Source organism: Pteropus medius, unplaced genomic scaffold (genome assembly GCF_902729225.1).
Source record: "Pteropus medius unplaced genomic scaffold, Ma_sr-lr_union100, whole genome shotgun sequence".
Lineage (NCBI taxonomy): Eukaryota > Metazoa > Chordata > Mammalia > Chiroptera > Pteropodidae > Pteropus > Pteropus medius.
This window is the reverse complement of record NW_024349804.1, coordinates 11,832,130-12,084,075: the sequence shown is the minus strand read 5'-3', so window position 1 is coordinate 12,084,075 and position 251,946 is coordinate 11,832,130. Positions and strand designations below refer to the sequence as shown.

At 54.9% G+C, this 251,946-nt stretch overlaps 3 protein-coding genes across 6 annotated transcripts in view; all 3 read left to right on the top strand.

Moving 5' to 3' along the window:
• Positions 1-32,598: 32,598 nt before the first annotated feature.
• Positions 32,599-131,961, top strand: JAKMIP1 (janus kinase and microtubule interacting protein 1). Its single transcript, XM_039838220.1, is given in 22 exon segments — positions 32,599-32,667; positions 77,652-77,915; positions 82,686-83,180; positions 89,643-89,852; positions 90,657-90,776; positions 93,715-93,861; positions 94,603-94,743; positions 96,380-96,439; positions 104,235-104,363; positions 105,463-105,591; positions 106,903-106,986; positions 108,097-108,159; positions 109,875-109,973; positions 112,341-112,442; positions 113,170-113,195; positions 113,197-113,221; positions 119,502-119,570; positions 120,884-120,961; positions 123,674-123,877; positions 126,683-126,748; positions 129,692-129,736; positions 130,290-131,961. Coding segments are annotated over 21 exon segments (2,451 nt in total). The 5' UTR covers positions 32,599-32,667; positions 77,652-77,786; the 3' UTR covers positions 130,320-131,961.
• Positions 131,962-132,153: 192 nt separating this feature from the next.
• Positions 132,154-180,761, top strand: CUNH4orf50 (chromosome unknown C4orf50 homolog). The gene is made up of 13 exons (XM_039837989.1): positions 132,154-132,591; positions 134,362-134,757; positions 138,357-138,495; positions 141,724-142,368; positions 151,739-151,868; positions 152,817-152,944; positions 154,030-156,240; positions 162,970-163,143; positions 166,675-166,731; positions 169,419-169,601; positions 174,586-174,634; positions 175,852-175,973; positions 180,030-180,761. The coding sequence occupies exons 2-13, from the start codon at positions 134,471-134,473 to the stop codon at positions 180,273-180,275; spliced, it is 4,371 nt and encodes a 1,456-aa protein (XP_039693923.1). The 5' UTR covers positions 132,154-132,591; positions 134,362-134,470; the 3' UTR covers positions 180,276-180,761.
• A 49,737-nt stretch (positions 180,762-230,498) lies between these two features.
• CRMP1 (collapsin response mediator protein 1) overlaps positions 230,499-251,946 on the top strand; it is a 48,974-nt gene continuing 27,526 nt past the window's right edge. The window contains exons 1-4 of one of the 4 annotated variants that reach the window (XM_039838218.1): positions 234,241-234,457; positions 234,988-235,108; positions 249,247-249,335; positions 250,716-250,900. In XM_039838218.1, coding sequence (XP_039694152.1) covers positions 235,070-235,108; positions 249,247-249,335; positions 250,716-250,900 — 313 coding nt within the window. In that variant the 5' untranslated portion in view covers positions 234,241-234,457; positions 234,988-235,069. Of the gene's footprint in view, positions 230,987-234,240; positions 234,458-234,777; positions 235,109-249,246; positions 249,336-250,715; positions 250,901-251,946 lie in introns of those variants that run through there. The other 3 variants (XM_039838215.1, XM_039838216.1, XM_039838217.1) reach the window with 3 other exon arrangements.

Here is a 251,946-nt window from a genome sequence, read left to right as displayed (position 1 = left end):
GCAGAAATTGAGGCTGAGTGGTTGCCAGGAGAAATATACTACCAGCGCTTGTGGGGTAAAAGATTCTGGATGCTTCTGGAGATGAGTTCTATCCTGCCCACCCGCCCCCCCCACTTCTCATCTAACAATGTGAGGCTCAGGGAGGCAGGAAGGAAAGCAGCACTGAGCAGCACCCCGCTCTGCCCAGTTTCAGGGGCTGCGGGGCTGCACGCTCTGAGGTTTTCATTCCACCCCTAGTGGCCCAATGAGGCGAGGGGAGGGGCATCGACTCAGTTTTAGTGATGAGAAAATTGAGGTTTAGACATGGATAGTTATTTGCCCAAAGTCACACAGAACTCATTCCCCCTTAAAATATACTGATTACAGAAAATTTGGATAATTACGAAAAGTAGAAAGAAGAAAAAAATTAGAGACTATTACTGTTCACGCTTTGGTGTCTCTGCATCCTTAGGAAAGGGTTTCTAGAGCTCGCCGTGATTAAACTGTGTGCGCATGTGTACGTACGTGACTATTTCACTGAGACAAAGCCATCGCGATGCCACCGTGTGCGTTCATGTAAAGAGGCACTGGACCTTAACAGGCTTCTTCAGATCCGAAGATACATTTTATCAAAACAAGTTTCTCCAAGTTGTTTCCAGTTCACCTCTGAGAGGCAGGAGGAATTATCTTAAAACACAAAACAAAACAAAACAAAACAAAAAAACCCCTTCTTAAAATGGTAGCTGAAAAAATGGTCTCTTTGCTATTGTAATTTGCATTTCTGTGTTTACTAATGAGCCCGCACAGTTCGTGTTTCTTAATTTTGAGAAGCATCTGCTCTCTCTATTAAGAATTTAGAGGCTCTTTGAAAACCAACTAGATGAGTTTCTTTTGTTTCCAAGGCACAGTCTTTGGGCCCGCCCTCTCCTTCAGCGTGGAGGCCTGGGGGCCTGCCTGCAGACCATTCTTGGGGACTGCCTTCCTCACGCCCCACAAGGCCAAAGCAGCAAGGTGTCCTCCAGCAGGTCTTGGCCCAGGAGGCCGCCATGGCCTGGTTCGTGCAGGCCTGAACACACGTCCCAGAGAGGCAACAACAATCCTCAAACCCTTGAGGGGACCCAGAGAGCAGAGGAAAGAGGGCAGATTGAACAATTTCCCCTGGGGCAGCCTAAGGAAAGAAAAGACACTTCAGTAAAAACACGCAAGGAGGCTGCTTACAGAGCCTCGGTTGGAGCATAGAAACATTTAAGATGCTGCACAGAATCAAAAACTTCAAAAGTTGTAGGCGAATTCAGAAAGAGAACTGTCGGAGTGTGGAAAATGAGCAAACGGAAAGATAACGTGGATGAAAAACCCATGAAAATCACCAGGGAGAAAATGCGAGGCCTGCAGGAGACACAGCGTGCAGGGAACGGGAGGCCGAAGGGGGGTGGCGTGGCGGGCGGGCGCAGAAGCGAAGGAAATCTAGGAGGAGATGTCCCTCGGCTGAAGTCTCCAAGGCCAAGGACAAGGAGAGAGGCTTGCAGAGTTCCAGAAAAAACCGGTCATGTCCAAGGGCAGGAGTCAGAGGGGAACCGGATTCCTAGGGGACGGTGTCTAGGGACTCTGATTATCCGGTCAAGGAGCCTTTCCCCTGCGACGATGGCATTCACGTGTCAGGGCCCAGGAGAGAACGCACTGACGTGGCTGGACGCAGAGAGGGCCCCAGCCTTGTCCCCTGTTGCCTGTGGAAGTTCCAGCACCACGAAGACAGGGCAGTCACAGTGGAGACCTCAGGACGGAGCTGACATGGAACAGAAATGGCAGTGAGCAGCGCCCCCTGCAAAATACGTGGTTTAATTTAAACGTGCCTGGGAATTCGCACAGTAATTGCTATGTACGGATGGATTCTTGAAATATCCACCACATACGGGAAGGGAGACCTGTATGCGCCTGGAGGTAAAAAAAATAGAATCTGTCTTAGCACACCCAGGAGTTGGGGGAGCAGGGGGTGGGGTGGACAACTCAGAACATTCTAAGATCACATCTGGCTGAGAGAGAGGGAGGGAGGGAGAGGTCTGCTTTGGTGCCTGGGGGCGCCAGCGCGGGAAAGGAAGGTGGTGGTCAGGGGCCATTGTTTGCATTTCCGTTTGATACACAAAAGGGGGAGCATTGAATTATGCCCCCATGCCGTCCTGCCCACAGCCAGTGGCTCCCCAATCCTTTCCCTCAATCCTTTGTAAACCTGAGCTCACAGTCCACTGTGCCGTATCCTTGGGATTGCAACACAAGTGGCCAGGGTTCTGACAAAGGGCTTGATGCTGGTCACACGGCTCGGTGTCACCAGGACTGGGTGCTACATCGAGGGCTCTGCTCCACCCCCGGAAGCCCTCCTGCATCTCTACACCCCCACATGTGCACCCCCCCACACACACACCGCATTGTTGCTGAATAGCTCTGAGCCCCTCCACCGTCTGAGTGGTCATTTACTCATCTCTGAAGGCACGGAATTGAAGCCATTTAAGGGTCTTGCTGTGAGTCACCGAGGCCATCTGGAAGTTTCATTTGGGAGAAAGAACATCGAGGCTGCGAAGGCGACTCCGATGCAGAAGGAGGACAGGCGCCCACGCAGGGGAGAGCCACTGCTCCAAGACGCCCCCCTCCCCGTGTCCCTGCCACCCCATTGCTGCTAGTCACTAGTCATTAGTGGGGGTTCTCCAGAGAAACATAACCAACAGGACAGATAGAAGGGTTAGAATGAGGTTTGTTATGAGGGACTGGCTCACATCATCGTGAGGACCGAGAAGCCCCACGATCTGCCATCTGCAAGCTGGAGGTCCGGGGGAGCCAGTGGGGTCATTCGGTCCTAGTCCGAAGGCCCGATGCGCCAGTTCGAGCGAAGAACAGTCTCGCCTTCCTCTGGACGCCCGCCCACCATGGGGAGGCCGCCCGTTACTCAGTCCTGACTCACACGCTCTTCCCTCTCGGAGACATCCTCACGCGCTCAGAAATCCTGCCTCGCCAGCTCTCTGGACACCCTTAGCCCAGCCGAGATGCAACAGGAGCCACTGATGACTCGGCCAACAGGCCACAGGGCTCTGTGTGACCAGAGCTGGACACGGAGGCAGCAATGACATTCGCGGAGCGTGTCCATGTGCTCAGCATCACACGTCCCTCATGGGACGCCAAGTCCGTCTTATAAATGCCGGTCATCGACAGCGTGCAGCGGAAAGTGTTCATTGAGTACCTACTACGCGCTCCCTCACAGGCCTCCCTGGGTACCATGGCGAGAGACGGAAACTCCTCGTCCCTGCTCTGGAGAGGCTCACGGCTGCTTTGGTTCAGAAGCTGGAAACACCCACCCCGCCTCTGCCGACCGAGAGCAGAGATGGGATAACCCGGGAGAGGCCATGCGGCCTGCGGATTCCCAGCAGGGGAAGAAATGGCCAGCAGGCTTCAGTCAGAGGTCAGACGAGGCTCCCAGGAGGAAGCTTTTCCTCCCCGCTCCCCTCCCCCTCACTCTCCCCTTCCTCTTCCTCTCCCTCCTCTTCCTTTTTCTTCTTTTCATAGACCATTTCCCAGAGCAGTTTTAGAGTCAAAGCAGAATTGAGCAGAAAGTGCAGGGTTCCCACCCATTTAGCACAGCCTCCCCTGTAACTGCCCCAGATGGTGGCCTTGTTGATTCATGAGCCTCGTGGACACATGGCTTTCTCAAGGAGTCCATGTGGTTTACCTGGCCGGTCACTCTTGGTTTGTATTCTGTGAGTTTGAACCAATGTGGCAATGACACAGCGACCACCACAGTACCACACAGTGGTTTTGATTATTCTAAAATCTCGACTTCAGTAACTCCCACCTGTTCATCACCTCCACCCGCCCGCCCGCTGACCCCGGCAACCACTGAGCTTTTTCCTGTTAGAAGCTTTTCTGTCAATCATGGGGTTGGAACAGCTCAGTGTGTAGCCTTTCAGATTGGCCCCTGTCACTGAGTAATATGCGGTTAAGCTTCTTCCAGATCTTTTCATGTGAGCTCATCTCATTTTAGTGCCAAATAACATTCTACGGTGTGGCGGGACCACCATTTATTTACCCTGCCGAAGCCCCAAGAGGTGCTGACCTTACATCAGGGAACGGAGCGTGGAGCGAGGCCGAGAGGTAAGTCTGGCTTAGGTGACTCATGGACCTAAGGGTCGCCCTGTACCCTCCGGATTGTTGGGAAGGTCCGTGAGCTACCTATGGCGGGGGGGCAGTTGGCGGCATGGTGCCATCGCACAGCTGGCCCCCTCCACATCACGCCGGAAATCATCACCACTCCCTTCTCAAGGTTGCTACCTTTGGTGGCTCATTAGATACACACAATCACCTGGGAGGTAGGTTACCCTCAGGTTACAGGTCAGCGGCTCTGAGAGGTCAAGGGTGTGCCCATGTAGCATCCGCATGAAGTCTGAGTGTCCCCAGTCCCTGCTGCTATGCCTCACCACCTGCAGACCCATGTCCGAAGCTCAGCAAGCTCACCGGACAGGGCTTCCGGTGGGTCCAAGGAGAGAAAACTCACGTCGCTGGAGGCCTCTTTTATACAAACACCCCCGGGGTGGGCTCCTACCTTCCCCAAGGCCTTCACGGGGTGGGGGCGGGGGTGCAGCCTTTCAGTCCTGACTTCCTGCTGTCATCCTGACGAATCCAGGGGTGGTGGGAGAGAGCTCGCTTCAGCAGGAAACAATGCAGTAAACTCGGGTGGGACTGAAAATCACCCGATTCGAAACCTCCCCCACACTTTCCAGACACCTGCTCGGCTTAACAGCACGGAGCAGAATGACACAGATCCGTGTGGATGGATGTGCAGACCGGCAGAGAAAGCTGGGGGCGGGGAGCACTTTTGATATTTGTGGGAGCGAGTTGGACAGTTTAGCAAAAGAGAGATTGCTTTCTGACAATCGTTAGAAAGATGAATTACCCAGAAAGCTTACTGTGATCACGGGTAATTGATTTCTTTAAATTTTTGGTACAATGGAAGCTGTCAGACGCTGGTCGTGGCTTGCTTTTGTGACATGACAATGAACTTCTGGTATGAGAAAGGAGAAGGAGCCTGGGTACACGGGACGACCTTGGCCTTACTTTGGGACTGGTCCTGTATGGGACGTGACATGCTGCATGAATTTTTTTCCTGGAGAAAATATTTTATCGGTGGCTATTCTCAATTTGGTTTGCCTTTGTCCTGCCCTGGCACAGGGCCCATGAGCTGCCATCCTCAGTGTAAGTCTACCCTTGGTCCCTGAGCCCGGGGAGGACAGTCTGGCCTGATGTCAGCATGTAGACGCCTCCCGGAAAGACACCAGAGCCCAGGCCGTGCCATGTCAAGGGCGGCACAAAGTTACTTTCAGAATAAGGTTCCGATGCCTCCATGAAGGCCTGTGGAGTCCACAGGTGATCTGGGGGCAGCTGGGGAAAGGCTAATACTTGAGCTAGATCCTAAAGAAGGAACAGAGCTTCACTTTGAGAGGCTAGGGCAAGGGGAGGTGGAAAGAGCAGGGCGGGGTGGGGGGAGGCAGAAAGCGGTCCTGTGCTGAGCCGTGAGGGAGTGATGGGAGTAGCTGCTCCTGGGGTTGGGGAAGGCTGGGTGGTGAAGGACCTGGAAAGAGCCTGGAGGTTCCCCAATGGGCAAAGGGCTAGCAAACCCTCCCCGACACCCCTTGTCCCAGAGTGGTCCCTGGGGAAGAGGAGTCACTCTCATGAGAATCAGTTATCTATTGCCATATAAGAAAGTAAGGAATAAACTTAGTGGCTTAAAACAACCACTAACTTGCTCGTGACTCTGAGCCAAGCAGGAATTTGGGCAGGTGTCAGCTAATGGTGTTTCTTTTGTTCCATGTGGCATAGGCCGGGGTCGTTCCTTTGGTGGCATTCGGCTTGTGGCTGAGCAGGGCTGGAGGGTCCGAGACGGCTTCCCACGCATGAAGTGGACACTGGGCTTCACAGGCTTTTGTTCAAAATTAGTCACAGGGGAACCAGCCCAGATCCGCCGTGATGGGCGACGAAGAATTTACAGCCAATTTTAATCGCCCACGGCCTGGGAGCCCCAGGAACGTCAGTGACCGGCCCGAGGCGCAGCCGAGGCAGTGCCAGGGTGGAACTCACACCAGGTGCTGGCACCGGCCGGGACTCTCTCCTCTCTCCACCGTCCTCTGAGGACGCGCAGCGCTGGGATCCGGGCTCTGATTTTCTCCTCCGCTGAGTGTCCAGGAACTTTTTAAACAGTCTGATTCACTGAATGAAAAGGGCAAGTGGGAAGACTTGGTCTCTAGCGGAAAAAAGAAGAAACAGGAGTTAATGGTACCAGGCGGCGAACAGAACGCGAGATGAAAGGAACAGCATCCAATTAGATCGGGCTTCGCAGCCTCCGCCACGTCCCCGCGCGCGCGGAGGGATGCACTTGTGTAGACGGGAGTGAACGGATGGGGCTGCTCGCGCTGGGGCTTGCTGGCCCCTGGGGACGCCGGGCGCCCCAGGCAGCATGCATGCCAGTGCTGAAGAAATCGCTGTTTCAGCACATAGTAACCCATTTGCTACGGCCACCGTCGCCATCACCCTCCAACCCCGCTCCCCATCCTCATCAACACCATCGTCGCCACCATCACCATCTTCATCAGCATCACGCACCCCGACTCCGCGGGGACAGATGCTCCACAGCTTGGGACCCTCCCTCCGCTCACCCTGTGCCTCTCTTCACCTGGCCGGTCATCTATATTCTTAACCGCATCCTTTAATAAACGTAAACATAAGTATTTCCCCGAATTCTGGGAGCCATTCTAGCAAATTAATTGAACCTGAGGTGGGAGTCGTGGACTCTCGCATCTGCAGCCCCGTCAGACAGAAGCGGGGAGTCACCCAGGGACCTCCTCCTTTCTATCAGCATCTAAAGTGGGGGCAGTCTCCGGGGACTGAGACTATGACATCCCCCTCCTGGCTGGGGGCTCTGTGTCTGAGGCCACACCCCGAGGGCGGGCTCTTCACCAGCCTGCCAGGCTCTGTGGTCTTCAGAGACGGCTGACTCCAGGCTACGTGGCCGTACCACCCAGCGATGCGGGACCACTGACGTGCGTGCACGGGGTGTGTGCCCCACACGCGCCTCTCTGGAGCCCACATAGCCGTGCTCGTGCTCGATGGGATGGGATCAGACCTCTCTGGAGGTGCGATAAGGTCTGTGTGCACGTCTGCCTTCAAGGGCAGGTGTGTCGAACTGAACTGCCGAAGGGCTTTGCCAATTGTCAAGTGCTTCCCAAGCCTTGTAATTATAAAGATTATAATCTTTATAGGCTGGTAGAGGCCTGTGGAACGTTGGGGCTCTCTGATAGCAAGCGGACAGCATCATTACTCAGAATTTATCACAAAATGCCAAAGTCGTTATGAGAAGTAATTGCGGGAACCACCACGTCCAGCCTGGAGAAGGGGCGCTTGCGGAGGCAGGAGCATGTCACCCAGCCTTTGCACTCACTGTGCCCACTGCCTGGAGCGCCCTTCCCCTGGCCCCTCTCATGGCTCATGCGGTCCCTGGCCCAAGGTCATCTAATGAGAGAAGGAGTCTGGCTGCCCTGAATACCCCAGGCCACTCACCTGGCGTTTCTTTCCCTCTGCAAGGCTGCCCATGGCTCTGGGTCATTTATTTGTGTTTTCATTCATTGAATAAATGAGTAAGTGAACGAACGAATGTCTTCAAATCCTCCACACGGCTGTCAAAATGGTGTAGCTCCGATCACGTCACTCTCCTGTTTAAAGCCCTCTGAAGACTTCTTGAGGCACTTACAAGAAATGGCTCTCTCTCTCGCTCGACCACCCTGAGCTCATGGCCCCCGCTTCCGTTCAGCCACACTGGCCTCCTTTCCATTCTGTGAGAGTGTCAGCTTTTCCCATCCCAGGGCCTCTGCCCATGCCGTTCCCTCTACCCAGAATCCCCTCCCCGGCCCCTCTTCCTGCAGCTACCTCCTCCCCTCCTCTCTGACAGCTCTGCCTAGAGCACGCTCCTCCCGCCAACCCCTCCCCACGCCCCACCATGGACCGGACCACCGGACGGAGCTGCAGGCCCTGCTGCGTGTCCCATGGGGGTTCGTCGACTGCATTTTCTGTCTTTCTCCCTTACTCGCCTGTAAGCAGCTTGCGGGGGGGAGCCATGGTCGTTTCAGTCACCCCACTGTCTTGACTTCCTGGGGCTGCCACGATGAAGCACCACAATCTTAAAACAACAGAAACTCACCCCCTTGCAGTTCTGGAGGCCAGAAGTCTGAAATCCAGGCACCAGAAGCGCTGGTTCTTTCCGGAGGCCTCAGCGGGAGAGTCCAGTCCGTGTCTCTGTTCCAGCTTCTGGAGGTTGCTGGCCATCCTTGGCAACCCTCGGCCTGAGGTGGCACCTCTGCCCCCACGGTCACATAGCCTTGTCCCTGCCGTCTCTCTTCACATGGCATTCTCCTGTCTGTATCTGTGTCTGTGTCCAAATTTCTCTCTTTTTATAAGGACACCAGTCTTGGGGTTCGGGCCCATCCTGTTCCAGGGTGACCTCAGCTTAACTTGATTACATCTGCAAAGACCCTCTTTCCAATTAGGTCTCATTCTGAGGTTCCACGTGAGCATGAATTTTGAGGCGGGGGGCGGGGGCACTATTCAGCCCAGTACATCCACTATCCCTGGCAGCCAGTCATTTATTCATTGTTGAAAGAATAAATGAATCAACCAATCTAATGATCACTATCTCCTGGGGGCAGGTACGGGGAGGAAGATTTCACCTCGAAATGAGGGGGAAGTAGCAGTGCCTGAGAGGGGCCAGCACGTCCCCCTCGTTTCCCTGTTTCACTGACCTGCTGGCTTGACTTTCAGGCCTCAGGTCAGCCTCTGGGGAGAGGTCAGCAGAGCTGCAGCGTGGTCGGAGCTGTGCTCTGGGGTGGCAGCCCACCGTCATGGCCCACACGCTAGAGGGTCTCCAGGTAGTATCTCTGGAGCCAGGTGGAGAACTGAATGAGATGCAGCTGTGGGCAGAGACGCCCCTGGCTCTTGTCACCCGGTAGATGCCTGAGGGCAGCAGGGCTGTGGGAGCTCCTGCAGGCCTCGCCTGGCTCCGCTGGCCCTGGCTCCGAGCCCCATTCCGAGCAGCATGTCCCCTAAGAACATGTCAGCGGGCGCGAACTCCCCCGAGAGGCCCAGGCAACGAGAATCACCCAACTTTGCTGGGTAGCATTCGGGCTCCTGCCCTCGGTCCTTGGACACTTGAGTGCTAGTCCCAGCTCCACACTAACCGTGGGCTAGAGGGGCCTGGGGGACCGTCACATCCTTCCCTGGCCTCGGCTTCCCCACCTGTGAGGTGCTTGGGTTGGTCCACCTGTCCCTCCATCATCTCGCACTCTCCGCCCATGCTCAGAGCCCCACGTGCTTTTGCCTCTGGGAGGACGGGCACCTTAACATCCCAGCCTGCCAGACGCCCCGAATTCCAGGCCCCAAGCCTTGGTCTCCCAAGGCTTCAACTGCCAGGAAGAGCACGTCTCATTGCGGACACAGAAGCCTAGAGATCGAATCTACTTCCTTGGCAAGTCTGGGGGCACGGGACAGAGCTGGGGCAGGAAGGGACCTGCACCGTGCAAGCTTAGGCTTTAGGACTGAAGCGGATCCTGGGGACCTTGTGGCCCCACTGCCCACGCTTTACAGGTGGGGACGGCGGGAAGAGAAGCGCTTTGCCTGAGGTCAGCCAGTGCGGTGCAAGCACCCCAGTCTTTGGCTCCCCATCCCGCCAGCTGGCCCCTACCCGGAACAACAGGGCTCTGACCTCAGAGGGCATGTCCTTTGTAAATGCAGATTTCCCACTAGACCTGCCTTTGAGAAAGGTGGCAGAAAGTTCCTGTATTGGGGGAGGTTCGGGTGGGGGCGTGGGGGTGGGTAGAGGATGACTTTTGAAGTCATTCCCAGCCCTGCTGACTTTTTTCTATTTCCAAGCTCCCAGTCAGCAAATGAGACAATCACTTGGCTCTGGCGACCTCTAGTGGACATACATTTAATAGCAATGCTGAGGCGCAATTAAAGGGGTAAGGGACCAGGTAGGACGCGTTCCCCCAAGCACTGGATCTATGGCCACGCTCTTAGCCTCATACCTCCACATCATCTTGGAGTGTTATGAAAACGCAGAGAATGTTATGACTCGCGCCCAGGTGACATCCATGACACTGAGCTGGGAGCGTGGAGAACTGAGCCCCGCCCCGCTCCGGCTTACTGCCCTGACGTCAGAGGGAGGGTGGGGTTGCGACTCTGCCGCGGACACAGAGCTAGCGAGGTGGGATTTTCACCAACGGCTTTGAAAAGCCAGCCCCGCCCACCCCACAGTACTATGTAAGAAAAACCATGGACAGAGACAGCAGTTTACAGAGTTTCCATTTGCGCTACCCTTACTTGGCTACATATTTTGTGGAAACTAAAAATATGGGGCCTTTTGTTCCAAAAGCTAGGTAAATTACAGTTCAAAGTATTAACTATAAAGCTTTTCCCTTCAGAATATGTTATCACTTAAACACTATCATAGGAACAATAGTGACATGTGAGTAACAATACAAACTTACAAATCGTAAAAATATTTTTAGTGTCAGAATTTACATAACACAACAAATAATCTTATTAATGTGATAGCTTGGTTGTAAAATTGTGCTGGCTTGCTTTTCTGCAAATTCGTTTATTAGGTCATCAAATGTATGCTTGTTGCAACTCATTTTCGATCGATATAATGGAAAGCGACATCAGTTGCTCTTGGAAAATGCAAATTGCAAATCGTTTTTGATAGTGTTTCATTTTGAGAAGGATCTTTCTGCTGGTCCTCGGAGCTGTTAAGGGTATTTGGTAAGCTGTGATAACATCGGGATAAACTTCTGATCGATTATTGCAAAATATAACTTTTAGTATATCTAGAGCTGATATTCTTGCAGAATATGTTTCCTAAAAAGATTTAACTCTTCGTATAAAACATCACCATGTAAGTCTGAATTTGGCTTTAAAAGTAAATTTATACGATGGCATTTTCATGTTTAATGTCTGACGTTCGTTGAGTGTCTCGTCTCATGAAATTTGTGGAGATTGAACAGGAAATCAAAAGAGGCATCGTGATCTGCGTTCAATTCAAACGGCCGTTGGCGTCGTCTATCACTGTATCTTAAGTTACGAGGGAAATTTAATTGTTAAATTGTCTTCCTCTTGAACAATCGCTTCACCAAAGCCTGTTCCTGCTGAATCTGCTTCCATGTTAACTGCCAGCCCTGAGGGCCAGGACGGGAAGGGCTGAAGCTCAGGCAGTACACATTTTCAGTAAGCTGTTACAGGATGCAAAGGTGCACATGGGGAAACTCAGCATCCCAGCGGTAAAGCCGCTCATCCAACGTCACGCAGATAGTAAGTGGCAGTGTCCGGACACCCGATCTGGCTCTCCCCAGTGCCAGTGCTGTGTGGTTCAACCCTCATTCTGCACGCGGGTATTACAACCGCCTCTGACACTAAGAGTTGTTAGCGTCTCACCCAAGCCCCCAGGGAGGCAGAGCCAGGGGCCCAGGCCAGATCCCTCCCCTCCGGTGCGAAGACAGGACAGCATCCAGGCCTGGGGCTCCAACCTGCCTGGTCCCAAATCCGGGTCATCACACGTAAGGGGGCCGCGGTGAGGATATCCCAGGACGATTTTCATCCCTCCCCCCGTGGCCTGTTAGGAAGTCCTGACAGCAGCCTGGCGTGCTGCGCACAGCAGATGTAAACAGGAAACGGGAAAGAATTCGAGGGGGCAAGCCCATGGGAGGGATGCTGACAGGGCAGACACGGCTGAGCCCCAGAAACTTGCGATGGACCGAGCCTGTTGTGCAAAACACACACGGCACACACGCACACGCACACACACACACACACACGCACAGGTTTATTTTCTCCTCCGTCAGCAGAGCCGTCTGACTGCCCCATCTGCATGGCTGGGATCTGCCATCCTTCCTCCTCTGTGACGACGCCTCCATGCAAGCGGCCTCAGTGCGCCCAGGAGATGGCCTGGGGTCCCCTCTATGCAGGGGTGGGGCGCCGCTTTATGCTGCAGGGTTGGGGAGAGACAGCGAAACAGTTTACGGCCAGGAAAAAGTGACAGAACCCCCGTTTCTGATGCTAGCACAAACCACACTCGCTCTCGTCCCAAACACTGCCGGAGACCCGCTAAGTGCCAGGCCCAGGACAGAGGATTCGGAGGCTCACTCGGGGTGGCTGGACCACTCCAGCAGCCTGATTTACTTCCCGTGTGCCACCCTTCTGAGACTCAGCGGTCTGTGAGTCTCTAGTTGCTATCCAGCCCTTTACAGAAATTTGCCCAGCCTGCTCTGGCTGAAACGGGATGGGCCGTGCCCCAGAGAAAAGCAAAGGGGTACCGAGTGTGAACATTTGCTGGACTCTCACTGTGTGCCAGGCACTGAGCACCAAGCTCACTAGAGTTTAACTCGCTTGGTCCGCACCAAACCCTGCCCAGAAGGTCCTACTATAGCCCCATTTTTCATGTAGGGAACGGAAGCGCACCGTGCTTTAGTGATTTGTGCAAGGTCACAGAGCCGGTACGCGGCAGCCAGGATCCGGACCCAGGCACTGCGACTCCTGAGCTCACACCCTGACCGCTGCGGGGGCCGCTCTCTCTGCCAGGCCCAGCGGGAGGGAGGAGCAGCGACATGGAGAACCCGTGGGCTCTGCCGGGATGTCCCGGGGACGCTGCTCAGCTCCCGCCATGCAGAGCGTGGGGAAGAGCTCAGAGTGGGCGGTGGATGGACCCCGCTGAGGAGGTCGCCTGACACTGCCTGCAGGATGTGCCCCTAGGACACCAGTGCCCACGTGGCCGGTGGCAGCCCTGTGTGTCTGAATGCAAAACGTGCCCCTGGTGGGCACTGCGATTGGGAAGACCTCGGCTAAGGATCAAAGAGGTGACGATGAGCAGCGCCCGGCAGGGTGAAGGCGGGTAATGGCCGCTCCACAAATGGAGTTTTCTCTTCCTTGGCTGGGAGGCAGAGGCAGAGGCAGAGCCCGAGGCAATGAGTTTGGTGCTAGTGTTTTGGCTGGCGATCCCAGGAAAAGCTGGGCAGTGGGGAAGTGAGTGGGGGAAGGGCAGAGAGCCAGGATGGAGGCCTTGCTGAGGCCACCACACTCTATGGGGCACAGCCCTACCAGGAGCTTCTAGCACAGTTGTCCCCAACCTTTGTGGCACCAGGGACCGGAGCTCCTGTGAGATTCTAACGCCTGACGATTTGAGGCGGAGCTGAGGCGGTGATGCTGGCGCTGGGGAGCGGCTGCAAATGCAGATGAAGCTTCGCTGCTGCTCACCTCCTGCTGTGCCTCCCTGTTCCTAATAGGCCGTGAACCGGTACCAGTCTGCAGCTGGGGGGTTGGGGACCCCTGCTCTAGGGGTGCATGGAACACACTCAGAGTTGTCCCCCCCATGGAGAGAGCGATGGGTATTTGTCTGCCAATTCCTGTGTGCACTGGTTTACGGATACTCAGCGTGCTGACGCCTGGCACACGGGGTGTGAACAGGCCGTCTGCTGTAACACACCTCATGGCCCCTGGCCTGGCAGGGAGAAGCTGCGGCCCGCTGGGCCGGGCCCCACTCACCGCACGGTGGCCTGTGTGCTGCCTGCCTCCGCAGCAAGGCCCGGTACGCCTCGGAGCTCTCGTAGGCCTGCAGCTCAGGGACGTAGCACCACTTGTCCTCATCTGCCTGGTGAATACACCTCTAGGAGGAGCACAGAGATCCTGAGACTCTCGGTCGGGGTGGGGTCGGGTGTTGTTCTCTTGTCTCACCTGCTTGGGGCAACCTAGGATGGTCTCTGCAGGCCGGGGGCTCTTCTGGAAAAAGAGATTTCATTTGATTTACTCCGGAATTTCCTAAACATGACGACGTACCCATGCTTCATGGGTGAACCACTCTGCCTAACAGTTTGGGAGAGGGTGGGTGCCCACAGCAACAGAGAACCAGTCGTTGCTTTTAAGGGGTGGGGTGAGAGGCACCTCGTGCTTGCATTCCTGAAAGTTTCCTCTGGCTCCAGTGACGAGCGGGCAACAGCAGGAGACAGCCCCTGACTGAGGCTGCGGGCAGCTGGGCTACTTCTCTGTGCAGAAAAGGACTCACTTGCCTCTTCTCTTGAGACAGCTGAGCCCACCGAGCAGCCAACATCTCTGTGATTTCTGTAAAAGGCAGGTCTGGGTGCTTGGCCCCCAGCTGGCTTCTCTGTTCGTTTAGGAATATCACGCACCTGTGCCAGGGACAAGACAAACATGATGGCCGTGAGCATCCGGCTGGGAGTGCAGGCAGCAGCTATTTCTTCTTTCTGGTTTTCATAAAAATAGTCATGGCTTTGCCTGTATTTTCCTATCCAACTAGTGAAATGGGAATTGATTTAAGAGGGGAAGATGCTCAAATGGCTGTTTATCCAGAGACTGATGAGCCAGAAAAGGGGCTTCTTGTGGGAGGGGCACGAGGCATTTGCCTGGGTGGGCAGGTCGCTTACCGGGTCTGTGCCTCAGTTTCCCTTCTGTCCAAGGGCCATGACGCCACCTGCTCTCAAGGTTATCGTGCGGTCTACACGCTCCAGGTCGAGGCCCTACAGCCTCCTGATCGAGAGGACTCGTGTCAGGAAGAGAGAGGAAGTCTGTGGGCACTGGAGCGAGACAAACTAGTCTTGGGTCCAAAGTCCTGACCACAGGACTTACAGGAGAGACCCTCCCTCTTAGGAGTGTGTAGACCCCGAGGATAATGAGAAAAGCATCCAGGCTTCCAGAGGACCAAGGTGACCTCAGAACAGGGGGAAGCGAGTGGCATGGGACCTCTCGTATGCAGCTCAAGACGCCGTGGGATGAGGGACAAGGTCTCAGGACACTGGGATGGAGTTCTGAGCCTCGATGCAGGTGAACTAGCTCACCTCAGGCGCCAGGGCACCCACATTTGCAAGCCTGGGAGGGAAACCAGATGCACTGAGCCCAGAGCCCCCTCTTTCCCGTCTGTGACCCAAGCTCAGCTCTTCCGGCCTCTCTTTTGAGCATCAAATTCCAAAGAACAAACACACCCGCCCTTGCTCCCTGTGGTGCGAAGGACCCTAATTACCAAGGGCCGTGAAAGCCAGATAAGGGCTGAGATGCAATGTGGCTGTGCCAGGCTGCGTGGTGAGCCCCAAAGTCAGCATCGTGCTGCGTCAGGTGACCGCCCCCACCTTACCCTGTGGTTGGAGCGCGGGGTCTGGCAAGATCCCTCGCGGTTTCCTCTTCTTCCCTTTAGCCCAGCCCCCTTTCGTTTTCTGAAACAGAAGCACCGCAGAGGAAACCTCAAGACTGTCGGTAACGGTTCGCCACGCGCATCACGGTTTACGGCTGTCACGACGGGATGCGAAAGCGTCCTCTGGGTGCGTCCCCCGCGTGGCCTCTGGCCTCGGGCAGCTCTGCAGAGTAGCCGTGACCACCCTGGGAGATGCGGGCACCCAGGCACCGTGCACCGAGGTACGCAAGCGCGGCCCCACGCTCTCCAGCCCCTGCGGGAGCCGGCCGGGTCCCTCCATTATGCTCTGGCTGCGCAACGGTCATGGGGCGCAAACGGGAAAGCAAGTCGAGGTTACGTAACGGGGGTCATGGGGTGGGGGCGGGGCGAAGCCTCAGCACTGGGAGCTGGGGGTTAACATCTGAGCTTGCCTGGCACCCAGGCTGTCACTTACCGGCCATGTGGCCTGAGGTAAATTAGTGACAGCCCTGTGCCTCAGTTTCCCCACTTATGAAAAGGGGGTCATAACAGTCCTTAGCTTGTGGGTCGCAGCGAGGACTAATGTGTTAATACCCACGCAGTTCTTACAACAGAGCCCAGTAACTGCTCACTGAGGAACAGCTGCTACGACCGAGCGTAGAACCCTCCCCACCCAAGCAGCCCCGGGAGGGGAGCCCACGCTGCAGGCCGCGCTTCATCCGTTGAATCTCTTGGTTTCTTGACAGGGCCTGAGCTCTTGCTGTCATCGGACCCTGTGCCACGCTCAGAGTCTGGAGGGCTTAATAAGATACAGGCTCTGCCCTCAAGCAGCTCACAGTCCAGTGGCAGAGACTGGCTTGTTTGTAAATAAACACAGCGATTCATCACAGGGGAGAAGGGCTACAGAATGGTGACCTGAAGGCCCTTGCATTCACGGCTAGGTTTCAAATTTTCCTAAACCAAACACACATAGGTGCCAAAAATGGTGGAGAATAATCAAAATATGGCCGTGAAAACCTGTTTCGACTGTTTCAGTTTTCCATTTGCAAAGCTCCCTCCCACATACGCCCATTTCGGCCTTCCCAGGGTCAGGAGGTTCCAGTGCTGGTCAGTGGCTCAACAGGCTGGCCGGGTGAGGATCCGGCACTGCCACAGCCAGGCCCGACGTGCTGGGAACCAGAGGGCAGCTCCTGGCATCAAGGGCTCAAGAAGCAGGAGGGCGGAGCCTGGGCCAGGCAGAGGCCAAGAGCAAGGGGGGAACCATGTGTGTTAGTGAGACAGAGCTACGGGCACCGAGGAGGTGCCCGGCGTGCAGCGAGCACACAATAAAAGCCGCATGCATCCCCACTCCCGCAGGGTAGACTCCCTGACCTCCAGTCTGAAAGTGAGGGACAATCTTTTCAGCACCCTGGAGAGCTCCCAAGGCCTGCCTTGGCTCCGATTCCGTGTAATTAACGCCCAAAGCCGCCACCCTTTCTAGAGTTCACCCGGCAGTTATGACACACGTCTCCCATCCCCCAGTGAAAGCAAACATAATCGCCCCACGCCACAGGAAGACACTCAGCAGGAAGCTGAGCGCCAGGCGCACACCGTGGCTTCTGTCAGAGCCGGCCTCTGGGGTCACGTGCGACGTGGGTCAGGTTGCCTGCGCCCCACATCATGGCAGCCACCATCTCCTCTCTCCCTGCTCAGCCCTTCTGCAGGAGCCCAGACGGGAAGGTTTTTTTTTGGTTTGTTTTTTATTGGAAGATATACTTTAATATATTTTATTGTACTTCTCTATATTCTAGTGTTTCAAGTCAAAAATCACAATAAATGTGTTTGTCACTTTACTGCCATCCTTGGCCCTTTGTTTCAGCTTCTTTATGGAAAGAAAATCCTTCCTGAACATTTTCTTCGTTTGCCCAGAAACCATAGTTACTGAGACAAAGGCACTAGGCAGGCTGCGGGCACATTTTCTCTGAAGCTTTCTGTTCTCGCTGAATTTCTCGCACAGGATTGGTACCAAATTGACTCTGCCCTAAATAGAGCCACGTACACAGTGAGCTGATCATTAGCACAGGGTGTTACTACATGAGAACATTTCCCACACGCCTGGGTACGTCAGGTAGAAAGGAAAAGAAGAAATAGAACACGACTGAGTGAAGAAAGGTCGATTTAAAAAAAAGGGTCACTGGCAGCAGAGCAGAAAATCAACTGATTGGCAAAAATCAAGGGGGAAAAATCCGTTCCCATAGGATTCTTAACCGGCACAGACCTTTCATGTTCAAATTGCAACAGTCAGTGAATTCTGGATATCTGGTTTTAGAAACAGAATTTTCTTTTACAAGGAAAGCCTCCTTTGAGAGTTGCAAGGTCGAGCAGAAGGTACAGGGCTGGAATGACAGATGTGGGCTCTGACTCACTGATTCTGGGTGAGAGTCCCCTCTACCTCTGCAGCTCCTGCCTGTGACACAGTAGCAGGCAGTGCTGGGAGGCTGAGCTAATGTTTATAAAGGGCCAGCATGGTGCCCTGCACATAGTAGGGACTTGGTGCATGTGTCCCTTCTCTGTATCAGGAAGGGAAAAAACTCAAGTACACACCGATAAACAGGATTCTGCAAGGCTACTGAGCAGGTCTCAAGGAGAAAAGTACTTTCATTTATGCAACTTATGTCATTCGTTTGGGAAGCAGACCAAAGCTCGTTGATGACTATGATTATGGTTAGGAAAAGGCTCTTGGCCTCTGTGGGTTTTACAATTTACTTCCCCAGCGCAGTCTAGGCCCTGACTATCTGTGTTGAGGGCGCTGGCTTTGTTAAGGGGCGTGCAGCAGCCCCTCCCTGTTGGACGATGAGGATGTTTATTACAAGACATCTGCATCATGTGGTTCTAGACTCCATGAGAAAAGTTAAACTGGTAAAGGCTGGTTCTCATCTTTACATCATGGTCCTAACTGAAATCAAAATTCTACTTCATTTACTTCTGAAATAAACTAACACTACAAAAGAAATACTTTTCTATTTTCTTAACGGAGGATTATTAGACTCAGCGGCACCCCCTTGCCAATTTCTCACATCAGTTTTAACCCTTTGCAGACGAGGTGACAGAGGTGACGGTTCTCAGTGCTGGCGCAGAGTGGTGGTTAAAGCACAGATTCAGGAGTAAGACTGTCTGGCTGCGAATCTGGAGCACATCACCTAACCTCGTGGTGCCTCTGCGTCCGCCTCCAAGCAGTGGAGACACCAGCTCCTGCCCCACTAGCCCTGAGGGCTGACCGAGCTGGGACAAGCGCTGGGGCCCCAGAAGCCCGCAGGGCGCCTGCTATTGTCACCAAGGCCAGCCTTCCTGCATTCAAATCCTGCCCCACTACCTTCCCTCAAGTCACGAGACCTTTCTGAGTCTACCTCCACCTGGCGAGTGGGGCTGGCCTTTTGGGAAGTTCGCTCAGGGAAGATCTGTACACAGGACAGTGCTGCTATGCCTTGAAACCAGCTGTGGTTCTAACCGTTTCTCTGTGGGTGTGGCACGCACTGCCGGTCATCTTCCCGGTAGCCATTCTGCCCTTCTTCATTAGGAATCGAGCTCTAATGTTTAGCTGGGCACATGGCCACCTGGAATACATTTGTTTCTCAGCTCCCCTTGCAGCCAGGTGGGGCCATGTGACTAAGCTCTGGCTAAGAGAGAAAGTATAGTGTGCAACTTCTGAACCTATTCATAAAAGGAATGCATCTTTTTCACCTCTTCCTCCTTCCTGCTGGTTGGGATGCAGATATGAGGTCTGGTGCTCTGGCAGCCACTCTGGACCGTGAAGCAGTATGCTAGGGCCAGCAGAGCAGTGAGATGAAAGGAGTCTGGGCCCCTGCTGATTGCAATACCGCCATACCAGCTCTGACATCATTCACATGAGGAAGGAAGAAACTTCCACCTTGTCTAAACCATTATTATTTGGGGAGTTTTGTTGTTGTTGTTGTTGTTGTTGTTGTTGTTGTTGTTATGTGCAGCTGAACCTGATCCCAACTGACACAGGCAGTTACTGCTTCTTTCTGGCATTTCTCAGCACACCTGGTCATCTCTCACCTGCACTATTACAACAATAAGTTAAAAAAGATCCTCTGGCAGATGGATGACTGCTATCAGTGAGTCTTCAGAAATTCCTGTAAAGCAGGCAACGCTGTCCTCATTTTACCAAGGGGGAACTGAGGCTCGAAGAGTTAACCTGCCTCGTGCGAAGTGTCGCAGCTAGCAGGTGGCAGAGCGGTGATTCCGGCACCCACCCTTCTGCCTCCGAAGCCCGTCCTCTTTCAGTTTAGCCCCGCCCCCCCAATCCTCTCTGCATTATTGATTTCCCCATACGAAGCATGGATTGGGGCTACCCTCCGGTGAGAACTACTCCCCTCACCCCGGAACCTTCCCCAGCAACTCCCAGTTTTCTGGAGCGGTGGCGTTCAGGAGCCAGACTCTCTGAGCTCAAATCCTGTTCTGCCGTTGACTGTGTGACCCCGGGCAAGTTCTTTGACTTCTCTGCTCCTTAACGTTCTCCCCATTGAAAAGTGGAGATAAAAATACCAACCTCACAGGGCTGAGACAATGCACAGATGTGCCCGGCCCGAGCTCAGAGAACAGAAAATGCGAAACATGCAGATTTAACCCTCGGTCATGATGCGGCCGGGCGCGTGAAGCCCTCCGCGCCTGGTCATGATGCCAGCGCCGCGCGTCAAGCCGTCGGCATCTGATCTGGGCCCTACACTTGCCTTTGGTGCCTCTGAGTCCTGCTCCCCGGGGTGCCTGGGGTTGGCCAGCCCGACGTGCTGCACGGACAGAGACGCCAGGTCTCAGAGGTGCGTCCGGATCACGGAGCTCCCGGGAAGGCCGCCTGTCCCCTTCGGAGGTGGGAAAAGGGGCGGCGTGGGCACTGAAATAGCGAGAAACGGCCCCATCAGGTCAGAGGTCCTGACGTCGCCACCGCCCCTAGAGTCAGTCCAGCACGGGCACTCTGCAAGGTGACGTTTGCATTTTCAAGTGCTCACAAGTGACAGCAATGCCCGAAACCTGAGTCAGGGGTCGTTTTCCTGGGGCACAGCTGGCAAATACACAGCGGAGGCGGTACACAGAGATAAGTCACTCCTGGCAGGCAGGGGCGGCGGAGGGCCCAGGCCTGTCCCTCGAGCCCGCTCTGTAGGACGCGGCCCTTTGTCCATAGAGCGTCATGGTTAAAAGTGCCGGCTCTGGACCTAGGTCACCCAGCTCCCACGGATCCGCCTCACGCCACAAGCAGCGCGCTTCACCTATGGGGACGCCTGTTCCCTCTTCACTGGCCAGGGCGCCTGTCACACCCACTCCGCCCACCTGCCGAAAGCGCTCTCACACGACAGGAACTTGCAGGGCGCCTGCCGCGTGCTGGGCGCGTAGAGCAGACAGAAATCCAGTCCCCTGAAGTTCGCGTCCTGGGCCGGAGGACTGAACTATAACCTGTAAACTCCTCAGAACGGCACATGGCGCTTCGTCGGCTCTCAGTAAATGTCACTGCTATTTTAGTGGCATTTTAAATTGGTGCATTCGCAGAGATCCATCCTTAGAGCATGACGACCCCGATCAAGTTATCCCCTGACCCCTGCACGGGAGGCAGGATGGTGCCTACAGCCCCATTTCATGGATTGGAGGGAGCGGGGAAGAGGACACTGCAGGTCTGTTAGGTGTGTGCCTGACCACGCATGCTCCTGCCTGCGCGCATGCGCGCGCATGCGCGCGCGCACACACACACACGCACGCGCGCCCCATATGCAAATGGAAACTGAGGCACAGGGAAGCAGAGCGATTGCCCAGAATCACACAGGTGGGAAAAAGCCACCCGAGGTCTTGAACCCAGGTGTCCTGGCTGCCAGCCCAGGGGTCTGCTCCCCCCCGCTGGGTGGCAGGTGACAATTCTCCAAGTACCATCCTCCAGTGTGGCCCCATCACTATCCCATTAAGTATCCTTAACAAGCCACGATGCAGAAGACGGCCCCTGGCACACAGTTCCAGACACCCATTCCTCTGAGCGGGAGGACAGACAGGACGGAATCCCCTGACTGTCCCTTCAGCTTCCTGGGGAGAGGAAATGCGGCAAACAGTGATGACCAAACCCAGAGTTCCAGAACTTTTCTGTATCCACATGGCCAAGCCTGACCCAACCTCATAATCTATCACTGGGATAAATTTTGGGGGGGTATTGGTATTTTTGTTTTGAGTCATAACTCGTGGGTATGGCCCAGAATTCAAGGGGCCCCACGGGGAGATGGTAAAAGGTCAGGCTCGCCCCTCCCTGGAGGCACCCACTGTCAGGGCACTCTGCACGTGCCTTCCACAGCCTGGCTGTACGTTTGAAACACTTTGGTCCCCTGCACAATGGCAAACCAGTCGCACTGCACTTAATTGGCTTTTTTCGTTGATTATGTCTTGGTGATCTTTCTACCCATGGCATTGTACTCTGCTGTGTGGACAGGCCATGGCACATTTAGTGACCCTCGTCATGCAGATTCCTGGTCTTCACACGCGAGGCATTTTGTGCCTGTGGTGGGCTTTCTAGGAATCGGGTTGCTGGGTCAAAGTGTGTGTTTGTAATCCAGGCAGATCCTGGCTGGCACGTTCCCCTCCCCCGGGTTGGACACGTTTCACCCCCACTAGCTAAGGGGGACTTCCCTTTCTCCCAGGGACCCCTGTCTCACCACCTCCCTTTCTGCTCATATCCCTCTGTGGCTCCCCCAGCCTAAAGTCCAGATCCCCCAGCCTGGTATTCGAGGCTCCAGGAGGCTGGAGTCTCATGTCTCCTCCAGCCCCACGCTCGTCCAACTGGTATAACTGACTCCAAAAGGTGGTCATCGAAACGGATGGTAATCATTCCCTTTATGTGTGTTATCCCGTTTAATCTCCAGCATCACCGTTATTACTATGTCCATAGCCGAAGGTGGAGAAACACATTCAGAGGTCAGTGACCTTCCCAAGTGTCTACAACAGGGCAGGGAACGATGAGATGCTCGACCTCGGACTGCCTACTCCTCCCATCTCCCCAGCCGCCTCGCTGACAAGCAGAAATCCTCCCCCAGCCAGCATAGCTTGACTTGGGATGCCTTCGCCTCACTGGCCTCACCCCCAGATCTCCCTTGCCTCGGCCCCCTTTCCAGGGGTCCAGGAACAGCTGGGCAGCAGACAGAAGCCCCTTTGGGAGCAGGGCGCTCTCAGTCATCACCAAGTCTCAGTTCCCCGAGGGTAAAGCCACGCTGATCACCTCGCCTAGTGCCCTCATTTTAATGTGAGTAACCGAGGGTTGGGAACATTGTATGACTTGTTCAAGACCTTCAACCCAGAGACAGGTGGCACCCGCTCGGGAGCCCTGGCCTCCCCGCCGTCTGGACCGATGACCCAGCTAGAACGCCTGGCTTCAGAGCCAGCCCTGCCACCTTCCAGCCACGCCATCTCTCAGTGCCTCGTCGCCTGTAAAACGAGCTGCTAAGCGAGTGCCACTGAGGGTTGGCACAATTACGGCGTCTGGCACCCAGGAAGTAGGCTGTATAGAGCCAGGAATGGCTGCTATTCGGACTTTACACTGGAATGCCACTTGTCCTCTGGTGACAGAAACGCAGTAGCCAGGAGCAAATCACACGGTTTTCACGTCATTGTCCCACAAGGTTTTCTGCATCAAGGGAAGGTTCTGGCGTCCATGTCGACATCTGCATGCTTGGCATGAAGCTCTGCCACCCACCGACCTGACCTGGGTTTGAATCTGGTTACGCCGCTGGTAACGACCCTTGGGGCCCACTGGAAATGAGGCAATGCCTGCCCCAGGTGGCTGCGGGCGATCCAGGGGACCGGTGCGTACACGTTTGCTGAGCCCGGAACTGGGCCCAGAGCGCCCCATCGACGCAGCTGCTCTTATGACCAGCGTCCCTGTCCACCCCGAGAAGCGGCCGTGGCCATTGTGTCCCCGGACTGCAGGCGGGCTGGGCAGCCCGGGCCGCACCTACTTCAGCACTGGCGGCCACGGACGGCGCCGGACCAGCTCTAAGGGGACCCACCGGACACCGGCGCTGTGGGACGTGCGGGGAGCCGACCCGGCCAGGGCGCAGGCCCGAGTCACGTGCCAGGCCCTGGGCATCGCCCCGGACATCCGCGCCCGCGCCGCCCGGCTGAGCTGCACCGAGGCGCCACGACCCCCGTCCCGGGACGACCCCCACATTCCCGGGGAGCGGGGCGCGCGCGACGGGGTGGGGGAGCCGCAAGTCAAGCCACTGACCCGCAGCCTGGCCGCTGTCCCGCAGCATGTCGCCCGCTGGCGGGGGCCGCCGCCCCGCGCCCGCCGCTCAGGCTCGGCCCACCCCGTGCGCCCGCTTGGCTCCCCGCCGCTCCGCCCCGTGCGCGGTGTGGGGGTCCCACCGGAAGGGCAGCGCCGCTGCGGACACCCGGGCGCCAGCTCCGTGGCTTCGGGATCCGGCCGCGCGCCCGGGGCCCGGGCGGCCAGGTGGGGCGAGAGTCCCAGCCGCGCAGCGCGCTCCGGGCTCCGGGCTTTCGGAGCAGCCCGGGACTGGGCGGGGCCGGACGGGGTCAGGGGCGGGGCGGAGCGCCGGGCAGTTAAATAAGTGGGTGCAGTTGGCGAGAGAGAGGGAGCTAATGGGCGAAGGTGCCTGTTTATACGCATTTTAATTTCTTCAGTTCACACAGACATACATACTACGGTATGAGAAGATTAGAAGATTCCTAGCGAATTCCTAGCATTCCAGACCTCATTCTGGAACCCTGCACGTCAAAGCCAACCACCTGTTCAGCCACTGGTGCACCTCTTTTACTAAAAACAATTCAAAATATAATTTCAAAGATAATTCTTTTTTTTTTTTTTTTGTTATAAAATATTACATAGTTCCAGGTATGCAGTACAGTGGTTAGACACTGAAATAATTTGGGTGACTCCCCCCAATACCCTCTGGCTCTACCTCAGCCGGTTTCTGATTATGACGACTACGCTCTACATCCCTCTGACTGTTTTAACCACTAATTTGTGCTTCTTCATCCCTTCACTCAGAAATAGCCAGGAGCGATACCGCTCCTTTCAAAGGCAACATTTCCGCATTTGCATATTCCGTTCCTGGGTGGCAGGTGACTCGAAGGTGATCATGAACTTCACACACTCTCTATGGGTAATTTTGAGGTTGCCTATGGGATGGCACAGCCCCTGGAGTCAGGAGGTCTAGGTTCATCAGCCTACCTCTGCTAGGTGACCTTGGCTGCTTATAGCTGTCCCCTCTTATCCATGTGGAATGTGCCAGAAGACTCTCGGTGGTGCCTGAAACCACAGTGAGCATGGAACCCTACACAGACATTCCTCATTCTATTGCTCTTTGCCTTATTTCCCTCCATAGGTGGTATATATTTTTTTGTTTTTACAAATCGAAGGTAAGATCCTCTACCACAAGAAGATTACGACACAGTTTATTGCAATACTTGCTTTATTACACTGGTCTGGGACCGAACTGGAACTATTTCTGAGGTGTGCCTTTATGTATTATGTTTTTTCCTATACATCCGTGACAAAGTTTAATTTATAAATTAGGCACAGGAAGAGAATAACAATAACTAATAATAAAATAGAACAAGTATAAAATACTGTAACAAAATTTATGTGAGTATGGTCTCTCAAAATATCTTATTGTACTGTACTCACCCTTCTCATGATGGTGTGAGATGACACAGTGCCTACCTGGCGACATGAAGTGAGGTTAATGACACAGGCATCGTGACGTAGCATTAGGCTACTACCATAACGGCTACATATTATGTATCCATTTATTTGTTGACGGACCCTTGGGTTGCTTCTCCCTTGTACTAGTTGGCTATTGTGATTAATGCCGCTATGAACATGACTGTACAAATTTCTGTTCAAGTTCCTGCTTTCTCTTCTTTTAGGTATATGTCCAGGAATGGAGTTGCTGAATCATATGTGAATTCTATGTTTAATGTTTGAGGAATCACTGTACCATTTTCCATAGTAGCTGCACCGAATAACCAGAGATATTTCCAGTGTTTAAGAGTTCCAATTTTTCCACATCCTCACCGACACAGGTTATTTTCCGTTGTTTTTTTTTTGATAGTAGCCATCTAAATGGGTATGAAGCATCAACATACCTCTTAATAATTTATAGGCCAGAGTAAAAAAAGCTTAAACGATAAAGAAGATTTGAATGACACAACTATAATCGGCTTTATTTAACAAACATATATAGAATCCTCTGCCTCTTATGTAAAGAAACATTTATAATTTTCAAAAAAGATAGCATTTATGATACCAAAACATAATGAGAAACAGGTCTAGTGACGGATATACAAGACCTTTACACGGAAACTTATAATTCCGTATGAAAGATGTTTAAGAAAACCCGAATAGAGGAATTCATCAGTGAGAGGACTGGATAAGAAATATCATCTCTCTCCAAGTTGTGTGGTAGATTCAATAAAGTGCCGATCGAAATCTCAACAAGATTTTTTGTATTTTTTTTCTTGCAAAATTCGCCAAGCTAATCCCAATATTTTATTGGAAGAGCAAAGGACTAAAAAGCTTAAATGCTCCTGAAGAAGGTGAACAAGCAGAGGGGACTTCTTTGACAGATGTCAAGGTTTACTGTAAAGCTAACCTAATTATGGCAGTGTGATATTGATGCAGAGATAGACAATTAGATACGTGGGACAGAATGAGCAGGCTGTGACCACGTGGAAACTTGATACCCATCTCAGGTTGCACTGCCGGGACGACTGGCTATTCCCACGAGGGGAAAAATGAAATGGGATCCCTAGCTGGCACTGCACATAAAAATTCCGGGGGCGGTAATTCTTAAAATTAAAAAGTAAATTTATAAAGGAATATGAGAGACCACTTTTAGTGATTCTCTTAAAGGTATTTTAGGATCACATTTGCCATCCAGACCGTGTTTTATGTTTTGTGCTGTGAATAAGCACTGTATAACCACTGTCCAGTGAAACCAAATTGTCTGGTACTTTCAAGAAAATCTAGGAGGCTGCATGTACGGTCTAGGTGTCTTAGAGACTGTAACCAAGGATGAAACTCAGAAGCTATATAAGAAAAGAACGAGAAAGTGAGAGACGTATTTACATAGCTGACTATGTATGTAACTATGTATTTACATAGCTGACTATGTAAAAGTCAACAAGCAAAGTCAAAGCAAAGACAAGCAAAGTCAACAGATGAATGCTAGGTCCGGAAATAGTGCTTCGACATTGGCGACAGGCCGAGGGGAAGCTCTGGAAAATGGACAGACAGCAGCCCAAGTGAAAATTCGCAAAGGCTCTGAATAGACAATGCTGAAAGGGGTCAATCTGCAGACATCTATGTATTCAGTTTCTGCCAAGTTCCCCAAAGGACAGAGAAATGCAAACTAAAATAACAGGAACTTCTCACTTTACGTCCATCAGAGTGGCAGCAATTCGCAGCACGCTGGAGCCCTGGCTGTTGATGGAAAACACGCACATCGAGGCAGAAGGGCGATGTGTCGCAGCGTCTTAGGAAGGTAATCTGTCAGCGTCTATTAATTTAAACCTTCCAACTAGCAATCCCACCCCTGAGAATGCAGCTAGAGAAGTAAAAGCACTGGTACCTGAGGACACGTAGGCGAGGATATATACTATGCATTGTTCTCGTTGGCAAGGACGAAGAGAACAATGCGGGATGCCGTCAGCCTTTCAGAAGGATGGATAATTCCCTCTAGCTGAGAGCAGAGATTTTCACCAGGTGATGATGAGCACGAAAAGGAAGAAGCAGATGAATGCGATTTTGTAGAAAGCATCCATAAGAAAAACACTGTGCATAAAAGGAGCCCATTCATTTAAATGACAGCCATGTATCTGCATGCAAGGAGAGGCATGAAGGTCTGGTCACCCGAGGGCCCACGGGGGTTCCCCTGGTGTGGCGAGGTTCAAAGTGACCGTTGCTATCTTCTCTACAGCTGCCTGTATTATTTGAATCTTTACAATGGACATGTATTATTCATAGAACCAGAAGGAGCCCACGGAAAGCTGCTTTCACCCAAAGGTAGAAAGGAGAAGCAGCGTGTCGTGGTATAGGGACTTTGTGGCTGAGAAGGCCAGCCGCCCCCTGCCCTGATGGCCACGGAGAACGTGGGCGCTCGGCCTGCTCACCCTTCCCGGCTGCTCCGCCCTGCGCCCAGCCTCCTGCCCCAGGAAGAGCCCTGTGCAAGGCCTCCGTCAGCTGCTTTAACGTTCACCTGCATCTTGTTCAAAAGCTTTTAATTTTGAGATAATTGTAGAGTCACATGCAGTTGTAAGAAATAATACGGGGAGACCAACCCAGTATGCCCTCCACCCAGTTTCCCACGACATTGACATCTGCAGTTAGCATCGATACCCGCCCCCTATTCAGACTTCCCTGGCTTTGCGAATGCGTGTGTGTGTGCGCGTGTGCACATGTGGTGTGTTCACCGCTACGCAATTTCATCATGCGTAGATTCGTGTGGCCACCACCGCCGTCAAGATACAGAACAGTTCCTTCCACACAAGGAACCCTCCGACCCCCCTGCTACCCCATTCCAGGCGGAGACGCCTCCCCACCCCTCCCCAACTCACCGCAACCCCTCGTCAGGTCTCTATTTCTAGAATTTTGTCATTTGGATGGAGTGATACCAACGGAGCCATGCGGCCATTTCCCTTCAGTCCAGTTCTCATATCCATCCTCCGGGATTCAACAGTGGATTGAAGGGGAACATGGACTTGGGGTCACAGAGACCTGGCTGCAGTTTCCGGATCCTTCTTGTCAGTGTCACGTGGACTCTCCGAGTCTCGGTTGTCTCATTCTGAAAATGGGCGTCACAAAGCCGCTTCGGAGGGGATGGAGGGAGTAAGCTTCCTGCCGGGAACACCGGCGGCGTCACCATCTGAGCACCAACTAACTCTGTGTTAGGTGCTCCACGATCGAATATATTTAAACAGCCGAGCCAGCCTGCGATGCAGGTTCTGTTCCTCCCATTACTCAGATCGGGGAACTGGGGTTCACGGCGACGCAGGCAGCAAATGGTGGAAGCAGGATTCGCATCCCAGACTGTCTTGTAGCTGTGAGTGGAGCAACATTTCCATTTGACAAAGAGGGGAGCGAGGCTCAGAGGGGTGACAGGGGCACAGATAATTTGTGGCTGAGCCAGTGACAGAGCCTGGCACTCCCATGCTTTGTCCAGTACTGGTTTTTCTGTGCCCTTTGCCTGGAGCTTTCTCTTTGCATCTTGCCAGCAGCATAGATTAGCGTCCTGCCCCGCGGGAGCCAGGCTGGCTCGTGTGAATGTCGGCTCTGCATTTACCAGCTGGTGACCTTAGGCAAATCCTCAAACTTTTCCTTGTCTCGGTTTGTAAGGATAAGGTGAGGATTAAAATGAGTTAATATATGTGCCCAGCCCAGTACCTGGCACACAGCAAGCACTCAATAAATGTTAGTTATTAACGATGTAATTATGTATTCATTCCCCCCAGAGCCAAGCTGCTGGGGTTTGAATCCTGGCTCTTGGACGAATCACTCACCTCTCTCTATGCAGGGCTGTCGATAGGCAGGGCTGTTGATACGTTAGTGGTCGCAGAGCGCTGGCGTTGGTGCCCGCTCAGAGCAAGACTGGCCAGTGTTGGCTCTTGTTATTATTACTACCCCGCCCGCTCCCAGCACAGCCCACCACCCAGAAGGCAAGTTTTACAAGTTGGATCAGTTGCAACCACCCAGTCAGGGGTGGGGGTGCCACTGTGAGGGTCCTGACCTGTCCTTCTGGAACCGTGGCTCAGACTGTGCTGGTTCTGGCCCTCGACCTGCCTCATCACCACCATTCGATGGCCGCTCGTCACCACTTCCCACCCAGCCTCCACGCACATGCTAGAGTCGGGGGTGTCACGCCCTGTTCCAAGTTCTTTAATCACCAGAAGTCCCCGTGTGGCCTTCAGCCCCTTAACCTTGCGTGCCCTCCAGGGAGCAGCAGCCCAGCAACCCATGTCAATCTTTGTGCCTCTGCGGCCCCTCTGCCCGTGAGGCTGCTTCCTCTCTCCTTGTCTAGCCTCAGCTCGAGTGCTTCCTCCTCCAGGCAGTCCCCCTGACTCATTTAGGCAGCTCGAGGAGTTCCTTCCCCTGGACACCTATGGCCCTAGGCCACCCCGTCACGATGACCCGTGCACTCTTCCGTCTCTCCCATTGCCCACGTGCTCTTGAGGGCAGAGACGGGCTGTTTCCTTGCCCTGTCCCCAGTGCCCAGGCAGAGTGCCGGCACACAGTGGACGCCCGTTGGTGTCTAGGCGTGCCAAGTTTGCCCCGGCTGTCATAACACGGCACCAGAGACCGGTTGGCACAGAAAGTTATTTTCTCACGTGCTGGAGGCTGGAAGTCAAGACCAAGGTGTGGGCAGGGTGGGTTCCTTCTGACGCCTCTCTCCTCGGCTCGCGGACGGCCATCTTCTCCTTGTGTCCTTGCCTGGCCTTCCCTCTGTGTGCGTCTGTGTCCTAACCTCTTCTTATAAGGACAACAGTCGTATTGGGTAGGACCCACCCCAATGACCTCATTTCACCTAATTACCTATTGAGAGACCTTACTCCAAATGCAGTCACGTTCTGAGGTCCTGAGCATCAGGACTTCAGCGTACGAATTTTGAGGAGACATAATTAGCCCCTAACACCCACTGTCTCTTTCCCTGAGTTCCTTTTATCACACTTCTCATACTGGGGTGGCCGAGGGCATTTGGGGGATGTAGCCGAAGGGTAGTTGGGTGAAGAGTGACTTCATCTGAGTTGAATGGTCTACGTGTCTATGGTTCTTGGCCAATCCGTGTAGGTCAAGGTATTGTTCCTTGGGCATGCATAATGGCTTTCAGGAGTGTCCACCCCGACACTGTGCCAATCCAGGGGCACTAGGCGGGAACACGTGCTACAGCACCTGGCACCAGAGTATATGGGCTGAATGAGGAGGAGATATGAGGTTTCCAAGGCGATTTGTCCAACAGAGGGACCTGGATTTGCAAGGCAACCTGAGAATCACCTAGTCCAAGACCTCTCAGGCTTCAGCTGACGTTGGTATCACCTGGGGCCCTCTGGGGCCCAGCTATTCAGAGGCTTCACTTCAGGAGGATGAAGGGGAGCTCGGGCATCTGCGTTTATCATGCGCTTCCCCATGTGCCTGCGAGGGGCACCGAGGTTTCGGAAGCGTTGGCTGTGAGAATGAATACAATCGCAACAAGAAAACTGGAAAAGAGGTAATTTTTCCAAATCTTAGTGAAAGAATGATAGAGATTTTTCCAAATTTCACAACAAATGGACATGACTACCAATAATGAATTATGAGGCTGAAAGAGTTTGAACCAACATGAAAAAAACAAACAAAAACCATCATTGAAGGAGGACTCTGGATGATCTATTTTTTCTGTAGGAAAAAAAATCACAAAATCATTGTCTTATGAAGAGACGATCCAAAAGAATGAAGAAGCCAAAAAAAAAAAAAAAAAAAAAAAAAAAAAAAGAAAGAAAGAAAGAAAAAAGATATTAGAGATGGACGTTGGGCAGTTAATTTTAAAAATTATTATTTTTCTGGATTTGTAATGTTTGTGCTGTCAACTTGAAACATTTAAAAATTTGTTTTTCATTGTTCTAAATAAATATTCCCGTTTGTCCCTAATTTTGAATTTGTATTTTTTTCCATAAGTTATTTTCTTAAAGAGTGCCTCCAAATGGCAGAAGCCTCAGGTCCTACGAAACCTGGTTCTGCCACTGCTAGTTGCCGGCTGGGTCTCCATCCTTCCATCTTCCTCAGTAATGGCACCGATTTTGTTTCAGGCGACAAACGTGCCATCCTTAATTTTTAAAATTTATTTCCGTGAAGCCGGGGGTGGCCATATGACTTGTTTGGCCAATGAACCACGAGGAGAAGTGATGCGTCTCTTCCAAGAAGGAGCTTTAAAAGCCAGTACGATTTGCCACCTTTTCTTCATGTTGCCCCAAACTACCTCCTGTACACAGTTGAGACAGACCGGAATAGGCAGAGCCCCCTGCTGGACAAGATGGGATGTGTAGTGTGAGCAAGAGAAGACGGTAAGATTTGGGTTTGTTATGGGGTTTACCGCAGCGTATCTTGACCAGTGCATATCAAGTATGTAAATCTGACAGTGGTCATGAGGGCCACCTTCCCTGATGAAATAGTCTCGGGATAAAAGACAAATTCTTTCTCATAGTTTGCAAGATGGAACAACCTCTGCCCACCTCTCGTCCTCACCTCTTTGACCCAGAGACACCTACTCATTTTTAGATTCTCAAATGTGCCACAGTTTCCTCTGTCGAGGTGTTCATCCACACTTATGTGAACGCTCTATTGGATGCTCCTCCCTCCCTTCTCTTTTCCAGAGTGTAAGTTCCAGGAAGGGTGCGGCTTTCTCTGTTGTTCACCGTGACAGCCCTAGATCTTAGCGGCTACCTGGAACATAGTAGGTGCTCAATAAATATTTGTGGAACGAAACCGAATGAATGACTCTTTGCTTAGATAAATGCTTCCCTTCCCTCAAGCCTCGGCTGGACATGACAGCATTCATTTCACTATTGTTTGGTGATGTGGCTTGGCCCAGTGGTGACGACCACAGGCCCAGCAATAAGACTCCCGCTCCGCCACTTGCTAGCTGCGTCACCTCCGACTCTCAGGGGGAATTATCGTACCCGTGGTCTCTGTGTCTTCCCCAACCACCAATCGCCTAGGATGCCCAAAGTCCCAGGTCATATATACCGCGCCAACGCGCACACACAAAAAAACCCAAACTGGATGTGAGCCCTCTGAGGGCAGGGACAAACTTCCAGGGCCCTTCGCTCCAACAGGAGCTTGAAGGCCCCTCCCAGTGGCAGCTCCGACCCAGCGAGCGCCGGGACTCGGCGCAGCGGGGGACGCTCGGCCGCGGGACCCCAGCCCCACCCGGGCGCGGGCCGCGGGGCCCAGTGCGCACGCTCCGGCCTCGCTGCGTCTGCTCTCGCGGCCGCAGAGCTGCTCCCGGCGTCGGCCCCGGGCAGGGGCGGGGCGAGCGCCTCGCCCTCCTCTCTGACTGGCAGGAGGACGAGCCAATCGTTGGGGCGCCTCGGGGGAGGGGCGGGGCCGCGCTGCGAGCCGGGAGCCCGGCAGCCGCCCCAGCTGCAGCCGCGAGTGTGCGGCACGCGCCGGCCGGCTGCCGTGAGCGCGGGCACCGGCGCAGCTGCTCCTGGACCCCCGCCCCGCCGAGCCGCGCGCGCATCACCCCGTCTTCTTCATTTGCTTCTTACGGTTTTTTTTTTTTTTTGCACGCATTCTTTTTCTGTTCCATTTTATCCTTTTTAAGGCGGGGGCGGTGGCGGCGTCAGCTCTGGGCGGGGAGGGGGCGGCCGGAGGATGCGGCGCGGGGCTGCGCTCGCTACGCCCGCTGCTGCTGCCCGGCTCGGGCCTGAGCGCCGAGCAGGTGGGTACGGGTACGCAGAGGGACGGGAGGCGCGCGCTGGCCAAAGGGACCCGCGGACCCCGAGACCGATGGGCGGACCCGGCGGCAAGGGAGACGATGACCGGTGCCACCGCGCCCCATCGCCCACCTTTCTCTCCTCCGGCCTTCGCGCCCTCACCTGAGTCCCCTGCCATTCTCGCTTCTCACCTCGGTGGGCCCCCACCCTTCTGTTCCCATCCCCCACCCCTCTCCAAATCCCCCCAGCATCTCCCAGCTGGAGGCCCCGCATCGCCTCTCCCATACATTCCCTCCCCGTCCCAACCCCCTGCTGTCCTCTCTCCCTCACGCCACCCCCATTTCCATACCTCTCCCCATTCCGCCCCCAGCTAAGGACGGGGAGGGGGACCCACCAAGTGCCTCCCGGGAGTGGCTCAGGGGGCGTGGCCGGCGGGTTCCCTCCGTGTCCTACCCGCTGAGTAGGTCAGGGTCCCCAATCCCGGCCGAGGTGGCACAGAGGATGTAGCCCGGAGGTGCGCCGTGGTGGCAGGGGGCGGAGAGGGTGAGGCTGTCCCACCTGCACCCCCATCCCACGCACAGCCCAGGTTGCCGCGGCCCCTGCCACGCACACCCCTGCGCTGCTCCGCCCACGTGGGCGCCGGGGAGGAGGCTGGAGAGATGGGAAGAAAGGCTGGTACCCACCCTCCTGCTGGGCTGGCGCGCCCTGGGCGCGCTCTGCCTCCGGAGATGGCTCAGAGGGATTGGCTTCAGCTGGGCTGGGCACCTTGCTGGGCACCCTGAGTTCAGGCCAGCAGCCTCTCGGGCCTGCATCAGTGCGCCGCGCCCCCAGCCCCTCTCTCCATCACTGCTCAGCTCCGTCACTCCATCACTCCACCCTCCCTGCTGCGGGCTCCTGAGGATCCGGCCTCGTCATCTCTGGTAGAGGCCACTTGCCGGGCTGAGTCTTTCGCCTTAGAAGCACCGCCCCACCCCCCATCTCCCCTCCCCTCCCCACACACCTCGTCTGCCCTTCTCCTGACTGCTTGGCCAGCCCGGGCTCTCTGCCAACCCCTGCCCAGCTTTTAAAACCCTAGAGATACTGTATCGAACCGCTGGTCCTCCTCCACCGCCCCCAGCCCTGCCACGCACACTCACAGGCACCCTGTCCTTGGCCATTGCTCATGCCGTTCCTTCTCTGGGAACGCCCTTCCTTCAACTGGCCAGCTCCTTCTAGCCCAAGGTCAGGGAGACCCCTTGCCCTGCGTGAGCTTCCCTGTATGGCAGAGCTGGACACACTCCTGTGGGTCTGATGGCCTCTGCCTCTCAGACCAGACTAGGAAGTCTGGGTGGCCAGGGGACAGCCTCCGCCCCTTATGCAGGGCTCCATCCACAGTATATATAGGGCCTAAGGGGGACTCCCACCCCTAGCTCAGATGTGGGGTGAGGCTGTGGGAGGAGCGGGCTTCTCCTCCCAGAACTTGGGCAGGTGCGTGGCCGGGTGAGTGGCGCTTCCATGAGCCAGGATAGATGAGGAGGAGGGGCCGATTTGGGGACAGGGCGGAGTGGCGGGAGGCTTGCCCAGGCAGGCGTCGTCACTCCCTGGAGCCCTGCTGCTCTGAGGAGACCCCCTCGTTGGGTACGACTCAGCCGAGGCTTGAGGACGGTGGCAGTTTTTGTTGTTGCTGAGACTCGCGCGTGTGGCCTGCAACGCCGAACGTCTGCTCCGAGTCTGGGGTACCTCTCACCTGCGTCTTTCCACAAAGAGAAGCCCCTCGGAGGGTCGGACCTGGGCCCAACGCATGAGAATATGGCCACCGTCCTCCATCCAAACCGTCCATGGCCCCCATCGCCCCAAGACCTGACGGGCTCCTCCCATCCCGGCTTTCCTGGCTGCCCTGCCCCTGGCCTCCGCCCCTCCCCTCCGCACGGTCTCAGCCTCCGGCCACCTCTGCGTTCCCTGGACTCGACATCGCACTCTGGTTTTCCCCATGTGCTGGTTCCCAGCCCACCCACCCCAACGTCTGGGGAGTGTCCTTTCCCCCGGCGAGGCCCCGCTCCCCTGTGGCACCTTCGTGGAGGGCCCTGACTGCCCAGCAGGCCGCGTGGTTCCCGCGTCTGCTCCCTCAGACTTTACATCGGAGCAGAGTGTAACAGTCATGTCGTTTTGCCTTAAGTGGACCTCGCCCGCCAGAGACTGGGGACACGCTGCGGTTTGCGAGGTGGCCCTGCTGTGGTGGGTTCTGGGGGTGGCCATCACGCTGGCACCCGCATCGCCAGCGCTGCGGGAGAGGGGGAGACTGTGACAGCTGTCCTCCGCCAGTGAGGGGGAGGTGGGATGGAGGCCCCTCCCCTGGTCTACGGGGTGGGTTTGGGCGCGGGGAGGGGGACCCACAGGCAGGAGGCACGACTTCTGAGGAAGGGGTAAGCCTGCCGCGATGGCCACTGTGCTATGGCTACTTGGTTACCTGGGTCCCGAGGGTGGGACCCTGCCTCTGCTCCCCGGAGCTGGACCACTGGGGTTCCCATTCAGGCTGCCCCTCGCTCAGCTGTGATTGGGCAAGTGCCTCCCTCGGGAAGATCCGGGATGACTGCGGTGTATCCTGGTTCTCCTCAGTCACCCTCCTCCCCTGCGGCGGTTGGGTCAACCTGCAGGGCTTCTGACGATGGACTCACCTGTGTCTTGCTCCTTATGGCTGTGTGATCTCGGGCTAGAAGATCAACCTCTCTGAGCCTCCATTTCCCATACGAACGAGGGCGGTGGCGTATCTTTGGCTGGGTTGGTGAGGGCATCGGAGGCGTGGTCTCTGGGCACAGGAGGCACTTCATAAGTGGTCACGAAGAAGAGAGAGAGTGTGATAAGTGATTAAAAATGAGTCCTTTAGCTTTGTCGCAATGAACGCCCCAGTCGGAGGCCCTCCTTGTCCCTCCCTAGCTAACGCCAGTAAGCTAAGTATTTAACAAGTGGGGGTGCACGACGGCCGATGCGAGTTGTGCAGACCCGTGCGGGAGAAGTCCCTTCGGTGTCCCTCTCATCTGGACTTCTGTCCTGCTTAGCGGTTGGGGTGCGGCAGTTCCAGTAAGTTCCAAGAGTTTCTTAGGACAACTCCTGATGGAGCTAATGATCCTAAAGCAGTGGCCACCAGCTAGGTGAGTTGAGCGGTTAAGGAACAACAGGGCTGGGCCAGGGAGATGCTCAAACTCTGCTGGCTGTGTGACCTCGGGCAAGTCACTTAACCTTTCTGTGCCCAGTTCCTCTCTCTATGATGTTTGTAAAGGAAAATAGCTTTCATTGCATAAGCCCCCACTTTCGCTGTGAATTATCTTATTTAAGATGCACAGCATCACTCTGGGTAAGGTTTATAGGAGCACCCGACAAACTGGAGGTGGAGGCAGAGGCAGAAGTCCCCAGTCGGGTGCCTTACTCCAGAGCTCAGATGGTGCTCCATGAAGCACACGGACCCCTGTGATGGAGAGATGGGCTTCCTACAGCCGGTGTGAGGTCAGTGAGAGGAGCCTTCGCCGTGCTTTTAAGAGAAGCGAGTTACCTTAGAGCCGGCGCCAGCACTGGTGTGGCTGCATTCGGAGGCTCACAAAAGGAGCCTTGTGCTGGCCAGCAGTGGGACCTCAGCATCGTCACCCTCGCTTTGAATGCTTTCAGACAGCGTCTTATTTGCTTGTGGCTTTCCACGGCCAGGTGGACAGCCCAGGAACCAGGGGCCATCAGGAAGGGGGCAGGGACAAGGAAAGGGGCCCTGGGGGCCTCATGCTGTGGGGGCAGGAAGGGCAAGAGTAAGGAGGTCATTAGCACCCTCGTTCCAAATCAGCCTGAAAGCAGCAGAGAGACAGTCTGGTGGTGAAAGTACCCGGGGTGCCCAGCGTGAGGTGGGGGCGGCTCCCCAGTGGGGTTGGGGATTCTGTACTTGCCTTTGGTATTGGTATTTGTTTTCAGAATCACAGCAAGAAGTATTGTACCTCTCACTGGTCTATGAAAATGAATTGAGAAAAATGCTGTTTTTCTTAATTATGACAGTTAACGTTTGCTAAGCACTTACCAAGTGCCAAGATATATGCCGGGGATTGGCAAGCCGTGGCCCACCAGCCTACCGCTTGTTTTTGTAAATAAAGTTTTATTGACATACGGCCACGACCATTAGTTTACCTATTGTCTGTGGCTGCTTTTGTGCTGTATTGGCAGAGTTGGGTAGTTGTGGCAGACACCTGTAAAGCCAGAAAAATTTCCTATCTGGTTGCTGCTCCCTGGTCTGTTCTGTCCCTCATTTGAGTCTGTTCAGTCCTGGACAGAGCCCAGAGGGAGATGCCCTGCGTTTCCCATTTTATAGATGGGCACAGAGAGGCTCGGAAGCCTGCTCAGGAGCACCGACCTGGTGAGTGGGCGAGCAGGGTTTGAACCCAAGCAGCCCACGTTATTATTTTTGTTCGAGGGGGAGGGATTTATATTTTTTATTAGCTTCTAATTGAATTTTATCATGTTCGGAGAATGTGGTCTAAAAAAGTTGACAATTTCTTTACGGTCTGGCACCTGATCATTTCTTAAAATATCTCTGTGTAATAATGTGTACGATATTATGTACATTTTGTATTATGTAATCATGGTTAACATATTATCATGTCTAAGTGTCCATTCCGTGGCATTAAGTGTGATCGTATTGTTGCACAGCCATTGCCACCTCCAAAACTTTTCCATCATCCATAACTGGCAGCTCACGCTGGTAACCAAGACCCCATGCCGACTTGTGGGACTTTTGTAGAAATAAGCAAATGTGCCATATATGTAATCAATAGAATAGAATAGAATAGAATAATATAATATAATTAATATAATATAATATAATATAATATAATATAATATAATATAATATAACATAACATAATATAATATAAAATGTAACACAATATAATATAATGTAACAATATACTTAATATAATATACAACAATGGGCACATATATATAATGTAGCACAGCAGGCTCTGCTGGCAGCCTTGGATTTGATTGCCAGCTCTGCCATTTACCAGCTGATGGTAGCTGAGGGTCTGCACCACTCTGAACCCCCCCATGACTCGGGGTCCTCGTTTGTGAGATGGGGTCAATGCCAGGCCTTGCCCTGCAGATCGCATGGGCGAGAGGGGGAAATCGAGACCGGAGGCGAAGGCCCCGCCCCGTGCAGCGGGCAGGAGTTCCAGAGCTGTCCCCCAAGCAGTGGCGCCCTGATCAGGTGTGAGGTCAGTCTGTCCTCTCCATGTGGCCCGTGCTGTCCCTGTTCTCATTTCCAGGTCCTGGAAGCGTCCTCAGGACCCAGCGCACTTCCTAAAAGCCCTGTCGGAACCTCGGAGGACCCAGGGGCCCTGTGGGTGCGGGCCTCCTGCCGTGCTCTGTGCCGTGACCCAGGCGGAGGGCCACTTTAAGGAATGAAAGAAGGTTCTGTGCGGCTGTCCCGGGACTGCCAAGGGCTGCCCGTTGTGGCAGTAATGCCGTTGTGTGTGCCAGGTCAGGGGACCCGCTGGCTTGGCCCGCTGGCTCTTGTGCCTTCACCTCGGCTGCATTTTGATTCAGGAGGCCTGGCCTGGCCCGGCCCCTGGTCCCTTCCTCGGGGCTGCGGGGGTGGGACACACCACTCAGAGGTGTCCTGCTTCGTCTGGCGGACAGATCATGAAGATTACGGGGTGCCGGTGGTGGAGGCCGGAGGGTCTGGTAAAGTAGCTTTCCAGTTCTTTAACCTTGGAACTTCCATTTTCCCTCTTTTCCCACTTAATCCTGGGGCTTCCGGAGGCGGGTCTGTCTGATCTGCTTGCTCGGCCTAGTGCTTTATTTAATAGGATCACGACCTGACTCCTCTGTTGAAACAATGCCCCTCCATTTTTAAAACTGAGGTGAAATTCATGCAACGTAAGATTAACCATTTTAAAGTGTGTAATTCAGTGGCACTTAGTACATTCACATGTCGTGCAGCCAGCGCTTTCCTCACCCTCAAGGAAAACCTCACACCTTTTAAGCAGTGACTCCTCCCACCCCTGACAACCACCGACCTGCCTTGGGTCTCTGTGGCTTTCCCTGTTCTGGGCATGTCACATAAATGCAGTCGTATACTGTGTGGTGTTTTGCTTCTGGCTTCCTTCCTTAGCGTACTTCCTCAGTGTTCACCCACGTGATGTCATCATTAGTACGTAATCCTTTGTACGGCTGAAAAATATTCCATTGCATGGATAAACCACGTTTTATCTAATTGTTTGTCAGTTGATGGATATTTGGTTTGTGTCCACCTTTTGGCTACTGCGAATAGTGTTTGAGCAAGACTTAAAGTGTTAAAATTTTCTTCCCAGGACCTTGGCTGCCTGGGTTCTGTTCTTTTGGTGAGTCCTCTCCCTCCTCCCACTGCTCACTTACTCATCAATTCAGGCACTCGTCGGATAGTTCTGGATGTGCCCCAGATGCCAGGCACTGTTCTGGGAGCTTCCAGCCTTCTTGACATCTGGAGAACGGTTTGCCAGCTTCTCGTTTTCTAACCAAGAGCGTGGGAGCGCCTCTGGGTAGGAGGGCTGGCATCAGGGCTAACCGAGTGGCCCAGAGAGGTGGCTGGCACAGGGCAGGAAGCCCGGCCTCCTTCTGTCCATCCCTGGAACATGCTGGACTCTTCCTGCTTGGAGCGTTTGTGTTTGCTGCTTGCTGCCTGGCACGCTCGTCCCCTGCCCTCGCCAGGACCGGCCTCTTCTCCTCCTTTAGTCTGAGCTTGACTGTCCCTCCTCGGAGAGGTCTTCCCCGCCTGTGCCAGGTGGATGCCCACCTTCCTTCCACTGTTGTTCTCCCGATTTAGCACTTTGTTTTCTTATGAAATCATCGTGATCCGAAGTGGGTTTGTTCCTTGCTTATGATCAGTATCCCCTCCCCGTGTGCTAGAAAGGAGATACCATGAGGCCCAGAACCTCGCCTGGTGTGTTTGCTCTCGTCCCCCAGCACCAGGCGTTGGCACCAGTAGGTGTGCAGTAAATAAACCTTGCTGTTGCTAGGAGTCAGATGTGGCTGAGTTTCCTAACTGCACCTTGCTCGCTCTCTGGTCTAGAGCGTGTGACTTAATCTTTCTTCTGTACAACGTGTTGAGTGTCCAACGTCCCTACCTCTTGGAGTTGGTGCGAAAGTCAGAGATAACCTTTGTGCCCAGCTTAGAGCCATGTCGGTGTGTAGTAGGTGTTTGTCAACAGGTGCTGCTCCTGCTGGTAGTTGTAGAAATAGTTATAATGGTTGTGACTGAGTCCCCTAACACACACGCTTGCTTGCTTCAGTGTAGCCAGGGGACCTCCTGGAGCTGAGTGTCCAATAAGGTAGCCACTCGGAGCTATCAAGCACTGAATGTGGCCCATCTGGATTGACATGGGCTGAACTGACACTGGATTTCAAAGACTTTGGATGGTAGAGAGTGTAAAAGATCTCAGTAATAATTTTACCATCGATTACAAGTTGAAAACTAATTTTAAGAATCCATTTGATTTAGCCTAATATATACTATTTTGGATATATTCTTAAAATTAGTTTTAAGAATCCATTTGATTTAGCCAAATAGTATATATTAGGCTAAATCAAATGGATTCTTAAAATTAGTTTCACTCATTTTTCTTTCTTTCTTTCTTTTTTTAACATGGCTACTACAAAATTTTAAATGGCTTGTGGGGCTCGCATTATACTCCTTTTGGGTGGCGCTGCTGTAGGCCAGAAGCTCCCCGAAGGCGGGAACCAGGCTCCGAGGATGGTGGCTCTGCCTTCTGTGAAGCGTGTGGCCCTAGTCAAGTTAAATTATTCGTTTCCACCTCTGTAAACAAGAAGCTCAGTCTAATGACAAACATGACAGTACACATTTGAGGGTCTCCTGTGTGCCCCTGGAAGGAGCTAGGACCCCATGAGGACCAGCCGATGGCAACTTTCATTCTTGAGGGTAGAGAGGGGAGACCCACACACCACGCAGTCTTAATACAGCGCAAACCCAGTCACTAAGACTGTGATTATTCCCGAAGAATATAAGTACAGAGACATGATGGAAAAATCATACTGGCGATGAGAGCTGAAGCTTATTAACCTTAAACAGCCAGCCAGCCAGATAATTCTCCAGCAAAATGAGTTTATTTGGGAACAACAAAGAATTGCAATGGAAGACATGTGGTCAAATAGCAAGCCATGAAAAAATCCAGAGGAAGAGAGGCATGTTCTTTTATAGAGGAAAGGGGGCCGTTGTAAACAAAGAGTCTATTGGAGGAAACTAGGAGCTTGAAGTGTCCTGGCTTTTCATTGGCTGAGTGGTTCCTGATCAAGGAAAAGACCCTCCCTCTTCCTGTTGGAGTAGTAGAGCAGAAGAACGTCTTCCAATTGGAGATTCCAAATAGTCTTTCCCTGTTTGGGGTGATTGAGGATGAGTAGTAGGGCATGAGAGCTCCCCCTACAGGCCCTCCCAACACCAACTTAGTGAGGTGTCCGTTTATCTTCATAATCTCCAGTTGGAAGCCACGGGGTGCTGGCCTCTTGAGGAGAAGAGGGATAAACCTGCGTCTAGCCTAGTGCATAGTAGGCTCTTTCTAGCTGGCAGCCAGGACGATTAGGATGGCCCAACAGCGTTGGGCCACTCCGTCACCTCCGCTTAGCAGTTCCAGTCTTTTTAATCACTCTGCACACAATAACTGCACCACGATTTTTCTATTCTGAGGAATTTGCAGCCTCATGATCACTTTCCAGGGCCCCTGAATGCAGGAGACCTCTCGAGCATCTTTCCTGCAGTGGCCGGGGCTGTCCCACCTGCAGCTCTGATTGGCCGAGGGCAGCTGATTCTCAGGGCATGGCAAAGCTGTCTCTTGTTTTGTGCATCTCCTCTGCCCTGGACCCCATCTCCCCTGCTTTCTGGGGAGTAATCTTGGGAGTAATCTGCATTGAGTCCAGGGTCCAGCCAGGAAACACAAGGGAGACAAGTCACTTCACTCCTGGGAGCTGTGGCATCCTGAGGTTGGGGGGGGGGTGTCACACCCCTGGCCCCATCCTGGGGTGTATGTGCTTCACGTGGAGAGATGCCTGGGGAGGGCTTTGCTCCATTTTGGAAGGGGTCAGCTACCATTGTCCTCGTTTTCCACACCCCCACCTGCCTGCGTGTGCCCGGCGTGCTGGCACAACCCCCCAGCCCCGTGTTCACAGAAGGTCATGTTTCTTGATAAACTGTCCCGATTTTCCTCCTTCACCTAAGCGGCCCCTCAGAATGGGCTGCGGAAGACACAGCTTCTTTCTGGAAGCAGCAGAGCTGCGACCATGCGCCAGGGCTGCTGGGCAGTGAGCTCGTTAGCCGGGAGGTAATTGGATTTCCGTGGCGTCGTGGAGTCTCCAGGATCAGGGCTGGACAAGGTTCTTTTTGCCAGGCAGACACCTTGTTTTGAACCAGGGCATAGATGCCCCCACATCATGCCTAATCTGTTTAAACCATTGGGTAAATGGGCTCTTTACTGACATGCATCTCTCTTGGGAAGCATGCCAGTCACCCAGGCTGGGCCCAGCTTCTCAGGGCCTGGGCAGTATGGATCCCCGAGTTTCCTACGGGGATGGCAAAAATGAATGCAAGACACTTCAGACCAAATATGCAATTGAGTCCTATTGCTAGATAGGACATCAGAAATTGGGAGTGCTCCAGCAGAAGGTGGCCGAGGGGTGCCGGGTGCCCCAAAGCTCGGGCACTCACAGCATACATTGTGAATTTGGGATTTCACAGTTCACAAACTCCTCCATTGTAGCTTCCCTTCATATCTGTTGATGAATAGTAGGTAAACTGCTCAGGTTTGGGTGTGCGTTCCATCCCTCTTGGCAGGGATGTGGGCTGACGAGTTTGGGGCGGTATCGCGTCTGTCCATTGTAGCAGGTACAGACGGGACCTCTGCTCCCCAGAGCTTTGTTAGCTTCTGTGCCCAGGGGTCTGTGAGAACAGTGTGCATTTAAAAATACACACACTGTGGACTTTCTTCTGAATCCCAGCCATCCCTTCCCACCTAGGTCCGAAGCACAGAGCTGGCATCACACTTCCAGTCTCCACGTGTCATGAAGGTGATCCCCAAAACATTGCGAGTGGCCCTGTCTGTCCTCCTTGGGGGAAGGTCAACTAGTAGCCTGAAATCGTCCCACCAAGGAAGCTGGTAATGGACATTTTTGTGGATGGTCTTCTATGACAATTGGGTAAATAATTGATTTGCTCCCGTTTGCTGGGATCAGAGAGAAAAAAAAAATCATCATTGATTAGAAAATGAGCCATTTAAGAAACTGAAAACTGTCAGAAAGATAATTTTACTGTCTGAATTAAAAAGAAATATACCTTTGAAGCTCTGACTTTTTTGCCAAACACGGCACCTGATTCACTTCATCAAAAGAACGTCGAAAAGGAGGAACAATGGAACCAAAAAGACTGGAAATGCATAAAGTAAAATGGCAGATGTCAACTCAGCTATTGATAATACCATATGTGAGATGCGAATGGATTAAATAATCTAAAGGCAGATATTTTCCAAATATATTAAAAAGGATCTAACCATATGCTGTCTATAGGAGACGTATCTTTAGTTTTAAAGATACAAATAGATTGAAAGGAAAAGGACGGAAAAAAATACATCAGGCAAAAGCAACAGCAAGAAAGCTAGAGTTACTAGACTGATATACAAGATAGATTTAAAATAAAAATAGAAATAAAGAGATTTTATAATGACATTTTATAACATTTTAGAATGATAAAATGGTCAATCCATTAGGAGGATGTAACAATTATAAACATACATGCATCTAGCAATAGAGCGCCAAAATATGTGAAAAAAAATTAATCGAAATGATGGAAGATAACGCAACAAGAATAATTGGATACGTCAATGCCCCATTTTCAATAATGGAACAACTAGAACAACTAGATCAACAAGGAAATAGAAAACTTGAACAACGCTATAAACCGACCAGGTCCAATAGGCATCTATAGAATACTCCACCAATAATGTCAGAATATATACTTAAAAAAATTGAGGTGTCATTGACATATAACATCATATGAGTTCCAGCTGTACGACATAATGATTTGATATTTGTATATATTGTGAAATGATCGCCACAACTAGTATACTTAACCTCCATCGCCATACACAGTTGCAAAAATTTTTCTTTCTTGTGATGAGAACTTTTAAGATCTACTTTCGACCTCCTTCACCCGTTTTTCCCCCAACCCCCACCTCTGGCAACCACCAGTCTGTTCTCTGTATCTATGAACCTATTTTCTCTAATTCCACACGTAAGTGAAATGATGTGGTATTTTATCTTTGTCTGACTTATTCCCTTAGCACGATGCCCTCGAGGTCCATCCATGTTTTGGCAAATGGCAAGATTTCATTCTTTTTTATGGCTGAGTCGTATTCCACTGTGTAGATACCATATTTTCTTTATCCATTCATCCACGGACGACACGGGTCGCTTCCGTATCTTGGCTATTGTAAATAATGCTGCGGTGAACATGGGGGTGTGTCTATCTTTTATTGAGGTGGTGTTTTCATTTTCTTTGGATAGAAACCCAGAAGTGGGATTGCCGTATCATATGGTAGTCCTATTTTTTGTGTGTTTTGGGGCAGCTCCGTACCGTTTTCCACAGTGACTGCATCAGTTTACATCCCCACCAACAGTGCACGAGGGCTCCCTTTTTAACATGACCTTTCCAAGAATGCGTTTTCTTCTCAAGTGCACGTGGATCGTTCTCTGGCGTAGACCATATACTCGGCCCTAAAACAATCTCGATAAATTTAAAAGGGTAGAGATAGTCTGAAGTACATCCTCTGACCACAGTGCAGTGACATGAGAACCCAGCGGCAGCCAGCACAGGGCCTGGCCCACAGCTGAAACTTAATTCCGCCGTTGCCAGCTCACATCCGAGGCCACGCTCGCCTTTCCACCTCGCCCTCCATCCTTCCCAGCCCTCTCCTTCCTGGCTAGATCGAACTGCAGACTTCCTTGCAGACCGTTTCCAGCGTCTGTGCCTTTGTTCACGCCATTCCTCTGCCTTCCCTACCCCACCCCGCCTCCCGAGTCTACGTCCCGGCCATCCTGCCTCATGAGCCACAATAAGGACAGTTTGTGATGAGCAGATCAGAGCACTGGTCCTCCAGCCGGGGTCCTGGACCAGCGGCACGAGCATCACCTGGGAGCATTTTAGAAATGCACATCCTCAGGCCCCACCCTGAGCTACTGGATCCGAAACACAGGGTAAGGATCCGGCAATCTGGCTTCTAACTAAAGCCGTCTGAGAAATTCTGATACGTCTCCGCTTTGAGAACCGGAATGGGCAGAGTCGGTCCCCGCTTGTCCTCTCGTTATGCATTCTGGTTGGTTGTTTCTAAAATAGTGGACACCTGGGCTTTTAGGCACAAGTCACCCCTGCCATCTTGCTGAATCTATAGGCAACACCAAAGGACCCTGTTTTGTAGAGTGTAAAGGGCAGTCCTTCCCCACCCAGATAAGCACACATTCCAAACTGATGCTCTGAGTGGAGGGAGTGCTTGGCTTCCCGTGGTAGAAGGAAGACATCCTGGCCCTGTTCTAGTGCACACTCTCCTCGTGATGGCGGCTCAGGGCTGTTTCATCATTTCCGGGAAGGAAGGGAAGATGGCAGAGTGTGAAAACCAGCCCTGAGCCAGGAGTCACAAGGCCTGGGTTTGAGTCCCGCCCACCTGCCACCTGTGATACCTTGTAGAGCCCTTCCGTCACACAAGTGTTTGTGGAGTCGAGGGCCCACTGTGTGCTGGATACTTGGTGTCTGCCCTCTCGAAGCACGTTGAGCAGGGGTGTTAATCATAGATAATTACAGAACAGTACAATACCCTAACCTCTCACTGGATCTGTTTCCCCAACTGTAAAATGAAGTGTTTTCAATACATTTTTAACATCTAAACCACCCCGCCCACTATACAAAACAGGGAACTAACGGTATATGATCACATTTATTTTATGACTTTAAACTTATGGCACTTACTAGTTATACGGTCAGTCAGTGAGAACAGCGAGGTTGCTTTGATGAATATAACTTTCAAAATGGAAAGTTTGGAGTGACAGCTGTGGTCTTAACAGCCACGCATCCGGAGTGTTACCAGGCTTTTGTTGTGGTCGTGAACATATTCTATGTTTTGAGAATCTTTTCATACCGCATTTGCAATTGGTAAAATTTTTGTCGACAACTGGTCTTATAGTCTCAGGATCCATTTCACTGGAGGTGACAGATGATAGGTGATGCTGGTGCCGCTCTGCCCGCCGACCGCCATGAAGCTGCGTGTCCACCTGGCGGCCCAGGTCCAGTGGAGCCTGCAGAGTGTCAACAGTGTGCAGCTCGTTGAGTTTGTTTGCTGTTTGCGTAGTTTAAAATCATTACACCTAAAAAATATAGAATCAAACATTTATTGCTCTGGCCCCTGACCCTTGGCCTTTGACTTTTGACCCTCAAGCATGTCCAGGGAGCACCAGGGCTCCAGAGAACGTGGTCTGAAATCCGGGCCCGGGCATCTTCTCCCAGTGCCCCAAAGCGCTCGTGGTTCTGCTCCATTTAAGGCATCGGCCACCATCCCTTCACAGGCACCTGTAGCTGTGTGTTGTCACCCGCCCATCAGTATCCTGTTTGGTTCTTTGTTCTGTCTTAACCTCCAAGTGTCCCCACATTCCTAAGTCTGGGACCTGGCAAGGTGGAGCCTCTAGGCCCATCAGTGACCAAGCCGGGCTAGAGGAAGAGCTGCATTAGGGCCGGCACTTGCCTCACTGCACGTCCGTGAAGAGAGCTTGAGGGTCCAGTGCCCTCCCACGATGGCCCGAAGGTCCCGTCCGCCCACCCCTTCGCAGTGGCTATTGAGTTACTGGGAGTGTTGGGGAAGAAAGGGTGATATCTTTCCGGAGTTCGCCTAGCTATGTCGTCCCTTTGCTCAGTGAGCTCCCCATGGCCCAGGATGAATCACACGATCCTGTCACCTCATCTGCGACCTCATCTCTTGATGTCCTTGCTTTTTTCAACTGTCTCACCCAGTTTGGGCTGTTATAACATAAAATGCCACAGGCTGGAGGGTATAAACAATAGCGATTTATTTCTCACAGTTCTGGAGGCTGGTGCAAGGCCAAGGCCAAGGTGGTGGCCTATTCTCTTCCTGGTGAGAGCTGCCTTTCTGGCTCGCGGACAGCTGCCTTAGCCCTGTGTGCTCACGAGGTGGGGAGGGAGAGAAAGCAAGCCCTCTTGTATTTCGTCTGGTAAGGGCACTAATCCCATCACGAGGATTCTCCACTCACGACCTGATCTCTTCCCCAAAGCCTCACCTCCAAACGCCATCACGTTGGGGATTAGGCTTCAGTCTCGGAATCTGGGGAGGACACAGGCATTCAGTCCGGAGCACTGAGTCCTCCCTTATGGGATGGTCTGCCTTCCTTGAACTTGTCCGGACCCCTCTGCCCCTCCTTCTCACATCCGTGCCCTCTGCCTAGCATGCTCTTTCTGCTGTCTCTAGGGGCCGCTAAGGCTCATCTCAGGTATTTCTTTCTGTCACCTCTTTCTGTCACAGCTCTGGCCACATGGGGAGACTCTCGTTTTTCATAGTCTTTCTTTCTCACTGGCGAGAGCTCAGGGCCTGTGTGGGATTCACGTCTGAGGCCCCCGTTCCCAGCACGGGGCCTGTCTTGGCAGGTGCCGGGATGTTGTTGAATGAATAGATGAGCGAGTGAATGGAGCTCCTGCTCCCGTGGCTCTCCCTGCTTGAACCCCATTCGGCCTTCCTTTGACCCCCACCCCTTTATTTGCACGTCTGCGTTTCACCACAGCCGGGGCCCGCATCACACGTTTCTTCCCTCACCCTGCTGGGCCCCACGGCCCCTGGCCTCCCAGTCGTCACCTGGGCTTGCTACAGTCTGTTTCCTGGCCTCTCTCCCCGACTCGACTGGAACTCATCAATCGAGGGTGTTGGGGAGCCGCTGAGACACCCCACCCCTGGCCAGTACATTTAAGGACTTAGCAAATGTTTGCACCTGATAAAGTCAACCTTGACCATTTTTTTCCCCCACCAAGCTGGTAGTGACCTGGAAGTAAGCGCATCTTGGTCCAAGCACCCCAGCCCTGTAGTCAACGTCCCTCTTCCAGCCCCGGGTCCCTCCCTCTTCGTCTCGGCCTTATGCCATCCCCTGCGCCCTTCTCCCAGCTCTAGAGTCACTTTCTTGAGAGAAGCCAGGATGTGTATGCGCTCTGGACCCCTCCCTCCAGCTTCGTGCACACAGTGGCGCTCGGCGGTGTCTGCCGAGGAGCGGCCTCGGCAGATCAAGTGAGTGGCTGGTGTAGAAAGGATGCGAAAACCGCAAAAGAAGTTGCTGTTTGCTTGAAAGTTACCAGTCTCATTGCTCGTTGTCAGTGGTATGATTATGTGACTCATTTCAGCAGAAGTGGGACAGAAGGACAGAAATGACCTGATGGCTGGGGCCTTTTCTGAGATTTCTTAAGGAGCCTCTATACATCAATAAAGGGCCAGCGAGTAGCAGTTGAAAGAGCAAAGGCTTTGTATTTAGGTGGGGACTTGGGCCAATCCTTTACCGACTCTCAACTGAAATTTTGTTCCTTTGAAACGAGGAAAATAATACGTGTCTCTCAAGGAACTTGTGAGCGCCAAGATTTTTGTGTGATGACCCGGTGCCTTGTGGCTGCCCAGGGAGTGGCAGCCATCTAACTCCAGGTATGCAGAATGGCTGGGGCTTAGTTAGTCGCCCAAAGATGTAATTAACTTTGGCCTTTCCTTGGACGAGGCAGTGATTGGGCCACTCTTGTGCCTCAGTCATCAGGGCCTCGCATTATACCTGGCACATGGAAGCCACATAGCAGAGCAGTAAGAACACGGACACTGGGGCCAGACCACTTGGGTACAAACTCCACGCCTACTTGCTAACTGGGTCTCTTCGGCCAAGGTACTTCACCCCTTTCTGCTGAGACACTAAAATGAGCATTAATATGACCCATATCATAGGACTGCAGAATAATAGATAATTTAGAAAATTTGGAACAGTTTCTGGTCCAGAGTGCCGGCTGTGTAAACAGGGACCATTGTTATTATTACTTGGTGCATGTTTGTTGCATCGTGTTGACTTTCGTCTGGTGGGAGCATGGGTGCTGCCACGATGCTTTAGATTTCTCGCAGCACAGGTATTGGTTCCCACTGCTCATCCCCACCTCAAAATTTCTCTCCTGTTCGGCCTCCGGTAAGAGTTTATCGTGAAAGGTGGAAAAAAAAAACTTCACATGCACAGAATGTTCTCCAGGAAGTTTCATCATGTTCCTACAGATGTTGATTAAAAAGCAACTCTCATTCCTTTAGTTGATGGGAGTTTCGTTATGTGGGAGTACGAGTAGCGATTTTATCAGAAATTGTGTTTGTGTGTTTCATGGGAAATTGAAGTAAGTGGTTTTCCGATGATATCGGAAGCTTTTCATGAACTGGAATATTTGGAAACTACTGTTTTATGGAAATATTGAGGCTAATTCAGTGGTATTTAATTTGCTGTCAATTTGCTTGTTCTTGGAGGGTGATAGCATGGTGTGCAGGAAGAGGCCTGGCTCTTCATTCCTAAAAATGTCCCCGGGTGCCTTCGAAGAGCGTACGAGGCAAGGTGCTGGGCCCCGAGGTTAGGAAATGAATGACACAATTCTTTGGGCAGCTGGGATGTGGCCTTAGAGTCAGAAAGACCTGGGTTCAAGTCCTGACTCTGCCACTTACGAGCTGTGACTGTTAGGAAGTGCCTCGCCTTTCTGAGCCTCAGTTTCTTTATCTGTCAAATAGGATAATACTGTTCCCTGTTTTACAAGGAGGTCTTGAGGGTGGATTGAGATGGGCATGCGAAGCACTTTGCCTGGCATGGAATAAGTTCTTATAATTGGCAGTTGTAGGTTTACTGCTGCTTTTAGGGCCTAGGGTCAAGAGTAATGCCCTGAGAGACCCATGCGGCCTGACTCGGGGCCACCCCTGGGCCACTTCCGTTCCCTTGCTCTGTGCCTGGCAGAAGGGGCAGGGTCACCTTTAGCAGAGGCAGTGCCTGTATCTGGGGGTGAGAGACTCAGTTTCCTGTGGGTTTGTGGCTTTGCAGCGTGTCCCGTTGAATGGCCCCCATGAGGGTTTCTGGAAGGCTAAGGAGGCAGGTGGTGGTGTATGGGGCAGGGTCTCCCAGGCAACAAGCACAGCCAGCACTGCGCCCCCACCCCACCTTGGCCCGGATTTCCTGTCCCTTCCAGTCAGACTCTCAGTCGTAGAGGTTACTGAGCGCCCTCTTGGGCGGGTGCTTTATGTTCCTCTCTAGGCTTCTGGACTACTGCGCGAGAAAGCGGGAGGAAACGGCGGCCCTGGGGGCTTACGCAGTCATCTCACAGGCAGAGTTAGTGAGTCGCGGAGCCGCAGGAGGAGCGCCTGGCCCTCTCTCCACCCACGACGGGGCTTTCCAGTGAAGGTGGCATAGGAGGCTGAGGTTTGGGCATTCGTGACTGCTGCCCAAGCTTTCGTTTCATGAAAAAAGCAAAAAATGTTTGAAAGCGTCTACTCTTTATTGTCCCCGCCCCCCCTCCCCGGAACCAACTTTGTAACTGGCCTTCTTTTGAAATGCAGCCGCTCACTCTGGTCCTGCCCACCAGTTTGCTATTGCGGTAGCTTCTCCTTCCCTGGGAGAGGGGCAGGGACCAGAAGCAGGTGGTGGGCGTGGCCAAGGAGGCGAGGTGAGCAGGGGGACCGGAAGCGGAAGGGGAGGAGTCAAGCTCGATTTAAAGGTCAGTGGCAGGAAGCGAGGCGGGATGGCATCGGAAGCGGAAGGGGCCGGACCCAGGGGGTTAGGGTTAACCTCACCTCTTTTTTGTACAAACTCGGCTTTGGAGTTGAGGCCTGACACGCGAGCGGGGGACAGGAGTTGGGGGCAGGGGCACGGCCTTCGGCAGGTCAGGCGTGGAGGAAGGACGGGGCCGGTGCTTTCCAGGCCGCTGAGAAGGTGGCGGCTCTGAAGTGGGTAGTGGCGTTGATGTTTAGGGGAACACAGTCATTATGGAATGGCTGTTCCCTGGGTAAATCGGCGGAGGGGGCGCTTTGCATCAGACCCTGCGATGGTCACCTTACTTAATTCGTGCAGGATTTCCTCTGGCTCAGGTGAGATGACTTGGCGTAGGTCCCACAGGCATTAGGGGATGGAGCCAGGATTCCTGTCGGGGTCTTACTGACAGTGAAGTCCAGGCTTTCTGGGGTGGCCCATGCCTTCAGGGGCAGACGGCCTGGCAATCCTGGAGGGCTTCCTGGAGCAGGTGGTGATGTGGCTTGTAAACTTTTACTAAGAGCCCGGGCAAAAGATCGCAGGGTTGGGGTTGAAGAGGCTGGGTTCGGATCCTGCCCCCTGTGTACATTTGGGGTACACACACCCTCTCCGGGCTCCATGTCCCGTTTGTTCAAAGGGGAAGTGGGACCAGATGGCCTTTCTTAACATCTCTTCCAAGTCTGCAGCTCGTTCCTTCTCCGTGTCAATGTTTGCTAAATATTTTTCGCTGTGGGGAGCCTGGCATCTGACTACCAACACCCTCTCCCTTCGCAAGCTCCCTTTGTGATTGCGGGGTACCAGTGAGTGTCCAGGTAGGGGTCACTGCTCATGACAACAAGGGCTGTGCCCTGACCACTGCTTCGAAAGACTCCAACTCTTTCTGGCCGCCCAGGCTGTCAGTGCTGCTAGATGGTTCACCCACTGGGGGACGCGGTGAAGCCAGCCCTGGGGCTTGACAGATCTGTGTTCAGATGCCTGGTTTTCCTACATGTTCAGTTCGCCTCTGAGGGCCTTCGTTTTCCTCCTTGTAAACATGGGGGCATCATAGCTCTTGGCCCCGCTGCCCCATCCTGAGGGGGTCAGGGTGGGTGACACAGTGTGGCTTCCCGTTTCTGCAGAAAAGTAGCTTTGTGGGTAGGAGTGATAAGGAATTTGGTAAATGTTTGGAGGGATGCAAAAATGTACAATACGGCTTAACTCGAGCTTTGGGAATTCTTCCCTGTCCCCATTCACTTGGGCTGTAAGTCCCGTCTGGTTTTGCCTCCGAAAATGTTAATACCCTTGGCTCACCTCCAGCCTCTTAATCCCCCACCACATGAGGATGCAGCCTCAGCACCGACTCTGCCTCCAGGGGGCCCCCTCCAGGCAGCCCTCAGTGTTGATCTTTAGCGACTGGTCTGAAATGCATAGGTGTCTGACCTTTTCACCTGGCCATGGCTCCCTCCTGTGCTCAAGATCAAGTTCAAGTATGATCATTGAATAAATACGCGTGTAATGCGTATTCTCATAACCTTTTTAGAGGGAGTCACGAGGCATCTGTTACTTTAATTAGAAAGAAAAAGTCCAAGCCCTGAATCCAAATTCTTTTCCAGGTGCGGAGACAGCCAAGGGTTGGCAGGCAGGCTGGGCTATGGCAGCGTCCATTCGTGGGGCGGGGCCGGGCACATAGGGGCGCGTCCTCAGCCGAGACCAGGCTGCTAGTCTTATCACCTGTCCACAGTGTAATCAGCGACGAAGTGACAGATGCGGGTCTCGATCACTTAGTAGCTACTGATTTCTAGTCATTATTTTTCCACTGTGAACATAAAACTATACGAAACTGATGAAGGTATTGCAAAAAGAAAAAAGTGGCTTTCGTCTGTGTTCCCACCACCCTTCGAACTACTGTTGTAGCGTTTGTTTCGTTTTTGTCCGGAGACAGTGTGCATGCAGAGAGGCGCGTCGACGAAACACTTTACTTTTTAGGATACAAGGGGCCTGTTTTGGAGCTCACTGATTTGTGCCCTGGTTCCGTCACTCCTGAGCTGTGTGACCCTGGGCCAGTTCCTCTACCTCTCTGAGCCTCCATGGCCTCAGCAGTGCCCTAGAGAATGCCACCGACCCGCCAGGGTCGCTGCTGTCTGATGGTGGGTGAGGAGAGTTTGGGGGGTCTGTGGGAAGGGGCGGATGGGGAACAGATGACAGAAGGCCTTCTCCAGGCCAGGGAGTCTGGCTTTCACCCCGATGGCAGTGGGGAGCTGAGGGTGGTCTGAGATGTACTTGACGGTTTTCGGCTTCTCAGAAAAGTGATGGCTGTCTCCAGGATCAGGGGACTTTGGGCCAGCACTCTGCGTGTCTCAAATTGGGCAAAATACGATGAAATTAGGTGATGGGGCGCTCGCGTGGGGTGCGGCAGAGAGTAAGGAAGTGGCCGGTGGGGGACAAATGGCAGGGGGAGGCAGAAGAAAACGGTCCTCAGCAGGAGGTAAGCAGGAGCTAAGCGTCGTGGTCCAGCTGGGGGTGCCCAAGGCCTAGAACGGGAGACAGGTGTGGAGCAGGTGTGGTGGGCTTCACGCTCCCAGGAGCCCTTTCAGGGGACTCTGGGGGTGGGCCGGAAGTACCTTGTAACTGCTCCAAGGGGCTTTGGGGAAGCGCTGGGCCCTACGGATGGGGAAAGTGAGGCCTCTGGCGGCTGTGCGACTTCTCCAGAGTGATTGAGCAGGTTAAGAAGCGTGAGCCCAGGTTCTCCGCTTTTCTGCTTGATTGCCTGTCTGGACCATGCTGCCAAGTCTCAAGGACAGGGAGACCCCACTGTCAGGTGTGTGGCTTGTGTTTTTAGACCCAGAGTGAAAGACCAGGGCTGGCACCAGTTGAGGATTCGTAGTCCTCTGTCACTGTGCCCAGAGTCCCTTCAGCTGGCCCACCCGATGACTTGTCAAAAGTCATTCCTTCCCTCATGATGCCTATTTTCTTGGTCAGTATGTTTTATTTCTCTGCCTGATTATTTTAGGGGAGTTTGTGATCCAATGTGCCTCTGGCAGAGACGCGGCCACCCCTGCAAGCAGCAGCGCTTAGTAGGGGCTCTGGGTTCTGGGTCAAGAAAAATGGTCATTTTGCTACACAGGTGTTATTTGGATATGAACTGTATCGATGATGAACTTTTTTTTGATAATTGTATTGTGATTTCCCAATGTCCTTTGTCTTAAGAGAAAAGAGTCACAGCATTTGGGATGAGATGTCCCGATGTCTACATCATGGTTTGTAAAAATGAACGTATGTGTAGAAATGCACCTTTCCAGATAGGTAAAGCAGATGTGGACCACGCGGACAGTGGGGAATAAGGAGATCTTCGTACTATTTTAAGAACTTTCCGTTTTGAAACTTAGCAAAATTAAAATTTGTGCAAAGTGCTCCTAGTGGGAGAAGCGTCCTGGGGATCAGTGGTGTCCACCTGTCCGCCCTGTGGCCTTGGGTCCCTTCCATGTCTCAGTCGCCTTGAGGTGGAAATACCACCCACCCCACAGTTCAATTCCGAGTGACCTCTTGGGGGCCAGTTTTGAAACGGAGACGGAGGTTTTTGATGAAAGTCATTCCTCTCTACAGAGAAATCATATCTTCAGACTCTGCTTTCAGACCAGCTCGACTTCACACTTTCATTTCTCTCCTTCCCTTACGTTTTTTAAAAGCTTTATTGCCTTTAAAATTGCCGGAGCAGTATTTGTTTTTGTAATTATCCAGAAAGAGAAGAGAATAAAGGAATTAATAGACCCTCTCTCCATCCCGTGGTAAGCGAGACCTTTTGAACCTTTTCCCGTCCCCGTGGAAACTCATTAAAATGTGCAGACATCTAGTAGGGCTTGGCGTCTTATCATCTTTAAATCCCTTGTTAACCTGGTTAGCCTCCTTCTTCTCCTTGAAGACATATCCTCCTCCAGGAAGCCCCCCAGGCTCTGAGCGCTGACCTCACTCCATTGCGGTCATTCGATTATGAGCCGCCTTCCCTTTACTGGAAGGCGGGTAATGCGGGGCACCGGCTGTCTCTGCTTCTCCGTCTGCCCTCAGGCCGGGAGCCCAGGAGGTGCGCAGTCAGTGCCTGCGGAGTGAGGGGATAGGCAGGGGAGGTGTGCTGGCTGGGGAAGCCACATGAGCAGAGCCTTGCAGGTAAGAGAAGCCACCTTGTTCTAATGCTCCTCCCAGCCCCTTGGAGAGTCCTGGGCTTCTGGGGACGTGTGGGGAGCATGCCACTGCCACCCCAGGGCCCCCGTGCCTTGGCTGATTCTCTCCTGGCACTAATGCCGTATGTGGGCTGGGCTGATGGGGTGGCCATCACCTACCCAAGGGTGGGGCCGGGCCAGGTCCTCACGTCTCCCCAGGGTGCAGGGAAGCCTGGCCTGCCGGGGGCCCCGAGGGAGCTGGGAAGAAGTGCAGGCCAGGGCAGAGGCGGCACAGGATTTAGACGTGGGCACGGCTTGGGTCACTGTCTCCGCGATCCCGGCCCCTCCCCCCCGAGGCACTGTCTGCTGCTCATTGCCGCTTCTGCAGCCCCTCGGGCCGGTGCGGGAGGACAGGGCACAGGCCTGAGGGAGTCGGGAGTTCAGGAGGGTAGAAGGCGGAGCAGCCGGCTGGCTGGCCCGTGGGCTCCGGCAGTGAGGCGTCCCTGGCCGGCACGCTGTTCGGAGCTCGCCCTCCAGACAGGCCACAGGAGTCGCAGCCAGTCCTGTGGAGTTACGTTTCAGAAGGATTTACGTTATGGAAGACGGTGGGCTGGCAGTGCCCACACGGTCCCGGGAGAGCGGTCAGTGTCATTTGGGGAACTCGTGGAGAGGAAGGGCTTTGCTGTTAGTTGTCGATTAGTGAAAAAACACGCTGGTGCTCGGCTCTTAAATGTCAACATAGCTTTGCAGGAATACACGTTGCCAGCTTCAGAACAAGCGTTTTCCCCATCGAGTGGAGGCTTAAACTGAGTGGGAAGATGACTGTGGAAAGTCAGGGCTCGTGGGCTCATTCCTGATTTCGTGTCAGGCCCTGTGCGGGGACCTGGGAAGCACAGACCCGCCCTCAAGGCTCACCTGGTCTTGGTGGTTTTCGAGGTTGAATCACCAGCATCCAGGACACATAAAGATTCCATCTTCCCACATTGATCACTGTGTGTGCTCATGCCCTTGGCCTTTGGTTCTGAGCAAATGCTGAAGCAAACTGAGATGGTTTATATGCCAGCGGGTCTGTATCCTCTTTTCTCTCTCAGTATCGGGTCTGCTTGTCCAGCAAAGCTGACGTTCTCTGATGACTGGGACTGTGTTGTGCACACCCGGTGGTAGAGGTGGAGGTGGTGGCGGCGGCGGTGATGATGGTGATGGTGATAATAGTGTTGTTGGTAGGTAGTGATGGTCATTGATAATGGAGTATTTATTTGAGTGGTGGCATTAGTGTTCTCGTTGGTGAGTGATAATTGGTGCTTGTGGTGGTGAAAAGAGTGATAGTGATGGTGATAATGGTGAATTACTACGATTGGTGGAAGTGATGGTGTCATTGGTGGTGGTGATAGTGTCTCATTGGTAGTAGTGATGGTATTCTTGTTGGTATTGTGATGGTGAGGTAGTGGTGGTGGTGAGCGTCTGGTGATGGTCGGGGTGGTGGAGTTGAAAAGTCCTTGGTGGTGGGGGCAGTGACTGTAGGATGGTGGTGGTTGTGGTGTTGGTGGTGGTCATAGGAAAATTTAAATTACAGGTGTACAGGAGGCGCTGTGATTAACGCTTTAGCTTTGTGAATCTGTCGCCTCCCCGTAACAGCCTGTGAGGTTGGAACCACCACTAGGCCCACTTTTTGGGGAGACACCTGAGGCACAGGGCCACAGTTAGCACATGCTACAGTTGGGGTCAAACCCTGATAGGTTGGCTTCAGTGCCTTCATTAAACCAGGGTCAGCCCGGTGTGATTGTGGGACCAGTAGCATCGCATCTCTGGGGAGCTGGTGGAAATGCAGATTCATGGGCCCTAACCCGTGGAGTCAGCATCGCTGGGGTGGGGTCAGCTAAAGCGAAATTTATGGCGCTTGTCGGTGGTCCTCATGCTCAGTAAAGTTTGAGAAGCACTGCCCTAAACTGCCACCAGTCTTGCCCTCAGTGGCCGAGTCAGCTTGACTCAGTTTGAGTGACCCTTGCGGAGTGGCCTGCCAGCAGCATGGCATCACCTTCGAACAGGACTCTGGCCCCGAGGAGTTTTAATCCGAGGCGGGGGCAGAGGGGAGGGAGGGCGGCCCTCCTCACACCTTACTGTGTGCTGACTCACCTGGGCATCTGGTTAGCACGCAGGTCCGGTGCAGGTGTGCCCAGTGCAGGGCCCGAGACTGTATGCTGACGTTGCCAGCCCACGGACCTGCCTTGAGAAGCCAGTTGCTAGGCGAGAGGCTCTCACACTTGAGCGAGTGGCAGTGTCCCCTGGGGGGCTGGCCAGCCAGACTGCCGGGCCCACCCCAGCATTTCGGAGCCAGTAGGCCTGGGGTGGGCTTGACATCCTGTGCTCCTAACCAGCTTCCTGGTGGCCGGCACTCTGGCCTGGCGGTCACCCTGCGAGCACACAGGGCCCGACGCCAGAGGTTTGGACTTCGGCTGCTCATTGGACTCTCCAGGGACCTTAGACCCACCGAGGCCCGGACCCCGCTCTGCGATCCCGAGTCAATGGGACCAAGTGGAGCCCGGGCGTCGGGAAGTCTTGGTTTCCAGATGGTTCTCACGGGCAGCCCAGATTGAGAACCACTGACTCCCCTTCCTGCGTGGCGGGTGCCTTGCAGGTGGCTACCTACATGGAGACCCCGCTTCTGCTGCTCCCCTGCTGGGCTGTGACCTCCAGCAACTTAATTCACCTCTCTTGAGCTCTCTTTGTACAACGGGAGAAATAAATGATTTCTCCCAAAGAGTTGCTGGAGAGATAATGTCGTGGAGCAGCCCGCACAGCGCCCAACACCCTGGGGGCCCGCAGTGTGACAGCGGCGTGCATGTGGGTGCCACGGACTGTCAGTGCAGGGGCCGGGCCTCCGTGACTTCGTCAGTGCCCCAAGGGCTCTGCACACAGCAGTTTGAGAGCCACTGGTGTTGCATCGTCTGGTGGCTGTCGCGAGCCCGTAGCTAAGGACACCCAGATTTCTGGCATGGGGACCGGAGGGGTCTCGGCTTGAGGAACACGGTAGCCGCACAGATGGGAAGGAGGGAGCCCAGTTCTGGGCTGGGCAGTCTCAGCATCCGTGGGTCAGTCAGGGGAGGTCCAGATGGTCTGAAACTCACGAGACGGTTCTAGGCTATGTTCTTGCCGTCTCTGGGGAGAGGCTCTGGTTCTTTGGGACTCACAGCTTCTGGTACGGTGCCAGGTCTTTGCCAGCTAGTCACATGAGGGGGACCTTTTGTGGGATCTGGCAGGACGAGCGCCTGGAACTGGCTCTGGGCCTCGCGGAGGGTCTGCTCTGTCCCTCGGGGGTGGCGCCCAGTAGCCTCCCCTGTGCACTGTCAGCCCCGGGCCCCCCGGTCCTCGCCCTTCCCTCCCCTGGGGCCCCTCTGAGGCTCTGAGGCCCTGGCTTAGCAGGTTCGTGTGCCAGGTCGGCCCAGTCACAGCTGTTCTCAGTGGGTTCCGGGCACAGATGTGGCTCCTCTCGGCCTTAAGGGCTCTGTTGGTTCACTTGCCTGCGTTAAAAGTCACTTAAAAATCATGTATGTGTAGTGTGCACACACACACACACACACACACACACACACACACACGTTTCCCAGGGCTTCTGTAACAAAATACCACAAGCTGGGTGGCTTAAAACAGGTTTATTCTCTAGTGGGTGTGAAGTGCTGTCTCATGTGGTTTCGATTTGCATTTCCTTAATGACTAGTGATGCGGAGCATCTTTTCATGTGTCCACTGGCCATTCGTATGTCTTCTTTGGAAAAGTGTCTGTTCAGATCCTCTGCCTGTGTTTAGATGAGGTCGTTTGTCTTTTTATTGTTGACTGTAAGAGTTCTTTGTATATTTTGGATCATATATCCCTTATTGGATATATGATTTGCAGATATTTTCTCTCGCTCTCTGGGTGCATTTTGACTTTCTTTACGCTGTCTGTATTAGTTTCCCGGGGCCGCCCTGATGAATAACTTCAAACCAGGGGGCTCAAAACAACAGAAATCTACTCTCACGGCTCTGCAGGCTGGAATCAGGGTGTCGCAAGGCCACACTCCCTCTGCAGGGTCTAGGGGAGAGCCCTTCCCTGCCCCTTCCAGCTTCCGGTGGCCTAGGTGTTCCTTGGCTTGTGGCAGCATCAGTCCAGTCTCCGGAAGGTCGTCTCATGGCCATCTTCTCTGTCTTTCTGTGTCCTTTTCTCTTCTTATAAGGACACCAGTCATTGAGTTTCGGACCCACCCTAAATCCAGAATGATTTCATATCAAGGTCCTTAACTAATTATGTCTGAAAAGACCCTGTTTCCAAGTAAGGTCACATTCTGAGTTTCCAGGTGGACGTGAAATTTTGAAGGACACTACTCACACTTATGCAGTGTCCTTTGAATTTTTAAATTTTGTTCACGTCCTAGTCGTCTATTTTTCTTTTGTCATTTGTGCTTGTGATATCTTTTTAAGAAAGCATTGCCCAATCCAGGGTCACAAAGATTTATTCCTGTGTTTTTTCCTAAGCGTTTTATAGTTTTAACTATTGTATTTAGATTTTTGAGTTAATTTTTTTATGTGGTGTGAAGTAGGTATCCAGCTTTATTTTTTTTTGCCTGTGGGCATCCACTTACCCAGCATCATTAGTTAAAAAGATTATTCTTTCCCTAGCAAATTACCTTGGCGCCATTGTCAAGAATCAAATGACCATAAATGTAAAAATCTATTTCTGAATTCTCAACTCTATTCCATTTATCTGTATGTCTAGCCTTATGCCAATATCTCATTATTCTGATCGGCGTAGCTTTGTGGTAAGTTCTGAAATCAGGGGGTCTGTGTCTTCCAACTCTCTTTGTTTTCAAGATTGTTTATATTGAAATGTGGACTTCAGAGTGTGAATTTTAGGATCAGCTTCTTAATTTCTGCAAACAGGGCAGCTGGGGTTTTGGTAGGAATTGTGCCGAATCTGTAGATCGGTTTGGTCTTAACCTTGTTAAATCTTCTGCTCCATGAACATAGGCTGCCATTCCATTTTTTTAGGTCGTCTTTAATTTCTTTCAATGATGTTTGTAGATTTCAGTTTGTACTTCTTCTGCCAAACTTATTTCTTAGTATTTTATTCTTTTATGTCTTGTATATTTTTAAACGTTGTCCTAAAAGCAGCATTCCTCATTGGAAGAGGCCCCTCCAGTTGAGAAATGGTTCTTTTCCCTCCTTTGGGTGGTTTTTTTTTTCCCTAAGGATTTTTCTTCTAAGCCAAGCCAGAGAATCGAGGTCCAGCCCTAGGCAGGCAACTATTCTGTCAAGTCCTAGACGCCCAGGTTGGAACAAACCCTGCTTGGATATAAATCTCTTACTGAAGGGCCTGAGTCGAACTGAGTATTCCTTTATTCCTCTGTCTGTCTGTCCATCTATCCATCTGCCCCTCTCCCGCTGCCCCAAACCAGGTGTCCCATGAGGCACTCTGTGCCAGGGAGAGGGAGACAGATGCCTTAGACCCAGGCCCTGTCCTCGAGGAGCCCACAGTCTGATGTGCAGAGTTAGGGTTCGCCAGGACAGTGCGCTGCTAGGGTGGAAGGCAGCCTGGGGATCGTGGGGCCTCCAGGGGCCCCTGACTCGGCCTGCAAGTCAATGAAGTCACCCACGTGAGGCCTTACTCTGCTTGGGTTCTCCAATGACAAGCGTTAGCAGAACGAGTTGGGCAAAGCATCCCAGGCCGTAATGGCCTGGGCGAAGGGCGTAGACAGGCCTGGGGTGAGGACAGACTCACTTGTCCCTCGGGTGGCCAGGCAGTAACGGGATGAGAGAGGCCAGCCAGGAACTCCCTCCCCCAGGCTACCTCTCCTCGCATCCTAGGTCAGGCCGGCTCAGGGAGTCTGCTATAGCTTAGGCTGGAAAAGCATGACAGGTGGCCAGGGCAGGCCCAGGTGACCTCCTGGGGCTGGCAGGGTCTCAGAGAGGACCTCACCGGCATTCGATGGCAATGTCGCTGGCTCACCGGAGCCCACACCTTCCGTCCCCCGGGACAGAGCACCGTCATGCTGGCCTGTCTGGGGTGCAACCCCTCACTGGGCCGCAGGACAGACCCCTCGCCCACCTTGCTTCACCGCCGTCCTTCAGATCTAGTCTGCCTAGTGCCAGAGGGAGCTTCGTGATGGAAAATAGACCTTATTTGTGTGTGCAGGGGTACGAGGCTGTGTGCATTACTGTGGAGGGTGCCCCCACCCCCTGGATGCTCCCAACCTTGGGGAGCCTGTGCCCGCCTCCAGGGGGTCCTTGCTTATCTGTGATGACTTCTGTTTCTTTAGAGCCCTCCCAGCCCCCACGCAGCAGCATCGTGGGAAAAGCACGGGCTGGGGTCGGACAAGCCTGGTAATTTTTGTTCCTGGGCCTCGTAATACCTTGGGCTCCCTGTTTGTTAAGTGAGGATGGTATTATTGTCCTCTAGGGAGTGGATTGAACAAGATGATGGGCCATAATGTTTAGCATGGTGCCTGCAGATGGCAAGGACTCAGGGGCCCTGAACAACTAGGATTTTCATGTCGTGGACTACGTATGGTAATAATCAGCAGGGAAGAGTGTCTGGGCAGGAAGGCTGAGGCGCTGTCAGTTCGCTTAATGGTTAGATAAGTCAGACTACAAAATGCAGGCTCAGTCTGGCGACACGGAGGCCAAAGGTCACAGGGAGACCAGGGGGGGTCAGGGGAGGCGAGTGGGGTCAGGGGCAGCAGCAGAAGTGAAGTAAGTGGAGCTTAGGGAGGTGAGAGGCAAGGTCAGCAGGGGCCGGGGAGGCCGGTGAAGGGAGATCAGATTGGAGGAGATGGGGAGGTGAGTGAGGTGGGGGAGGTCGGTGGACGAGAGGTGTTCAGGAAAGTGAATGAGCACAGTAGAGGTGAAGAAGGAGGCGGTGATGGGGGGCTGTCAGACCAGGGGACTGGGGCTGGGAGCCAGGCTGCAAAGCACAGTGAGGAGGCAGCCCAGACTAAGGCACAGTCAGTTGGCAGGCCTGGAGAAGAGAAACAGGCAGAGGTTGGGGGGTGTTCGGGACGGGGGAGGTCTGTTTTGCTTTAATGGGAATGACCCGGATATGACGGGCTGATGGTGAGGAGCCCCTGGAAGGGGGTGACACTTCAGCAGCCAGGAAAAAAGGAGGTTTGGGAAAAGGGAGTGAGAAGGGATCCAGGGCCAGGGAGAAGGAGGGTTTGGGGTTCCGGCTTGAGGGTGAGTGAGCCTGTCTGGTTCTCCATTTGGTTTTCTTCTGTGTCCTTAATAAAGAAATACCATTTTCTGCTCTCTCCTGAACAGTCTGTGCTATTCTTCCTAGTTCCTTCTGATTCGGTTGTAAATGGAATCACTTTCTAGTTTTATCCACAAACTGGTTATTGCTGGTTTGTAGGAAAGAAGGCGATTGCTTTTTGGCACCTAACCGTATCCAACAACTTCGGGGGACCCTAAATGTCCCCTGAGCGGGATGTTTCTCTCCGACCTCATTTCTTCTCCCTCCCCACTTCCTCGGCTCTCCCCTCCCCCTGCCTGGGCAGGAGCCCACCACCTTCTCTCTAAGAGTTCTCTGTTTTCACAGCCTCCTTCCCCTGCCCGCAAATGGAAATAGCTTTCTTGGTTCCTTCTGTTCCTTAGGGCCGTGATGGCAGCAAGTGTCTCGTTGTGGGGTTTTCCCCTGAGCCGTGGGATCACACTGCGACCCACTTTTCACACACCGCAGGTGCGGCACCTCTGCCCACAGCCTGCACGCTCTGGCTGTCCCATGACTCATTTACCCAGTCCCTCACCAGTCCCATCCTTATGGGTTATCCCTTCGTCTGATGATTCCCTTAGGGTAGATTCTAGAAATGAAGCTATTGAGCAACAGCGATCCATATTTAAAAATTTCGCAAATTGCCAAATGACACTCCAGAAAGGTTGTGCCAATTTGTGCTCACCAGGAGTGAACGAGAATAGCAATTTCCCGGAGCTTGCCAACAATGAATATTGAAAATCTTTGCCAACGCGATAAGTGAGAATTCTCGCTCCGGCTCTCGTTCCCTTGGTTACCGGTGAGGCCGAACATCTTGTAGTCTGGGTCCTGATCATGTGCTTTTTCTATTTTGGGGGAATTGCTTCTTCATTATTTATACTAATTTTTCTATGGGCGTGTTGCTTAAAGCAATTTTTGATTTGCGATGTGTTACAGATATTTTTCCCACCGTGTGGTTTGATGGTTTTCCTCTACAGAGATTTACCATGGGTGCCTTCTGTGGGTGCTGAGACTCTTTGCCTCCCTTAATATCTGTTTTTGGGAGATTTCTTTGTTTTACGCTTTCTTTCGTTTTTATTTCAATTTGCAATCCGCCGAGAAGTCGCGTCTAAGGATCTAGGAGGATATCCAGTTTTGTTTGTTCCCAGTACCAGAGTGTGGATCGGCCGGTATCTCTCCCCAGCTGGATTTTATCTTCCGTCTCTTTGATCTGTTGAGCAGCCCAGTTTTTGTCCCTACGGAGAGAGACACAAACTTCTAGCTTGAAGTTTCAAACCATATTTTCTCTTCTAAACTAAAAAGATGGATCTCCTGTCTGGGTATGAGGATGTCAGCTACTGTCCAGAGAAGCCCAAAGACCCCATGCGTGATGCCTCCTACCCCAGCCCCTCTGGGACGTCTTTCCTTCTGCCTAATCATATCCCACTGGTGGCTCCAAACCCAAACCCTTATTTAACCTACAGACAGTCGCTTGCCACCTCCCCCAGCCGGCCCTGTGGCAGGGCAGCCAGAGGAATTCAGCAAGCCACAGTCCCTGGTGCCTGACCCCACCACCGCGAAGCCTTCGTGGTCCCGTGCTCATCTGGCATCATGGAGATTCCTGCCTGGACACAGGTGGGCGGGCAGACAGCACCACCCCACCGCCATCCCTGTGCTGGAAGGTTCTTGGCTTTCAGCGCTTCGGGTTTGAGACTGTGCTCATTGGTCGGGGGCAGGAACACGCGTGGGGAAAAGCCAGGGTGCCTGCAGCCCACACCGTGCGCCGCGTGTCACCAGCCCTGTTAGGTGGCCCATTCTTATCATCCTCGCTTTCCCAGTCAGGGATGGAGACAGGGAGCAGAGTGACCTGGCCAGGGTCCCGTGTGGGGAAGGGACCGAGCCAGCGAGCAGCTGTCATAGACAGACCACGTGCCAGGCTGAGCATCCGTAACCCAGGTCTGGCCCAGAGCCGACCTCTAGCCCGTCCGGCGGCCTCCAGGGAAATGTGGGGAAACCCTCGAGCTGCTGCCGTCAGAAGCTTCTGGGTGGAGACAGGTGAAAGTGTGTCATTTGCATCAGATCTTGGATTTGTGTGTCAGCAGCAAAGCGTTGGCTGACTAGGGCTGCTCGGGGCCGAGGCCAAAAGCTTGCAGCAGATGGCTTTGGACTGATTTTGCGAATCGTAAGAAAGGGAATGCACAACAATCTGTTAGCTGCGTCGGCATCCGAATTTAACTTTTTAAGCCGGATGTATAGACTCTGGTAGTTAACCGTACTTTATTAAATCTGTCATGCCATCAGTTGAGAGATGCAGCATTAGTTTTGTACCAGTCAAGAAAGGGAAAAAATAATGCCGCCAGTTAAATGATGACGGGGTTAGGTTGTAAGACACATGGTGATTTCAGAAGTCTTAAGAAGCGAGAAAATGTGCCCCGTAGCATCACACAGTAGTACAGCAGCGTTGCCTGCTCACTTGTTGGTGGACCGCATCCAAGGGCTGCTTTGTGCTGGGCGCGGAGGGGTGAAGATGTGTTCACAGCCCCTGCTCCCCGAAAGCACACGGCCCCGTCAGAATCGTTTGTTGACTTACGGATTCATTCAGTCACCAAATACTTCTTGAGCACCTCCTATGGAGCAGGTTCTGTTCCAGATGCCGCGGACCAAGCAGTGAACAAAACTGCCCACGGAGCCGACTCTCCACGGCTGCGAATCTTCACCCCCAACAGCACTGAAAACTCTACGTACTGAAAAATCTACGTGCAGAAATGCTGATCGCCAGACCTTTCATTCCTGGGCGGGGCCCAGGAATCTGCATTTCCCAGGCACTTCGGGAGCCCCCGGGGCAGGAGGGCTCCAGACAGAAATGCGAGAACAGTGCTTCAGCGCTCATGGCTTTGCAGCATCTCACTGTATCCATGCTCCGTGGACATTTGGTCATTGGCTATTTAGCAAATATTTGGTGTGTTTCTTGTTTTCTCTATTGTAAACAACACGTCCTTGCAGCTAAACCCTGTGGAGCTCCTGCTGGGTGTCCTTGGGGTCAGGTGGGCGGCGGTACCTGGGCTGGCTTTTTAAGTGTGAGGGACAAGTCTGCCGTATCCGGCCCCCGGACCTGGCCGCCCGGTCCCTCTCCCACCTATTAGCGGGGCACTTCTGAGCAGGTGCCTGAACCTTGCCATAATTTCCTAAAATGGGACAGTGTCACGCCTATCGTTCAGGGCTCTGGTAAGTGCCGAGAGCAGTGTTGGTGACCGGGAAGGCCCCGTGCAGTTGGCCGTGGTCCCGCTGGGTGCCCACGCCGCATGGCCAGTGGATGAGGGGTGCTGTGTCTGCACCCGGTGCCCGGGCCCTGAGGCGACTGGGAGGGTGCTCTGGACGTGAGCGGATGACTTCATCATCACAGGTCCAGCTTCGGCCCCCCTTTCGTTGTCACCAGAAACGTCTGGCACACTGGTCTGGTTGTGTTTCTCTGCTCACATCTCCTCCCGGACGTCCCCTGTCTGAGGATGAGAATGAACGTCCATAAGGCACCGGACAAAGGAGGCGGGCCCTTTAGAACCGGTTTGCCCGTCCGGCACCCCGCCCCGCCTGTGTGCTCTGTGCTGCTGTGCCAGGGGAGGGAGCGAGTCTCTGAGCGGGGACGTGTGGGAGCTGACAGACGAACTCGATCATCGCGCCTTGGCCTTCGAGGACCAAATAGGAGTTTTCCAGGAGGAGCAGGATTGGGGGCCGTCCTGGCTGAGGCATCGGCACATGCAGAGGGGGAGCAGCGAGTCTGGGTGATGTCAGCAGAGCGTGGGGCTGGGGTGGGCTGTTGGTGGGGCTGGATAGGGAGCTGAAGAGGCCTGTGGGCTGTGAGGGGCTCAGGCTGCAGAGTCCTACATGTCAGAGGGCTCAGGTTGCCCCAAGACTACCACATTTTCAGTAGAGCCTCTTTCTGTGGGCTGAACTGCCCCCCTCCGCCCCCATTCATCTATTTCTGTCTTGTGAAACGACTGTAGAATCTGACGGATTCCATGCCCGATCGCTCAGGGCACGGAAGGCTTCCTTCAGTCATCTAGCATGTGCGACCTGGGACGTGGAAGGCCACCGTCTTTACCCTCTCTGTGGTGAGCCCCTCCTGGGGACGCAGACGCCCCGTCTTAGGGGCTTCTCTTGCAAAGGTTTGACGAGAAAGTGACCGGGTTATTAGAATAACTCCGTGGGCTGAAATGCAGGCGAGAGACAGACTCCGGAGCGGCCGGACTAAATGTGGCCTCGGCGCCATCATCGGGCGCCTCTCCTCTGAGTCACCTGTTCCGCTCTGCGCCTTCTCTCCCCGTCTCCTCTCCCTCTGGGGTGGGGCCCCTCGGTGCAGTGTCGATCAGCCCTGCGGAACATAAGCTGGTGCCTCCCTCCAGGGCGGGCGGCGGGTGGCGGGACTGGGAAATGGGCCTGGACCCCTCACTCTGGCTCAGCAGCTGGTATTTAGTAAGCATCTGCTGTATGCAGCCGCCAGGCTGGACTCTGACAAGTAAGACATGGAGTCCAAACTTTCCGAGCCAGAAGGGGCCTCAGCCTCTGTCTCGTTCGGGATTTCTCTGTCGGGGTGAGCGGCTCTCTTGGTATGCGAGAAGATGGTAGGTGGCATGTGGACAAACACTTTATTTTCATAGGATTCATTTTAGTGTGTATTAGAGGAAATATACCAGCTTGTTAAGCCTGTGGTCATTGCTTAGAATAAGCTGCATAGTATGCACGTTTTTTAAACATCAGTTCCTTTAAAGAAAAACATTAAATAGGTGGATTGCAGAGGGGCGTGAGGGCCCTCTTGGAGTTCCCCGAAATGTCCTGTGTCGTGATGGCCAAATCTTGGAGCTGTGCGCTGGCCACATAAGCGGGACCTCAGCACGGGTCGTATGAGCTTTATGCAGAGGCCACAGCAGCTGCTGGATGACGGAGGCCTGCAGGCACTGTCCAGCCCAGTGCTCACTGTCAGAGGACGAAACTGCGGCCCAGAGACGAGGCGAGTGCTGGGGACGTGGGGCAGGTGCGAGGCCAGGTGCGGGGCCAGGTGCAGGAGAGGCTGGGCGGGGCTCCGCTTTGGCTTCGGCTGGGTTTGCCTGCTCTGTGTCCAGCCAGGAAGGCGGGCGTGGTGGGCGGCCCTGGCTGTGGCTTGTCCCAGGAAAACAGGCTGCCCTCAGATGGGCGGGTCAGTGTGCGGGGTCATTTGAATTGTCAAGGGATGCCCCTTCTGCGAGGAGGTCCTGAAGACAGCCCACAGCGAGTGTGACTTTTATATTGGATCAGAAGTATCGCCATCAAAGGACTCAGGTTGAAACGTAGAACTTAGCCACGTAAACCCTCTCGGGTGTAAGTGTCGGAGGTCGTGTCTGCTGTTGTAGACGTTCCCTGTGCGTTTACGGCCACACCACCCTGAACGTGCCCAATCTCGTCCGATCTCAGAAGCTGAGGAGGGTCAGGCCTGGTTAGTACTTGGATGGGGGACATTCCCTGGGTTGTGCTGTCGCAGACATGACACGTGCCTGGTCTTGTTCATGGCCGTGGAGCAGTAGCCGCCCAGATCCTCAGCAGATCGTTGTTGGGGCGGGGTGGGGGCGCCGGGAGCAGGGGTGCAGGCTTCAATCCTGCAGCTTCCCCCAGAGTGGACCGAAGCAGGGGAGCCGGGGACAGCTCATCAAGCCGCAGAGGGGCGTCGTGGCCGGAATACGAAGAAATGTGGCTTTTTGTCTCCCATTTCGGGCACTGTCTGTTAGTTAGGCAGTTTTATTCCAGGTCGACGCATTGGCCCCTCCTCCTCCCCACCTCGTCCACTCCCCCGCATCCCCCGCCCCGGAGTGGTTCACCCTGTATCAGGCGTTGTGCTGAGGACGGCAGTGAATGCCGAATGCTCATCGTGACGTCAGCCGTCGTTTGGCCGGTGTCTGTCGTGTGCCCAGCACCGTGTTAACCGCTGTTACTCCTGACATCTCAGAGCAGCGCTCTAAGTTCCGCGTGGGTTTGGAGCATCCCGTTGTACAGATGTGTTTCCTGCGCCTGCCAGTGGACAGCCTGCTTCAGGCGTGGAACCGGTGTCTTCCATGTGGACACACGACTGTCTTGCTAAAATGGAGGACCGTAAGTCTGGGGTGTAGGTGTGTCATACCTGTTCTTTTCTTCCAGTCGTGGTCAGGGGAGTTGATTTGAGAGACCCTCAAAGGTACTTTTAAAAGATCTTGCTTCCCACCAGCAGCATCGAGGCCATTTCTGGGGTGCAGACAGAGTCTGTCGGGTTTCAGGGTGGGAGCCAGACAGACGCTGAGGCTGGCGCCGTGGGCTCGTGGGCTGCGCATCAACATGGGGACCTGTTGCGGGCCAGAGGACGCGGCCTCCGACCTGGGAGCGGAAGTGCGGGTCTGTTCCCGGGTGCAGAAGCCCCTCTGTTCAGCAGGGCTGAGTCCCTGCAGCGTCACACCCCGTGCGGGGGGCTCGAGGACGCACAGCTGGATGAGCACACACTGCCCTCGAGGGTCACGGCACAGGAGCCAAGGCACAGGTAGACAGAACTCGGATGCGCGGCTGCACTTTCTAGTCCCTGCACCTGGGCAGGTCACTTAATTTCTCTTGGTCACAGTTTCCTGCTCCCTAAAATGAGACAGGGCGGGGAGTGTAACAGCATCGATTTCAAAGAATTGCCGAGGTCGCGAGCTCACCTACACGAAGCAGGTGGCCTGCGCCTGCCCTCGGCAGCTGCTCATCTCTCTCCGCCGCGGTGGGATGTTCTGTGCTGCAGGGCTGGGGGACCCACCTCTCTCATGACCTTTGGTCCCCAGAGCTCGGCACACAGTAGGTGCTTCACAAACTTGTGGCATTGGTGTTGGAGGATTTGGGGTGTGGGCCAGGGGAGACTTGAGAAGAGGGGCTGTGTTTCTGGCAGGTGGGGGACTGGAAGGAGCGGGAGTGGCATCCGGCGTTGCCACTGAGATTCTGAGACGCTTTCGAGCCTGGATAAGAAGGGTTTGGCCTGGTCCTCTCCAGCTTGGTGGCAAGGGCGGGCCTGCTGTGTGCTGCTGGGGAGGTGACAGGTGTGGGGGTTACAGCCTGGGTGGGAGAAAAAGACCCCAAAGGTAGAAGGACTACTAGGTATAATTTAGACTTTGTGAGCGGATATAAATATTGAATTTTAATTTATATAAATTTTTTTTGCTCCGTGGTTTTAAATCTTTGGAAGAGAGCCGAACTGGACATTCTTTCTATCTTGAGCACGTGCAGAGCAAACTGTGACTTAGAGTCAGACCTGGTTTCAGATCCTGGACTCGGTACTTCTTACCTGGGTGGCCTTGGGCCACGTCACTTGATCTCACCGGAACTGACGTGTGAGTTGTTCCTCGAATGTAACCTGGGGGTTGGGTGTCACGGTCTGCAGAGAGCTGAGCCTGGGCAAAGGGCCCACCCACTGCTGGTCATTCTTCCGGGAAGAAAGGCTATGAAGGTGCCGTGTGTGGGGCTGGGATTGGAAATTAATTTTGCCTTTTTTGAACCCTTCAAATATTTTCTCAATTAGCTTGATTTTCCTTTTGTCATTAAAAAATACGACTTATAAAGAAAGGATCTGACAAAGCAGCCCGCTTGGATGGGTCTTCGCCTCTGTAGGCTGGCCCTGTGCCAGTCAGTGGCAAGTGTGGCACCCGGGAGCCTGTCATGGTTGGATGCCACGTGCTGCTCCCAAGCCTCAACACTTGCGGGGAGCCAGGGGTGAGGGAGGCTCCGGGACCCCTGTACCCTGCGAAGCCTTTGCTCACACGTTCACGTGCATTTCCTGGCGTCCAGAAACTAAAGCCTGAAATCCTCATTTGCTTAGGAAGAAACAAATGCAAAATGGCACTGCCCCTCTGTGCTGGGGGCGTCTGCTGGGCGTCCCCCGGCGCCCGGGCTGTGCGTAAATCAGCCAGATGCAGCCTGTCCCCGGAAGCGCGGCTGCTCTGCTCTTGGTCTGGGGACAAGGCCCCCTGGCTGTCGAACCGTTGCGTTCTAGCTGGCACTCAGCTCACACTGCACTTGTCCCCAGCCACAGTGGCTCCAGAGAGCTGCGCCGCCGTGGAAATCGTGCCTGGTTTTCTTTCTGTCATTCGCTCTTGTCCGAGCATGTGCTCAGCGCCGGGTGCTGTGGTCAGTCCGGGAGCACAGAGCCAGCCAGTCCAGTCCTTGCCCGTATGGACGGATGTGCAGAGAAGGAGGCTCTGGGTGGGAAGGGCTTTCTGTTTGGTGGTCCCAGTGCTGAGAACAGCGTCCAGCAGAGTAGAGGCTCATTAAACACCTGATGAATGAATGAATGACTGGACAGAATGAATGAATGATTGGGCAGAACAAGTCAGTAGGCGACGCCAGCCAGTGTGGCTGCATCAGAGGGAAGCATGCAGCTACGGGTTCCCTGGAGCAGACCGTGGAAGCTTCCGGGGGAGGGGACTTCGCCCTGGCCCTCTGGCAGAGGGACACGCGGAGGCAGAGCCCACCCTGGCAGGACGCGGGAGCTGGTGGGGGCCGAGTGGAGGGGGACGAGCATCAGAGGGCTGACACTGGGTCTCAGAGGAAGTGGAGGCAGACGGCCAGGCTGCAGGTGGCAGGGGTGAGGGCCCAGGAAGGACTCTGGTGGGAATGTGGCCAAAGGCACTGCCTGTGGGGGCCGGGCAGCAAGGGGAATGGCGGGCGGAGCGGCGTGTGGCCCCGCGTGTGCACCCCGGAGCTGGGGTTCCATCCGGCAGACAATGCGTTCATTGTCCTTTCTCTCTCCTGGAAGAAGCACATCCACCAGCAGCTGGGACTCCCTTTGTGGGGGCAGATTCCCAGGCTCCGGATTTAGCCGTGGTGTCAGTAAAGGTTCCCATCGCTGCCCTCCCCCGTCTTTGTCCTCCTGAGCCCTGTCTGCCACATGCGCCTCGCTGCCCGGCCCTGGGAGGCAGGGCGCCTCGTGTCCATGCCTTCAGAAAGACTGGCACCTGTCCCGTCTCCACAGACAGAGCAGCTACTGGCTAGAAGTGGCATGGCCGGGAAAGATGCCCATTTCACAGATAGGGACACTGAGGCCCAGAGAACTCAGATTCCTCACCCGGGTCAGAGCGAGTGACCCGGCGTTTGGCTCCACGTCTGCCTGGCTCCTTCCTAACTGGGCCACTTACTGTCTTTGGGCCTCAGTTTTCCGTCCGTAAGATGGGGTTTACCAGGGTGCCCGCGAGGTCACTGCCGTGACCTGCTCGTGGGAAACCTGAGGTCAGGGTGGCCGCTGCTCTGTTCAGACCCCGTTTATATCACATCGTGTGATCTGGCTTCATGAGAGCTCTGCCACTCCTTGATTTTTGCCAGTTTTTTAAAAATAATGAAAAAAATTTTTTTATGCTAAATATATACCACACAGAGTCTTTGTAGATACTTTAGAAAGTATGTCTAGATAAAAATCAGACCCAAACAACATGAAAACATCCACCCCAAGCATCCTTACCCGCTCGAGGACATCCGCTCTGTATTGGTAAATATTCTTGGCTATTTCAAACGCCTTCACTTAGACTCAAGCCTGTGTCACACCTGTGTCAACTATTGTGTAAGTGGCTTGTTTCCACTTGCTACATGGCAAACGCCAGAGTTTGCCAGGTGGTAGCCACAGGCCAAATCTGGTGCACAGATGTGTTTTGCTTGAGCTGCACAATATTTAAAACTATTTTTTTGAATGAGTGTGTAACACACAAAATTGGGAGATTTCACATAAAAACCAATTTCTGCTAAATCTAATCAAGGACGTCTAAGGACATCTAAATCTTGTTCTTGAGTATCAGCCGGAACTGAGTGGCCCCTGGAGAGAGGTTACGTGCTGTGTGTCACCTCGTCCTTCCTACACAGTCCCTCTCGGGCCCATGGGGCACGCCATGGGTTTGCCACGGCTGCCTCTGCCTCCAGAGCATGGCCGTCGCGTGGTCTGCTGGTGCAGGTTTACGGTGTCAGGAAGCCCCCGTGGTGGCCATTCGGGTGTTTCTCGCATTCGCTCCCTAACGCCTGGCACGGTTCTTTGGAAGATGCGGGGTGTCGAAGAGAAGAGAGCATTGGTCCCCAAACAGTTACGTTCTGGGGCCAAACTCGGGGATATAGGCTGGTGTTCCCCTGTCCCCTCATGTAGCCACCTTTCGATGGAATCGTTGGAAAAATCCTGGGCCAAGCTCTGCACATTATTAGCACGTCGGGCCGAGCGTGCCAGCTGGGAGGGGACGATGATGGGGAAGAAGATGAAGCTGACGTTTTTGAGCATTGCTATGTGCCAGAGACCGTGCCAAGAACCTCACTAATGTTACGTCAATTACTCCTCCAACGACTGTGAAGTGGGTTCTCTTACAGCCCAGTTTCACAGGGACATGGGCCACAAAGGATGAATGGGAGGGGCCAGGGCTGGCCTGGGGGCTGAGCCTCACTTGGGCATTTCAGCTCATGCTCTAAAGAGAATCCAGCACCATCTCTGTCATTATTTACTGATCGCACAAACAGCAGTACGGTGATCACGGGATATAAAATGAAACTTAGAGGCTGATGAAGAACACCGTTTGCCTCTCTCCCGGGCTCTGCCGAAGGCCAGTGGGCTAGCATGCTGCTCATGTCTCCACGTGCTTCCAGGTCCTTCCCAGGCTGCACCCCGGTTGGCGGATGCACCCTCCTTTATTCGGCCTCCCCCCGGACTCTGGGCTCCTAAGGCCATTTCCAGTTTTTTATCTCTAGCCACAATTCAAATAACGCTGCACACCCCATCTGCAGGCATCTGACTTTTTCCTCGTGGGAGTTATTAGGATAAAGCCCAAGAAGCCTGTTACTGAGGCTGGGCTTCGTAGGCAGCACGATCTACGTGGAGTTTGATATTTAAACCAAAGGCACGTACTTACGCGGGGGGAGAGAGATATTTAAGGGGCACTTAAATACAGTGTCTGTTAATAAAATGGGACGGGGGCTACATTCTCTAGGATAAACTGTTTTCTGCTCACAGAAAGGATTTGTCGCTACACATGAACCTCCATAACTTCGTTAAGGGGCCTCTTGGGGTCTCCACGTGATTTTCGGTGAAATGAGCGGGAAGTGTTGTCAAGAAGGCCCTTGAGCCACGGGCTGGAATTTCTGCGCATCGGAAGGTATTTGGATTTTAATCGTCTTGGAGCCGATTTTACTTTCGTACCGGCATTTTGTGAATCCTGTTATCAAAATATCAGGCTGCGGGGGTGGGCGCTGGGGGCCGAGCTGGAAACCCTCCCACCTAATAACCAGTCATCCCCGAGGACTCACAAGGTGTTCGGATCTGTAGATGGGAGGCTAAGGACCCTTCCTGCCTCGCTCACCTCCTGGGTCGTGGAAGTGGGACTGTGAAGGAGGCGCGGCCGCCCCTTCGGGGGGTTGGGGGTGCTGCTGCTCACCACCGATACCGAGGCCAGGCCCGGCGCCCAGAGCTGGTTATTGGAGTCGTCACACCCAGCGCCGAGTGTGCCCTGGGAGCACTTTCCCCGCGTTTCCTGTGGCTGCCACAGAGAACCCCCACACGCTGGTGGGTAGAAACAACAGAGACTGACTCCCCACGGTTCTGGAGGCCAGAGGTCCAAAGTCAAGGTGCTGGCGGGGCCTGGCCCCTCTGCGGCTCTGGGGAGGGGCCTTCCCGCCTCTGCCAGCCCCCGAGGTTGTCGGTTTCCTTGGCTGCTTTGGCTGTGGCCGCGTCGCCCGTCTCGTCTCTTGTCACGGGGCTTCCCGTCTGCATGGCTGCCCTTCCGTGTGTCTCCTGTAAGGACATTTGCCATTATATTTAGGGCCCACTCCAACGCAGGACGATCCGAGCTTGAGATCTGTAACTGAATTACATCCGCACAGACCCTTTTTCCATAGAAGGGGAGATTCACGGGTTCTGAGGAATAGCCTGTGACCGCATCATTTTGGGGACACCATTTAGCCCACGACAGTCATTGTCGGCCAAAAGCCGACCCGTGAGGCCTGCTGCCCAACCACAGCTCTGGCCCGAGCCTTCCTCGGCCTACGGGCTCCAGGGCTCTAACCCTTCCGCTTGCCTCTAGAACCTCGGCGCAGAGAAGCTTTGTCTTCATTGAGGGCAAGGGATTTTGTGGTGACCAGACCAGGCCTTGGTGCCCAGTGTGTTGCTGGTGCTGGTCGGAGCTGTGTCAGCTTGGGAGTGACCTGGGCTCACGCAACCCGGCATACAGTTCAGGCGTCGGCAGATGTCCGCTTCCCATGGGCTCAGCCGCCAGCACACCCCAACCCCCCCGCGCCCCGTCTCTGGCTGTCCCCGCGTCCCAGCTCCGAGTCCTCAGTGGACTCCCCGCTTCCGCGGCCAGAGCGCTCTTTGAACTGCGTCGTGACCGTGGCGTGGCGCGTCCGTGGGGCTGTCGTCACCGCGTTCTGCAGGGGCAGGAGCCCTCCCCAGCCGCCCCGCATCCTCGGCATCCTGCTCAAACTCCGTCCGGGGCTGGCTTCGTTTCTGTTTTTGTTTTTTTCTTTTTTCCTGTAAAAAGCAGTAATAGAAATAGAAAATTCCACTTACCCAGAAGGATATAAAGAGGAAAAGAAATGTTAACCATAGTGGCACCGCCGAGGGAGTCACCGCCACTGTTTGGGGGGTGCGGCTCTCCGACCCTCAGCTCAGCACTGTGTCCCCGGGGTGCGGGGCCTGGCGCCCGGCAGGTGCTCGAAAAATTGTTGTGACCGAGTCGCAAAACGAACAGACGTGTATTTCGGGAAGTCGAGATCGCCAGCTACACTCGTCCTTGGGCTCCGCTGTCTCGCTCTGCTGACATGCACCTTGCTCCGTGTGGCACTCGCTGCCACGACTGATGTCATGGAGACTGTCCCCTCTGGCCGAGCGTCGTGTTGATGGGAGGGGCATCCACGAGTCTGTCCCGGGACCGCAGCCCTGGGTAGGTCCTTGCAGTGCGTTCCTGGGAGTGGGTGGCGTAAGGGGAGAAAACGCCCCGCTCCTGGCTGTCGGGTCACGTGGCCGGGGCAGCAGCTCCGTGGAGGCCGGGCAGATTTCTGAGAACTGCTGTGGTTGTGAGCAGGGAGGAATGACGGACTGGGCTCTAGTAAGTCAGACCAGGGCCAGTGGAGTTCACGCTCACGTGGAGACAGATGTTCCCTCTGGGTTCCGTCGGCGGGTGTGGATTCCCCCCGCATCCCTCCATCCCTCGGCAGGGTGCCCCGAGAAACACCGCCCTCTGCTGTCCCAGGCGGGCACAGCTGGCCTCCGCTCTGTCTTCCCCAGTTTCTAGATTGGACGATATCCCCGTGTCCCCAGGGCTGGCAGGTGATCATTGACTTCAGCTCATGGCCACTGAGTGTCTGTCTCTAGCTGCTGGACACGCTGGCACTGACGAGAACCCCCTGCCCGGCTTCCTGTCCCCACCTCCCCGGTCTGTCCCACCTGGCCCTCAGCTCCCACCCACAGAGCAGCTCCGGCTGAGGCCACTGATCCCACGCTCCTGAACCCTAGGGCCGGCTCCTCGTCCTCACCTCGACCTCTGGGCGCTCCCTCCTGACTGCACGAGCACCTGCTCCTAGGCTCTCCGGTTCTCCTGTCTGCGGCTGCTCGCTCAGAGTCCTCCTTGCTGGCTTTCGCGTCTTCGCGACCCCCAGAGGCTGGCCCTCCTCCCCCCTGCAGTGCCCTCACTCTGCGGCCTCCCCCAAGGCGAGCCGGTCCCAGTACCACCCTTACCAGCTGTGCGGCCGCAGGTAGCGGACTCGGCCTCTCTGTGCCTCAGTCTCCACGTCTCTGAGATGGACCTAGCGACTGTACTTGCCTCCCCGGGCGCTGCGGGGGTCATAGGCCCCCCAGCTGCCGTCATGGGGCTCGGCACATGACTGCTTCTCCTCGTCATTTGTTCACTGTGTCAGCGACCGTTCAGGGCGTGCCCCCTGCACGCCGGGCCCCATGCTAGGCACAGGGGACACAGCCAGGGACGAACCGGAGCCAGGCCCTGCTGACTTGCAACTCTCACCCCGGTGTAGGGGACACGGACACGAAGTCAGTCATTGTGCAGTTTGTGATGTGGGAGACAGCGCCAGGCAGGGCGGGGGAGGGGACCCAGAAGGGCTGACGGGGGCGGCGTGGCGTGGGGTCACGCTGCCCTGGTGCTCAGAGCCAGGAGTGTGGGTCCGGCCCCGGCTCACCACTTCCTGCTGTGGACCGTGACCAGGTTAACCCCGTGTCCTCGTTCTGGCTGTGTCACCCCCGTCCGCCCTCGGCCTCTGTGCACCTCAGCTCGCTCGCCTGTGACACCGGGCACCTCGGAGGGCGGCTGTGCTGATGGGCAAGCAGCGATGGGCGTAGCATCTGGCATGTGGCGGTGCCAGCTGGTACTCCGGGCCTCACCGTGAGGGTTTTGGCGGTGTCACCCTGTGGGCTCTGAGGTCAGCGTCAACAAATCGAAGGCCTGGGGGTCTCCCAGGGTAGGCGAGTGCTGGAGGGGCCGTCGGCTCATCAAGGCACCCCTGTTGATCGGGCGTCCAGCTCGGGCCTGGCCAGGCAGGGACAGGAGCCTGGCGGGACCACGGGGTGTGGTGCTAGGCTGTCACCTCCCCTAGGGCCTTTCACTGCTCTCTCGGGCTGGCTTAGGTGCCTCCACTGGGCCCAGGGCCAGCGGCTTGGGGTAAGCCACGCTCTGCCAGTCTACGGGGCGAGGGAGGGAACCGCCAGCCTCTGCAAAGTCTAAAAGTTCGTTTTTCAGAGTGTGGTCCTCGGACCCTGCTCTAGAGTCCCCTGGGTGTGCAGAGGGGACATCCAGGTTCCCTGGGCCCACCACATCCCTCGGGCATCGAGCTCTGTACCCCTCCAGGGACCTGCCTTTGGGAACAGGCACCCCAGGTGACCGGGGCTCACCAGTGTTCACAGACCACAGTCTCTGGGTGCTCGGGTGGGGTGGTCTTGTCGTCAGACAGAGCTCAGCCACCCGGCGCTGGCAGAGCCAGACTCTGAGCGTGGCAGGGTAGATGGACAGTACCACCTGGCCGAGCGGGAAGCTGGTGCTCAGAAGCCTGGACTCCGCGCTGGCCAGCACGCTGGCCAGGGCACAACCACAAGACGCCGTGGGGCAGGGGCTCGAGGTCCCGTTGGGAGCTGCTTGGTCGGATGGTCGGAGGGGAGGGGAAGGTAGCGAATCGTTCCTTCAGGTCTCGAGGACAGTTCCGAGGTCTTCCAGCGTCCCTCCTTCTGGTCCATGGGAGTGTACCCGGGGGCTCGTTTCACCTCGGGACTCAGGAGCTGACACATGTGTGTCAGGATGTCATCTGTAGCCCACCAGAGGTCCGGGCAGTGTGATCATCGGTCAGGGCCAGGCCGCTGTCCCGTGCTGCCTGGGGCTTGCCGATTCGCCGGGGGGAAGGCTGGGTGTCTGAGGGGAGTGTATATAGAGAGATGTTCTCTAGAGCTGGGGTTTAAAGCTCGATCTAGTCATAAGGACCCTGGGTTTCAGTCTCTGGTTGACGAGGGCAGGACGGGAAGAGATGGAGCTGCTCCAGGTAGGTCCCCTGGGAGCTTGTGAGACATGCAGATCAGATCCTCGGGGGGTGGGCCCAGGACTCTTCACCTTCACAAGCTTCCAGGTGTTTCTGATGCAGCTCCAGTTTGACACGCGCTAGGCCAGGGTGTGAATGGCACGCCAGCCGCACCGTGAACAAGTACCCGGCCCAGCCAGGAGGCCCCAGCACACGCTGTTGCCATTGCATGTGACCGCCCCGGGCCAGGGGGACACTGGCCCCACGTACTGCCTGTTCCTCCCTGTATGTCTCTCCGCTAACCTGGCCTTCCTTTCCCCCAGGACCCCAAGTGATGGTGGTTCACGCAGGGGCCGAGCTGAGCCCTGAGCGACTGGTTAGCTCGGCGGAGCTGGGAGCGGTGCCTGCCGGCTGGCGGGCGTGAACGCAGATTCTCGGCACCTCCGCTGAGAGGAAGCATGTCTAAGAAAGGCCGGAGCAAGGGCGAGAAGCCCGACATGGAGGTGGACGCCGTGCAGGTGGCTAACGAGGAGCTGCGGGCCAAGCTGACCAGCATTCAGATCGAGTTCCAGCAGGAAAAGAGCAAGGTGGGCGAGGGCGGCCCCCGCGAGCCAGGGCTGGGCCGGGGCCCCCTGCGGGCAGCACGGTGGGGGGCGAGGACGGGGCGTCCCCTCTGGGCCTCAGCTTGCTACTCCTAAAGTGATTCCAACACCAGCGGTGGTACAGACACCACCTGGGTGTGTGTCCCGCCCACCGCATCTGACTCTGACCTTGGACCAGCCTCCTAACGCCCTGCCTGGGGTAGTTTCCCTCACCTTGACTGATGGGCCATGGTGCGGGTGGGGAGGGAGCGCGCAGGGAGGGCTTGGCTCTGTGACCAGCCGCTCTGCTTTCCTAGGGTGGGCTCCAGCTCTAGGGGTTCAGTACGCCCGGCTGGGTGCCAGGCGTTCTGTAATTGAGGAGCAGCCTGTCGTGATGGGAGGAGCCAGGCTCTCTGGTCACACAGACATGGCTTCAGCCTCACCTTGGCCCCTGACTGGCTTCACGGTCTCGGATGAGTGACATAAAGTCTCCAAACCTTCATTTTTTCATCTGTAACGTGGCATCTTAGTAACCACCCAACTTGAGGAATTCGTAAGGATCCAATATAATGGAAACAATAGAAAGCCCTTTGGCGTGTGGCGCCCGGGCACTGCCACAGTGCTGCTGGGTGCTGGGGTTCTGACCCGGGCGGTTTGAGGGCAGAGCCGGCTGGGGTGGGGGTCGGGGACAGGCTCCGTGAGCCTGGGGAGGAGCCACCACCCATGTGACAAGACAAGGGGCATGGAGAGTGTGCTTGCCCAAGCCGAGGGTCTGGCCTGGTTGGGGACGAGAGACCGTACCCCAGGCCCCGAAGGTGTCCTCCGGCCCAACCCGGATTACCTGCAGGCGTGCTTAGGGGGTTGCAGGGGTGTCCCCATCTCGGTGAGAGCGGGGACTCTTGCAGCAGCTGGAGGGCGGGGTGGGGTCCAGCTCCCGAGTGGGGAGGGGGCTGGGATTGGGCCCCAGCTCTGACCCCAGCTCAGGATGGCTCTGTGGAGAGCACAGGCAGAGTACCTGACCTGGGTCCATGAGGACCTTGGGGACAGATGTGCTCCCTTCTGTCCCTGGACACCCAGGATTCCAGGGCTAGTGTAGCCAAGCTCTTCCAGCACGGTGTCTGGTGGCACCAGCCCGTGTACACCAGCGCAGCTCAGGACGGATGCACCTGCTGGCATCCCTCAGGGCTGACAGCCATGGGGCGGGGCCTGCAAGGGCTGAGCAGGAAGTAGCAACGGCAGCTGTGGTTACGGGGGAAGCCACGCGACCAAGGTCCTTCTGCCAGGACTTGGCCCCACCTCCACCACCTAACTTGCCTCGAGGTCTTGGGACTAGCCGTGGAATCGTCCCCTGCCTCAGTTAAACAGAGACCTCTGATGCCTCTGCCTCCCTGAGTTGTTTAAGGAATGAATGAGACAGTCGCACAGGATCTAGATTCTGTCTGTCACACAGAGTTTGGGGTCAGCTGATGCTTATTATGTGTCTGCTGTGCAGGCCACTCCAGCTGCCGCAGAAGGCCTCCTGACCGTTGCAGTGACCTGTGAGGTCAGGTGGCTTCTTCTAGTTTATAGGTGGGCGAACCCAGGGTCAGGGAGGAGTGAGTTGCCCAGGTGTACTCGCTTGCTGGGGTCGCCATAGTGAAGAGCCTCAGGCTGGGTGGCTCACAAGACAGAAGTTTGTTTGCTCACAGCCGGGGAGGCCGGAAGTCAGAGGTCAAGGTGTTGGGAGGGTTGGTTTCCTCTGAGCCTCTCTCCTTGGCGTGCGGGTGGCCGTCTTCTTCCCGTGTCCTCACGTGGTCGTCTCTCCGTGTGTGTCTGTGCCCTCATCTCCTCTTCCCATAAGGACACCAGTCACGGTGGATCAGGGTCCACCCCGTGTGACCTCGTGTAACTTAATGCCCTCTTTGAAGACTGTTTCCAAATATCGTCACATGCCGAGCTCCTGGGGTTAGGACTTCCACGTGGGAATTTTGGGAGGGCACAGTTTAGCCCATGACAGCGGCCAGCACAGCTGAAAGAGGTGACAGACACTGCGTTGGAAGCCAGGCCGACGGGAACCCCAGCCTGTACTTCCCCGTCCCCAGGCTGCCTCCACGTAGGTTTCCTCAATCCAGCCACCCTCGTGGCCTTTCTGGAGGACTTTTCCCATCGTCACTGCTGGGAGAATTTCTGTTCTCAGAGAATTCAGCAATGTGCTTCTTGGCTGGTACGGAAAACATAAACTTTACGCTTGCATTTAAAGGTTGGCAACTGTTGTTGATGTTGCGTTTAAAGTGTAGTTAATGTAGCAAAGGGACACCGTTGAACTCTATAGTATGACAGAGGGCATTGGTTCATTCATTCAGCAAGACCCCGGTGCCTGTGCCCTGGGCCTTGGCTGGGCGATGGGCTGTTCGGATGGGACTCAGGGACAGCCCTGTCCTCAGACAGGGTGGCGCACAGATGCTCAGGGCCCTAGCAGTGTGACAGCACACTCAGGGAACAATGCAGTGAAGCGAGGGACCCGAGCAAGCTCCACAGTTTGGAGCCGGCTCTAAAGGCTTTTTCTAGCTGGCGAGAAAGGGGACAGTGTCCACCCCGTCCCAAGTGTCCAGCAGCCCTGTGAGCATCCTGAGTGCTAGGTGGGGGGCTTCGAGGCCAGTGCAGGGAGTCCCTGACCTGGTGAGGCCCACAGTCGGAGTGGGGGGTGTTAGAGAGAGTGACCCAGCACTCACCAGCTGGTGACTAACCCATCCTTGAGTGGCCAGCCCACACTGGTTTGCATTTGCGTGGGGCCAGGGGTTCATCTGGCTGCAGGCGGGAGTTGGGCCTGGCCCTGCCCTCCAGGGGCCGGGCCTCGGCATACCCCTTTGCTCACCCTGCCCCCACCTCTGCCTCCTTTTCTCCCTGTGACCACATGTCCCTTTGCCGACTCTGACTTTGACTGTCCTCCTCCCAGCGGTCCTTACAGGGGCAGCCGTGGGTGTCCCTGTTTCACAGGAGATGGATAGGCAGCTCTGGCGGGTTATATAGTCAGCGTTCTTCGGAGAGAAAAGAACCAACAAGTTTACGTGTGTAAATATACACACACATATCTACACAGGGGAGAGAGGCTCTTTTTAGGAAGTCGTCTCACGATTTTGGAGGCTGACAAACCTGGGAGCTGCAGGGCGGGCAGCTAGAAGCTCTGGCTTGAGTCACTCTGCAGCCTTGGGTCCAGAGGGGATCTGGGGGTGGTGCCTTCCTCACTGGGCCTCAGTCTCTCCCCTAGACCGTCACCTGGCTGGGCGAGGCCCATGCACGTTACGGAGGGCGTTCTGCTTTGCTCAACGTCTAATGATTTAAACATTGATCGTATGGGAAAGGAATACCTGCACAGCAGCATCTAGACTGGTGTTTGGCCAAATGACCTGGTGCCATGGCCTGTGAAATTGACATGTCACACAAAGCATCTCGAGGCTCAGTAACTGGCCGAGGGAGATGCACTCGTCAGTGTGGATACGGGGTGTGACTTAATCGCCTCCTCCTGACTCCAGATCATTGCAGCGTTAACCCAGAAAGTCAGGACAGCGCTACCTCCTAGAAAGGAGAATTCTAGAAGCATTTTGTCCCTCACCGAGAAGTCACGTTAGAGATCTAAAATTCTGGCTTCTGGGCACTTGATCTGTTGGGAAAAGACTGATCTCACCCCTGGGGGCCTGAGTCGGACCGGTCCCTCGTTTGATCTCCATGATTGTGAGTGTTCGATGCAATTCGATGGATAGCAGGCTTGTCTTTGCCTGACTGGCTTTATTTGCTTCTTTTCCTTCTGTCTGTTATAAGTAGACTCCTCAGCACCTGCTGACATTATAAAACTCCTCCCCTGACATGCATTTCGGCACGTGACTTGCTGCGAACAGTGGGGTCTGGGGAAGATGCTGCCATCCCCCAGCTCGTCCATGAGGGGCCGTGTGTTTTGGTTCTTGAGAGACTGTATTATTTAGAAAACAAGTGGATTGTAAAGGGTTCCTCGGGAATATGTGTATTGTGTGATATTTGAAATGAAAATGTCAAATAAAGCATTTGGGGTCTATTAAGAAAACATTCCCTGGATGCGTTTTATGAAAAATGTTTTCGGTAGTTTGCTGACGGCGCTCGATGGCATTGGGAGCCTGGCATCTGCGGAACACCAGCTCTGGTGGAGGGTGAAGCCTGGCTTTGCCCTTTGGCAACCCCTCCCCCAGGCAGGTCACCGAAACATCTCTGAGGCTCGGCTGCCTTGCAGCAAAAGAGTCCCCTCCTCGCTGGGGCTGCGGGAGGTAGGGGCTGCACTGGGAGCCCCCAGCACAGGCAGGGAGCAGCTCCAAAGTGACGGCACCTCTGCCTCCGCCCCTCTCTGCCTCCACCTGCCCCATCTTCTCCAGCTCCAGAGTCCAGTGCCCGGGCGCTGCAAATGTATTTCTAGTTTAAATTTTGTTTCGCTTTAGCGAGAGAGATGATTTCTGCTGGGTGTGTTTTACGACTGATTCATGGCCCTTTCTTGTAATCCTCTGAATTGGAAGGGAATTTCCAAGTCTTGCTTTTCCTCTCCAACATCTTGAGATGTTTTACCAGCTCTGGGGAGAGTCTCAAGAAAGTAGTAGCCAGGGTTCTGGGTGTGGCTGGTGAGCCTCAGGACTGCGGGGGTGGCAGAAGGGGGAGTTGGGGTGTGGGGACCTGGGGAGGGTCTCGCGGACTGGTAGGCACAAGGGTATGTGGGGAGGTGTCCCCAGCCCTGACCCTGACCCTGACCCTGACCCAGACCCGCCGTTTCGGCTGCAGGTGGGCAAACTGCGGGAGCGGCTGCAGGAGGCCAAGCTGGAGCGCGAGCAGGAGCAGCGGCGGCACACGGCCTACATCTCCGCGCTCAGGGCCAAGCTGCACGAGGAGAAGACCAAGGAGCTGCAGGCGCTGCGCGAGATGCTCATCCGGCAGCACGAGCAGGAGGCGGCGCGCACCGCCAAGATCAAGGAGGGCGAGCTGCAGCGGCTGCAGGCCACGCTCAACGTGCTGCGCGACGGCGCGGCCGACAAGGTCAAGACGGCGCTGCTGGCCGAGGCGCGTGAAGAGGCGCGCAAGACCTTCGACAGCGAGCGCCTCCGGCTGCAGCAGGAGATCCTGGAGCTGAAGGCGGCGCGCAAGCAGGCGGAGGAGGCGCTCAGCAACTGCATGCAGGCCGACAAGACCAAGGCGGCCGACCTGCGCGCGGCCTACCAGGAGCACCAGGACGAGGTGCACCGCATCAAGCGCGAGTGTGAGCGCGACATCCGCAGGCTGGTACGTGCTGCTCGCACCCCTGCCCACTTGCGGTCTTTCCATACCCACCCTGGGCTCGCGGCCCCTTTCCTCCCCTCACCTTGCGCGCATGCGCCCTTTCCTCCCCTGCTTGTGCATCCTTTTCTCTGCATGCGTGCAGGACACTCCGAGTTTCGAGGACCCACTGCACTCCAGGCATAGTTCTGGGCACAGGGCTTCCAGCAAAGTCCCTGCCATTGTAGGTGTGGCGAGGAGGCTTTGGGTGGCAAGTCTCTTCTCACTAGGTGTGTGATCCTTGGTAGGTCGCTGAACTGCTGGGAAGCAGTAAAACGAGGTTAGGTAATGGACGGGGTTGTTTTTAAGAAAGGACTGTGATAGTATAGCGAAGTACTAGGCGCTCGTTTATTTATCGGATTCATAAAGCAGGTGCACACTTACACCTCCAGGTAAGACGTGTGGTAGGTTGAGACAGGCCAGACACCCTGTCCGACCATTCGGGAAAAGCATGCGTTGCAGACCGCCCGGCTTTTAAAGATTGGAGAGCTGTGGAACCTGCGGGTCTAGAGCTAACACTTCCAATCCAAGGGAAGGGGAAAGAGCCCTTCCCAGGCTGGTCAGCTGCCGGCCACTCACCCCCACCCCGCGGGCGTTTGCTGATCCTGGGCGGGGCTGGGGATGGGCTTCCCTGAGCAGAGACCCCACTGGGGTTAGAGAGGCAAGCAGGACTTTTTGGCATCTCTCAGGGTTGGAGGTTAGTCAGTGTGCACCGTAGACTGTTTGCTGAGTTTGGGGTGTGGGGGGAGACAGTGAGCAGGGTGGAAAGGCAGACGACGCCTCCCACAGCCATGCCATACTTAGACGAGAATGCCCGCCAGAGGGAGGGGGCCTGCAGCAAACACGCCACCAGCCACCCCGCAAGGCATTTGTTAGACTCCCAACCCGTGTGGCGCAGGGGGCCACAGACCCAAGCAAGCCAGCGTTCTCAGACTAGATTCGACAACCACAACGACAGCGATATTGACAAGCGATGCATCTTGGTTATGAGGACACAGACTGAACTGAGGGGATGGAAAAAGATATATACACTAAAAGAATTCTGGTCCCGTGGCGTTAATGCCAGAGTTTAAGGCAAGTAGTAGCTCTAGAGATTGGTAGAGCCGATTCTTAATAAAAAGGGGTAAATTTAGTAGGAGTGCCCTTAATAACAAAACTTTAAAATGTATATTAAAAAACATTACCGAAACTAAACAGAGAAATAGATCACTAGTTGGAGAATAGCACACCTCCTCAGCAAGCGATCGAACATGTAGAGAACAAATGAATAAAGATATACGACATTTAAATGACACAATCTACCGACTTGGACTAACTTGACAATACAGTATTCCAGCAGCTGCAGAATGCTGTGCTTTTCAAGGGGGCACGTGACACTTACCAAAATAGAGCACATGTCAAAATGTGTGGGTTGTAATTAAATTAGTCCTCAGAGCAGGATGTATTTTAGACAAAAAGAAGAAATGCTGAAAATCAAATATCTAAGTTTCCATCTTAAGGAGAAAGAAGAAGAGCCAATTAAACTCCGAGAAAGCAGGATGAAGGCAATGATACAGAGAAGGGATCACTGCAGTTAATCCATGAAGAAAACCGACACATTCAACAGTAATGAAAATCGATAAACTGATAAACCTCTAGCAATGCGGACAAAGAGGAAAAGGTACTGTAAGTCCCCGATATAAAGAACAGAAAAGGGGAAATGTTGCAGCTCCTGCAGACATTAAAAGTCCAATAAAAGTACAGTATGAACAGCGTCTGCCAATGAACTTGAAACTTGGATGAAATGGGTGTGTTCCTTGAACAAGTACAACTTAGCAAAACTGACACCGTACGAAATAGAAGATTGGTGTAGTCCTATAGCCATGAAAGCAATTAAGTCTATAATTAATAATTTTCCCACAAAGAAGAGCCCAGACCCAGATGGCTTAACAGGTAAATTTTTCTAAGTATTTAAGGAAGAAACGGAACTAATTCTGTACAAACTTTTACAGAAAATTGAGAAATAGGGAGTGTGTTCTACCTCATTTTCTGAAGCCAGCGTGATTCAGATTCCAAAACCAATGAATGATGTAAGATAATCTCTTAATGGCCATAGACACAAGAAGTATCAAGAACAGGTATTAACGAATCAAGCCCAGCAATATATAGAAAGGCTAGTAAGTCATAAGCAAGTAGGGTTTATCCTAGGAATAACAAAGATGGGTTTAATATTCTAAAATCAGTGAATACAGTTCAACCAGGAATTGAATGAAGGAGGAAAACCCATAAGATCATCTTACTAGATGAAGAAAAAGCATTTAGTAACATTCAGGTTCATGATATGAACTCTTAGCAAATCAGGAATAGAATGGATTCTCCCTCATCCGAAAAAGGGTTCTGTCAAAAATCTGCTACTAACAACCTACATAACGAAATATCGAACATTTCCCACTGAATTTAAGGGCAAGACGAGATGTCTACTATCACGGCTTCTGTTCAATATTGTACCAGCTAGGACCTCAAACACAGAAGACCAAAGAAATAAAAGTTTTAAAAATTGGACAAAAAGGAAGGAAAATCTGTCTTTACTTGCAGATGCTGTGATTGTGATGCGGAGAACTCTACAGACTGTTAGAATTAGTGAATTTAACAAGAGACTCTACAGACTGTTAGAATTAGTGAATTTAACAAGGTCTCTAGGTAGAAGGTAAATACACAAAAATAAATTGTGTTTCTATGTACTAGCAATGAACAATTGGAAAATGAAACTTTAAAAAATACCATTTCCAGTAGAGCACCAAAAATTTCAAATACTTAGGGCTTCACAGAGCAGAGAATGCCTGTGTCTGGTTTGTCACTCAGTCACCGACGCCACGAAGCCCTTCTGGGTGCCAGGTCCTGGGCTGGCTGGAACCTCACCGCGCCTGGAACGTGACCTTCAGGTGAAGGAGCTGGGAAGGCAAGGCGCGGGATGCTGGACGCGGCTCTGAGAGTGTTTCCTGGGGCGCGTCTGTCTTTCTTTTCGTTGCGGGGCATATCCACTCATTTCCCGCCCTCGGTATCTGAAAGCCTGGGGGGTTCCAAAGGCTCCAGCGGGTAGAGCTGTGAGCTTCCCGGGGAGGTAGTGAGTGCCCCGGTGTGAGGAGTGTGTAAGCAGAGGCTGGGGTCCCTCCATGGGAGATGTGGTAAGTGATTTACAGACCGGAGGCAGAGTGACCAGGTATTTTTTTTGGATCCCTTTCCAGCTGTCTGGCCCTGGACTGGTCATTGAGTCAGTGGCAGAGCGTCAGTTCACTTCTTGACAATTACCAGAAATGGCAGAAGGGCTGTGCTGATTGTAAGCTTCGGATTTATGTACAATCTGGGCACATATGAACGCAGTTCTCAGAATGTTCATCAGCCCCTTTTCTCTTCGCGTGTGCGCGTGTGCGTGTGTGCTTGTGTAGGTGAGGTGTTACCACGTAATGGGAAGAGATGCCTCTGGAGAAAGTTCGTTCTGGGTGTGAATCCAGATCCCCCACTGATTCTCAGTGTGATCCCAAGTGAGTTGCTTGCCATCTCTGAGCCTCCAGTGCCTCATCTACACGACGAGGCTAATCACACACCTGCCCCAGGACTATGAGCATTAAGTGGGCTAAAGCATCTCGGAGCAGCAGCTCGTAGTTCCTGGAACAGGAGACCCGTAAAACGTGTTCCTCTGTTACAGGAAACATTTGTATTTAAGGTAAATAAAATGGGGGAAAGAAAACAAGTGTTTGCCTGAGGGACTTGGCTTCATTTAAAACGTGCCCAGCATTGGGGGCGTGTTTCTGTCGTGCGCGGAACGAAATGTCCCCGATTCGGGCCTACTCGGTGTGCGGCTCCCACTTGCCATGGCCCACATAGGAGGAAAGAGCGGAAGAACCACTGTCCGTTTGTGCTGTCACCCCGCGGAGAAGCATCCCTGCTCAGGCCCGCCTGTTGCTCACGGCAACCGTGCAGAGGAGGGTGGGCGGCGTTCCATTCCCTTGTCAGCCGGGCTGAAGTAGAAATGCCAGAAGCCTTCCGCTGTCACATTTAACGTGCCCCTTTGGGAAAGTCAAGAGGAAAGGCCACTATAGTCAACCTGGGGCCCTAAACTCCGGTTTCTGGGCTCAGCCCCCAGACCAGTTAGGGTTCGGTCCGGTGCCACGGAACGGACGGCCCCCCGCAGTACACAGGGCCTTAAAATCTGGAAGTTGCTTCTTTCTCATGTGCAATGTCTGGAAGGGGCCACTGCGGGGCGCCGTGGAGTTGAGGGACACAGGCTCCTCCCAGCTTCCCTCAGAAGGGGCTCTGGGAACATAGTCATGATCCTCATGGCCCTACGTCCCCATGGGGCGCCAGCCATCACAGCTTCGTCCCTGGTTGGCCATAGGAGATGAAGATGATGGAGAGGGGTGTGGGGTCTTCATCCAAGAACGCGGTGGCAGCCGTGTTTTCTGCATCCTTAAGGATTCTTCCCTGCAGCGGGGGTTGCTCTTGTCCGTGCAGGCTCAGGCCGCAGTGGGGAGCTGCAGGTGGGTCGTCACCAGGGGGCGCAGTGGGGCTGTTGTGCAGGATACGCTGGCCAGGCACACTCTCGGCTGGTGTGTCGGGAGATTGTCATGGGAGAGGTTGGGAGTGTGGAGGGGAGGGGACCATCTTTTTCCTTCCAAAGAAAGGAGACCCAGAAAGCTTGTTAGAACAGTAGGACTTCGTTTAAAAAGCTCCCAGTCTGGATTTCGGGGGTACCCATCCCCTCCCTCTATAATCGCAATTGTATCCCATCGGTTTTGAGCGGTCTGCTGTTTAAATAAAGTAGATTTCTGTTAACCAGGAGCTGAAATAAAGCAGTGCTGGCAACTGAATCGATTGCCTGCTTAGCGCGTGCCAGGCTCTGTGCCGAATTCTTTTCACGGTTGATCTGAATCTCCCCACGGCTGGACAGACTGTTCTCGGTGTCCCCACGCGACAGAGGCTGAGGCTCAGAGAGGTGGCCCAGCCTGCCCGCAGTCACCCGGCAGGTTGGGGTGGGGCTTTGAGCTCGCTTCCGTCCGGCCTTAACCAGTGTTGTGCGTCTGAATTCGGGGTGCATGGTTTGGAGTAAGAGCTTTCGTTTGCGGGGCTGCCTGAGCAAACGGCCTCAAGCTCAGTGGCATAAGACAACAAATGTATTCTGTCACGGTTCTGGAGGCCACAGGTCCAAAATCGCGGTGTCGGCAGGGCTGTGCGCCTTTGGAGGCTCTCGGGGGGGAGGGGCGGTGTCCTTCTCTGCCTCCTCCGGCCTCTGGTGGTCACTGGCAGTCCTTGACGCCCCACGGGCTGTGGCAGCATTGCTCCAGCCTCTTCGCATGGCCTTGTGTGTCCGTGTGTCTCCTCCTCTTGTGAGGACCCAGTCAGTCATAAGGGCCCCTCTACTCCGGCGTGACCGCATCTTAACTAATTATATTGACAGCGACCCATTTTCCAAACGAGATCACGATCTCAGCTTCAGGTGGGACCCAGCCGGGGTGGGCGGGTGGGGGCATGGCACCCGGGACAGCGCCTTACTGGGGCAGTTTCCCAGCTGTTGGCTCCGTGTCCAGAAGTGGTGGCCGTCTTTCCTCCTGGTTTTCTCTGGGGAATGCTGGCGAGCCGGGCTGGGTGGGCTGGGGCCGATGGGTCCTTGGGGATCCCAAGCACCCAGCAGGTCCTGTGATCGTGTGGCTCCCAGAGAGGTCAGGGCTGGGGGACTGTGACGCGTCAGCTACCTATGGGGGCTTAATGTCATGGGCGAAGACACCGTGGCGCAAGGACAGGATGCAGCCGGGAGCCGCCCGGCCGCGGGATCCTGCTCTCGTGGCAGCCAGGCCCAGGCGACTCCGCGAAGGACATGGAAACCAGAAGTCGCCGCAGAGCGTGGAGGGGGCAGGAGAGGTTCACGAAGCAGGCGGGGGTGACGATGCCAGGTGCTGGGGAGCGGGCGGGACAGAGAATTGTCCAGTGGGCTTGGGGGCCGGGGAGGCACTGGAGACCTTAGCAGGAGCTATTTGGGTGGAGGGTGGGGGCCGTGACCAGACAGGAGGGGCTCGAGCAGTGAGCGGGCCAGGAGAGCTGCCCGCTCTGTGAAGAAGCTTAGCTCGGGCAGTGGAGGGTGGCCCAGGGGCCTGGAGCTCAGGGCTTTATTTCGTTAAGGTGGGAGAGACACGGGCATAGATGAATTTCGAAAGCGAGTGTCTAGTTGACTCTGTAGGTCCTTGAACCCACAGCTCTGCTCCTCTGTGCTCGGGGCAGTGACGGGGGAGCAGGGCGCAGCCTGGGCACCGCTGTCTCTCCATGTCCCGAGTCTGCTGGGGTCAGCCAACCTGGGTCCGTGGAACTGCCCGACCTTTCCCTGGGGGTTCAGCCCGCGGGGGAGGGGCTCCCAGGCACGAGCCTCTACACCGAACGGCTGTTCCTTCTCTTTTTCAGATGGATGAGATCAAAGGGAAGGACCGTGTGATTCTGGCCTTGGAGAAGGAACTCGGCGTGCAGACTGGGCAGACCCAGAAGCTGCTGCTTCAGAAAGAGGCTTTGGACGAGCAGCTGGTTCAGGTCAAAGAGGCCGAGCGGTACCACGGCAGTCCGAAGAGAGAGCTGCCGCCTGGCATCGGGGACATGGCGGAGCTCCTGGGCGTCCAGGTGAGGGGGACTCAGAGCTGACCACACACCATCCAGCCAGTCAGCTTGCCTGCCTGCCTCCCTCCCATCCTTCCGTCTGTCCATCCTTCCTTCCCTCTCTTAGCCCTTCCGCTCCAAATTTGCTGACATTCACCACGTTACAGGCCCAGTGTGGCTGCTTTTGTCTCCCTTGGTCTTGGAGCTCAGTTGGAAAAGAAAGAAATGAAGACATCAGTGCAGGGTATGCAGTAGGAGCCCAGAAAGGGACCCTGTCAGGACGGGACATGAGTGCTGCCGGACGAGAGGCGCGTTAGCCAGCAGACAGGGCACGCGGGGCACCAGCGCGGCCCCTGACAGGCACAGAGCGGGCAGAGCAGCGTCTGCTCACTCACTCACTCACTCACTCACTCACTGAGTGTTTGAGCGCGTGTCACGCGTGCTGCACGCAGACACCATGTGAGTGCTGGCATTTCGGTGGTGAGCAAGGTGGACACAGCGCCTGCCCGTGAGGAAGTCCTAGCACGTCCACGAGGGGCCTTCCTAAGAGATGTCAGCGAGCAGGGGCTCCAACGCGAAGGTCCCCAGAGACGACATTCGGGCCACTGGCAGATTCGAAGTCCCATTGCCTTTGAAATGAAGGCTTCCTGTAGGTCGCCGGCAGGGCTCGAGATGTCGTCCATGTCCTCGGCTTCCGGGAGCCTGGTGACCGGCCTTCGTGAGGAGCTGGTTCGGCCAGCACGCCTGTGAATTGGCTTAAGAAGGGTCCACGGGGTGCTTGGAATCCTTTCCACTTCAAAGTACATTCATATCTCGACTTTTTTTTAGGATCAACATATGGACGAGCGAGATGTACGGCGATTTCAACTAAAAATTGCTGAGCTGAACTCGGTGATACGGAAGCTGGAAGACAGAAATACCCTCCTGGCAGATGAGAGGAATGAACTGGTAATCGGCCCCCAGAGACAGATGGTGCCTCGGGGTGGGGGTGGGGTGCAAGGAAGCCGCCCTGGGCGCGAAATGCGCCTTAAACAGAAAGTGGATGCAGAGGCCTTCAGGCTCGCTTTGCTTTCTAATTTATTTCTGGTTAAAAATCCAACACACGCACACTGAAGACGCCTAACAGCTTCTGCCCTTTGCTTCTGCAGGAGCTCACCCCACGCAAACAGTGGGAGAGGTCCAGCGGGAAGGGCAGACAGGATGTTCATCACAGTGTTGTTTAGGACAGCAACCGAAAATTCTCACGCGCTGGTCAGAGTAATCGTGCAACGTGCCCACAGTTATTGTGTTCAGTCACGAGAATGACGATGGGGGTCACGTTTAATTGCCGTGGAAACTGGTTCACAGTAAATTAAACGATGAGGACAGTTTATAGAACAAGCATATTTGTCATCGTCTTGGATATTGGAAGTTGTCTTAGGCGGTATGATTATGGATGATTTTTATTTTTCGCTTATCTACTTTCTTTTGCCTAGAAGCTTACCTGATTCTAATTTTTAAAATAATAAACATGGACTTCTGCTTAAAAAATAAATCTCTAGTAAAAATAGCAATTTCTTGAACATATTTAAATTTTTTAGATAAACGGCTAAGCTAATTCTTTTGAAGTGGTAGTCAATACATAAACGTCTTGACAAATGCATCATAATATTTCTGTTTATTCCAAGTTTTATTATGAAAGTCAGTGAAATGTGTTAAGTGTCACCTCTTCGCAATTTTAACATGATCAAAATAAATTCATTTCCTTCCAGTATTTTTAAAGACATATTTTTATATAGCTATCATGAGAACGTACGTCTAATATTATATCTGTTTTGCACCTAAATATTCATGAGCTAAAACAAAATTCCTTATGAGCTACATAATAGTTTTCTCAGTGGTTCAGAAAAAAATTACAGGCTGTTTGAGACACTTCAGACTACACCGAAGTGTTTAAAGTGAAAATTGCTAAGTGTGGCAATACGTCTGTCTTAAAATCCTGCGGTAACTGCTGTCAACCCTTCGAGGTGGTTCTTCCATGTTTTCATTGCTTATGTGACTGTAGTGACACCACCAAGAGAGTTTCGTTTTGTTTGTGGTTACAAAGTGGGACCCCCCGTGTCTTGGTCGGCAGCTTGCTTTTCTCACTCGATTTACCAGTTAGAGCACTCCCATCAGTGCAGGAAAGTAGATCTGCGTTTGCCTTTTTGACGGCTGCATCGTACTCCATTACGTGGACATACCATAGTTTATCCAGCCACTTCGCTACCGGTGGAAGTTCAGACTGTTTCGTGTTTCTTTGCTGTTATAAACAATGCCGCGTAGAAGATAAATTTCTGTTTTTACTCACTCGAGGCTTTATTTCTGCGGGGCGGGTTCTGAGAAGCAGCATGTGTGAGTCAGAGGTACGTTTTATGTTTTAACGGAGACCGTCGGAGTGTTTTAACTTTCACAGCCTGGTGACTAAAAGCGGGGTCTGCAGTCAGCCCCATGTTCGATTCTCGGTGCTAGCACTTTCTCCGTGACCTTGAGCACATCTCCTGCCTCTTTGGGGTCAAGTTCTTTGTCTGTGACATGGGGGTGGGGATGGGGCCCCCTCCTAGACTCGTGGTGAGGGCTGAATGAGAGAGAGGGCCTGGAACGGCTTACCGTCGTGGACGCACGCAGTGGCTGTTCTCGCGGTGGTGATGCCGATGGACAGTTAATTTATTTCTAATTTTCGTCCGTTAAAATAATCCTGTGAACCTCATCACTGTGCGTTAATCCTCACAACAAGTCTGTGAGGCAGGTCTGGCATTATTTCTGTTTCGTAGGTGAGGAAACTGAGGCCGAGAACTTGGCCAGGGTCATACAGCTAGGAGACGAATGTGCCACCAAGGCCACTCTGCTCGGAAGGGAGGAGAGCGGGCAACCGTGCAGGTCCCCAGTCCCCGTCCCCTCACCGCTCTCATTCCTTATGTCTCTGCTTTGCGAGGCTGGCCTCCCCACGACAGTCGGAGGGATAGATTGTTCTAGAAGGATACCCGAGTGCAGCGTGCTCCCGCTTCAAGGCCCTGTGGGGTTGGGGGTGGAAACCAAGTGACAGAGCTCTCTAGACCCCTAACAGGCCTTACCACGCCCGCACCTTCTCTGCCCGTCGCCCACGTCCTGTGCCCGCGGCACCGGGTGGAGCTGCGTGGACGAGCCGCACTCCTGAACCGCGGGACGTGCGGCCCCCTCCTGGGGCGGCCGCCCACACTTGTCTCGCCGAGCTCATGCCTCTGCGGCTGTCGCTGCCCTGCTCCCGTCGGTTAGACGGGCGCCCTGTCACGTCACCCCTTTGACCCGGTCCGCAGCACAGGGCCTGGGCGCTGGAGGGGCTCCCGATGCTAGCCAGACGAGGGGGGCTGGAAGGGCACCCCGCCAGTCGTGGGGACTGCTCGGAGGACTCGCACGGCCTTCCAAGGCCAGATGGCTTCACTCGCCTCTGTGCCACCGGCTCTGGGCCTGGCACGGCATGGGGCCCAGGGCCTGCCTGCTCTCTGAGGAGTGTCGCGCTTTCTTGGGTCTGTCCTTGGGGAGAATGGTGACCAGGAAGAACTAGGTAGCTGGGTTGACCTCTGTGCACGCGGCCCATGACCTCTGTGCCCAGGGGGAAGGAGTGTGGGCCGGTGGACTCAGCATAGGCCACAGGCAGGTTTATGGGTCCCCCACACGGGGCTCCTCGTCTCACCTTGCCCAGGCCCCGCAAGGCTCAGCGGGGCTACTGTGTTTGCGAGCCAGGTGTCTGTGGGCCCTTTCTGGGGTTTGCAGCGCCCAGCAGATGTCCTAATGGCGGCAGCTCCAGTCCCAAGGGAGGCCCAGGTCGGATCTCCCTTGCCCCCATGATGTGACAGCCGCTCGGCCTTCTGTCTCCCTCCAACCACAGCTGAAACGCTCCCGGGAGACGGAGGTCCAGCTGAAGCCCCTCGTGGAGAAGAACAAGCGCATGAACAAGAAGAACGAGGACTTGCTGCACAGCATCCAGAGGATGGAGGAGAAGATCAAGAACCTCACGAGGGAAAACGTGGAAATGGTAGGTGGCCCCCCGGGCCCGCCCGGAATCCTTGTCTGTCTGGGACCCCTCCCGGCAACCCCGCAACCCCGGGCCTCTCTGTGCCGTTCTCCACGGCCCCTCCTCCCGCCGCCTGCCCCAGGCAGCCCCACACTCGTCCCCGCCGCTGTCGCCGTCTGCAAGTCAGGGCGCTGTGGGGAGCGCCAGGTGGCCAGGCAGCCCCAGCCCTGCGAGCCACCATCCTGTGCCCGTGGACGCGTCTCGTTCTCTCTGCGCCTCAGTTTCTCCATCCGTAAATGGGAACGAGAGTGACGCTGTGGGGTGATCGGCAGGCCGGAACGATGGCGTAGCGGGGGCTTCACGGAGAGCGGCCCCTTGTGCGGGCCAGGGCGGGACCGGGGTTGTGGCTTCTGCTCCGAGCTCCGCACAGGGGAGGTTCGTTTATTCCAGCAAGAACGGCTGGTCTCTGTGGTCGGGGCGGTGCCTCGGGGTTGACGGTTTATGGACCACTCTGCAGAGTAGCGTCAGTCACCCCCTGTTCCACAGCTGAGAATGAGGCTCAGAGACAGGTGCCTTCTCCCCGGTCCCCAGCGGGGCCAGGCACTGTGCGTAATTCCTGCATGCGGCCTGCCGCTTAGGGCCGAGGTCCTTCCATCCTGTATCTCCCGAGCCCACGCTCCGTGCCCCGAGGCGCACGGCGGGTCCTTAGCAATCGTGGTTGGGTGAGCAGCCCCATGGCGCTGTCTCTCTCTCCCGCTGCAGAAAGAAAAGCTGTCGGCACAGGCGTCTCTGAAGCGACACACTTCCCTGAACGACCTCAGCCTGACGAGGGACGAGCAGGAGATCGAGTTCCTGCGGCTGCAGGTGTTGGAGCAGCAGCACGTCATCGACGACCTCTCACTGGTGCGTCTGCTCTCGGCGACAGCCCTCGGTGTGGTGCCAGGCGACGTGGGTGTCAGGCATGGCGTCGGGGCTTCCGGACGATGCTGCAGAAGCCGGGTGGGCCTCACCGAGCTCACCCCGGGGACAGGCACCTTCCTCCCTTACTCTGCTAGAAAGCAGCCCCGACTTTGCTAAACGGCATCACTGGTGCCCGGGGGTGGTTTCCATGGCTACTCACCCTGTCACGTGGTCTCCCTGGTTTGCTGTCATAAGAAGCAGCATCGGTGTTGAGTCTCTGGCCTTTACAGAGCGGGCATGATCTGGCCCCGAGAAGTCTGATTATTTTTTTTTAGCTTAGTTGTCGCAGACCACGAGCTTGAAAACCTAAACCTCTAATCGGACTAGAATTTGAAGGGCTGCTCAGACTGTGTGTGTGAGAGAGATTAGAGGGCTGAGCATGCCGTAAGTGGGTGGAGGGTTATGTCCAGAGAATTCAGCAGCTCTCTGTGGAAGCAGCTTAGGCACCAGTAACGAGGAGCATCTGCAGTGAGCTTTATTTGGATTTCAGAAGCAAAGTGTGTTCAGCTTGCCCAAGAGGGAAGGTCCTGGCTGCAGTCGTGGGTCTTCAAAGGGCAGTAAAGCCAGTGGTCAGAATTCTGGAGAAGGATTTGACCGTGACTGTCAAGTTCCCTCTGCTCGCCTATCGCTTTATCTCTTTAATTCTTCTTCCTTCCCCCCCACTCGCTTCCTTCCTCCCTTCCTCCCATCCCTCCATCCATCGCCCCATCTATTCATTCATCCAGCCTCCTCTCCTTCCATACCTCTTCCCATCCACTTCTCCACTCCTCCATCCCTTCACCTTTCCAGTCCTCCTTTCTTCCATCCATCTTTGCTTCGTTATACAAAAGACTGGGTGTAACGAGATGAAAAAGCACATTAGATAAAACGATGTAAAGTTCGAAGAGGAATAACAAACAGGTGAGACCAGAGAAAACAAAGATCGTAGCACCGGTCAGGGTCGGGAGGGACGGATGGGTGGGCCACGAGGCAGAAACCAAGCGCCCAACTCCGGGGTTCCCGGCCGCCAAAGGGGAACGCGGGGCTTGATTCGAAAGGAGAGCATGTCCTGGTTTTATCTGGGGCCCTATGCTGCTTCTGCGGCTGCTGCTCTGCAGACGCCGTTCTGGCGATGGCAGCCGGTCTCCTGTTTCCTTCTTAGGGGAACACTGCAGGCCACGTCCCAGTCCCACAGAGCAAAAGAAGAACCTGAGAACCAGTGAAATCAAGTGTGTCACCTGGCAGGGGGCGGTCCCACGCGGATTTGGCCCCGGCTCTGTGGGAGCCACAGGCATTCGCTCTCTGCTGTGGTCCTGGCAGAGCAGACAGCTAGTCAGCACTGCCTGGCGCTTTACAGCTTCCAGCTGGGACCCACGGGACTGGCAGACCTGGGCATTCTCCCCATCCGGCCGTGGCCCAGTTGAGGGCTGGAGTACATGGTACAGCTCGGTAGCTCTGAGTGCCGAGAAGCGGCCCTCACCTGGGTGTCATGACCCGGCTCACCTGCGCCCGGTGCCGACAGGCGGGTGCTGTAGCCGGCAGGGTTGGCTGGTGTGGCGCGGGGCTGGCCGAGGGTGCCCACACTCTTGCTTTCTTCCAGGAGAGGGAACGGCTCTTGCGCTCCAAAAGACATCGCGGGAAAGGCCTGAAGCCGCCCAAGGTGAGCCTGCGACGGTGCAGCTGCCCTGCCTGGTCTCCGTGCCAGCGTCCGCGGGGCGTGCCGCCCAGGGAGAGGGCAGATGTGAGCCATCCACACGGGCTTACAGGCAGAGACGCCCATTGCTGTGAGTTCGATGGTGCAAAACCCGTAACCACCGTCTCTCGAAGCTGCATAACTCATGGCGTGGGCCCGTTACTGTAATTTATTCATGGAAAGCCGACGGATGGATTCTGTATTTAGGCCTCAGGCGCTGTTCACCCCACATTAAAAACATACATGCTGAGACCTTTTGAAGGATTTAAAGGACACTCAGGTTTGGTTCGTAACATCTTATATCCTGTTCTGAAAAATTGGGAGCTTTGGGCTTTTATGGAATAATGCAGAATAGCATTTTTTAAAAATGTGGATTTATAGAGATAGTGTCCGGATGTCCCAGTGGAGAGAGACAGCTGGGCTTGGAAAGCTCAGGTGCCCACAGGGACCAAGCTGGAATGTGGGACAGAGACCCAGGCAGGTGTAAACAGGGCATTTGGTTGGCACGAGAACCCAGAAGCACGTTTTCGCCTCCAGGAAGATGTGGGTCCCTTTTTCTTGAACCAGCTACTCCTCCCGGTTTCTCTTTTGGTAGAGATATGGTCATAGAGAAACACTCCTCTGAAGAAGCCAGCAGTGCAGATGTGACATTGAATGACCACGGATGTATGGCTTTCGTGTCGAGGTGGCAGTAGGGAGCGGTGGGGACTGTGGCAAAGCAGGCTCCACATGCCAGTTGCTGTGAGGAGCTGGGCCAGGTGACGTCGCGCATCCCGGTCTTTCGGGAGACGTGGAGGGTCTCGTGCGTTGGCTCCCTGGGGCTTCCGTAACTCGGCGCCTTAGAACAGCAGCTTTATCGTCTCGTAGCTTTGGAGGCTCCACGTCCAAAATCAAGGTGTCGGCAGGGCCGTCCGTGCTCCCGTGGAGACCCGCTGGGGACCCTCTGGCCTCTTCCAGCTTCGGGCGGTTTGCTGGCAGTGCGGCTTTCCTGGTCTTGCAGCTGTGCCCCTTGTCACGGGCCAGTCTCCCCATGTCTGTGTCTTCACGTGGACGTCTTCTTCTGAGGACACCAGCCGTATCGGATGAAGCGCCCACCCTGCTCCGGTGTGACCCCGTTAGCTAATCGCTTCTGCAATGACCGAGGTCACATCCCGAAGTCCTGGGGGGTTAGGGCTCCAACATGTCTTTTTGGGGGGACACAGGTCAACCCACACCACCACACTTCATGAACAACGTAAAGATTTTAACCGTTGGTGAAAATGCGTATGACATACTCCGTGGGCCAAAGGGACAGCGAGTGCAGCAGCCAGGCCCACGTCGCTGTGTCCGTGCCCATCAGAGAGCTGCCACGTCCCGGACACTCAGAAACGTGGCCATTCACACCAGCTCGTTTAACCCTCGCGGCAAGCCCGGGGGGCTGGTGCGACCTTTTCCCATGTTACAGTGATAGGATGGGTATAGATCTAAAACGCAGAAGTGATGCAGAGACCAAGTCAATGGACAAGGCCGAGATTTAAACTCATCTGGTCTCCGTGGCCCAGGCTTGGAGCCCCAGGTCAAGCTGAGCGTGGCGCGGGTCTCTCTGCTCTGACGCCATGAACCGGGAGTGGGGAGAACTCGTGTATTTTTAATCCGTGTGTTTATTACAGAAGCGGATAACTGCACCGTAGAATCGTTTTTTAGGGCTACGTAATCCGTTGAGTAGCGAGGCCGTGAATTTGCCGACCACTCTGCTGTGTCTGTCGGCACGTTTGCTTTCAGCCCCTCCTGGGTATGAGCGATGCCGCAGTAAACACGTTCCTGCTTACGCAGACAGCTCTCTCTGGGTGGTCCTGGTATATGCCCTGAGCGCTGAACAAACATTTCGCTGAGTGACTACCCTTTCCCTCTGGTTGGACTTTCTGCTTCTGTAAATGTCACCACAGAGAGCTCTTTTTGTCCAGGAAGCTGTGTCCAGCAGTTGAAATGTGGATATGAGGTGCTCGAATGAGGGGCGATGGGCTGTGGGAAAGCGGGGTTGGGGCCACGTGGTCTGCTCGGCAGCCCAGGGAGCAGTGTCGGAACCTGGCGTGTGTGCCTGGGGCCTGGACTCTCCAGTCTGGCTCCCTGGGTCAGGTCACCTTCATCAGATATCCTGCCCTGTCTGAACTCGCCCAGGGCCTGTGGCTGCTTATGCCCATGGTGGGCTCAGTGGTGAAGGCTAAGGCGGCTTGATTCTCAGCCCCTCCCATCCCCCCATCTCTCTAGCCATCCTCTGTGGAGCGTCCTCCTCGGGCATGACAGGATGTCAGGTGACAGGGCCCAGAACGGCGTCTCTACCCTTGAGAAACTTCTGGCAGGGGCGGGGGGTAAGGAGATCCAGGAGCCAGCCCGACTGGGTGCGTCATGCTTTCTGCAGAGCCCGGATCGAAGCTCAGGCAGCGGTTGCAGCTGGTGCGTAAGGCGTGCCAGGCAAAGGCTGGCCTTGCTTCTTCTTGAGGGTCCAGGTACAGAGCAGCTCAGAGAGAAATCCGCCTTTAGATTTGTCCCAGAACTCAGCAGTTTGCAGACGGCTCGATTTCTACCATAACCTCCTCCTCCTCCATTAGCCAAGATTCATTTTATTGCTATTGTCAAAAGCTCAGTCATTTAAGCAAAGAAAAGAATTTATGTAACAGAATCCTGGAGGTGGCCAGCTTCGGGCGTGGGTCGATCCAGATGCTCACGTGATATTGCCAGGAGCCTGCCCGTCTCCATCTTCCAGCTCGGCTTTCCTCTGGGCTGGCCTCTTTCTCAGGCAGGCCCTCCCCTGTGGTGGCGCAGGCAGCCGGCATCGTACCTACCAGCCTCTGTACCCATGCAGCATTTTTCCTCAGTGGTTCCAGCAGAAAGCTCAGGGCTGGTGCTTCGTGGCACAGCTTGGTCACAGGCACGTCCCTGAACAAATCTGTTTGGGTGGCACCTCATTTGGAAGCATGACTTAAAGATCTAGTGAGCTCTAAGTTGCATAGCATGGTATGGTTACACAGCTCATAGCGTGACCACTTTAAAAAGAACAGAGTATCAAGCATTGTTGAAGGTGAACTACATGTATGAACTTGGCTGTGTGTGTTATTTCTTTTGTGAATTGTCCTTTGCCTTTTAATGTTGCCTTACTATATACTTCACAGTATGGAACTTTTACTTTTTATGGTAAAATCTGTTCGTTTTTACTTTTGATGCTTTCGCTAGAGAAGGTTCTCCAGCAAATGCAAGACTCACAGACGCGCACGGGCGCGGGGTCTGAAGTCTGCTCTTGCTGCAGCTTTTAGTGGACAGCGGTCTGTTTCCGTCTGGATCATCGGTAAAACGAACGGCCGCAGGAAGCGCTGCCGGGAAGCCGAGTCTGGCGTCCAGGGCGCGTGGGTGGTGGCTGGTGAGCAGCAGAGAAGCCGCCCAGGCAGAGGCGGGAGGCGCCTCCTTGCTGTGGCCTGGTCCTGGAGAAGGCTCTGGCCACGTCACCGTTGCTAGTGCTGTTCCCGGGGGCCCTCGTGATCGCCCAGGGACCGGGGCATTGGCAGGAGGGCGGCTCGGGGAGCCTGGCGTCTGGGAGGAAAGCCGTCAGAGAATAGGCCAGTGCAGAAGCTGTCCGGGTGACCGGTGCGCCCCAGCCCCGTCTGCCCTGGAGCCTGCGTCCCCGTGATAAGAGCGCGTCGTCCCAGGGCCCCGTCTTGGGGCTCCGCAGCAGAGGAGGCGCCTCAGAGGCCTGGAGGTGGAGGCCGGCGGTGCAGATGCGGCTTCTGGCTGACGCAGCGCGCGGGGGCCGGCGGGCGGCGGGAGCCTCGCGGTGATGGAGTATGTCCTCTTCGTCCTCTACTTCTCCTTCTTCCTCTGCCTCTGCACCCTGGTGTGCCTGTACTTTTCGGGCTGCCAGGAGATGACCTACAGGCATGAAGGTGAGCGGCAGGCTCTGGGGGACAGCTTGAGGGTCTGGGGCAGTCGGTCCCTGTTGACTGGCAGCTCCTTCCTGTGACAGCGACTGTTGGAGGTGACACGGAGCAGAGACGAGAAGAGGCTGGGGGAAGCTGGAGTCGGTCGAGGGGTTGTCTGTTTTGGGGGGCCCCTCTCTTCCGCTCGGTCCCATTTGATCTGCTCAGAATGAGCACCTCTGCCTATTCGAAGTCTTAAGTGGAGAAGAAGCGTTTATTTTGCAGTCATTTTTGCCCAAACCTCATTTAAAAAAAAATCTGGGTTCGTTTGTGGAAAGGGGTCCGCAAGGCGAGGCTGGCGGTAAGCAGACTGCAGTCTGGGGGAGCAGCCCCTCGTGCATCGAAGGCGCCGTGCGAGGGGCGCAGATGGAAACTTAGACCCCTCGAGCGGCTTTTCTTAGGAAAAGCCCAGGGAATTTGAAAACAGTGGAGGCTGAAACACTCACATTTTCTCTCACGCTCCACTTTTTTTTTTTATAAGCCCGTTACTTTTGGTTTAAGCCCGTTAGGAGCCCAGCGTTAGAGGAAGCGGTGTTTTCTAGACGGCTGGTGTTTTTATGTTGATTTTGAAAATGCAGTGGTTACAGTCACAGCCGCCAGGTTTTCTCTTTAAGGGTGACCACGTCCTTTTCTATCCTGCTGTTTTATTAATCAAGGCAGAAATTTCTGTAGTACGATCACTTAGAAAAGGCACTCTCCAAGGGGAACTAACTCAGGCCGCGTGGCGCACAAGGCCGGTCGTTGACAGTCAAGTCCTTGCTGCGGTGGAAGCCGCCTGGCCGCGCGTGTTAGCGGCTGCCCAGCCCTCGTCGTGGGGTTGTAGTCTGAATGCCCTTGTGTCTGGTCTCCGCTCCCAGAGCTGCATGCTCCGCCCCTCCCTGAGGCTGCTGCCTCGGGGTCTTGGTCTCTGGAACCCCGTTATACTTCAGGGAGCTGCGCCCGGGCCTGGGGATGGGCAGTTTGCAAAGGCAGCTCTGCTTTAAGTGCGCGTCTGCTCGGAAATCGGGTATCTAACCGGTGGTCCCGCACGGCTCCGAACACTGAGTGACCCTGGGTGACGCCACGCTGGGTCAGTGGCCCCCAGAATGGTCCAGGGCCCGGACAGTGGTGAGCTCGGCCGGGCATTCTGTCCCCATCGCTTGGAGGGCGTGCGGCTTGATGGTCCCAGGGCTCCACCACTGTGCCAGGCAGAGCTGTCCCTGCATCTCCACTCAGCACCAGTTGTCACAGCAGGAAACAGACCCGTCCCCAGGGGCCTCGCAATTAGCGGTGTTTACACCTAAGGTTGGCAAGTGGCTGCCTAGAGGAACAGGAGCCTGGAGCTGGGGGAGCTGAGCTGCGTGTGCAGAGGAGCTCTGAGCGCTGTGGGCGTGTCACTCCTGAAGGTGCACCTCACCACTGGGTCCTCGTGGCCACACTCCCTGGAGACCACCTGGAGGGTTTGATACCTGAACTGGGTGGATGGGGGAGGGGTTCTCATCTGGAGGGGGAGTTTGAGCGTGTAATCCTTTCTCCGTGGAGGGAAGAAATCCTTTGAAGTCCCCGAGCCTGTTGGGCCCCACCCGCTGAACTCTATGCAAACCCGACACTGTTTGCAGGTCAACAGCCTGGCTTTGCGATGCCTGACGGAGGCGTGTTCGCAAACACTCAGTTGACAGCCAGCATTCCTTGAGCGTCCCAGGCCCTGGGCACCGTGGGAACAGCAGAGCCCAGTGCCGCCCTCCTGGAGCAGAGTCCCTGCGCTTGCACCCGGGGTCCGGGGGGGCGGCGTAGCTGATGTCAGGGGCCACGCTGCTGCGGGCGCGATGAAGGCGGTCAACAGCAGGGCGCTGGGTGGGGCCTTCGACAGGTGGTCTCCCTTCCTTGCTGAGGCCGGTCTGCAGACTCGCGGGAGCAGGGGAGTGGGTGGGTGGCGGGGAGCAGTGCCCGGCGGTGCAGAGGCCCCACCCGAACGTGTGGCAGGCGCGGGAGCCTGGGGCGTGTGGCAGGCTGGGAGCAGGCTCAGGCTGTGGCTGGCCCACGAGGTGGAGGGGGGCGAGAGCAGGGTGGGAGGCGGGTCAGGAGGGCCGGCCCACCACGGCGGGAGTTATGGCGGCGCCATCGCCTGTTTTGGAGCACAGGACCAAGAGACATGACTCTGGTTTCAAAATAGTCACCGACCGCACCCAGGTTGAGGGTCAAGGGGCGGCAGCAGGATGGCCAGGAGGAGGTGGTTCTAACCATTTCAGGGAGAGGATCTGCTGCTTGGGCTGTGGCAGCGGGCTTTGGTGGGGAGGGCGGAGGGCTGGTGTTCAAAGCCAAGGTGAGCCAGCAGGATCTTTCCTCGGAGGGAGGGGTGAGGAGCTGGAGATGGGGGCTCCCTAGGCCTTTTGGCCTGAGCAGCTAAAAGGACGGAACTGCCATGACGAGCACATGCTAGATTGTGGGAGCAGCGGGTTTTGGGGTGCGTGGCTGCACTAGGCCCCCATGGAGCTGTCGGGGAGATGGCTGACGTGTGAGTCAGGAGTTCTGGGGGTGGTACCTGCCCCACGTATACTTAAAAAACTAAGGTGGTGAGCAGAGAGGAAGCTGCAGCAGGAAGACCAGTGGCAAGCGCAAGGACCTTCGGTGACGTTCGGCGCGGGCGCCTGCAGCTAAGCGCCTTCAGAAATTAACTGCACAGGGTGACGGCCCCTCCCCTCCCCCCTCTGCCCAGGGCGACGCCCCCTCCCCCCGCCCAGCCACGTATGGATTGTGGCACCAGCCACGTTTTTCTCATGTTCAGGTGCCTGAGATTGCAGACACGCTGACTTAATCGAGCCCAGTGGGAGGCGTCCTCAGCGTGTGGGGGTGTGCCCTGATCTCCCAGCCAGTCAGGGCGTGGGGAGGGGACTCTGGGAGAAGCTGGGTTCCGGGAGAGCCGGTGGAGCCTGGGGCTCGGCTCTGGGTTTAGTTATGGCTCTTCACGGTTGTGAGAAACACACTTGATTATACAAACAAATACTCTTCCCAGGGACTGTTTGGGCAGCAAAAAGCCAGTGTACCTAAAACAAGATGACCTGGAGATGGCCATTGAAGCCTGCAGCCCCCAGGGGACTGGAGCTCGCTGTGGCAGGGGCCCCTCTGGTTGTGATCACGTCCTGTCCCTCGGCCCACCCAGTGTCGGTCAGGCGTTTGCTGTGTGGCGATGCGCTGATATTTGGGGTGGGAGAGGCGCTGGGGAGGGGCCCTGGGGAGGGGGCCCGGGAGACGGGCATGCAGAGCTTCGAAGCTGCCTCTGACTCCGAGTGACAAGTGCGTGAGGGTCCATTACACGGTTCCTTCTAACTTTGCAAACGTTCCGAGTCTTCTATGATAAAAAGGTAAACAAAGATCGTCTCTTGGAGCGGGTCCAGGGAGGGCCTGGGCCACATGCCAGCGCAGCCAGTCAGAGCTGTGGCACCGCCCTGTCCCCTTTTCCCGTGTGTGGCGTCTGGAACGAGACGACGCCCCGGCCCCCCTCCCCCTCCTTAGCCGAGCAAACGTGCGGCGCATGGAGTGTCAGTGCACGAGGCACGGTACACGCGTGACCTCGCCCGTGCTCGTGGTGATGGGGGCCTTCCATGTCCCTTTGATGGAGAAGGGAGCTGGTGCCCAGGGGTGAAGTGACTTGCATCAGGTCAGCAGCACCTGGCCACCGGGCCAGGCCCTCTGCTGGCAGCCCCCGTCCTGCCCCCCGGCCACCTCCTGGGGGCCTGGGGCCCAGAGGCACATCGTAGCCCCTCTGCCCTGGACGGCAGGGCCGGGGGACTCAGCCGTCCTGATCCGTTCCTGACCACGTGCCTTCGCCTTTACAGAAGCATGTTGTGGAGACATTTTTTGGATTTGACGAGGAGTCCATGGACTCGGAAACCCTGTCAGAGACATCCTGCAACACCGACAGGACGGACAGGGCCCCGGCCACACCGGAAGAGGACCTGGACGACGTAAGCGGACCTCGGCCGCGGATGCGCGCGGTGGCGCTTCCGGCCTCTGACGGTGGCGAGAGCTGCTCCCCCACGTAGAGATTTGGCCCCCAGAGAACCTGTGGCATCACAGCCCGAGGCGTCAAGGGAGGTGGTCCCCACTGTCCCGGGGCCCGTGAATGGCGCTGGGGCACAGCAGCACGTGGGGTCCCTCTCCTTTACCCAGAGCTGACGTCACAGAAGAAACCTGAGGTCACCTCGCTGTAACTTACACTTTGCAGTTGAAATTGCTGTGTGGCGGCTTGTCCCTTGCCTCCCCCAACGAGCGCGTGCACACACACGCACACGAACACACACACGCACACACACGCACACGCATCCAGCTAGCGCACACAGGGTGGTCGCTGTTTTCATTACAAAGATGGCACACGTAGGACCCAGACTATACTGAAAGTGGGAGCAGCGTGCTCCCCCCGCCTCGCCTCGCAGCTCCTCCTTCCCGCAGCCAAGGTCCGTCCCTCGCCCTTTCCCGACCAGCTGTGCACGTCCAGGTTCGTGACCAGGGCACCGAGACAGCCGGGTTCACGGAGGGCCAAAGAGCAGCTGCGTCCTCTCACGCCCTCCCCCAACCCAGCCGAATTTTCTTAAGAAAACCCGAGTGAAACGCGGTCACGCCAGACACGTGCACCTCGATTTGCTGTTTGCACTGACACTGTGTCACAGGCACCTTTGCACCCCGTCGCCCCCTCGAGCACACGGGACTGTTTCCCGTGGCCGCACGGGGCGCATTTAGCCGCGGGGCCCCCGATGCTGGGCGTCGATGTGCCCAGCGTTTCACGCTGTAACCAGCGTCTGCGCCTTCGCGCACTCAGGTGACCCGTCCTGAGGAGAAACGCCAGAGTGAGCAGTGCCGGGCGGGGCAGGCGGGTGCAAGGTGGCAGGGACGGTGTCTGCCCCCGGCGGCCTCACTCTGCTGTCCCCATTCCCGCCTGGCGGTGACTGTTCCTTAAGTGCTGGCAGCAGTGTGAGGTCAGGACACTGGCCTCCGCCTGCGTGGCCCCGGCGCTGGAAGCCACATGCTGTCACGCGCTTCATTGGTCCCCTTCTCCATGCTGTTAAGACGACCACCAGAGAGGAGGCCGACCTGCGCTTCTGCCAGCTGACCAGGGAGTACCAGGCCCTGCAGCGAGCCTACGCCCTGCTGCAGGAACAGGTCGGGGGGACGCTGGACGCGGAGCGGGAGGCCCGGGTGAGTGCCGCGGCCTGCGGGCTGGCGAGGGGCTGGGGCGGAGGCCGCTTGTGCACGCTCGCCCAGCCGTGCATTCTGTCACATGGCCCTGCCTCTCACACTCGGAGGGGATTCTGACGGGTGGTGGGGACGCAGCCACTTCTCTGTCCTGGCACTTGGCAGACCGGATGGGAACTGTCTTTCCGTTGGTGGGACGCGGGAGTTCCCGGAAGAAACGACATTCCTGTCTGTGGAGCGTGTGCGCCGCCCGTTTGCAGGGCGGGTGTCAGAATGTCAGACTCGATGGGAATCCCGGACGTGGTGACCTGGCAGACTCCACCCCTCTCCCTCCCCGGCTGAGAAACCCCCAAGACTGTCCCCGTCCCCGGGGAACCCTGAGGGACCGTCAAGGTGCTCCCAGCCCACGAGGCACGGTGGCCCTACTGGCTGCCCAGCCCTTGTGCTGGGCTGAGCTCTGCCTTCCAGCACCTGCCACCCACTGGTCCTCACCCCACCTTGGGTGGACCAGGGAGCACACCTCGGGCGTCAGGGCTTCAGCCCAGTGGGTCCCCCGTTTCGTTCCACGACCGCCCGGGAGGTAGGGGGTGGCCAGTGAGGCTGGGGGGAGGGGTGCTTCTGGTGCCACATTCCGCCTGTCATCTGTAGGTCAGAGAAATGAACTGCTGGGCTTGGTTTGAGCTGAGTCATGTGGTTTTTATTAAAAATTGCATCTGGTCGCCAATATTTAAGAGTCGCGAGACTGCACAGATACCCAGATCCTTGGCTTCTGTCGGAAGCCGAGAACGCCCAGCAATGCCAGGCTGCGGCTGAGTGGCCGTTTCCGCTGAGGGGACGTTGCCTCCAGTTTGGCACAGTCCCCACCCCGCCCTGTTGCCCACGCTCAGTTTTCAGCCCTCGCTGTAGGTGGCGCAGGGCCCACGAAGTGGGCGGACCCAGTGTGAGCATGTTGGGCAGTGCTGGTGACCGCCAAGTGAGCCCCCCGGACTTGGCCAAGAAGCTGGGCTGAGACCCGGGCGCGTCTGGCTTCCGGCTGGCTCATCCCCTTGAAGACACTGGCCTCCTCTCCAGGCTTTAGTGTCCTTTTCTGTAAAATCAAGGGGGTTAGAACTGACGGCTTCTCAAGGTCTTTCAGTTCTTAAGAAGTTTCCATCTGTAGGTGGCGGACCCTACACGCACCCGGCTCAGCCAGGTTTGAACACGGGCTGCTAAAGAAGGGGCTGCTCCCAGGTCTGGCTGGCGGCACGGCCCTTGCCGCTTCCCGGTCAGCCGTTCGAGGCGACCTGCTCATCTCCTGGTCTTTTTTTGTTCCAGACTCGGGAGCAGCTGCAAGCTGATCTGCTGAGGTGTCAGGCCAAAATCGAAGATTTGGAGAAGTTACTGGTTGAGAAGGGACAGGTGAGCAGGACTGGGTATGTGCTCTGGGAGTCTTTGCCTTTCTGTCCCCTGGGAGGTGTCCCTGGGGCCTTGGTGCTGAGGGGCACACCCCATGGATCTGCGCCATTTGCCCCGGAGGCATCGCGGACAAGGCCTGGCAGGCCCCGGGCAAGAGCATCCCTGCTGAGGAGCCTCTTTGCGGAGCTTTCAAAGCTCAGAACAGGCTAAGAGGTTGTGATGTGGCTCTTCCTTCCTTCGCCAAACGCACAAAGCCAGGGAGCAATTCCAAAAGCAAAGGGTGACCAAGATATTTTTGACTTGAATCTGAAGAAAAGCTGCCGTTGACGATCAAGATTTAATTGCAGAAACGAACTGACACCCGTAGCTGGCTCCGAGTTCTTGCAGAGGGTCAGGCCTCAGGGCTCCACACTGTGACTGTCACGTAAAAATCCAGGGCCTCGAGCATCTCGGATTACCCACCTCCCTGTGTGCATCCTCGAAATTTGGCTAGGTCTGGGTGACAGCAGGACACAGTAGAGAGGCAAAGCCTGGGCCCAGATCTGTCCATGAGGCGGGAGAGCTTTATCCTAAGCATTCAGGGGAAGGAGGCCCAGGAGCCACCAGAGCTGGGAGAAGGGGAGGAGGGGCCCCCATCGGTTCCTTTACCATCCTCACCGGCCTTTATTGAGCGCTGGCTGAGTGCCAGGCCCCACGCCAGGCGCTGGGGATGCCACGTGACAGGGCGGACTGCCTGCCGTGGGCCCGTGGAACTGACCTGGATGGGACCTGACCGTGGTCAGGGCAGAGGGAGCAGAATGAACGGGAGTGTGCTGCCGTAACGAGGCCGGGCCGTGGCGTGCAGAAGCCGTCGGGGGGCGGCCTGGAAGCCAGCCATGGCCGCCGCCGGCACCGGCACAGAACCAGCCCCCTGCGCTTCTGGGGCTCTGAGTGGCTGTGGGGGTGGGGGTGGGGAGGCTGCTCCGCAAACCTGCCGTTTCGCCTCTTTGGGATTAAAGGTTCAGAGTGACCTTTTCATAGACCGTCTCCTGTCGGATGACCTTTCCCGCCGACACCATTATGTCACCACCTGTTTGCTTAGTGTGCGTGAACACAGTTAGTGCTTCTCCTTAGGATTCCAAGTGGGTGGAGGAGAAGCAGCTGCTCATCAGGACCAACCAAGACCTGCTGGAGAAGGTACGTGGCGGGCGCCCCCGGCCCCCAGGAGCCTGGCTGGCGGGGCTGAGGCCCGCCCCCACCCTGCCCCGCAGTCTCGCCAGCGCCCCCCGGCGGCCGGTAGAGGAGAGCCGCCCTCCCCTGCTGGTCAGAGCCCGGTCCCCAGGCTCCAGGGCTGGTCCTGGTTCCGACCTCTGGGGCGGGCTGGAAGGCTGATTTGGGTATTCCTCTGGACACCTGTGGATGTGGCGGGCCGCCTGTCCTCCTGACGGCCTCTGCTCTTGGCCATTGCTCGGGTTCCAGGAGCCCCCACGGGAGGCCCCGGCGCTGGTCTGTGGGCAGCCCTCAGGCCGCCACTGTCCGGTTCATGGTGTGGAGGCTGTGGTGCTGGCAGAGCTGAGCCAGCCCTTCCCCCTCTGATCATGGAACTTTCTGCTCATGGAGTTTTCCAGAACTCTCTCAGGAATTTGGCTTGGGGAGTAGATCTAATGCTTTGGGACAAGACCTTAGCTTAATTTTTTTTCTTGTCTACAATGTAGTGATTTTTTCTTTCTTTTCCTTTTCTTTCTTTTTTTTAGTAAATTTTACCAAGTTGCGCATCCACTGTGCCAACAGTGCAGTTCTGGGGCATTTTCAGCCTCCCATAAAGACCACTCGAGCCCAGTCGCAGTCACTCCCTGTCCCCATCCCCCGCCATCGGTGTTCTGTCCCTCTGGACTTGCCTTTCTGCACCCTCCACACTGTAGGAATTGACCTGGCCTAGGCCCAGCTTTTAGGGGTCCTACATGCCAGAAGCAGACAGACCTGGCCTGACTCCCTGGGGAGGGGCCTTGGTCCAGTCACAGCTCTGCACTGACCGGCTGGGTGGCTGTTCACTGCCCCGCGTTCCTCCACAGTGCTGGGGGCTTTGGGGCAGGGCCGGTCCCTGTGGTGTGTGGAGGCACATTCCCTATCTGTGGCCCTGCTCACGGAATTCTGGGAGCCACAGAAACTCTGACGGTGTTTCTGGATGTCCCCTGGGGGTGGGGCCACCACAGCAGAGGACCCGTCTTGGCCGTCCTCCTGGCTGGGAGGGGAGACGGTGTGCCTGTGACTCGCAAGGCCTCATTTCTGTGCGTCAGCTCACTTAGTCCTCCTGCAGCCAGCGCAGTGGGGCGACTCTGTTCCTGCTCGGACGAGGCTGGGGCGCAGTGCAACCACGTAGCTTGACCAGGGGCTCCCAGTGGGTGTCTGTCAGGCCCGGGTAGGCCCCCTCCCAGACTGACCATGCTTTCCGGGGAACTGCTGGCACTGAGCCCTCTCCACAGGCCCTCTGGGGAAGTCCCAGGCCTGAGGGCTTCTGCTGTGGGCTGCTGGCCTGGTCTGAGGTGGGGGCTCTGGATGGGCTGGGGTGAGAAGGCACTCGGGTGGGCTTGGGGCTCACTCTTGCTTCCCCACGATTGACCTCAGGGAAGGAACTTAATTGCTCTGTGCCTCAGGTTCCCCATCATCCATTTATTCAACAGATGTATGAGGAGGCCCCCGCCCCGGGCCAGGCTGGGGGCTGCAGGGACAAAGCAGGCATAGCCTCTCTCTGCTGCACTGTCCCACCCCTCAGGGGAAAGGGTCTGGCACTGCCTGCAGACCCCGCCCCCCCTTGTGACTCCGGTGGTCCACGGTCGGGGACACGTCCCTCGTGGACCCGGTGAGATGTAGCGGTTTAACCGCCCGTTAAACCGCAGGTGTTTCTGCTCTAGATTTACAGGCTGGAAATGGAAGAGAGCCAGCTGAAGAACGAAATGCAGGACGCCAAGGACCAGAACGAGCTGTTAGAATTCAGAGTGCTAGAACTCGAAGTAAGAGACTCTATCTGTTGTAAACTCTCAAACGGAGCAGACATTCTCTTTGAGCCCAAACTGAAATTCATGTAAAGCTCCCAGACGTTTTGAAGCATGTGTCAAGGGGACGTGTTATAGCTGTTTCTTTTTTCCCTTTTTTTCTTTTTCAATCTGTATGTTCAGAATAAGTTCACTGCCTTAATATGTTCTGGAGAGAATGCTCGCCGAAGTCTTTGGACATGTACCAGAGCTAATATATTTATTGCCTACGGCTTGTTTTGCACTTAATAAAATAATTTGTTTTTGCAATAGTTTGCCTTTTTTATTTGTGTTCCATCGCCATGACTACGTCTTTCCTGCATGCGTAGTCACCTGGTGCGCATCCTACAAACCCGGACGGAAGCGCCATTGCCGCTAATAATAACACGCCTTTTAAAGCGACCTCGCATGCCGTGAGTCTCACCTTTTGAAATGGCAGGTTCTCACCTGGTTCGCGAGTGGCTCGATAATGTGTTTACTGCTAGTTTCACCCCTTTTCTCTTTGCCAAGGTCAACGCAGGTAAGTAAACCCCGGCGAAGGGAGGTGTTTGCAGAGGCGGCGAAGAACGCGGGTCACGTCGCCGCACGGCCTCCACCCAGTGAACACGGCCCCGCTGTCGCGGCGGGAACGGACCGAAAAATGACTCTGTAACTCACACCGCAGCGCCAGACGGCGCTTTAGCTTAGGGGCGATCGACCGTCGTCCGCAGGTAGACGTCGTCTGCCGAGCGTTCAGTTCTTCTCGGACACACAGAGCCGGGCCCGGTGTAGTTGAGAACGCGGGTGGCCTTACCGGGCCCGGTGGAAATCTGGCCTCGGGCGTGTTACCGTATGGCCTCCCCGCCCTGTCCCTCCACAGCCCTCTGTTTGTTTCAGTCGAAAAATCATCGACAGTTTAAACGTCACCCGAGTTTGTGACTCGTTTCTCTGTGTCCCCTTTGCGTGTCCAGTACCCTCGGTGGCAGCAAGCGCCTCTACGGCGTTGGCCTTTCTGGTTTTGGCTTCTCCTCCCGGCTTCCATTAAAATTCCTTCTGCCCTAGAGCCGACCGGCTTGTACTTTGTCGCGTTGGCATGGGCCGTGGCCCAATGTCCAGAACCAAGTGTCACTATGCTGCTCACTGCCCAGCTCTTGCCTAGGCCCGAGGGAGCTGCTTCAGTCATGCAGCAGCCACGGGAAGTCACGCAAGCTCCTGGTCATACACCGGTCTCTGTCAGAGAGCCTGTCACAGGTCTTCATTATGCGTCTTTTTCTCGCGAGACTTCCATAAGCATGGCTCGGTTTACTAGAATTTTCTTAAGTGTCTCCACCGTCCTTCAGAGCCATTAGAAGCGAATTTTCTGACTTGCATTGGCGTAAAATAGGAGCTTTCTCTTGCGACTTTTCCGTTTAAGTAAATATTGCAGGTGGAAAGGCGTGCATAGAACCCAGCCGTCGCGAATTTCGTTCTTGGCTAATAAGGAAAATAAAGGTTTCTCGCTAAGCTGTTTCAAACTCAGGGTAGCCAGCTTGGGGCTTCGTGGAAACAAATTCATAAGTTGTCTCCTTGAGCCTTTTCCAAGTTCATCCGTGTGAGAGCCGGCATCTCAGTTGGTGCTCATCTCGGTTAGCGACAGCAGAAGCCTGTTGGTTCTGTCGCTCGATTCCGCAGGGGCGGTCCAGAGCATGCTCACTTACCTTACTGTAGTTCTGAGAAAAGAAAAGCAGTTTGATTTCAAGGTATGATTTGACAAGGCCTCCCCTTGCTAGCTAAGCTGCCCGAGGCTCAGGTGTCAGGCAGCTCTATGTAGGAAATGTTTGTTCTGCCGCTGCACTTGATCCCTGTAAGTACCTGGGCTTTGTCTCCTGAACACGTGTCCCTCTGTGGGTGATTAATGAGCACCTCTTCTGGGAAAATGCTCGTTCTCGCTTCCTTCGTCGTTGTGATTTGACTGTCGATCTAAGGCAGGGATAGAACGATCATTGGTTTGTGAGTGCGGTTAAAAAAAAAAAAAACTAAACAAAGTCAGCAGATTATATTGAAAAAATGGCGAAACCGGGGTCTTGCGTGATTGGGTCCTGATGACTGTGTGACTTTCGGGGCTTCGCTCCTGCTGGTGACAACCTGTTAACCGTTTCCTCCCAGCCGAGTAGGTAAGAGGTAAACAGGTTTCCACGGGCCCGCTGGCGGCAAAGATGGGACATACATCCGTCGCTCTCCTGCCCACATGAGGATGTCCTAGTCCGCGTTTTTTTAGTGACATCTTTGCCAACTGGAACTCGTTGGTTTTGCTGAGTAACGTGGGAAAAAAACGGCAAGGTAAATAATTCAATAAAGTTCCGTTTTTAAACCAAGTCTTTTCCCCAGGAGAGAGAGCGGAGGTCGCCAGCATTTAATCTCCAAATCACCAGCTTCCCAGAGAGCAGCCCCGGCGCCCTTCAGCTATTCTGTCGCCAGGAAGGAGTGAAGGTAGAGTGCTTTTGGGGGGCGGGGTGCTTCACTGAGGCCAGGGGCGGCTCCAGCGCCAGGCCCACCCGTGAAGGGGGGACGGGGTCCTCGTGCCAGGGACAGAAGTCGGTTTAATGAGATAACCCCCACTCCCATCCCCCACCGTTTTGAAAGTCATAGTTCATTGTTTCAGCGGGTCACCAAGTGTTCTTCCATCTGTCCCCATGTTAAAAGAGCAGACACTGGAGGTGAAGCCTCGAATAGAGACCCCGGCTCGACTGCTCCCCGAGCTCTGGCCCGTAACCGCCCTGAGCCTGTCTCCTCCTCGTCATGAGATCGATGGGATCGGAATGGCAGTGCCCGCCCGCAGAAGTGGGTGGGATGTCAGACCGGATATGCTCAGCGGCGCGGTCCCCACGTGTAGTGAGCAGCGAGCGCTTTGGGTCTGGCGGCTGCGGTGGTTCTAAGGCTGTGGGTTTGCCCTGTGCCCGGAGGCCCGCCGGGGCCTGTGGGCACAGACACGGCCCTCTGACCCACCGCATGCCACGGGCCTTTCTAGAAAGCTGTGCTGGCGCTGACATGAAACGTGGCCCGAAGCAGCAGCTGCCAGCCTTCTGCCCCTCGCTCCCCGGGGGGACGGCTCAGTCACCCCCCCGCCCTTCGAGCTGAGCGGACGGGTGTGTGCCCTGCGGAGAGAGGACGTGTCCCGTCAGCTCACACGAAAGTGAACGTTGGAAATCTCTTCCAGGATGTGAATATTTCTGAACTTATGAAGAATAGATATCCTTGGCGATAACGGGGTAACTATGAGCAGCCGGTTCCGGTTTCGTGTCCTTGTGTTGGTTCGGGTGTACTCTGTGTGGCCTGTGCTCTGTTTTGTTTCACTTTCCTCCTAGTTTAAAAGACCTACTACGTGCAGCGTAAGGCTTTTGTACGGCCGTGTTCCCTTGGGGGTGGCTGGGTCCACATGCATCACAGGTGGGGGCTGAAGTCCGAGCACCCTCGTAGCCCGTGAGCGATGCGGGGTAAAACGCATGGAAAAGGGTGCCAGAGAGAAAGTGGGATCCCTCGAGGTTCCTAAAGGATTGGCTCGCACGAGGCCTTGTTTCTAAATGGCTTTGGTGCCACTCCCTGCAGCGTTCCCAAGCCGGGGGCCAGGCCTCAGACAGGACACCTCTGCTCTTAGAGGCCGGCCCCTTTAGAAAGTGGGGGCTGATCCCGGGGGACCGCCGCTCGGAGAGGCCCCCTCAGTCGCGTAGCACTGACCGTCTGTGGGGTCCGGTGTCCAACGCCCGTGCCCGTTTTTGTGTTTTAGAATTTGAGAAATGAAGAACAGGTCGCGATTATCCAGGCCGGAACCGTGCTTGCCCTGTGTGAGAAGGTAGCGCGCTGCCCCGTCCGTCTCCTCGGCCGGGCTGCCCGGCGCCCGGCGCCCGCCGAGAACCTGTGCTCCGGCGTCTGGCTTCGCGCGGCCGCATGCGTGTGTCTGTCCTCCGCGTCTGCATGCGCACGTGCACGCCTCGTCTCCCCACGGGGTGCGGGGGGGAGTCGGTGACCGAGGGCAGGAGGGCGGAGCCGCCCACCAAGGAAGCCGGCTGTGACACTCCCACGCTTCCTGCCAGGGTTTTTTTCTCACGCCCGTTTTTCAAACGTAGTTGAACTTGTACTTGACTTGCGGTGTTTATCCTGCTTCGTGAGCCCCCTCCCTGCCCTGTCATCGAATGGCCCCCGTTACCCCTCCGTCCAGCCACACCGCGAGTCACTTAATCTTCCCCCTGCTGTTAGGTAGTGAAGGTGTTTCTGCCTTTTTCCTATTTACCCCCATGCAGCAGTGAACAGCTTTACCTGTAAGGTTCTGTCTACATGTTAAATCGTTTCCGCAGGGTAGGTTCTAGAAGCGGAATCGCTGGGCCGATCGGTAAGAAGATCGTAAGAGCTTTCGTACTGTCAGAACCGCTTCCCGGAAGTGGTACCAGTTCCCCTACTGCCCGGGTGTCACCGCACGCTGGCCTCTTGTCCAGCATGGCACTAAGTTACCACTAAGGAACTCTGCCGATCAGACGGGCCACAATCATGACACCATTGTTCTGGTTTTCGCTTATTTGCGTGCTAGTGATACTGAGTGTTGGTCGTGTATTATCCATTTTCTTCTTCCTCGTGAATTGTAATTACATTTCTTTTGACAGTTTTCCATTGGGTTTGTTCGTTATTCATTCATTTCAATGTGTATTTGTCATAATTACGGTGTTTCTGCTCTGCGTGCTTGACGTATTAAAGATAATAACTTTTTGCCATATTTGTTAAAAATACATTCCTGGATCATTTGCCTTTTACAGTAGTTTAGGATATCTTAGTTATATGCAACTTGTCACGTGGGCCTCTCTATAACTCTTCTCCTTTCAAAGCACATGAGTTCAACTGTAAAGTGCCATTTTTACGCTGATGAGATGATGAGGTCTTAATGACCTTAACCAGATTCCTTTTGGAATCTTTGGAAGAGTGTTTAAAATATAGTTTCTCTCCTGGGCACCTGTCCGTCTTCCCCAGTCAAATAAAGGGCACTAAATATTGGTCACAGACTGTGGCAAAGCCTTGCCCGAGGTCACACAGGTGGTAGGTGGCAACTCCCGGGTCACTCACCTGGCCACGTCTGCGTCCTCAGATGAACGGGGATGATGATGACTCACCTGGCTGCCTGGGGGCCCCGCGAGGTCCGGGTTGCCGGGTAGCCGTGCAGGAGCCAGTAACCGTCTCTCCCACCAACAAAGCCGCAGGTGACTGACAGTCTTGTCTCCTGTAAGGTGCGCTGGGGATTGTTACATAAAGTGCTGAGTAAATACAACTCCATTTATTCAACGAGAGTCCGGCCCCCAGCGCGTCTGAGGGTGTGGCCATGGCGACCCACCAGGTCCCTGCTTGCCCTCAGGGAGGGCTCTCTGGGTTGACTCTCCGCTCACTCGCCAGCTGCAGGGCCTCTCACGGGGCATCTCCCTGAGCCACCGCTGAGAGCCGCACGCCCGGCAGGGTTAGTGTGGGGACCCCGGGACGTGGTGTGTTTGAGCAGAACCGAGCATTGCCACTGAGCACCGGGGGCCGAGAGTGGGTCCCGGCGGTGTCCGTGCAGTGCTTGTCGATGGCGAACAGAGGGCAGGAGCCAGCAGTGACTTGGGGTGGCTGGTTTGAGGTGGGGCTCGGTCAGTGGATATGGGGGGCCTTCCTCTCTCCAACCCCCAGGGTCTCCTTGGAGGATGTCGGAGTGTGGGAAGTTCACAGCCTCGCTGGAAATCCCCATCCTGGGCCCTTCCCGATGGGCTGGCGGATGTTCCACAGCCGTAGACCCTTAGGGCTCAGCAGCCATGTGAGGCTGGGGACACATCCCCCTTGTACAGCTGAGGAAATGGGACTTGCCTGGTACCCGTCTGCTGCCTGCTATGTCCTTGTCAATCCAGCACCCACTTTCTCTAGCCCCTTCCAGCTGCTGCCGTCTGCCACCAACCCCTACAGCCCTGCCAAACTGGTCAGCCTGGCGCCACGCCGTTCCCTGAAGATGAGTCATGCCAGCCTCCCTCGCCTGCCTGCTCCTCCCACAATCCCACAGGGCGGGCGGGAGCGGGGCTGGTGCCGGGGCCTAGGTTAGGGGGACCTGCCCGCCGGGTGGGAGGGGCCCAGGGCCCCGTTTGTGACAGTTTGGGGGGACTGCACTTAGACCAGTGTTTTCTCCTTTTCTCGGGGGACGCGAGCCTTGCTGTGTGCGTGTGCGAATGAAGGTCAGATGTTTGGAAGTCGCTGTGTGTCTCTCCCTCGGAGAGAGTGTGGGTGCTGAGAGTACCCCGAAAGGAAAGTGGGGCGGCGGGATGGGCTGAGAGCACTGGCAGGGCAGCCAGGTGACTCCCCAGCGGGTTTGCATGGGACCGAGGGTTTCCCTGTGACGTGGGAATTTCAGTGCCGAAACGGGACAGTCCCCAGCAAACCGGGACGCGTCGCCACCCTGGAGCCGGTGAGCGCTGAAGATGAGCTGGCAGGGAAGTCAGGGGCCCCCACCCGTGGCCCCTCTCAACCAGACACACCGCATTTAAAAAGCCGTCTCCCCCTCCAGTGTCTGACCAAGCGCAGGGCAACTTCGGTTTCCAGCTAGACGCACAGAGCTGATTTCGTAGCTTGTAGGTGAAACGCCGCTCTCACTAGGAATGTCACACGATGTTCCCGGGTGACCTTGTGGCAAATGGCATCCTGCCCTGGGTGCTCGCCCTCCGCCCACCACCATCTGGGGGGGCCTGTTCTGTCTCAGCATCCCGGACCCCGCCTCGGGCTAGCAGAGGCCAAAGTCAGGGCCCACGCCTTGCTCTCCCGCCCTCCAATGCCACACAGGCCCGGTGAAGAAGCCCTAACACAAGACACCAGAGGGTTTACAGGTGACCGCGAGTCACACATCTCCTTCAAGTTCAAAACCAGCCAGAGAGACGGAAGTTTTCAAAATTCCGTGTGCTCGCTGGTAACAGCGGGTCAGAGAGTGTGGCGCGGGCATCGGCCACAGTGAAACCTCCTAGCAGCGGGCTTGGAGTCGGCGCCTTGGGACCCTTCTCTGAAGGGTGAGCTGGGTGTAGAGGAGGGAGCCCCCACCCCAGCTCTGGGGTGAGGGTGCCCCTACTATGCTTCCCACAGAAAGTCCTCCTGTCCCCAGGCCCCGTGGGCTGACCCGCCTCTCCCCTGAGGGTGTGGGGGAGGCAGGGGTCCCTGTTCCCAGACCCCCGATGCTGGAGAGTGATGCAGAATGTGAGCTGGCAGGTTCTCACCCCAAGAGTGAGGCCCAGGAGATGTGGGCTGACTCTTCGATGGGAATCTATGACCACGTGCCCTATGCTCCCGGTCCCTGTGTCTGTCCTCGTCCACTGCCCGCTGCCGACAAAGATTTGTCAAAGTGTATCTTTACATGCATATTATGCACTTAAAATCATTCTTTTCTTGAAATAAGGAAAAACCTGACTCTGTGTTCTATAAAACCTGTCCCAAGAGTCGCTTGTCATAGCAACTTAAAACTGGATTTGTCCCATTTTAATTTTATCCATTTTATGACTGCTTACATCAGGATATTGAAAGAAAAATATCCCCCCCTGCCCACCCCCGTCACCCGTTTCTAAGGTGCTGTGCATCCTCAGGCAGTGACACAGGGCGGTGGGCACGACTTCTGCTGTGGGCTGTGGGGTCCTGGGGCCAGGCTGACTCTGATGTGAGGAGGCAGCCGTGACCCAGCTTCATCTAGTCTTGTTCCCTCTGTGGGCCAGCACCCCGCCCTGCCCCCCGCCCCCAGCCCTCTGCACCACCACATCCCCCTCTGTCCAGCAAATGTTGCTTAGGTACCTGCTTCCTGCCAGGCCCTGTGCTGGATAAGGACATGGGACAGAAAGCATCCCACGTGGTCCCCAGCTTCGCAGGTAGTGTGGGAGGGAAGCAGGCAATGGCAGTCAGGCAAGTGCTGCGACAGACAGTCACAGGATGACGCGGGACACCTGATCCCACGGACTCAGGGAGCAGGGCAGGCTTCCCGGAGGAGGCGGCAGCTAACTCAGGCCCAGAAGTTGTTAGCTGGCTAAGGCCTGGGGCTGAGGCTGGGCTTGGGAGAGGCGGCGATGCTCCCGGCAGGGAGAGCAGCACGTGCAAAGGCCCCGGGGGGAGGAGGCTTGGCTTGTTCGTGGGCCAGACGATCGGGATATCCTTGTGGGCTTTCAGCCGGAGCAGGACCTTCCACCAGTGGATGCGTGATTTTGAGAGAACTTGCAGGCTGGAGGGCTGGCAGAAAGGGATTCGGGGTCAGACGTGAGCCCGGGGGCTGAGAGGGGGCCCGAGCTGGGTGGTAGCGCTGGAAGGGAGCCCGGTGGGTGGGTCTGATGAACGGGAGGGGGGAAGTGAGGGGAAGGGCAGGGCCAAGGCTGCTCCCAACCTGGTTTAGGTGGTGTGGGGGTTCTTCAGCAGAGGGTGAGGGAGAGCATGGAAACTGGAGGGGTGCAGAGCTGTGGTGAGAGACAGCTCTGTTGTGGGGCTGGCTCTGTCCTAGAGCATTTAGAACACAAACGAAGCCAGGGAGAGCCAAGAGCTCCGAGGCACCAAGTTCCTGAAGCGGAGGAGGAGGAGGAGAAGGAGGCAGCCATGGCCGTGAGGGGGCTGGGAACTGTCTGTGGGGAGGCAGCGGGTGGTCTGTCAGCTTAGCGACAGCGAGGTCAAGTGCACTCATTCCTGCCTTGTCCAGCCCGGACTCCCGCTCATCCCCCAAGGCCAGGGCGCCTAGTTATGGGGATTTCTTCTCTCTGTCAGGTGGGCTCCTCGCAAGGACTCACCTAAATACCTACCCTTGGGAACAGCTGCCCACCTGCCATTACCGCTCAGGCCCTGAGCCCTGTGCCCCCCTGCACGGCCAGGCCTACTTTCTTGCCTGCACCCCATTGTGCACCCACCTGGCTGCTCAGATACGCCCCGGGGGGCTGCAGGGGGGCTGCTGCAGAGGGCAGTGCTGTGGGCTGGTTCAAAATTCCTGCTCCCCCACCTGTGTGACCTTGAGCAAGTGACTTACCTCAGCCTGCATGTCTTCACCTGCAAGATGGGGTGATGCTGCCCACTCCGTAGGGTGGCTGCACGAGGGCCAGATGAGGTCACGGGTGTGAAGCCGCCAGCACAGTGCTGGGCAGGGCACCTCCGTGACGCTCAGCGCCCAGCTGCAGAGTCCCAGACGCTCACACGTGTGGCCCTCTGTGCTCGCTCGAGTCTGCCGTACGCTGGGTCAGGCCCCCACGCCGCACGTGCCCACTGCCCCGGTACACACAGGCTTGCCTGGGCACACACGCCCACGCTGCCCACAGGAACACGCACACACGTGTGCATCCGTGACCCAGCTGATCCCTGAGCAAACAGCTATCACAGCCGACACATCTGTACAGACGTAGAATCTCCATTTCAAGGGCCGCCCCGGGATGTGACGGGGCCCCCCTCGGAGCCAGGAGTCCCACGTAGGGGGTCCCCTGCACGCTCGGCCATGGCAGAAGCCCCAGCTGGTGCTAGTTCTCATTGCTGTGCCCTGTTCTTTTCCAGTGGCTGAAGCAAATAGAAGGGACAGAGGCGGCCCTCACCCAGAAGATGCTGGACCTGGAGAAGGAGAAGGTAAAAGCCTGGGCCCCGGGAGGGAGGGGGCTCAAGGAGGTCGGGCGGTTGGTTCTGCGGGAAGGCTGCACGTCTGCTCGCGTTATTTATTTGCATGCATTTCTGTTGCTTTGGCCCTAGGGCTGTTCTGGGTGATTGTTATTCATTCGCTCCATCATTCACTCAGTGCATACTTTGGAAGCCTCTGCTACTAGCAGCTCGGTACCCAGTAAGCAGGGCCCCTGCCACGAGGAGCCGCTTGTAAGCCCAGGGGGCGTGTGCTCGTGAGCGACAGCCACTGTGTGGCGTGACGTCAGGAGAGGTCCATTGGCTGTACATGGCGCTTGGCCCAGTGGCTCTGCAGACACAGATGGGGCTCCGATCTTCAGTGTCCCCCTTATTGGCCGTGAGGGCCTGGGAAAGATGCACAGGACCTGAGTTTTCTTATCAATAAGCGGGGTTCCAGTCTCCATTTATCTGGGCTATAGGGATGAGAGACGCCCGATACACAGCCCGTTTTGGCACAGTGCTCGGCACACGCGAGTACCTGATGGGCACACGGGAGGGAGCCAGGTGAGGTCTGTTAGACGAGGTGGCCGTTGAGCTTTCAAAGACCAGTCTGAGTTTTCTAAGTAGAAACGAGAGGTGAAGGGAGGAGGCGGAAGGCATAGCATAAGGCCTTGGGCAGTGCGTGGTGTGGAAAGGGCCTTGGGATGGAGTCCCGTGGCCTGGGTTCTTAGTCCCACCTGTGATGACCAGTGAACTTGGCATCTAGGGCCAGGCGCTGGTTCACTATGACCCTCTGTCTCCTCATCTATAAAATCAAGTGGCTGCAATAGATGAGCTCTAACGCCGAAACCCTCAAATCAGTGATGGAGATTTGAGATCTGGAGAGATGGTTCTTGGGGGGACAGGACGGGAAGAGTGGCCTGGAGGGCAGGGTGGGGATTAGTGTAGGGCAGAGAGACTGATGGGGAGGTGGGTGCCGCTGTTCGTGTGTGAAGGGCGAGCCTCATCGGGGAACTACCTTGATGGTTCCCTGGGGCCACCAGGCCGTGGCGGGAGGAACAATCCAGGTTTCAGACCCAGGTTGGGGGGCCGTGGCGTCCCTTTGCTGCAGTCAGACGCCCACGAGGAAGGTCACCGGGAGGAGTTGGGACAGGCTTGAGCGAGGCTCCTGGGGCTGTGAGCCTCCTGCTGGGGGATTCACACGGGGGAGCAAGCGGGGCAGACACCCCCCAGCCCTCTAGCTCGGGGGGGACAGTCACTCTAGCAGAGCCACATGGCAGTGGTTCCCATGCCGATCTTGATCTCGGCCGCCTGCTCATTTTCAGGATCTGTTCAGCCGGCAGAAGGGCTACCTGGAGGAGGAGCTCGACTACAGGAAGCAGGCGCTGGACCAGGCTCACCTGGTAGGACCGAGTGGGGTGGACACTGTGGCTTCTTAGACACGACATCAGAGGCCGCGTGTTCCTTCGGGGCTGACACGGCGTTAGGGTCCTCGGCCCGCTGCGTGGGACCGATAGACACCCGTTTCCACGCTGCGAGGGGCTGACCGTACAGATAAATCATTGCTTTTTCCACATTGCTCGTGATTTTCAAAATCAGCTGGTTAGCTTGATGGTTTCTTTAGACATGCTCGTTCGATGCTGCCAATCGTTTCCGATGAAGAAAAGGCGCCGTCTTCTCCTGTTCGTTTGTGCTTAAATATTTATTTATGCTTCAAACCCTTAAGCAAGTGTTTCTATAAATAGGAAGGAGAGACGGTCACAGTGGAACACAGAGGTAAAGCGGTGAGCGGGCCAGGTGGCACCAGGACAAGAATTACGTGTCGTAAGGTCCTCTGCAATATTGTGCATGGACCACAGAACTCGTCCTGGGCGTCCCGGTGACAACCGTAAATGACTATATCCCGGTTCACATGTCACATGGCTTCGAGGACACTCAAAGCCAAGTGCTCCTGGCACGGGGGGGAATTCTTTCTTGGGGCGGGGAGAGATAATGACGTAGTGGGACATCCCCGTGGCAGAGGGAATTTAGAGTTCAAGGCGGCTCCTTGCGGGAAGAAGCAGCGTCGTCTTTGCCCAGATCACTCGTAGTTAAGGTCGTTTTACAAAACGGGTTTGTACATAAGGAATCCAGCAATAACTGAAAATTCGTGTTCAAGCCCCAGTTTCTGTGAGTGTCTGTCTCCAGGGAGACAGGACAGGCAGCCTGGGCTTGGCACAGACGGGAGCTGCGGGGTGTGACCGTGGCCCTTCGTGTCCAGGCCTCCGGGCCGCGGGCCGGGCGGCCGAGATGCAGGTCAGAAGAGATGTGCATCTTCCCTCTCAGCTCTTACTTCTGGTCGCGTGATGTTATAAGGGTTTCGGGGAGATCCAAACGTGCCCCTCCTTGTCTTACCTTCTTTCGCGTTTTTGGCTTTTCCCTAACTCTGTCCAGTCTTGGTCATTTCCCAAACGCCTTTTCCCCCGTGCTGTAGGCCGTTTGTGTCATGCCACACCCTGCTCTTCTGAAGAGTAAGATTTTAGGAGCTGGTACTGGAACTTCAGGCTGCAAAGGCGGGGGAGGGCGGGGAGCTGCACTAGAATAAGTCTGGAAAACTCCGAAGGCCTTTTCGGGTCCTTAATATGCACCAGGATGGGCCAGACTCACGTGCAGCTCAGCAGGTCACTGGATCGCGAGACCCTCTTCTCAAGGGACATTGTGTAAGACCGGTGTTTCTCAAACCTCGGCGTCTGCCCTCTGTTGTCGAAATGCCACGTGCAGAAAGGCCCCGGGGGACCTTCAGAGTCCCGGTTCTGTGGGGGCCTCTCTGAGTGCTGATTCTGCCGCTGAGTAGACGTCGCATTCAAACCCAAAGACCATTCCGAGGCCTGAAGCGGGGTTTCGGGCACGTGATAAGACCGGGTCCCTGAAGCTATGCTAGGCTGACTTGTGCAGTCAGGGACACAAGTGTTCCTGGGCAGTAGCGAGCGTGGCAGGTACACGCCTGCGTCCCGTTGTCACCAAGCTGAGTGAGGGGCGGATGAGATGGGGCAGGCCCACAGTGGAGCTTCTGGAATTGGGTGGTGGGGTCTCGGCTGGAAGCTGACGACATGGGGGTCTCCAAGGGGCTCGGCTGCTAGATGGGCTGAGCCAGCAGGCACAGGCAAGCCCCCGCCCCACGTGGAGCCGCGTGGGGACACCTCTGCCATACCAGTGGACAGAGTCCCATCTGTCGATTTCCCAGGGGCGACTGCTAGGTCCGGAGAGGTGCTGGTTGGCATTAGCCCTGCCTGATGCACCGGGAACCCTCCAGGGAGTGAGCAGCTGTGCAGAGGCTGGAGGAAGCTGGGCGAGCTGGTGGCCACGCAGCAGCAAGGGGCTCCCCGCGTCGACCCCCTGCCCCAAACCACCTCTCGCCTCTTCTCGTCAGTGTCCACCCAAACTGGTGACTGGTCTGCGCCATCTCGGGATGAGAAGGAGCTGTGCCTTGCGCAGGGGTGTGGTGGGGATTTAGGGAGCCAGAGGAGGAGGTGATTCTCTTTTCTGTCCCTTAATAGTCCTGTAAGGTAACTGAATTTAAGTGTCCAGATGTGAGGTTGGAAAGCAAGAACCTCTTCTTTCACAAGAGTCCCCCGGCTGGCCACAAACCTCTCGCTCGCTTTGCTAACAAAGCGTGTCTTGCTTTTTCAGGGGGAGGGGACAATCAGAACATTGTCACTCTTTGCTCTGGGTTAAATTGCCCTCCTGACTAGCTAGCAGAAAACCAAATGTGAGCAATTTGAGACATATTTCCAGTCGGCTCCCATGATAAGGGGGAAACTGTTCCCAAGTTGGGGGAGAAAATCAGAACCAAGAAGAAGATAAGAACCCTCTGCATCAGACCTCACGAATCACGCATTCTGAGGGGTGGCTGTGATCGTTTGTTCTTATTGCCCTTGAACCGAGTAAGACACAGTCTCGAAAGGGTGTGGGTGGGGCTGGGAGGGGCTCCCTCGGCGCCCCACCCCCTGCCCCCCTCGGCCCCTGCACGGCGCCCCTCGCCACCCCGAGCTCTGCCTCCCTCGGCTGTGGGGTCCTGGCCGTTACCATGCACCCGTTTGCAACTTTCCCCTGTCTGTGTGATTTGGGCCGCTCAGAAAATCCAGGAGCTGGAGGCCACGCTGTACAACGCGCTGCAGCAGGAGCCGGGCGCGAGGGCCAGCGAGGCGCTGAGCGAGGACCAGCGGGAGGACCTGCAGGCCGCCGTGGAGAAGGTGCGCCGGCAGATCCTGAGGCAGAGCCGCGAGTTCGACAGCCAGATCCTGCGTTCGCGCCTGGAGCTGCTGCAGCAGGCCCAGCAGGTGCGGCCACCTCCCGGCCCCTCCGCCTCCCTCGTCCTGCCTCCTCTAATTCCCGCCACCAGCTCGCCTGCAGAGACATCTGCTGGGACCACAGGCGATTGCAATGCCCGCCCCACCGGCTCTCTCCCTGCCCATTCGTCCACCCCCCGCACGGGGAGAGGCCTTCCTGACGCACACAGCTCGCATCGCCCTTCCCCAGAGACCCTCCCCGGCCCACGGGATAAAGTCTGTGTCGCTCAGCCTGATACCCTGGCCCTGCGGGCCCATCATCCACCCCTCTTTCAAGCTTCTGTTTGATGTCACACCATTTTTGTTTGTCATTTTTCTAATGCCTACTTACTGAGCACTGTTCCAGGTGCTGGGGACAAAACCATCGGCCCCATAAAGCCTCTTTTCCAGTGCGAGGGGACAGACGGGTGCCGTACACAGAAGCGGCTCCGCAAACGTTGTTTCAGTGGAGTCACCCCGACCTCTCAGTGGGCACCATCGGTGCCATTTCCCGGGTGAGGAGCGAGGCTCAGAGAGGGTAAGCAGCTTGCCCGAGGTCGCACAGCCAGGAAGCGGCAGAGCTGGGGCGTGAATCAGGTCGTCAGATGAGGAAACTCAGCCACTGCTCCCTCCGGCCTCCCGTAGGCTGGCGCGAGACGGACCCCGGTTATTAGCTGAGAGGGATGCCAGGAAAGACTCGCAGGACCCCCGCTTCTCAGCTGACTGTTAAAGCCCAGCCGTTGTTCCTGGGGGGTTTCGCCGATCCTTCGAAAGCTGTAAAGCATCGTCCTCGCTCCTACAGTCCTGGCGCTGTAGTTGTTTATAAAACACCCAGGTCCCTTTCTCACGCTCAGGGTCACGGGGTCACTGTGCAGATACTGCAGAAGTGGGGTTCGGGCAGAGAGAGATTATGTAACTCCCCAAAGTCCGCCAGCTGGTAAGTTTGAGGCCCAGGATCCAAGCCAGGGTCAAGCTGAATTCTGTGCTCATTCTTAGATGCTCCCTGCCTCCCCACCTGGCAAGGGGACCCCTGGAGGCTGGTCACAGTCAGATTCAGGTGACACACAGCTTCCTTCAGGTGGAAGAGAACCGGAAATTGCTGGTTTCCTAATCTTTCGTAGAGTACGTGCTCTGCGCCAACTCTGCTCTAAGCTTCTCATGTAGATTCATGCGATAAATCCTCAGGCGTGGCCAACACGATTATCTCCAATTTGCAGATAAGGAAGCCGGGGCTGGAGAGGCAGAATAACTTGCCCAAGGTGCCACACTGAGACCATACTCTTTCATGCCAATCCACCCCGTTTTGCTGCCATTGATCTTTCTAACATCAAAATCTCATCATGTCTCTGCTTCAAAACCTTTACTGACTCCCTATGAAACCCCTGAGTTCTGGCCTCTGCTCACCGCCTCCCGCCACGAGTCCTGGGCCGAGTTCTGTGCCACCTCTGGGCTCCCCTAGCCCTTGGCTCAATGCCTCACCCTTCTCGCCACCTCCCTGCTCAAGTGCGACCTTCCTTGAGCTTCTGGACAAGAGAGCACCCTGACCCCGTCCCTACCCCTGCTAGATTCTCTCCGTGACACTTGTATCCACCTGGTGCACCATCTATGTGTTTGTATGTGGCCACCGTCGGAACCTGATTGGACCACAGACTCTGGGGGGTGGGGCTACTCTGGGGTACTCTGTCTCTCCCAGGCCCTCAACAGGCCCTGGGCATACTGAGCCATATTTGCTGAGTGGGTTAATGTGCCCATAGGGGTGCTTCTCAAAGTGGGGTCTCTGGACCGGCAACATCTGTACCGCCTGGAACTTTCCCAGTGAGGTTCTCAGACTCCACTCCCAGAATGGCTGGGTGAGAAACTCTGGCAGGGGGCCGGCCATGTAGCAAGCCCCTCGAGTGACACAGACCTGAGCACCCCTGCCCTACGGAAAGCACAGAGGGCTTCTCTGCCTGGTGAAGGGTCTGTGCAAGCCACCTGCTTATTCAGACTGACCTCCATGCATGAGGCTGCATCTGCAGTCAGGCCCGGCAAGGCTGTAGCCGGCTGGGCAGTTGTCTGTGGGTACCTGCACTCGAAGGGTGATGATGTGCTACTGGACGTATGACAACCTGGAGGAGGTTGTACCTGTGGGCCCCCTAGGTGGGATGCCGTGTGCAACTGGAAGGAACAGGTTAATGAGCCACCGAGGGAGGGTGAACGACCACTCCAAGGGACATTGGGCAGGCGCAGTGCCAGACAGGGCGACCAGTTGTCCTGGTGTGCCCAGGACCAAGGGGTTTCCTGCAACCCTGGATCTTCAGGAACGCCCAGGTCCGCCAGGACGGCGAGTGGTCCTAGTACTGAGTGCCAGCGGGAGAGTCGGGCGGATGCTGCAGTGACGCGTCCTGCTGGCGTTTGCTCCTTCGCCCCAGCCCCCAGGGCCCAGCTAAATAAGAGCACGTGATTCAGAGCCACGTCAACACCATGGTCCCGCCCGGGGTGCTTCCGCGTCTTGGTCTAGTCTCGATGTTTACATTTTACAGGGATCCCATCCGAAGAGCACACACTGCATAATCCTATTTCCACGCAGTTCAGGCGTAGGCAGAATCAGTCTTTAGTGAGTGAGGTCAGAACGCAGTTCCTCTGGGGACCCGAGGGAGTGGCTCTTGCTCTCGGTTCGGGCGATGGCGATACCGGCCCGTGCGCGGCTGGAGTCCATCCGGCTGCCCGCTTCCAGTTCGCAGGCCCACGGCTTCTGTGCCGCACCGCGGCAAACAGGGGAGAATCAGGTTCGGAAGCGGACGTTTCAGTTCTGATTCGTAACGTAATGTGTTTCAGAGGACCCGGGAGCTGGAGGATAAGCTGGAGGCCCAGAGGCGACACCTGAAGGAACTAGAAGAAAAGGTAGGAGGCTGGAGTTCGGGCCGCTCTCTGGAGTTGTTTTCGGGGAATCTTTTCTCCTGCCTGCTCGTGGCCCCAAGTGCCTCTGTCTCAGCACCCCTGCCCCCCCCCATCGTCTGTCCCATCCCCCCAAATCGGCACATCCAAAAATCAAGTGACTGCTTCAAGCACCTTTCGAGGGAAGATGTGCAGTCTGGGATCAACTCTGTCCGTGGGGTGTGGGGAGATGTCTTTTATTTTCACAAAAGACCTTCCCCGAACCCTCTGCCACCGCCTCACTGGGAAAGATGGGGTGACCCTCTGTTTTTGAGTGACAAACCGGCCACAGACATTGGTTCTCTCGCAGGGACTCAGGCACCTTCAGTGACCTCTGTACGCCAAAGGCCAGTTGTGTGTTCCCAGAGGTCTCGTCCCTCCCAGAAGGAGGTGAGGCTGGCCTGTCACACGTTGGCACTAGCGCCGTTTGTCTCTACAACTGTTATTACCATTTCATGGGTGAGGAAACCGAACCCGAGAAAGATTCGAATACTTGCCCGTGATCCCACCGCTGGGAAGGGACAACTGGGCTCTCCGGGGATGTCCCCCCGACACTTACTACACACTGTTGGGCCCGGCGGTCAAATGAATCCTGCTCAGGACCATGTGGGTGGCATCTCTGTCATGGCGCTTACCACTTCCTGTACCTCTGCCTGGTGGCCATGGATTCCTCTCAGAGCGGGGAGCTCACAAGGTGAAGGCTGTAACCCCGCCTGGGGAGTCGGTGGGGGACAACGCACACCAGCCGGTGGTCAGGTGATCCCAGGCTGCATCACTTGGGGAACAAGGAGGAGGCATCTGTGACCCTCAGTTGTCCGAGGCACGTGTCGTGGGCCAGGAAGCCAACTTATTCCTTCGACAGAGTAGGGTCACAAGCAGAGAGCCCCTTTCCGGGCTATCTGGTGATGGACAACAGCCTCTCTCTGCCCTGGAGGGTCAAACACAAGGCACCCAGTGAGCTAGGACAGCTCCTCAGGTGCTAGGCCAGCTTTAGAAGCTTCCTCTCCTTTCTCCGGTGAGAGTCAGCTGCTGGCAGGTGTGATCACCTTCCTGGCACCGTCCCATCTCCACCTGGAGCCTCGGGGCCTCTGGGCCTCTGGGCCTGCACACCCGGCGGTGTCCTCCGGGGGGCAGCAGAGGGCCAAGTCTGGACCATCCCAGCACATGCATGGGGCCCATTCTCCTGCCAGCTACCAGGAAGCCCCTGTGGGAATTCCGGTTTAAGCCAGTTCCTAGAGTCCCCACCTGCCAGATATCCACGCCCACCAACCATCCAGTTCTGAGGACCCAAGGGGATCTCAAGTGCAATTCAACTCAAGGATTTCTCAGGGACAACCTGGTTTTGCAGGCAGATGTGTTCGGGCTCCACTCCTGGCTTTGGCCCAGGTGGGTCTTGCGACCTTGGGAGATTTCTCCCTCCGTTCCTGGTGGCCTGGGTGTCCTCGTCCGCCTCTGCGAAAGACACTCGTCATCTCCTAGGGCGGATTAAGTGAGGTCGAGGATGTGAAAATTCTGCTCCGAGGCCCAGAGAAGGTGGGTGGGCCGGCAGCACGCGGGCTGCCTCCCTCCCCGCCTCCCCGCCAGCTTTACTGCTTTTGTCTGCAAAACGGGTCACAGGGCAAAATAGGACAACGACTGAAAACTTGCCACAGTTGTTCTTGCTGATGAAAATTTTAAAAGCGGGAACAAACAGGCCAGTAGGGTCGAATGACCGGAAAATGTCGGAATCCTCTTTCTCGCGCTTTTCTCAAAGCAGTCGTGGGTGGGTCTGTCTCCTCTTGTCACAGAAGGGAGTCGCCCAGGCGGCACTCAGGGCAGACGGGCTCCTGCCGAGGCCTGTAGGGCCAGAAGCGCTCGGCGATGCGTGTGTGCCAGCATCATTTCCCGTGGGCGTGACTGGCCCGTGCTGGGAGAGGGGTAACTCAGGCCACCCCTGTCAGTGGTCGGGGACTCCTTCCCTGCCACACCCCACGGGGTGGTCTTGACAAGTCCTTCCCCCTCCCCGGGCTTCAGAAAATGAAAGAACTAGGGGATTCCATGGGCTTCTCTAGCTCTAACTGCCAATGATGGCAAAACCTGTTTAAAAGTTGGCTGGCTGTTTGGATGTTAATCTCTTCAATAAATAACATCGGGAAGCTATTTCCTTATTTAGGGGAAAAAAGGAAACAGAAAAATTCTTTCTAAAAGCCCCACATGATGTTTAGATATGTTTCACCTCATGACCAGAAATTCTTTCTGAATACAGTAAGTCATGAATAAATTAAGACAAGGAAAACAAACAAACAAACAAACAAACAAACAAACAAACAATTCCTTCCAGGCTGACGGCATAATCTCTCCTTTCTTTAAGGCCATTTTTCCCCCACTGTTTTTTTTCTTCTTGAAGTAGACTAATCAAATTTAAAGTAGCGACTCTTTTAGGATGGGGGAGCCCTGGCAAGGATGGCGTAGGGGGTGGGGTCCTGTTTGTCCGCAGGTCGGACTGGGTGAGCTGGGACGGGGACGGGAATCTGCCTGGTGCTTTGGCGTGAGCCACCAGCCAGGCCGTCAGAGGGCCCTTCCCTTATATACCCTGTCCTGCCCAGGTCCCCCAGGAAAGCCACATCTCAGCCCCGTAAATAAGGTCCTGGTCCGAGGTGTAAATCACTCGGAATTAGCCAGGTGTTTGGGGAGCGGGTGGGGGTGACCCCGCGACCCCCGAGGGGGGCCGTCCCAGACGAGGTCAGCTCCCGAAGCCTGCTCACTTCCCGTTCCTCTTTCCACACCCGGGCCCCGCGCCGCCGTTTCTGTGAAATGCTGTCGTGGAGCTCCGTGCTGCGTGGCTTACATCTTTTTTCCTTTTCTCTTTCCCCCTCATTTTTTTTGGTCTTATTTTATAGTTTTTGTTCCTTTTCTTGTTTTTCTCACTAGCATTCATTCTGTGGCCTTGATGACTTCAGGGAGCCAAGAACTCGGGTGGGTATCCTTTCGTTTTCAGATAAAAATGCTACTTTTTACAAAAGAAGAACTCCCGATTCTGACCGTGACGTTCCTCGGGCCCCTACAGTCTAGAGTTCTGGCCCCGGATCCAGCCCAGCCTGAGAGCCCATGAGCTCTGGGGGTGCCCGAAATGCCCATGAGCTGCCTGGCCGCTCCGGCTGAGCTCTAATGCTGGGTCCCTGCCACATGTCCTTGTGGGTGCCCTGAGCCTGGCCCCTGCACACAGGGCTCTGCCCGCCCCAGTGCCTAGGCCAGTGCTTGGCCCACGGCCGATGTTCATTTGGTGTTTGCGCAGTGAGCCAAGGAATGATCTCGGGTCTCATCAGACTGGGGGTGGGAGCCTGCGGGGGCTGGGGGTGCATCCTGGGGATCAGCCATCTGACTCCGGTCTCCTCTTTCCCTGGATTGTCAGGGAGGGTCCCTCAGTGGGCTCCGATGGAGAGTTTAGGACAGCAGTTGGGGGAGGTGGGGGAAGATAAGCCACAGGCTTAGTGCTTATGTCATATCAAATTATTTTCTAATTCTACAGGGTAGAAAAAGAGCTTACGGAATAAACTGAGTCCCTACGGCCACCCCAACCCTTCTCAAACCAAAACTCAATGGCAAAACAAGCGATTTCAAGCCCAGAGACTGAAACCAGAATTCACACACACTTGACGACGGCTTGAAGGGGTGGGTGGCCTTTTGGACCTGTGGCCGAGTCCTGGCCAGGCCAAGTTGTGGGAGCTCTGCAGGAACCAAGGGGATTTTGTCACGTTCGGGGCTACAGCCGAGTCCCCACTGTGGTACCTTCAAGAGCCCCTGGGGCAGAGACCTGAATGCCAGGAAACTAAGTGCAATTACTGGAAACCGAGCGATGGGAGAGCCACAGCCCTGGCCGGGACCGTGTCCCCACCCTGCACCCCTGCCCGGCCGTGGGCCGCGTGCCTGGCTGGACACGGACCATGTACATATGTCTCTGTAAACTGTGCCCTGTGCACCCAGAATCTGTCAGCCACAGTGACATGCAGATAGCCCTGTGATCTGAATCCAAAGTCAAACCCGGTTAGCAAAGCTCCAGAACTGTCTGCAGCTGGACTCAGCAGCCGACGGCCAGAGAGGGAGGGGGCCGGAGCCTCGTCTACTGCAGAGGGCGGTCCCCGTGACCTCAAACTCCAAGGGAAAGCCACAGGTCTTGCCACTCTTGTGGGTGTGACGTGGAGAAGGTCCCAGAGCACGGCAGTCTCTGGGACCATGTCGGGTGAGGGCCGAGAGGCGGGCACAGCCCTTTCTGGGGCTGTCGCATCTGGGTCGTGCTGTGCAGGCGGCTGCTGAGGAAGAAATGCTGGGGTGCGGAGTGGTCCCTTCAATGCCTGCAGGGAATGAGGCTCCTTCCTCAGGGTCTGAGACCCGGCCATTCTCTTACAACCACGGAGAAGAAGGCAGCCGTCTGTGATCTCGGGAGAATGGTGCCTGAATCAAGCCCCCCGGGAGAAAGGGCAGAGTGGAAGACGGGGCACCAGTTCGTAAGAGTCAAGCCTCGGAGGGAATCCTGGAGAAGAAAAGCTTCCTTCGGTGGTGGGGTGGCTGCATCCGCAGGGGAAGGCACCTGCTCACATGTCTGCCCTCACCCAAACTTCTGGAAGGAAGACTTTTGGAAACGGAAGTGGGTGCGCGTGAAGGGAAGGGCGGCCGTGCGTGTGTTGGAAGAAGCCGGTGACGGCAAGGATGGGTTGACCCCCGGGGCGAGAAGAGCCGCTGCTCCGTGCTCATTGGGCTGCAAGAGCAATCCCGTGATGCGCGCTCAGGAGAACCTTTGGAGAAAACTAAAAGGACTGGGGTTCAGGCCAGGACTGGGGTTCAGGAAGGAGTCAGTGGCAGAGGGAGCCCAGCAGAGGAGCTGAGAGTCCCCAGCAGGTGAATCCAAGGATGGAGAAGAACATGGTGACCAGCACAGGAGGCGCCCCAGCCAGATGCGGAGGGGCGTGCACACCCAATCAGGGCTGGGGGGCTCGGACCCACGCACACACCAGGACAGCTGAGAAGTGACCGTTCTTTTTTGAAATCTAAACCCAAAGCACCCACTACACCAACCCCCATGACTCACCAACATTTGGTGACCAAATGTGAATGAACTGACGTCTTCGCCTGACCAGCCGGCGTCCTGGCAGTCCGGGGGGCGACGGCGGCGGGGAACCGCACGCGCGCGAGCTCCCTCCCGGCTGGGCACGCGCGGAGAGGCACGCACGGGCCTCGGGAAGCTGTTCCGGTGGCACCGAGGGTCCCTCTTCTCCCCGCTGCCGGAGCGTGGTCCCCGTGCCTGCCACTGTCCACTCTTCCGTCTGCTGACTGTCCCACTCAGACGGCAGGGCGGAATGGCTTCGCTCTGCAGTCAGCCCCATCCGGGTCCACTCCCAGCCCGGCCGCGCCCCTCGGCGGACACTGGCAAAGGCTTACTGCTGGGTCTCAATTTCGTCACCTGTGGGGTGAGGTGATGGGTCCCATGCAGCGCCTCCTGAGGGGTCTTCATAGGAAGTAGACATTTAGACCACAGGACTCCCAGATCCTGGCCGGAGACGTAGCATCCAGTCCCCTGAGTGGGAGGCGTCCTCGAAGACCACGGGGAGGAGGACCTACTCTCTATGGCCGCAGGAGGCAGCTCAGGGGTGAGGCAGTGAGGCTCACACAGGCAGGCACGGGGGCTGGCCTGGCTTGGAAGACCAAAGTCCCCAATAGGAGCCAGCATTTCCTGTGACAGCCCCAGGGATCACTTCCAAGGTCCCTGCCAGGGACAGATCCAGTTCCAAGAGCCATCGTTCTCAGGGAACCTCAGAGCTCTGGCAGCCCACCAGGTGCGTATCTAGACCTGACCCGTAGCCCTCCGCGCCCAGGTGAGGCGCACGGCCTAGTGGTTGTTGGGCGGTGGTTGCCTAGTAACGTGATGACGTTCCAGGCGCGTGTGGTTTCCAGGGGAGCAGAGCTACAAGGTCAGCTGGACCCGAGGTCGGTTCCTCATGCAGAAAGGAGAAGAGTTGGGTCCACCCTTCACTGCCACCCTCTTCACAGATTTCCTGGGAGGATGAGGGGAGAGTTTGCGACAAGTTGGTTGCTGGCACCGGGTCGGCCACGCGGTGCAGCTTAAGCGTGTGGTTTCCCGCCCCTCACCCTGACGCCAGGCCAGTGGTAGCCAGCGAAGAGCTGGGTGGGGAACCCCAGGAGTCAGCTGTCCGTCTCTCTGGGGACCGTGGTTACCTTGGAGAGGTGGACACCATGCCTCACCACGAGCTCAACGCCTCCCTAAGCAACTTCGTGGTCTTTCCTTCCACCGGCCACTCCTGCCTGCCTCCTTCTCCGCCCTGCACTCTGCAGGCTGAGTCTCCGGGTCTGTGGCTCCTGCTTCCCCCTCGTCGTCAGTAACCAGTTTGCAAACGTCAGGAACCCTGCCAGACACGTTTTGTTTACTTTCTCACTTTTAACCAGAACCTGCTAGAGGCCCTGCACGAGGGAAGGAGAGTTCAACCAGCCAGCTGGGGCCCTCCTGCTGGAGATTTTCTAAGAACTCTTAGGGGCTTCTCCAGATCCCGAACTATGCCTCCCAGATTCAGCTGTGTAGCAGGAATCATCTGGAATGTGAAACTCCCAGAGTCCTTCTCTTAGCTGATGTTTTTACTGTGGCCACTCTCAGCCTTGGGGGGCCCCACGGAGGCTCCCTAGGAGGCAGGGCCCCATTCTCGCAGCTGCTCCATGGCCATCTCCACCCCCGAGAAGCCCACAGGGCTTGCTCAATTGTCCACATCTCTTCCCCTTTTCCTCAAACCCACAGCCTTCATGCCAGTGGACCTCAGAGTCTCAGTTACTTATCCAAAAACCCTGCAGACACTTCCCCAGGCTGAGGCCCTGGGGCCCTGCCTTTTACCTGTCCCAGGGGGAGGAGGAAGGACGTGTCTCCCCTCTGGCCAGGCAGCTCCTCGAGAAAGGGTCAGGATACCTGCTTCTTCCTCACAGGCTCCAGGTGACTCTCAGGTGGTCACCGCCGCAGTCAGCTGTCAGTCTCTCCCCCTGCTCTGGAATGCTCTGGAATGGGGTCTTGGTGCATCCCTCCCCTCTCAAGTTTTGGAGTCAGACACAGATTTGAATCCTGGCTCTGCCCCTTCCCATCTTGGGCCTGGACACGCTCCCCCAGCTTGTGGAGCCCTTTTCTAGGAAATGATAATGCCCACCTCCCAGGGGTACCAGGAGGGCCAGACTTGCTCAGATGAGCTGACCCAGGGCAGCCTTAGTCTCCTCGCCTGGCGAATGCCAGGTCCATGATAACTGTTTGCCACACTCAAAGAGGAAGCCTAGAACTTCATTCATGATGGGGCATAAACTTGAGCTTCGCTACTGAGAACCTGTAACGTTCTGGTGGTCCTGTCTGCAAATCCATTTTTACCTCTGTGGATGCATTATTAAGCATTTAATTCCAAGTGGTTTTTCTGTGCCGTTCACTCTTGCTTTGGGTGAGTTCTGGCATGCCGCTTGTAAAACGAGAGGCTTTCATTCAAATTGCATGATGCTTGTGCCCGTGAAACCCAAGTCTCCCCCGCACCAATAAATAATCCACCTGTCCTTGCCTTCCTCAGAGGATCGTTTCCTGCACAAGCCAAAGGCACGACACTCACCACGAAGCTTCCAGAAAGTCAGTGTTGTAAATTCACCGAATTTTCTTAAGTCCCGACCTACGACGACGGGATGGAGCTGCCGGCGGAGGCACGAACCGAAAAGAGTTTCAGCTACGTCGTCAGAGCTCCCGGCAGTGACGGGTGCGACGTAATGAATGTCGACGTGAAGATCGACACGAGCTGGATCTTCCAGGACGCGGAAGACAGCGGCGAGGAGCAGGGGCGCCTCCCGGGAGCCGCGGCCGGAAGCCCGGACGTGGATGTGGGGGTGCTCAGGAGGCAGCTGGAATCCTCGGAGCGAAAGCTGCCGGCGGCCGTGGACAAACACGTGATGTCGGAGTCAGGGCTCAGGAGCAGGTAAATGTGCCATTTGCGCCTCTTCTTTGTGCGTTTCGTGAATCCCGGGGCATCGTAACCGTGGTAGCATGAGTGTCGAGTTGTCTCTACGGCCCAGGAGCCAGGCTCACCGGTGCCACGTAAGCTGCCTGGGGCACCCCAGGTCTCAGCTCCTTCTCGCTCTTTCTCGTCCCCTGCTTCCTGTCCCAGGGCCTGAGCCTGCAGAGAGGCCTCCTAGGCCCTTGGGCTCGCTGTCTTCTATCTGGGCCCGGCCAGCGGGAGGCACCGAAGGGCAGAGGGGGAGAAGCCAGGGTATCTGCCCTCCCTTCTGCTCTGGGCGGCATCTCCGACTGTGGCTGCAGTTCAGTCAAATTCCCTGCTTCCTCTGGGGTCTGGGCCTCGGGCCCTCACGTCATCCCTGCTCCTCCCTGTGTGTGGCAGTCGCTGGTGTCCGGGTGGCCTGTCATCTCTGTCCACCCCTGCAGCTCGTCCGTCACCTTCGTGGCAGATTCTGTTTGTTTCCTTTTGCCGAATTCCGTGACGCGGGCTGTTTTCCTGGTGGAACAAACATGGTCTGCGGGTTGGGCGTTTGAACCCAGGTCTTTCCCCAAAGCCCGAGGTCTTTCTGGATCATTTTTTGATGCCTGGACCGGCAGGATGAGGTAGGGCTTTGTATATAACTCAGAGGAGGAACGCGGCATGGAAGGGTCTGGCCGGAGTCAAGGCTAACAGGCTTCCCAATGGCCCAGCAGCTGAGTGTCTTGGATTTGTCTGGGACTGGCCTTTTTCTTGCATTTCCCTTTTTTTTAATAAAGGCAAGTCATTAAATATGTATTTACACGTGCTTTATTTGTCTTCTTTGTAAAACTGTTCATATCAAGAAATTCATGTATCGGAAAAATTCTTCTGTTACTCTACGTGTCACTCTGTGTGATTGTCCATCTATTCATTCATTCATTCATTCATTCATTCACTCATTCACTCATCCACTCCTACGACCTGTACTTACCCGCCAAGGATGTGGTCGTCTCTCTGTGTGTCTGCATCCCGATCTCTTCTTATGAGTCATATGGGGTTAGGACCCATCACGGTGGCCTCATTTTACCCTGATCATTTTTGTAAAGACCCTGTTTCCAAATACAGTCAGGGCCACTGTATTTGGTCCTGAGGTCCTGTTACTTGACAGGTGAATTCGAGGGACACATTCGGTCCATAACAGAAGTCCTGGGGTTTGAGAGCTGGGGGAGACAGGGCCCCAGCCCTAGAGTGACGAGCTTCAAATCTCCCTCCAGACATATTAGAAGTGAAAGCTGGGAGATCAGCAGGCTTGGGGAAGATGGGTGGGGAACCCCGGCCAAAGGAGAGCACCCCCCCATCGCCGTGAGGGAGAGACAAACTGGGGCGCCTGTGGGGAAAGGTGGGTCACGTCTTCTGCTCTGAAGGTGGGTTGCAGGCCCTGCCACGTGGGGGGCTGGGGCTTGAACCCAGGCCGCCCGCCCAGAATCGTCACTGCAGCCACCGTGGGCCGAATTTGTCCCACCTCCCGAGGGAGGCCCCTTGTGTCATGGTACCCTGTCCAGCCCTGCATACGGACATTTGTGATTCACCATTCTTCAGTGAGAATCTCACTTTTATGAGTCTGTCTGTCTCCTATGGCTGCTAAGACAAATGACCACCAACTTGGCAGCTTAAAACAACACACATGCGTTGTCTTGCCTTCCTGGAGTCAGAATCCAAAACAGTCTCCATGGGGTAAGCTCAGGGCAGGCTGGGTAGTGCTCCCTGCAGAGGCCGGGGGGGGACCCGTTCCGGGCCGGTTCCAGCGGCCACAGCTGCAGTCCTTGCTCCCGGCCCCTCCCTCCACCTTCAATGCTAGCAGAGGAGCATCTTGCTCCAGCGGTCCCACTGCTTCAGAGGTGACACGGCCTTCACCTTCTGTATCAAACGTCTGTCTGCCTCTCTCTCATAAGGACAAATGTGAGTGCAGCTCGGGCGCACCTGGACGATGCAGGATCTCCTCCCCATCTCGGGGTCTGTAACTTAATCACATCCACAGTCTCTTCACATTTTAAGGTAGCATGCTTAGCCTCCAGGGATCGGGGCCTGGTTATGTTTGGGGGCCATTATTCGGCCTGCCGCAGCGAGACTGGTCACTTTCTGCTTAGTTGATGTATAGGGACAACATCAGAATCAAACATCTCATCTTTAATGTTTTATATGTGCTTCTCAGGAACTAAAGAGAGGCTTTTCTTGTCCCGTTTGGTATCACCACATTCTATAACGCATCAGAGGTAGCCAGCCCGACTCTCTCTGAGTAACTCCTTTCGGTCGCTTTGGAAGAAACTTGATTATAACTCACACAAGAGCGCATACTCCCGTCTGTCCCTTGCGAGACCCTCCCCAGGAGCCTCAGAACTAGAGAAGGAGAGGGGAAGTCTTGGCCTTATTGTTAATACTAATGCATCATTTTATTTAATCCTAGCGACAACCCTCTGAGCAATGTACAGTTACCTCTGTTTTACAGATTAAGATACTGAGGTCGTAGCGGTGAATGAGCCCAGTTTAGGTTCCGTGGCTGGTGAGTGGCAGAGCCAGGCCGCAAAGCTAGGTCCCCACCCAGGAGGCAGAGTCTGTCCTGGGTGCGCGGGTCACCCGCGTGGACTTGGGTAAAGGAGAGAGGACGTGCAGAGCTTGTCCACGCGGGCTGAGAGCCTCCTTTTCGTGTGTTTCCTGGTTTCTATTGTTGAGGTAAGACTGGCACATTGAGGGGACTTGGCTATGAGGCACAAGCTGGTGACAGGCGCGTCTTCACAGTGGCTCCTCTCCCAGCCGGACTTCCCTTTCAGGCCTCCCTCCCTCCCTCCCTCACGCACGCTTCTCCTTTCTGCTGCAGTCAGGGCTGGCTTCCCGCCTGTGTCATTACTCTGGCATGTGACATAAGCGCAGCACATCCCCAGGATGATAAAAAAGGCTTCCTGTGGCATTGCCGTCCCTAACCGCTAGACAGTCAGGCCATTTCTGACTTCTGGCTTTTGTAAGTAATGCAAAGATGGATGGTTTTAATTGCAGCAAGTTGTTTTCCCCCAAATTTCCCCCGAATTTCAATGATTTCTTCAGAATGTGTCTCAAACGGGAGGCAGTCGAGCATAGGGTTAACAGCGTGAGTCTGGAGGTCAGGTTGCCTGGAGTCGATGATGCTGTGTGCCTGTGGGCAAGTCGTGTGGCATCTCTGGTCCTCAGCCCCTCACGTGCTCTTCACGTGTGAAGCAGGGGTAAGGCAGGCTCCCCGTGGGCCGGCGATGTGGCGCTTTGTCGAGACAACGCAGATGCTTCAGGCTCGGTCCCTAGTTGGTGTCACCCAGACTCGGTGCTACTGGCTTAGGGACAAGATTCTGATGCGTGGTGCCTGACAAGGGGACTTCGAACACAGCAGGGGGCTTTGAAGTATTCTAGATCCTCTTTAGAAAGAACGTTTTACAAATTGTAATTTTGTCAGAATATTAAATTGGCCAAATGATAAAATAATTAAATAGAAAGATTGCCCTGGCGCCCGTGGAGCCTTCGGCCACGCCCGCCGCACCGCGGTGAGCACCGCCTGCCTCCCCGCCTCCCCGCCGCAGGATCCGGCAGCTGCAGCTCGCGGAGAGGCGGCTCCAGCGCAAGGTGGGCCAGCTGAGCGCCCGCGTGTCCCGGGAAAGGCGCGCCTGCCTCCGGGCCCAGGAGGAGCTGGAAGCGCTGCAGGCGGAGCTCGCCAGCCAGGTACCGGGTGCCTTCTTCCTCCCAGTCCTCGCTTCCAGTGCCAGCAGGGTCCCCCCCCCCCGTCCCCTCACCCCCCCCACCCAGTGCGTCTGCACGCGGAGAGTGGGCTTTACCTGGGAGAGCCCCGAGGGGCGGGGGATGGGGGGGGGAGGCCGCGTGGCCTCTCTGGGCCTCAGCTGTCCCATCTGTACAATGGAGACCCCCATCCTGCCCTGCTGGGGTCCACTGGGGTGTGTGAGAGCATTGGGTGACCTGTGGGGACTGTGCGCTTGCTGGGAGCTCTGGGCAGAGGTTCATTTCTGTGGCCTTCATGCCTGACATTGGGGGGCCAGCTCTGGCTTAAGGACGAGGAGATGACCTGTGCAGGGTGCCTGCCTTCAGGGGCTGGAGGGCTGGTGGGGACACGGATAGGAAACAAGGAACTCCACGACTGGACGCTGGGTGCCAAGAGGGAGGCGCGGTCCGGTGTGCGTGTGTGCATGTGTGCGGGGCGAGGGAGCAGCAGAGAACTGGCCACGGGAGCGGGGCCTTGCGTGAAGGGCATTCGAGGTGTGGGCAGCCGTCTGGCAAAGGCACGGAGGTTAGGGAGACGTACCCGGGGCGACAGGGGAGGGTGTCGGCCTGGACAGGGACATGCGGACACCGGAGGGTTCCGGAGGGGCCAGACCGCCAGGGCCACTGCGTGGACTGGATGCCGAAGGCAATAGGGAACGTTGGGCAGGAGAGGCTCGGGGTCCAGGTTTTGGGGAATGTCATTCTAACTGCATGGGAGAGAGATGGTGGGGCGGGGGACAGTTGGTGCTGTTGGAGAAGCTGTGGGCAGTTAAGCGGCCGGCTGGCTCTGGAGGCAGAAGCCTGGCACCAAACTCCAGCTCTGCCACTCATGAGCTGTGTGATCCAGGGCAAGTGACTTAAGCTGTCGGCCTTGGTTTCCTCGTCTGTGAGATGGGGATGCTATAATACCACCCCCCTCGAATCGCTGTGTGAGTTAATACATGCGGCACACTCACGACAGTGGGCATTTAAATAACCCCAGCTGCTTTTGTAACTGCTAGTCTTTATCGGGCGTTTTAGGGGAGAGCCGATGAAGGCCGGAGGGCAGGACACGTCAGGGAGCGCTGCAGAGGCTGGGACAGTGACACTTGGAGGTCGGCTGCACGCGGCACCCGAGATCCCCAGGGTCATCCCGTTTCAGGTGACTGCGACTTACGGAGCAGCACGCCTATTGTCAAGTTACAGGCCGACCCTGTCAGTGGGCTGTGAAATCAATTCTGGGAGTCACAACCCACACGTTAAAAACGGGATAGACGAGGAAGCAGGCAGCCCCCCCACCCCACCGGGCCCCGGGGCAGCGCTGCTCCGTGGACGGCGCCTGCGCGCGCGCATAGCGGGGCTCGCTGGTCACGAGCGTCTCTTTCATGGGAGCCGCCGAAAAAGCCCTAAGACACTGCTCCAGCCAGTAACCGAATTAGAAGTGGCGCGCGGGAGCAGAAGGTGTTCGGTGAAAGTGAAATGAGTCTCGGAGAGGCGAGGGAGACACGACAGCGTGTGGCACCCCCCCCCATACTGAACTTGGGTGCAGACAGTCGAGGCGATTCTCCCTCTCCGCTCGGAGCTCGCGGTGTCAGCGTCCCAAGGAGTTTTTACTACGAGATGGTGGTGCGTGCGGCCCCACACGAGAATCTCCCTGTGGAAAATACGTTAATAAATGTTCTCTGAGCCACACCCCTTATACATGTAGACTTTTCCAGGGGACCCAGACACAGCCCTGCAATCACGAGATGTTCACGATGCGGTGGGGAGGCGGAGGACCAGGGCGACAGCAAGGGGGCTGGTGTCGGGGCTCAGAGGTGCCGCGGGACTGCAGTTCTGGGGGACACTAGGCCCTTTCCCCACGCATCTCTTTATTCCGGCCTCCCGAGCTCTGCACGCCCCTGGGAAACTCCATTTCCATGTTAGGGGGGAGTTCAGAGATATGAGGGGGCTTGCTCAGGGTCCTCAGTGACCCCTGGGCCAGCTACAACCCAGCCCGAAGCTCTGGCTCTAACTCTCTCACTGGAGATACTGCAGGGTTTGTAGACGCGCGTGGACGCGTTCGCTCTGCTCTTTGTCCCTGATGCTGGCCAATGGCGGCTTCGCCCTGATGCTGTCGGTTCTCCCAGCACACATTTGCACTGCAGACGCCTCGTCTCTGTAGTGACCTCTGGTCATCCCGAAAGCTGATAGAGGCAGAGCCCTCTGGGCGATGGAGCGTGGTGCACTGAGCACACAGGGGGCGGGATTCTGCACTATCGGCAAAACGGAGGGCTTTCCGCCTAGGGCATCTGGCCTCTGGTTTATCTGCCCCATGTCCCCAAAACACAGGCTGGCTGACAAAGCCTGCCGCGCTGCTCCCACGGTTGCTCTTTGCCTGTTGCTTTGAGTAGATACATCAGGCACTAGCAGTTGAAAGAGGGCGCGACGTGGAGGCAGGTCCACCCGCGTGCTTCATTCTGAAATTAGGCTGGGACTCTGGTTTCCACAGTGGCTGGGTCACCACGGCCCAGCCCACGGCTCATGGGTAGGGGGAGGGCAAGGTTTAAGAACAGGGTTATGTGTTCTCCAGGCCCGAGTCTCGCACATGGAGGTCGGAATCCCAGCTGTGGGACCTGTAGCCACGTAACATCATGCGAGTCATTTCTGAGTGTGCCGAGGGGATGGTGACGGCACCTCACTCCACTGGGGGCGGGGTGGTGTTTATAATAAGGAACAGCTGCTGTGACATTGGTGGTCCTGTCGCCGCAGCCAGAAGCCAGGGCCGGCTGACCCCTGGTGGGCCAGGCAGGAACCCTGTGGGCACTGGGAAATGGAGAGATCTGTGGGGTCCTGGGGTGAACATGGGACCCTCAAGGAGGTCCCGGTGGCAGCTCTTTACAGCCTGGTGTGGCATTCAGTGGCACTGGTGTGAACCACTGGAGGTGGCCTCCCAGTGTGCACCAGCTGATGGGAACTCCTGGGTGGGCGGGGCCCCCAGGGGGCGAGGTGAGTGAGGCGCTTGCCTCCCCTGCGGGATTTAAAGAGGGCGCCAAAACACTCAGTAACCGAGGTAAATAATATTCTGATGCAACATTTTAATGCACAAATATTAAATGAGCAAAATGCCAAAGTTTAATATAAAGGCCGACTCAGTGTGAGCGACGGCGTCCCTGGGCTTGTGTCCTGACGCGCTCATCCATCGCCAACCTGTAGGTTCTGGAGAAGGAGCGCGCGGCCCAGCGGCAGCGGTGGCAGCTGCGGCGGCTGCGGGAGCGGCTGCGGCGCAAGGACGAGGCGCTAGGGCGGCAGGTGTCGGCCCTGGAGCGCTGCCGGCGGACCCAGCGGCGCCAGCTGGGCCTGGCGCGCGAGCAGGAGCGCGCACTGCAGGCGCAGGTGCAGCGGCTGCAGCGGGACGTGCGGCGCCTCTGCCGCGCCGCCGGCCTCCTGCTGGCGGAGCTGGACGCCGCGGCTCCAGGCAGCCCCCGACCTCCGGCCCAGGCCGCTCCCCAGCGCGCCCCCGAGGCCGCGGAGCTGCGCACCTTGCAGGCGAGGGCCGAGCGCGAGCGCGACGAGGCGGCGCGCGGGTTGCGGGAGCAGCGCGCCACCGAGCGCCGGCTCCGTGGGCAGCTGGAGGAGCTTCGCTGCTGCGTCTATGAGCTGAAGCTGTCGGAGATCGGCCTGCAGGGCCAGGTGGAAGACCTCACGGAGCAGATCAGGAGCCTGCGAGAGGAGCTGGGAGCCCAGGCCCCCTGGGAGGGAGCCGGCAGCACGACCCCTGCTGGTCACTGTGGCCTGGTAAGTGCGGCACCCCAGGGCAGGAGAGAGAGTTCTCTTTCCCCTTTTCCATACAACCACTTGGTGAAGTCTGAGTCCTCATTCCCTAGTCTTCCTCTTCATCCACCCCTCCAGCCCCACCAGCCCTGACCATCCATCCTCGGTTCAGTGCAGTCACCTACCCACCCATCTCCCCAGCCTTTCCTACCCACCCACCCTGCAGCTCCACCCACGCGTTCACCCAGCTGTCCACTCCCCATCATCTCGTTCGCTCCACTGTCTGCTTGTCCATCTCGCCATCCATCCGCGCTCCAGGCAGCCAACCAACCACCCTTTATCCCTCATCGTCTGTTCCCACCCGTCCATCCACTATCCAGCACGTAATGGGTCCCTGCCGTGTGCCGGGCCCTGTGCTAGCTGCAGTGTTACATAACTCCCATCTTCCCTGATCCCCCCCCTCCCTGGGAAAGCAGTCACCTCCCTCACAGCACCAGAGGGGGTGACGGTCCCCTGCAAGGCGGTGCCGTCTCTCCTCCGTGAGACCGTGAGCTCCTTGAGGGCAGGCCCAGGTCTGATGGGTCGTTGTGGCCCCCACGCCAGCAGCAGGGCACAGGCACGGGAGTGCCCTAGGACGGCACAGTAAGAAGCACCCAGGGGTGAGATCCTCTGGTTCTCCTGTTTACTAGCTGTGTGACTTGGGCAAGTCTCTGAAGCTCTGGAGGCGGGAACAGAGGACATTTGCATATTCATCTGACTGATGGAAGAGTAAAAGCTTCCAGTAATACACTCCTGCCCTGTGCTTGGCACCCTACTGGGTGCTTCAAAGGCATCATTCCATCGAATGCCCATGAAGGCTGTGAGGCAGGTGCTCAGAGAGGTCACGTGGACCCGTCGTCACACAGCTAGTAAGAGGCGGGACTGGAAGTCGACCCAAATTTGATGTGAGGAGAGCGCCGAGTGCTTTGTTTCTCCTGCCCCCGGCGCCTCCCTGGAGAGAAGGGGCTAAGCTCCATCTGAGAAGTCAGGGTCCCTGCTTCTCTCCGCCGGGTCACTTTGTACTTTAGGGAAAATCAGAGGGCATCCTTCACCTAAAGGAGATTGCTCATTAAAAACAATCGAATTTATCTTCAGACCCGGACAAACTATATCAAATGAACTGGAACTTTAAAAGCTCTGCCTTTCTTGGCACGGTGAAGCGTGTGCTGCCTAGATTGTTTTAATGCTGAGTTTCTTTCTGGTTTTCTTTTATCTTTTTACTACTTTATCCTTCTGTTACTCTTCCGTGTGTCCTGTTTGTTCTTCCTCCGTTATATTCACCGGATAAGAAGAGAACAGTATATGTTTAATATTGGCACCTTACTGTAATTTTGGAAAATAAATCGTGTTTAGATGGAAACTGTCATTTAGAAGTCTTTCTGAAATTTTCCTAAGCAAAAGACTTTAACTCAGGCTGTTGGTTAAATCCTTCCCCTCCCAGTTATCTCCCCCTACACTGCCACTCACTCTTTTATCAACTAGAAAGGGTGATGCCTAAATGTTCAAGAGACTGCCACTAAATATTCAAGAGACTGCCACTAAATATTCAAGAGACACTGCCACTAAATGTTCAAGAGACGCCCACTAACGTTTCGTACATTGTGCATTCTCATTTAATCCTTAGAAAGGCCCATCAGTCAGGTGCTGTTAGCCCACTGAAGACGTAGAGAAGTTGACGCCTGGAAGGTTCAGTGGCTTGGCCTTTGGCCCCCAGCTCCCAAGAATCAGTGCCAGCAAGGGGACACAGGCGAGATCAGATTCGTGACTCCAAGATGCTTCCCTGACCTCCAGACGCTGATGCCACAGTCTGTCCTTGAGGAGTCTGAGGCAGCGTCCGCGGCTGGATTCAGTAGCTTGTGAGCCATCCGTTCATAAGCCCCTTGTCGACCGCAGATGTGCCCTTCCTGTGTCATGCGTTATCATTTGAAAGTCCCTATGCCCCAGGGGGGACTGACTGCATTGTACACAGGGCTCATGCTCTCAAGGCTCGGCTGGAGGCTGCTGTGCGCAGTCAACATTTTCTTGAAAATTCCATAAGTGGCCCATGAAGTATGGTCCCCGGCCAGCCTGCCTCCAGCATCGGGAGAAGCCAGCCCCTCATTAGCAGAGGAAGCAGCGGAGGCTGCTCGTTCGGGACCCGTGGGACAGAAAATGTCAAACCGTAAACATTGGAGCCACGTGCAGTGGGGGCGAAGTGTTTGCAGTGTGAGGGGCGGGGACCAGAAGTGGTCAGAGGCGATGGCCACTCCAGCAGCTCTGCCTCTCATCAGCCGTGACACCTTTGGGTGGGTCACTAAACCTCTCTGTGCCTCAGTGTTCCCAAATGCGACATGGGGACGATCCTGAGACCTGCTTCCCAGTCTGACCGTGAGCACGGAACGGGAAGGACGGGAGGCTGTCCGTGCAGTGCCCGGTACTCGGGAGGGGCCAGTCAGAGTTAGCTTCTGTCCCCCTCACTGTCACCACCGCCATCGCCGTCCTCACCATCATCTCTTCCGGGGCTTGTGTCACCTCCCTCCTTCCCTCCCTCTCTCTGGTCCTTGTACTTGACCCGAGGGCTGCTCCTTGGCTGGAGCAGGTGAATGTGATTAATTTGTCTTGCTGCTCTGCGGGAACTGACAGCCTGGAGCAGACAGGGCCTCAGGCCACCAACTCCCTGTCACAGCGGCCATGGCGGGCCAAGGGGACAGGGAGCACTGCGGTGGCCTTCTGGAAGGGGCTGTCCCTGAGTGTGGTTCTCCTGGCCGAGGTCAGGTCAGGTCAGCTCCCAGGTCAGCCTGAGGGGACAGGTGAGGTGGACATGGGCGAGGCCCAACCCACTCCAGGATGACCTCGTCCTGGTTCCCATCTGCACAGACACCTGTAACCTTACCTGTCACAGTCACAGGTATCAGGGCGGGGGGCGGGGTGGGGTTAGGACTTGGATGTATTTTAGGAAGACACGATTCAGCCCACCGCAAGTGGCGACTGGTGTCACCTGTCCCTCCTCCGTCCCTTCGGGCACTACTTCCTGTCCCCCTGACAGGGCTCTGTTCTCAGCTCCAGGCCGAGCCTCCTGGGGCGCCTCGGGCTGCTCCGGGTATCATCCCCCACAGACCCGTGCAGGGACGTTGTCACGGCAACGAGCACATTGAAAACATTTCAGGACCAGCGTCACCCTCCCGTGCCTGTGCCGATGCACCTCCGCCCTGTCGGAAGCAGCGGGGTCACTGCCACCCCCTACCCTGCCTTACTCTCCACCTGACGTGCCATGAACTTACTTATTCGTCCGCTCCCCGTTTCTTGACCAAATGCAGGACCTTCGGCACAGGCGCTGTCCTCAGCCCTTCAGCCCATGAAGGACTCAGTAAATACGGAGTGTGAAGAGGGAGGGAGGGAGGGAGGGAGGAAGGTCCAGGCGGTTCTCGATGCAGGACCCCGTGACCTTGAGACCTCCCTTAGCCCCTGGGGGTTCCCGCTGGATGATGGGGTGGTAGCAGCTGCTATCTACCGAGGGATGCGAGAGCCCCTGAGCAGGCGAATGCGGGAGGCTTCAATGTGGAACAGCGCCGGTACCGTTTCGGCATAGGGTACCCATGACGGCCGCCCAGTGCGGCTTCCCGCAGCTGAGTGGCGGCCTGTGCAAAACCGGTTCGTGCGAGCTTTGCTGGCGAGGGGCTTGCTTTGGCCGTTCGTGTGCGTCCATTTCATTGTGCTTTGAGCATTTCTTGTATCACCTGCCGCTAACCCCTTCACGGGGACTCAGCACCACAGTGACCAGCATCTTGTTAAGGCTGGATGTTAGGGATTTTCCCAGGGGACACGGGTGGGGTCCCCCGCCTGGCAGGAGCCTGGCTCTGCCCCGTGGGAGACCTGTGAGCTTTGCAGTTCATTTCACCTCTTGGCCTCAATTTCTTTATCGATCGAATAGGGCCTTAAGTACCGATTGTTTCTGGGAGCTGCCGTAACAGAGGACCGCGGACCGGGTGGGTTAAACTGCAGTTCCGGAGGCTCGAAGTTCAAAATCAAGGTGTCGGCAGAGTTGATTCCTCCTGGGACCTGTGAGGGCCGGACCCGTTCCAGGCCGCCCTCCTTGGCTGTGGATGGTGTCGTCTCTGTGTCTCCACATCGTCGTCCCTCCGGACGTGTCTGTCTCTGCTCGAATGTCCCCTTCTCCTAAGGGCGCCAGTCGCATTGGATTAGGACTCATTCTGATGACCTCATCTTAACTCATTATGCCTGCAGTGACCGTGTTTCCAGATCAGGTCGCGTTCTGAGCACCTGGAGACTGGTGGGGGGTGGGGGGCGGGGCACCGTTCAACCCACAGCAAGTCCCCGTCGGCGTGCGCCATCGCGAACCCCACGAGGCAGTAGGACTGTCGGCTCCGTTCCTTGGCGGCTGCTCCTCCGGCTTTAGGGTGTGAATGACGGGTGGGTAAAGCGTCCCTGACGTTTATTAGGGTGTCTTTGCTCCCGTCGACTCATTTGGAGGGAGGCGGATGAGGAAGCAGAGGCACTGAGGGGCTGAGACCCGCCCAGAGTCGTGCAGGTGTCAGTGGTGGGGTGGGATTTGTGCCCCTGCAGGCCAACCCCAGTTCCGCTCCTCTGGTAAGTCCTGGCCAGTGGGTCGGGAATCAGTACTTAACGGGCGCCCACCTGGTACCCAGGCTTGGCTCAGGCCTGAGCTTGACACGGAGGCTGGGGAGTAAGACAGGACCCCTGTCCACACAGGGGGACGAGACCACCCGGGGTAAAGGGGTGTGGCAGAGGACGGGGCTGGCAGTCTGTGGGGCACTGCTGGGAGCCTTGGTGTTTGGGATGGGAAACAAGGTGTGACAGTCTGCCAGGCTCTGTCCTACGCTCAGAGGGCACTGACAGCAGTGACTGGAGCTGACCCCCAAATGACCTCCCTCATAGGCCCCGGGCTGCCATCGCCTTGTTCAGCCTCCCACCCACGGCATCCGAGGCCCCTGCCGCTCTGGCCTGTGCTTCGGGCCCACTGTCCGCTCTTCCCGCTACCCTGCCTGGCACCCTGAGCTCCTGCAGCCCCCAAGTATGCAGGCCCTTCCAGTCTGTACGTAGTCCCTATATCTAGAAGCTTCTACTGTCTGCTCCCCTCTACCGCTTGTAAACTCCTGCCATTTTCGTTCTGTTGGTTAGGAGTGTCTTTTCCTCCAAGAGACTTCCCTGACCTCACATCAGCTCCTTCCCTGCTTGTTGTCCCCATAGTGACATATCTCCCTCTGGTGGCCGTTAATTCTCACTGGGACACATCGGGCTGCCTGACCCCTACAGCTGTGCCTTCCACGTCATCACCGGCTGGGTCTGATTCAGCCCTAGATCCCATCCGCTGGCCAAGGGCTGTGAAGCCCCCAGTGAGCGGGTGACTCGGTGGATGCATGATTGTAAGAGGATGTTTGCTCCCCTGCCCTGGGAAATGAGAACTTCCAGGTGCAGGGACCACCCAAGAGGGCAATGCGGGGAAGTGGGGTATAGGAACTGGGAAACTAGGGTGGGGGGTCCAGCCCAGGGAAGTGTGCATTGGATAGACAATCATCACAAAAGCCAACATCCGACGCTCACTATGTGCCTGGCATAGCAGCTTGTTACATTCCCTGCAATAAGCTCCTGAGGCAGTAGAATTATTGGCCCTCGTTTTGCAGGCGAGGGAACTGAGGTAAAGTCACCTCCCCAAGGAAGTGACAGAAGCAGGTTCCAAAACGGGGTACATGGTTCACATCGCCCTAAGCCGCCTGCTGGTCGTGTCTGGTGTGCACTGGGCGTCGTGGGGTGAGTTACCGTGGAGGCAGTCATTATGAGAAGATGCGTTACTTGCTTTATATTTACAAAGTGCTTTCCCAAACAGGATCTCACTGATGCTGGGAGGTAGCCAGGTGGGGATCAGGGGCCTTGTCCCCAAACCCGCAGTCCAGCGGAAGCAATGCCTTGCCTGGGGTCACACAGGTACAGTTTCTAGAGCAAGTGGCTTGGAGCCCAGGTCCTAGGAGGGACGAGCCACTGCAAGGACAACCCCAGCCTGGGGAGGATTCTGAAGTAGCCTGAGGGTGTTTCTGCTCAGGGGCCTGGGGAAAGGAAATTGTAAAGCCTTGAGGTTTGCAAGATAAGCAAGGCCCATTGCAGACACTGACTCACCCAGTGCACTGGGCACCTGCCATGCCCCAGACGTTATGCTGGGCCCTGGGGCTGGACAGGTGACCCTGCTCCTCCCAAGCTTACTGGGGGGGACAGACATGGCCATTGGACCGCTGATTCTACAGCAGGGGACAGTCCAGGGGCTGCGGCCTGGCCTGGAGAGTAACAGGGAGGCTCGTGCCTGGAGATTAAGAATCACGGCCTTGAAAATGTCAGCGTCAGGCTGTCGTCTCAGAGCTGAGACCAGGCTCTGGGTGACAGTGGCATCAGGAATGCTGGGTGGTCCACCAGCCTCTCGGCCCGGAAGTGGGAGTAGAGCACCCCCTGGTGGCAGTTGCAAGAATTTTTTTCCTGTTTAGCGAGTTCAGACAGACTCTCCTTGTCACTGCTTGCGTTTGTACAGAAATGCATATTTCATATTTGTCACTCACTCCAGCAGCAAGCGAAGACTTTACAATACCGTGTCGATGGTTTCGATGATGAAACACAGGCGAAAGCCACGGACATGCGACTAACGTAAAAGGAAATACACATGTAATCTTACAGAATGGTCAGTCCCAGTTCTATTAGTATAAAATAATTAAAAATAAGCAAAACCTCAAGATTCCACTTTATCCTGTATGTTTCTCAACTATTACATGTGGCTGAGCACTGTTTATAGTTGGTTAAAATGGGAAACGACCTAAATGTCCGCTAAGAGGAGCTGATTCCGGAAGCTAAGGCGTCCCTCGCGTCAGATTTCACAAGGCAGCATAAAACACCACATCGCAAGAAAACCTGTGAGGGACTGACCCTTCGATAACCACAAAGTGAAAACTGACGTCTTCTAGAAACAGACTTTTGGAAGAATTTAAATGTCTGTGCATAGGAAAAAGCCCAGAAGGATATATTCCGACACACGAATATTGTTTGTGTCTGGATGTCACTGAATGCTTTGTTTTCTTCCTTCTGCTTATCTTTCAAAAATAATTACACATTAAAGCTAAAACAATAAGAAGTTATAGGCAGATGCTCCCAGCAGGAAGAATGGATCAGACAAAGCAGGCAGGAACAGGAAGCGGGAGAGGAAGCATGGATCAGGTTCAGAGCTCGGAGCTCTGGCCTGTGTGCTGTGTGACCTTGGACGAGTCACTGTCCCTCTCTGAGTGCTGGTTTCATCGCTCGTGAAATGAAGGGGTACGGCATCGTCTTCTAGGATGTCCCCCCGACCCCGGATGACAGCTCCTCGGGGCAGGAGTCTGTGTGATTTATCCGTGGCTCTGTCCCCAGGCCCACAGCAGGACTTGCCACATAGTAGTTGCTCAGTGAGTACGGGTTACATTGAAGTCGAGCAAAATCCAGGAGGGATAAGCGGCGCGCCGCCGGTGGCCTTCGACGCCTGCCGCCCGCGTGTTTCATCTGCTCCTTTCTCGCCTTCCACGTCCTCTCGCCGCTGTCACTCTGAATTTCTGTCTCTTCCGTTCTCCATCCCGTCCCCTCTCTTTTCTTCTCATGTGTTCGCCCTTCCTTTCTCCTCTGCTTTCTCTTTCTCCTTCATTTCCTCTTCTCTCCCTCCTTCCAATGGTGATTTTGAGCTGCTGACAAAAATGTTTAATTCTGATCACGTGGGAACCAAATGCATGAAAACAAGAGCCGGCTCAGCGGGCTGTGGGCGGGGTCAGCTGGGGCCGTGGGCAGGGTCAGCCGGGGCCGTGGGCGGGGTCAGCCGGGGCCGTGGGCGGGGTCAGCCAGGGCAGTCTGAACGCCGAGTGGACCGCGCTGCCCAGGCCGCTCTGCTTTTGGTGGGTCTGGGCTGAGTGAGGCCCTGTGTGGTCCTTGTCAGAAGCTTCTGGGCGATCCTCAGGGGTGGCCAGGGTTGAGAGCCCTGGCCTGTGAGGACAGCTGGACAGGACACAAGCTATCGCAGGGACACTAGGAAGTCTCAGCCTTCGGGTGTGGGGAGGAGCTGTGATGCGGGGAGTGGTGCTAGTTTGGGGGAGAGCAGGGCAGGCATCGGTGGGGCTTTGGCCTTTAAGCTGAGCCTGGAGGAGAGCAAGTTAGCTAGGCAGAGGGGAGGGGGAGGGGGCTGCAGGCAGCAGGCACTAGGGGTGCAAGGCTCCGAGGCTGGAGGGAGAGGGTCCGTTTCGGAAGCAGAGGAGGGCGGGATTGGGGGTTGGCAGGGGGGGTTGCCTCCAGCACAGGGGGCCTGGAAGAGAGGGAGAGCTGACCCCAGTTCCACTTCCACGGGTGGAAGGAGGGAGAGGGCTTAGGGGTGCAGGGATGAAGCCCCTTCCCGGGAGGACCTGCCTGCCAGGCAGAGGGCATGGGGCGCTGGGGGCCGCTGCGGGGGAGAGCCAGGGCGAGGAGTGTCAGTGTGGGGGGCCGCCCCGACAGCCCAGGAATGCCTCCGGGGCCAGGTCTCAGCACTGGAACGGATCCCTTAGCCTGAGGGCCTTGCGGGTCGCAGAGTGCCTTGAGCAGGTCTCCCAGGCAACCGTGAGCAGGACAGGAGGGGAAGCAGGAAGAATGCAGGGGCCTGCTGGGAGCCGGACAGGGCCTGGGCGCCGGTACCTGTTCACTTATTTCTCCCTCACCTGACACGTAGAAGTTGCTTAATAAACGTTTGCGAAGTAAATGCACTAAGAAGTCTGAAACGTCTGCCCATCCAGCTAGCACATATCTGTTAAGCACCTACTGTGTGCCAGGCTAAAGAGAGGGTGCGGACCAGGTGGAATCGAGCTCCCTTCCTGAAGGACCTCCGGGTCTAGTGTGGGGGCAGCTGGGAAGCAGATAGCACCAGCTAAAACCGGCCAGAAGTAGCCCGGGGCAGGGGCCTGGAGGAGACCTTCCCAGCCTCTCGTGGACAGAGGGTCAGAGCTGACACCTCCACTGCAGGAGCTGGAGAGAGGTTGGGGGACGCACCACCCAAGGACACTGGGCTGTAGCATTTGGGACTTGCTGACAGTTGGGGGTGGGGTCAGAACTGCCCGGAGCCCCCGGGTAGCGCCCACTTCCGTGGGTGGGACACAGAGGGACCAGGAAGGACACCCAAGGGAGCCCAGAGCACCTCGGCTGGACAGACAAGCTTCTTCTTGTCTGCAGAATGGAGCCTGGGCGCTCATAGGGGGCAGTTTGTCCTGCAGGACCGAGAGCACCAGGCTGTGTGGCCAGGCCGGGGGCCTCTGCTCGCTGAGCCACAGTCTCTTCTGAGTTCCTTCCTGGGGTCATTGGTGGGGGGACCCATGGGGACAGGCTTGCACTTTAGCCGAGGACGCTCAGCTCTCCTGATTCCTGTGTTTTCCTCAAGGACACCTCAGGTGGTGGTCAGGGTGACTGGCCATCCCTGCCGAGGGAGGAGGCACTGGATGGCCGCAGAAGCCACGGCCTGCAGACTCCCCTCAGCCCTGATGGTGGCCCGGGACCAGAGGCCTCAGCAGGTGTGTGGGGGCCGCGGCGCGTGGGGTGCCTGCAGGAACACCCACCGATGGCTAGCTCGCTTAGGGCATCCTGACAATGCAGGGGTTGGGTGCCCCTGCTCTGCCAACAAGAGGTGGTGTCGCTTGTTCAGTATCACATGGCCAGTAAAGGGGGGGATGAGAGTCTAAAATGCCCATGACGTTTGTGCCAGCAGAGGGCAGCAGGGGTCTCTCGGATGGTCATCTTTGAAGAACACCATGTAATGACCAGGAGCTGTTCTGTCCCCACCTGACCCCAGTGACAGCCCAGGTGTCAGGTCCTGGAGCTGCTGGAGCTCAGAAACCCCTTGTTCCTAACTTGTCCCTGATGGGAACCTCTGTCAGTCTCGAGCACAGCTTTCAGGGTCCCTTCTGCAAAATCCACTGCTGCAGGAGCCTCAGAGCTGCTGTGTCCACCTGGTGTCTCACAGCCCGCCAAGGCCAAGTGCAGTCTAAGGGCGAGGTGGTCATTCACGCCCAGTGTGCTGCTGACCAACAAGGCTGACATTCCCTTTCTGCCCCATTTCTGGGGAGCTGAGCTAACAAGTCAAACAGGGTGAAACTTGCCCGTGGAGAAGGGGTGCGGGGCCTGTCTGGCGGGAGAGCCTAAGAGGCAGCCCCTTTGTTCACAGCTGACTGCAGGGTGGGGGGTTGGGAGGTTTACGGCCCTACGTGGCTGATGAGGAAGCTCAGGAAGAGAGACGTGTTGTAGATTTTGTTGCCTGCGTGAGCTCCGTGGTCAGCGGAAGTGGCTTCCAGACCCAGGTCCAGGTCCGTCAGTGGACGGATGGTCTTTTCTGTCTTGGAGGCCACTTCCTCACCCAATAGAAGATGGTGATCGCCAGGCGGGCCTTGTACCCTAACAGGTGGCAATTGTGGGAGAGCTCCTGGGAGGGTCTTTTTAACCCTCGGGGTCCTGTCCCTTCCCAGGCCAGTCCTCCGAGGGGCCCTGCGCCTGGGCCAGTGTCGGGGCTGGACGAGGCCCCTCTGTTTTGGTGCCAGTCCTGGAAACTACAGCCGAGCTCCTGGGAGACCTGGCAGCATCTGACCACGGACAGGTGAGGCCAGAGGCTTCCTGTGTGCCCAGAGCACCAGCTGCTACGTATCATGCTTCGCCTTATGAAACCCCCAGCCGGCTCTCAGGCAGGACCCGTGACCCCATTCTGGAGAGGGGGAATCGGGGAATCCAAGAGCTGCCATGATCTCAAGGCTACCCAGCCCCAAAGCTGCGCCAGAGCGCCTGTCTCTGTGGCCTGCTCTCTGCCCCACGCTGTCCCCTAGAGGTGGGCACAAGGCTGGTTTCAGCCGGTCCTGCCCGGCTTGCTCTGAGTCACAGTCTTCCCCAGAATCCGTTTTCCTGTCGCTGAAGAACAGAGAGGCGCACTTGGCCAGAGCTGAGGCCCGCTGGCCCTGGCGTGTCCTCTGGTCCTCGGCAGAGGGGGCCTCCATGCTTCTCCATGCATTCACGACCTGCTGCGGGTCACCGCGTGGTGCGTGTCACACCCACAGTGTAGAAAGAGCCAAGAGCCAGCTGGCCGGTGGGGTCAGGAGGGCTTCATGGAAAAGCTGGGCCCTGGCTGGACGCAGGTGGCGAGACGGAGTTAGACAGATGAGAAACAGGGACGGAGGGCGGAAGGGCGGGCCAGCTGGGGCCACCGGCCGGGCTCTACGTCTGTGCTGTCCAGCACAGCGGCCACGGACCACACGGCGTCTGAGCACTTAAAACGCGGCCGGTGCGTCCACAGAGCTGAATGCTAACTTTCGCTTACTCGTTTTGCATTTGAAAAGCCCCTTGATGCCCGCGTGTGTGACCTGAGAGGGTGTGTGTGTGGGGGGGGTGCCCGGAGGAAAGGGGGCAGGATCGATGGGCGGCGAGCGGTGGGAGTGGTCAGGGAGGCCTTTCTGAGGAAGCGACATCTGAGTTGAGATGTGGATGGAGCGAGAGGGTGAGCCCGGGGGAATCTGGGAGAGGGACACTGAGGTGGCGGGCACAGCAGGTGCAAAGGCCCTGGGGTGGTAGCGGGCTCGGTGTGTTAGGAAGGCCTGCTTGGCTGGGCGAGGACGCACCGAGACGTGCGAGGAGGTTGGAGGGGTGGGGAGGGCACCACCCCGCTTCACCCGCATCTTCTCTTCCCACCCCTAGCTCACTCCAGCTGGGCCCAGCCTGCCCGAGCAGACTGTTCTCTTCATCTGTGGCTGTCCCCCGGGGCGGTGTGTGCACGGCTCTCCCCTCCCCGTGGAGCTGGCCTGGGTCTCGGAGCAGAGGCTGGCAGCCGCCCCGGCCGAGGAGCCCTTCCTCCTGGTGCAGACATCGAGGCCCGCTGGGGACCTAGCTTCCCTGCTGCTCCGGGAGGCTTCCCCAGAAGATCTGCAGCCTCCACAGGTGCTGGACGCCAGGTCCCCACCTGCTCCCAGAGCCACAGGACACCCCTGCCGGGATTGTCACCGGGCAAGAAGCCGCGATGCCTCCCTCCGCCAGGAGCACCCACAGATTCCGAACCACCCAATCCGCAGGAGAGGCCCCAGGTGTCTAAACGACCCTTGGGAGGATGGAGGAGGGGCCCCAGAGTGGAGATCTGAGGAGCAGGGGCTGGGGCGGCCTTGGGGCAGGAAGGAGGAAGGCTTCCGTGACAAGTGCCAGCTGCAGCAGGAGCACCATGAGGACCCGAGCTTGGAGGACAGTGTTGGCACCCAAGGAGGCGGGCAGAGGGAGCACGGGGCCTCAGACACCCGGGCCGCTGCCTGCTGCCTCTGGCCCGGGCAGGAGCCGCCCTTGCCTCTTTTGCAGGGTGTGGCCTCCGTGTTAACAGTGGGTCCCGGATCCCCGGGCAGCAGGGCGTGGGCGGAAGGGTGTGTCTGGGGCCTTTCATCATTGGAGGAGGAAGGGGTCCCCCCAGCCACCTTCTTTGGGGCTCATGGCACCAAAGGGCCGTCTTCAGCAGGCGCTCAGCCCCCTGCAGAGCAGGGCAGAGCAATTGGGGGAGTTCAGAGCATGGAGGAAAATCTCGTGTGGCCTGCAAATGCCCTGCTTCCGCCCAAGGAAAGCCCTGGGGGCGAAGGCCAAGGAGAGGAGGGGGCGGAAGCGTTGCATCTAGACAGGGAGGGCCCGGAGGAGCCTGGCTCCAAGGACTGTGAGGCCAAAGAAATGCCCTCCTTGGTGGAAGGGAGAGGCTCGCCATCACCGCTCAGATTGGCCTCGTCGCCTGAGGGGGCCGAACCCACCAGTCCCCCGTGGGCTCCACGCCAAGGACACGGCAGGTCTGAGCTCGCGCCAGATGCGTTTGAAAATGAGACGGACACTTGTTTCCGGCAACTTCCAGGGCTGCTGCCCGATTCGGAGGGCCCAGAGGGGCTCACTGAGCCAGGCCGGTTCTGGCTGTCTCAGCCGCCGAGAGCCCTCGAGACAGCCGGAAGCTGTCACGAGCTCACTCCTGGACTGAAGTGGGAGAGGAGCAAGGGGTCACCGGACAATGCCACACTGCGGAGAGACCGAGAGAGATGCCAGAAAAGAATCCGTGCCCTTGAACGAGAGAGGGGGAGGCACGTGAACAAAATATCTGCGCTGGAGCAGGATCGCGGCGCGCTGCTTGGGGACGTCGCCCGCCTGAAGAGGGAGCTGGACCAATATCTGCAGGTCATCTCTGACCTCGAAGACTGCAACGGGAAAAGTTACTGCAAAATTTCCGAGCTCGAAGAGGAAAACGAGAAACTGAAAAAGCACATGGGCCGGCTGCAGAGAGCCGTGTCCGAGAAGACCGGAAAAGCCAGAAGCGTGATGCGGGACGTCGCCCGGGAAAACCGGGAGCTCAAGGCGCTGATTTCCGAGCTCGGGGTCAGTTACAAAGAGCTGATCAAGGACCTGGTGCTGGGAATAGAAGATATGATCTTGGCCCTAAGGGGGGAGAATGAGCAGCTTCTGTGCAGGATCCGAGTGCTGGAGAGGGGAGCCCCGTCGGGGACGAGCACGGGCGTGGGGGGTTTGGGGGGAGCAGGGGTGCGCCTGCAGGGAAGAGGCAAGGCAGCAGTGGACAAGGTGGATGCTGTAGAACGTGGGGTGCAGGTGACTCAGCTTTCAGAGCAACTGACTCCAAGAGACCCTGGGCCGCCCCTGGAGGAGGACGTGGGTGTGGCTAGAGGGCGGATGGGACCTTCCTCAGGCATGGAGAATTCCAGATGCGGCGCTGGCTCTGCTGCTCCGTCCTCGGTCAGGCGAGGTGGTGACGGGTCCAGTGCCTTTCTTGGAAGCACCGATGGAGGGCGAGTTAAAGAGGCACATGTGGAAAACGAGAAGAGAAGACCGTGGCCTTCTGCAGACCGAGAGCCGGCTCTGAAGCCCCCGAGCGACGGCCCCCAGGTAGGTCGACTCTGCAGAGCTGCTTCCCAGCCTCTTGCTAACTTTCTAGGTGCTGACCACCCCTCGCCCGTGTAGTCCCCAGCAGCCCTGGGAGGGAGATGCGGCACCATCGCCGCTTACCAGGTGAGAAAACGTCGAGGGACTTGACCGAAGTCAGCAGCCAGGAAGGTTGCAGCTGGGACTTGCATCTGGGCATCTGGCTCCAGAGTCTCCCTCCCTACCTAGGACGTAAGACGCCGGCCTGAGCCTCCACCTGGGCTATTCAAGCTGGTGTGTCTGGTGGAGCATGGAGGGGGCGTTCACGCTTTGAGATCAGAGCTCGTAGCTTTCAGATCTAGGAGCCTTTCAAGCAGCCCAAGTCGTAATTCTGCACGTTGGGGCTCGAAAGGTGCCATAGAAAGAGTCGTGGGCTTTGGGGCCCCATCAAACAGGGCTCGGACCCATATCGCACTACTGCGCCTGTGACTTTGAGCCAAGATACGGACTTCTGAGTCCTTTTCCTCGTCTGGGGGCAATACTCAATTTTCAGGACTCCTAGGGTGAAAAACTCATTCTTGCGGTGGTTTTGAGATTCCGTAGGATATTTAGTGTCGAGCCCTTTGTATTTATTCATTCATTTCATTCTGTCTGTCTGTCTGTCTGTCCCTCCCTCCCTCCCTCCCTCTTCCCCCCCTCTCTTTCCTTCCTTCTTCCTCTCTCTCTCTCTCAGCAATTTTATCAAACATTTTAAACAGTCATCTTCTGGTTTTGTTGATTTTCTTTATTGTACGTCTGCATTTCGTTTCATTGGTTTCCGCTTTTTATCTTCATTATTTCCTTCCTTCGACTTTCTTTTGTTTTAATTGCCTGTTCTTTTTCTTGCTTCTTGTGTCGAAAGCTTAGATTACTGATTTTTGAACTGTTCTTTTGGGATCTATGCACTTTGTAATCTCAATGCCGTTTCGGTTGAATATCCCACATTTTAGCGTGTTGTACTTTTGACATCTGTTCAGTGCAAAGCAGTTTCTAATTTCCATTCTGATTTCTTCCTTGAGCCACGGGTTGTTCAGAAGCGTGTTGCTGAATTTCGAGGCACCTGCGGATTTTTTCAGTTGTATTTTTGTAGTTGATTTCTAGTTTTATTTCACCCTTGTCAGAAAACATACACTATATTATCTTAATCTTTTTAAATTTGTTGAGATGTGTTTTATTGACCAGGGTGTAGTCTATTTTGGTAAATATCCTGTATGTTCTGTAAAGAATGAACAATCTGTGGAGTTTGTCCTAGGGCAGGCTGGGTAATTGTGCTGACCCTATCTTCTCTGTCTTTCCTGGGGTGTTACCTGTTTCTTTTGTCATTTACCTTTTGAAGTCTCCAACTCCGAGTGTGCGTTTGCGTATTCTTCTTTTAGTTATGTTTAGTTTTGATTCCTACATTTCGAAATTATTTGAGATACATACAGATTTAGGATTATTATGTATTCCTGCTGAATTGACTCCTTTGCCATGATGAGCTGTCTCTCGCCTCTCACACGTCCTGCCCTGAAGTCTACTTTGTCTGACTTTAAAGTAGCCATGTCAGTTTCTTTTCTTTATCTTATGTTATTGTATATTTTTATTATAATTGTATATGTAATATACGTCAGTATTTTCATGGTATACAATAAAAAACCATGGCATGCAATGGTTTTTATACCATCCATCTTTTTCCTTGAAGCTTATCTGTATCTTTATATTTAAAATGTGTTTCTTAGAAATAGCATATCTGTCATGGCGAAGGTGGGTTTGTGTCTACCTTCTGGCCAGTCGTTCTATTTGTCATCTGTTCTGTTTCTTTATTCCTTTTTTCCTGCCTTTGTTTCTCTTATTAACAACATAATTTCTATCATTCCTCTTTCTTCTCCATTAGCTTATTTTCATGATACATTTTCGTATTGTTCTAAACATTCTAAAGCGTATCTATCAAAATTTGCCTTAAATTAGTACGTTTACCATGTTGCCAATAATACAAAAATCCCTTGATAGTTTAACTTCATTTATTCTTTTTTCTTTTTGTTCCTTATTTTCACCGTATGTATTATTTCTATGTATAAGAAACCTTACAAGGCATTGTTGTTGTTGTTTCGAGCGATCAATAATCTTTTATATTTACCCTTATCTCTGCGTGTTCTCATGTTGTCCCCTCTTTCCTTCCGCTTCTGCCCGAAAATGTCTTCCTTCTGCCCGAAGAACTTTCCTATTCCGTGTAGTGAGAGTCTGCTGTTGATAAGTCCTTCTGCCCGAAGAACTTTCCTATTCCGTGTAGTGAGAGTCTGCTGTTGATAAATTCGCTCACATTTCTTTTTAGGAAAACGATTTTCACTTCTACTTTTAAGCATTTTTTTCCCCACTCTGGATTCAGAATTTTAGGTAGGCAGATATTTTTCCCTCTTTTGGTCTTTGGAATCCCATAGTTTCTGTTCAAAAATCGCTTGTGTTTGTCAGTTTTTCGGTTTTCTGTTTGTTTGTTTTCCTGAAGGAAATGTGTTGTTTTATCTCTGACTACTTTTACGATTTCTTTTTTATCTTCGGTTTTGGCAGTTTGACTGTAATGAGCTTGTGTGGTTTTATTTGCATTTTTCCTGCTTGGTTTTTTTTTTTTCCCCCTGCGTTTTTTGAAATTGTGGACTTGTGTCTTTTATGAAATTTGAAAAATTATTTGCCATTCTTTCTTCAAATATTTTGTTCTGTCCTATTTTTCTCTTCTCTCCTAGAAATCCAGAATTTTTGACTGGAGCCCACATCTTTTGAAATTGGTATATATTTTTTCTTAGTGCATTGGTTTGAAGTTTCGATCGGCCTGTCTTTTAGTTCACTAATCCTGTGTTCTGCTGTGTCCTATCTTCTGATAAATCCATCCAGTGGGTTCTCAATTTCATTTACTGCACTTTGTAGTTCTGAAATATCCATTTTATCCTTCTTAAGAGATTCTGATCCTCCGTTGAAATACGCCTTCTTTTCTTCCATTGTGTCTATGTTTCCTATGTTTTAAAAAAATATATATATATAATCAGAGTTATTTTGAAGATCTTGTCTGCTAACTCCAATGTCTGGATCATCTCTGGGTCTGTTTCTGTTGACTCTATTATTTCTTGGTTAAGTTCCATTTTTATGCTTCACAAATCTAGTAATTTTTTTTTTTTAAATTATGTTGGACATTATGTAGAACATCTAGAGATTCCCAATTATTATCTTCCCCTACAGAACCATGAGTGAGTTTTGTTCTGGCAGGTGGTGGAATGATCATCGGACCCTATTATTCCTGTGCAGATGAATTTCGGTTTTGCCGTTGGTCCCAGGGCTTGATTTACTCTTAAAATGTGGCCCTCGCTCCTAGGGCGTGGCCTGCCAGGGTGTCCGCTGAGTTCCCAGAGCGTTCTCCAAGGATTGTCCACTTGGCTGGGCTAGTGTGTGAACTCTGAAATTCCTTTAGCAGTTGACCACCTGCTGCATTTCTCTGCTAGGCCTCAGCGAGTCTTGCACCATGTTACCCAGCTTACGATTCAGCCAAGGACCGAAGGGGTATTTCTAAGATGGTCTCGGGATTTCTTCTCTGCAGCTCCCTTCTCTCTGTTTCTTTGTCCCTCAAACCCCACCAGCCTTGAACTCCAGTCTCTGATAGGTCCACCTAGCAGGACCGCATGTTCAGCTCAGCCTCTGTTTCCCTGAACTGTGGTTTGTAAGATGTTCCAGAGAGAGAGAGAGATCCAGGGAGAATGTGGAGCTCACCTTGTTGTCCTTTTTCTCAGGGACAGTAGCCCTATGTCGTTTGGCATCCAGTGCCACAAATGATTGCTGCTATACATTTCCCCCAGATGTTATAGCTGTCCAGTCCCAGCCAGTCAGACCTCGTAGGAACTGGAACTCTGAAGAGGCAAATATCGAGCTGAAAGTTTCAAGGTTCAGAAGGAGCAGTAGATAAAAAGCGATCGGGCAGAGGGAGAAGCGAGTGGCCAGGCCCTGAGGCAGGCGTGAGCCCGGCTTGTTGAAAACACGTGAAGTGGCCAGCGTGGCTGGCTCACGTGGGCGAGGGCGACACGTGGTAGGGGATGAGGGTGCCTGAGTTGTCGTGTCTTAACCAGGTGTCAGCAGGCCCTGGTTCTGATCGTTTCTAAATGCATCAGGAAACTGTCGGAGAGTTTTAAACGGGAGAACAATGTGATTCCATTTCTGGTGTAAAAGGACCACTGTCCACCGTGAGAAAAAGGGGCAGCTGGAGACAGGAAGAGCTGGCGAGAGGATTTTGCAGTCCTGTCACCACGAGATGACGCTAGAGCGGAAGAATCTAGAATTGAAAGAAGAGAGGTTTCCAGGCAAAAACTGGAGCGGGATTCGTTGATGGGCAGGAGGCAGAGGGCGGAGAAGCTTCTCCTTTCTCTCGTCCTAAGTCACAAACCTGATCATGTTTCTATTTGGCTTAAAACTCTGCCGCGTCTTCCTATTGCACGTGGTACAAAATCTAAATTCCTTTTGGTGAGTTATAATGTGGCCCCTTGGGAGCTTCAGCTACTGCTGTTTATGTCCCGTTTTCTACACTTCTACGTCCTTGATCTGCCCTCCACCCACCCCAGCTTTCTCTCGGGAACTGCCGCTCATCCTGTAGGTCTCCATTTTGGGGCATCTTCTCCCAGCCCCCCAGGATGGGTTCAGTGCAGGGCTGGCTCATGCACGTCTCTTCCCAACTCTGCGTTCAGTGATGACATTTTGGTAGTTTGCGGTTGGCCGCGGTGGGAGTATTCACGCCATGGAAATGGCCGATTGCCACACGTCCGTGTGCTCCTCCCTTAACTCGCTCCCACGGCCCCGGATGGCAGTGGTGCTCTGGTTCGGTGCCTCCTTCAGGCTCCCGCGGCCTCCAGGCTTCCCCTTCACCGCACGGTGTTGCGTGGCCTGTTTTGGCATCAGTCTCCCCCACCGGACAGAGCTCCCTGGGGGATGTGCACAGCGTGGCTCCCAGCCCAAGGACAGCGTGTGGCTGGCACATGTCCCTGTGACACTGATTAGGGAGCAAGTGAGCCACGGGGCCATTCACAAGGGCTGCCGTGTGCCGCGGTGCCACGTGACACGTGGGGCCAGCTCTACCCCACTTAAATTCTCTTCGGAATGTACCATGGGTACTTACTCTCTGAGAACCCTTGGGACAGAGCCCTTGTCCATGTCACTGCAGAGGAGGGAGGCGGCAAAGGCACCTGACTCCTCAGAAAGGCTAGGATGTTTTGCAAGTCTTGAAGCCGGGTACCACGGAACCATTCGGAGCATCCATCTGTCCTCGACAAGTCCCAGCCTGTGCATCTCAGGCCCACGCTCTGGGAATTTGTGTTAATTAAAAAGAAAAAAAAAAAAGAATCACAGTCTGTTGTCGTATTCCTTGCTAACAAGGGACATGCCTGTGAGCCACCGAGTCACGTGGACCCTCTCACCCCCTCTCCTTCATCTTCTCCCTCCTCTCCAGGCTCCCCCTTCCGTCTGCTCACACCGGGTCAGGAGCACGTGGGAGGCGGCATCTTTTGGGGCCTGAAATTCCCAGGGTGTCTGCTTTGAATAACAACGGAGGGCATTTGAGGAGTCTCTGGGGTCCCTGGGCGCCCATGAATGGAATTTTTGCGTTAGCAGGGCCACCTCAGCAGTACAGGTCAAGGGCTGGAAGATGCTCAGGCTGGTGAGCCAGCAGCTCCCCCTCTGACGACCTCAGGGAAGGTCTCAGAGGTGTGTCAAGTACATGCGCTGAAGGGTCCTCATCACAGCCCAGTGTTAGCAGCAAACGTTAAAATAGCCTGTGCGTGTGGCGCTACGTCTATACTAACCGGCCTTTTGGCATTATTTAATGATAAAGAAAAATGCTTCCGGCATGGTGTGTAAAGGGCGAAAAACAGGATGTAAAAGATATATATATATATGGTAAATTCAGTGTTATGTAGAAAAATATATATGTGCATATGTATGCATGCCTGTGTGTGTATGTTACCAAAAAAAATTAAAATTCAGAATTCAGAGCCCCTTGTGGCAGAGCATCGTGACCAATTAATCACACCTGCCATGGTGCTCGGTCCAGCTCTTCCTTCTCCCCGTCCGCCCTCCCTCCTGGCCTACATCCTTATGAAAACCGCTTGCTCGTGTTCAGCCCGTGCTGTGTGAGAGGCTATTTTGCACCGATTTAAGAAAACTGGGGAAAATGTAGTGTCTTCTATTTTCTATAACAACATGAGGCTTTAATGTAATAAGCATCTCATAATTGGATTTGAACATTCAACTTCATTCATCATACTGTTTCAGTATAATGGTGACCGACATCTATTAAAACAGACTCCGAAATGCCATGCTATTTTGCATATTTTTGAAAATAGATGTGATAAAAATTTTTTTTTGAAAAAATAACATTTTACACTGTATTTCTATAATTCCCCGGACACCCCCTCTCCCCGATGTCCCCCTCGAGGAACCCAGCGTGGGCCACACACTCATATGAGCACATGTGTAAGAATGTAGTAGAAAAAATTAAAGGAAATGTGTGGATAATAACGACGATGACACCAGCTAATAGGATTTGGAGTAGTTTCTTTTCCTTTATTTTCTCAAAAAAAATTTTTGTTTAACTGTGAGGAAAATGTAAGCAGGCAAAAAATTAAGAAGGGAAACAGGTACTGCGTTTCGCTGAGTCGGATGACTTGGAAGATAATCCAAGAATGTCATGCGGATCTGTCATTTCCACAGCTTCCGGACCCAGAGGCTGAGACGTCCAAGGAGGACCTCAGGCTGCACGTCAGGCAGCTCCGTCACCAGGTGCTGACCCTGCAGTGCCAACTCAGGGACCAGGCGTCCATACACCGGGAGCTGCTGGTGACGCGTGATGAGGCCAGCCGCCTCCAGGAGCAGCTCGAGGGCAAGGTAGGCTGGGCGGCAGGTCCTGTCCCGCCTGTAAACTGCTGTTCCCGCCCTCCAGGAAGGCTTCAGAGTGAAAGAAAGAACCGGGGCAGATCTCACTGACTATTTCCAGAGGTTGGTTAGTATTTATTCAATTTCCGAAGTATAGAACAGTCTAGGGCAGAAAAGCATTGTCTGCAATCGCTCCGTCCAGCTCGCCCGTCACATCTAAAAACGGTAATACACACATGTGGTTTTTTTAGAAAGTCAAACAGTTTTTCAAATGCTTCATAAATAAAAGTCCTTCGTCTGTAGGGGCGCAGTGGCTGTGATTAGGAAGGGCAATGAGAGGTCCTTGGGGAGTTGGAACTGTTCCCTGTCTTGTCTGTGGCTGTAGAGACATGAGCTCTGTAGGTGATAACGTGGCGTGGGACTTACTGTGCGACACCCACACAGGTACAAGGAAGACTGCAGAGCTACAGATAAAACTGGTGGATTGGGTCGATAGCAGTATAATTGACAGTATTTCGTTGTTGTATACTATAGTTTTATAAAATGTTCCCGTTAGAGAAAAACCAGGCCAAGTATACAGGGCATCTCTGTGTACGATTTCTTACAATGCATGTAAATCTGTAATTATCTGTGTTTTTTTAAATGCAAAAAAGTCCTTCTACTTTTCAACACCAACCTTTTCTGACCTCCAGTGTTTTTTTCAAACCTATCCACCCACATCCAGAGTACACGTGTGTATCCATATATGAAATTATACCATACAAAAATATTCTGAATCTTGATTGTTTTCAAGACATTCAATAAAAAATCTTCATGATATGTCCATGTCAACATATACAAACTGACCTCATTCTTTTAAAATCTTGCGTATTATTTCTTCATGAGGCCAAGCCACAGCGCACTTAACCAATCGTTTACGGAAACCTACATTTCTTCTGTTTGTTTGCTTTACAAGCGAGGCTTCGGTGAACTCCGTCTTGGGATATGTTGCTGCTACGTATTCAGAGGGCAAAATCCTAGTAAAAGAATAACCGGACATGTACACAATTAACTTTGATAGACAACGGCAAATAACCGTCCAAAATGGTCATTTGTACTCCCACGAGGAATAAAAGAGTGTACTCGTTTGCCTACGACTTGTTACCCTGAGTGATGTCAAACTTTACGTTTTTTTTTGACAAGCTGATGAATGAAAAATATACCGTTGACAATTTGGTGGGACTTCTGACTCCTTCCCCACGTGTTCTCTGTACAACTGAACATGCTCGACAAAGGGCTACGTGACTTTTGTCCATGTTGTCCCATAGCCCTTGAGCCGTCACTTTTTGGACAGTGCAGTAACGGATTGGGTGGATGCGACGTCCGCTCCTTCTTGTTGGATTTATAATGAATCCCACGAATCTGTACGTCACCGTCGATAGACCGTAGTTCAGAGACCTGGGGTTACTGGTTCAAAGAGTGGGAAGGTCGTCGATTCCTCGTACGTGTTGGCACCGCTTCTAAAGCCAAGGCAGTAATGAGGGCGTCGTTTTCACTGTGCCCCGAAGCAGTGTGGGAGGTAGTATGATTTTGTCTCTGACTGATCTGGGAAAAATATAACCGTGATGACACACGCTAGGCCTTTGTACCGTAGCCAATCTATTTTTAAGACTGTTTTATTATTATTATTATTATTATTATTATTATTATTATTATTATCTTCAGTCTTTTTCTTTTCTTTCTGTGCTACAGTTTAGATCATTTCTTCTGATCTGTCTTCCAGTTATGTAACATCCTTTAGGTGCGTCTCAGCTGCTCTTAAATGCATTACCGTAGTTCTTCATTTCACTGCACTACGTTTCACAGTCCTCGAATTTCCATTTGGTTCTCTCTGGACAGTTTCCAGTTTTCTGATGAAATTCTTATAATTAGGGGGCCTTCTAATCCCATTTACTTGAAAGTCCGTCTGATAGCTCCGTTTCACACCCCGCCTAGCAGTGGATGAAGGCCCCAGTGTTTCCACAGAGAACGTCCTGGCCAGCACCGGCTGCTGTCTGCCCTTTGGATGGTAAGCGCGCTGCTGGTGTGCAGTGGCGCCTCCTCGTGGTTTGGGTTGGCATCTCCCTGAGGACCAGTGCTGGGCGTTCTTTCATGTGCTTATTGGCGATTCGCATGTCTTCTTCGGAGAGATGCCATGTAGACCCTTTGTCCATTCTGTTACTAGGTTTCGTTGACGCTATTGAGTCGTAAGAATCTGTTATAGAATCTCGGTACATGTCCCTCATTAGGCAGATAATTTGCAAATATCTCCTCTCGTTCTGTTGTCTTTACGCTCTACCTTCTCATTCACCTTTTAACGGAAAACGCCCTGCCCAGTGCACAGCGCATGGCAACACTTTCGTACAGTTTCCTAAACTGGAGGGAAGGCTGAGCGTGAGCCCGCAGCCGTTACTGAGTGCCTTCGAGTACGAGACAGTCTGCCGGGAGCTGGAATCTCGTCTGAATATAGTCAGAAAGGTCCGCCAGAACATTCACCGTAGCCTCATTTGTAAAGCAAAGAAACAAAAACAGTGTAAATTTCCACAGACAACAAGTTGGTTGAAGAAATGGTGTTGTGTTTCAGCCTCACGATGAACTGAGGCTGTGATCAATGTGTCTGTGTTGACATGGGACCAACACCACGATTTTTAATGAAATGACCAAAATAAGATGTAAAACGTTTTGTGCAGCATAGTCTCACGTGTGTACACATACACACACGTGCATACACGTTCTGATCATGGGCGTGTAGGGTCAGAGGTCAGAAGAGGTTGGGGAGAGGAAGAAGGACTTTGATCTACGTAGCTTTCTGGTACCGACTACGGAGGGAACAGGGGAGGGACAGGAAGTCAAAGAAGATCCACCTCGTTGTACTTAGTGATTTTGCGGGTCAGGCAGGGCGCGGCTGGGCGATTCCGCTGGACGGGGCGTCGGTGGGGATCAGTCGGGCTCTGGGATAGGCTCAGAGGTCAAGGTGGCTCGCTCACATGCCCGGCGCCGCTGCCCCATATAGTGATAACGGTTTAGAGTCACTGGGTGCTGACTGGGTGCCAGGCCTTGTCCTAAGCACTTTACAGGATCACTCATGGTATCCTCACGATAACCCTCCCCGTGGGGTGGACACTAACATTACCCCACTTTACAGATGACGAGACTGAGGCAGAGATGTGACTCGCACAGGGTCATAGTTCTAGTGAGTGGCGGGGCCGGGATCAGGACCCACGGTGTCTGGCTCAGGAGCCCGTAGACCTAACGCCACACCAAAAAGCTGGCACGTCTGCGTGGGGAGTCCGGGAAGCCTCCTTCCTGAAGGATGCAAGCCTTGCAGAGCTCATTCTCCAGTGCTCAGAGCGTCCTTCCTCCCTGATCCTGCCCCGCAGGTGACGCAAAAGGCTCCCGTCCCCCACTGAGAACTCATGTGGGAAAGGGGACAAGAGCCAACGTCCGTGAGCCGGGCCCGCCCCGGGGAGCACCGAGCCGTGCGAGCGGCAGCTGGCCTTCTCAGAAGGGCTGCTTCTCTTTCAGATGCACGAACTTCAGGAAAAGCAACGGGAAGCGACCTTGGCCGTGACGCCTTTGAAGGTAATACGTTTGTGAAATCGATATGTCTCTTTCAAAAAACGAAAGGGTTTAGTATTTTTCCCATTATAGATTGTATAAAAATGCCGGAAAGAAGAATGAAAGAGACGAAAATAACCCCGAAATCCCATTGGAATCTAGCATTTTCCTGTGTTTTCTTCCAGGACGGTTTACACGTGTCTGAGATGCTACTTTTCCTGTATGTCCATGTCCTGCTTTTCCCCCTTGAGAGAAGGGCTGTCTCTGTCCTTGCCAGCCTTTGACGCTGCTCATTATGTTGGGAGATAAACCATGAGACACCTCGGTTCATAAACCGCCATGCCCTGATCGTTCAAGTCCATCTGTCTTTCCTTCCTCTTCCTTCCTTCCTTCCTTCCTTCTTCCTTCATCTTCCTTCCTTCCTTCCTTCCCTTCCTTCCTTCATCCTTCAACTTCCTTCCTTCCTTCCTTCCTTCCTTCCTTCCTCCCACCCTCTCTCCTGCATTACTGTGTATAAACACTGTGATGTACGTTTTTTATTAGCAAAGTTTCCCCACAGATCTAGGGCTCGTAGGCTCTTCGCTGGTTGGACGTGTGGTTTGGCTGCGATGGCACGGTCCCCCTCAAATATGGCACCAAATTTAGGAAGTGGACCCGGAGGGCCTGTCCCCTCTCTCTATTCCGTGGGCAGGATGGAGAAGGAGGAGACCTGGGCTGGGAGCTGGGAGGACGGGGTTGAGCCCCTGGAGCCCACGGAACCACCGAGTCCCGCCCCCCGCTGGGGTCTGGGTTTCCTGAGCGAGCAGTTAAATCAGAAACGTGAGCCGCACGGGCCCTCGCGTCTATCTGAGCCTCGGGTTTGCGTCTGTGGGATGGGATGGCAGTCATTCCCGCCGGGCCCTCTCACGGCCTGTTCTGGCACTCCGCGGACGTCACCCGCGGAAGAGTGGAGAGCCAGCCGCAAAGCTCAGGGACGTGAGGTTTCCACGCTCCTCCCGCTGGTTTCCACTCGCTGGGTACCATGTAGACGAGGCCCAGCATCTCCTGGGAACGACAAAGCGCTTTATAAATGTGAGATGAAAATAAAGCCAGGGCGCTGGGACCACGTCATCCGCGAGGCACGAGCCCAGACTGGACGGGACGAGCCGCGGCCGCCGGGGTTCCCAATCCAGCCCCTCCTCCTGGTGACACCTCGCCTCTCACGGCCTCCGTTCCTCATCGACACGAGGGGATTGTGATTCTTAGGCGGGCGTGGGGATTTTGCGAGGACACGTAACGGTGACGGCCACCGGCTGTGGGATGCCTGCCCCGTGCCAGGTGCTCTGCACACATTTTAAGTTCCACAGCAACATGTTGGGAAGGGGCCCATGAGCCCCACTTTACAGATGGGGAAACTGAGGCTCAGAGAGATGCAGTGGCTTGCCTGTGGTCACACACAGCCACTCGGTAGAGGAGCCAAGATCTGAACCCATTGTCTGTCTCACATCAAAGGCTGTGACCTTCCTGTCAGCCTTTGAAGCTGCTGATTATGCGAGGTAGGATTTGTGGACCCCCTGGTAGAGTCATTGTCACCATCAACCATGGCCTCTTTCTGAGACGTTGCTGCACACGGTAGCTGCTCGACTAACGTGGCTGAATGCTGAGGGCCTGGTGTTTCCGGTGGTGTGATTCAGGGGGCCCGGGAAGCCCCACCAGATGTACCAGGCGCCCCGTCTCCAAGTCAGACCACCTTCCTGTCCCGCCTGGCTGTCATTGCTGGGTACCCAGACCCCACCACCCGGCCCTGAACCTCTGGGGCTTGGAAGGGACCCCCGGCAGGAAGGAGGCATCACCTCCTCTGACGGGGCCACACGCGAGACGATGAGAGCCGGCCAGCCCCTCCAGACACACGGACGTGGGCCGTCATTCATGCTCACGTCGTTCATGTGACGGATCCTCCTCCAGGGTGTGCTGTGCCCAGTGGTGGCACACTAATGGTGCTGGGGACCCAGGGGAGTGTCAGCCTTGACCTTGAGGAGCTCCCGGGCTGTGAGGGAGACAGACCCACAAATATAAATTAACTGCAGGGACAGAAGGAAGCCAGGAGCTGGGGCACAGAGGGCCACCAAGCCCTGAGCATCAGGGTGGCCTGCCTGAGGAGGTGACGCCTGGGGTGGCCTCCAAACAGATCTGAACAAGGCTTCTCTGGGCTTGGGATGTGTAGGAGCCACCAGGGAGTGATGCGGAAGTCTCGGGGGTGAGGGGGGACGGGCCAGCGTGGCTGGAGCTGGAGGAGAGAGAAGGAGGGTCACCGTGATGGGGTTGGAGAGCTGTGGGGACAGCTCTAAGAGACTTTATGCCGGTGGCAGTAATGGCTGGCATTGTGTGAGGGCCTAGGGAGCCGGCCCTGTGTGAGTGCTTTGCCTGCATCGTCTCCTTTTGTCCTGGTGCCCTTGACAATGGTCATTGTACGGGTGAGCAAGGTGACGTGTGGGGAGGAGTCTGGTCACATAGCTGGTCCGTGGTGGGGCTGAAGTCCATGCTCTTGACCCCCAGAGGCCAGCGGGAGCCTCTGCGGGGTGCAGCAGTGTGGCGGCTGTGGCTTCCGGGAGGAGGGAGGGATCGTAGGGAGGAGGCTGAGCTGAGGCAGAGCGGGGAGCCGACACCCCAGCCCCCCTGGGAGCCCTATATCCATGGACCCACCTGGCTGTGTCTTGGCTCCCGCCCTGCAGGCCAAGCTGGCCTCCCTGGTCCGGAAGTGCCACGAGAGGAACCGCCTGATCACGCACCTGCTGCAGGAGCTGCGCAGACACGGGGCGGCCGGTCGCCCGCTCTCCGAGACCGTGCACCGCATGGTGAACGACGAGGCGCTGGCCGAGTACGCGGCCACCTTCCTGGCTCCGGGGGCCCCAGAGGTAGGCTCCACAGACAGCCCTGTCCCTCTTCCTGTGGGGGCTGTGGGCACACGACCCATCTGTCCACCCGCCCGCCCTGCACTGTTCCTACCTTTCTCCCTCCGTCCCGACCCCACTGGAAACACACCCTGGGCTCCCGCTCTGCACGAGTGCTCACAACACGGCGCAGGACACAGATGCACCAACGGAGCATGAGTTCAGCGTCTTGCAGGCACCGTGGTGTCCGTTTCACACGTGCCCCAAGACGGCACCTGCCGTGTCCCCAGCAGGTTCGCGTCTGCCCTGCAGCCTCCCATCCATCCTCCGGTTACTGTCCCAGCATGACCTCGCCCGGGAGCCTGCCACCATCCCACGGACCACAGAGTGAGCCGCACCCGCTCCGTCCAGCACGGAACATGGATGTGCCCGGTGCAGTGTGTCGGAGGGGACCTCCCTCCACCGCCGTGAGAGTTTGGTCAGCACCTGTCAGTTGGGGCCAGAGCCGCTCTGTATCCATCTCTGTCCCTCTGGTGCCTGGCACAGAGAAGCATGAAATAATGAACTCAGTGAATAAGGGTCTCCTCTCCTAATGGTCCGCGAAAGAGAAAACAGAGGCTCAGAGAGGTTGGCAGACCCGCTCAAGGCCACACAGCGACCAGGGGGTGACGGATGCCAGCTTCGTCCTGGGTTGGTCTGGCTCTGTGTGCACAGCACCCTCTCTGCCACCATTTACCTCTGTGGCCTTAGGAGGCGACACTTACATGTACCACTCGCCATGCACACACACTTTTCTATGTGCTCTTTGTAACTGACTCAGGGAGTCTGCCTTCCATGGAGAGGTGGTATCATCACATTATATCATCGTCATCATCACATCATCATCATCATCATCACATCATCACATCATCATCATCACCACCACCACCACCACCCCCTTTCCAATGAGAAAACCTGGGCTCAAAGGGGTTATAAGCCTGGCCCTAAGACGCACGTCTGCACGTGGCTCTCTAGCTCCGCCTTCGGAGTGTTCCGTTACTTGCTTGAGCAGAGCCGGGGCTTGAACCTGGTGGGGGTCTGTGCACAGCCGCCGTAGTCACAACCCTGTGAAAGCGGGGACGTGGGTGCTGCACACGCTGTGGGGAGCATGGGCTACAGCCCGGGTCCGGCACATCCCAGACCCTCTCCGAGCTGCTCCCTCGCTCGCTGGGTGCCCAGTGCTCTGCGCGGACGGGAGGCAGTGAGAGACACACAGCCCTGTGCTGTGTCTAAAGCCTCAGGGGCCGCAGCTGGCTGCAGGGCCCAGCTGGAGGACGTGCGGGGCAGCGGATGGGAGCTCACCTGCGCCTCGTCGTCTAGTTAATGGGGAGCCACCGAAGGTGCTGGGGCAGGGCTGGTGTTGCTTTGGGAGGGTGAACCCGGCAGATGTGTGGGCTGGACGCCCCTGTGGGGCCCTGGCAGGCTGTGCACGTGGCAGCCCTGTTCCAACAGGCAGGGGGCTGGGGACAGGCAGCGAAGAGCGAGGCCCAGGCAGCTGGGCAGAGCCCGGGGCACCGAGCTCCTCCCGGCAGTGGCGGCTCCTCGGCTGGCAGCTGGGCAGGGAGCGGGTTTTCTGGGAGCTGAATCTTGTTCAGAGAACACAGATGGGTTTCCTGATGGGAGCTTTGGGCTCTGGATCCGAGCCCCGCAGGCACCCGCCGGCCGGGGAGGCACTCATGAGCTCGGGGGGAGGGGTGCAGAGTGCACAGGGGTGGGGGCCGGGAGTGCCAGGCCGGCAGTGAGGCCTTCCGGAGACATCCCCGGGAGGGCCGTCCTCGGGTACCCCCATGTCCCAGGTGGCTCAGTGCCCTTGCTTGGGGCTCGCACTGACCACCGACATCTGGGCGACAGGGGGCCCGACTGGACAGGCTGCCCATCGCTTATTCACCGGAAGCGGTGAGGATGGTTGCGACCCACAGGCCCTTTCCTATGCTGGCACTTCCTGTGGAGTCACTCACTCCATCTCCCGACAGCCACTTCATCACGGAGGGGCCCGAGGCCCAGTGGTTGAGCTGGTTGGGGTCGGTCACGGGCCGGTGGGTCCATCTGAGTCCCCCTTTCCGCAGGAGGGGCTCAGGCCTGAAGCAGGTCGTTGGGGGTCAGTCATCAGCTCCCGCTGGCCCCCGCTCCTCGCCCTGGTGGGTGGGTGGGTGATAGCAGTCGAGCCTCCGTGGGCTCGGCTCCCCTGCGCCTCCTCCGGGGTGTCTAAGTGTCTCGGGCGGCTCAGGCGGCCAGCAGAAATACCCAGTCCACGGGCTCACACCACATCACTCGTCTCTCACAGTCCTGGAGGCTGGAGGTCAGAGGTCGAGGCAGCGGGGCACGTTCTGGGGAGCCCCTTCCTGGCGTGCAGACGGCGTCTCATCTGTCCTCGCATGGCGGAGGGAGACGCAAGCTCTCTGTGTCTCTTCTTAGGAGGACACTAGTGCCATCCTGAGGGCTTTGTCCTCATGACCGTGTCCGAAGGCCCCGCCTCTGAACACCATCACACCGGAAGTGGGAGGCGGCGTTAGGACTTCAGCTTATGAACTTGGGGGGACACAGACATTCAGTGCATGACCCTGAGGGGCCCAGCTGGACGTGTGGATGGGGTGGGGGCCGCCCGGTCCTGTGCTGACCTGTCATCCTTCCCGTGGGGTCTCTGGCCACTGGTGTCCACAGGTCGGCCTTGCGTCCACCCTGGCGTCCTTCCTCCAGCTCAGGCGTTGGCTCCGAAGTGGGGGGAGTTCCGTGAGACCGGCTCGGCCAGCTCCTGCACTGCCCTAGGCTGGGAACAGTGGGGTCTCGCCACCTCCCTGGCTTACCTGGACATGGGAGCAGAGGGAGGGGAGGTGCCTCCCAAAACCTCCCTGGGGGTTCTCAATCCCACCCCACCCCCGAACTCGGCTTGAGCCCTCAGGACTCGGGACCCCTGTCATGCCCCCTCCGTCCCCAGCCCTGGGACACCTATTTTTTCCAGCTTTTGTCGGGACCGAGGCTGTTGATACTTACGAGTTGGAGCGAGACGGCTTTGTTGTTTGTGTTTGGGTGCCCTCCCCGCATGGGAGGCAGATACTGGGGTGCCAAAGGGGAGGTGGAGGAGAAATGCCACTGATGTCCCCTCCTCCGGCCCTGCTCTTCCTGTCCTCCGCCTCCCGGGACGTCTTGCTTTGCTCTGGGTATCAGCCAATGAGATCTAGACATGGGCCTTCAGAAATGCAGGCTCGTCCTGCAAGACTCAGGGCCCTAAACTCCCCTAATTCATTAAACCAACGACTGCAAGGCCGGGCCTCCAAGGCTCCAGGCAGCTGCTGCCTTTTAGGACGTTCAGAATATTCCCTACAAGTGCTCATGGGGTGTGGGGAGCAAAGTGTGTAGGGCGCGGCCTCATCTGTCTGCTTCTCTGTCTGGAGCATTTAGTAGACACTCATTTTGTTCTGATAAAACCCGCAAGGTCCGTATTGGCACCCCCACTTCTGCAGGGGGAGAGGGCGAGACTCAGGGTGTTCACCTGACTTGGCCGAGACCACAGGGCCAGGAGGCGTAGAACCAGAGGCGCCCCGAGAATGCGTGGCCCCAGCCTCTCCCGTTGATGGGACAGTGAGGAGCCGGAAGCGGAGAAGGGCCTGGAGCTCCCCAGCTGCGTACTGAAGGCAAGGCCACCCGGAGTCAGTTTCATGCCCATAAGGCTGCTTCGTGGGTGCGGAGGTCAGCGTCACCTCATTCTCAGGTCGAGGGAGTCTGCGTCTAATGAGACTAACCCAGAACCCAATTGCAAGGGAAGCATTCGCTGGAAGCTCTGACAGTGACTTCGGAATGCTTCCTGCACGAGGAGGCACGCGAGCCAGGCCACGAAGGCTTGAGTAGGGGGCTAAGAGCTAGGAGTATAGAGTGAGGGCCTCTTTGCATGTGCAAAGGCACGGGGGTGGGAGCGGTCACGGTGATCGAGGACATGTGGTTTTGGGGGGACATGAGCGAAATGCTCTGATAGCCCAGGGAGAGAGCAGGCACTGTGCTGGGACACAGGGCTCCCAGTAGGTGGCGCTGTTTTGGGGTCCATAGCAGAAAATGGTTAATCCATGCCCTTGCGTGTAGGCCACTGGACCGGTCGGTCCATTTCAGAGGGACGGGCATAGAGCCCAGTTGTCACAGTGCAGCCTGTGGGGTCTGTGTGAGAGGCGTGGCTGACCCCTGCCAGGTGGAGTCAGGGAAGACTTCGCAGAGGAGGGGACATTTGAATTAGGTCTCGATGTGTACATAGAAGTTACCAAAGAAAGAAATAGAGCACGGGCCTGCCCGGCCGCGGGGAGGTGGCGGAGGGAGACATCTCAGTGACACTGTGCACCGGGCCCCTTCCCAACCACAAATGCCCAGGAGGACGTGACATCTGGGCCCCTGGTCAGGAACCAGCTCTAACCCGCCTTAACGAGCAGCGATTTGTCTTGTTCAGCCAGTTCGGGCCTCCGGCCGACCCGCCGACTCAGCACCACCTGCTGACTTTTAGCATCATCTCCACAGACCCTGTGCGGCTGCGGGACCCCCGAGGACAGCTGGTCTGCCCGGCGCTGCGGGGCGCTCCGGGTCGAGCCCGGCCTGAACTCCTGAGTGACCGAGCCAGGGCCCCAGGGGCAGCTGTCACAGGGTGTCGGCGGGACCTCCGTGGTCGGGTTCTCCTGGAGGCCCGGCCGTCCAGGGACCCTCATTGTTTCCCCACTTTTAACAGGAGTTTCTAAACCACATCGATCACGGTCTCCGTTTGGAGTCTGAGTTTGAGTGAATGGGGGGGACCGTTTCCTTGAACTTGTGTTTCCTAAGAGTCCGTCCTGGACTCTGAGTCATGGGCGGAGCGGGGAGGGGTCCCGCCTGCCCTCGCACGTGCCCGGGGAGGGCTGGGCCTGACCAGGTGCCTTCTGCAGGGAGGGGCGAGAGGCCCGCTTTGCTTTTTCTCCCGCGTCGGGCGGAATAAGCTCTGAGATGTCTTTCCTTCCAGACGAGCCGCCACCTGGACGCTGAGTCTGACGAGACGGCGGTTGCAAGAGGTCAGTGCGGTTTGCGATCGGGAACATTCCGTGCGCTCCGACACATCCAGGCCAGCAGGACGATCCGGTGGGCGGGCCGGGGTGGGAAAACGCTCACTGTCAAGTGCAGACCGTGAGGGAACCAAAGCCGCTTTCTCCCACCCACCTTCCCTGCTCCCTCCGCCTTCTCACTCTGTAACCTGAGGACGCGGGAGAAAAATGCTGGTCCACGAGAGTAGTGAATTCCTCAGCCCCAGAGTTTCGCCTGGTAACCTAAAAACAGAAAGGCCTTCCAACGTGAGAGGCCACGAGCGTTTATTTGAGATCAGTGAGTAGCTATCTGGGAGGCACTGACTCAGGCGGAGGCCCAAACAGTGTTCCGATCAGGAGGCCAAGGCGAGGGGGCCGTGAGGACAAGGGGGAGCAGCACATGCGCAGAGGGAGGCCGTTGCTGTCGGAGCAGAAAAGCTAACATAGCGACGCTAATTCTAAACAGTGTTTTTAATTTTCAGTCCAGTGGCCACAATATCTGCTTTCTTATTATCTTTGCAAACAGTGCTTTGGGACACAATGTTACGTTAGGCCCTGTCCGAAGGTTATTTTGCCTTGTTTTAATGTTCGAAGATTCGAGGCCTAAGACCTGCAAGGCAGCTCCCGCTCCATTTTAAAGGGCCTCCGCTTATTGATTGATTGATTTATGTCTACACACTCCTGGAAACTCATCCTAAGTCAACGATCCCACGTGTGGGGAAGCTCAGTGGACAGGCGTTCTTGCTGGGGCATTTACAATAGTGAAACGCTTGGGGCGGGGGGTGGGAAAAGAAATGCCAGAATCATTGATTAACCCATCTACTCAGTGAAACATTCATCGCTAAAACGATGCCGATAAGCGCCACGCGATCGCACAAAAACTATGATATTCTAATACATTTCGAAAGGCAGGAAATGGAATGTCGTAGATGGCTCCGTTGACGGAACTCTACACGCACATCGGGGTGTGGCCGACAACATTGAGCACAGCAGCTAGATTACTAACAGCGGCTACTTAGAAAGAGGGCAGTACGGGTGATTTTTTTTTTTGTTCTGCTACTTTTATAATTTAAAAGGGAATTCAGATGGGGCGTGGGGATCTGGGAACAAAAGAAAACGGAAAAGGTTATTATTACGAGGCTCAGAGGCTTGTTGATTTTTAGAATAAACTTCTGGGTTGAGGCTTGACTGAGAATATTCTCTTCTAGCTCAGAAACACCTCCTGTCCCCTGAAATAGACGGTGTCCTCCAAAGGCCTTTGCACTCTGAGCCCTGGCCCTGTCCTGGGGATGAGTGGCCAGCACAGACAGCGCACCTGGAGTCTCTGCAGGTGAGAGGGCATCAGTCACCTAATTTCCTAAGTAAACGTTTTCATCGAAGGTATAACACCCATATAGAAAAGAGAACAACTCGTAAGTGTCCAGCTCAGTGAGTTGTCACAGAGTGCTACGTGCCCAGAAAGCCAGCCCCAGGTCAAGAACCAGGAAATGACCGACACCACAAAGCCCCCTGGCTTCCCCCGCGACCTCTTTCCATTATCTATGTTTTCATCTGTGTTTTTGGTCACATCGTGTGTTCCGTGTCTGGTTATTTTTCCATTGAGAGCTAGACATCATGCGCCAAACGTGAAGACATAATTTGAGGTCCAGCTTGATGGTGCCTTCATCCACAGAGGACTTCCTGACTTCCTGTAGCTTCCGACGGGCAGCGAGGCCAGGCACGGACGGTCGCTCACATCAGAACTGTGTCGGCCCTTACAGGGTCTGCTTTAGTTCTTGTTCGCTCTCACTCCGAGGGCACAGGCTTTCGGAGTCTTGATCAAGAGCCTGAAGGGTTTAGCAGCGTCCTTCCGCCTTGGCCCCTGTCGGCCTCGTGAGGCTGCTGAAAGCTCTACTTTTAACCTCTCGGCGTCCAGCGTCACGCAGGCTCTGCCTTCACGTGGAGAGAATGCGCAGCCTCCGGTGCCGCACGAGCCATTCTTAGCTTGTCTCTTCTTTTCGAATTTGGTCCCGCAAACCCCCCGTCCCGGAGGCTTTCGGATGGCTGAAGTAGATGTTTTGTTATATTTTGTCAAGCGTCGCTAGTTGCCCTTACCGGAGGTTTGGCCCCAAATGCCTGAATCGGTGGGAGGCAGAGCAGTGCTTTGTTTTCAGAGAAAACGTATTTTACTCCTGAGATCTGGAGCCTCACAGGCCTGTGTTCACGCCCCAGCTGTAACTCGGGGTGGGGCCCGGCCTCCTTCCTTACGGTGTCCTCACACGTCTCACCTGGATGGTGGGGATGCTGCCGCCCGCTACTGACACGAGGCTCACGCCAGATGAGCAGAGCCGAGCACGTTGGGCAGCAGGCGAGGCATGGCCCGGCACGAGGAAGGGGGTCACTAAATGACAGCTGTTGTTATTGACCTTCTTAGACTTTATTTTCTCTGACTGGTGACTTTCACTTTAAATTACTTGTCTACGGGCTTATTACCTAGTTGTAAGTACTTCCTTCCGGCTTCGCTCTTTTTCTAGGAAAATTACCTCTGACCTTTGACCTTTGACCTAGGTTCTCTCAGGTCGGTAGAAGGCATTCCAGGCAAAGGGAACGACACCTGCAAAGACAGCGGGGCAGGTGTTCGTGAAGTATTGGGGGCGTTGCCAGCAAGTAAGTGTCGTGGCAGCAGAAAGATATGAGGATGTAGAGAGGTGTCTCAGAGATGATAACGATGTTGTCGATAAGAATAAGAACGGGAAAGAAAACCCTCCACCCCCACTTCCTGAATGCTTCCGGGCGCCATGCTGACAGGTGCAACGAACCGGCTCATCCAGGACGCACCGTGTGCCTGCGACACGGAGTTCAGCCTCGAGCCCCCTTTCACCTCTGAGAAACGCGAGGCAGAGGGGGGGCAGATGCTAAGCCCAGCTCACACGGCTGGGCAGTGGCAGAGCCGGGGTTCTCGCCCCGGCAGCCTGGCTGTGGAGCTGGGGCTCTGGTGATTATGTGGCCAGATCATGCGGGGCCTTCACTGGGGCGGGGGACGCTGTCCCACCTGCCCGCTGGATGCTCCAGCGTGGACTTCGTCGTGAGGGAAATCCCTCGAATGTCTGCTCCAGGTGACGCTGGCCAGAAGCCCAGAGCAAACTTCGAGGAAGTAGTTGGAGCATAAATTAAACAGATGGGTGAACCCAAAGAATATCTTCATGCGCTTACGGCTCCAAGTGTCTCCTTGTTCTTCGACTTTCTTCAGTGTGATCACCGCAGACGTAGAATGCCACTGGGTGAAACTCTGCCTGTGTTGGACGCGAGGTCAGATCCACAGGACACTTTCGTTTCTTTGGAACGACATGTCAGAGTGTCCGTGAAGACGTTTTTGTTCCCGTGCTGTGCACGACAGGCCTGCTCGGTGAACAGCCAGAGGGAGGGGGCGGGGCCTGCAGGCTGCTTCTCCGGGCCCTGTGGGCACCTTGTCCGCAGGCTGACATCGCCTTTCCGCCCGGGGCCTGGCTTCCGTTTGGTCGCGTGGCCCCCAGGAGCAGGAGCGGCCTCTCCGCCCCGGGGAGAGCCAGACTGTGAGCTGTCGCTCCTCCTGGTGAAAAACGAGGTTGTTAGACAACTCCGCCAGGGGATTCGTGACCTAGAAGCCAAACGAGGTCATTTTTGAAGGGCAGTCACTAAATTTGTCACATGTCACAATTATATTGTGGTCGAGCTTAGAGAGAAAAAAGGGGGGAGGGCCTAAAAAAACACAAAAATATCCTGAAAAGGCTGGGAAAACCTTTGGCGATTGAAGAAATGTTTATCCCTCTGTCACATAAGCCCGATTGTGTCCGTCTCCCGTGGATGACCTTCCTTCGTCCCTGTGTTCGACGGCAGGCTGTCGTGGCGCACGGTGCGGGCTCAGGAGCCTTGCAGCCTGGGTTCAAAGCCCGGCTCTGCCTCTTCATCAGCCGTGTGTTCGTGCGCAAGTCCCTACACCTCTCCAAGCCTCTGTGTCTCCATCCGGGTAATGGGAGGATCGTGGAGAACAATGTCACTTCCCCCTGTGGGTTAGAGATGAAGCGAATCCGTGTGCGTAAACGGCTTAGAGCTCCATAAATGTTCACCAGCATAGGTCAAACCATGTGAAATTGCTGTTAATGTCCTACCCTTCCCCTGTGAAATCAGTGGTTTTATATCATTTTAACTAGTATTATTATTCTTGCCAGAGAATGTCCACGCTCCTTAAGTTGGCGTTTGCATTCCGCATGCGTATTAATTTGCGTGAAATGACCTTCAGTTTTTAATACCTATCAGAGCCCTGCCCCTTCCCCGAATTCCAGCTCAGGCACCACTCCCCCGGGAGGCCTCCCCACCCCCCTGCCCCAGGGTGCCGTTCCCTCCCGGGCACTCCTGCCACCTGCGTGAGCCACCCTTCCAGCTCAAGCTCTGAAGCATAATTGGACGCTTATTTGCCTGCCTCTCCCACCGGATGGTGAGCACCTCGTGGGCAGGGATTGTCCCAGGCCTGGCACCCAGCGGGGTGCTCCGTGATCATCAATTCCTTTCCTCCCCCGCCCCACCTTTGCCAGCCATGTTCCGCGGATGAGCAAACCTCTGCAGTGAGCATGACAAACTGCCCACTGGTCACTGCCTCCTGGGCTCACTGGAGAAGTGGGTTCCATTCTGCTTACCTGACCGGTGAGGCACAGAGGTCTGAGCGAAGGCATAAGTAGGACTCAGATGACGGAGCGTAGGGGTCCTTTGCAGGGAAGGTGCTTGATAGGTGTGAGATGCCGGTCGTGAAGGGCCAGCACACGTATAGTAGCTGCTGGTGGAGATCTAGAAAGACTGGGGTTTTGAAATCGGGTGGGCTTGGGTTTGACTATTGAGCCAGCCGCTTTAGAGATGTGTAAATTTAGGTAAACTGTTTAGTCTTTGAAACAGGTAAGTGTTTCCTCATCTGTAACGGGGGCCTGATAACAGCCTGCTGGGGGATTCAGTGAAAGTGAGTGGAATGGCACGTTTGCGAGAGCCTTGGGCAGTCCGGGTGTGAGGCTGCCATCCAGCGGATGCTGACTTCCTCCTGGCGGGGTAGTCACTCTATCTCGTCACTGGGAACAAATACATTTGTAGAGGACACCTGCTGTACAGAGACGCCCACCTGCGACTGTCTTGCCGGGCGCCTGCTGGATGACGTGGGGCGAGAGCTGTCTCCTCATCTGTAACACGTGATGATGGCGGGGCCTCGCTGACCCGTAAGTGGAGCAAGTGAGCTGCTACACCAGGCGAGTTCGGTGCCGGGCGCAGCGCGTGCTCAGTGCGGGTCAGTTAGCATCGCCATCTCGTCCTTGGACCCGGTGCGGGTCCGAGGGCCTTTCACGAACACGTGGAAGCAGAAACCACTTTGGTATGCTCTTGCCTCCAGGGTCCCCCGCCCTCGGGGCCGACGCCTGACCCTGGGATGAGCCCGGCTGCGGTCACCGTGGAACTAGGACCACCCGCTCAGTGTCTGCAAGAAGGAGGCCAAACGTCCTGTGCTGTCTTGCAAGCCGATGGCTTCCCGCCGCTCCCCGAGCTCCGGATTCCCGCGAGGGTCCTGGCTTTCCACAAAGAGCTCACACGAAGCCTCCGCGGCAGTTCCCGGGTCCACACATCACCGCTGGAGTTGTGAATTTAACAGGATCTCTCACTCTCCGGGGCTGGTTCACAGACTCCATAAATATTTGAAGCGGAGCCTTCAGAGAGCGCTTTAAGAAATTGCTAGCGGTCGAAGCTCATTGAGTGGCATGTGGTTTTGCCTCTGGCTTGGGGGCTTGTGGCGTCTGTCCGGGCTTGGGAGAAAAACAGGACCGTGCCTTGCAAATTCCGAGCTGTTTGGTGTTGGCAACTGAGGGCATCAGAGGGAGAACTTAACAGCACCAAAACCCACTGAGCGATGGGCCTGGTCGCTCTCGAATGGATGTGTTCTTGTCTCTCCAAGGCCACATTTGACAATGTCTGGAGGCGGTTTTCGTTGTCACCATGGGGAAGCTGCTGCTGGCATCTCATGGGTAGAAGCCAGGGATGCTGCTGACCATCCTACAGTGCATAGGACAGTCCCCTAGAACAAAGACCTACGCAGCCCACATGGCAGTTGCGCCAGGCCGGGGAGCCTGGACTGGACCCACAGCTCCTGACATTGCCAGCCATGGAGAACTGTTTTGTTATTTTCTGACCCTGGGACCCCTCCTTCTATTTTAAAAGATTTTTGTCTACCAAAAGAAATACTTGATTTAAGTAATTATATATTTTAAATTTTAAAACATTAAAACCAATCAGGACTTTCTAATCAGTCCATTTATTCGCCGTGTTTTGACCTCGGGTAGATACCAGGAAACGTGGTGCGAGGGGCGGGAGAGATGAGCCCCCACTGGTCCCTGCCCGAGGGAGCTCCCGGAACAGTGGCGGACACACCCATGTAGACACATCGCCATGCGGCTCAGCCTCACGTGGACCATGAGATGGGTCACGAAGGGAGGGCCAGTTCTACGCGGCTTTGGGGAACGGGAGGTCATTCCAGAAGGAATGGCTGGCTGAGCAGGTCCCCTAGGCCCAGGGAGGGGTTCCACTCCTGGGCGAGGTGGGAGGGGTGTTACGGTCAGTGGGAACAGCATCTGCGAAGGCTCTGAGGCGTGAGCTGACCTTGGGTGTGTCACTGGATGGGTGTGCAGAGCAGCACCCCCCTTGCCAAGCCAGCCGCGAGGGGTCACTGCCTCACCCCCGCCCAGCGCCCTTCCTTCCCCGAGACCCAGGGGTGGGGGATAGAAGAGAACACCTCCATCCCGCAGGTAAGCCACCCCGAAAGAGAGCTGAGGGGGCTTGGGCCCCGCCTCCCCACACCCTGTCCCCAGGCCTGCCGAGCAGAGACGTCATCTCTCTCTGGGGGAGGGGGCTGGTGATGGGCTTCTCCTCATGCTAACATCTCAGCACAATGCTGGAAACCAACGGTTTTGTTTTGAAGAAACCTGGGGGCCATCGAGACAGAGGAGAAGCAGTGTGATCGAGTGGCCATCCGCACGCCGAGCCGCTACCGTCCCGATTAGCCTGCGGGGCTGCGGGAGGGGTCACCGCGTCCATCCCGGGCCCCTCAGACTGACTCGCCGGCGCATCCGCCCACCCATTGGTCAGAGAAGCATTTCGTGTGTAACCGCCACGTGAGCGCCGGGTCCTCCGGGAGGTGCCGGGAGGCGGGAATGAGGAAGATGTCGTCTCTGTCCTCAAGGACCCGCTGGAAACCCCGTGTTCCTGTCACCACCACTCAGGGAGTGCCCAGACTGGAAACCGCTGCTCTCGTCACGGTCACCACAGCCACCCTGCGGTCGCCGAGTGCGGCGCATCCCGCGGAGCTGGCTGGCAGCGGCGATTTGTGACCTCCTCTTTCGGTCCTGTCCCCTTCATTTTGGGACAGCGCCCTTGGCTTTGAGCATCTGGAATGCGATGCAGGGAGGGTGCGAACGGGGTGCAGACGGGCGAACAGCCAGCAGCATGCGGGGGCCACTTCCGGCCTCCAGGACACCCCCGGCGTGTTCAGACTCTGGACGTCTCGTCACTCGCGTGCTCCCTCCTGCCTCTGCTCGCATTCTGGGCCTCGGCGGAGAGGTGGCAGGGGAAAGCCACGTAAGGGAGCCAGGGCGGCCTTTGCGGCATAATCCAGCTGCCATAATAAATCACGTTCTGAAGCCAGAAGCCACTTTCTAACCCAAGCTGTGAATTCCCGCCTGGGGCTGGCGCTTGGGGTGGCCTCAAACGGGGCCATTGCTTTGTGCTGTGATTCCCCAGTGGCACTTTTGTAATAGCGGTTGGCAGACACCAGCATTTCCCTTGCCTCGGCCATAAACCCCAGCCCTTGGAAGAGGCCCCCATGGTAGGCCTGACGCGGCCAGGGCCCAGCCTGGTCAGATGCCCCCAGGCCGGGGAACACCAGGCCGGGGGACAGGACCTGCCTGAATAGCCAAGCAGGGTCAGGAGGGGTCATAGCACACAGGAGCTGGCTCTGAGTACCCCAGAAACATTGCTGTGGCCCAAGGCCTCGGGAGACCAGCCAGATGGGCCAGCCCAGCCACAGCGGCAGAAAACAATTTGTCAAACCGGCTGTCAACAAACAGCAATGGTGGCCCTCCCCAGGGGGAGCCTGGCCAGCTCTACAGAGCGGGAGCCCTGACCCCAGTGACGTAAACGCACCCCTGCACCCCTCAACCCCACAGCCCCCGACCACCTCACGAGGCCCCACGGGGGCTCTTAGGCAAATCGGAGGAGGGGGTTGGCTTGGCTGGTGGCCGAGCAGCCCGGGTGCTCCGTGCAGCCCTGTCTCTGCTGCCTGTTTCCTGTCCTGCCCTTCTGGGAGGCGTTTTGCGTGTGGCTGAGTATCTGCTCAGCAGACAGCCCCCTGAGCTCCTGCTGGTCACGGGGTCTCCCTGCAGGTCCCTGTCCCCTAGGCTCCCGGAGAGGCAAGTAGACCAACGCTGAGTGTCGTGAGCAGAGTATGGCAGGGAGAACACAGGGTCCAGAGGCACAGAGTGGCACCTGACCAGCGAGGGGGGAGAGGGAGGGCTTCCTGGAGGAAGTGCCGACTGAGGTGGGCCCTGCAGATGAGCAGGGGCTGGCTAGGGAGGGAGGCCCAGCAGGCGGGGGTAGGGTCGGGTAGGGAATGGGGGTGGACATGTGTGTCTCTCTGTAATCCCCCGTGGAAGGTGCCAGAAGGAAGGCACCGCCTTTTCGCGATCCCACTGTGACTCTCTCGTTCCATTTTACGTGTATTTTTAGCACAGACAAAGCATTTTCATTCTTCAAAGTTCAGAAGGCGCAGAAGCCCACACAGCACGTGTCCTGCCCACCGCGCCCCAGCCCCCTCCCAGAGGCAAACGCGTGCCCGGTTTCTCACGCATCCTTCCAGAGGTGGCCTGTCTATTCTAAGTCGCACGCAGGTGCGCACCCCTACCCCGTCTCGTCACCCCGATGGGAGCGTACTCCACACTCTGTCCTGTCTCCCACTTTTTTTCATTGACTCTCTCTTGGTGATCACTCCGTAGGAGACTATAAATTTCTTGTCCACTTTTTAAATAGTCACCATGTTTTCCGTTGTGTGGATTTCACCCTTCCTTTTCCGACGGGCATTTGCGTTGCTCTGGCCTTTTGCCGTTTGACTGGTCCTGACCAGAAGATGCTTGGAAGTACGTCCCTGCGCACGCGTGTGACGGCTTCTGAGGGCGAACTCCTAGAAGGGGAATTGCTGGGTCACCGCGGAGAAGCGTTCGTCATTTCGAGTCTTGGTCAGCCCCACGCCCCATGCCACATGGAGGTCATACAGTCACACTCCCACTTGCGACGCCCGGGGGTCCCTGTTGCCCCAGCCCATACCCACCCCGGATATCGACTCGATTTAGCACTCACAGCCATGGTCCCATGGCCGGGCCCGATTTGAGGCAGTCGGCAAGACGGATGTGGAGTGGGCTGACGCGTTAGTCAACCGCGTCTGCTTCTGGACGCCAACAGGGGCCCTCCGTGTGTCCGCCCCACAACCTGGAGGGGGGAGATGCGTGGGCTGAGTGACCTCAGTGCAGGGAAGCTGGGACCTGGCCACCGGGGACAGACGGCTGACAAAGCCCTGGGGAGTTTGGAGGCCAAGGAGGCGCAGGGAAGGTGGCGTCTGGGTGGCGTGTCAGCCGTGAAGGGCGTCACGGTCCTGGGAGCAGAGGTGGTGGCCTGGTGGGGACCATCGGGAAGAGACCTAGGGCTTCTGAGCTGTGCCCTACGCTGGCACTGTGCTCGGTGGCGGACACCCACGCTCTCGTTTCCTCGGGGGCGGGAGCTGGGGCACAGGAAGTGGAGGTGGGCTGGCCGGGGCCAGGGCAGAGGCGGCTGGGTGACACCCCGCACGGCGGCCGGGGACACACACCTGCTCCGTGTGGGCCCGAGCTCAGGGACCTGCCTGCACAGCCCAGCTCCACCGCCAGCTGTGGGCCTGGAGCCAAGGCACCCGAGGCTACGTTTCCTGCTTTAAAAATGTAAGTGATGTCATCATAACCTCACCCTACCTAACCGGAGCCTTGAGGGTGTCCTATGACAAGCATCCTGCCCATGGCTCTCCTGGCCCAGGTGAGTGTCCCTCTTTTTCCCCGCCCCCTCCTGCTCGGAAGCAGGTGGCCGAGGAGCTAAGCACACACACCTGCCTGGCTTTGGCTCCCGGCTCATCTCCCCACCTCACCTGTGCCTCGGTTTTCCAATCCGTAAGGTGGCGGTGCCTCCTTCCCAGGGCAGCTGCGAGAGCTGAGCGAGTTAGTGTCCTCGACGCTCCGGAGTGAGGTGCTGGAGCGCGGTGAGGGCTGCGGAAATGCTGCCTTGTTTTATCCCTCTGCAGGTGAGGTTTAAAAACCAGACTGAAAAAGCGCCACTCAGCACGAGGGCGAGGAGGAGAGGTGGCCCAGCGCTGGTGGCCCCGGTGATTCCGCCGATGGAGATAATGCGTAGGACTGAAGAGGCTTTTTGAGAAAGGCCGGTGGTGGAAGAGCTTAGAACAGGGAGACAGTGCTGCTTAGGGTGTCTGTGAGCCCTGCAGCGGGGCTGAGCGCTTCCCCCCCGTAAGTTTAATACTTGGAGTCACGGGCTTGGGGTTCCTGCCAGCTGACCCTCCCCACGAACAGCTCAGACCTGTGCGGCACCCTCCCAGGTCCTCGGTCCCTTTCCTCCACCCGCCTCGTCCCAAGAGGCCTTCCCACGGAAGCCAGGGATTTTTTTGTCTGGGCTCTTCCGGAGAGGGTTGGGCTGGGCGGCTTCCACTTGCTAAAAGTCCCCGTTTGTTTTTTGGGCACAACGCTCATTTCTGCTGCTTGGGCCAGTCCTTTTTGCTTCACGTGACCCGTTTAAGATGAATGAATCTAACACAGGCAGAGAGAGGGCCGTGCGCTGGTCCATCGGGGCTAAAATCCCAGCTGTGCCACCCACCAGCTGTGCGATCTTGAGCCAGCTGCTGAACCCCGCTGTGCCCCGGCTTCCTCCCTGGGAAAATAAGGTGAATATCAGGATCCACCGCACAGAGCGTGTTCCAGAAGGATTCCGTGGAGGCTTAGCTGTGCGCGGCGTCAATGCCGTTTTCAAGTACAGCTTGCCGGCGCGGCTGCACGTGGAGACCCAGCGTCCACTGCCGTCCAGGGAAAGCGTTCTCGGAAGCCAAAGAATTCCCTTTAAGCACGGAAAGTAATTTCCCCGCTACTTCTTCCTGCCTGTGAGTGCAGGTCTGCAGGACGCAGCCCTCAGGGACCTGGCCACAACCCCTCCAATCTGCCCACCCCCTGCTCCGGCCACAGGGTCACCGCACACGCCCTCGGGGCCCCGCCTTCCAGTACATGCCTTCCTGTCCCCCCTGCCTGGCAGAGGGTCTTGAGAGCAGGGACCGGGTGGATCCAAGCCAGTTCTGGCTTCACATTCCACCTGCCGTGTCCTCAGGCAAGTTCAGCCCCCCTGGACCTCAGCTGCCTTATCTGTAAAATGGGGACACTTATAGGACCCCCCATATCTGAGGAAGGATGAGACTATTCAGTGAGGCTTAAAGCTCAGAGCCCGGCTCGCTGTTCCAGCTACTACTATTCTTATTGTTGTTGAGAATCTGTATCACACAAGAGTGAAAACTCGGGGTCAAATAACAGTTAGGTGCAGGAGAGAATATGCTGGGCGCCGAGGCTATGGGCAGCTGCGACAATTAACTAGAAAAATGAGGTCTGAGCTTCCTGGTAGTCGAAGTGAAAAGGGAAATGAATATGTGTTTCATGATGTCGACTTTCCAATGAAAGGAAACAGATCTGGAGAACTTTCCTGCCCGCTCTGAGCTCTGAGGGTGACTATACAGTGAGCTGGGGACAAATGGTGATTTGCGTCACTGCCACAGCCTTGGAAGAGGGAGGGACCATCTGTTAGAAGCTGCTCTCTGCCTCCCTGTGCCAGGGGGCCACGCCAGGCTTTGTGGGGTCTCACAGCCTCTCGAGCTGAGCAGTGCAACTTGCCTGTCACTGAGGAGAGCCCATGGAGGAGCCTCGACCTGCCCTGAGTCTGCCCGGCCTGTGGGGAACGGGGGTCTCTGAACCAGCGCAGGCCTGCCGTGCCCCAGAGCCCTTTCCCTTCTGCCCACTGCCGGCCCGGAGGGCCCCGATTCACTGCCTGGAGCTACTCTCCACCCTCCTCCTCCCTCCAGCCCTCCCTGTTCCTCCCTCCCCCTCCTCTCCCATATCCCTCTCCACCCGGCACAGGTCAAGTCTCCCCTCTGCTATAAATCTCAGCCAAGTGCTCCCCAGGGCCCCCAAGCCCTCCCAGACTAGCAGCTCTGCGAGCCGGCGGCTGGGAGTCATTCAGCAACGGGAAGCAGGTGCGAGGCTGCAGGTAGACAACTGAGGGGTGGTGAGGGCTGGGCTTTCACTGACCCCCGCTGCTTCTGCCATGTCCTCCACGCCCATCTCCGCATCTGGACACCCTGCTGTTGCCCCACCCTGGGACAGATCCCAGCATCAATATCACCCCCTGCCCTGAACACACACACAAGGGAAGCCTGCAGACAGAAGCTGATGGGCCAAGTCCCAGTGGCCTCACGTACCAGCTCCCTGCCGTGGCTAACAGCTTAGTCGCTGGACACACAGGGACCGCTGCAGGCCTGCCGTGTGCATGCTGGTGCTGTCCTGGGTGCAGAGCAGGCAGAGCGGGATGAGAACATGCTCCAGGGTGTGTGGTTCACTGCCGGGCAGCAGGAGCCGAGCAGCCACCCCCCTCACTCTCCTAGGGCTGCCGTGTCCGGTTGTTCAGGTTGTGGACAGAACTTGCATTTGGTCCAGGAGCAAAACGAGGTGAAGTCTCCCTGCTCTCTTCTTGCCAAGAGTCTGTGCCTATTTGGAGAAGGCTGTGCCTTTTATAAGCTCACACAGAGGCCCACGGGCTGCGACCACCTGGAGCGAGCGTCCTTCTGTGATTCTGTCCAAAGGCTCCGCGTAGCCTCAGCAGTGTGTGTTTGCTGACTCAGACCCAGAGGTGCCCAGTCAGCAGGCTGAGGCCAGTGGGGCTTGAAGGAGGCAAGGAGCCCCAAGGCCTCCTCACTGCTCCCCTCCAGCTTGTGACATGCTGGAGGGCCCTCCCTGTCCTGTCCCCATGTGCTTCGGAGCCTGACTCAGGAGCCTGGAGCTCTCCCAGGGCCTGGCCCGTGAACAGTGGTCTCTGGACTCTGCTCGCTGGTGTGATTAGGACACCGCTGCCCACCGAGGCCACTGACTCTCCCTTTTACCCCCAAATAGTCTGAGCCCCGCGTCCTGGAGCTGTCCTGGGGACGTGCTGCCCCCTGCACCCCAGCCCCGCCAGCGGCAAGAGGAGGAGCACCGGATAAGGAAGTCCTTATGCTGTTTAAGAGCTGTGTGTTCCTAAGTGAGTCACTTAACTTCTCTGTGCTAATCGGCGACAGCTTCAATATTTGCTGCATAACAAACCAGCCCAAACTCAGTGCCATGTCATACCCTCGGGTGAGCAGGTCCTGGCTGGGCTCAGCGGGAGGCTCTGCTTCAGGCCGAGGACTGGCTTCAGGCCAGCCCTGTCCATCTCCACATTCTCCTTGAAATCTGGCCAGTGGCCTGGTCCGCTGTGGCGCTCGGGAGGGTGAGCAGAGCATACGATGGCTCTTAACACCGCGGCCCAGGACGGTCAAGAGTCCCTGGGCCAAAATAAGTGGCCTTAACAGGTGGAACATAAACGGGGTGGCGAAATGCCTCCTCTGCCCCCTCTCCACATGCGAGGTCACGTGGCAAGAGGAAGAACCGAAAAGTGAGCTTGACTTCGGTGCATGCTCTCCCCCCTCCCCCTCTTCTTCCTGCCCCTCCCGTGTGTGCACGTGTGCACACGTGTGTGTGTGTGTGTGTGTGTGTCTGAGAGCCAGAGGGAGAGCATCCCCTGACCAGCGCACCCGTCGGCTCTGCCTTCAGGATACATCCAAGATCCGACCATTTCCCGCCCCCACAGTGTCCAAAACAGTGGCAGGGGCTCGAGAACTGTTTGTTGAATGAATGTGTGAATTAGTTGCTCAATTTTCTTTTAATGGTGCTTCCAAGCACATACGTTACTGTGTCTGTTTGTCTCTAGTACAAATTCTGTTAGATGAGGAAATATTACTCTCCTTTTCATTTTGGCTTTGAGAGTGGGGAGGGAGGAAGGAAATGATTCGGAGGAGAGCAGAAGGGGGGGCTGGATGCTAACCCAGGCTCCCCACCCCACCGCCCGCCGCATTCAGACAAAAGGAAGGTGGGTCCGGGGGCGCGGATGTCGCAGGAAGGGATGGAGAAGGAGACAGAGGTGGAGGGCGGAAGGCAGGGAACCTTGGGACTCACTCCTCGTCTCTGAAGTTTTTCCATCGGAAGGACTGGCGTTTACCGCGTACCATCTGTCTTAGTCCGTTTAATACAGGTGCTTTCTCTACGCCATTCTTGTCAGGGCCAGAAACTTCACCTTCTAGGTAAAGTGACGTCTTTTCTCGGCTGCATATTTGTCCTTCTCGTGTCATGAAGGTTCTTCTCCGAGTGTCAGTTTGCAGGGTAGTGGAAAGCGACTTGCAGTGAGACAGACTACAGTCCTAGCGCTGGAGCTGTCACGAATTAGCTGTGGGGTCTAAGGCGACGTCCGCTCTCTGAGCCTCGGTTTCTCACGCCGCGGCTTCCCCTACTTCGTGACCGTCACCCTCCCATGGTCATCCCCTCGGCGCAGGTGGTTTGACGTACTGCGATTAGGAAAGCCGTCTGTTCTGACTATTTCATACTACACGGTGAATGACACATAGTATCTGGGGCAATTTGCATTTTGTGAAGAGGATGCTCGTTAGCGCAGGAAAAAATTTAGGGGCAGTGAAATAAAACGTGGTGATGCCCTCGCTCTATATTCGTGGGTATCAGGGCGCAGAGAAGGGGAGAGTGGCTCCCTTAGTCACACAGGAAGTCTGGGGTAGAGCCAGGCACGGGGCCTGGGCCTGCCGAACCCCACACTGTAACCTGCCTTTTTCACAGGTTAAAATGTGGAGCCAAGTTTTCCATGGGGTCTGGGCCTGTGTTACATAAACATACTTTGTGTGTGAGCATTGCGTGCAATAGGGAAAGGGTGTTTTGTAATGCCACCCCCCAAAACGAGCCCTTACCACATGTGGTCTTGTTCCGTTCTGTCAGCCATGACGATCTGAGTCTCAGCCAACACAAAGCACAAGTCATTCTTGTTGGGAATAATGAAAATGGAGTGAACTGGGGTTTTCAAAACGAGGGAGCCCCAGGGGCCAGCAGAAGAAATGGGGGATGGAATGAATGATATCGTTCATTGCGTGGAAGCTTCCGGAGGCCGGATAACAGCCCTCCGTCCTGCTCCTGAGAGGAGGGAGGGTCTGGATGAGCATAAGGACCAATGGCTGAGCTTGGCCGGAAGTGATCAGGGCAGAGCCTGGGCCGTGAGCTCTGAGGACTGGGAGGATGATGAGGGGAGAAAATCAGGACAGTTGATACAAAAGCGACTCCAGCTTTTTCCATCTCACGATTCAAAGTCCCCCTGTGACCCCGAGACCAGGAAGGGACCTATAACACAGGGAAGGCTGTTTCAATTAAAACTGGATCTTGCCATATATGGCAAAGCCCAGAATAATGATGGTTTACAGGCAATGGAAGCTTCTTTCTCTACCCCAGGGGTGGGCATCCGGGGGTCTCATGGGGGTCCCGTGGACATCGGGCTCCTTTGTTCTCTACCATCTCAACCCGAGACTTTCATTCTCAAAGTCACCTCATGGTCCAAGATGGCTGCGGGAGTGTCAGCCATCAAGTCCAAGTTCCAGGAAGCAGAAAGTAGGTATTGTTGGTGGTGGAGTGATGGAGAAGTGACTCCCATTAAGGAACCATTTGTGGCACCTTCTGGCATTTTCCTAAGCCCAGACACTCACTGACTGCCTGCTCTGGGTCCTAGCCAACGTCAGGAAGATGATATGTCACCCCAGGTAGAACCAGACCCAAAGGAGAGAGAAGCAAGGTGACTGGGGTGCGAGAGGCATTCACAAGGTCCCGTGGGTGCACAGAGGTGGCGGTGCCTGCAAGAGGTGCTTCAGCGGCGACATCTGGCACTGCCTCATCTCATGCAACGATTACTCGTGGACGGTGCAGGTCAGCTGGGGGACGTGTGTCCCTGGTGGCCAGGCTGAGAGCTCACACTTTCAGACTTTCTAAGCGAGTTTTTAAAACCTGGCATGCACATAGCGTAGGCAGAGGGCCAGACCCGGCCGGCAGTCCTGGGCATGGTTCCCTTGCGTGTTGCCTCCGTGCATCTGAGCTGCTGTAAAAACCCCACAGCTTGGGGGACCTGGAAGCAGCCTACATTTATATCTCAGAGTCCTGGAAGTCTGAGATCACGGTGCCAGCGTGGTCGGGTTCTGAGGAGACCCTCTGTGGCGTGGAGGAAGTGGACAGGATGCCCTGTGGGGTCTCTGGGTCTCTCTTATCAGAGCACTAAACCCTTTCACGGCACGTCCCGTACGACCTCAGTCCCTCCCGGCGACTCCACCTCCTGGCACCAACACCTTGGCTTTAGAATTTCGACATATGACTTTTGGGTCTGCAAAGGTTCAGACCACAGCAGGCATCTTGGAGGCCCCGTGGCTGGAATGCTTGACAGTGTTGCCCACTCTCGTTTCTGGATGGGACTTTACAATTTATAAAGGGTTTTCTCGTGTGTGCCTCCCAGCAACCGTGTGGAAGGATGAGGAAGAGGGTCCCCGTTTACAGATCAGGAAGCCGAGACCCCGTGAAGTTTGTGAACCTGCCCAAGATCATGCAGCTGGGGTCCGCTTTACTCTGACCCCCAACTTTCCACAGAATTATCTGGAAAGGATGCCACGTATCTCCAGGGTATACCAGGTCTCACCTGCTGGTGCTTATACATCCACCTAAGGGTGCAGTCCTACTAAAATCCCCAAAGTAAGTGTGAGGATCCAAAACATGACCCTGGGCAAACGTGGGGGTTTATCTTCAGGTAGATGTAAAATAACATCGCTCAGATGCTGTTTGGTTCTGCGGTGTCCAGATGGTTTTAAAGATGTGATCACTTTAGGAAGCCTTCCGTAGTTACTCATGGGACAGCAGATACCACAGAAATAGCTGCTTTTATTGTGAGGGAAGAGGCTAAACTTTTATAGGGTATCTATTCTGTGTCAGGCTAGAAACTTCTCAGACATTGCCTGAGAAACTACAATAATATAATATCCTTTTAAACATGCCTAGTACCTAACCAAGCCTGGCACAGCAGATACTCAGAAACATTATAAACAATTTTTCCCTGCTTCTAAAAATTAATGTATGTTCATTTGAGTAAATTTGGAAAATGCAAAAAATAAAAACACATGGAATCTCACGATTAAAAAATGTTCACTTTCAACATTTTGACATTTATTCTTATGCAGCCAGATTTTATAGAATTTGAGATCACACTGTGTATGATGATATTTAACAGTATTTCGCAGCCAATATTGCGTTATCATCATATTACTTTAAAGGGCAGCATGGCACGATGGTTAGGAAAATGGATTCTGGAGCTAGCCTCTCGGACCGTTTACTGGCTGTGAACGAGTTCAGTGATCCCTCTGTGCCCCAAATCCCTCCACTTCCTCAAACAAAATAGAGTAAACGCAGTACCTAATTTAGACCCTTACGAATGAGCCCAATATGTAACATGGTTTGACACAGAGCAAGTTCTGACTCAACGTTTGCTGATACTACTATTATTTTAGTAAATTTATTTAAGCCCCACCAGCTATTTACTTTATGCTGGGAATTTCCTGAGGTCTTTTTGGGAGTCGCCATGTTTAATTTCTATAATTACGCCAAGAAATCGATATTGTCTCTCATTTCCCAGGTGTCAAAACTGAGACTCGGAGCAGACAAGTCATTTGCCACATCATATAGTAAGTGGCAAAGGCAAGAGTCCAAACCTGTTGGGTTGGGTCTGACCCCCGAGCCCCGGGCCTGTTCCCCGACCACCCTGCTCCCAGTCTTGGCTCTGAGCAGACAGATCGGTGCTGTAGACACCACCATTGATTTATCTGGCATTGATCATTGGGCTTCCTGGGGCGGTGTGTGCCAAAAAGGAGGCCTTTTCAGTCTGTTTGTAACCTACTGCTGTCCTCTATTATTTCAAACCAGCTGTCACCTCTCCCCGCGGTCCCCTTAGGCAGCTGGGACATGGACCCCCCTGAGACCCAGCAGATGCCCAGCACTCTGTAATGTGCACACGATTCTGCCGAAAGCCACTCTGAACAATAAACATCGACGAACGGGAGGTTCTGGGGACTGAAACCAAGGCGTAAGATGGACAAAGAAGGGACATGGGGTCTCTAGCTCGGAGAAGGGTTCACACACCCCCACAGGAGCTATGGGCGAAAGGGGGTCCCACGGCGAATCGGGGAAAGCCTCGGTCTGGGGTCAGGCCAACCTGGGTTGCAATCTCTGAGCGACCTCGAGCGAGTGGCCTTATTTCCCTGAGCCTCCTCTGTATGACGGGGTGATGCCGCCTACCCCAAGGGCTGCAGGGAGGACCACGTGTGAGAATATGCCCAGAGCGGCTCTATGTGCTGGGCAGGTGTTCAGACCCGCGTAAGGAGACGTCTTGTGTGTCCTGTGTTCTAGAACTCAGTATCTTGTTTCGAGAAGAGTGCTGAGCACACAGCAGGTGTGAGGAAAAGTTATTGCATAACTGAACACTCAACAGATGAATGCGAATCCTTCCCTCCATCCAATCCACACGATCCTGGAGGGAAGTTACGGGGAGGCGGGAGGGGGAGGAGGAGGGAGAGATGGTGACAAACGAGAGAGGGGCAGTGGCAGAGGTGGCGGGGCGGGAACCAGGGCCAGCATACCACAGTTCCAGTCTCGGCTTTGTCACCTGCTGGCTACGTAGCCGTAGTCAAATCACTTCATCTCTCGGGTCCTCAGTCTTGAACGCATAGTTATCGTTAGAATTATAAAAGCATTAAACTTGTGAAACCCTCAAACTAGCACAAAAGAAGCATTCGTGGGAACCATTTCATGTAAACCATCATCCGCATGAGAACGTTCTATTAACTGGCAACAGGAAGGTGTGTCGCCAGGTGACCAACCACCCCATCGTTTACTGACTTAAAGTCACCGCCGTTTAATTTATTCACTCACCTGGGTCAGCAGGTGGATGAGCTCTGCAGGGTGGTTTTCGGCTGGTCTCACCTGGGTCAGCCATGCAGCTCTGCTCATCAGACAGTTGGACAAAGCCTGGGGAGTCTAAGGTGACCTCGCGTCTGGTGGTCGGTGCCCACCATCAGTTGGCTGGGCTGTTTGGCCAGGACACTCGCCTCGGTCCATGTGGCCTGTCATCCTCTGGGAGGCTGGCTCAGGTTTTTGCACATGGCGGTCTAAGGGCCCGGGCTCAGAACGCCCTCAATGTCACTTCTACCCTTGTCTATGGGTCCAAGTATGTGCCAATGCCAGCCCAAGGAATGGGGAGCCAGCTCTCGTTGAGAGGGGCAGGCGGGTTGTGTTGCAAATGTGTGTGCGCACAGAAAAGGGCAGAGTCCTTGGGACCAGCTTAGTGAACAGCCCTCCGCAGGACGGAGCTAACGTTTTTGAGGCTGACCTTCCAGGCACATCCACTTCCATAGTCATTGACCACACAGCAAAATCGGCTCCCTGGGGAGGTGTGGACTTCACTAAAGCCTCTAGACTTTCGAAGCCCCTGAATTTTTTTGTTAGAAAATGAGATAACAATTCTGGGTAGGATGGGGCTGTCTTCAGCAGGCAACCACTCCTGCCATGAGTGAGAAAGGCTGCTTTCTAAAAAATACAGAAAGCACCCGTTGAAATCCTCAGGGAGCGGCTGACGCCGTGAGGCCTGACAAGCCCGACTCCAGAGAGGGCAGAATCACCGAGAGCTGCAGCTTTTTCTTGGGCCCTTTTGTGATCTGGGGGCAGAGCTGTGAGTCCGGACCTGGTCCAGTCGTCGATGCTGCTGAGAACAGAGAAATGCCGTCTCATTGGGCCAAAGAGACACAATGAGAGACTGGGGCGAGTTCCAAATGCCTGGATGATTTTCTCCCCCAGACATTTATTTGCCAGATCCCAAAGCTGTGCGGGGCGGAGAGCAGATAAACCAATCAGGAAGCTCTGGCCAGCAGAGCGGTTTCCACGGTGTGGACGCTGAGAAGCAGGGACCTGTGTTCAGGCCCTGCCACGGCGAGGACCCGGTGAGCATGCCGGACCCTCACCTGGCTGCCGTGGGTGTGTGAGCTCGTGACCCCTCACACCGGGAGGGTGACCGTGTGTGTTTTTGGAAGACCATTTTGGACCCAGCGTAGAGAATGGATGAGGTTGGGGGGGAACATGAGGACGGTGGGGAGAGACAGGATGCTGTGAGGATGCTGCCTGGTTATGGGCAGTGACTGACGGCTGCCTGGTGATGGATTTGTCCTGTTCCTTCCATAAATCAGAGAAGCAGATCAACGTGAGCAGGCGGAGGAAGGCACGCTACCTGATGAATGGGCCATTTGTCTCAGCGGCAGACTTGGGAAGATTAGAGTGAAGTCAAGGTGGAAAAGAGGTGTCATTTGTCTTAAAAAAAAAAAGGGGAAAAAAACCCCTGACATTATATTATGAACAGGGTTTGACAGGTTTTTACAATGAGAGAGTAAAATCTGTCTTGATCCGTGTGTATTAGGCAGATTGAAACTGGGGATGGATTTCAATTAAGATAAGAAAAGCAGTATCTAAGACAGAGGAAAATAAATGAGCTCAGCTATGTCATTCGAGGAAACCGAGGCCCAGGGAGAAAAATGCTTGTTCGAGAGACCTAGGAAACTGATTACGGTTCCCCCAACATCTCTTTTACTTGTGGGGACTTGCTCTGTTTCCAAGGTGATGATTACTTCTTGTAAATTTTCCATGTATGTCTGAAAATAATATGCATTTGATTATTATTGTTTTCATATACGTAATCAAGCTTATTAAGGGTGTTCTTCAAATTTTATCTGTCCTGCTTGGTATTTTTCTATGGTTGAGCTGTCAAATTCTGAAGAAGATGTGTTTAAATATCCTACTATGGTGGCAGATTTAGCAATGTTTCTAATGTTCTTGATTTTGCTTTGTGTGTTTCGAGGCTTTAATTTTTAGTGTGTACAAGGCAGGTGTTTTTCTATCATAGTATCAGTCTTTGTCTTTAATAGTGGTTTATGTTTTCCAGTCTATTTTGTTTAATGTTAACTAGCTACATCTAGTTTATTTTGGTTACTATTTCCTTGGTACAACTTTCCCATTCTTTTACATTCGACCTTTATATTTTAGATAAATCTCTGGTAATGGCGTGTAGCCGTGTTTTAGAAATTCAACAGAATGATCCCTGTCTTTTTAACGGAGAGTTTAGTCCATTTAGAACTATTGTAATAACTGATACATCATCACGTTTTGTGTCTGTTATTTACCCTGCCTATGCTGTGCTCCTTGGTTTTCTCTTTTCTTGCTTCCTATAAAACGGATTGATTTTTCTGCATTCTACCTTTTACCCCAGGTATACACTGTATTTCTATTCTTTTAGCAACTACCTTTTAAAGCTTCAAGGTACATTCTTGGCGTAGTATCTCTACATTCCTCCTGTACACAGGACTATAAAAGGCTTTAATTTCAATACCTCCTTTTGTACCCTATTGTATCTTTTATATGGTCCTGTAACATTTCCACTCTATTCATATCAGTCATTGTTTTTTTATATAGTCAATACTTGTTTAGATTACCAATTTCTTTGCTTGCCATTTCTTATATTTTATTTTTTCTTTTGGGGTTTGATTGAGTGCTCCCTGCAACCTATTTTTTACTAGTATTTTATCAGCAAGGCATTTTAGAAGTAAATTTTCTTAATCTTTTTCTAAAAATGTCTCTATTTTGTTTTCAATATGGAGCAGTCATTAGCTGGATGTAGAATTCTAGATCCTCAGTTATTTCTTCTCGGTAATGTGACGGTGTTAGTCCACTGTCCCTGGCTTCAATCAAGACACCTGTTATTGGTGTAACTGCCATATATTTTTAGATTGATTCATTCTCTCTCTCTCTCTCTCTCTCTCTCTCTCTCTCCTCTCTCTCTCTCTCTCTCTGTCTCTCTCTCTTTCTGCTTTTAGTATCCTTGTCTTTGAGAGTCTAGAGTTCTGCTACAAGACATTTATTTTTATTTATCCTGCTTGGAACTCGAGATCCTGAATCTCAAGATTTGTGTTTTTCAGCATTTCTGAAAAATTTTGTCATTACATTTTTTACTAATACCGTCCCTGCCCTCTCCTTTCTTTCTTTCTGAAACTTGTGTTGACATCGTAGGACTGCCTCCTTTTTTATCCAGTGGCTTAAATCCCTTTCGTATTTCCTAACTCTGTCTCTTCAAGTAACATTGTAGGTAATCTCCTCAGATGAATCTTCAAGTTTGCTGTGTTTTCTATAGCAAGAAGACTCTTAAGCCAGACTGTTTGTGAGGTCTTTCGTGTCTGTTTTATCATCTTTAAAGTGGGAGCTACAATAACACTTACCCACCTAATATTATTTTGAGGGCAAATGCGTCAACAGATATAAAACCCTTAGAGCCATACCTGGCCCGTGAAAAGTGCTATGTAAAAGTTAAACATTAAGAATCTACTTTATGGCCTCTACCCAATAGTCCTATTATTTGATGTTTTTGGGGACACTCTGCTGATTATATACTTTATGTCTCAATTCATGAAATATTTTTGCTTGGGTGTTCTGTAATCTTGGCCTCTGGGGCTTTCTCTTCGGGAATCCTGTGTGTCTCAGATTCAGCCCCAGGACCATCATGGGCTCGAGGTATCAGGCGTGTCACTGGCCAGGGATTTCTCCGGCTCTGGGCACCTTTTTCCCTTTGGTGACTCACTGGAGGTTGCATGATATGAGCTCCACCCCAAATGCCATGGGATACAGGCCTGTGGCCACATGTTCTCAAGGGAGGTCCCCCCACCCCCGCCACCCACTGGAGCTCAGGCTAGGAAAAGAAGGCTTCCAGGGGCTTCTATGCGATCGCTTGCGCTAAAGGTGCAATTTTCCTTCTCGATCTGCTCTTTTGCTGAGGGAATAGTCCTTCGAGGGTCCTGGCTCGTGTGAGGGTCTCAGTTCCGGGTCCCTGACTCTCCCTCGATATGGGTGAAATGCCCCCCGCCTGCTTTTTGTGTGTGTGTGTGTGTGATTTTCAGCGAAGGCAGGAGCAAAGACTGTGCCAAGGATCGGGGTGGCTGAGCGGAGGACGCCTGGGGGAGCAGCAGGACGCGGAGGGAAGGCTGACCAAGGAGCGAGAAGTTTCTCTTACGTCCTAGTGAACAGCCGTGGGAGTTCTCACGCAGGGGATGCCAACTGGTTTTTTTAAAAGCTCGATTCTGCGTTGAGCTTTCTCATAAAAGAAAACTTGCAGGGAAAAAAATCTGTATTGACGATATTTGTGCAGAGACAGACAGCAGTGATGTGGGAAGGACCGATACGTCTGAACGGTTCGTGAATTTCAGCAGCTGACACTTCTGAGTCCTCGCTGGGGCCCCGAACCCTTGAAGCGCTCACTGCTATTCAGTGGTTCGGTCTTCACGGCGACCCAGTGAGGACTCCGCTTTGACTTTCCCTTCTTACAGATGAGGAAACTGAGGCACAGAGCGGTAAGGGGCTCAGGCGGACAGGGAGCTGGTCCTGGTGTCCACTCAGCCCCGCTCCGCGTGCCCGCTCCGGTTTTAGAGGGGAGGGGAGGTGGCCCTACTCTCTTCCCCCCTCTATCCCTCCTCACTTCCTCTTCTGCCTCGTCTCCCCCCTCCCCCGACTTCCTGTTCCCACCCCTCCCCACTATAGACTTGGCACCAAGATCCCGCTTTGGGCTTTTTTCTGCACTGAAAGGGGCTTTGCCCACACCTGGCTCACTTCTGCGCCTCCCAGGGCTGCCTGTGTGCCAGCCTTGTGAGTGAGGTCCTTGGAGTGGGTCCTGCCGGCCCTTTTCCCGTGAGCACCTGAGCCCTGTGTGGGGCAGCCGCTCCCCCTCCCCCAGTTCATCCCTGCGGCAGATGACGGGCCAGTCTGGGCTGGCTGGCTGAGTGCTGATGCTGGGGACACAGGGGTGAGACAGACAGTGCCAGCCCTCAGGGACTCCAGTCACATGAGCAAGTAATTGGAGTGTAGTCTGATGTGATGAATGCGGGTTGGGAGAGCTGGGGTCAGGGCAGTCCTCCCGCGGCAGATGGGGAAGATGGGGGTGGGGCGGGCGGTGGCAGCCAGGAGCTGCCACTCAAAGCGGCTGGAGAATCGGAAAAAGCCCGTCGCCTAGTTCTGTGAGGGCTGGTTCCAGGAATCTGGGTCTCCTTCCAGAGCCAGTGGGGAGCCATCTGGAGTTTCCATGCAGGGCACCTACAGCAAGTATTTGCGTTTCATGAAGCTAATTTTAAAAAGGCCCTTTCACACAGCGTTTTCATGGGTGCCACGACATCTGACCCTTCCTCCAGCCCCCCGTGATGGCAAGCTAGTGTCCGCCTCACAGATGAGCAGGCGCTCTGGGCTGTGGGGGCTTACGGGACTGGCCGGGCAGCACCAGGCTCGGGGGCGCTCGGAGTTCCTGGCCCCTGCTTTGGGGCAGCTCTTCCAAGAGGAAACTTATTTACAAAGCTGTAGAGCACAGTTTGAAATGATAACGCTTAACAGTCATGATAAGACTCTTTCTGCCAGTCGCTGCGTGCCTGCTGTATGCCAGGAGCTGCATCGTGTCATAAATGCATCCTCCATAACCCTCTGTGGACTAACGATAGTCTCCTGTTGCAGCGAAGGAAACAGATTCCAGAGAGTTCAGCTGCTTCCTTTCGGGGGGCAGATCTGGGAGCTCAAGCCAGCTCTCTCTGTCCTTAGCTGCCGGGCCCCTCCACCTCATTCTGCTGCCCTCCTGCCTTCTCCAGGCTGATGACGGACTTGGGTCCATTGACCGGGGCCCTGGACAACACCTGGCCGTCGCTCCTTCTCCCCACTGCCCTCTCTGATGGTTGGATTCCCCGAGGGAGCCTCGTCGCCCATGTCATACCCTATAAACGCCAAGGAAGGAAGGTGCTGCCGAGGAAATGACACACTCTTCCGCTCTTCCAGGCCTTCGGCCGGGGACTGTGAGCACGGTTCACCTGCCTGTGAGGACGGGTGGCCAGTGGGCTAATACCTGCAGGTCGCTAAGTTGCACCTGCCATCTCGACCCCGGAGGGTGGGCAGAGTCCAAGCATGGGGCAGAAAGGAGCCCCCACAAGGAGGCGGGTATTGCAGAGAGCGGAGCATTTGGGAGGCGGTGGCGACTCGGTCCGAATGGTCACGGAGCGTGTGCATCGTCGCAGGGCTTCTCCTCTGTGTGGCCTGCACGACGGGCTCTCTTCCCGGCCTGTCTTCTCTCCTCCTAGGTGCTCTGTAAATTTTCTTGAATAAATGAACCAGGGGAGGAAGTGACACCCAAGAAAACAATGGCCACGCCGGGTGGCGAATTCCGTGTCAAAGCCCACAGCTTCCAGGCAGGGGCCGAGTGGGTGGATGGCGGGAGCAGGCATGGTAATCCGAGGAGACTTCCCGGAGGAGGCGGGCACGAGGACTCCCCTTGCAGAGATTGCAGGGCAGCGCCATCCCGGACGCAGGTGCGGGATTTCGGTTGGAAGGACGGTGAGAATAAGAGCAAAGCTAGAGCGTGGCGTCCGGGGCGGGAAGGTGCAGCGCGCGGCCTCAAAGGGCTGCGGAGTGCGGGGGGAAATGGCTCTTTGTGTCTTGGCCTTCTTCCTCTTCCGTGAAGTGACAATAAGGACGAGTCGCTCCGCCGGCCCCCATGGGAGACTGGGAGTGAGAAGTCCTGGCCGGAGAGAGGACGTCTTCCTCCACGTGGGGACCCCGCGGTGGGCGGGGGTGTCCAGAGGCCGCCTCTCTTTTCTCTTCCCTTCGCCAAGGTCGTGGGGACACGCCGGCCAAGCAGCCCGGACTGCAAGGCCCCAGGCCGTCCTTCCCGGGGTATTTCTAGCTCAGTCCCAGGCTCTGGGGGTGTCTTTTCCGCCGGGCCTGGATGAGACGGGCTGCGGTGACCCGCGTTATGTGGGGTGGCGCTTTAATTCCAGTCTCCTGGGAGGGGATCCAGGCACTCAGCTTCCTCGCGGGAGTACAGGGCGGCCTTGAATTGTCCACTCACGCATGCGCGAGGCCCGGACTCATTCCTGTCCAGGGTCCAGGGCCGTCCCTCCCTCCCGTCCTCCCTTCGTCGTCCCCTCCCCATTTCTCATCCCATTTACGCCTTTTAACATTTTTTGAGCACCTTCCAGGCCCCGTCAGGCGTCCTGCATGGCAGAGTTGACTCTAAATATGGCCCTTCCCCTCCGGGGGCTCACCTGCTTCGTCGGGGGGCTGAGGACGGTGCCGGTGTCCAATGTGGCACATCAGCATGTTAGTGCATCCTAGAGGAGGGCTGTCCAGCTTCCAGAGGCAGGTGTCACACATCCCCAGGTGTAGTGCGGTTGGGGTCCCCTTGCTCCGTGCACCCCACATACAAAGCTGCTGCACCCGTCCTCACCTTGTGACATGGGGAGGGGCCACTCTCATACAAAGCGATTAAAATCGTTAAAACTGTCTGATGTGTCGAGGTTCACAAAACCTCGACCTGTTGACTCCTCTGGCAGCTTAGGAGGTGGCCAACTGGGAAAGAAGTTTGGTGATGGCTCAAGCCAGTACCGGAAGCCAGAGTCAGTCTGGAGTAATAGAAAAAAGCCTGAGACAGGACCAGGGTGGCGAGGGTTGTCCCCACCCAGCTTTTGAAAGAGCACCTGGCAAGTGATAAACACTCCTATTGCCAGTCACTATTTTCCAAAGAAATGGAAGGTGCATGGAGACATCCAACCTGATGTCCTCACTGCAGGGACGATGGATCTGAGGCTTGAGGACAGGCAGCGCCTCAGACGGACGAGGTCCTGCAGCGTGTGAGTCAGTCATGGAGCTGTGACGGGGTCAGAGCCCAGATTCCGGATTCTCAGTCCAGCTCCCCCACCCCCACCCCACCATGCCCGGAACCCCCTCCCCCCCATTTCCATAGCAACACTCGGTTGTCATCATGCCTGGAGGGGTCACCTGAATCCTATAAACACAGGAGCAAAATTTAAAGGCCGTAAACATTCACGAGGCTATAAACCTATCACAGAAAAGCTGTCAGAAACTTGACCTCTCTGGTAGCTCCCCGTAAAGTTTGCTCACCGTGGGGGAGCTGGCATTTAAAGCTGCTTATTGTCGCAACAGCCCTCAATGATGTAGCATCTTCAGCACTTAATTACCCTTTACGAGATTATAGCAGAATTAGGTAATTGGATCAAGCACTTGAACTTTTAATTCTGTCTCATTGATAAGGTGGTGTACGCAGGGTGTCGGGCAGCTTCGAGCTCCCTGCCTCCGCATCTACTCAAGATATGCTTCAATCACAGAAGCTTCATTTCCCTGAGTTTCTCTCTTTCTTTTTTCTGTTTATAAGAAATAAATTATACATTTCCTGCCCCCTTTCCTTCTGTCCTTTGTTTCCAGTGCGAGTCACCGTTATTAAAACACAATTCGCTTCAGAGTCAGTTCTCTAGGGCTTCTCAAACGTATATATTTCATACTGGGCATAAAAGTCAAGGAAATTGAATATTATTCCGTAAGGAGAATGTGCTCACTTTTACAAAAACAAAATGTAAACTCTAGCTACCTCGGCTGTTAGGTTTGGGGTAAAGGAATATTTACATAACTTCCGGCCTTCAAATAATGCAGATATTGGCCAGAAAAAAAAAGTCTGTTGACAGATGTGTCAGCCAGCCTGGAAAACATTCACACCCATTGGCAATAACCCCTTCTGGGGATTCTTAACTTGATTGATCAAGGAGAAACGTAGAATTGTTGTACAATTTGTCACAGTAGGATTTATAACAGCAAGTTATTAAAAACAACCTGGGTATCTAACTGCAGGAAGCAGTTAGATGTATCCCCACAATGCAACGTCGGCCATCTAACGTTCATGCAACATGCATTTACTGAGGGCCTACTGTGTGCCAGGACGGTGATGAACCAACAGATTATGCGGCCGTTAGTGATGGCTGCTACAAACATGTGCTTTGAAAGAATCTTATAATGCCAAGTCAAAGCCCCTGTGAAATTTTATGTTCTTGATCTGCTGAAAACATACACACACACACGCACACACACGCACACACGTGCACGCACATACAGTTTCTAGGAAGGTGACTTATTTCTTTTCTATGTCTATTTTCCCAAATATCTTTGTCATTCTCTATTTCTCCGATATCACTAAGGTGTACACAAAATTTCTAGAGAGGAGAAAAAAACGAAGTGTGTAAAAAAGCTTTCCGACACACAGCTTTGGGGGTGCCCCTGCTAGGAATTTGACAAGGCGTCCCCCATGGTAAGAAGGCTCCTGGGGCCAGGGGAGATGTTTTGCCACTGGGCGTTTGTGCCCCCAGCCCGTGCTGTGCCCACCCCGCTTCCCCAGAAGCTCGGGCAGCAGCCGGCCCTCTGCATCCCTGTCCGCGTCAGTCTGCGGACCTGGCCGCTGTGTTCCCTACCGCACTCGTTAAAGCAAAGGCACCTTGTCATCTGCTCCCCGGGGACTGGGCACTGTCTAGTGACCGGAGCTTGGCTGCCGCTGTCTGAGGTCGCCGTCTGTGTGTGCATTTACGAGAGGACAAGAGAGGTCCAGCCAACCAGGGCTTTGTTTCCTGATTTCCCCTTTGACCTCGTAAAATCACACACCTTGCAGCTGTGTTCCAGGCCCCTGCATGAGGTAGACGCTCGCTGAATACACAGTGAATTAAGACACGGTGTTCAGGGGGACGCTGCGGAAGATTTTTATTTCCATTTTCGACTTAATGAGCTCTACCTTAGTTAAATTATCAGGTGTGTTATGAACAACTAATGTTTATGGAAGACCATAAAGTTTATGTTCCTTAATATTGCAAGCCCCATGAGTTCTTTTCAGCTCCATATTTGTAGACCCCTCCAATGAGCCATAATTGAGACCCAGATAACTGAGGCGAGCCTCTCGTCCTGTTGGAGCGCGGGGCCCCTTGGGGACGCAAAGTTGAACTCAGATGAAGGTGACAGTGTGTGATCAGTGCTGAGAGACCTGAGCAGGCGCTGGGCGGGGTCAGCGGTGTCATCGAGGGTGGTTTTCTGGAGGAGGTCATGTGTCTAGGCTGAAACATGGACAGTGGGTAGGATTTATCAGGCAAAGGACAGGAATAGAGACTGAGAAATTTCCAGGCAGAGGGAATGAACTGGACAAGGGCCAGCAGCTGGAATGACGCGGAGTAGTTGAGTGTGGTTGGCGGGAGAGAGATCGGGGGTCAGTATGGGCTGCAGAAGACAGCGGGGTCTGGAGGATGCCTGCCCACAAGGCACAGGGTCCCGATGGTGGCTCAGACTCATGTGGCCATCAGATCTTTGCCATGAGATCTGTTTTTGAGCCCGGGTCCCCTCCAGATGGCCGGTCCTTTGTCTCCCAGGCACAGCTGGCCACAGGGGGGAGGCTGCACAGCCAGCCCAGTCTACCTACCCCCATCTGCTTGGTCATTTCTCATAGAGCTCATGACTGTCAGACAAACAAGCCTCTGCTCCTTGTCTGCCTTTCCCTTCCAGAGTAGAGATCTGAGGGTGAGACCTCCGTGCATGTCACCAGAAACGCTGGCCCATGGAAGCACCCAGGAAATATTTATCGAATGAGTGAGTGAGTGAGTGAATGAATGATGAAGGACTATGAATGGGCGACAGAGGCCCCGTGGTTCTCCCCGAGGCCAGGTTTTTCCTGGTTGCGTGGGAATCACGGAGCTGGAAGGATGAGCGGTCATTGGGGGTGGGGATGGGGGGTTTGACCAGCTTGCCGAGCTCTTCCTCCGGCTCAGAAATGTGGCCTATAGATCAGTGTATTGGTGCCGTGCTGGGTCATCCGTCTAAAAAAAAACTTAGGTAAAATTCACATAACATAACCATTTTAAGTTTACAATTCAAAGGCTTTTAGTATATAATATTGTACAACCCTCACCCCTGTGTCATTTCAGAACATTTTCATCACCCTAAAAAGAAAGCCCACACCCATTAAGCAGCCCGCGCCCCTCCCCCACCCCCTGGGGACCCCTGGTCAGCTTTCTGTCTCTTGAGTTTGCCCCTTCTGGGCATTTTGTATAAACAGAGCCGGACAGTACACGGCCTTTTGTGTCTGGCTTCTTCACTTGGCACGAGGTTCCAGGACCCGACCGCTTCGAGCCCACGTCAGCACTTTCTTTGGATGGTTTTCTGTCGATGGATATGTGGGTTACTTCCATTTCTTGGCTCTTATGCATAGTTAACGCACTAAATTAACATGTGCTCGTGTTAAAACTGCAAACCCTACGGAAACGCAGATCGAGAGTAAAAGGGGAGTTCGCAGGAGCCCCACCTGGCCCGCCGGCTCTGGCTGTCTGTCTGTCTGTCTGTCTGTCTCTCTCTCTTTGTCTCTCTCTCTCTCTCTCTCTGCCTGAGAACTTTCCCTGAGGCCGCAGCTCCTCCAGGCCCCTCCCAGTGCCCAGGACCTCCTTCCCGGCTGCCCTCCCCTCGGGGCTTAGCTGAGTGTTGCCACCTCTTGAAGCCATCCGTGCCTGGCTCCGGAGCAGGAATCCTGAGCTGGCCTCGGCTTCCCCAGCCCTGCCCTCCTCACCCCTCGACCCTGGTGTAAGTGTCCACCCACTTCGGTCTTCGCCACGAGACCACGGGCTCCCACGGCCAGAACCACGCCCAGCGGCCTCTGCAGCTTCAGGCCCTCTTGCTCAGAAAGTACTTTGCAGAAACTAAACATGTGTGGGATATGCGGGTCAGAGACAGGTTGCCATAGAAACCCAGTTTTTGGACGCTTAGGACAGGGACCCGTCTGTGCGATGCAGCCGCCCTTCTCGACATTCCCAGTGACAGCATGGTTGCCCGGGGGATGGTCCCTGCCCAAACCTCCATCGGGGCCTCCGTCCCCACGGGGTGACCGTTGGCCCACCTTGGGTCAAGGTTATCTTCTAGTTTTCAGGCCACGAAAGGAATGATCCCTATTTCCCACACGAGCCCCTGCACCCCCACATCCCCTCTGCCTGGAATAGTTTTCACAAGGAAAATGGGGACCCTGGGTCTTGGGTGTCCATCAGCACCCCCGCTCCAGTCTGCCTCATCTGCTCTCAGCGGAGGGGGCTCTGCCCCTGTTTTCTCCATCACCTGTTCCGGTGTCTCCTCCAGCCACCCCCTCGCCACGGAGCCCCACGCTTCGGCCTGAACGCAAACCAAGCCTCAGGTCCCACTTTCGACGCCTCCGCTGTCCTCACGGTCCTGTCCCCGCTCCATCTCCACTCCGCCTGCTTCCTGGCTCGGCCGGCCCCTCCTCTCACTGTGGGGCTTCTGCCCCCTCCCCGCCCCTGCCCCTCAGGCAGCGCTCCCCGCCGCCTCCCGGGGTCTGGGCAAACCCGGAGACCACCTCCTGGCCCTTGCACAGGTGGCCTCTCGCTGTGCTTGCTCTGAACTGCTGCTCAAGACACTCTCCGTCGGCCCCCAGAAGCCACCCTGTCCGCTTCCCTTCCTGCCTGCCCTTCCCAAGCCCCTTCTCCCGCCCGGTGTCTTCCCTGGGGTTTCGTCCTCGGCCTGACATCTGGCTCCACCCAGACCTCCCTCCAGACCAGACAACCTTCGGTTCCTTCATCATCCTCCTTCCTTGTCCTGCTCAGACATCCTACGGGCAGCTGAACCTCTGGTTCCAGGGCCCTGGCCCTTCCTTTCTGAGGGAGGGCCCGGCCACCGCGAGGGGAGGGCACGGGCTGTCGCACGCAGGCGGGCCCTGCTCCTCTGCGTTGGTGGACGTGCCCCTGGCTTCGGGTGGGCTCTCGCTGCCCTTCCCAGCTCCACCTCCTGCCAGCCACGGGTCCTGTATCCCTTGGGGGTCCACTTCCTCATCTGTCAAAGGGGATGACAGTTAATCTCCGCCCCACGGACTGTCACGATGCTGTGCAGACCCCTGGCTCCTCAGAGGGGACCTGAAAATCAGGACCCCACGGAGCCCCTGCGAGCACCGGCCTGCTCGCCCTTTCCCTCCCGCTCCCCAGGTTTCTCCGCCTTCCGGCTTCTGTCCGGAAGCTCCCACGGTCCCCCTAGACCCAGCTCAGGACCCCCGGCCCTGTGGAACTTTATTCTCACCTCCGGCCACATGCCGAGGGGCCCCTCCAGCCTCTGCCTCCGTTACCGAGGCGTATACCTCTCCCTCTCGAAGCTGCAAAAGGCGGGGAGCAGATTCTCCCCTGGAGCTTCCAGAAAGAACGAGCCCCGCCAGCACCTTGATGTTGGCCAAGGGGACCCGTTTCAGGCGTCCGGCCTCCAGGACGATGGGAGAATACACGCCTGTTGTGTTAAGGCCCAGCTTGAGTGTCCGAGCAGCCGCGGGAGGCGATGCAGCCAGGATGGGGGTGTTTGGCATTCCTGTGGCTTGCGCAGCGACCTCGTTTCAGCCCGGGAAGATGATGAAATGGTCTTGTTTTTGGTCTCGCTTCGTCTCAGGCCCAGAGGAGCCCGGGCTGATGTTGACATCCCGCAGGTGCGTTTACGTCACCAGGAGCACACGCTGGCTGTGAGTGACAGCAGGCTCCCGGCACCAGCCGCTGACAGCCCAGGGCAGCTCCCGTTCTCAGGGCTGGGGTTCTTCCTCGCTGCCCTGCGAACACCCGCCGCCCGTTTCCATGCTCACGTGATCTTCTTTCTGTGGCGGGGCCAACCCCCAAGCACCGACTGTTACATCCTGAGCATTTAGCTTTTCCTCGCTGTTACCTGGACGTCTCTGGTGACAGGGAGCGCGCTACAGCCCTGAGCAGCCCGGTCCGCTCCAGAGGAGCTTTAACTCTCAGAAAAACCTTCATTCCTCAGCTCTGAACTCGCTCTTCTCGGCATCTGTGAGAGTAAGCACAGTGACAGCAAAATCCAAATAGTAGCACGTCCAGAGATGCGTGTCGTGTATGCTCCTTGGGAGAGCGTCTCCATATGTCTGGTTTATTTTTATATTCCGCACGTCGCCTCCCTGCCGCATGCTGAGCCTCGGACTGGTGGCACAGCGTCTCGAAGCGGGAGCTGCGTGGTGCGTGGGCAGCATCAGGTAAGAGCTGCCATCTCCCTCCGCCAAGCACTGAATCCCAGGTCGCCTGGGGCCCAGGGAAAGAACGCGGTCGATAGTAAGATAGTAGCTCCCGCGGGGGTTGTCGGGAGTGGCAAAGAGTATCAGAGTATTAAAACAATCCTAAATGAGTATGAAACTGAACAATAGATGAGCATTAAACTAATAAAATCTGCAAAGTGCCAGGCTCAGTGCTTGTCCCAGAGTTAGCGCTCCAGCCACCCTCATCGTCACCGTTGACACCTGTGTGGTCACCGTCACTGGACTGGGAGTCAGACAGAGCAGGGTTCGAATCCCAGCTCCTCCGCCCGCTGGCTATGTGTCCTCAGGCAAGTCGCTTGACCTCGCGGAGCATCAGGTTCTCATTTGTAAAGCGGGAATTATTACGGCTCCCGGGCGTTGTCGCCGAGATAATCAAGTTACACGCGTGAAAGTAAACATATGAACAGCACGGGTGAGACAAGCAGCACATGAGGGTCGCGAGAAACAGCCGTTCCCTCCTCTCCGATGACCGCGAAATCGGGGAAACCCGCGGGAAGGCCGATCGGCCCGCCCTCTCGGTGGAGCCGGGCGAGATCCCACGGAGGTGGTGTGTGGAAAGAGGTCCGTAGATGCGCAAGTGCCGTAAACATGTTCATAACGATCACGGCCAATTAAAACTTAGAGCGGGCTGGAGAGAAGCACAGGGGCGAGATGCCGCTCCATCCTCCCGCCTCCGGAGCCGGGAAACAGAACCAGCCGAGAGGCCGCAGGCGGCGGGCGGCATGGAGGCCGCGGTCCTGCTGGCTGACTGTGCGCCCTCCGCACCTCGGCGCGGCGCGGCCCTCCGTTCACTCTGCGAACGCGCGTCACGTGTCCGCTCTGCGTCTGGCACGGCCACGGGGGATGGCTTTGCTCCTGCCCTCAGCGCATTGACAGTCCATGGCTGAGACCATTGGAAAAGCGATCCGATCTGTAAGTGAGAAAACCCCAGGGGCCTCCTCTGGGAGTGGCCCATGCATGCAGGGCCAGACCTTTTCAAAAAGAGAGTGGGTTCTTCACCTCCTCCCGGCCCCCCAGACTACAAGCTCCGGGAGGCCAGGGACCCTGCCGTGTCCCCAACACCTAGCACGAGGCCCGGCACCTGGAAATGTGGAGAGCAGAGGGTTGAGTTGACTCGTCTCTGAGCAGTTAGGGACCGGGCGTGCGTTACGCGACCCATCCGTCCTCCATCCATGCCGGGGTCTGAGCTGGACAGCCCCTGACCCATCCGTCCGCCATCCATGCCGGGGCCTGAGCGGGGCAGACCCTGAGGTCTTTTAAACTGGTGTTTTTTCTGAGTTGCCATCATTTCCCTGCGTTGGCCAGTGTCTGTGGTTGCCATGGGAACCGGCCCTGGATCTGGCACCTCACAAACCCAGGGTCTCCTCTGAACTGGAAACAGGCCGCTGAGTGGGGGGCAGCACACCCGAATCCAGAAATGGCTCAGCCAAAGGGCCCTAGACGAGAAAGGGTGTCCTGAGACCTGACGTCAGCCCCACTGTCCCCGACCGCCACCCCTCACGGGCCATGTATTCACATGGGAGAGACAGCGACTCGTCTCTGCCCCCACCCGGGGCCTTATTAGCAGGTTCTCTGACAACCAGGGGGCCCGTGGGACCTGGAGCGAGCCTCTGCCACCTCCAGCCTCGGCCTCTGCATCTGTATGGAGAGGATCGTGGTCTGGACCATAATTCTCACCCCGGGACACTCATTAGATGCCCCATCTCCACCCCTGGGGCTTGCGAAGACTGCGGTGCCCAGGCCCTAGGCCCAGAGACCCCATCTACTTAGAGTTGGGGGAATGCTGGGGACTGCCTCTTTCGAAAGGTCCCCAGGCACTTTTGACATGAAGCCCAGGCCCAGATGACCTCCCAGGTGGGTGTCCACTTGGCCAGTTGGGTGCTCTGGGAGCTGCAGGCAAAGGAGGCATAGTTCAGTGCAGAGGGCTGCAGAGGCCGTCAGCTTCCCTAATGTGCCTTTGAGACGGGGAAGCTGGGCAAGTGGATTTGCCAGCAGCCGGCTAAGCCGCACTCTGCTCTCTCCTTCCCCTTAAGCTCCTTCTGAAATCACACAGTGAGTCCAGCCCCGGCCCAGCCCCGAGCTCCACACATCTCTGCAGCCCGGGGCCCACATGGCATTGGCGCCTAGTTCATTACTGATAACTGAAGCGCTTGAAACACTTACAAAGCCTTAATGGTGGGAAGAGATCGGCTGTTTTTACTTTTCTTGCCAAAGGGGTGGTCGGAGCCGAACAGGACAGTGGCTTGGGGACAGAGCCCCCAGGTGTGAATTCCTGCAGCGCCACTTCCTAGACGGGCCCCCTGGGGCGCGGTGCCGCGCCCGGCACCCATGACTCCATCTGTGCACCGGCAGGTGTGGGAAGCGCTGCCTCTTGCGGTGATTGTGAGGGTTCACTGAGAACGGCACCCAGCACGGCACCCCGTCAGGGCCAGCGTTCTTATACGACGAGGGCCGTTATGATCATCCTAACGTTTCTTAACGGAGAGCTAAACATTGGTGCTTCCTGTTTGCGAAACGTCCAAAATCCTTTTTTTTTTTTGCAGTTAAAAATATTTTTTTATTAGTTTCAGGCATGTTAAAGTACAATAGTTAAACGCTTATATAGTTTATGAAACGATCCCCCCGATTACTCTATTGCTCATCCGGCTCTACACCCCAACATTACAATACTACTGACTATGTTTCCCAAGCTGTACGCTATGTCCCCGTGACTATGACGTGACTGTGAATTTGTCCTTCACCCCTTCGCCTCTGTCACCCAGCCCCCGACCGCCCTCCCCTCTGCCGGTCCCCGACTGTCCTCTGTATCTGTGAGTCTATTTTTGTTCAGTTTCTTTCTTTCGTTCCTTAGATTCCGCATATAAGTGAAATCCTAAGATATTTATCTTTCTCTGACTTATTTCAACATTCTTTGTTTTGTTTCGGGTTATTTGTTTCTCTGACAAGAAAGATGGCTAAATATTAAAACGCAAATGTGAATGAAAAACAGAGAATTCATTTGAAGGGCTTTTAACCCAGGATAATATATTATCTGTCCAGGATAAGTGACATTCATTTATTTATAAAATGTTTATTAAATGCCTCCTGTGTACCAGGTGCTGGGCTTAGTGTGGGAGCTTACATCCTGTGCAGAGCTTACATCCTGTCTGTGTAGAGCTGACAGACTTAGATGGTACCTAAACACTCATGCAAGAAAAAAATCAATTTCAATCTTTGCAATTGCCGTGAAGAGGGACTTGAGCATCCATAACCGGGGGACTCTGGATGGAGAATCTTCCAGAGGAAGCGACAGCTAAGCTAAGAAGGAGGAGCAGAAGCTCTCTGGGTCTTGCAGGAAGAACATTCCAGTGGAGGGAAAGACACATACAAGTCCCTGAGGCAGGAGAGAACCTGGCCACTGGAGGGATGGAGGGCAGAGCTTGGGAGGGGAGCTGGCACTCACCCGGCATGCACACCTTCTCCTAAGCACAATAGGAAGCCACTGGAGATTAAAGCTGGGGTGTGACCTGCCCTGAGGCTGCTTGGAGAGTAGATGGAAGGGTCACAAGTGGATGAGATAAGGGAAAGAGCAGCTCGGAAGCCCCAGGTTGGTGAGTGTCACTGAGGAGCGAAAAAGGTCAAGTGCCAAAATCACCACGACCAGGTAGAACGGGGCTGGGGAGATGGTGAGGAGGAGGGAGGAGGGAGGAGGGAGGAGCGAGGGTCGCTGACCCACACTCACTGTGTGTCCTGAAAAGAGATTCGAGGTCAGAGCCAGCCACCCCTGCGCTCCTGGCCGCCGGCCACCCACAGCCCCGCTGCGGAGAAGGACAAGGTCGTGCGGGGGGCCTCTCACCCTCTGTTGTTTGTGCGGTTGAGTTTGGGGGATCGCCTGTCTCTGGGGGTTTCTTCGTGGTCGTGTGGTTTCTTTTTCAAATGTCGCCCCTTCATCACGAGCCTCGCCCTGGGGGCCGGGCACCGTTTTGCTCCGTCCTCATTTGCGTGGGTCCGGTCCCCGGATCTCTGATGGACGATCGGCCGCGTCTCGCTGCACTCTGAGCTGCGCGCGCTGCTCGCGCCGCCCGCCCGGGGCGTCTGCCCGGCCCGCGATGATTTATGGGCATCGGAGGCTGGATGTCTCTGGACGACCTGCGCAAATCGAGACCTGGGGGTGACGGACGAGGCTGAGATAATGGAACGCCTTCCGGGGTGGGATGTGGGCCTCAGGACTCGGGGACGAGGGCTGCTGCGGCCTTCAGTGGAGACAGAGGACCCGAAACCCTCGGCTTCCCTGCGCGCCTGGCCCGAGGTTGTTTTTCTTTGTTCGAAAGAGCCCTGATATCTTTCAGTTAGTCCGCCCTGCATGTCTTACTTTATCTTGGATAAATGTTAAAAACCTCTCGCTTTTGTGACCACAGGCTGCCTGAGCGGGTCACCACGATAACCTCAGGATGTGTGTTCCTTATGCCACAAGGAAGAAAGCAGCCAAGGGGACACGGAGGGCGGTGAGAGGCTCCTGGTCACAGCTGTGTGTGGTCCTCCGTTACCCTCAGTTACGGGACATATCCTGGCCATAAGGTCACATTTTCACCGAAGCCGTTTCAGTTTGGTTTCTGTCACAGGCAGTCAAATCGCGTGTACGGATACATGACCTGGTGTGTGTATCTCAGTAAAATATACAGTTCTGGGTATAGTGTATTTCCAAAGGTGATAAGTATGGCCCGAAAGGAATGCTCAGGAAGAAGAGGAGAGGGAATTAATGTGGACTGAGCATCTAGAATGTTCCAGGCACTGAACTCACCATTTTACATAATTCTATATTGTGAAGGAAGCGTGTGTTCAGTAAGAGACACTGGGCTACAAGCAATAGAACACTTCACCTCACTTATCACGGAGACAGAGCTGCATGGCCTCGAGGTTGATCTGGTATCTCAGTGATACCATCAACCACTCCGCTTCTTCCCATCCTTCAGATCCACTGTCTTCAGCTTGCTAGGTTTCTTCCTGGTGGTTATTACCTCATGATCACAAAGTGGCTGCTGCAGCTTCAAGTTTCACATCTGTGTCCCAGGTAGAAGGGAAAAGCAAACTCTTCCCAGGTGCTTCCAGCAGAATTGGCTTTGTATCTCATTGTCCAGGTCTTTCCATAAGCATGACCCTGGCCATTCCTACCTGAGACCCAGTTTCCACTTTCCCAAACTCTAGACTGGGAGTCGACGGAGGAGAACGTGATTTGGAATAGCTATGGGTTGGCAAACAACTGGTGTCTTTCCCTAGCAGCGTGAGCACGCACCATGGTCAAAGAACACGCTGCGTTGGGAATGGCAGAACTGGACGTGAGTGGCCCTTAGAGTGAGTTAACGGGCAGGGTGGACACAAGTGATGCTGACCGCAAGATGAAGGGCCTGGCATGGTGGAGGGGGCGGGGCACCAACAGTGCCGAGGCCTTGCGGAGGAGTGTCAGGACCAGACTCGCATTCGAGAAGGATCACTCTGGCCGCTACCTGGAGGCCAGCTTGAAGGAGATTTGGACCAGATCAGGTGAGATGCATCCACAGTGCGCATCCTGTGACATGAAGATAATAGTTGTAGAATTCAGAAAAACTCCTTTCTGAGCTGCTCATTGGATCAAGGAAGTGACTGGACAGATAAACGAGACTACACTAAAACTCATGAGAAATGTGGGAGAATTTATCCTACTGGGGGGAGTAGCCTGTGATGTGGAACCTACATCCGATTTTAGATTTAGTAGAACTGGCTTCTCTTTGCATTTCTGGGTGCGTAAGCAGATTCCAGACCACGTAAGTTACTGGCTCAGCTCAAGGTTATATAGAAGGGGCTGTGGATAGCAATTACTTTAACACCAGAGAGTATGACATTAAGTATTTCTAACAAGTGAAAAATGAGAAGTATCATTTACACGTTCCTTCACAGAGATCTGCTGGCTTTGTAAGAGAGGCCACGGCATAGTTATCTACTCACTGAAAAATTCAGATTATGAAAATTGATTCAAGTGATGTATGCTTATTACAGAAAAAGATAGAAAATAGAGAAAAGCTGTTAAGATGAAAATATCAAAAACCATAAATACAAAATCTCTGTTGCTATTTTGGCCCACGTCCTTCGTATACCCCCATGGATAAATTTCCCTACAGTATTCAAAATCATCATCAACGCACAATTTTATATACAACTGATCTCATCGTACAGGCGTTTTCCTCATCCTAACTTAGTTTTCATGAAGTTCACTTTTCAAGGTTCTATAACACAAACATTTCTTGACCCCCTGTTATTGATCATTGGAGTGGCTTCCTTTTTTTGCGATAATAAACAATGTCACGGTTATCATTATGTATAAGTTTTTGTCTTCTCAGAAGACTCTTTCTTGAAGATTGATTCTCAGAGACGGAATTACTGTCTCAGAGGGAACAAACATTTTTAAAGCCATTGATACCTATTGCTGATTTAGAAATTCAAACTCGTGATCAAAGTTATTAAAGACAGACAATGCATCGAGAAAACCCCGTGGCCTGCCTCCTCTGCCCTGGCAGCCTGTGGGTTTGGACATTACATCTGTGGACGATTTATCGCCTTATTTCTATATCGGATCAATACGCCCAGAGCCCCAGCGTAATGAGACTCAGACAGGTCTTGACTCATGAACGAATCCATCAATTAGACCATGAAAGCGAAAATGGCCCCGATGAATCTTGATATTGAAACACAGATTAGGGCGTTTGGGGGGAAAAAGCCTTTTATCTTTATCTACATTTTCTGTATCTCATATGATTAGGGAGCTCATGGAGACTGACTAGAGCTTCATCCGTTGTATAGCGTAGGCCTTTTCCACATTTCACACTATCACACTGACCCTCTACCGCCTTTACTCAAAATTTATTTCGAGAATAATCACTGCATGTCCGCCCGCCATTGTGCAAGGTGCTGGAGACCTGGCAAGAGGGGACACGGCTCGTCTTCAAGGAGCTGTAATCTGGCGTCTCTGTTATTTGCCAGGGCTCGGATGCCGGCTCTGCACATTGCCAAGGGCTCTGAGCTTTGCCTCCCTCACGCTAGCCCGTGAGGTGGCCATCATGTCCCTCCTTGTGCAGAAGGGGAAGCCGAGAAAGAGCTAGATCAAGTATTGTGCCCGAAGTCACAGAGGTAGCAAGTTAGGAAGCCAGTGCAGTTTGTCATTAGGTCTCTTTATTAAAAGACAGGCATGATTCTTTGAAAGTGATTTGGAGAAGCTGCTTAAAATGCTTTGTACACTCACCCGGCTTGTTTTCTTTGTAAAGTCTCATCTACTGCAGGTATAAAATCATTCTGCTTTTTCCAGTTTTCCCCTATCATTTTTTCTTTCTTTCTGTCTCTCTTTCCTTCCTTCCTTCCTTCCTTCCTTCCTTCATCCTTCCTTCTTCCTTCCTTCCTTCCCTTCTTCCTTCTTTCTCTCTTTCTCTCTTTCTCTCTTTCTCTCTTTCTCTCTTTCTCTTTCTTCCCCTCTCTCTCTCTCTCTCTCTCTCTCTCTCTCTCTCTCTCTCTCTCTCGTCTCTTCTCTCATGCATCTACTTGGCTCATGAGAGCTGTGTTTACACCACAGAAATTGGCAAACACTAAAAATCAAGACTGTTTTTTTTTTCCTGAGAGCCAGTTGTTGACCTTTACCAGCTCACCCCTGCACTGTGCCCCGCCCCGAATTCTCTAACTATCAAAGCTGCCAGTGGAACAGGCTTTCCTGGCACAGGTGGTGAGCTCCCCGTGAGAAGACACATCCAGCAAGAATCTGAGAAAATCCATTCCAGATACTTGAGGGAGGAGGCTTTGAGAAGGGCTGGAAAACCCTACAAGTTGGGAAGGTATACAGGGAGAAGAAGCCTCTCAGCTCTGGGGAAACATTTATTAGAGAAATAGGGACACTGTACAACTTTCGAGTTCAGTAGGGAGGCGCGCACACACACACACGAATGTGAGCAACTTGAGAGAGGAGACTTCAAGCTTATTTTCCCCTGACACCAAAGAGCTTCTTTCTCAGCTCTGGGCACATAGAAAGTTCTGGATGAATGGCAGAGAGAACATTGGTTGGAGAACTGGAAATCTGTGCCCAGCTCAGCCAGTATCAAGCTAGGCGACTACCCTGTGGTCACTTTCTCTCTGAAGGTCTGTTTCCTCAACTAATTATACGAGGACTTATTTTAGGTGACTTCTTGGGAAAAACTAATATTCTAATTAAAACATCGTGATTCACACCAAACCTGTTTATAGCCTAATGTAAATTGTAAACAGACAGTGCTGAAAAGTTAAAAATGAGTGGCCAGATGGAGCAGATTGAGTTGATTCTTAAGTTTTGAAGGCTTTTGTTTAGGGAAAAAAAGCATGAATTTTGCATTCGATTCCCTTCACCTGGAAAGATGCTAAGCTTCGCCTGAGGAAGTAAGTTGGAACCAGATTGTGTTCAATTACAATCGCATCCTGTTGGTCCAGGTGGGCCCTCGAGTCTGACCAGTTCTCTCCTTTAGAATCCCAGCGGCGCTACTTACCAGCTGTGGGGCCTTGGGGGACTTTGTCTCTAAGCCTCCATGTCCTCTGTAAATGGGGAACCCGTGAACACACATCATGGGGACCTCTGAGGATTCAGTGTGGCGACACCTGTCAAGGGCTCGGGGCAGTGGCTGGCACCTAGTAGGTGTGGTCCAGAGTTGCTTTCCTTGTAATATTTGGATTATCGGGTTTGGCCCTGGCTTTTCCTCCACCTGGAGCACTGGATCCCCAGGGGCAGATGCTCCTATATGCCCCTCCCCCATCTCCCCAGACTCCCCTCCTCACGATCCCGACCGCCCTGAGGAGGCTGCTTGCCCCTTTGTCCTGTCCTGCAAGCTCCCCAGAGCGCACACTCTGCATTTGCGCAAATCCCCAGCACGCTGTCTGGTGTTCAGCGGGCGGCAGGGAGCCGGCACCCGCTTAGCTGATTCCGATGAGAGACGCATGAAAAGGGAAACTATTTCTGGCCCAGGAACTGCTCCTGGTGATGTGCTGGTAGAATGGACGCTCCAGCCCCCAAACACCACGAGGAGAATGAAACCGAAGAGAGCGCCCACTGCACGTGCCTGCCAGGGCCCGGAGCCCTTGCCAGCCATTATTCACTCATTCGCTCCACCCCTAGACACCTAATGCCACTCACGTGACCAAGGCGAGTGTGCGCAGTGTGCGAGGAGTTCATGTGGCTGCTGTGTGAGCTGGAAGAGCTTGGATTTTAAGAGATGGAATAGGGGACATGGTAGGGCTAGGCATTACGGGTCCCGAAGCTTTTGCTAAGGAGCTTGGGTTTATCCTCAGAGCAGAGACGGGCAGGGAGGGGAAGCAAGGGAGTGGCGTGAGCCGCTTTCTGGTAATTCTGGCTGCTGTACGGAGAGTGGATTGGGCTGGGGCCAGCCTGGAAGCCGGAAGCCTGGTCAGAAAGCTGTCCCAGAGGTCCAGGGAAGAGACGGCGGTGGTCCGGGCTGGGGAGCGGCACAGCAGAGGCGATAGGAAGACAGAGCAGAGGGTACCAGTTCTGTACTTTCTAGGAGTTTTTAATCTGTGAATTAGGTCAGGTCAGCACTGCTTCGATTTACAGACGAGTGAGAGACAGGGCAGTGATGATGCAGTCCACACACACGGCTTTCCCACCACCTCCATACATCCTGGCAGAATGTGCATGACCTTGGGGTTAAGCAAACAGTGTCAAGGACAGTCATGTCTGTGCTGGGCCCTCCTGTTGGAGCGCGTCCCCTCATGCAGGAGCTCTTGTCTTCACGAAGGTCTGGCACTAAGTAGGGCATAGACTAGTGTCCCCATTTTTGCCCTCGTTTTCTGTTGCCCAAGGGTTTTCCCCCTCCCCGTCATGCGATTCTCCACCGTCATCTGCTCATACATTTGCTTCCCCCACTGGACTGTGAAGCGGGGCTGCAGCCTCATCCTCCCCAGCTCCCTGGGGCGTGCGAATGCCTGCTGTGGTTTTATAGAATCATCGCGTCATGGGTTGGGAAGGACCTGAGGCTCCTCTGGTTACGTATTCCCCCAAATGCAGAAGTCTTCCCCCTACCCAGTATCCCTACATCTGCAGGCAGTGAGCTCATTGCTTCCTCCAAGAAGTCGTCAAGATGTCTCCGTAGGGCACCCTTCATGGCTCCTGTCTCTGACTCTCCACAGCCAGTGGTATCTCTGTGAAGCCGATGTTTCGTTTGTGTGACATTGCAGTTTACCTGTCTGTTTCACTTCCTTGAGGACAGAGTGCCTGTGTTTTATTCATCTCGGCGTATCCCTCATAGCCTTGAACACAGAGCTCAGCATGTGGTAGGAACTTGATGATGAGCAACTGAATGAATGAATGGACAAATGAATGGATGAATGAGTAAGTGAATGAGTGAATGGCTAGCTCTCATTGTTAAAAAGTTCTTCGTTACTGTCAGCCGCTATCCACCACTTTCTGATCTGAAGTCCACTCACTGACTCCACATGGCTCACTCTCTCCTGTTCCTCATGGTGGCTTCTCACATGGTGGAGCCACAGGGGTCTGCTTCCTGTTCGTCAAACCTCCCAACCTGTTCCTGCCATGCTTGTTTCCACCTTAAGTCTTGTGCATGCCCGCTGCTTCTGCCTGGGACACTTGGCTCCTATTTCTTTCTGTGGCTGAATTTTTCATGTCACTTGAGTCCTAGCTCAAATGTCACCTCCTCGAAAAAGGCCATTGCTAAACACTCAGTCTAGATTAACCTCCCCCTTCTCTTTTACCTGTTTATCTTTCTCTGCTGAATCCTGGAGGATTTCTTCAGATCTGTCTTCCAGTTCACTAAGTCTCTCTTCATCTGTGTCTTATCTACTGCTTAGCCTATCTTTTGAGGTCTTATATCAATTACTCCATTGTTCATTTGCAGAATATATATGTAGATATTGTAACTCTTCTTATTTTAAAGTCATTTTTAGAATCCCTGTTACATGGCCATTTCTCCTATTTATTGTCTCTGCTGATCATCTCTCAGGAATTGAATATATTTGCATTGTTATAATATTTGTAACTTTATCAGGAATTATTATCTGTGAGTGACCGACATGGGTTATAGAGGTGAGCCTACAGTATTCACTAATCCTGAAAGCGTTGTTACGTTAATTTCTTGATGAATGCATGATTGATAAAAGGATTGGGGCACCCGCCTCATGCATGATTTAGGCAAGGGATGATGATTTGTTGTGTTTGGTGTCACTCACCTGATTCTAGTAGAAAAAAAATTACTTTTTCGCTTCGTTCTCAGACTGAAGCATTACGCAACCAGCAGAACTCAATGCCAGGTACTTAGTGCATGACCTTACGGCATAAGAATTACCCAGATTAATTCATAAGCACTGAATTCATTGAAAATACAGATTTCTGAGATTCACCTCCTGGATCTGAAATTGAGCCCAGGAATTTGAATTCTTAAGCTTTCCAAGTGATTCCGATGTATAGTGAAGTTTGGGTACCAATAGTCCTATAAGCTTTGATGATTAAAATTAGATTTATTTTTTGTCTTGTTTATTTTCTTCAAGTCAAAGGATCGAAAGCAGCTTCCAAGATACATGTAAATACATTTTTGAAAATCAGACTTAAAAAACACCTGCACAACGTTGGGGGTACATTGGGTGATGTCGTGGTTGGCACCCTCACTAGCATCCTTATGAATGTCACTGTGAGCTGTGCGTGAGCCATTATTGTCCATCTCCGGAGAGGCTCAGCATTACTCCAAAGCCAACCTGGTGAAATCGGTTATGAGGGCAGTGGTGCAGCTGCAAAAGGATGCTGCTCTCTGTCAGGGTTTTACGTTTCTGGGGTCCCCATCTGTAAGCCGACAGAGTGCGCAAATACATTTATTGATCTGGCAGAACCCATGAAGGCTCCTCGGGGCACACCAGTCTGCTTGGCTAAGCCCCTCCCAGCCCATGCTCTCTCACCCCTCTTGGCTTCTGCCCAAGCTATTCCCTCTGCCCAGAAAACTCTTCTCCAGGACTCCATTCAAATATCACCCTCTCCAGGCAGTCCTCCTCCTCCTCCTCCGCTTCCTTCATTTTCTTCCTTCATTTTGTTCTTCATTAATTGACCCCTGACCCTGTCCTGGCGCTGCTCTGGAGACCCCCAACGCCTCTCCATCCCAGCATCTGCTACACCGCATACCTTCCCAGCCTCGTCTTCTCACCATGCCCCTTACTTCTCTACTTTCCCCCCGCTGGCTTCTTGTGCTCTGGCCCCCTCCCTGCAGGACCTTTGCGCGGGCTGCATTCACTGGTAAGCCCCTCCCCCCCACGCTCCGCTGTCTCCCACCTGCATTGTTCCTCCTGGCCCCCTGCAGTTGTCTCACTCTGCCCTCCTTTCCAGTTACATCTGAGACGTAACATTGACATTGTGATTCCTGGATTACCGTCTGTCTCCTTCAGCATGCCTGGCATAGAGGAGGTGCCCACTAAAGTTTTGTTGAGCGGATGAATGAAGACAGCCCCTAGAACCTCGATCACTTTCTTTGGGTCAGTTATTCTTAAACATCTTTTGGGCACTGGCCCTCTGAGAGCCTCATGAAAGCTAGAAACCCTCTCTGCACAAATACACACGAATGCTTCCCATACTATTAAAATTCCCATACTATTTCTGAGTTCAAAAACCCCCTAGATAAAAAGGATGTTGTCTATTAATTCCAAACAAAGATTCTTTTCTAGAGAGAGCAGCTGATGAACTGGGCACAGCTCTCGTGATTTAAGCCCACCACATTTAGAGGCGAAAGTGGGCCTCCCAGCAACTCACGGGCTTGTGCATTTGGATGGTTCCATGTCAATGCCACACTGGTCGGCACATGCCTTTAAAGAACTCATTTCCCTGATTTTGCTGTCGCAGGAAAGAAGACTGCACAGAGGCAGGCACATAAAATAGTCGCGTCTCTCCCAAATAACCAACAAAGCCCAGGTGGCCTCATGATTTGCGATCCAGTCCAGGGAGCTGAGTTACAAGCCAAAGCACCCTCTTCTGGTTTTAAGTCATTCATAGGAATGTCTCTAACACCAACCAGATGACCAAAGAGATGGCTGCGGACCCTCGGGAGCCCATAGGCATGGGGACGGGGTGGCGGAAGGAACTGGGGCTGGAGTCCCAAGACCCTGACAGGCTCGGCCACCCCTCAGCTGTGTCACCTTGCACAGATTATTCGCCTTCTTGAACTCCCACTTCTTCATCCGTGTGAGGGTCCTGGCGCCTACCTGACAGTTTTGTTCTGATGACCAAATGAGCTGATGGCTGCCAAATGTGCTTCCCACGTGCCAGGGATCATCATCGTTCGTGAAGTTTGAGTCCATCTTCCCTGTTTCACATTACTGACAGTCGCTGAGGAGCCCATTCTGCTGGAAGGACCCGTTGCAGTTATGGTCCTCCTAGCTGTCCCCCGAGGTGGCTGACGTGGGGCAAGGCGGGATAGTGTTTTAAGATAGCCTCAGCAATCATCTTGGTATTATAGAGACCCTGTCTGTCCTTCGGGACAGAGCTCGGAGTGTCCCTAGTCCACGGCGGGGACACAGGCAGCCCTCGGCCCAGATTGGGCTTACAAATGTACCTTGCTTGGTTTACTGTTTAAAAAAAAAAATTATGCTAAAATACACATAACATCAAATTTACTATCATAATCATTTTTAAATGCCCAGTACGGTAGCATTAAGTACATTCACATGGTCGTGCAGCCATCACCACCCCCGGTCTCCCTGGCTTCACCCCCAAGGCTCAGCTCTGCTGCCGGGTGGGGGCTGCCTCTGTATCTGCGCCCTGCCTGCTCCTCTGCCAGTCCTCAGTGGCATGTGTCTTCTGGGCCCCTGACCATCACCCACCACAGGTCGTTCTGACCACTTGTGGTGTTTCTATTACCACTGCCCTGTCTGGAGTCCCCGAGGGAGGCCTCTGAGCCACTTTGGGGCCAGTGCTGCATCCCCGGGGAAGCAGTCCACCCCCACTGTGGGTGGGAGACCTTAGAGGCAGACCTGGCACCCAGCAGAGCCCTGCAGCTCTACCTTCAGGCTTTGGATGAAATGCGAACGTGGATGGAAAAGCACTTGGTAAACTTACATTCTGAATAAACATACAGGGCTTGACTTTCACGTGCTGGAATGCCGAGAGCCCACCTGACGTGGGAGAAAGAGATTGGGGTGCAAACCGGAATCAGTGGGCTGGAGTCAGGCTCTGCAACTTCTCAGCTCCACGGTCATGGGGAAGCCACTTCCCCTCCTCGGTTTACTCACCTGGTAAACAGGGTAATAAAATACCTGGCTGAACACGTGCCATGGGCGTTAACGGATATGCTGCATGGGAAGGCATTTTGCAGGCTTCGGTGTTGTGCATGTGCTTTATCCGTGTCACCCATTTCATGCATATCTGCTGTGCACCTACTGTGTGCCATTATTAACAAGATCTGTCTTGTGAGAATCTGGAAAAGGACCGCAGGCTGAGGAAGAGAAGAACTGCCTGTCAGATGGCTGTCCTGCGCACTCATAGATTATGATCAGCAGCAGCCGGCAAGTTGGCATGGCAACGTTCCCCCGCAAACTGCCAGGCAATGTTCTTAAAATAGGTTCGCCAGAGGTGTGGCGGCTCGGAGACCCTTACAGGCAGCATGGTCTCATGGCTCTCAGACCAAGGAGGGCTGTGCCACCACCTGTGTGCTTGAAGGGGTCAAGCCACTGCCCTTTCCCGAGCAGGCCAGTGGCGCGGTCACTAGGACAGCAGATCCAGAAGTGTCCGTTGTCAGAACCGGAGACTTTATCTGTAAAGACCCCAACCTTTCCCCGTTTTACGGGTGGGGAAGGCGAAGCCCAGAGAGGTTAAGCGGCCCAGGCAGAGTCACACCGTCTTTCGATGGCAGGTGTGACTGAATCTGCTTCTGACGTCTTTCACGGAGGCTTCTCCCGCTGTGCCAGATGCACGCACTTCTGATGCAAAATTCTAGATCTGGGTCTGACGCAATTCATTTTCTACTGGGTTACAATCCATATGGCGTCACTTAGCAACAGGAATTAGAGAGAGAAATTCTTTCCTTGCCCACATTTCCCCCTGGGAAGCCCCGAACCCCAAGATACTTTGGGGACTTACCCGGCTCTTGGCATGGCTGAGGTCACTGTGGTTTCCGTTCATCCCTCCACAGCCTCCCCGATTCTAGCTTCCCAGCGAGAAATTGAAGCAGCCAAGCTGACCAGAAGTTTACGGATCGCTTTGCAACGAGTTTACTGTGTGAGTGAGCTGACCCGCCGTCACTGCAGAGGAGCGCGGACCCCCGTCCTTTAAGAGATGCGTTCCTGTCTCATCACCTGTGTCACTCGCCAATCTAAACGTGAGGGGGCCTTTGAGGGGGCGTTCAGGCTGGAGAGCTTCCGCTGACAGATTCACAGCTCGTTTAGTTCCGAGGTGAAATCCCAGGTCTGGTAACGTGAAACTTTTTGAGAATCAGTCAACTTCTGAGAAGAGGGTGCTAGACATTTCTGACATACTTTAGACAGCCCACCTTTTTTTTTTTCTCTATTCAGACAGCGCCTTGCAGTGGGAGGGGCTCTGGGCTGGGAGTTGGGGCGAAGGCGGGTGTGTTGCATGAGGTCTGTTGCTCCCCGCCCTGGGCCATTTGTAGGAGGTAAAGATCGCGTTGCATTGTCTGGAATGATAATTCTTCGCCCTGGTTTCACACTGCACTCACCTGCAGACCTTCTTAAAAAGCCAAAGCCAGACTCTTCTCCAGGTGCCTTAAACCCAGTTGTCTTGGGTGGGGCCCCGGCAAGGGGTCTTTACAAGCCCCCCAGGGGTCTGACGGGCATCCGGGGGGAGGACCATCAGGCTGTCATCTCACAGTCCCTTCTAGGTCTCCCAGCCCGTGTTAACTGAAATCCCAGATGTCACTGTGGTCTCTCCCATGTCAGACGCTTACATAATTTTGTTCCTCACTGGGAAAGAGATGTGTACTCAGAAGTGACAGAAAGCGACTTCTCATCTTTGGAATATTTTTGGCCGTGAGTCAGCTTTGTGACATCGCCTCGAGAGCCCTTTTAAGCAGCAAATGCATGGCACACTGCAGGACTCAGCTCCACAGAGCCAGGACCTGGATGCTGAGCTCGTGGTGGCTCATGGTGGCTTGTGGTGGCCGATCTTGGCACAGTGACATGACAGTTCAGGTGATACAGTTGGCGGGTGCAATAGGCACACGAAGCAGATCTCTTGGGTACCGTTTCATGCACCCTGAAATCTTTCAGAAATAGATATTCTAAGTCTACTACAATCCATGAATTTACCAGCACATAAGCACATACGAGCAGATTTCTATTCAGCATTTGCACTCATGGCCAGCTGCGTTCCTACCTGGCTTTGAAATAAATTCTTTGGAAATTCTCTGGGTGCCGTCGGGAGGCGGAGAAGGAAGGAGAAATGCTTGGAGTTTCTCAATGTATTTAGTCCTCTTTCACGTTTTATGAGAATTTCTAGAAAAGGATTGCGCCTGCCTTGGACCTAAAACTGCTTTTGAGAAGTCAATAGGCTTAGGTTGGAAGGATTGGACTTTCTTTATCCTGTTTGATTTTCTCTAAATCCTACTCTGATTTCTGCAAGCGCAGCTCCCATCCAAATACGACTTCTGCATCCCAGGCATGAGTGTATTAGACAGAGTCATGGGAAGTCTAAGGGGAGAAGTGACACCATCGAAATCAGGTTTGTTCCGATACCATTTTTTTTATCTTTGAAAAACATCATCAGGCCATGCTCAAAGGTAGACCGATGATACCGTTAAACGATGCTAGAATGAGGGGAGAGCGAATGAATGGGATTGTTAAAAGTGGCTGAACACGTGATGTAAATGGCATCAAAATTTTCTTTTTGAAGTCATATGATACGATGTTTGTAAATGCGTCATTAAAAGTGATGAGGCAGTAAATACCTGTGCAGTGATGTTACAGCTATTAACTGTTAGACTTTTCATTGGGGTGATGAATGCCTCTAAGAGATCGGAGAGTGAGTTATGGGCCAGATGCATGGTTTGAACCATGACCCTGCCACCAACGGGTGTGCTGGCCCGGGAAGCTTACTTAGCTTTCTTAGTCTTGGTGTCCTCTGCGGAAGGGGCTGGGAAGGTGTGAGCATTAAAGAGATAGCATGAGTTTCCTAAAGCACTCGGCACATATTAGTGCTCCGTGGTGGCGGGAACATTCCCTTACCTCTTTGAAAATGCCCAGATGCATTTCAGTGCAATGGGGGGCGGCATGGGGGAGGGCGTGTGCCACTAACCTGAGTTGGGTGACTTAAGATGATCTCCCAAAGTTCAGATTTGCACAATCAGCTTTTGACAGTGAGGTGGGGAAGGGACTTGGGTGTCACTGGCAAAGGTGATGGGTGAGTCCTCGAGCTCACTTTGATAGGACCTCCCTGGTCTCCTCACTCTTCTGGGCTGAAGTCTGGGCAGACGCCGTAAAAACTGTGAAGCATGGACATCAATCTGGAAAGTGTGTGTGTGTGTGCCCGCTGGATCCCAAACGCACAATAACTCTGTGCCTTGTAATTGCATGAATCTACAAGGACTCTGAGATCACATGTCTCCATTAATAAACACCGGAGTCAGAAGGGTTGCAGTCCAGGCTCTGCCCCTCCACCCAGGAGTACTGGTTCACAGTGGGGTGGTCTGGCCACCTGAGCAGACCCCTTTCCTTTTGAATGTTCTTCAGCAAGACCCTCCCTTGGGTGCTGAGCAGTGGCTGTCCCCCAACCCCTGCCTCCAGTGAGACAAGCAGAGCCGTCAGCCCTTGGAGATGCTCTTTGGATTCCTGACCAGGGTTAGCTGCGCTCAACGTCCCTTCTGGGGTTTCGAGATGATAGCAATTGCTCAATCTTGTGTATAAAATAGGCTAGCATCGTCTCTCGTTACCAAGGTGTATTTTTCTATGTTAGTGACATGTATAATTTGTGTAATTTTGTACATTAAAATGTAGGCTTTTTTCACAATTAAAGTTTTTTTTCCTCTTTTGAATGTTTAACTTATTGATAATTCGTGGCAGAGTGTTAAGACTCTGATATGATACAAAAAGCCGACAAATCCAAGACTCTTGATTTCTGGTGGAGAATAAATGATCTTCTCTGAAGTCGAATCCACTGCACAAATAACAAAGCGAGTTCCTTTATGGTCCATTATATGCCTCGTATTAGTTCACCGTCATTGCCAGAACAAATTACTGTGAACCTAAGGGCTTAACCCTACATATATTTTTTACCTTACGGTTCTGGAGGTTAGAATTGGGAAATGGGTCTCCCTGGGCTGAAGTCAAGGCATTGGAAGGGCTGTGTTCCTTCTGGAGACTCCAGGGGAGAATTCACTTCCTTGCCTTTGCCAGCTTCTAGAAGATGCTTCCATCTTTGGCTCATAGTCTCTTCCTCTATGTGCAAAGCACAGCGTAGCATCTTCAAATATCTCTCTGGTTTTGATACCTGCTCGTGTTGTCACATCTCCTCTGACTCTGAGCCTCCTGCTTTCCTCTTTTGCTTATGAGGACCCATGTGATGACATTAACGATTTGTGGTCCCAGAGCTTGCACCTTAACCAGTGTCCTCAAGCCTCCCCCGAGAAGCCTGACCGAAGAGGTCCCATTGGGAGAAAGGAGATAAAGGGATGGACTGGCGTCGCCATCAGAGTCTGGATTTTTTTGGTTAGAATCCTGAATCTGGCCCTATGGGCAATGTCAGGCAACTAATCCTTCCACGGTCATCCAGCGCGCATTCTGGGGACCTGCTGTGTCACAGACGTCGTGTTACTCCTCACGACTCTCTTCTGGGTCATCCCCATCTCAAGATCCTTAACCTTATTGCATCTGCAGATTCCCTTTGGCCACGTAAGGCAACATATACACGGGTTCTGGAGATTAGGAGGCGGACATCTTTGAGAAGGGGGCATCGTTCTGCCTGCCACAACTCCTTAAGAGCTGATTCGGAGGCAGCAAATAAAAGCAGACATTTTAGGATCAAGCAGGCTTGAATTCAAACTGTATCTCTGCCACGTGCTGGCCCTATAAGTTTAAGCAGATCTTCTTACATCCAAAATGACAGTACCAATCCATTACTGGCCTCGCAGATTTGCAACGAATATCACACCCCTAATGATAAACTACAATCCTCCTTCCCTCACTCCTGGAAAACATTCTTTTTACAACTGATATATTTTTTAAAATATTTTTTATTGTTGTTCCCCCCCACCCCCCAAATAAGTAAGGCCCCAATGGAGAATATGCATCAGAGCTGAGTGGCCGCTCCTGCTGCCACCAGACACGCCCCTCTCTGTTCTCTGCCATCATCCTGGAAGTCGTCCCAGTCTGGCAGGATGAGTTCCCAGCTTGTCCTTCACCAGATACCACACTTGACTTCACTTGGGAGCACGCCCTCCCTGGAGGACCGAGAGCAGCAGTCGGAAGGCAGGGTGGGGAAGATCATGGCCACGCTCTGGGCTGAGTGGGGTTTGCTCAGGTTTCCGGGGCTTCTTCCTCTGATGGCCTCTGCCAGACACGGCCCCCCCACCCCCGCCCCGCCAGCCTCCCTGCAAACTGGCGGGCACATTTTCCAGCTTTGTTTCCTGCCTCCCTTTCCCTGCTACCCCTGAGTTTCTGGCCTCGTGATGAGGAGATGTTGTAGATCAGACTCAGACAAACCTGAGTGGAATCACAGCATGGTCTTGGTGGTTAACCGAGCAGTGGGTTTAAGGTTTGTCACCCTCTGCACTCCAGCCTGAACACCGAAGCGGCATAGGCTGCCACGTGGGGCTGCTGAAAGCAGATCGTAATGTGTGGACATGAACAGCGTGTGCAGAGACCCTTCTGTGTGGCAGGCGCTCAATAAAAGCCGGAGCCCCTCCTTTCTGTGAGACAGTCAGGCTTCTTGGGGGAGGCTTACGGACACTGGCTAAGGTGCAGGCTCTGGGACTACAATTGTTAAGTAGCATCACTTACCTGCTGTGACCTTAAGCAAGTTACTCGTCTCTCTGAGCCTTCGTTTTTCTCATCTGTAAAATGAGGCTATCATAGTACCTACCTCAAAGTTTGCTGCGAGGCTTGAAGGAGTCATTATATGCAAAGTGCCCATGACAGCCCTTGGCACGGTAAGCTCTCTTAAAGTGGGAACTATCACCCTTTCTTGCTTCTGCATCAGGCAACCTCTCCTTCCTCATGTCACTCCTTCTTAGTTTTGACAAATGCCCAGCCCTTCCTCACAATAGAAAAGATTTTTCTTGGAAAGTAGTGAGGTCTCTATCGCCAGCGGAGTTTTAACAAAGCCCGAGGGAGTTTCCTCAAGGTGCTGAGAGCAGATTCAGGTGTACAGCAGGAGAATTGACCTCAAACGTTCGGTTGCACTTGGATTCTTGGATTCTTTGATTTTTCTATGGATTTAGTCACTGCGAATATTTGCAGAGCTTCAGGAGGTGTCTACGTGGTCTTCAACATGGAATTTCCTCGCCTGGAATGTGCTGGGAACAGCATGTCACAGGACAGAAGTTTTCACTGAAAAATTAAAAACCCTTGCAATGCAACCTAGAGTCCCACAAACCTCAAAAGGATCATCTGTGACAAATCTGTGCAGGGTGCCCAGGGACAAAAGGAAGGAGGCCAGGACGGGGGATGGGGCGGATAGAAGAGAGTGGATTGAGGAGGGGGTGGTGATATTCTCTGTTCTTATTAATGTTTAGCACTCTCTCCTCTACTATAATACATACTCCTTGAGGGCGGGGACTTTGTAAGTATTCATCTGTGTGTGCCCAGTATTACTTTGTGTCTCAAGCACAGAAAAGGGACTTGCTCCACGCCGCTGCGCTCCAGGCCTGGCTGAACAGCAGCGAGATCTGAGGCGTTAGGCAGCTGCTGCTTTTCTCCTCTCCTGCTTCCCCATCTGCCCGGCGGGGAGGCAGTGGTGCCTACTTACTGCACAGACAGGTGGGGAGGCAGTGGTGCCTACTTACTGCACAGATCGGCTTGCTCCAGGGCGAAAAGACAGGAAATGCACGGGGAGGGTGTTAGCTGAGGCCATGGAGCCAATGTCCCCAGAGTCCTCAGTTCGTGGGTCCCATCAGTCACAGGAAGGAGAATGTAAATCCTGCTGTCTGTCTGTCTGGGCTGTGAGGGCTGGTGCTGAAGGGACAGCTCCAGCACTTGGGCGGAGGGGATGGTGAACAGCTCCTAGGAGATGATGCTCCTGGCTGAGGTCCCCACCCGGCCCTGATGCTGCATGTCTGGACTCGCCATGAAGGGGGTCGGCAGCTGGTGATTCCGCCCCTCCAGAAAGAGCAGCTGGGACCACCAGATCCCTGGAGACTCTTAGCATCCTCTGCCTGATAATAACCAGCCCCCCAAAATGACGGACAGTTTCTAGGGGACACACACTGCCCTTGGCCTTGCAAAGGGGTTGAGGGGAGCCCCAGCAGAGAGAGCTTAGACAACCATGTCCTCCACCTTGGCCCTCGTCAGAGGAAGACCAGGTCCCCAGGCTGCAAGCTCCTGGCTCAGCAAAACTAAGCTATATGTGTGTAAGTGTGTGTTGTAATTTCTCTGTGTGTCTTTTTCTGGAACATTTCTATTTAAGCTCTCAACTTCCCTTATTTCTGGTGTGGATTTGTGTGTGGGTGTCCTGTTGGGGTTTATGTGTCTGGAGTCACCTTGTGAGTTTGCCTTTTGGTATGAGCGTGTGAAATCTCTGTCGCGTGGGTGTTGCAAGAGTGAGCACCATATATGTGTATGAGTCACTGTTTTGAGTGCAAAAGCGTATTTCTCTTGTCTGAGTGAATGTGACCCTAGAATGGCCCCCTTCCTTGCTATTTCTTCTTTCCTGGCGCTGAGCACTGCCTGGTACATTAAGTGTGTGTGTCTCCCCTTCAAAATGTCAGCTCCCAGAGGGCAGGACTTGGTCTATTTTGTTCATGGTGCTGGCCCCAGCACGAAAAACGAGCTATACACCAGCGGTCACACAATGTAACATTGTCGAGTGAATGAACGCTGTGTCCAGTGTGTCTCTCCTGTGTGCCGTCTCGATGCGATGCTGTGTGTGCGTGGGGTTGGATGACTGCGAATTTCTGGCGTGTGTGTGTGTCTGTTAATAGACTCGGAATACGTGCAAGCATGTGTGTGTGTGCGCGAAATTGTCTCTAAAGCGTGTGAACGAGCCTGTGTCTGGGGAGCGTGTGTGTAACCGACTCTCGAGTGTGTGCCAGCATGCTTGTGCATCTTTCACGTGTTCGTATGGCGTAATCGTCTGGTGTGCTAGTACCAACCTGTGTGTGCCTCAGGAGCGTGTGTGAGTGTGGGTGCACGCACGCGGCTCCCACCCCTGGCTCTCCTCGCGCCCTGCGCTCGGCCTGGGGGCGGGGAGTGGGGGTGCGGCTAGGGCACTGCGGTTCGGCTGCCCGCCCTCGGCGCTGCGGCTCCAGTACGTCACCCGCCCTCCCCGCCCTCGCTGCGGTCCCCGCCTCCCCGTCCTTTGTAGCCGGCCGCTGCGCTCGCTGCCAGCCGCCCGGAGGCCCCGCCCCGGCCCCGCCCCGCCGCGCGCCGCGCCCCGCCCCGCCCCGCCCCGCCCCGGGCCGCAGTCGCGCCTGGGCCGCCGCGGGCCCGCACCCAGCGCGGAGCGCGGCGCGCGGCGGGGCGCACGGCGGTGGCCAGGGCCGCGGGCGGGCGGGCGGCCGGCCTCGCACCGGTATGGCGGACCGGCGGCGCGCGTGGAACACGGAGGACGACCTGCCCGTGTACCTGGCGCGGCCGGGCAGCGCGGCGCAGACCCCGCGCCAGAAGTACGGCGGCATGTTCGCCGCCGTGGAGGGCGCCTACGAGAACAAGACCATCGACTTCGACGCGTACAGCGTGGGCCGCCGCGGCTCGGCGCGCACGCCGCGCAGCGCTGGCCGGCCGGACGCCGTTGGCCTGCCGGGGCCCGGCGGCAGCGAGGACACGGCCAGCGACGTGAGCGAGCCCTCAGGCTCGGCCGTCAGCTCTCCCGGAGAGCGCGACGAGCGGCCGCCCGCGTTTCGCATCCGCTGCCCTGCGCCCCGCGACCTGCCACTCGGCCGGGACAATGGCCAGGTACCCTCGGGGCGCGCGTGGGCCGGACGGAGGGGGCGGGGCCCTCGGGGTCGCCGGAGGGCAGTGCGGGGCCGGAGTGCTGGGGCTGATGCCGCCGGGCTTGGGAGAGCTACGGAAGGCCCCTCCCCCACCCCATCGTAAGGAGGTTAGGAGAGGTTGTGCGCCTCCGTCGGGACCCGCCAGCGTGCGCTGCGAGACTGCGGACGGCCCTTCGAGATCCAGTCCCCTTTTTCTCTTCTGCAGAAAGGGGGAGCGAGGGGGAAGTAAGTTGGCTAAGCCGCTACATGATCCTTAAAACGCGAAGGACCTCTGGGGTGAATTTCATCGAGGGATCTTCATTCTGAGCTTTATGAAAAGGGCAGCTCTTTTCCGCATTCGTCCATTCATTCATTCATTCACTCACTCACTCACTGGTAATTATAGAGCATCCACGATGTGCCCGGCGCTGGGCGGGTTCAGTGATATATGCCTGTGGTCACACAGCTTAAAGCCGGAGGAAACCTCCCGAGTGCTCCCCCCGTGCTTTCCGGGGGAAGGATTTGGTTAAAGATTTAGATCATGGGGCAGATAGAGCTGGAAACCGCTAACCCCAAGCACCGGTATCTTCAGGGGCCGCTTCTGAGTCCCACAGCACAGCGCCAGTGTACTCACTTCACAGAGCAACCTGGAGGCAGAGCAGAGATTTGAACCCAGGTCGCTAGCTTCCTAGAGTTGGAGCTCCCCTCGCCCCCAAGTGGGGAAGAATCAGGGAGACGAAACGCCAGGCCTTGGGCTCTATGGCTCTTCGTTGAGCTGGAGGTCGCGCAACGATGGTTGGATAGAGGGCACAGCTTTGGGACGCATGGTGAGGGTCAGGGTCAGGTGCCTGGAAAACGGAAGTTGGAGCACCCCAGGGCCTGCTTAGCCCAGGAGTAAATGTCTGAGTGCCGCTCGTGTCGGAGACCCCTGGTAGGCGCTGAGATCCTGGCTCAGCACCCCCGCCCCACCCCAGGCCAAGTTCACTGTGATTCTGGTATGTAGTGAGCGTTCAATAAATGTTCGTTGTTGAGTTTTATTAAATTTTGTATTAACCCTTCTCCCCTTAAATGCTATGAGAGGCATAAGGACGCCAAAAGGCGGCAGAGCTTGATTCGGACAGAAATCTGGGAGGGCTTCCTGGATGGGGGGAGGTAGGCCGGCTTTTGGCGACCAAAACACAGTAAGTCTCCTGCCCCCAAGCCCTCGCAGGCGGCTTTGTGCCCCCATAACTCGGGAACTCTCCACGGTCCTGAACTGGGCGCCCCGTGAAGGGGTGTGGCGAGGTGGGGGCGAGGGAACGAGATGTCGAGAGTGTCGGGTCTCCTGTTTTTTTTTTCTTTCTTTTTTTTCTAGCCCTCTTTCTCTTCTCCAGCCCACCTCACTTCTCTGGTGGCCGACCGCGCTTGGGATTCAGGCTTCCGAGCCCAAGAGGGAGGCCAGTACCACGGAACCCTGGTTTTCAGCTAAGGCACTTCACCCTCTTGAGCCTCAGCTTCTCCCTGTGTGACATGGGGGCGGCATTCTCCCGGCTCCCCGCTCAAGGCGTGGTGGAGTATCGGGAAGGCTAGGGAGCTTTGTGCAGTGCCTGGAGCTCTATGGAAGCGCGTCCCTGTAGGAGCTGCAGTCAGTGTTACAAAAGCTCTGCCCGGGCCGGCTCCGCAGCCTCTCCCATCCCTCCTTCCTCTCCCCTCTCTGGTCCCCTCTCCCTTTTCTCCACGGCTTCCCCGGGAGTGGACAAAAGGCGGCGCCTCGGGCGCGCAGAGGGCTCCGGAAGCACTCGAGGTTCAGGACTGTGGAGCCGAGGAGGTCCTTGGGGTTTCCGTTGGGGCGAGCGTTTTACTTTTTTGTAGACCGGGCGGCCACGGGGCTGGGGTTCCGGGGCGGGCCAAGTTGCTCCTGCGCTTTGCAGAGGGTGCCGGGGCCCTCCCCCCGCCCGTAAAGCTCTTTCCTGGGGAGAGAGGAGGGGTTTCTGCGGCGCAGGCGCAGCGTTTTCCAAGGCCGGCGGCCGAGCGACTGCGGGGCTTTGTAGCGGGGAAGTCTGCTTGGGAGCAGCGGTCTGTTTGGCCAATCGCGAACCGATGCCCCTCCCCCGATACACACGTGGTCTTGCCCCCGCAACCAACCCCCGCTCCTTCTCTGTACCTTGGAGCTTCCCTGCCCAGAGAGACCGTTGGGGGCGCCCTGGTGCGTGGCACCTCGGACTTAACAACGCTGAGGGAGGGAATGTTGGTGTCGGGGCAGGGAGAGTGTCCTAGCTCGCAATTTCCGATCACCAACGACGATTTAGAACCCAGCTCAGAGCCGGGGATGAATGATTGAGGGTAGGGGAATGAATGAGCTATAGTCCAGGTGTGCGGGAACCTGGCTTCCGGATCCTGCTGTGCTGCAGTGAATATGCTTGGCACCTGAGACACCACTTTACCTCTGCAGGCCTCAATTTCCCACCTGTAAAATGGGAAAATTATGGCCTGGTGTTCCTGGAATACTAAGCCGCTCCGCTTTTGTGAACCTACAACCCCACCTCCATTTTAAGGCCGAGGGGTCTCTGGCCTCCTGCCCTGGACTGGAGGACTGGCCTTCAGGTGCTGGTGGAGGTAAGGGCTTCAGGCCCCGACCTGCATGGTGAGGAGCTTCCCTACGCCTAGCATGCCCTCCCTCTGGGTGGCAGCTTGAAAGTAAAGGAGATACGTCTTTATACAGTGCCTGCAGGCTTGGATTTTGCAGACAGAAAGTGGGCTGCAGAGGTTAGCACTGTATGGTGCCCAGAGATTTGGGTCACCTGTCCACTGCTGTGGGGGCTGGCTGACCTCTTTTCCCTCTCCCATCTTTAAGTTTATCAGGCTATGCGTTGGCCTCCTGCCTGCCTTTCTTGGAGCCACATCTGGATCATGGGTTGCGGGGGCCCTGTCCGCTCCACTGGGAGGCAGGATGTCCTCTTCCTCCTCCCGGCCTGTTCTGGGGGTCGTGGGAACCTCAGTGCACACGGTCTGCCCCTCTAAGCAATCACTGTCTGGTGTGAAAGACTGTGGGGACGACCTGGTGGCCTCCGCGCCAGGCCACTGTGTGAATGACACGCTGCCGCAGGGAGTAGAGCAGATTAGCCATTAATTAGGACCTTGTCTTCCGGTCGCTGCTGCACTCCGGGCCCGGCCTGGCCGGGACGCTCCTGCTGAGACCTCCTGCGGGGGTGGGGGGGGGGGGCAGGGAAAGGCTTTAACGGAGAAGCCATTGGAGGCGAGTCTGGGAAAATGGGTTGGCTTTTGTCTGGCGTAGGGTTTCCAGGAAGACCGCACAGCTTGAATAAAGGCCTGGAGCTGGAGGCGGAGTGCTCGGTCTGTTCAGGGTGTGGCATTAGGGATGGACAGAGCCTGAGGAAGTGAGGCCGGACGGGGCGCGGTTTCTGAGCCGATCCTCGAGGGTCTTGAGCGCTCCAGCAGCTCGGGCGGGTCCTGGGTACCGGCGCACGCTCCCTTCCCCACGCGGCCGTTCCGGGCGGGGGTGGGGGTTGGGGGGCCTGTGGGTGCGGTGCGGCCACCTGCGGCGCTTCCCGAGGGCTGGGCCTGCGCCTCCGAAGGCCGACTCTGGATTTTAAAAGAACCCAGAAAACCAGCCCTTCCGCATCGCGAAAGCGAGGCTGGGATCCAGCCGAGGGCGTGTGCGCGGGGCGCGGGTCGGCGGGGTTGGGCGGTTCGGGGGGCGGGGGGCGGAGTGGGGATCGGAAGGGAAGCGCTTCCTGGTTCCAGCCGAGAGGGGCGAATCGGGCTCGGCTCCGCGCCGCCGGGAGGAGCTGTCTGTCTGCAGCGCCCTCCTCCCGTCCTCGCCCCCTCTCCTCCTCCCGCCCCCCTCGCCGAGCCGCGAGGTGCTGGCAGCCGGAGCGGCGGCGCGCGGGCCGAGAGCCGGGGCAGCCGGCGCGTGGGCAGCCGCGGGCTCCGAGCCTCCGTCCCTCTCTTCATCCCTCCCGGGCTTTGTCACCGCGCCCGCAGGGAGCGGGACCGAGAGACAGCCGTACAGAGCGAAGGACAGCCCACAGGTCCACGGGCCGGGCCGAGGGCGCCAGAGGGGGCCATGTCTTACCAGGGCAAGAAAAGCATCCCGCACATCACGGTAAGCCGGGCCCCCGCCCCGCCCCGCGGTTCCTCGTGGGGTGGGGGTGGTCGCCGCCAGGGTCGGGATCTGCCAGGGGACCAGGGCGGCCCCCGAGGCTTTCTGAGACGCGCCGGGTGGGGCGGGGCTGGCCTCTCATTGCAGCCCCCTCCCCCAGCCTCTGGGGACAATGGGGGTAGGGGGAGCCCCGCATGGCGGGGCGGGGCTGGAGCCTCGGGTCCCTCTCCCCACGGGCTTGCAGCCCCCTCCCCCCCACCCTACGGGATGTGCTAGATGGCGCGGACTGGGAGGATGCGGAGCTGAACAAAAGAGGGAGGGGCGCGGCGGCCGAACCCCCTTCCCGGAGCCCTGGAGCCGAGCCTCCTGCGCGCCGTCTTCGCGCGGTCCAGCTCTTGCACCTCGCAGCCGAGTTTCTAACCCGCCAGAGAAAGGATAAAGAGCGACCACCGTCTCCCCCTCCTGCGCGTAGCGACGGGGTGGAAGTCTCGACCTAGAGACAGCGCCATGATGGAGGGGCCCCTCCCTCTCCTCGCCGCAGCTAAAAATAACCGAATGGGGCGGCATAGGCGGCGGTAGCCGGGGAAGGGTTAACCCTGGGGTGCTAGCTGGGGCATGAGCAGTGGGCTGTGGCCCTGGGTGTGGCCGGAAACAATCCCTGATCTTTATGCTTTGTCTCTGGGTGGGGAGCTGAGGGCTCACTGTCACTCCACCCCATTCCTGCCTGCCACCCGGTGTGGAACCAAACCGTTCCTGAGGCGGGTGGACCCTTGGGCCTTGGGTGGTGGGTGGCGGAGCAGCCAGGTGCTGGGCCTGATGGAATCCTCCAGGGGACGCCTGAGGTCCGAGGACAGGAGTCCAGACATCCAGGTCAGGGATGGCCCCGGGGCATCCGCAAGAAGCTAGCCTTGGTGGGAAGAGGCTTCCCGCTTGCCTGCCCGGCTATTGCATTGAATCTTCTCAGTACCTCCTTTGTGGGAGGCACTGTTCCCATAAAGCTCCCGGAGGCCAGAGTGCTGGCTGGGGAGCAGGTGACAGGAGGGTTGGGGTGGAACTGGCCCCGTGCCTCCCCAGAGCAGCCCTGTGTCCTGCCCAGCTCTGGGCTTAGTCTTCCCTAAGAAACCCCCTCCTGGGCCCGCTCAGATCTTGCCAGCAGAGCTTTGCTGAGTTCCCATCCAGAGGTGTGACCTCTGAGGGTGAGGACCACCTCCTACCCATCTTTATTCCCGTCCTCTGAGACAGGGTGATGTAAATGACCGATGCCTTAATAGTGCAGTTGGCTAAGAATCAGTGGCCGGAATGTGGTCGCCCCTGGCAGCGTGGGAGGGAAGTGTGGGGGATGTGTGTGAGCAGGTTCCTCTCTTGGGACTTGCTGACCCTGCGCCCCCAGGGGCCTGAGGCAAGCGATGGCAGGGGCTGACGCGATGACCGATGAGTCGGGAGCTCGGGGTCCCTTTGCGGCTGTGGCCCATGGCAGGGCTGTGCCTCTCTCGGAACCCGTTTCCAAGGGAAGTTTAACAAGATGGTCTTGGAGGTGAGTCTGGGGCACGGTGCCCCCGGAGTTGTACAGTCCTCAGTCTGCACAGTGGTCACCCTGCCTCCCAGCGGCGGCCTGCTGGAGTGGAGATGGCCTGGCCAGGCTTTCGCACCAGATGGACTTGGGCGTACCTGCCTGCCCTGCCACCTCTCTGAGCCTCCATGCTCTGATACCCAAAGTGGGCCTAACACCGGCCGCATCTCAAGCATCCAGTAAGAAGGACTCTGGCAAAGCAATTCGTGAGTGTTAAGCACTCAGGAAAGGCCTCAGAAAGGCTGGCTGATCCTGCTGCTGTAGGCCTGTGCGCGAAGCTGGTAGTCACCCCGTGTGCAAAGGGGAATCAGACGGAGTGATTCCAACAGCATCAGTGGCATGGGGAGGAGAGGTGCTGAAAATTCGGCTTAATTCTGGGGAAGAGGCTTTTGATGAAGCATTTGCATTTCATTTGGTCCACATAAGCCACCCAGTCCGGAAAGATCGGTGGCTTAAGGGAGAAACGACAAACCAAAGAGGATGGTTTTGGGCGGAGCTCATTTGTGGGACCCTCGGCTTCCTCGGGACCGTCTGCTAATAATGTACGTGTTGTGGCAGCAACAAGAATGCCATTAAATGGGTGAATGGGCCCTGTGGCTTTCCAAATGCCGCACCCTTCATCTGTTCAACACTCAATTACTCATTTGGGAAGTTAATTATAAAGCACCTGGTCTGTTCCGGGGACCATGCTGGGTGCGAAGAGAAAGCAGGAACGAGCAGAGCTTGCCCTTGACTTCCCAGAGTTTAGCAAAGACTGACATTTCAGCAAAGTGTGGAGGGTGGTTATAAGGGGGAGTACAGGAGGCCGCGGGAGACACAGCAGGGACACCCAGTCTAGTCCCAGGAGGGGTAGATAGGCAAGGAGGACAGGGCAGAGGGAGGCCCAGAGGCAGATGCGTGTGGCATGTTGGAGATACTGAAGAAAAGTCATCATCGTGGGAGCCCCGCCTCCGCCTCCAAGTGCAGCTTGTCTGCGCAGTCAGAGCAAATCCTGGAGACAGTTACGATGTTGTTGACAGCCATGCTGTGTGTGGCCCGTGGACGGATCCAGGGGCTTGAAAAAGGACCAAGATACAGCTCTCAGCTGTATCTCCGGGTCGCACCTGCTTGATGTTGGGTCACTCTGTGTCCCTGTGAATCTCGACTTTCTCATTTGAACAATGAGAATAGGAGAGCGGACACTTGAGGGGAAGAGGAGAAGGGACGTCCCGGGTGGGGCACAGTGGACAAAGGCAGGGAGATGGCTGTGCTCCGGAACGTTCTACTCATGTGATTATGATCGTGGTGGTTCCCTTTTTTTTACCACCTCACCCTCTTTCTGAGATAATAGCGTAGCCCGATAGAAAAGAGGAAAAAAGCAGAAACACTTAGCTTCAGCCCCCAAGGATTGTTTAAAATATTTATCAGGCTTTTCTTTCATGTGTGGCTTTTTAAAAAATTAATGGCACAGCTGGGGATTAACTTAGCTAAAGCTGTTTCTGGTGCCCGCTGTGGTGAAGTGAGTAGAAATTCTGGGCGTGGCTCTGGGCAAACAAAGGCACATGACTTCTTGGCCTTGCAGAAGCTCTTGGCTCTTACAGAGCCAGCAAACAGGGAGGCCCGCTCAATCGTGGGGGGAAGAAGAGAGTGTCCATCATGACGGCGAAGAATTTTTATTATTAAAAATAAGACTTCAGGAGTACCGGCCTTTTGTGATTTCGTAGGGTATTAGAGCATTGCACAGTATTTCTGTGACTTCACGCTTGGTTTTCACAGCAGTCCTGTGAGGAAGGCAGTCTAGGTGTGTGACTCCTCTTTTCCAAAGAGTAGACTAAGGCTCACAGAGACTCGATGGCATGTAGAGGTTCATGCAGTGGCTTGTGGAGGAATTGAGAGCTCAGGTTCAACGGAGGGCCTAGACGGGCTGGTCTGCCTGCTAAGAACATCACTATCTGATTTGAAATCTGTGTGTGTGTGTGTGTGTGTGTGTGAGAGAGAGAGAGAGAGAGAGAGAGAGAGAGAGAGAGAGAACATGTGCTTCAGTGTGTGTAGGTGTTTGTATAATTGAATGTATGGATGTGAGTGTATGTCTTTGGTTTGTGCGTGTGTGTGTGCGTGTGCGCGCGTGCGTGTGCGTGTGTTAGGTCCAAGAGTGAAGATGAACAGGGAAAAGATCAAGTAAGAGTCACATCGGACTGAATTACTCTAATGTGCAAATATGCAAAAACGTGAGGTCTGTCACGCTTCTTCCTGGGGGTAGTATTCAGCCTATCTATAGCTGTTCAGTTTATTTCCCTGCCTTTTTACACCAAGGATTTGAGATGCTACGGTGATTTGTCATGCACAGTGAAATCAGATGGAAGGAGGGTGAGGCAAGGGCCAGAGATGGAGATTAGGGACTCATGTACAGGAGACACTAATAGAAAATAAGAAAATGCAAGATATTCCAGCAGCCAGTGGTTCCCAGCTCATGTGCTCACAGTAGTGTATTGAAAAAATGCTCTGCGTGTGTGCTGCCGAATTTCGATTAGCATTCAAAGTGTATGTTTGCTACAACCAAGTCTGCAGTTTTTTTAGCCACATCTATCAGGTGCAGCCCTGAGCACTCACGGGCAGAATGATGTTGAATGAGGTCTACTGTTTTGTGAGTGAAGGAAGCACTTGCCATGGAGACTATCAGAGAGGACTTTGCCTCAAGCATATACAGGTCAGGGAAATGGACAGCGCCATGGTGCTGAAGAGTAAGCAAATGCGATTGAACTTGTATGAACGGCATGAGCCAGACAGTCACAGGGTCGTGGGGGTGGCATGGTAAAGGTTACTGACTTATTTGGTCTTGTTTTAGGTCTTTAATCCCTTTAAGAATGCTGTGGATATTTATACTACACTAGTCCCTCCTTACCTGCAGGGCACACTCCTCCCAGACCGCCCCCCCCCCGCCCCACCCCTGGCCCCCTTGTCCGAAAATGGGCAGATAATGCCAAATGAATGAACCCGTGTTTTCTCCTATACATACGTGCACTGCATGACTTCTCTTTGGCATATCCAAATTGCCAGCATCACTACTTTTGTGCTTTGGGACCATTTTTAAGTAAAATAAGGGTTACTTGACTATAAGCACTGCGATACTGCCATCTGGTAACTGAGACAGGTGCCTGGTGTCTCACGGATGGGGAGCATATACTGTGTGGCCACGCTGGGCAAAGGGACGAGTCACATCCGAGGCAGGATGGAGCAGCAGGGCATGAGGCTGCATCATTCTACTCAGAACGGTGCACAATTTAAAACTTACGAATTGTTTATTTTTGGAATTTTCCATACAGTGTTTTCTGGCGATGGTTGACCATTCATAATTGAAACCAGAGAAAATGAAATTGTGGATAAGGGGAAGGGTACTGCCTTTCCAAGTACATGCTAAATACAGAAAGGTTGAGATTCTTTGCCCTGGAGAGATGCAGTGACCAAATAATACCTTTGCTCTAAGAAAAGATAACTCTGAATTGCTGATGGCAGCTCGGGAAATGGGAAAGGGGATCTGGGATGCTTTATAGAGAGGCTGCTCTAGAAAATAGGAAAGCAGGTTAAAAGAGAGCAGCGATGGCTGTGGACACAGGAGGTTGCACTTTCCCACTCCTTCCTTGGGCATCTGGAACATTCTCCCTGACCAGGCTCACCCCATCTGTCCCTTTGCCTTTGTATAAGCTATGCCCGTTCCCTACAGAGAATCCTTCCACCTGGGGCCGGAATGTGCGCACTCCCACTGCAGTAACTGGTTTGTGCACTCGGCTGTGAGCACTCGGAGGACTGGGACAGTGTCATTCTCCTCGGCGTCCCCTCAGGAGCATGGTTGCACACTGGTGACTCACAGCGGGGACTCCGTACTGTGCGAGTGGGTAAATGAAGACCAGATGGCAAACTGTGCTTCTGTGCTCAGTGAGGTTTTAGCCACTCCCGCATTCGACTTTCCTCAACAAATGTCCTATCTGTAGTTGCCACCCAGAAGGAGAAGAGGGTGGTGCGAAGGGTTTTGGAGCTAAAAAAAAAAGGCCTCCCAGGGCTACTTGGGCAGTGGGGTGAGGGCAGATCTGATTTATCAATGGGCTCCACAGCATTTCACACTGAAAAGCAAGCTTATACAATGAGAACCTTCCATATACACATTGGACCATCATAGTATGTATCTCCCCAGGACCCTGACTGAGTGACTAACTACTTGGTGTCAGAACTTGAGGTCAGTTCCATGGGAAGACTCAGTGGATCTGATGCAGAAATGCATGCAGCAGACGGATGGCTATTTGGGGGAGATTCCGTACCAGTCCCTAAATTATGCTGCATGTACTTTTGATCATACCATATTAATAGACTATTAGGGTTTAAGCCCTGATAAAATCTCAGCAAATATTCGATTTGTACAACCTCAAAGTTGAAAGGAACCTTTTGAAATTAGGTAAAATGGTTCATTTTTGCGCATTTGAGGAGGCAGGAAAGAGTGTCCATTGCTTCTCCCCCACCCCTGCTTCCCCTCTAGTGTACGAATTCTGAACCCGTTTTTTTGCATACCTCCAGTGACAGGGAGGTCACCCCTTAGCACAGCAGCCGCTTCGCTCTCGGACAGCTCCGTTGTTGGAAAGCTCTTCTGCCTCCTTTTGCCCTCAGAATTTTCACAGCCCCCTTCCTCTCCCACGCGGATATGCCCAGAGGCTCTGGAACCTATTTCGAAGTGACTTAGGAGCTCCTGTCTTCCGAAACAGTCCCGTTCTTTATTCCTCATCTAGCACAATTTCCAGGTACAGCATTTGGATTTTTATTTCCATTTCCTCTTCCTTTCCCCCCTTTTCCTGTTTGCTGTCCGTGATTTCTGGGAATGTACAACAAAATGGATCCCAAATAAAACTTAGTCGTCGGGCACTTGGAACTGGTTTTAAAACTTCGCAGGGTCATCGACTTCTTTGAGAAGTCGACAAGAGCCATGGAAACTTCCAGGCACAGAACATTTGTCATAAAACGTAGGATTTCAGAGGCCAATATCTGGTGTATCGAGTGCTTCTACATGCTATATGTTATCTTAAGTAATCCTGTGACTGTAGGTGCTTTGATTAGTTCCACTGACAGATGAGAAAACCGAGGTACACAGAGATTAAGTATCTTGCCACAGTTACTAAGAAGCCGGGTGTAGGATTAAGCTGTAGTCCCCGGTGTGAAGGATCCCACAGGCAGAAATAAACATGTAAAAATGAGCCAGCAGATGAAACGAAATGAAGTCACGCGACGATGCTAACCAGAGGCGCGGGCCACACGCTGTGCGAATTCCAATGGGTGGCAGCATGCTCCTGAAGTCAGGACACTGTGCCTGACGATGATCAGTGGGCACAGCAGGCGTGGCAGGAAATCCAGGCAGCAGGAAGGCCGTAGGAGGGCACAGGGCTGTGATAGTGTAGTTGAGGGGGCCAGAGTGCAGCTTGAGCTGACAAACGTGGTGGCACGAGGCCAGGAGTGGGGAGCCATCCGGCCCGGAGGAGCCTAGGAGGGTGTACTTTGTCCTGCGTGTGAGGACAAGCTGGCGAAGGGTTTTAAGTAGAGGCCTGACATGGCTGTATTTGTGTTTCAGAAAGGTCACTGGCTGGCGTGTGGAGGGGAGCAGACAGGCTGCAGGGGGACAGATGGCAAGGGCTGACCTGAAGCAGGTGCAGTGGGAGCTGGAAATCAGCCGGTGGGTATGAGGACATTTCTGGAGCAGAGGCAACGAGATCTAGAAAGGAGTTGGGTTTGGGGTGTGAGAGGTTAGGGAGAAGCTGGAGATGGGACTGAGCATTCATTGAGTGCGACCTATGCCCCCAGGTTGCAAGGACGTTAATATCGGACACTGTTCTAAGTGCTGTCCGGTGTTAATTCATTTAACTTTCAAACCAGCGCTCTGCATTACAGGTAGGAAACCGCAGCACAGAGAGGTGAGCTTGTTTCAGGCGCAGGGTTAGGAAGGGTGTGGGCCAGATGAGAGCTCAGGCAGCCGGGCCTCTGCCCCCAGGTCCTTAACCAGCAGACCACACTGCCTCTTTGTTAAATGGGATAATGGTGAAAGCACCTGGCACGCTGGGGCGTGGTCGGTGTTAGGTGAACAGGTTTCACATTTCATCTCTTACTGGTGGAGAGCCCTTGGCAACTTCCAGCCCTTTAATGGGTCTCACTGGTAACATTTTGGCTACAATTGCAACATTCCTATCAGGAGGGAAGGGGAGCTGCATGGCATTGGGAATGTGCTTGATAAGTAGCTGAATGGCTATGTACGGTCTATTCCCACTTACTCCCATTTTGCAGAGGGCAAAACTGAGGCTCAGACATGTTAACCAGGTACAGTAAGAAGAACACTGGGATCACCACCAGGGGACACTGGGCTGTCACTGTGGGTACCAGGTGGCACTAGGTTCCAGCGTGTCTCCACCATCTCCTGGCTGTGTGACCTTGAGCAAACGACTTAGGTTTCCTTGTTTGTAGCAATCGCATCCACTTCTTAAGGGGACTTAAGAATTAAACACAGAAATCTGTGTCATGCAGAAGTGACACTTAGTAGGTGCTCAAGAATGCGATTTTCTTAAAAGCAAAGCATTTCTCTTCCGATTGCCTATTATAAGGTGACAGCGGAGACAAGGAAACACGTACGGTGGTGTAGACACAGAGGCAGATGCACCTTGCATCTTCCTCCTACAGGCAGCCTGAAGGCCCTGCCCTCTCCCGGGGCCGTGATAGGGGTGTGTTATTTTAAACCAGGTACTCAGTCCCTCAGGGAGTATTTCCTGAATATTTACCAGGTACCACGGAGTCTGAGATCTCCCTGTTATAACTGCAGTTGTCATGGAAACAGGCCTGAGCTCACAGAAAAGGCCTGCAATCCATGGGGACTGCCTGTATTTCTGATTCATGAAGGAGGAAAATGCCACCGTGTCCCCTACCCATGTGAGTGGAGAACAAATGTGTATTAATTAGATTTGGTGTCAGGCCTGTTGTCGCTTCCAGGGCTGCTTTCCTGGAGAGTGTGGCAAAGGGCCGCCAGCCGACTGGCTGTCCCCTGAGGCAAAATCAAGGGAAACCAGGCTGGTTTTCTGTGAGCGAATATGAGTTAGCGGCTGCACTGCATGTTTCTGCAAGGAGGCTGGCCGGGAGACCGCGAGAGGAAGCTGGGTGGAGGGGGCTCCAGTTAGTAAAGGTAGGACCTCAGTCATGGAGTTGTGAAGTATTTGAGCCAGAAGTCTCTCAGACAGCAGTTGCTGTGGCTGCGGCTGCCCACACAGAACCCCAGTGGGGTATCAGTTAACTTTGGTGCAGTAATGCCACATAATGAACAGCCTTAAAGTTCTGTTTATATATTTATAACCGCAAACGTTTACTTACCGCTGACAGGTCTGCGAGTGGCAGAGGCTTAGCGGGGCTCAGCACGCTTTGTCTTCAGGCTTCCATGTGGGTCGGGGGTGTTCCTCCTGTGTTCTCATTCTGGGACTCAGACCGAAGGAGACCCCATTTCTTGAGTCCCGCGGTTTTCATGGTGGAGGGTGGACTCTAAGAGGTTGAGCTGTAACCCACCTGCCTCTCTTAAAGCTGGTGCTCAGACTGGGGCACCCACCTCCACTCTCATCCCATTGGTCAAAGCAAGTCACGTGGGTGAGTGGGCAGGAAGAGCTGGGAAATGGGTAACAGTCTACCACGAGAGGTTCCGCACTGAGATTATCTGGGGTGTTTGCTAATAACAAATTCCTGGCCCACCATCCAGATCTGGTAAATGAAGGACTTGAGGAAAGCAACTGAGTTGGAATTTTTAGCAGGCAATCCCCGTGGATTTGTGGATCCCTCAGACTCTGATGCCATGTTATGAGGTGTATGTGCACCGATGAGGTATGGCAGCCTGTCCGGTTGAATTTTTGAGTTGCAGACACGAGCTCACCATCAGCGGCTTGTAGAGTTTGAAGGATTTATAATGGACAGAACTCACCGTGACATTTTCTTTGTCTTAAGAGAAAGCCGTTCCATGTGCATTTAATGCATGCGTGGACAAGCACATTTCTACAAAAATGGGGCTTCCTGGACCTTTCTGAGACTCATTTCCATGATTGCCCTTTGGAGAGAAAAGGGTTCTTCATCTTTCCAGAAGTGACTGTTCATTCAGGACTCCGAGCCCCTTCCTACTGATGAATCAGGCAGCCTCATCAGGATCTGTGTGCACCAGCAGCCCCCCCGCTGGAGCTGCCTTCAGTATGAAGACCAGACCGCTGAGATCCCTTTCTGACACCCATTTATTGACTCCGGATTCCAATGTCTGCATTCGTGAAGCATTGTCGGAGAGGGGCCGTGGGGATGCATGCCCTCCCCCAAACCTCCTGGGTGGGAAAATGACAGTATTGACAGAGACTACACATGTCGGAAAACATAAGCCGTCATTGCTTTGGTTCTGTGGGGATGTAAGGGTTAGAGATATACCAGCGAGCTGAGAAAGCGAGAAACTACGAGGCTGGATGAGATGGGACAGGGAGGCATGGCCCGTGGTCTCTCAGGCTTTGGAGAACCCTTGCCCAGGGGTGTTTCAGGACCACGGACAGCACACAGCTCCGGGGTCCAGCGTTCCCCTACTACCTGGAACCTGGGACTTTCAGAACTGTGTATAGATTATTCACTTTGCTGAAGTGTCTCCCTTCTCCTCCATTTTTTGGCTTCATAAATGTCTCATGTTTCAGAACCCAGCTCAAACGCCCCCTCCTGGATGATGGAGCCACTGTCTTTCCTTGTCTCTGGAATAAGTGTTGGTTCTTCGCCGTTTTCAAGATAGGGTTGCCAGACTAGTGATTTTGGGGTGAGTGTTGGTTTGATGAGGCAAGCACCTCTCTTTTCTTCTGAGGCTCCCTAGACCTTAACAGATTTTCTATTCCTCTGACTTTGTGGTGGAGATGGCAAATTTTATTCCCACCGTGCAGTGGGAGAACAGCCCTCAGGGAGATTTGGTGCTTGACTCAGCGATAGACAAGGGTATCAGAAATTCCCTAGCTGAGGCCGACTGTGCAGTGCTCAATCTAATACCTAATGTTTGTGAGGGGAACAGGGGCAGCTGCCAGCCCCAGCTCTCTCCTCCCAGCTGGGGTCGGAAGGGCAGCAATAGCAGGTTTGGGGAAGAAGCTCTCTCTTCCTCGGGCTTTTCCTCTGACGCACAGGGCAGTTGGCAGTAGAGGCACCGTCTCTGCCCAGCCCCGCGGGTTAGGTGGGCGCCTGGCGAGAAGGCCTTCCAGCTGTGTCGTGCAGGCTTCGCACTAGGCAAGCTTCTAGCCCCAGGCAGCCAGCTTAGGCTTTCGGGGAATTTTAAAAGCAGGAAAGAGAGGTTTCTGATTTGTCCATCTACTTTTTTCTCTTTGTTTCTTTCCTGCCTTTTTACCTCTTTCTGCTGCTTTTCCTTCTCTTTACTACTTTTTTAACCTCTCCTTTTTTCTCCTTCTCACTCTCTTTTCAAACATTCTCTTTCTTCTTCCCTCTTTTCCTGCCTCCTGTCTGTCACCCCTCTCTCCTCCCACTCAGCAAACATTTGCCGAATACAGTGCAAGGCCCCTGGTGGGGCCCTGGGGATGCACGGTGCTCCCTGGCTGGGAAGGAATGTCCCAGCCCAGCGGCAAATGACCATGTGAATGACAACTATGCAGTGCGATGCGTATCATAGGAGAGGGGTGTGCAAGGGGCAGTGGGGACATGGGGGAGGCACACCGAAGTCTCTGCTGGGGCGAGTCAGTTACTACCAAAAATTCTCCTCGCCCTAGAATTACCACCATAGGGAGAGTTTGGTATTTTGCGTTTTCACCTACCATTTTACTGTTCGTCACTTTTGTTTGTTTTTAAAAATTCTTGGGAAATATTTTGGTAGCCGAAGGAGACCCCATTAGTGGTGTGCTTATACGATTGTAATTAATTCTGGATCACATCTTTGCGTATAATTCTTTGACCTCGTTTGGGGCATTTTCGTGCGGACAAATTCCTAGCACTAGATTTCTAGGTCAAAAGTCATGAACGGTGTTGAGGCCCTTGCTACATTTTGCAAACTCGACTGGCACTTACTGTGAAATCCCAGCTCTAAGGAAAATGTAAAGATGATCAATGGCCCTTGATCCACTTCTGCCCGGTGTTTGCATGACGTCTTAGATCAGAAACGTTTGTGGTTTGTGATCTTCCCTGATGAACACTTTTCTGTTACATTGCGACCAGCTCAGGCTCCCTTTTACGCATGGCGTAAGAGTCTGCTAGAGTCCCCATGAGCTGGCACCTTCACACCTCTCCACGTTCCCCACTGAGGTCATGAGGACACAGCAGGCGCCTCGACCTCTGTGCCTCGCTCCGAGCATCCTCTCCTGCAGTCTCTTTTCTTCGTTGCCATGTGGCTAATCCCTACTCATTCTTCAGGCTCAGAACGAGCATTATTATTCCCCCGGGAGGGCTGGAGGCCTCCTCGGTGTTCCCGCCAATCTCTGCCCTTCCCATGCTGGGGCCCAAAGGCCTGGTGATGGCTCATTCTCCCCCACTGGCCCGAGAACTGCTTAAGAGGAAGAACTTTCTTAGAGTGTCACCTCTTCCTTCTTTAAACAAGTATTCGCTGAGTGCAGTTCCTGCTACAGCAAATGGCAAGGAATAAGCAGTGTGTAACTCTGCCTGTGGCTTACACGTGCCAGGCGTGTGCTAAGCACTTTGCACACCTACCCCATGGAGTTCTCTTGGCAACCCTGTGAGACAGGGACACTTGTCCCCGTTTTATGGATGAGGAAGCAGAGGCTAGGAGAGGCTAAGTCACATGGACAATAAGCGGGCAAGGATCAGAACCTGCGTCTGTCTGACTGGACATTTCGTTTGTATACAACACCGATCCAAGGACGTGAGCCATGCTGAGCACAGTTTATTTTAGGTCATTGCCATCACTGTGGCGTGAACTGGCAGTCTCTGGCATACCCTAGCTCTTAGATTTCTGTTGAATTTTTAATTAGCTGTTTTATTTTCCTGGGGAACACACAAGATACCTTCTGTGGAAAAGTCTCCTTGTCAATTTTTTCACAAAACAGAAGGATCTAAGTTTGGAAAATATGTAAGCCTTACGCATGAGCAGAGTAAAGGATCTGGACATTCCTGTTGTAAAGACAATCTTTGCTTCTGTTTAACCCAGAATTTTCTGAACTCGGTACACCTGGGAATCCCCTGCTGAGACATCTGCTAAAACTGCCCTCAGCTAGAGTTCCAAGGGACACGGCTTTGAAAATGCCAATGAAAAGGCAAAAACACTACTAATTTTAAGAAAGAAAGTGAGCAGGTCCCAACAGTGCTTGCCTTGTTAGGGAGCGTACTGGCCTGAGCATGCGCAGAGCTTGGCTCCCTGGCAGAGCCCCGCACGGTATCTGCTGGGAGCTGACAGCGGAGCTCTGCACACAAGCTCCGCCACCCAATTCCGGGGAGAGCAGAGCAGGGAGGGGCTGATCTGGCTCACAGCACATTTAATACCACCTTTCAGGCCGAGCCTGCAAAGCCCTCTATTAAATGTGACAAGGCAGGCGGCTCCCTGTGGGAGGCCGTGTCCCAGCAGCTGCTGATGGCTCACGTCTCTCTGCTTCCCGCACGGGGATCCTGCATGCGAGCTCGTCTCTGCTCCCGGACACTGCAGAGCCTGTCCCTCCTCTTTCCCGTGGTCCTGGAGTAAGAGCATCCTCCCTGGGGGTGTGTACATCCCGGCTAGCTTCTGAGAGAGAAGAGGCAGCTGCTGGGCCTGGGAGCAACTGAGCTGAGAGCCCCTTCCTCCAGAGAACTTCCTGCTGGGGAAGAAGATGTGTGGGTTCATACTTCTCTTCCTTGGCTCATGGCCACGATGCCTTTTCTCTTTATCTTCATCCGTTCATCCTTCAAGGATCAATTAAGGCATCCATCCATCCATCATTCATCATCCATCCATCTCATCCATCATCTCATCTGTCCATCATCATCCATCCATCTCATCATCCATCCATCCATCCATCATCCATCCATCCATCATCCATCTATCCATCCATTCATCTATCCATCCACCCACTCATCCATCCGGCTGGGCTGTGTCCAAGGTCTAGGAGATGCAGCAGTAGAAAGGGTAGATGAAATCTCCGCCCCCACGTAGCTAACAGTCTCGTGAGGACAGCGCAGGGCACAGCCCTGGGAGGCGTCATCCGTCCACAGCATCATGTGTGCGTTTGGCCTCTGCGAGTTTGCCCGACTCAGCCGTGGCGTGGCACTCCACCACTCTGTTGTTGGTGGGGCAGGTCACATTTTAGACAAACATGTCAGTGTGTAGTATGTCAGACATACTGTGATACGTGCTGCGTAAACGTGAAGTAAGGGGCGTGGGGTCTGCTGGCGAGGCAGCCAAGGGCAGGGCTCCCAGGCGAGTGATATCGAGCGGAGACCCAACGCAAGGTAGTGGGATTCCAGATTAAGTAGGATCCTGCTTTTTTTTTCTTTTACTTTTAAAAATATTTGAATAATTTTATATTAAAAGTTAAAAAGAAAAAATAATTTTCCGGCTTTCCCCCAATGACACTTAATGCTTTGCTTGGCTTTTCAGAGTGACCGACTCCTCATCAAAGGTGGACGAATCATCAACGATGACCAGTCCTTCTATGCCGACGTCTACCTGGAAGACGGACTTATAAAGTGAGTTGACCAAACAGACCTTCTAGGAAGCTGTCTCCCTAGGCTCCCGGCCCACAGAGGGAAGGGAAGGCTGGTGTTCTGTTCCACAATAACCGCCATGTTCCTGTGAATATCAGGGACGGAGGGATTTGGGGAGGTTCATACTGCAGATGGAGAAGGGACGAGCATTTATTGAGTGTCCTCATCCTGCAGGTTTTCTCTACAGTGCTCACGGAGGCCAGCAGGCTCACACGGAGCTTGTGAAATAGACCCACTGGTCCCTGCTCCGTCTCATGGGAGTGGCGGGCCGGAGAGGTTAAATCCTTGCCCCACGTTATAGGCCTGTTAGGGGCAAGGCGCAGGTTCCACCTGGCACACCTGACTGATTCACAGCTCTGCCTTCAGCCTGCCCAGAATTTCCGGAACTGTGTTGAGGGGCCCAGGAGACAAAGGAGTGTCTGGCTTCCAGTCAGAGCTTTGCTCCTGAGAGGAGAGACCTGCGCTGGGGCTGGCACCTCGCCTCCCTTTCTCCCTGTCACCTCCCTCGCCAGCCCTCCCGAGACACTCAGGTGCCAGTCTGCTTGGCCGCCATAAAGGGGAACCCCAGACTGGGAGGGGTTAAACAGCAGCCGTGTTCTCCTCGCTGCGCCGAGGCTGGAAGGCCAGGGCGTGCTGGCAGGGTCGGCTTCCCCTGGCACCTCTCCCCTCGGCTGGTAGACAGCCCTCTGCTCGCCATGTCCCGATGCGGCCTTTCTTCCGTGCACGTGCATTCCTGGTCTCTCTTCCTCTTCTCATAAGGACCCCAGTCCCGTTGGATTAGGGTCCCCCCACCCCCGCCATAGCCTCTTTTTAACTTAGTTACCTCTTTAAAGGTCCCATTTCCAAATACCGTCACATGCCAGGGTCCTGAGTTAGGGCTTCAACATGTGAATTTGGGGGTCGCAATTCAGCCCATAGCGGTGCTTCTGAATGCTTGCAGGCTGGGCTGAGGGGACCTTTTACTCGGTCTTGCTGCAAACACTCAACTGCTGTATCCCCACGGCCGCTGCTGAAAGTGTGTGAAGGACCGGAGTGGTGGGCGGTTCAGAGAGCCCTTTGCCACTTGATGGTCGTGGCTCTGCTGGATTCAGCTCTCCCCCTGGAAGCGTCCCAGATAAGCGGCCCGCCCCCCATGCTCCCTGCCCCTCTGCTGCCCTGGATTGTCACCGCCCACCTACATGCCTTTCCTCCTCATTAGCCCGGGGCCCCTCGAGGGCAGGGACCCGCCTGAGTTATCTCTGTCCATCCAGTGCCCTGCGTAGGACCTGGCTCAGAGATGTTCACCTGTGCTGGGCCAGGACAGGTGACTGCCATTCTCTGTGTCTTTTAAGAACCAAAGCCGTCTCTGTCGTTTGTCCACAGACAAATAGGCGAGAACTTAATCGTTCCTGGTGGAGTGAAGACGATCGAGGCCAATGGGCGGATGGTCATTCCGGGAGGGATTGATGTCAACACGTACCTGCAGAAACCCTCCCAGGGGATGACTGCCGCTGATGACTTCTTCCAAGGGACCAAGGCAGCACTGGCGGGAGGGACCACGATGATCAGTGAGTTTCGCCCCTGCCTTCGGGGCGTAGACTGTGACTTCTCTTCATCACCAGCGTCATCAGCAACATACAAGTGCTCAGAGTACACCGGGCACTTGGCTCAGGGTGTCATTTAATGCAGTTGTCACCACAACCCTACCATAGGGTCAGCATGTTATGTTTGCCACTGTACACAAACAACATTAGAAGCAATGTAGACATTAAACTTTGAAAATTATTTTAATGCATATTGAAGTAAAATAACTAGCACATCATGGATGTTACTGCTTAGGGTCAGACCGAGGTCAGAATTTAGATATTTAGAAACTGTGCATTAATTTAAGAAAAGTACTAAGAATGATATGGATTATAGGGAGATAAAGCAAATTCCTGAAGATAGTGTGCAGATGGCTAAAGTTGTGGAACTAGAGACGTAGGTATTGTTATTGCACATGAGGGAGTAGAAGTTCAGAGAGGTTGAAGTATCCTCCAGGTTACACAGCTGGGAAGTGATTGTATTAGTCAGTATTGCTGCCATAACGCTACGTAACAAGTAGTCTCTAAGTAGTGGGAGAGTTCAGACTCTGCAGCTTACAACACTCCGTGGGAGTCTTCTCCCCACCACTTACTAATTGACCTTGGACACGTTCCTTACCCTCTTTGCGCCTCAGTTTCTTCATCTGAAAATGGGGCTATTCATCTTCATGTCACAGGTTGTGAGGATTTAATGAGATTTAATTTATGGAAAGCCTTTGTGGTAGTATCTGACACAGAGTAAGCGTTGGATATATAGCTGTGATGATGCTGCTGAAGATGACAATAATAACAGTGGTGACAATAGTGGTAGTAAAGGCTAAAGATGATGTGACAATGTCACTGCTGATGTTTACGATAATGATGTGACAGTGATGGCAATATCGACAATGGTGCTGGTGGGAGTGATGATGAAAAGGACAGTGGTAATGAGAATATTGATCTTGATGGTGGTGTTGATGATGGTGGTGATGGTGGCGATAATAATAGTGGTGGTGGTGGTGATAGCGGTGATGTTGATGGTAATGGTGATG

Bases quoted from the DNA above. Each gene is read 5' to 3' on its own strand.
- CUNH4orf50 (XM_039837989.1), top strand. From the start codon at position 134,471: ATGGAGCTGCCGGCGGAGGCACGAACCGAAAAGAGTTTCAGCTACGTC. The intron at 138,496-141,723 runs GTACCGGGTGCC...GCCAACCTGTAG, and splicing joins AGGCGGAGCTCGCCAGCCAG to GTTCTGGAGAAGGAGCGCGC. The intron at 174,635-175,851 runs GTCAGTGCGGTT...ATTCTCTTCTAG, and splicing joins CGAGACGGCGGTTGCAAGAG to CTCAGAAACACCTCCTGTCC.